Genomic DNA, 288,358 nt, shown 5'->3' with positions numbered 1-288,358 from the left:
AAATATTGCAAAATACACAATATGTATTTTAATGGGTGCTGAGCAGCAATATGAAAACACAAAGTTTCACATGCAGCATCTGAACAGAATACTTAACTATAGTCTTCCTCGAAAGTTTTCACTTTTCTTTTTTTCTCTTCTTTGCGGCGGACTCTTGAAAGCGATCTAAGAAGAAGTTTAATTGGCATAATTGTCTTCGGTCTCACGTGAGGCCATCATTATTTCAATTTGGTAATTCGACTATTTGCGTTAAACAGACAAAAAAGATATTCCTCTGAAAAAAATCACTGACATTTCTCCAATTTATACAGAGAATTTGTTTTTCAAAACTTTCGGGTTTCAAAATGCAAAATATTTCGTAACTTTTAAATAATCCTACTTAGGATCAGAACAAAACCGAAGAACAAAACCCCAGGCTTCCCCCCCTTCCGAAGAACCGTCATCCTGTCTAACTTTTTCAGGCGGTTCAAACATTTTATCCAAATATAAATCCAAAGATTTCGATATTAATACCTTCCATTTTTCATACTTCGTAAAGTGCGCAACGTGCATTTTGTAATTTGTCCCATTCAACCAAGTATAATATTAAGCGGGGGCAAACATGAATCCACAATTTTGCAAAAACCACGTGGCATAATAAATAGATCACAATAACGAAACTTGACGAAATGAATGCTTTCTTGATGGGTGGATTGGAAAGTCGATAATAATAAATAGTTGTTTGTTTTAGGCTTCATAATACATTACTGTGGAAAGAAATGAAACTCTCAACTCTAGTTACCTCTGAATCCCCGTCGCACCAAACATGCTCGCCTTTTCAGCTGTGAGGGTGTTATAATGTGACGGTCAATCCTACTATTGGTTGCTAAAAGAGTAGCCCAAGAGTCGGCGGTGGGTGGTGTTCACCAGCTGCCTTCCCTCTAGTCTTACACTGCTAAATTAGGGACGGCTAGCGCAGATAGCCCTCGAGTAGCTTTGCGCGAAATTCAAAAAAACAAATAATTTTTTTTAATTAAGCACAAAGCTACACAATGGACTATCTGTGCTCTGCCCACCATGGATATCGAAACCCGGTTTTTAGCGTTGTAAGTCCGCAGACATACCGCTGAGCCACTGGGGAGCAAAACAAATAAACAATTAATTACGTGCGTTCAGTTATTGTGTGTATTAATCTTTTATTTCCTGTAAACCTATTAATAAAGGTGTACGAAACACAAGATTTGATACTTATGTTACCATAATTATAGAACTTGTATTTATTACAGGGCAGAATGATGGCAGCGTACTGAGCTGACGATTATTCAAATGATCTGAATTCGAATATGCTTGTCCTTGCAGACGTGAAGTGGTTAAAACGAGACGTTGAATCCCATTATGCGTTGATAAAACGGTAGCTCAACTGTTGTCGGTGGGTGGTGATTAGTTACCTTCTTTATAGCTTATTTACTGCTAAATTGGAGACGACAAACCCTGATAGCTCTTGTGTAGGTTTGTATGAAATTCAAACCAGTACCGTAAGACATATTTACACATTATAATGTCCCAAACTCAACTCAATGTCTCTTATTTTTGATAATTAGAAGTGCTATAATATATTATTTGTATCATCTTCACAACAATTTTGGGACGGTTCCTGTTCAACCATGTTAATATCTGTTCGATACTGCTTCTGACAGCTGGAAGATGCTGAAGGTTAGAGCATAATTGTATTCCATGAAAGCTCTAGTGTATATCTGAACGAAGAGGATGTTACAACAAAGTTAGAAACTTTCTACTTTTACTGCTATTTACTTGAGTTAGAAAAAAGCTTGCTCATTTATGACCTGCACGTGTAGTGCATTTTGATAACCTGGCCAGAAAATGATTGCAGTCTTATCCGAAAATAGCTTTTAAAATCGATATAACATTAAGGATGTAATAATATTGTAATAGGTATCAATGATTTAGTTAGAGATTTGATCTTAATTATTGTATCAACTAATAACTGGGAGAATAATAAGTTTTAAATGGCCGTATTTCAGCATTATTATATCTTTATATAGATGCTTATGTATAGTACATATATGTGTATATATAAAGGCATTTTAAACTAAAAGTCTTCTTTCAACAGAAACACATTGAAACTTGTTATATAAAAATTAAAAACTCCAATGTAATTATGGAAGTTATTTCTAATTGTAACTAATTTATTGGCATTTTGAGCGTGTTAACTTAAGCTTGTAAACTTAAGTCTACTGTTAGAATTAATATTTTACAATAACATTATTATACCCACCTTCACATACAGTATATATATATATATACATACAGAGTAAGTTATATTGAGATCATGTTGAAACTTCACCGCGTTGTTGTTGTCCGGTAGTGTTCTGTACGACAACCGTGAGTCTCAACTGTAGCTCTGCGACGTATTTTACGTTGCTGAAGGATTTATTTTAACGCTGTCGTGTCTAAAGCATACAATTCTCACTGCAATATATCCATACTTCTAATGTGGATACATTGCCAGTACTTCTGGCAGCTTGACTGATATGCCTTCCTAAAAATAAACATAAATACCCATTGCATCCTCTTGTATGCGACGGTTTAACAACAAATGAGACTGAAAGTTTTATCTTAGTGAGCGCATGCTCATAGGCCTGGTTTACATATAGAGATCCTTCTTAATTACGTTTTCCACTGTTACCTGTGAACGACTTTATCACTGACTATTATATTCACCTGTTACAAGACGCTGTACTTTGTTTAGTGCGGCTGGTTTCTTGCCAGGGTTACTTTTAGGTTATTTTAATGCCAAAAACTGATTAATATTGTCTTGTATTTCAATTCCATTAAATCCCCGATCTGAAGACGTCTTTATGATCTGATTGTATGAATACTCTGCATAGGATTGTGGCAACGTTTTAATGCCAGCACACTACTTATGAACGCCAAAGTCAAAATCTAGTTATTTTTAATTCAGTTCCACTAAGACTTATATCAACTGTAGTTTTAATCTGTCTTGCTGATTTTCTTATTGAAAATCGTTTTAATATAACATACCAAATCTTGCATATAGATGAAAATGACGTTTGTTAGTAAAGCATCTAGCTCTAAGGCTACGCTAAGCAGTTCAACCAATCAACAATAATGTTACCACAGTTGCGCAATATCAATAGTAATTAATAAGTGGAATTATTTTAACAACATAATCTTAGTTTGCTGAGTGAAAACGAAACAAAGCAGAACTGTAGGAATGAACCACCACCCATTTAGTCTGGAAGTTGAAAAACATTTGATTTAAGTACCACAATTTTTGTTCGAGGAAGTACCGCTATATTTAAACACTCATCGTGCAGATACATTTTTAGTTCAGCTTAGATAGAAAACACTAGAGCATCAACTATAGTTATTAACACTCTAAACTATAAAGTAACCAACTGCATAGTAACAAGTTTCCAAGCTCTTGAAACTACGGTGATATATTTTGTAATATCGTATTGTCATAGATACTGAATGCTAATCACACACGTTATCTATGTACGAAGTTTATCGTATAACAGTAAAGAATCTTCGTTTCATTCAACAAAACGTTTTTCTTTCATTTTAAAATCTTGTGTATTTCGATATATTAAACTACATGACTCAGGCACACATACGATGGTCGATATGAACATTCGATATTTTACGTATAGAGTCCCCAAAAGGTAGGACTGTCATATTAATATTAACTATGATTTATATTCAAAACTTGTATCAACCCTTTCAGTGAAAGCTGCTACATAATTACAGTCTTTTATCTTTCCTGAATTACGTACGTATAAATACAGTAAGAGCTTTTAGCAACTTTACTGGAGCTCAGATATTTTAAATGGCTCTGGATGAAAGACATTATAAATGGATGGGTATCTCTTCCAGGAAGCTTGAGTGCAGGTCGAGGGAAGAGATTCAGATGTGAAAGAATTATTGAAGTAAGAGAGGCCTGATGAGGGAGATGTTTCTTAAAAGTAAGTAACATCAGAAATAATAAAAGAAGGCGGAAAGTAGTAAAGATGGTGTGATTTTTTGAAACTTACTTCCTCTTGAGAAAAAACTGAGAGAGAGAAACTGAGAAAAGTTGAGAGCTTACCACACAACTGTGATATAGGGTTAGGGGAGTGAAGCCTGCAATAATGTCATACAAAGATAATGTAGAGGTAGTGGAGAGTAGTTTGTAATGATGTATTGATTCTAGGGAGTTATAAAAGTAAGTTTACTTATGTTTGTGATAATGAAATTAACATATTGCAACTAAGGTTATTTGGTATTAAATGTGATATTAAGAAACTTAATTGTAATAGTAATACTAGAAAGAGTATGATAAAGTTTGATTTTAAATCTATGAAGGGTTTTGTCATGTTTTATACACTTGTTGAAAATAACAACATATCTTAAGAAGACTGAGAGTTACAAGTGATAGTGTACAATCAGCCAAGAGAAATATCTATGCACACTGGCTCACAAGGACTGACTGACACACATTGTTCTTTTAACTAAATAAGTAAGACAGACAATAATTTTAATGATTCTCATGATTTGAATTTATCTAGATTTGCTTGAGCTTTAGCAGCAGCGTCGAGATAATGGATTTGCTACAGACTATAACGTTGTATGAACAATGAGACGCACGCGTATAATCAACAGAAAAAAAACAGAACGTAATTAAGGTAAAGTATGTATATTTGGGAACTGAACTTTGTAGGCTAAAACAGCGTCAAGAAGTCGCATGTTAAAATTTTCACTCGCACAGCGGGAAGTTTTGGGATCCATCAAGTAATCCAAGACTCTCCACATCCTGGAGACCACACCAAAATTACCTGAAATTTAAAATGGCTTTAGAAAATTCAGACAAACGACAGACCATTTAGTTAAACTAATTGAACCAATCATAGATGATTTTAACATAAAAAATGCACAATGGTGTAAAAGATTCTGTTTTTCAGAAATGGAACTGCCGGGCAGTATTATTTGCTGGCTCTCAAACTTTGCGGAAACAGAAAATGTCAAATTAACGTAAAGGGAACCTTTTCGCAGCCATTCAGTCCAGAAGTGGCTGTCCCTCGAGAAGGGGTCGTAAGCTTTGTCCCATTCATTGTGTATGTTGACAGCATGCCCCTGAAGGATCCAAAATAGTAGCATTTATAACAATTTGCCGATGATGTTACACTCTGGAAAAGTGCACCCACACCATCAATATCACCAACAAATTTACAACACCACTACGCTATTAAAAATTTCTAAAAGTTCTAGTTTTAAAATAACATTTGTTCTTGTTTTTAGTAGCATTTTGTCTTGTTTTATAAAGATATTTCCTTGTTTTATAACATTTGTTCTTGCTTTTAGCAGCATTTTGTCTTGTTTTATAAAGATATTTCCTTGTTTTATAACATTTGTTCTTGTTTTTAGTAGCATTTTGTCTTGTTTTATAAAGATATTTCCTTGTTTTATAACATTTGTTCTTGCTTTTAGCAGCATTTTGTCTTGTTTTATAAAGATATTTCCTTGTTTTATAACATTTGTTCTTGTTTTTAGTAGCATTTTGTCTTGTTTTATAAAGATATTTCCTTGTTTTATAACATTTGTTCTTGCTTTTAGCAGCATTTTGTCTTGTTTTATAAAGATATTTCCTTGTTTTATAACATTTGTTCTTGTTTTTAGTAGCATTTTGTCTTGTTTTATAAAGACATTTCCTTGTTTCATAATAACATGTGTTTTTTTTACAGTAATATTTCTTGTTTTATAACAACATTTATCCTTGTTTTATAATAATGTTTGTTTTTTATAGTAACATTTCTTCTTGTTTTTAGTAGCATTTTGGCTTGTTTTATGAATATATTTCCTCGTTTTATAATAACATTTGTTATTGTTTTTAGTAGCATTTTGTCATGTTTTATAAACATATTTCCTTGTTTTATAACATTTGTTTTTTAGTAACATTTGTTCTTGTTTTTAGTAGCATTTTGTCTTGTTTTATAAATATATTTTCTTGTTTCATAATAACATTTGTTCTTTTTTATAGTAACATTTCTTGTTTTATAATAATATTTGTTCTTGTTTTGTAGTAACATTTGTTCTCGTTTTCTAATAGCGTTTATTCTTGTTTTATAATATTTGTTCTTGTTTTATAATAACATTAATTTTTTTTATAATAACATTTGTTCTTGTTTTTAGTAGCATTTTGTCATGTTTTATAAACATATTTCCTTGGTTTATAATAACATTTATTCTTGTTTTATAATAACGTTTATTCTTGTTTTATAACATTTGTTATTGTTTTTAGTAGCATTTTATCATGTTTTATAAACATATTTCCTCGTTTTATAATAACATTTATTATTGTTTTTAGTAGCATTTTGTCATGTTTTATAAACATATTTCCTTGTTTTTTAGTAACATTTGTTCTTGTTTTTAGTAGCATTTTGTCTTGTTTTATAATAATATTTGTTCTTGTTTTGTAGTAACATTTGTTCTTGTTTCATAGTAACATTTCTTGTTTTATAATAATATTTGTTCTTGTTTTATAATAACATTAGTTTTTATAGTAACATTTGTTCTTGTTTTTAGTAACATTTTGTCATGTTTTATGAACATATTTCCTCGTTTTATAATAACATTTGTTATTGTTTTTAGTAGCATTTTGTCATGTTTTATAAACATATTTCCTTGTTTTTAGTAACATTTGTTCTTGTCTTATAAACATATTTTCTTGTTTCATAGTAACATTTCTTGTTTTATAATAATATTTGTTCTTGTTTTGTAGTAACATTTGTTCTTGTTTTCTAATAGCGTTTATTCTTGTTTTATAATAATATTTGTTCTTATCTTATAATAACATTAGTTTTTTATAGTAACATTTGTTCTTATTTTTAGTAGCATTTTGTTATGTTTTATAAATGTATTTCCTTGGTTTATAATAACATTTGTTATTGTTTTTAGTAGTATTTTGTCTTGTTTTATAAACATATTTCCTCATTTTATAATAACATTTGTTCTTATTTTATAATAACGTTTATTCTTGTTTTATAACATTTGTTCTTTTTTTTAGTAACATTTGTTCTTGTTTTTAGTAGCATTTTGTCTTGTTTTATAAATATATTTTCTTGTTTCATAATAACATTTGTTCTTTTTTATAGTAACATTTCTTGTTTTATAATAATATTTGTTCTTGTTTTGTAGTAACATTTGTTCTTGTTTTCTAATAGCGTTTATTCTTGTTTTATAATAACATTAATTTTTTTTATAATAACATTTGTTCTTGTTTTTAGTAGCATTTTGTCATGTTTTATAAACATATTTCCTTGGTTTATAATAACATTTATTCTTGTTTTATAATAACGTTTATTCTTGTTTTATAACATTTGTTATTGTTTTTAGTAGCATTTTATCATGTTTTATAAACATATTTCCTCGTTTTATAATAACATTTATTATTGTTTTTAGTAGCATTTTGTCATGTTTTATAAACATATTTCCTTGTTTTTTAGTAACATTTGTTCTTGTTTTTAGTAGCATTTTGTCTTGTTTTATAATAATATTTGTTCTTGTTTTGTAGTAACATTTGTTCTTGTTTCATAGTAACATTTCTTGTTTTATAATAATATTTGTTCTTGTTTTATAATAACATTAGTTTTTATAGTAACATTTGTTCTTGTTTTTAGTAACATTTTGTCATGTTTCATGAACATATTTCCTCGTTTTATAATAACATTTGTTATTGTTTTAGTAGCATTTTGTCATGTTTTATAAACATATTCCTTGTTTTTAGTAACATTTGTTCTTGTCTTATAAACATATTTTCTTGTTTCATAGTAACATTTCTTGTTTTATAATAATATTTGTTCTTGTTTTGTAGTAACATTTGTTCTTGTTTTCTAATAGCGTTTATTCTTGTTTTATAATAATATTTGTTCTTGTTTTATAATAACATTAGTTTTTTTATAGTAACATTTGTTCTTATTTTTAGTAGCATTTTGTTATGTTTTATAAATGTATTTCCTTGGTTTATAATAACATTTGTTATTGTTTTTAGTAGTATTTTGTCTTGTTTTATAAACATATTTCCTCATTTTATAATAACATTTGTTCTTATTTTATAATAACGTTTATTCTTGTTTTATAACATTTGTTCTTTTTTATAGTAACATTTGTTCTTGTTTCGTAATGACATTTCAACTTTGTTTGGTTTACAAAAAAGGCGCAACTCTGATTATGTTTTTGTTTTTAATAAATTATTTCCTTCAAATACATAAACAGAAAAGCTCTCATATGTTTTTAAGGTTTAACTATTTTAAATTTACAAATGGCGAAAGTAATTTTGGTCTTTAGGACGAACATATAGACCGAACCTGAAGAACATTACTAATAAACTGTATTAAGTCTTTGACTTGTGATGTACTATATTCTCAGTACACCTTTGTTTTATGAACCTGGGTAAAATGAAAAAATGGATTTGATAAATTTCACTTTATAAGTTTAATCAAAAGTTTGCGAGATAGAAGCTGCTTTTGGTGAGAGTTAGTTTATCCATGTAAGTTTATTACGTTTATGTTAAAATGGGAGATATATTCTAGATAAAAAGAAATAACTCTTCATAACTACAACATACATAACTTGTATAGATTTAAATTTATAAAATGATACCCTTTTAAATGATTTATATACAAGATGTCTATAAATAGTTGTAGATATTTTGAAACTTAGTACCTTTTAAACAAAGAAAGCTAAAGACTTTAGCCTTTATATTTCCTCACAGTTTTGGTCTACTCAGATGTTCTTGAAGATTCCGTCAACAGACAATATCAAAACGGTAAATGTGCACTTACTGATCTGTGGTATGTGGAAATCAATCTGTCGATCTCGTGCAACGCGAAGTCCAACACATCTCTCACGCAGCTGAATTGTCGAGCAACGATACTAAGCGATGGTATTTCTATACGAATATTGAACTATCCAACTTATGTTAAGACTGTCGCCTCAGTTTAACGTGGCCTTTCAGTGCCGCTTGTGAAAGTATGACTGAAGACTTCTGCCGAATTTGACATACTGAAAACCAAAACGTTTTAAAATTTAAAAACACATCTGAACTTTCGTTCGTGCCAAATTTTAACAGTTCAAAACCTGTTCTAAAAGGATTGAGAGGCCAGAATTATGAGGAATCCCACATTTTTCCATTGGATGACCATTGAAATAAATTCCCCAGTTGTATCGTCACGCGTCCGATGAGAGAACGTTCCACCCTTGTGATAAAAGTCATAACTGTCAGACCTGGAGAGATGAAAACCCAAACGATACTCAAAAACACGTGCAAGACTCGCCAAATCAGTGTTTAGTGTGCTGTCTTATGACACCCTTGAGAATATTTGTACTTATAGTAGAAAACTGACAGTGCATTTTTCACCAAGCCAAGCTACCACTTCGTTTTTCACTTTGTGTTCGTAAGTTATTTAATAGTATCCAACTGCACTGCAAAGTGGCCGTGCTCGACTGTTACTCTAGATCTATGGTTTACTTCTCACACTCATATTCGCTTATCGACTTCAAGAGCAATAAATGATGCAGTTCCAGACTGCGTGTTTGTCAGTATGTTTCACAAAAACTGAAAAAAGAAACACTCAGAGGAGCACCAACATCGACAGACGTTGTTTGACGGAAAAGTTCAAACTGTCACGTATGTAAGATCATACAAACAAAACACGAATGTCGGTTAATTTTAGTGGATTTAATGTTGTACTTGGTGGGTTCTGAAACACACTATTATACAAACTGTCCTCCCACTAGATAATCTGGATACGGTTGTGTAAAATCAGTTGTGGCTCATAATGACCACTGTCTGCAACAACACTGCAGACACTGCCAATCCACTGCCAATGGATTCGGTATGAATAGCTAGTATGATTTTGAAAAGATATCATGAATCTCTGGCTTATGGTGAAGATGGCCTATTCCAGCTTTGATCTTGAACATACACTGCATTACAGTTAAACTTGATTGTTCTATTAATAAAAAATATGGTTTGTTTTTTCATTTAATGTTGACTTTGAGGTGGATCCTGGTGGATAATGTTGAAGTTGAAAATAGAATGTTATTTTTCTCTGAACAACATTTTATTACTTAGATGTTTTATTTTTGTAGCTTCTTAGGGAATCATTAATAAGAATTTCTAAACCAAAGTATAATAATATATCAAAACATTATATCTGCTATATTCCATTCAGTTGTGATGAGGCCTTTCGCCGAATATCAGGCTCTTTGGGACTTTTAGTGCACAAAGGTATTTGGACCTGTTTTAAAATATTTATAAAGTAGAAAATATACATGATGCACGACATATTCATGAAAGTAGTATCAGTGAAGCATAATATATATATAATATAATATTATTATAATATACAGTATTACTTCAGATTTAAGACGCAGCTTTTTTCACATCATTCGAAGAACAAAGATTTTCGAAAGAAATCCTACAATTAACAAACAGATTGGACTATATTTCAAAAATAATTTAGCTTAAAAAGACTAAAACAACACGCACAAAACGTCAAATTTGCCGATGTCAGCGCCTCTAGCAGTGTAGTTGAATATCACCATCCTCAGTTTTTGTCTTACTTTCTGACATTACTTTATTGTGTTTTTACTGCGTTTTTCACCCGTGGAAAAGTTGTTTAGTGCGTCGAACAGACTGGGAATCATGCAGCCGGTAAAAAGTATACAGTGAGTGAGGCAAATTTACGTTGTTGGCGTGGTATGAAAACCAAGCTGTTTTCTTACAATAAAAGTATAAAATCATTTTATGACCCACGAAAAGAAAGACATCTTGAAACTGATGTCACCGTTTTAACATATTTCAGAGAGTTACGAAATAAAGAACTGTCTGTAACGAAAAAAGTCTTAATGTTAAAAGCAAAATACTGTGCAGGAAATAATGGTATTTCTTTCAAGGCTGGTTGTGGTTGGTGTGAGAAATTTATGAAAAGAGAAAGTTTATCATTACGGCGAAGGGCAATAATCGGTCAAAAATTGCTGTCAGATTTTGAAACAAAACGTATTAAATATCAGCTTTACGTTATTGGTCTATACCACAGGAATCAATATTCCCTAAACCAAATCGGTAACACAGATGAAACATCAGTTTTTTTCAACATGCCGCGCAACTACACTGTAAGTGCCAAAGGAGAAACACAGATGACAATTAAAAATTACTGGTTTTGGAAAATTAAAAGTTAGTGTCATGCTATGTGTAACTGCAGATGAAAATAAATTACCACTGTATGTCATATTAAACAGAAAAACATTGCCAAATTGCCAATAGAAAAATTTTGCAAAGCTGTAATAGTTCGTGCACAAAAAAATGCATGGATGACATCAGAATTGATGGAAGAGTGATGGAGATGTGTATGTCAACCTGGTGCATTATTAAAGCAGCAAAGCATGCTTGTAATGGAAGCATTTCGTGGCCAACTCTCGGATAAAATCAAGAGCAGTTTAAGGAACAAAACCAGTTATCTGGTAATAATTACTGGCGCAATGACAGGTCACTTACAACCTCTTGATGTGTCCATTAAAAAGTCATTCAAAGATCGTATCCATTTGTAAGCATTATGATTATCGGCTGAATAAAGACAATCATGATGACAAAATATAAAGAGCATCAGCATCAACAATAATGAAGTGGAAATAAAAAAAAAACGTTGTTCATTCAATACAGAAGATGAAACGCAAGATGAGGTTCTTTGGGACAATAGTGAATCAAGCGATGAAGATGCTTCAACTTCAGAATATCACAGTGACTCACAAGAAACATCTGAGTAGCATTCTAATTAAATAGAGAAAACAGCAAGGAACATTATTGTAATGAAAATTTTCAATTTCCTATATTTTTATATATATTTTTATCACATTTCATTTTAAATACATTATTAACATTTTTATTCGTTAATAAACTATTTAAATTAGAGGGCGTCTTAAATTCGAAGAAATACGATAATATAATATAAAATATATCTGTTTTATATATATATATATAAGGTATAAAATATGACTAGAATAGAATGTCACCAACAATTTCGTTTGTTTGTCGATTGGGTGATATCAGTTCTTTTTTCTTTTTTTGCTACTTTTTCTAAAAATTTCATGATCTGAATAACATATGTTAAAATGATTAAAACCGCATACTCGGCCTCTTTCTATTCTTTAGAACCTTCACTTTTAAAGACTTCTTTTTTTTTTTTTTGCTGTGGTTGTTATAAACCATCAAGTTGATTAAATGTCTACAGATGTGATCGACGCTATTCCACGTGTCACATCGTCATGCACGAAACTCTACTGATTCTTTTGATCCGTTTAAATGTGTCGCTAGGTTTGCGTGACAATTAGGATTGTTTGAAAATATTCGCTTCTCCATATACCACAAAAGTACACGCTTTCGTGTAACTTAACCATAACACACTAACATGTGGTATCCATAACAAGTGCTAATCACAATATTGGGTAACACCAACAGGCTCTAATCATACCATGGGATAACACAAACGTATGGTAATATAACATGGAGTAGCCATAGTTTGCACAAATACATTCTACCATTTTACCGTAACATTACATTACATTTCTACTAAACACTAGCCTTTGCCGAACTTGCACTTTACTTTATCAAATGCTAGGCTAGAACTCCATAAATGATTGGCCCGGTATGGTCAGGTGACTAGGGCGTTTGAATAGCAATCTGAGGGCTGCGGGTTCGAATCCCCGTCGCGCCAAACATGCTCACCCTCCCAGCCGTGGGGGCGTTATAAAGTGACGGTCAATCCCCCTATTTGTTGATACAAGAGTAGCTCAAGAGTCGTCGGTGGGTGGTGATGACTAGTTGTCTTCCCTCTAGTCTTACACTATTAAAGTAGAGACGGCTAGCACAGATCTCCCTCGAGTAGCTTTGTGCGAAATTCAAAAACAAACAAACAGGGATGTTACAGGGAATTTTAAAGGTAGTAATACGACCCTTCCCCCAGTGGCACAGCAGTACGTCTGCGAACTTACAACCCCATTGTGTAGCTTTGTGATTACCCTCAACCCAAACAGTAGTAATAAAAATATTTAATATGTCCTGCATTATATTTTAGGCCTGGCATGGCCTCGTAATCCGAGGGTCGCGGGTTCGCGCCCGCGTCGTGCCAAACATGCTCGCCCTCCCAGCCGTGGGAGTGTTATAATGTGACGGTCAATCCCACTATTCGTTGGTAAAAGAGTAGCCCAAGAGTTGGCGGTGTGTGGTGATGACTAGCTGCCTTCCCTCTAGTCTTACACTGCTAAAGTAGGGACGGCTCGGTGCAGTGAGCTAACAACCTGCTCACTTAAAATACTTGTTGATGAATCCGCAAGCGATTGCGGCCCAATGTTCCTAGATGGAATCTAATGGTGATAACTAACTAACATTATATTTTATTAATTTACCTTTCCTGTTTCCAAGGTCAGTAGTTTGTGTTTGATAACAAAACAACTCCATCTGTTTTCGTAGCAAATGTTAGCCTGTCTAACTTATTAGATCTTCATACTTCTATACTTTAGTAAAGTTTCAGAGAAGTGTCAAAATAAACAGTAGTAAAGTCGTGTTTTAAAACTGTGAAATAGCTTATTAGTTGTTTGCCGGCTAATCAAATCAGTGGTATACTTAATACTATCTTTTATTTCATTACTGTGTTTAGATTAATAGAATTGAGAGTAAGGTGGATTGCGGTGGGCCCATGCCAAAGTTCGATATTTGTACTGTTAAAACAAATAGATTTTGGTGGACCATGACGAATATGAATTTTTTGCTTCTTTTTGTTTTTATATTCAAAATAGCTCAGTCCTTTTTCCCTGGAAATTTTTTCATTCATTAGGCGTTTTGTTTTACAGCATCTTTGGTAATTATAAATAAAAGTGTTTGTTTGTTTTAAGTCAAGCACAAAGTTACACGATGGGCTATCTGTACTCTGCCTACTACAGGTATCGAAAACCAGTTTCTAGCGCTCTAAATCCGCAGATTTTTCATTGTGCCACTGTAGAGATATTAATAAAGACTTGTAAATGAAGGTAAAGTGTGTGTAATAACATGTCAACCACATTACATCTTTTCTATATCCAATCCAGTGCCAATGAGGCTTTTCGCCGATTTTCAGAACTCTTTATGCCTCCTGAATACGACAGACGTAGGAGTTTGGTCATGACAAAACTACCAACGCTATCTGTCGCTGTCGTTTCTAACTTTGAACTGCAAACCAGAAGGAAGACAGTAGTTCTCACTGCCAAATCTCTAACTACTCTTTACAAATAAATATTACAATTGAGCTTTACACCCTAACACTCCTATGGCTAAAAGGACGAGCATATTCGACCCAAGATTGTGATCCCGTCACCCATAAATTGCGACTCGAGCACCCTAACCTCTAGGTCATGCCAGGTTCTTATAAGAATCAACTATTTTTATTTTAGATAAAAGAAACCGAAACATTTTATGTTTGTCTTGTACTGAAAGTGTAGTCTAGATATGATGAATTAAGCCTACAAATAGAACGCGTTGCTGTAGGAATCCTTTCGCATTGTCCCAGTTTCTCCAATAAAGTTTTCACCACACACACACAGACACACACACACATATATATATATATATATATATAATATTATAGATTGCACCTGTGAGTTTTTAGTGCAATGCTTCTTGAGACATGACACATATAGACCACAACTTGTTATTTATAGTTGGTAGGTTTAAACCCTCAGTAAAACAGATGTTTCTTCATGGACTGTCCACGTTTCTCTTCCTGTTTTTCTACAAATAATATAAATATCGAAGGTAATGAACGGTGCCTTACGGTTGTTATAGCCTACCTTTCTCACTGTAATTAACATTTATAATAAGTAACTTATATATACTACTCTCAGAATAAACATTGCGTGTCAAACTGTTTTCCCGAAAATTTGGCAAAATAGGAATGGTTACAAAAATATGAAATTCAAGTTAACTATCCCTAAATCATGGCGTACTTCATGATCCAGAAATGATACAAAAGATAGTATAGGAAGAGGGTTTTCTTGGATGTTTCTCCTTCCAATGGCTCAGCGGTAAATATTTTGGCTTACATCTCCATGATTTCGATACAGATATTCAGTTGTGCAGCTTTGTGCTTAAAACAACCAAATCCATTCTTAGTTGTTGTTTTTTTAGTAAAAGCTGTTTTTCAAGTGTTCGTTAGCTAAAGAAGTGGGTAAACCTGAAAATGTAGATGTTCTCGAGGCAAAGAAAATCTAATGTTTCTGTGAGAATGAATTAGGAAACGATGAAAGCGAATTAGGCTCGTGAAATCATCACGTGAGTGGCTGGTTGCTCCTACAGAGTTAAAACCCAAGGTCTATTACATTTGTATGAGAAAGAATTGGGTTTGTTAAGAAAAACAAGTCGTAACTACTAACTAAACCTGACGGTAAAACTTTGAAAAAGAGAGTAGGGTTTGTTGTGTTTTTTTTATAGCAGACGTAGTCTGTGAGAGGTAAAACAATCAAATAATAAGTATAAGGGGTATTTCGGGTTTACAGTCCTTAGGTAAACTATAAAATTCAGGGACTCTACTGTGGTAGTATTTTATTTAAGGTTACGGTAAATTTTGGGAATATACCAGGAAACGCAAGTCTTTTCAATAAGTTCCCCAGTGGCACAGCGGTGTGTCTCCGCACTCACACCACTAAAAACCGGGTTTTGATACCCGTAGTGGGCAGAACACATATAGCCCATTGTGTAGCTTTATATTTAATTCTAAAACAAACTTTTCAATCAACTCTTTATTCCATTTCAGAATCTAACAGTCATCACAGAAGTACCATAAATGAGTTATTTATAACATATAATAACCACCAAAAGAAGTACACGATAGTACCTTTGACGTACCATTCTCTTGCAATGAGATTTCTAACACTAACTAAATAGTAAAGAAGTGAGAGAATAATATTATCCCTAAACGTGTGGTAGACAAACCTAGACAACATTTTACGAACCATATAAGGAACTAAACATTATTCAGTGTAACTTAATAAGCAATGCATAAAATAAAAACGAGAGACGTGATTTATTATGTTAAATGCAAAATATTCAATAAAAGCGATAGATAGAAGAAGCTAAGGGACCACTGAAGTTCTGCTGTGTAGATTATGGTTTGCTGTGATGAGGGAAAGTGAAAAGAGTGTTATAGCAACACATTTACTCATAAACGTTGTCTACCATAATTCTACTACCATTTAACCATTTTGATAGACAATAAAAACCATTTCTTTCTTTAATGTAAGTGTAATCTTTATGTTTATTGGCTTCCTTGTTCGTTTGTCTCAGAATATCTGCGCAAAGTTACACAAAAGGCTATCTGAACACGGTTGTCCCTAATTTTTCAGAGCTGGTGGTCCAATAGTTAGCTTGTCAGACTGTGAACACTAAAGTCCAAGTTTAGCATCCCTTTGTAACAAAAAATAAAAATCAAGTTTCACGCACTTTCGAGCCGTGAGTACACTGTAAGTGTAACAGCGACTCTTCTGTAATTGGTCAGAAAAATTACCCCAAAACGTTAGCATGAATACAACATACTGTAACGTACGTGAGTGACCTTACTAAAGCAAGTCTGTCCAATGGCCACCCTTTAGGGGAAGGAAGAGATAGGGATTTTAAAGAGAACAAACCAAAGGTGATAAGTTCCGAAAAGCGGAAAGATAATCTTAATTTAAGGGATTCTAGCATAGAAGTTGAGGAAATTCAGAGATAACAGAAATGATTTTAAATCCCTGTATTGTGATAAACTCTTACACTTGTATTGAAGTAAAGAAAGTTTAGAAAAAAGGGTAAAGGAAGTTATTTGTATATTGTAGCTACTATGTTAATTTTTGTGATCTATATGCTGAATCAACGAAAATATATTTAACACCTCCTTTATTTCCGGTTCATAACTACATACTTGGTGATGCGGATGTCGTTCATGGAACTACTTTCTACTTCGTGTTTGTTTTAATACTTCTCACTATTTCTCGTGCAACTACACTGTAAAATGTTGATTGAAAAATTTGCCACAGTCCCTAATTGCATAACAGACAAGATAGTTTGCAGAATATAAACAATAAAAAAATATATTATATTCATAACTTGCTGCATAAAAAGTATACCTCTTTATTTTTATTATGAATTCATCCATTCATTGAACTATGGTATAGTGAAAACATGATATATTGTATAACAAAATTAGTTGCATTTCTGCGTTTCTTAAATTCACAGGATACCTCCTACATATTTCGACTCCTTATTATAAAAAAAGCTGTTTCATATTTGTAAAGCAACTTTTAAAAAACGCAAGAAAAATGCTTTGTCAACATTACAGAAAAGTAATTTATCGATTCTGAAATAACACTGAAATCCATTTATTTAAAATGTAGGATTTATTTTTCTTTTGTTAAATGATGAAATAAACTTTATTCAGAAATAGCCTTCAAAATATAAACATGGCTATACGTGTATCTCCTACTGGAGAAGTGGTAATATAAAAAATTGGCAACGCTAAAATCCGGGGTTCGGTTTCTTATTGTGCAGGCATGTGTGAAAAACAATGTTTTTATTACAGAACCTTATTCAATTGCAGCCTAAAGTGCCATCTAGTGTTTGTCTGATCAACACAAAACAAATTTATGAACATGTTTTAACACCACACTGCTTTCTTTTTTTTTCTGCAGATTTTTCAACCAATCTGTTCACTTTTTAAAACATATTAATTCTGTTTTGTGTATTGATGCAACTTATCTATTGCTGTTCGGCACGCTCTACGTTTGTTTGTTTTTTGAATTTCGCGCAAAGCTACACGAGGGCTATCTGCTCCAGCCGTCCCTAAATTAGCAGTGTAAGACTAGAGGGGAGGCAATTAGTCATCACCACCCACCGCCAACTCTTGGGTTACTCTTTTACCAACGAACAGTTGGATTGACCGTACATTATAACGCACCCACGACTGAAAGGGTGAGTATGTTTGGTGTGACGGGAATTCGAACCCACGACCCTTCTATTACGAGTCCAACGCCTTAAACCAGCTCGCCATGCCGGGCCTGCTCTACGTATGTTGTGTCAGTCTCAGTAGAAATCCTCTATTCAGGAAATATGTTTATACTAAAACTAAAACACTATATAAATGATATATTATCAATACCCTATATAATGGGTATTTAAACTTTAATGGAAACAAAGTACAGAACAACATTTCGACCTCCTTAGGTTATCTTCAGGTTAACAAAAGGACGGACTGTTTAAATTAATAGAAGACAATAATACAAAACTCAAAAGTTTACAGATTTTTGTATTTTTGGCTGAAATTGAATTTTTGAACCTATATGTTTTATTAATGTCAGAACTACATACATATGAAAATAGTGAGGACTGAAAGTAGTGTATCAGGTTGGTATTGTACATTCACAACACAGTGCTACAAATTTAAATTCATACGTTTTTTATAAAGTAGTTTACTTTGGGACAAATATGTTTAGTGTAACTAATAAATATTCAAGGAAATGGGAAGTTTTTGTTGAACAAGTTATAAAAAATACAAATAATAATATATGTCATGAAACTTATACCATCAAGCGATGATAATTGGTATAAATCCTTAATATCACTTGAATGGAAGAACTAGGGATATCGAGGAATGTTTAGCTTTTATTTATACATTACGCTGTTATTCAAAAGGGGCAGCATATCCTATGTCGAATAAATAACAAGCATGTAGCTACTTTCTATTTTCATTTTACTCGAACCAAAATACTTGTATAAAAGTTTACTTTATTATTCGCATTATACTTCGGGTCTGTCTGGTCTCACACCATATGGTTTCCATACAGTAATGGTATAATTTGGCATGTCTTTGAATTTAATATAAAATGAGAGAGTCTGTATTTGCGACTTGCACCTATGCTTAAGAAGATTTTTAGTCAATGATATAGAAGCTAGGGTTATCAGTGAGATTGTACAAAATTCATATTAAACCTCAAAATAAATAACAATTAATTCTTCATAGAATACAGATAATGTTTACAAGAAAAAGATATGCTTTTCTGGAAATACAGCAGCAGGAAATAAATACTCAACAGAAGCATAATTTAAAATGTAGCTTTTACAATATATAATGAATTTTACGTTGAAGAAAAATCTTGTGCATCACACAAAAGATTTATTGAACAAGCAAGAGATTTAAAATCAGCTTAACAAAGATGTAAGCGTTATACTAGAATACCCTGCTCAATTCTAATACTCGTGATTCGATACTGTTGGTGAATACAGTAAAACACACAGCCCGTTGTATAGCTTTGCGCATAACAGCAGCTACCAAACACCACAGCGAGACCTTATGTGACAAAATACATTAGGCCTACATCTTCACAGCAACTAAACCAAACGTTGCAATTCATCATTATGTAAAAAACATATTAGGCCCATATCTTAACAGCAACAAAACCAAACGCTACAATGAGTCACTTTGTAGAAAAATACATTACACCCACATTTGATTGTTGTTAAAAAATGTAAATAACTACTAAAGCTAATGATTTGGGTTTCGATACTGCTGTTGGATACAGTGCACACAGCCCGTTATGTAGCTTTGCACTTCAGCAACTAAACTAAATGTCACAATAAATCACTACGTAAAAACCTCATTAGGCCCACAACTTAACAGCAACTAAACCAAGCACTATAATGAATTACTGTGTAAAAAAAACACATTAGGCCCACGGCTTAACAGCAACTAAACCAAACACCACAATGAATCACTATATAAAAAATATATTAGGCCCACTTCTTAACAGCAACTAAATCAAACGCCATAAAGAGTCACTACGTAAAAAATATATACATTAGGCCCATGGTTTAACAGCAACTAAGCAAAACGTCACAATGAGTCACTGTAAAAAATATATTAGGCCCTCGTCTTAACAGCAGCTAAACCAAACGCCACAATGAGTCACTACGTAAAAAACACATTAGGCCTATGGTTTAACAGCAACTAAACCAAACGCCACAAAGAGTCACTACGTAAAAAAAACTCATTAGGCCTATGGTTTAACAGCAACTAAACCAAACGCTACAAAGAGTCACCATGTAAAAAAGAAAAACACATTAGGCCTATAGTTTAACAGCAACTTAACCAAATGTCATTATGTAAAAACATAAGTCTTACTTATTTCGAAATTTAAGAAAACAGAATTAATATGGTGATCGTTTCTTTTTTGGTAGTTAAGGGCAAAGCTACACAAAGCTTTACCTACTACAGGTAATGAAACCCATACCGCTGTGTTGCTGGGATGCCTTGTGATCTTACATTGTTGTTGTTTTTTCCTTCTAATTAAGCTTCACTTGCAAATAATTTTTTTCTTCTTTGAATTATGCCCCTTTGCTGGGTGAGCAGAAAGTCAGCGGATTTATAATGCTAAAATCAATTTCGATACCCGTGTCGAGCAGAACATGAATAAACCTTTGTGTGACTTTATGATTTACAAAAAACAAAACAAAAAAATATCAGAAATACTTTTTACATTTGTTTAATTTTTGTTGTATATCTTTTTCATTTGAATATTCATATGATTTTCACTATAATTTTAGACCTCACACCTACAATGGTGTCATTAGACAATGATGATGCTATATACTTTTATTCTGTTTTACAGTAAAATATATTATCGGTGTAACGCTGTACCGTCGTCTTCACTCGCCAAAAACAAATTAAAAACATATAGACAGTTATGCATTGTTTCTGTCAGTGTAAGTAATTTGTAGGTCATTTGCAGTGAAATTGTAGAAAAAACGTCGGGTGAAATAAATATAACATTGTTCTGGAGTTTGTGGTTGTTGTTATTTTTTAGCACAAAAAATGTCTACATTATCAAGGTCAACACTTCGTAATATGACTTAACATACAAATGCCATGTCCTGAAAATTTACCAATCACTTCTCCCCCTCCCCCCTCCGGCAATGGTACAGCGATACGTCTTCTGACTTACACTGCTAGAAACCGGGTCTTAATACCCGAGGTGAATAGAGCAAAAGTAATCAACCCTTTGTATATATTTGTGCATAACTATAAACAACTCCCGCCGCCAGTACAGCGGTAAGTCTACAGAATTATAACGCTAAAATCAGGGGTTCGATTCCCCTCGGTAGGCTCAGCAGATAGCTCGATGTGGCTTTGTTATAAGAAAATAACCACAACCAATCAGCTTACTAGCGTCATCTGTTGGTTTAACTGAGTTTAATTCTGTGTATACGGTGTTTAGATAATTGTTATAATTGTTTCAGTGAACAGCTCATTTATCTGTCCGATATAAATTATAATTAGTAAAAACTTATTCAAAACAACACAAATAGAAAGTTTTGTAATCGCTTATTTTAACTAATAATGGTGTAAGTACAAATGTCATAAAAAACTCTAAAATATCGGGACTTAACACGTACACAACCTAAAATATTATTTAAAATCATATTATAAATCTTTTTTATCGACCAAGATCATTCCTACAAACTACTTATTTTATCTCTAGTTGTTACATTAGACACTCTATTTTTTTGCGGAAAATTGCGAAAGTAAATACAAAATGTTTTTGATGAATAACTTACTTTGTAAACAACACTTTTACCTTCAACAGATGATGGTTTTATAAAGATAATATGAAGAATGATTTTGAGCTCGGACAAAATGGGAAGGAACATACCACGAAAGTTTGTTTGTTTTGTTTTTTGAATTTCGCACAAAGCTACTCGAGGGCTATCTGTGCTAGCCGTCCCTAATTTAGCAGTGTAAGACTAGAGGGAAGGCAGCTAGTCATCATCACCCACTGCCAAGTTTGGGCTACTCTTTTACCAACAAATAGGGGGATTAACCGTCACATTATAACGCCCCCACGGCTGGGAGGGTAAGCATGTTTGGCGAGACGGGGATGCGAACCCGCGACCGTCAGATTACGAGTCGCACACCTTAACACGCTTGGCTATGCCGGGCCCCCATACCACGAAAGAGAACAAATTAAACAAAATATTTATAGTTATTAACTATTTATTTCAACTGTTTCTGTTGGCAACTAGGAAATTAATGCTTCACAAACTTAAATTTTAAAAATGATCTAAACAGTTCATCTTCCCAAATGTATTTTCTACGCACTAATTAAGTATTGGTAGTGAAACAGGTAAATTCCCAGCCCAGCACCTAATGCACTAGCCAATATTCAACTTTAAAACCAAAAGTACAGCCTCCATGTGTTTTCCAAAACAAGCCAATTCAATTCCCAAATATGCCTGCCCTTTCACTGTAGGGACGTTATAATTTGATGGTCAATTCCACTACTCGTTGGTGAATAATAAACAAAGAGTTAGTGGCAGGTGGTACTGATAAGCCATCTTCCCTCTCGACTATCGATCTAAAATCAAAGATAATTAGAAAAAGTACCCCTCGAGTTAATTCGTGCGAAATTCAACAAACAAACTAAAAACTCTAGCAGATAATACAATGTGAAGAAAGAAAGCATTAATAAGCATCTTTATAACGCCATATTGACAAAATTAACAACAAAATGTCGAGATGATTTAAAGGAATAAATTAAAATCACGAAAATTATAAATACATAATAGAAATAAAGAACACATGGTTAATTAACTGAGCACAAGTCTCGTTGGTAGAGGGCGCGTCTCATTACAATGCCAGTATTTTAAATGCAGTGAAAATATTGAAAGAAAAGAAAAAGCTAAGTAATACTTGTGTGGATGTAAATTTCTCATTAGAATGTTGCCTAGTCCTAGTTGTTATCTTAAAATAAATACCAGATGTGTAGTACTATTCGTTATTGATACTGCGTACAATTGAAAAACGAAACACAACTTGGACTAAACAGTTTGTTTTCAAAGCAAAGCCACATTAGTCTATCTGCTCTATTTACAACGGAATATATACCCCTGTTTTAGCATTGTAATTTCATAAACTTATCCTCTACCCCACCAGAGAACATAACTACATTGTCAAATTCTCTGATATTTCGGTCTTTTTTATTTTATTCGTCCCAGAATCCGTGTAATCCAAGTACATAATCGACATATCTAACTAGTGGCTAAGCGGTAAGTCTAAAGACTAATAACGCTAAAAAAAACAAACAAAAATCGAGTTTCAACTCTCGTGATGGGCAAAGCATGGATAGCCTATTGTGCAGCCTTAGGATACGAACAAATGAACAAGCTTCCAAGTAGAATTGGTCAGCCTAGTCCGTTTCTTTCAATGACCACTTGAAATACAAATGAGTTCCTTGTTTTTATTTCGCTAACTTAAGTTGGATTAGGGTATTGGTTGAATTTCACCGTTCTCCGCATGAACTTTAACCCTCTGCTGGACCTTTCTCTTCTCATCGGCAACGTACTACTTTCTTATGTATTTTCGTATATTACTTTACCCCTTAAGTTTGAGGCCCGGCATGTCAAGATTGTTAAGGCACTCGACGCGTAATCTGAGTGTCACGGGTTCGAATACTCATCGCACCAAACATGCTCACCCTTTCAGTCGTAGGGGGTCAATTCCACTATTTGTTGGTAAAAGAGTAATCCAAGAGTTGGAGGTTGGTGATGATGACTAACTGCCTTCCCTCTAGTCTTACACTACCAAATTAGGGACGGCTGGCGCAGATAGCTCTCATGTAGCTTTACGCAAAATAAAAAAAACAAAACAAAATTAATAACACCAATGTTTTTTATATACTTAGTTTTCATTGGCGAAAATAGGGACAGATAAATAATCTTACTGCGCAGGACAAAGTCAAAAAGAGTTCTGATTAACTTTCCACATCTACATAAAAATGTCAATATGCGATATACCAGAATCCAATGCTGCATACGCCACCAACTATTCCAAATAACATTTATTAGGGATAAGAAACGCAAACTCATACCATTTTTTACAAGTTTCTGTTTCACTCTTTGAGATGAGTTCTCCCCTCCCTGTGGGGAGAGACACAGAGATAAAATGATACGACGTTCAACCCATTGTTATCAGCAATCTTTACTTGAAGAAAGAAAAATAATTATTACAAATCTGCAATCTTTCGAGATCATATAAATAAAAAAGTCATAACTACACACTGAAATCTTCCACAAAAATTTAGAAAAAGTACTCAGATATAAACAATGAAAGATAGTCTCTACTTGTTATGGAAGAGAAAAATTAAAGTTGAAACAACTATGACACTGTAGTTAATCTTTAGGAGGGAACAGGTAAATTATATGTTCTTAAAACACTTAGATGTAAAAAAGTGCGCCAAAAATGGATTAAGCGTGCGACTCAAAGGAATGAAATCAAAATTGGCGGCCAAACTGATAACTACACTTATAGCATTGTTTTGTTGAAACCGGCACAGCGGTACGTCTTCGGACTTACAACATTAGAAACAGGGTTTCGATACCAGTAGTGGGCAGAACACAGATAGTCTACTGTGTAGATTTGCGCTTAAGAATAAACAATCCTAAAGATTTCAGAATGTTGATTGTTGTTCTTCGTTTTCTTAACTGTAACTGTTCACTAAAACTTTACGGATGATACACCGATTTTGTTTAATATCACCTAACAGTAAGTGATATATTTTCAGTTTTAAAATAAATCTGGGTTAAATTCAATGTGTTGTTTACGTAATATTTTACAATTCAAGATTTAACTATATATATATATTCGTGTGCAATATGTTAATATCTAAATGTCAGGGCCCGGCATGGCCAAGCGTGTTAAGGCGTGCGACTCGTAATCTGAGGGTCGCGGGTTCGCATCCCCATCGCGCCAAACATGCTCGCCCTTTCAGCCGTGGGGGCGTATAATGTGACGGTCAATCCCCCTATTCGTTGGTAAAAGAGTAGCCCAAAACTTGGCGGTGGGTGGTGATGACTAGCTGCCTTCCCTCTAGTCTTACACTGCTAAATTAGGGACGGCTAGCACAGATAGCCCTCGAGTAGCTTTGTGCGAAATTCAAAAACAAACAAACAAACAAACAAACTAAATGTCATATATATATATACATATATATGTAACCAATTCGATCTGTGACGTTTAGCACTTTTTATTGGATGTAATTCCGTGGTTTTTATTCATGTTTCCATACTTCTGGTAACACTTACCTTCATATGGTGTTTGTTAATTAATTCACGCTGCTACATCAGGTAAATATTTGTATTCCTAAGTTTGTTTGAAGTATTAATGAAAAATTGGGTAAATATATGCATAGTACCTTGATAAAGGTTTATCTAAAAAACGTGATTTTTTATGAAAAATTTTGTAATATTTTACTATGTTGCCTCAGGCTTTTAATTCATGAACAACAAATTCTGCCGCTGGTATGAAATCCAGTGCACAACTGGTAATACTACTACCAACCTCATCGATTCCACTTGTATTCTGTTGAGTGTTGTTCACGCGCAGCGTAGATTGGTGCGCAGAATATTTGGATAACAACATGTTGAAAGTACGTAATGAAGCCGTAATCCTTGAGCTGAAGTCACAGCAAATTAGTGTAATGGCTAGTTGCTTAAAATAACTGTTGACTAATAAGAGAATATTCATGTAACAAAGCAATTATGGTGCAGGTTGCCACAGGCACAAAACATGCCTCGTTTGACAAAGTTTTCGATGTGTTCGAAGAATTAGGAAGGTGAGGTTAATGACATGTTGAATTGATAAAATGATAGACCTGCACAAAGTTTGTTTTATTTTGAAAATTAAATTATTTTAATATTAATATATAATAATTAATCAACGTATAATTAGGATATAGCAGAGTTACTTATGTCGGTTTTTACTGGAAATGTGTAACTTTGATTAGAAACGCCGAATTTAAATTATCAAACTTAAGTTTAAAATTATTTTAAAATTTCGACGATTAATATTACTAAACTGATACAACCCCACATTTTTTTTTTACCTTAGTCATATATCGTTGTACCACCCGAGACTAGGTTAAAATTGAAATTATCAGTATCAGTTACTAACCTGAGCCTTGACTTTGAATCATTTCAGCATTATCATTGTTAGTTTGACTCGAGAACTTGTTCAGTGTCTCAGATCTAGTTCTAGCTGCTCAAATAATAATATTTACACTTTAGTGTTACAACAGCTAATAAAGTAATTGTAATTACACTTACAAAGAGGTTGTATATGAGAACTGCATATATAATGTTAGTATGTTATATTATCAGTAAAGGGATATGTTTTGTGTTAGTCTACTGACTAATTATTATACAATATTATAAAAATGTTGTATCTCTTCAATTTTTGTAACAGTAACTCATTAACTGGTATTTACAATAAGAAAAAAATCATATTTACAGTCCCATCTTTCTTTACATTATTTAATAGCATAGATTGTTCTTGCTCCTCCAGGAAGTTTTCTAATTCCATATTGGCTGAGAACATTGTGTCTTAACTGTGTGGGTGTGATGCTGGTTGATGAATATGTCAGAATATTGTTTAGTTGGTTGTGTGTGTTGTGCAGGTATCTATATATGTCTGTAATAATATGTCTACCAGTTTAAATTTCAAGACTTTTCTACAATTAGTTATGAATTCTGCATTCTTTACTGGATTCCTAGTGGGTAGAATTTTGCTCAATTAGAAGAGGGGAAATGTACCATTGTTTATTAGTGCTATTTAGATGCAATGCATCTTTCCATATCATTTAAAAATTCCTACATAAGGGACTTAGTTCACAAACTGCACCTGATACATAAACATCTCAACCATAAGCAGGTAACAGAAACCTTAAGTGAAGATCAGCAGTCTGTTCAAGGAGGCTACTCATTTTTCTTTTGTATGTAATTATGGTAATATGTTTAAGAGCTACCAATTTTATCCTGATCTTTTCACAACCAGTCCTTCAGTCATTCACCACCACCAAAGAACTTCTTATTGTAACTTGTATCATTGATTTATTTTGTCATATTATTACTGAGTTGAGACAATCAAAATTATTTTCTGTATAACATAAAATATTTTATGATGACAGTAGATCTTTTGGTTCATCTCAGTTGTTCTATCCTCTAACTTAAACTAAAACTATTAATAAATAACTTGCAGAAAAGTTAAATCCAGCCCTTATCAATCATTCATATGTACGAGAAGCCTTCTTTTAAACATACTTAAATTTACTGTTCCACAACATCCAGAGGCAACCCACCATGTTAGAAAAATGAAAATGTCTAATGTGATTATGATGACAACTATCAGAATGTGCATCTGTCTTCTAATCCAATTGTTCTCATTAAGTATGGAAAAACATGATCCATTAACACTATTAATTCTTTTTACAATCTCAAATACCTCAGTCAGACCTCCTGTAACTCTCTTCAGTTTGGGACATTTCAGCTTCTCACAAGGTTAACCCTCAGTCTTGGGTACCATTCTAGTAACTCTATCCTGAACTTTTTCCAATAATTCAATGTATTTCTTAAAGAGCTCAAGACTGATAACAATATTCCAAATGTAGCCCTAACCAGTGACTTATACAATGTAGTTATAACCTCTTTTAGACTTGTATTTCTGAAGATAAAACCTAAAATCTTATTTATCTTACCACAAGTAACAGCACAGTGCTTAGATGGCTTTAGACTAATTAACTGTTAGACAAAGATTTCTTTTTTCCATGACACTGTTAAGATTATTCCAATCCAAATTATACATATAATTCAAATTATTTTAACACGTGCACTATCTTCTATTTATTATAGTTGAAACCCAGTTTTCGTTTATTTGACAAACTCAATAAATAATCTAAATCCATTTGTAAATCAGCAGCATCTTCTTTACAGCTAGCAACACCCAAGACCTTAATACCATCTGCAAATTTAATTTGTTTATTTATCTATTAATCTGTCATTGATGTAAATCAAAAGAGAGTAAAGGTCCTAAGACTGAGTCCTGAGGTATCTCACTTGTAACATTAATCCAGTTTGACTGAACTCTATTTGTAACAATCTCTGTTTTCTTCTATCCAGTTTGTTAACTTATCTCCCCTCCACATATGTAGAGATAATTTTTTCATTAGCCTTTTACGTGGCACCTTGTCAAATGCTTTCCAAAAATCCAGATAAACCAAATCTATACTCACCCTTACCTACATAAGCAGTAATGTTTTTTCAAAACATGTTAAGATTTATAAGGCAAGATTTTCCTTTAGTAAAACCATGTTAGCTATCCAGTAAATTTTCTAAACTTTGTTAAATGATCTTGTGGAACATATTTTATTGGACTTTCCAAAACTTTGTCCCATAACTGATGTAAGACTAATGGGTCTTTAATTACTGTGACAGTTTCTATCACCTCTTTTGAAAAGAGGAGTTACATTAGCTAACTTCTAGTCTTCTGGTACATATCCATTATTCAAGGACTTGCAAAAATAGCTGCAAATACTCACATATCTAATCCTTAACCTTCTTCAAAACCTAAGTCTTATAATTATTTAGACTTCCCAATTTTTTCTTAACCAGTTCAGAATTAAAACAATCATCTTGTTTGTTGTTGCTTCCATCTATGAGTTGTTTAAGATGTGGAATAGTACTTAAAATATTGTTTGTAAAAACAAAAGAAAAAGCAAACTTTAATAACTCAGTCATCTAATAACCATCAGATACTAACCTTTCTTTATCATCCATCAAGGGTCCTATTTCCACCCTAACATGTTCTTTACTTTTAATGTATTTAAAGAAATCCTTAATGTTAATTTTTTCTTTCTTTTTTTTGGATGTCCTAATTTTCTTGACCTATAACCTTCTAAACCTCATTTTATACCAGTCAGTTTACATTTTTTATGTTTTTCTTTAATTATATTTCTTTTACTCTTTCTGAACCAACCTGGTTTTTTACTTGCAGCTACCCTTTTCTTTCTGTTAAGGAATATTTTTACCTTGAATTTTTAATATCTTTAAAAATTGTCCACATCCAATCATCATCTTGAAACAATTCAGCTGCCCAATTTACAACACATAATTCTTGTCCCATCCCTTTAAAATTTATTTTGAAATTTGTAACCAAAATATTATTACTGATCTCCATATGCAGCAAAACATTGAACCTAACAGAGCAATAATCACTTGCACCTAGACATTCTTGAATTTCCACCATCTCATTCATTTCTGTATTTGAAATTAATAATAAAACTAATGCAACCAATAAGAAAGCTGCTCAAGAAATGTTGCTGATTGGATATTTACACTTCCAGTTCTGTATGTTTGCAGCTCATGAAAATCAGGTATAGGTGATGTAGAAAATTTTAAAATATTCTTGTCATATTTGCATAAGAGCAAAGATGATGTTAAATTCTTATATGAAAAAAACAAAAAAAATTACCAGCTGGTCAAATAATCCAACAGTATATTCCATGCACACTTAATCAACTTGATGGATGTTACACATTAACAGTTGTCTCAGAGATCCTCTTGAACCAGATGCTGTAGAGGAATCAGTTTGACTACTTTCTGGTGAGATCTGTATTGATACCTGCTCTGAAGAAATGTACTGGAAACAAAGGTCAAACTCCTTTCGGCCTGTTGTTAATATACTGAAAAGATGAAGCAGATGCAACTTGAATTTCTGAATACAAATAGTTCACTTTTAGCTCTTTTGCTATGGGCTCGGTATATGGACTAGTATTTTGTAATATACAGTCACATTTCAATTATTGTACATTATATATATCTATGTAGATTATTACTATTTACAGTGCATTTAAACTTATTTCTCTTATAATATAGAACAATAAGTAAAGCAAACAAGTACCTCCTCTTGCTACAACCTTTGTACTTGGTTGCTGCTGGACATAGCTTACTAAGTCTTTTAAAATTTTGCTCGTGAAGGATATATTTATATACAGTTAAATAACCAAACAAACATAAATAACTACACTGATACCATAGAATTCCATTATAATTTATTAAGCTTAATAACTAAGATGTATTTAACTTTAAAAAAATAGGAAACTTTGAGCAAACAAAAGACACAACCTATCCCTTTGAAATCTTTGATCGAAAAGAACATTGTAGCCTTTTCAAATATTAAAATGGTGGGGAAACCACTCTGGGGACATTATAAGCTATTGATTGGTTATCCACATGTTATATATTTGAATGTGTTATTTTAATATACTCTTAAATTTTAAAATTAACTCATATATAATATTAAAGTTTGAATTATCTACAGTTTGATTCTAAAATTGACATCAGTTCATAAAATAGTAAGCCAATTAAATTTTCAATGAAGGTTAACAAACAAAATATGGCCTTTGATCTCTGACTTGTCATGAAAGGGTTATTAGTTTTAGGAACATTAATCTGTGCTGCATTTGACATACCAGAAGCAGCAGAAAATAGTCCACTAATTAAAACTAAGAACAAATGAAATACATCAGCCAAAGGAATGTAAGCAAGATGTCTCCCTGCCAAACGTAGCATAATTAATTGATCTGGCCAGTTTTAAAGGTTATGATGGTTGGGAAAGTGTTCTTGCACAGTTGATAAATTAAAGGCAAAAAGAAAGAAAGAGTTCATTTGATCATTAGACAATGTGAGATATTATCCTTATTGAATGTAAGGATCTTTTTCCAATAATATTATGGAGAAGCTTCTATCATCCCAGTGTTCTAACCACTGCAGCTGACTTCCTTTCATTCATCTCTCTAGCTTTTTAGTGTATCATGAATTAAACTGATTCATTTGAAAAACCATAAACTTTAAAGCAAGAGCAATAACAACTTCTGTTTGTCCATTAAAAGATTCTAGTGGAAGCCAGAGCTTGACACTTGTATGATGAACTAAATTACAAGAATCGAGATGATGAAAAGCAAAAGAAAATTATAAAGCTGTCGTTGAACTAAGGTTATTAATGTGTTTTGGTGTAAATTTAGTTTGAAGAAGTTTTATGTTTAAATTAACTGCAGAATATAAGTAAAGGATAATATTGATCCTTGAAAAGATTATAACCTCATTAACAGTTGAATTCTTTATCTCACTGGTTTCTTACTAATTTCATCAGTTTCAGCTGGTGTTCTGTTGAAAACTCCAATCAAAAGCCTTTCTTCCTTGTTACTATTAACAGGCATCTGAAGAGATTCAATCTCTTATTACTCAACTTCAACAGGATACAACTCATATTACATATAAATACATTCCTATTTTTCTTTATACCACTATACTTGTATCTTATTTAATAGAACTCTTATTTCAAAAGAATTCTTGTTGTGAAAGGTGTTTATGTATAACCAAGTTTTGGTTATTTGAATTAGGTCAAAATCCCTCATTTTAATGAATTCTCTAAAGTCATCTGTTTCATTTCTTATACTTCTAACATTACAATGATAACAGTTTAGCCTACCATTAAAATTCCTTCTGTATTTTGTTCCTACACTATAATTTTTCTACATTTCATTTCTTCATTATTCCAAGCCACAACATTGTCTAGTTCTAATTTAAAGCTTCTACAATGTGATTGATAGTCATTGCAAACAAGTTAACCCATACAATAGTTAAACCATTCATTCTGAAAAGCTTCCATTTCATAGAGAACTAATTAACCTAAGCTCACCATTCAGTCCTAGTGACTTAGTTTTATTACCATGATTAAATATACTTAAATCTGAATGTCTTTAACAGAACTAAATATTGTGGGCTTTTTCTTTAAATGCCTTTATTAATACTTGTATTTATTAATTAGCTTCTTTGATCTACCCTTCCATATGTATATTACAAAAAATATGTAGTTGCTGGCACTGGATCATATAATATCATTCTTTCCTTCCTAATACTCCCCCCCCCACACGTTGTATAAAAGAGCTACCTATAGTTGTAACCTCCTGGTATTCTTTATCCCATCCTTATCTACCAGTTTTGATTTTTCCCTGCAATACAATGAATATAAAACAGTTTTTTTTCTTTACTTCATTAACTGACCTATAACACTTTTTTACACTTTAGAAAATCTAGTAAATTACAAAATTAACAGGAATGACATCTTTTCAGGGGTAGGAGCCATAAACACACTAATAGGTTCAATCCAAGATTGGCTTGTCTGATTTGATGTTGCATGGCTTTCATATTCACATGATTTGTAACACCCAGACTTCTTTTAATGGGATTACCTAAAAGACAGGATTTATTACAATCCCAAACCTTAAACCAATAACAATATATTCTGGGAGGTTCAAAACATCCTCCTAAAAACATTCCTTGAAGTAATGAACAGTCCAAATGTAGGCTATTATCAGTAAATATAGAGTCTAAATTAAATGTCGTGTGAAAAGAGATTATGGGAACATAACTTTTATTATTTGGTAATCACCAGATTTTGTACTTTTCTAGACCATATTAAGGTGTGTACATTCAGGGACACTCAATATATAAAGTTGTATGAGATTCTAAAACTGTGTTCAGTTTGATTTTTCAAATACTTTTCTGAATTAATCTTTGTAAACACACTAAGTTGTGACAATTTAAGGTTAAGTTACTTATTAATTATAAACTGTTGTGCTTCAAACATATTGATGAAAACACTGAAGAACGTTAAACAATTATTGACTGGTTATGAGGACAACAAATGACCTGTTGCTGGAAATCTGCCAGTCACTAATCATTTTAATTTACGTTTTCTTTGTTTTAAATTGTTTTTTTTTGTTTTTTGGAATTTCGCACAAAGCTACTCGTGGGCTATCTGTGCTAGCCGTCCCTAATTTAGCACTGTAAGACTAGAGGGAAGGCAGCTAGTCATCACCACCCACCGCCAACTCTTGGGCTACTCTTTTACCAACGAATAGTGGGATTGACCGTCACATTATAACGCCCCCACGGCTGGGAGGGCGAGCATGTTTGGCACGACTCGGGCGCGAACCCGCAACCCTCAGATTACGAAGCGCACGCCTTAACGCGCTAGGCCATGCCAGGCCCTTGTTTTAAATAAAATCTGATTAATTAGTACTGTCATATAGTACATTTACCCAGTGAGGTTTCAGTTACTTACAAATAAGAACTCCAGGGTCCTTTTGCAAGAAAAGACAATAAGAGTACTAAAGCATAATCAAGGGAGCTGTAAAAATCCTATTAAACTTCATCATAAAATTTGCCTATAATGCTGGTGATATTTTAAATGTTGTTTTCCAGTAAGGCCTAAACGAATCTGTATTTAAACTGTTGTTGCATACTTTATAACTTTATTGGTGTGATCAAATTTTGGTGGGCCTTTATATTTTAAAAAGTTAAGCAAAATTTAATTTTGTTGATTTTTTAAAGTGAGATTAAAATATTCAGTGAAATATCAAACTTTAAAATACACATGTATGCCTCGGGATGTAGAGCATGCATCATCATATGTGTGTATCTTACGGTCTGATATTAGGTTATTACAGTTTGAAGAAACTGTTTGCAGTTAGGCCTAAATGAATTGCCGTGTCTTCTCTGTCCAATACAAATTGTCTTCTGAGAAGTTTTGTTACGACATCGAGAATGCATGGCAAGGCTTTATTAACTGTACAACACTGGTGTCCAAAGGTACTGCAGGTGTTTCGGTTTAAACGTCTTAGGAGGAAAAAAATGAGACAGCCGTAGGCGCTTGGATACTGTTATTCCCCATCGCCTCTCGTGATGGTTATAAGGGCATTAACTTTTATGCTAACTAATGCTTCTTTACAGATTCTTAATGACTGGTATATAATTATATAAACGGCAGATATTGGACTTGTGTCCCTTCAGGGTGGCAGGACCTAAAAATCCATCAACTAAAGAATTGGATGTTGGGAGAAACGGGATTACGCCGTGTAAACCCACTTCACTGTACAGCACCGACAACATGGTTGCAGTATGATGACTGCTTTTCAAGATAACGTGCTCTATACCACGTGATGTGCTCTCGGCCAATCACGGCAAATAATTCATGATAGAAGGTAGAATAAAAGCTTTTACATGAATCTGTTATTGTGAAACAAACCGTGGCAGATATACGTTGACATAAATATTGTAAGCCAACTTTATTTACAAGTCTATATGCTCATTTGACTCTCCAAAACATTACTGCTTTATCATTTACATGCTCGAATGTAAGAAAGACGTCAGTGTGTGTGTGTGTGTGTGTGTGTGTATGTATATATATATATATATATATAAGCAAAAACTAATTTGTAGATTTGTTTTGAAGTCCGTTTTATATCATTTCTTGAAGCTTCCTAGCTTGAATCTGATTCTGTCATTTACTTTTGTGGTCTTGATTTTTTAAAGGGTGACTGGAATTAAATCATTTCGTAATTCAGGATTAGCCTGTTATATAAGCGCACATGTGTTACTATATCGTGTATATGTTATGTAAGTACACATGCACGTATTTGTGTTGTATCAGTTTGGCCTATTACATAAACACAAATGCACATGTGTGTGCTATATGGCATTGTTACAACAAGTTAACCTGTTACGTAAGTATATATGCACATGTGTGTGTTATATCACATTGTTATTGAGCTGTGGACCCAAAGTAGGGCGTTCACCTTTTGGTGACCACACACTTTCCTTCCTGATATTCCAGGTTAAACCTGTTTGTAAAGTTATTAGGTCATTTTACTTTGACGTTGAGGTTATATGAAGTAGGCGCACACATTTATTTATTGTCGATATGCGAAGCAGTAAAAATATAACGTTAAAATTTTTAATTGTTAAATAAAATTACAAATTAATAGTCATGGTGGAAAACAAATCAAGTGGTGTGTAGAATCATATGTGCTTTATTTGAAATATTATGGAATAAATATTCGTTATATTAGTAAAAGTGAAGCATCGCTCTCTTGTATTTGGAGTAAACGTCTCGTAATAATTTATAATACACCTATAGCTATTTTAAGAACTTGTACTTCAAGTTTGTGTGGATAAAATTTTAACCAAAGCCTTATCGAGGGCTATTAACCACTAAAAACGTGTGTTTGAGCTATGTATCATACATTGCTGTTACAGAAAATTCAAGTTAAATCACTTACATGTGTATTTATAATACATTCAGTAATATTGTAATACCTTATAAGTCTCGCTTTAATCCTAGGAATAACATTTTAATCAGTTTACGGAAACGTTAAGGTAATGGTTATTGGAGAAAAAAACGGTAGACTTTGATATTTATTTAATTAAAACACGTTTCGTGTATATAAGAGACCAACACCAAAAAGGAAATTAGATTATGGTAATACAACCTTTATGTAACTTTGGTACATCTGGTAGTATTGTCTCACGTGTTAAACACCTTGAAGCTATTTCCTAGTGCGTTCATGTTTGTTTTTTGTTTTTTTTTCTAAAATACTGAGCGTCTAAATTTACTAGTTTCAAATATGAATTCGTTCGCATATCAGAAACATTAAAGACGAAAGTCAGTTATCTCGTGCATTAAAGTTATGCAACTTTCTTTTGTCGCAAAAGAAACGAAGACCTGTGTCTGGGTTTATCTAGGTTTGTAGTTCTCCAGTAGTTTTATCTATTGCTTATCGTGTGTGTGAAAAGATTTTCTGGCAGTTTATATGTGTGTAAGTAAGATTGCTTTGTAGAATGACGAAATAATTCGTTTTTATCTGTAGGTAACAAGTACTCTATAAATATGTGTGTGTGGTTATTTATAGCTAGGTAGATGTAATACTGTGAGGAAAGTGATGTTGGTTCTTAGTTTTTTCGTTTTTAGACGCATCTGTTCACTGATCTGAATTTCGTGTACCGATCTCTCATGCAAGGTCGCTATAACGTAGTACTGATTAATCAAAATGTTAACTATTTTATTACCTCCTCCCTTTATTTGCCCCCCCCCCCATTGACTTAGCTGTATGTTTGCGGACTTGTAACGATAAAAACCGAGTTTCGATACTTTGGGGGGTACGTTAGCCAAATTGTGCACTATATGAATTGTGCTATATAACCATTTATATCCACATGTACGGATAACCCATTATGTAGCTTATTTTTTGTAACGATGATATAGTTGTGTAAAATTATTCAGGGGGCTCCAGTAAGAGAGCCGAAAACTCTCACGAAAAAAATATATTAACGTACAGAACAGTTCGTGTATAATTCTGCGTATTAGTTTTCTATGTTACAAGTCTTTAAAAAAAAGCGTTACAGTTGTGTTGCCGCTAAAGTCTTATTAGTCGGTTGCGTGACGTTTCTGTGATGTATGTACTATTTGTTGTTATCAGTGTCTTCTAGGATAGTGTATAAAACAACGCTTAGATACTGCATGTCTGTGTTTAAACTGATGAGTAAATGGTGTGTTCGTTCTTAAAGGAAATAAAGCAATGGATTCACGTGCATTAATATTTCTATTTTAAGAAGTCTAACCATTACTAAAGCTATGTGATGTCGAAAATGTTTAGTAAATATTTCTGCTTTAAAGGTCTTAAATTACCGATATGCCATAGTTGGTTTTCAAACAAAGTTGGTATAACATCTTAACAAGGGTAAATAATAATAAAAAAAAGTAGGCATGGGCGGGAAAATATTACAACACCTAAGTGTTTTTTTGACAGGGTACAACCTGAATGTGGATGTGGTCATCGTTCCGTCCATCCTACTTCATGTGTTGTTTGTAACTTGGTAGTTATTTAAACTAAGTGAATGGTGTATGTATTTAAATTTGTAAGCTTTGTTTCAGGAACTCAGCACAGATACATGTATGTAATCAAATTACGTGACCCTAACGAAATGTTTAACATCATAATGGGGGTGTTTTATGTCGGGAGTCAGAAAAAAAGCTCTAAATGTCATAATTTTCTAGTAAACATTTTTACACTCGTCTCGTAGCATTTTTTGGCCTCAAGTCTCCAGAGTTAATGGGCTCCAGGTCTATCCTCCTCGTAGTTTTCCTTAACGTTAACTCTCGACGTTTCCTGGATTTTGCTGATATCTTTGCTATAGTTTTTCTTTTATCTATCCAGGGTGGCAACCTTTTCTTTGGCTGGATTAATAGCTAAGGCCTGTTTTGCACATTCAACGTTGCTGTTTCTAACCTAATCTCTATTATTGTAATAATGCTGTCTTCTCCGGAAATACTTTTCTAGGTTATCAGTATAAAATTTTTCCCTGTTCTATCATTTTGCTTCCTAGAAAGGCATATTTTAAAAAATCGTACTGTTTCAAGTACAGTCTTAGATGTCAGTAGGTCACACATATTTTGAAAACAATCTAAAGGTAAATTATACAACTTGTTGATTCTCGGTTTAAGTCCAGAGTGCTCGAACTAAATCATACTATATTTCGATAGTGGTCGCGTTCGTCCTCACATAAGAGTTGCGTCTTATGCACTGACTGTTATGATAGAATTACTTTGTCTAGTACAGGACCTACGAGTCACATGTATAGAACAAAAATTAGATCATAGTTAGAACCAAGGTCTAAAGAATGTACATAGTACATAATTACTATTTTTCATTTATCTGCAGGCTGATCACGTAGCATATGCGCATAAGCACTCATGCACCCGTACGTGATATGAAGGTTGGTTGTTATTTGGCAACTCTCAGAGTATGCTCTTAATCATAGAATATGGTTACTAGTATATTGTTAGCTCGTTAGTAGTGTTACAAAAAGTTATTGTTATTATCACGGTTATAAATAAAACTTAAAAGCTCTATTAGGCAAAGTAGCTTAATCCAGTCGTGTGCATTTTGCATAAGGTGAAGGTGCGAGAGTTATGCGTTTTCAATAAGGGTAGTTAGATAATCAGATTGACACATTTGTAATTTAATTAATTTTTGGTTTTACTCTACCGACTTTCTAAAGTGCTTTGGTGGCTTGTTACTCTTCACTTGGTTTGGTTACTACTCAACAGTGTGTGTAAAGTGTTTATAAAGTTTTATTTAAACTCTGTTTGTAGAGTGTGTGATATTTTAGTTTATAATGTACGTCTGGCCCATTCCTGCCATAAGTGCTACCACACTTACGATAGTGTCAGTATCATTAGATAAATTGTTTTTAAGTCATTAATATATTTTAGAATAAAAATAAAGTAATTTTGTGTTGGTTATATAAAGCTGTTTAAGAACTGTTCGTGGCCAGGTGGGTTAAGGCGTTCGACTCGTATCTGAGGGTCGCGGGCTCGAATCCCCGTCGCACCAAACATGCTCGCCCTTTCAGCCGTGGGTGCGTTATAACGGTGCGGTCAATCCCACTATACGTTGGTGAAAGAGTAGCCCAAGAGTTGGAGGTGGGTGGTGATGACTAGCTGCCTTCCCTCTAGTCTTACACTGCTAAATTAGGGACGACTAGCGCAGGTAGCCCTTGTCTAGCTTTGCGCGAAATAAAAAAAACAAACGAACAAGAACACTTGTTCTAGTTGTTTTTTGTTTTTTTTTTAATTTACTGAATCTCTTTCCCTAAATTTTTGGCACGGTCGAGACTACCAAAATAACGCGTCTTTTATAGTACAAGAAACTGAATTAATCATTTAAATGGAAGTTTTTGAGCGGTGGTTTAAAGCAGGCCAAATATAGATCTTTGTTAAATGCTGTTTTACACGAAAATTCACATTAATTTCAAATTGGCAAGAATTTAAAAAAGAGACAGAGAAGAAAAGGAACGCATTGTATTTTATGTTGATGCTTGTATAAACAGTACAAATATATCTTGTAATATTTGAAATCTTGTTAATTTGAACTCTCTTGACAAACTTTAATCAATTCAGTAGTCAAATTCATGGACATTTTAAATGTATTCGTTGGGGAGTAAATTCTAACTTCATGCTTTCATCTGTCAACAATACTACAGCGATTATTAAGCTGTTGGCTGCACTTTATAACCTCTGTTAGCGACACCACTGTTATAATAATTGTGTTTTTGTGTTTTTCTTATAGCAAAGCCACATCGGGCTATCTGCTGAGCCCACCGAGGGGAATCGAACCCCTGATTTTAGCGTTGTAAATCCGGAGACATACCGCTGTACTAGCGGGGGGCATAATAATTAAGAAAAGAAATCAAAGACACTAACACCATTGCTATCTTAATTAACTTTAATTTATTTGTTAAACGGCAAAACAGTAATTCACACGAAGCAGTAAAACAGTATAGAATGAAGTATAATTGTTTCACGTATTTCCAATGTCAGTTTTTAGCAGCTATTTAGCTCCTCAGTATATATCATCATTTTTAGAAATATTACCACAATATCACAGTGCCTCGGTGTATGAATCTGAGCATATTTTGAAGCAGTGGTATTGTCTTGGATACGGCAGTGCTTTTCATGCCCCATGACATGCATAACTTTACAGAATAAGGGTCCTTTCCAATGTGTAAAAGACGAAGCTACCAGGCATTATGTTGTATTACAGGTTGATATAATCAGTGTCAAGCCTAGTGGATACCACTCATTATGTTCAGCCAGGGCGCTTTATAACAGGAGGATGTTAGGAATGGGAGATTTCCAAATGATTTCTTATGTGCATCACACTTTGAGTAACAACCTTTTTCTTTGGGGATACCAATGAAAAGAATTCATCATTTGGGCAAACGATGGCTCTCTGATACATGATCCTTAGTAAACCTGTTTTACATGGATACATGTTTTACGTTGAGATATAAGATTATATCGGACTATTCATTGGTGAAAGAGTAGCCCAAGAGTTGGCGGTGGGTGGTGATTAATAATTGCTTTCCTCTCTAGTCTTACACTGCTAAATTAGGGACGGCTAGCGCAGATAGCCAAAGAATCCTCGCTTCACATATCAAATTTCAAGGCAATCTATTAAAAAATGTACGAGATATAGAATCTCCAATTTCGAATATTTTTTTTTCCTTCACACGGAAATTACCGAAACTTGATCGAAAAACATGCATAACTGTTGAGGAGTTTTATTTTGTTTGTTTTTCAAATTTGATATACTGGTGGATCCTTGCAATCTACAAGTAGGTGTCAAATTTTATCGAAATATAATCCACGTGTGCAAAGTTATTCAACAAAAAATCGCTCAGATTTGATCAAAATTTTTGCGCAACCCTACATAAAAAGTTACGTGATACACTGGTCCGAAATTCTTACTGCAGCTTCATCAAACAGTAAAAGTGGACCATTTTCAATTTTTGTAATTCCAGTTAAAGACGCTTCATTTGTAGCAGGAAAACCGTCGATTGAAAGGACGTGCAGATATATAATTACTTGTTAGGCGAAGCATAACGAAAATTTTATTTGATAGAAAAACATACTTTTATTTATTTTTCTCAGATTTGGTACGCTGATAGACCTTTACAACCTACAAATAGGTGTGAAATCTGGTTAAAATATAAACCACATGTGCAAAGTTATTCAAAAACCGCTCATATGTGACCAAAATTCTTGAGGAAGGTCTACGCAAAAGAATCAATCACGTGAGCTGTCGGTCTGAATTTTTTACTACGGCTTCAACTCAGAGTAAAGTGTTTTTTGTTTTGTGTGTGTCATTCGAAGGTTGCTCATTTAGATCAAAAACTGTAGGGTGAAAGAACGTGCATATACACAAGTATTGGTCAGACCAAGCAAACTAGCTCATCAGTTTGTGGATCAGGTTTTCAAAAAATCATATAGATGGATGGTTATTTTTCATTACTAACTTTTAAGCACAATTTTGTTAAATTGTATGAAGTTTTTCTAATTAACAAGGGTTTAGGGTCACTTGGTATTAGCTTAAACAATTACTCTAAATACAGCCGTATCGAGTACATGCAGGGGATGATAATAAACTGGTAATCTAGTTTCCATAGCATTCTTATAAAAGCTCCAGAGAGAAAAGTACCACAAGATATTTCAAGGAATCTGGTTGGTTCTGTAAAGTTTATACCTGTTTTTAATAATAGGATTGCGATCCTATAGTTTATGTTGGTCGCTATTGAGTGTCGCTTTCATACATGGTGTGGTATGTTGGTGTGTATTGACGAAAAACGTCATGATATTTAATTGAAAGCACCTTAGGTGTGAAAAAAGGTGCGTCCAAAAAAAAAAAAAGGATCATGCAACTTAAAGGAAAGACATCAAAATTGGTGACCAAACTGGTAGCTACACTTATTAACATTGATGATAATTTTACAACAAATATTTATTTATTAGCTAGCTAGGCCGCTTACCAGTTTGGCCACCAATTTTGCTCTCCTTTGGTCTCACCTTTTTTCCACCTAAAGTCTTTTTGATTAGATTCTGTATGCACGAATTTTCTTATCACATCTTCATGAAACTGCAATAAACCATACTTTTATATATGGAAAGAAATAATATCTTTTTTTTTAATAGAGGGTGTTACTACTTCCACCCTCTCAGAGGAATCAGTCTGTGTTACTCCTGGGATGAAGTAATCTCTTCTTACCGAATAATGGTCCTAGCTCTGCTGTTATATCCTCACAAGACCGCAGTCAGTCACACTTTTGTATGAGATATGAAACAAGCTGAATAGTGGTTCTGTGTTAATCTGCTTTCACATCCTTACAAAATCTTTCCAGAAATTTTTTCTTGTAGTAACCATGCTGCGACAAGAAGAATGTTTTTATTTCATAATTTATCATTATGTTATTGCTTGGAGGCAAAAAGTTCTTAAACGTTATCAGTTGTGTGGCAGAGTTTAAAACTTAATTACACAATAACAGCTGCTAGAAAATAAACATTTCAACATTGTGTAAGTTTGCTACCAAAACAGTTTCCGTAACATGAAGCGTCCACGAATTTAATACTAGATTGGTGAACTTCATACTTTATTATTTGTTTATTGAAAAAATATCAAGTTTTATCAGTAAGTTGTTATTTCTAGTTGTGAATTAAATTTATTAGATAACCTACGTGTTTATGTATCTGTATAAATCGAGTTTTACGTAATTATTTTTACAATCTGAGTATATTTAAACCGCAGAATTACATGTGAAAGGTCAAAGTTTGAGGAATCCTATAATAAACCAAAATCATCACAGAGTTAAAAAAAAAGCATTGGATATAACCGTTGTATTATAAAACACTGACTTGTGTTTTATTCAGTACTGTTTGTTTCTAATTAAGCACAAAGCTACACAGTGAGCTATCTGTGCTTTGCCCACCATGGATATTAAAACCCGGTTTCTAACGTTTTAAGTCGTTTGCAGACGTGCCACTGGAGGCTATCAAATAGTGATCTAGAAGGCTCTAGATATCACTACAAGTGTGTCATAGGATTGTTGTAATTATGTTGCTAACGTTGCATTGCTCGTTCTGTGTGTTTGCATTTTTTCATTCGTTGTTTGAACAGGTGTAGTCGTAGCAGTTTTATCCGCCTTAGCGAAAGAAACCTGATGACGTATGTCGGTCTGAATCAAAAGTCTTTCCTATTTGATAAGTAAAGCGACAGTAAATCACGTTGCATTTCAGTGTTTACAACTCGATAACCTGATAATTACTGCTAGAAACATTTCAACGTTATGTAAGTTTGTTACCAAAATACAGTTTCGGTAACATGCAGCGTCCAGAGGCTTAATACTAGATTGGTGAACTTTATAGTTGTGTGTGTTTATAAGTACAGCGACATTAAATCAAACTAAATACATTTATTTTTATTATGCATTTTAGGCGTTACCAACTTTCATGATTTACGTAGTTTGTTTCCATATTCTAATAACTTTTTAGCGAAAGTAAAGAATATGTTATAATATGTCAACCACACTACATGTGCCATGTCCGCTACCGTTAATGTCTTTCACCCCAAAACTGAATTCATCAGGCCAACTAGGATAGGACAGACATAGTAATGGGCTAGGCGCTATAGTTATACAATCAATTTTCATGAACAACGACTGTTATGATGTGAACTAAAATAAGTGAATTGTAATTATCATAAATTAGGTACTGTTGACCAAGGGTAGCTTGGCACGTGAGTGAAGGTTCGAGAGGTAGTATTTTCTACAGGTACACAGTGAACTTGTTTTTTTATATCAGAATTAGAATATTACAAAGTTTTGTAATTTTGCAAAACATAAATATTTCAATGTTGAATCGTCATATATGTAACGAAACAGTAAATTTGTGATGGATATTATTTGTAATGATGAAAGACTAAAAAAAATTAAATACAAACGAAAACTCGCGTAACAATAGACCTAGTTTTATGAAATTGGTGTTAACAAATATATAGAATTGACACCGTTTTTTGATAAGTATTTTCATATTATGCATATCGTTTATTTAAATATAATGTTTGCACATTTAGTGGTCAGTTTGCGGTTGTCAAACGATGTGTGGAGAAAGAGACTGAAAACGAATTTGCGGCCAAGTTCATCCGTAAACGTCGCTCAGGTAGCAGCAGACGAGGTGTGGCTCCTGAAGATATTTACCGCGAGGTGTCAATCTTGAAAGCGGCGAACCATGATAACATCGTACGATTACACGATGTTTTTGATGTTGGCTCACAGGTTGTTCTTATTTTAGAGCTGTAAGTTGAATTAGTTGAATAGAGTTATTTATTTTGTTCTTTTTATCTAATAAAAAGGAATTGTTTTTGTGGCAGTTGACATACGTTGATACAGTTTCACCATTCCTTTTAACATGGTGATATTTTTATTAATCAGAGGTAGTGCTCTTTAGAGTGAAATTCACTAATAAGATTAAACGAAGTAAAGGTACATTTAAAATATTTTATACACTTACAAAAACTAGTAAAAGTGCACAAACATTTTTATTTCCTCCTAAGGTGTCTGGTTAATGATGTTGATATCATTGAATTAGCTCAGAAAAAGCTAAGAGAGATAATTTTAAGATAAATGTATTATGTGAAATGATAAAAGTTTTGTAGAAAACCGTCTCAACGTTATTGCACAACTTATATTGACTTATGAAATTTTGATGAAGATTATTTGCTTTTACAAAAGCTGTGAATTTATTCTGCATATTATAATAGTTGTATACAGATTTCTTTTTATCTAGTTTACTTCTGACTGTATTGTTTCGAACATTCTCGTAATGCTTTACATGACAAAAGTAACGTATATCGGAGTGTTTTTGATAGGTTATAACGTTTGTTACTCTTAAACAAAAATATTAAAAATTTCACCAGTCGTTGTGAACATTTTAAGAGTGTACTCTGACATTGTATAAGTGTGTTTTCTTATTGTAGATCCACATCGCGGGATATCTGCTGAGTCCACCGAAGCATTGTGTAATTAGCTATTTTGTTTACTAATTATACTTCATCCTTGACAGATGCCGAAAATATCGGTGGTAACATGTAGCGCATTGTTATTGATAGATTATGACGTTTGTTACTCTTTACAAAACCAACAGCATGATAAATATTCCACCAATCACTGATATAATTTTTTTTAGTGTACTTTGATACTGTATAAGTAGCCATCTTCTTCACTAATTATATTTCGTTCTTAACGGATATTAAAAATATCGGTGTATCGAAAAACACCACCATCGTGAATGTGCCACTTTATTTAATTTTAAAGATTTTATTTGGGTAACTTGGACCATCATCTTTACTGTTGTTATTTCAAAACCGTTTGTCCTCATCTTTAATGTTAAAAATTGATCCGTAAAATCGAAACAATTCTATACCATGGTAAATGATTTGTGCAACAAATAATGATGTGAAAGGGTACTTTAAACTCCAGCTTCTGGTGATCTCTGGGTGCACTATTAAAATGGTGTGCAGCAGCCATGAATACCCTTCGAAGTATCTCACTACAGGTAGATTTGGTAATTCTAGTTTACAACCTATCTCTGTCTTCTCAATCATCGAACATTAATCGTTTCTAGGAACGCGTGTTGTTTGTCAATATCTATTTTACTTGTGGTGGATTGATACTACAGATGGCTGCTAAATAAACTGCCGTTTGAACATTCATTGATTCCAGTATTTGATTTAATATCAACGGGAAAATGTTATATAAACGGATGACCAAATTTTAATTTGAACAGCTAAAATGCACGATAAATACCATAATCATCAGAGGAGCCGAATACATGGGGTTCTAGGGACCTACTCCTGAAAATGGTTAATGATGTCCAACCACCTGTTAAAAAAAAAGTATTATGTATATTGTTATACAGTTTTATGTTGTTTTTAATGGCAAATATAAGGTCTTGCCCCTTGTTCATCACTTCCGATGACGGCTTTCTTTTACAGTAGTATCTGGCCGGTCATGTTCCACCTACCAGCTTAGGCATTGAAAACGGTAAGACATTTATCCTACCAGCAGTTTCCTAGATCTTAATTAATTGTTTGCTTTACCATTATCGTAGGTACTGTCTTTTAATTCACCCCGGGATGGGTGGGAATAAGATTGTAACTTAGCCGTAAAACTCCGGAACACTTCTGATACATGATAGGTTTATAATTTGTCCCCAATTAATTCAGTGCGTAACCAAAGTAACATCTGACCCGGTATGAACAAATACTCGTCTCACTCTAGTGTAAAAGCTTTCCACCAACTTACAGCATATTCTCTATATTGTTTTATCTAGACTCAGTCGAGTTGGAGACATGAAATATTCTAAAACGTTGAACGTTTATAATTTGTCTGTATTTCTTTACGTTATTTAACGCGCCAGTACCCTAGGTTGAAGGATGCATTACAAAAGCACTCCAGAACAGGTGAAATTAAACACTTGGTGTGCCACTATGAGGTGAAATATTCATTTCTGACATTCGATTTTGGTTTGCACTGATAACGAGAAAAAATAGAATCTTTGAATTGGAATCTACAAAAGTCCTTAATGGCCGGCGTTACTGTTTCACTGAATAGAAAATTATATTTATGTCATTGTTTTATGGTGTCGAATTTTACGAGTTTTATTTTATTTCTTAACTTCGGTTTATATCTCAAGATGTACAATACTGGAAATAAGTATGGAAACACGTGAGCGTTTCTTTTACAGGAACCACAAATAACAAGTAATATAACTGCCAGTGGCACAGCGGTGTGTCTGCGGACTCACACCGCTAAAAACCCGATTTCGATACCTGTGGTGGGCAAAGCACAGATAGCCCATTGTGTAGCTTTGTGCTTAATTCCAAATAATCAATCAATCAATAAGTAATATGTGTAGATGAATGTATTAAGGGTACAAAATGTCGCATAAAATACACAAGTATGCGAGTGTTTTGCTCTTAGCGAAACTAAGTATGTTAGTAATGTATTACTTCGAATAGTAATGTGCCTTGTTTCCATGGTGCTCTACCGTTTACCAGTGTGCAACTGTGAGAATATTTTATTAATTTAGAATCAGAATCTTCATGTACTTGTCAGTATCAAAGTGACATCCGTTTTTTTATGTATCAACACCATTGCCCGAGATGTCACCCATAACTTGTACAGACCCTTCACTAGGCTTCAGTCTAAGCCTAATGTTTCAATGTTTTATACTGACTATGACACTGTTACACTAACCACTTCGAACAAACTGTTTGTGATTGTTGCCAAATATTTTCAACCCGGACTCGTCATAATCGTTGTAATTTACTGTTAAAAGTTCAATGTTGTTTTCAGTTCTAGTTTTGTTGCATTGCCTCTTCTTAATAGCGATTTTAGATAAGCCACACGTCCGTTGAGATCATCTTGTGTTGTAATATTCACAGCTGTATTTATAGCAAGGTCGTTAGCAAGCTTTGCTCTTTACTTTCGCTATTTTATCTTGTAAATAAACTAATCTGAATATACTTATTTTGTTGGATAGTTTAGGTTTTATAGATTAACCATTTCTGTAACTTTTTATAAACAGTGACAATTTTACGTACCCTTTGCAGAATCTCGCATACAGCTTCTACGTAAGTCTTGTATAATTATCTCTATGAAGTACCATTCAGCAGTTGAAACAGATGTTTATATGCAGGTGATGCATTTTTTCAGTCTTGGTAGCTGTGATTATTTACAATACTACTACTATGCATAATATTAGTGCCTGTATTTTTCAGGTTTTGTGCTGTTGTAGTACTTTCTTATTGGTTTGATGACAACTAACAATAGTGACAATGGTGGAGTTCATGTTCACACGACAAAGGGGTGGCATTTGTGGAATATTTGCTCTTTATATCAGTTGTTATTGTTTCCACAGGTTTTGTCTCTTCCCCCCCCCTCATTATTTAGTATTGGATGCGAACCGAACCAGATGTCCCTATACTAAGAGCAACCAAGTATTACTCACTTGAAAACCAACATTTTGTGAAATAATGTACAGTGACAGTGAAGAATATTTGTACTTCGTCTGTTGTAATTAGTTCTGACTCGTATAGCAGCACTATATGTAGTGTGATGCCGTTCGGAAGAAGTAATAACGTATTGGCAATAAAACTGCTACAACACTGCTCTTACAGAGTAGATAGATAGCCCATAGGCAAATGGTTCTGAAACGTGTGTTTAAATTATCTAGCATTAGAACTATTGGATCAACACAATAACGCGAGAGATACGTTAATATAGATGTAGATGGTGGTTTATTAAACAACGATTCACGCCTAAGTCTTTAACGGGTGATATTGAAAATCACTAGCGAAACTATGTTGGTAATATGTAAGTAATAACAATGGAATGATGTGTTTATTAAATATTGTGTATAATTTATTCTGTATTTATTTATACTTGAGAATGTTATTTTAGTTTTATGTATTTTCAAATTACTGTTCTACTTTTTTATTAATTATTTAGTTTTCTGCAACAATACTTTATAACGTAACATTATATCATGTTCCACGTTAGGTATATGTATAAATTATTGTTATTGTTTAAATATTGTTCTGGTACACTTTAGTGACTGTCTATAAACGTCACCTGATGAAATACTTAACATTGTTTAATAAAGCATTTATGTCAACATATTTTTAGTGTTACCATTTTTTCAAACGTGTAACTATTTTGTGTGCGTTTTTTTCTTCTCTCTTTTCGGTTATTTTAACCAAATACAGCACAGTGAATGACAAGTAATCAGACCCGTACGCAAGATGATTGAACCCTGGATTCTAATTTGTGAAATCAAAAGCGAACACGTAGTGTGCGAAGTACAATCAAGATGCAAAGCATGCTAATGTTATGGAGGTGTGGAAGCATCCGACTGTTTCAAGCCAAAAGAATGTAGACTATATAGAAACCTATATATAATACCGTAAGCAGATGCGCTAATAACTATAAAAGAATAATATTTTATATCGCAGAAATAGGAGGTTCGGCTGAAACCCCCTATCTTGCGTACGTGCTTGGTTAATACCTAGAATGATATCAAATGTAGGTTATTAATCTAGTGTAGCGTTTCTCAAAGTGTGGTCCGAGGACCCCTGGAGGTCCCTGAGGTCAAAACTATTTTCATAATATAATTCCTACAATGAAATGTTTTTTGTACGTTTTGAACCGAGCGAAAGAATGAAAGAGGTAAATAATGTCTTCGCAGGTGTTGACCCTTTAAGAAGGAAGTTTGTGTCTTCAAGTTCTAAGATTTGGTTCTCGTGTTTTTGTATATGTAAGTGATGTTATTTTGGATCAAACTTTCATTGAACTTGTTTAGGATTTAAATGAATTGTAATCTGTATGGTCGATAAATTTGGACTTTTCTCTATTGTAGAAATAAATACAGACAAATTATATTAAGCTTGAATAAATTGAAATTTAACATTTCAATAGAAAAGATTGGAAGGAGAGGTGTAAGTGCAAGAGGAATCAGCCAGCAAACAATTGATCAATCGTTTGAGAAGTAAGTGCACTTTGATGTCTTATTTAACAATAATATTTAAATTTTATCTAAAACTTTTATTTTATAATTTAATTATTTTATTCTAAAATAAAATAAAGTTTATTTATAAAATATTTTTTTTTATATTTAAGGATGGATCGTTGGTTTAAAAAAAAGGGAGGATAGAAGACACTTTCTCAACACACAGCTGCACAGTCTACGCCCAAAGATGCTGAAAAAGATGAAACTGACATATCAGAAACTTCTCATGAATCTACTCCAAAGAAACTGTGCAAAGCTGTAAATAAGAAACGAAAATATGACGAAAGCTATCTTTCTATCGCCTTATAATTTACCTTATTGTATCTTACGCAACAGAACATTTTAAAATAGTATTATGGTACCAGTTAAGTTGCGGCGTCATTTTGAGACCAATCATTCAGCGTTCAAATTGAAAAGGAACTGAATATTTTAAACATAGACGTGATCAACTCTTTAAAAGCTAAAAACTATTCGTTTCAGCGTTTCAAACTATAAATGAAAAAAGTCACTGAAGCATCTTACAGGGTAAGTTATCGTATTGCATTAGTTGGAGAAGTGCACACAATAGCTGAAGGACTAATAAAGCTTTGTACAGTTGACATTGCTGGATGAAAAGTCAGTAACAGAAGTCACGGCAGTGCCACTTTCAAGTGATATAGTAACTCGTCGAATCAAAGAATTAGCTGCAAACATGAAGACTGAGTTAATTTCTCGTCTGCAGAATAGTACTTATGCTTTACACAAATGGACGCATCTACAGGCGTGGCTGGACTTACTGTTTTGCTTGTATTCGTCCGGTATCCGCACCACCTAACCTATCTTTTATGTAAATTCTTCCCAACAAACACAACTGGTGCTGAAATATTCAGTGCGTTGAATAACGTTTTTAATCTCATGGTTTATCCTGGAACAACTTTGCACTGATGGTGCAAAAAGTAATGGTAGGTAAAACTGCTGACGCTTTAGCACGAACAAGGCAGTGGCATCAAACTGTTCGAGTAGTCGTTGTATTCTTCGCCGCCACGCGCTCGCGGTAAAAAAACAAACAAAACAGTTTCACTTAATGTACTTAAAGAAGCAATAAAAGTTATTAATTTTATTAAATCTCGACCCTTGATACACGCGTTTTTAATATTCTGTGTGACGAAATGGGAAGTTCGCATAAAGCATTGCTGCTGCATACCGAAATGCGATGGTTCTCTCAAGGAAAAGCGATTGTTTGAGTTGCGAGCTGAACTAACCGCTTTTTTCATGGAACACCAGTTTTACTTAAAAGAAGACTGACAGACAAACTATGGGTATTTCGTTGTGGGTATTTGGCAGACATTTTCTCGAAAATGAACGAAGTTGAACCTTCAAGGAAAACAATCAACATTTTTTGTTGCCAATGATAAAATTCGAGCCTTTAAGCGAAAATTTAGAATTTTGGACAACTTGTATGTGTCATCGTGAGATTGACAGCTTCCTAGTACTTAAGACTTGTTTGACAAGATTGGTGGTTGTATTAACGAATGTGATTTTTTGATATTGTATAATGAAATTTGTCAACATTTGGAAGATCTGCATAGCACAGTGAACCAAAATTTTTCAAATGACCAATGCATGATGCCACAAAATCCTACATGGGTAAAATAACCATTTAAAGTGCAGGATAGACCAATGATTTTTAATGTAACAGAGTATGAAAAGTTCGTTGATCTGATTTTAGATTCTACATTGCAACTAACCTTTGAGAAACTACTACTAGTCAAGTTTTAGTGTGGTATCAAAGAAGAATATCCACAGTTATCTGAAAAAAGCTGTTAAAATACTCCTCCGTTTTCCAGCTACATATCTGTGTGAAGCCGGATTTTCTTCATATGCTTCAACCAAAGCAACATATCAAAACAGATTGAATGCAAAAGCAGATATGAGAATCCAGCTGTCCTTTATTAAGCCAGACATTAAAGAGATTTGCAAAATTGTAAAACAGTGCCATTCTTCTCAGTAAAAATGTTTTTGTTTTGGTTGATTGATTGATTTAGTGTTTTATGGCACAAAGCAGCGAGGCTATCTGCGCCAGACATTCGGTAAAAATGTAAAAAATAAATAAATAAATGTAGTAACAGACATAAATGGAAATGAAGGTAAAACAAAAAAGTATAAAACCAATGTTGACACCTAGTCTACAATGTTAAGATAAAAGGTAGAGTATAAGAAGTTGTAAGGTATTTACTCTAGCAAAAAGGTAATGATCATAACCCGCCAGGAAGACTAACAGGTAAGTTCAAGAACCACCGTCAATCACCTGAAGTTGGCCTTTCCAGTCCTGGTTCTGGGTTATGTGTCATAGCAGCTATTATCAAAATGTAAAAGAAAGTAAAAGTTTTAAAAGACACTCCGCAAAATCGTATTTGTTTTGGAAAGTTTAGTTATTTTTCATAAAAAAAATGTTATATTTAACATGTAATGGGGTTATTATTGTTATTTTTAGATGAATTAATAAATATATTTAAAAAGGTTCTCAGTTTTAATTTCTAATACGGTAAATATCGATAACTATAACCCACATATACAAAAGCTCTTTGGGGTACTTAATCATTTTTAGGAGTGTAACGGGGTCCCGAGACAAAAGGTTTGAGAACTACTGATATAATATAATGTAATGTTAGGCAGGCAGAGAGGCTGGTTCGACTTGGTCGTTGGAACTTAGACTAATACTACCTGTTACACTATTTATTTTAAGTGAGGATGCAGTTGGTGAATGGAGCACAAGACACTAACTCGAGGCTTTACGGTTAAAGCAAAGAAGTTTGAGACTAAGATTTGAAGAATATTTCTTTATTAACTCTCTCGTATACTTAATAGTTACATCCAACATGTATCTTCTCAAATATATTAACTTTTTTACTTTAACGCTTTTACTAAATATTCATTTAACTCTATACAACTAAATGTAACCGATGCATAGGAATAATGACATTAGAATACTTACAAAGAGTTCGGACGAGAAACAATTGGCTGTATCATTATAGCAGTGGACATGTGGAAACATTGCAGAGAACTTGCTTGGAGTCTGGAGCTGACTTTTCGGCTGTTACATGAGGTTTTATTCGAATTTTCCTTAGTATCCTCACGATGTATCATAGTATGCACAATTACCCACAAGTAGTTCTGATACTTAATTGGTCAACTCTTATGATCGTGTGCAACAAAGAACAACACAAACAATTCTGATTATGCATTGATCACAACTAGAGACGGAGAATCGCCAGCCTCTTCTGTATAATCACATTCTTGTTATCAATATTTGGTCAAAGTGCCGGCTTGCTTCCTTTTCAGGCAATTTTAAGCTTGCAAATCGTCAACCATCCACAGCTTCAGTCCAAACTTGCGTCGTCTTCAAGCTCTCAGAGATTCTTCCTGGTTTCCTTTAATTAATGTAGTGTCAATAGCTTGCGTTACCCTTTTACTGACCTTGACAGCGTCAGTTCGTTACAGTCTAAACATACAGCAGAAGATTTTTTAACATGTTTCTCTTGTATCATTGTCGTGATATAACCTTTTTTATATATACCTCTGTATTTACACTTCATTATACGATTATCTGAGGTATTTAAAATATCTTAGAGATGCCTCACTGGGTACATACGGAAATCATAACGACTAAAATTTGTTCCACCCCGAAGGTTAATAGTAGTTTTATCAACATACAATGCTAAAATTCCCGCATGTTCAGTGTATGTGCAGATAGCTCGTTTGTGTAACTGTGTTCTGAAAAACATCTTTGGGAAAGTTGTCGCGTATTTGTATTGATTTGTGCGAAGAAATTGTGCACATGTATATTACATTTATTTTCGTTACACAACTAGCTTCTAATTATTTTTGCCATTGGCCGCTTCACTTATAATATTCTAAGATCCTCAAGCCAGGAACGGGAGTATAGACAACATGAGTGAACAGCAACTCCAAAAATTAAAATAATTTCTATTTATTTATTGAGTAAAAGCAGGTTTATACAAAACCTTTCCCGAACAGTTTTTTTTGAGAATGGGTATTGCGAGTTAAAACCCGATGTTTTAGGTATCAATAGTGGCTAAGTAGTAACACAAAATCGGCTGATCGTATGCATGTAGCAATGTTAAATATAGTATGTGGATGTTTTAATGTATTGTATGCTAAATCAAACTAATCCAGTTGTCGATATTTAAGAAATACTTTATTTTTCGATAAAATAACAGAATTTGAAGGTTTCGGGTGTTTTGGACAAATTTAAATGGTAAAAACTCAAGAAGTGTTATTTTTCTTAGCGGAGATTTCCACATCTCTAATACTGATTAATCTCCATCTGAAAAACAAAATTCCTCTGTGTATTAATTGTAGTTGAATTTTGTTCCAAGTGTAGTGTCAAGATTTAATGTTTTTTAAATACTTCTTTTTGTTGGCGGTGCGAACTGCCTCATGGGTATTAAAAGCTGAATGTTTGCTGTCGTTGGACCTTCGAGAATAAAGAAATATATCTTGGGACTGTCACCTACCCACTTAGTCATATAGGCCTCAGTAACGTTAAGAGAGTTTTTGTCAAAGAACATTACGATAACTAATGGGTGTTCTTATCACACATTAAGTACTGCAAGTTGGTCGTCAAATTAAGTAAAGTGTTCACTGGTGCGACCATAGTAACTGTATGCAGTTCATCTTTTAAGTAGCTTAAAACATGGTATTACCGTTTCGCTGATAAGAAAGACGAGTTATCGCTAGCACTCTACCTATATCAGTGATGTGTTTCTAGCTCGTTGATAGTAATTAAGGCTTTTGATTGTTTTTTTTGTTTGTTTTTTGGAATTTCGCACAAAGCTACTCGAGGGCTATCTGTGCTAGCCGTCCCTAATTTAGCAGTGTAAACTAGAGGGAAGGCAGCTAGTCATCACCACCCACCGCCAATTCTTGGGCTACTCTTTTACCAACGAATAGTGGGATTGACCGTAACATTATACGCCCCCACGGCTGGGAGGGCGAGCATGTTTAGCGCGACGCGGGCGCGAACCCGCGACCCTCGGATTACGAGTCGCACGCCTTACGCGCTTGGCCATGCCAGGCCCAAAGGCTTTTGTATCACGTTATGTTAGAAGGTTAAACAGCACTGTGATATAAAAAAACTAGTAGAACTATCTCACATTTATATTCCAGCTTATATTAAAAAAGTATACCTCGAGTAAAATTTTTCGGACGGTCTAAATTTTTATGGACCATAAACGGTATAAAAACGTAGATATTTCATGGAGATGTTTAGTAATAATAATAAAATTAGATTGCCATCAGTATAAAGCATTATGATAATTTTAATAATATTTGGTTTCAAAAATTATAAAACTGGAATGATTGTTTTCTGTCGCATAAGATGGTGATGTATTCGGTGAACTTAGTGCTCTGTTTTCCTTTTGTGTGGTGAATGGCGAACACTCATCTCGCAATCTGAAACGTGATTCTGAACGTGCGCTCTCTTTCAGTTATACGAGCGTTATAAAGTGACAGTAGGCTTCTTTCTATTCGTTGGTAAAGAGTAGCCTGAGAATTGGGTGTTGCTAGTTGGCAGTTCAAAATTAGCGACAACAGCAATTAACCATAGTTCTTTTGCCATAAGTAAACAATAAAACAAACATACCTTAGAATAGAAAGCTCGTTGAATCATACAATAGTATGTTGTAATTTATATTATTGGGCAAAGGATGGCTACTGGTTTGCCTGCCATTCTGCTGTTTATATGTTGTTAAGAGTGGCATTAAATGTCATTATTCATTTTAAAGCCTTATTAAACCCTACATTTAGCAAAGTTTCAGCTGTACCTCAAAATCCTCCATCCTAACTTGTGCTTTAAAGTAATTTACTTCTCATACTCGAGCATTACATTAGTAAGAATATAATCTACCCTTAAAACTACTACTTTCCTTTGTTCCCACACTACTCTTTTCTCCTCACTATATTTTATTTTGTTTTCAGTTTATCATGGACTTCACCACTGTCTAGTCTGAGTTTAAAACTGCCCTAATAGCAGAATAAATAGCCCTTGTAAACAAGCCAAGCACTGCCCTACTAAAATGTTAACCATCATTTAAAAACCAAAAAAAAACTTCTTGCCATTGAACTTATCACATATGACCAACCAGTTAACTTTCTTTTCTTTCATAGTAGCTTAAGCCTAACATTCAATCCTAGTGACTTGCTTATAATTCCATCCCCACGATTAACTGTGGGTTGTACTCTGACACAATTAAGTTATGGCCCTTTTCTTCATTGCCTTTATCAATCTCCTCCTTAATTAGCTCCTGATCTAATCTTCTGTATGCCATTAGCCTCCATGTTCACAACATACTTCATACTATAACATTATTTACTTTATCTCTTACTGTAGCATATACACTGTAGTAAAGATTTTACTTAGGCCATGAATACAATATTGTAAGCTTTCTGGATACTATGTAAATAAATAAAATAAAATAGAGGAGGTTAAAAATTTAATAATAATCTATAAAACCAACCATTTTGAGTGAGATGACATCACAGATAAAAAAAAAAAAAGTCAACCCAAAATGCACAAGCAGTATGCAAGGTTATACTTTCACCAGGAGTAGAAGATGACAGACAGTATTTAATGTTTTTGATTATTTTTCTAATGAAAGAAAATGTTTAAAAATAATTTTTTGAAACAATAAAATGTCAGAGTTAAAATTCATAAGTAATATTTTAAAACAATGTTTTTATAATAGGTAAATATCACATACAGTTTTTGCAAGTTTTATGGTATTTTGATGCAAGTTATTTTGTGTACTGGGAGCATTATACAATAGTATTATCACATGGTATTGCTTCTGCTTTTATGTTGTGTTTAAGCACCTAAAATTAATTTGTATATTTACTGTTTATTTGTTTATATATTTTGTTGTTCAAACTTTAAAACCCAAGTCCTTTTGACTTAGAACATAATATTGCTTTTACATTTCCATGAATGCAAGTGAGAAGTTATCACACAGTCATGTTTGAAAGAGTGACATAACTTGCTTTCTTTGATTATATTACTAGTGAACACGGAACATTATTTGAAAAGCTTGTCTTTTTAATATTGGGCACTTTTAACATTTGTATAGAACTGCAAGATGTTTCTGATAATTTGATATTTTACTAAAAATCCTTTAGCAATAATTAACCCTGTTAAAACTATGTTGAAAGAAGTAACTGTGTAAAAGGTAAAAGCTATGTTTTGTGTTTCCTCTTGGATGTTAAAATGCGTGCACAAAAGTGCATTACTGTTATGCACAAAATAAAAACTGAATGATGACTTATCAAAGTTAAGCAACTAAAAAACATAAACAACAAAGTCTGTGTGTTTGAACTGATTTATTATGTTGCACTGCTTGACTTACTAGAAGTGGATCATCAGTATATATTAATAAGTTTCACCTTTTTAAATTTTAATCCCTGGATTAACAAAACAAATTTTAATTTATGAGCCAGGGAAATTAAGATGTAACTTTACTACAAAAATTGTCACTCTCATCTGTGTTTTAATAAATGCATTTAACATGTTACATCTGATAAAGGTTGTCAGCTGGTTATAAAATGCATTATTAGGGTGTTTTTAATATGTAGCTTTTCTTCGTTTTGTTTTTAACCTAATTTGTGAATAGCTGTACAGTCATAAATATGTGGTATTGGCAGGTCTGTAACTGAAGATGTATAATTTCATCCATAGTTATAAAAATAAAGCTTAATATTATCAAATTATTTCATATGTAAAGCTAATAACCTTAATACAAGGAAAAAGTATTTAAATCATTATGTGCATATAATTTCATGATTCTAAACTTTCGAAAATGTATGAACCTGTGACACATTGTTTTGACCTTTACAGAACAATTTTATGCCTTTCTCAATTAATGACACTTATGATGCATTGGTGTGGTTTTTATGTTTAAAACATGTTGAGATAAAAATGAACTAAGCATACTTGCTTTGGTAAAAATATAATACATTAAAGAGTATAGAACTAAACAACTTCATATCTGTTATTTCAGTAGGATACTTGTCTGTGAACATTTATGGACATTTAATGTAAATTCAGTTAATTTTGTAATATATTCTTCTGAATTATAATATTTCAAAAGAGTTTTTTTAATATCTTAATATAAAAAATTATTATTAAAGGGGTCTGAAAAATTATTTATATATATATATAAAAATGCATGTCTGTCTGTGTGAAAGTTTCTTTTCAAGATTGTATCATGGAGTGATTACATTTGTTAATGTCAAATATAAGTTTACACTAAGCTTACACTGACATGTTTCCCTACTTGTGCATAAATAACATTTTGGTTTGTGTGAAGTTAATTATTCCTTTTTATCTGTATGTTAAACTGAAGTCTTCATTTAGAACTATACTATTCAGTTAAAAATGATATAAAACATTTATCATGTTTGTGTTTAAAACAATTTTGATTTGTCATGAATGCAGAGCTAAAGATCTTGCAAGAGAAACAAATATTATTTATTTTATAATTTGTAATTTACTATCTTACCAGAAAATATCCAATTTTGTTTTGTTACCTTTTTTTTCTTTTAATTATTAGAGTGAAAGGTGGAGAACTATTTGAGTTTGTATCCCAGAAAGAGTTCCTGACTGAAGAAGAAACATCAGGTTTTATCATGCAGATTCTACTTGGTTTAAAATATCTACATGATCAGTCTATTGCTCATCTTGACCTTAAGGTACCAGATTAGACCATCTGTTGTGTACTTTAGCAATATTTGCAATATTGCATTCACAGAGACAGATTACATAAACAATTTTTATATGGAGAAGAAGCTTTCTGATTGATTGGGTCTTAAAAACAGGTTTCTAATGCTTTGCTAACTTTTGCCATTTGAATCATAACTTTCAAAGTTTTAATGCATATACAATAGCACTTAAGAAAATCTTTTTCTCATTATTCAGCCTAACTAATAAGTTTTGGTATTAATGAAAAGGCCTCTTGAGCAGTGACTTTTGAGGGGAAATGGATAGTTTTAAAATGCTATTTGAACATGCTCCAGTTTTGAATTACAAATAGATAAATTTCATGTATAGCTGTATACTTTAAGTTCTCTATTTTCAAAGGTATGGATACAAGGTTCATAAATGTTATTTAATATTTTAAGATCCTTATCAATACCAGCTGCCAATCCTTCTGCAGCTCTTAACTGTGTAAGAATTAGTAACTTCAGAAGAAAATTTTAAATTGAAAAGATACATGTTAACACATTCCATAATATATCTTGAATCTACAATATTTTCCTTCTTGAGCGTGTTACTTTTGATACAAATAAATATTTTGAATTATTATAGTTTTGACTAAGGTTTAACGGTATATAACCAATATTTTGTGAGATGTGACTGCACATTTCACTTACTCCTTAATTAATGGGCACTTTTGATCTTTGTATTATTAACTATTACAGTAATTAACAACTCTTGAAGTAAGTTTTCTGAAAAACTTGCACTGATAATAAATGAACCAATGCAGTATGCTACATGAATTTTAACACTGATTTACATTATTGTCTGTGACAAGATTTAATAGTAGCAGTTATGGATCAATGGAAGTATCTTAGAAAAATATATTACATTGAGTGATTATTCTGCAATGTTTCATTAAGGTTATTAAATATGGGGGTACAACTAATTTCTTTGTGAGGTTATTCAAGTAAAATTAAGTTGTTTTTTTAAATATCAAAGTGGATTTGTTAGAAGATGTGTAGGTGGCTTATTGGAGATCTAACAAATTAGGTTATGACACTGTAATTGATAAGTGGACCTATTTAATAGAAAGGAGTGGCTTTTGTATCATGTAAGGTGTTAGCTAAAAGGAAAAATTTGTTTTAACAACTGGATATCTTATATACTCTTGACAGCAATCTGCCTTTGACATATTGAATTTTCATTATTGACAAATTTTTGACACTACATTCCTATTTAATATATAATCTACATGTGTGATTCCATTTTTTTCTAATGAGGTGGTTCATTTTTTGGAAACTTTTATCTTTAGTCAGATGTTGTAGAAGTTCCTGAATTACAGGAAGAAAAATAAATAACTTACAACTGCTAGGAATGTATACTTAATTTGTTAAAATTATGGTGAGAACCATGATTTTGAAACTTCTTGATATTTTGATGGCTGTCGGTTATCATTCTTGAGAGCCTATCTAATTTTAGAAGGAGTGAGATTTTACTTGCTCTAGGGATACTATATGTATAATGAAACCTAAAAGTTTGTATACTAATTGAAAGGAATGTAGCTGGCAGTTAGGACTGAAGGTAACACCAGTTTAGCAATAGGTCAACATTTGTAAAGTCTAAAGTCCTCATCTTTCGAAATTGTGATTAATACCTAGAAATGTACATTATTTGAAATTTATTTAATGATGTTTAGCACTTGACCTTTCCCATTTTTGCTTCTTTTCTTACATTCAACATCACAAGCTGTTAGTTATTTTCCAGTATGTTACCATTATGGTATTTTGTGTTCTCTTTAACAAAAAAAAAAAAAAAAAAACTCTTCAAGTTTGTACAATTTTCATTATATGGCAAGTGTTTTTTGTTTTGTTTTTTCTGTCACATACAGCCTGAGAATATTTTGCTTGTAGACAGTTCTGGCAAACATATCAAACTGATTGATTTTGGACTCTCAAGACACATCACTGCAGATTCAGAAATCAGAGAACTAATGGGAACACCAGAATTTGTTGGTAAACTTGAACTTTTTTAATTCATTACTCCTGTTTAAAAAAAAGACCTAACAGTATAATAAACTAAGGACTAATTCTGCCATAAAAACATATAAAACAATAAATGACTCATTCTTTTATTGCATAGCAATTTTAGAATAATAACCAGAATAAGAAAACATTTATAGTATTACAATTTATGGAAGATTTTTCGTACCCCTGTATTTCATTGAAAATTTGTAAATTCCATGCTTTTTATAACAGGTGTTAAAATATTAATCTATTAAATTAGCCATTAATGAAAGTCTCAACAAAGTAGATGATTTTCTTTCTTTATTAGTAATAATAATAAGAGGGCACTCATCTTGCAGTCTGCATGTTTAAATTCTCATAATACCAAATATGCTCACCCTTTCAGTCATGGAGATGCTAAAATGTGATAGTCAATCCCAGTACTCATTGGTAAAAGAGTAACCCAAGAGTGGTGTTGACTAGCTGCCTTCCTTCTAATTTACCAGTGGTAAATTAGTAACAGTTAGTGCAAATGGCCATTGAGTATTATTGTGTAAAATTCAAACCAAACCTAACTAATAAGAAGATTGCAAAATAATTACAGTTTTTACTTTTTGTGTATTTAAACACATTTGTGATGTTTTGGTTTTTTCTCTATTTAATTATGTAGGGAAAAATTAACATTTTAAGTAATTTTCTCTGTCTTATTTTCATAGCCCCAGAAATTGTTAATTATGAAACAATTACCTTAGCAACTGATATGTGGAGTATAGGTGTTATCACATATAATTTGTAAGTACATAAAATTGTTTTTATGGTAGAAAATAGAAACTAATTGTTTAGGTAAATTTAGCTCTGTACCCATTTGTTGCAGGAAACAAATATGAGCAGGGTAGTTATTAAGTTGGTGTGTGTAATGGTATATAGTTGATGAAATCATTGTGTTAAGCTGGTACTCTTAATAGTATACAGTAACAAGAAAGAATTATATAGTAAATTGGCACTTGTTATGGTTTGCAATAGAATAATAGTTGTTAAACTGGTACTAGTAATAAGAAGATAGTTACTATTGTGTGAAATTGTTAATTTTCATGGTAAACAACAGTATCAGTACAATACCATTTGTAATAGTATACTGTGATGATAGTATTGTACCATTATGTTAAATTGTTACTTGTAATGAAATATGATAGTAGCAAGGGATTTAGTGTTGAATCAAGCTGGTACTGGTTGTAGTATACTGTAATTGCAAAACAATTAATATTTTGTTGAAACTAATATTCATATAAATTACTAAAAAGATGGTTACTGTTGTGCTCAACTGCTCCATAAGTGGTTATCAAATTTTTTGTTACATGGTATGGTGATTTCTTTATAAGTTATCACTAATAATTATACTTAAATGTTGCTTGTTTGTGTAGCATTTAAAATAAGCTTTGACTTGGTGTAAAAATGGATTATGGAACAGAACTTATACAACAAATAAAATTTTACTAATAATTAATTAATTGCTTCAGATTAGAATCTTTTTGTTTATTCTAGATTAAGTGGTGCTTCACCATTCCTTGGAGATGACAAACAAGAAACGTTCACCAACGTTAGTGCTGTGAATTATTGTTTTGATGAAGGTCATTTTTCCCATGTCAGTGACCTTGCCAAAGATTTCATTGCCAAACTTCTAGTCAAAGATCCCAGGTTTATTTATATAAATATATGCATTGTATTTATATTGAATTTTAATAATTTTCTGCAAAGTTGTTGACTTAAAGTCAAATCCAATATTAAAATTGTAAAAGTTTTCTATATTTTATTCTTATTTCTCAGAACTGTTAAACCATTACTGTGTAGTTGGACTATATGTGTACATTTACTTACAGCACACGTAATATTACCTGGATACATGCAAGTTTACCTGGAGTTATACACATAAGATTACCCCTGTAAGGTTACTTGGAACGTATATTTAAGTGTATACGGAGTATACTTGTAAGGTTACCTGGAGTATTCACATAAGTGTTCAAGAAGCATACATAAGAATGAAATGTCAGTATTAGTTTTTAATTACACTTGGTGTTACATATAATTAGTTTTATTTATTGTCACATATAGTGACTAAGGGTTATACCAAGGTATATTTTGCTTTTTGTATTCCATATTTTTGGAAATGTTAATTATACTGAATGCTGTATCACAAATATCACCATGAAATAGCTATTGGCTATGTTTAGTATTCTTATTACTGGATAGTATTTCACTCCATCATTCATGAGCATTCTGGAATTGAACTTATTCAGATAAAAACTTCTGTTACCATGTTGGCAAACCCAATAAAAAATATACCAAAATAAATCAAGTTAATGTATAGAAAAAACACCAAATCTTGTGAACTAAAATAAAATTTTCCAAGAGACAAGTGCCAATCAATACACAATAGAAATGACAAAAAAGGAAGTGCTAGAAGCAAAGCACTTATTCAATACATAATGTACATAACCAGTTTTAAAAATTAATAATCAAAAGTTAATTTGCCACAGCCAAATCTAAGAAAGGAATTACAGTATTCAAAAGCCACTTTTATCCAGTGTGTCAGTGGTAAGTTTATGGACTTACTGTACCAAAATACAAGGTTCAGTTCACCATGGTAGCTATATAAGATAGCCCAATGTGATATTATGCTGAAAGAAAAAAAGAAAAGTTGAAAGCTTCCTCGTAAGTGTGAGGTTTTATCATGCTAACAATTGAGTTTTGATATCTCTATTGGTCAGAGCATAAATAGCCCATTGTGTATCTTTATACTTAACAAAATATGAACATGTTATTGAAAAAATTAAGAAAGCAATTACAATTTCAGGTAAAATAATTTCTCTGAGGAATTGTGATATTATCTTAAGTCATAATTAATATTTTGGACAGATTGATAACTAATGAAATTATTAGACGGGTTGTACCATGCCACATAATATAATACATATATTATGTTTGCTTATATTTTCATTTAACAGTAACTAAAACCCTGTATGCAATATTTGAAAAATATTTTTAAATTTATTTGTCACTTCCAATTTTATCAAGTATTGGTTCATGTGTACAAAATATAATTTTATTAATATTTAGTGTTAGTGAATTTATTCACGTATTCAATCCAAAGTAATTTATATGTAAGTTGTAATGCATTACTTCAAAAGTAAATATTGTGAACCATTAAGATTGAGAATTGTGGATACTATGTAGCCCACAGTCATCAGGATAAAACCATCTATCATGCAGTCTTTAACATATTAACAACTAATAACATGTTTTTTTTCTAAATATTCAAAGAATGGTTAGTGAGATACTTAGACTGGCTTTTTATGCAACCTTTTCTCTTGAACTCTTATGGAAGTTTTTTAGCTATTCAGTGAACTTTCACAAACATATAACATAAAAATAATTTTGCAATATCCAAAGAAATTCTTTACAGTTGTGGAAGTTTCACATCCTTTCTTATCTTCATGCTGAAGGGATTTACATGAACAGTTCTTTTTGGGTATACATATTTATTTTTATAACTTTATATTCTCTAATCTTTTGAATCTGGTATAAACATGGATGTACTTAGACCTAATAAAGTAGTACTACTTGTCTTTAAAATAATGTTTATTATTTTGTGATGGTCAACAGTAGATGTAAGGTAAGCAAGTATGATTACCTAAGTGTGATGTTAACAGTAACCTTTACTTTTTAGGAAGCGAACTACAGTGAATCAGTGTTTGTCACATCCATGGATACAGGTAGGTGAAGACATGTTTGTTCCTCTATATAATGAGTTTAACTTTTCAAATGTGTAGAAAAATGTGATCTGATATTCTGTTTAACCAAAACGGTAGGACTGATTTATCATATTATAATGTATTTGTGATGACTGAGGAAATTTTGAACTGATGTATTTTATTATCACTTGCATTTGTGTTTACAGTGGATTATCTGGATAGAGAGTGCTGCCAGGAAATATGTGCATCTTCTATATGTGCCCTAGAATCTTACTTCTTGTGGGCCACCCTGTATTGTTGTTAAGTAGAAGATAAACAGTTTGTGAAAGATACTTTGGTGCATTGAAATAAGAAGGGAAAATTATTAACGAGTGAATAATGTAAACAAATATGTCACAACAGTAGCCATAACATGCTGTATGAACAGTAAGTGACCATTGATCCTTAAAAGCTGTCCTTACACACCAGGCCTTGAGAAAAATAAATTGTTGATTCAAATTATAGAAGATTGGTGTGGCCTATTTTCTATGATTCTTATTGTAGTTATTCTGTAAAACATTGAAGCCTGTCTCACATATAGACTTGCTTTTTTGTAAGGAAGGTTTTGAGTTTTTCTTTTAAGCACTTGTGAAGTGCTAGCCTCCACTATTTTGACTCATTCCATAAGCCAGTTGCTCTGGTAGAAAATTAAAACTGTCTTAACTGCAACCTAAATTCTGTTTTTCAAATCTTATGAAACTTTTGCCCTCTTGTCTTGTTTTCTTCAGGATACTGCACAGAAAAATGAAACTTCTTTATCCTGTTGATTCTTTAGTTAATTTTGTGATTCAATATATATCCACTTTGCCCATGGCTGAAGAAGTGGAGATATGCTTCAATAAGGATGATAGTAATTGATTTCATTAATGTGGGGGTAGTTGTGAAAGGCCACAAAAATCTTATATTCACACTGATATAGTTGCTCAAAAACTTAAAAGCTTCAATTCTCATTCTTATTAATGATTTGTTTTTGTACATTAAGTCAGTTGTTGGTTCAGATTATTGAAGACTGGTGTGATCTGTTTTTCCATGATTTTTTTTAAATCTTGAAGCCTGTCTGTTAGTACCAATTTTACATTATATCTTGTTAGAAAAATACATTTTTTGTCAGTTTTTTTGTAATACTATAATTTGATTATTTTTTGTGAAGTATTAGGTTGAGGAATAATTCGTGAGCATTTTTAAATAATTTCATTCAAGCATTACATGCAAGACTATACAATACTTCAATGCATGAACACATTACACCCAAAACATTTATTATGATACTTTATTTCATGTAATACCTAGGTATATAGTATGCATTGTTTTAAACGAAATTGCAAGAAATTAAATGCGAAAAGCAGATGGTGTCGAAAATGCTCGATTTTGTCCACTTGACATTCCATTTAATGAGCTGAAAATGAAAGCAAAAATTAAAGACATATTAAAATCAAACACACCATCTATTAGAGCAAAAAATTATCTACCAAATGACATGAAATATTTTGCGAAAGCATTTCATTTATGAATATATTTTGTTAACTTGAAAAAACGCTCACGAATTATTCCTCAACCCAATGAAACTAACAGTTTCATGCAGTATTGGTTTTGATTCAAAAACTTAATGTATTGTGCAATTCCTCAAAAGTGAATATGGTTAAGGACAGAAGTTTGTAACAATTCATATCAAATAATTTACTGAATTTGATTGAATTATTAATAAACTTTAAAATATCTTAATTTGCTGAACATCTTGTTTTTACTTTTTCCCCTGGAATGTTTTTTGCATTTGCTAATCCTTTATTGAAAGGGATGCTACACTAATGGATGTGATGGCTGTTTTACATTATGATGCATAAAATTTATCAGAAACACAATTTGAAATGAATTTACCAATCTTTATTTCAGTTGGTGATACAGGAGTGAGATAATACAAGCACAATGATTGAAATAACTCTTAAGGCACTGTAAACATTGTAGAATATTGATACAGTTTTTACTTTTGTCATTGAAAGGCTATAGAAATTAGTACTCTGTGTAAAATTTATACTTGATGGTCATAGTTTGGCAGATATTTCTTGCAATAAAAATAATTCGTAATTGGCTTCAGTTTAGAATTTTACAAAGAAACTGTATATGTTTTTTGTAAAAGTTTTTTTCTGTTTAAAAATTTTAATTTGTTATCTAAATCCATGTCCATTAATTTCAGAAATACAGTGATTCCTATGAAGAAACCCAACAAGCAATAAGAAATATCAAACCTCTGTCACAACAGAAATGGAAAGTAAGATTGGGTTGTTTTAGAAATGGAAAGTAAGACTGTTAATATGTAGTACATGATCTATTAATTTGTGGTTAACAATTGTGAGTTGTGGGTCACAAAAAGACATGTTTTTTTTTACAAATTAATAACAATATTGTCATTGGACATAGTCTCCTATTAATTTACAAATGGACATGTGGAACATTGCTAATACATATTATTTTATAGCATTTATCTGTTTATTCATTTGTGTGAGTGGGTCTTTCAACATTTGTCTACACTAAAATAAGCAGGGATGATACAGAATAATTGCTTAACTTATTGTCAGTTATGGTGATTACATTTGTAGTAACTGAATGTTTAAAATTACTCTTAATTAGCTGAATAACAAAGACTACACTTTTGCTTTGGTATATTTGTCATAATTATATTTTTCTGATAGAAAGGCAGCTATGTTGATACTGGAAACTGTTTATTTAGAAACATGCTAAAGAGTTTGAACCATTATGATTAAGGGTGTTTGAAATTGAAGAAGCTTCTTTGAGTCTATACAAAACAGATTTACTGCTGACCCACTCATAGCTTTTTTGTTCAAAATCTTCTTTAACTTCTGTTGTCTTCAGAATACAGCTTAGAGAAATCAGAGCTCTATCCCATTGAATCCTTAGGTAATATTTTGGCTTTAATGTACCTAATTTATTCATTGTTCAAAGACAGGAGATGTATATAATTAGGCATAACTGTTTCATGGTTACTTATGAAAGACATAAAGGCTTATACATGTAGTGACATAGCTACTCAAAATATTAGAAACCTCAATTTTCTTTCTCATCAATGATTTTTCTAAATTCTGTTATTGGTGTCTTGTTTACATGTTGTTTAAAGTGTACAAGAGAGGTTTGCTAGTAACCTCTAAATGCTCTTGTATATCCAATCAATGTACTAAATTCATATTTTCAAGTTATTGTTTATAAGTTTTAACTGCATTATATTTAAGTATATTTAGTAGGAGTATAGGTGTTTGAGGTGTTTTTACCTTGACTTCTTGTTTCAGAGGTACTTCCATCTGGTCACCTTGTGTAATAATCTGTCTCACTATGCCAAGTTAAAGTATCAAAACAGTAGGAATATGCTAGACGATGAGTCTTCCTGTAGTCAGGACTTGGTAGAGTATAGTCAACAGGAGAACTATATGCTGGTGAGTTATTGTTTGAGACTAATAACTATTACTATCGTTGATTGTGAGAAGTTAAATCTTTTATATATTACATTTCAAGTCATAAACTATCCTTTGTAATTCTCTTTATTCCTATCTATTTATATTTGATAAAGTGAATTAAACAGTATATTAATATTTAAAAAAAAAATTGTCATAATTGGCAGTGTGACTAAGATGGAAGATATTGCTACAGCATGCCAATGTTCCTAGATCTTTCACTGACTCAGAGATTTGTTTGTGTATACATACTGTACTTCATGAAAGAACAAATAACTATTATATTTCCAAACTTTATTTTAATAGATTCATTTTGTGGCCATATTATGCTCTCACTTTATAGCAAAATGAAAACTTTGTGGTGGCAGCACTGTTCTCAGCAATTGAAGAAGGGAATTTAACTGGTTTAAAAGAGCTGTTTGCACAGTCTAATATTGACCCTAACCAAGGGAACAGAGTGAGTATATAATATACTATAGTTTACATTGCAAAATGATGAGAAAAGAACAAGAGCATATTGGTTTTTACTTTACAACTTAATTTAGGAAATCCTGTCAATTTAGTTAACTAGTGTTCAGTGATATAAGTTGTTTGACAAAATGTTATTTTATGGTATCCTGCATCAATGTAAATAGTGTTGTTTTTTTTTTAGAAGTTACATAAAACAGTTATTTACATTATAATCGTTATTTTATTTTGTCAGTTTCGAAATACACATTCAGCTTGTCTTTGTTTTATCATATTTCTGTTGAATTTATTTTTTATATTGCTTAACTTTAAAACATACTAAGAAAAGGATAATTAATTTCCATGTGGCTTAGTGGTAAGTTGAAAGGCTTATAGCACTAAAAATACCTTTAAATGTATGAAACCAAAAGTTGAATAATTTCTCTCAGTGAGACACTTGAAATATTGAAATGAAATTGAAATTTAATTTCAGTGCAAATTGTGTAGTAATAGGTTAAAAAATAAATCATGTTTATATCTTATCTTTAGCAAGCTGAGACACCAATACATTTAGCAGCTGGCCTTGGGAAACTACAAATAGTCAAATTTTTACATTATTGTGGTGCCAATATCAACTTGTTAGATGTGGTGAGCTACAGATTTTTTTTTTCCCCTTATTAACAAGTTTTATCAATTTTATTTAGGAAATTTCTTAAAAGAAAATTGCATCTTAAGTTATAGTTTTACTTGTAGACATGTTGCTTTATGTGATTTAGAGTTTCTATATTTGCTTTTTTTCAAACAAGAATGTTTTTCAAAAATGTAGGTATTAATAACTTTAATCTTTCTTGTGTAGAATGGAAATAGTGCCATTTACTGGGCAGTAAGACAGAACCATGCTGAAGTCATTAGTTATCTCTCCGAAAAAGGACTTGCTGTAAATACAAAAAACAAGGTTTGGAAGGATAGCCCTATTTACAAACAGTTTTTTAAACTTTTACAATATGAAAAATTATTTTTTTTAGTTCTTTTGCATGTGGAAAACACAGGATAGAGATTTCATTGATGCTGAAAGCCAATCTACAAAATAACAGAAGATAACATGGGAGTGCATGTAATATTTCAGTAGAATATATATTAAAAAAAGATCAGTGGCTATTGTCTCTGCAGTGGGCTTGTCCTCCACTGATGCGTATTGTGTATGAGTGCAGAAAATGATTAGTAGATAAAAAAAAAATCAAGACACTTGGAGGTTACTGAAGATGAGTGTAAGTGTTACAGGCCAAAATCTTTCTTTAATAAAAGTATTGTATATTTATTTTATTGTAGAATAAATACCATATGTCATGATCTAGACCTTGAAATGTTAAGAAAAACCAAAACATAATTACTGAACATTACCAAATCTTTTTACAGAAATAGAAATGTTTTGTTTTTCTTCTTGTCTGGTACAAGCTTACATTCTCTCTCTCTTTTTTTTTTTTTTACAGATAAGTTTTGTCTGTCTGTCTTTAGTGTCACCAATTTTATTGCTTTTCTTTTCTAGTTTTCTGTACACTGACTTAGGGATGACCTCATAAAGCCAGATGTATTTGACAGGGTTATTATTTTCACTTCTTGTGTAGAAATAGATTCAACAAAAGGGAGGTTTCATGTCTTTTAAGCTCTTAAAAAAATGTGTAATACTTTATTAACCATTGAATTTTTGTTACCCTCAGATGATCTTTATTTGCAAATGTTGCGTATCTAACTTCCCCTCAATGTGGATTCCTGTATGTGGTGAGGGTACCTCCAAGAGAAGGTCCTGTTCTTACAGTTGACCTCCTCTGGGATCTAAACATCCACCTGTGTTTTGCTGTGCATGGTAACCCATGAAGGAGAGAAGAGAATCCTGGTGGTTGAAGGGTCCAACTCCAACACACCACTTTGGCCTTGAATTCCTGTAAACGAGCAGTCTTGGGGTGGCCCTCCCAGGATCAATCAGTTAGTCCATTTGGGCCAGGGTCAACTGAGTACCAGGATAGGACGACCACAATGGGTGTTGTGGACATTGTGTCTGACACTGGTGTTTGGGTATAGTGCTTACAAAACCTTGGCATCGCTGCAGTGCCCTGAAGGCACTGTAGTGCATCGCCTTGTAGAGCTCCACGGTAGGTGGGGTCAGTAGGCACCAAAAAAGTTTTCTGTTTGTTATGGATACTCCTAAAACAAAAAAATAACACAACTTGAAACCATAGAGAAAAACCCAACTACTAAAAAAACTACCACGCATTGATGAATCTGTACAGCCTAACTCACCACTTGAATCTGTCCCGCGATTCCTAATTTGACATTCCTTAAGTGGCAAACATCTAGGGCAGATGTCCCCATTTTTATTCAGAAGGGTTTGCTGGCTCCCCTAAATTGGTAAAAAAGCTAGTTCAGGAGACATCTTAGTGGAAACATTTTCATCAAAATCCTTCAATACCCATTGAAGCTACTTCTCATTCCACTTTGAATACTTCTAGAGGATTCACAGTTGAAAGACATTTAAGAACCGTTCCCGAATCGGAGATCCTCGCAGGTTTCACCAGCCAAAGTGTCACAGCAGTATGCTGAATCTTCACTTGAAAAGATGGAATTCTGGAACCAACAAATTTTCTAATATATATGTAAAAATGGCTCATTTGGGTTGAGAAAACTTTTTATGTAGAGGAGCGAACAACATTTCAACCTTCTTCAGTCATTGTCAGGTTCACAAAGAAAGAGGTAACTGACCAGAAGCTGACCACATGTTTGAAAGGGGTTGTGTAACTGAGTGTCGGAATGTAGAGGGTGAAGAAGGTCGAAATCTTGTTCGATTCTTTACGTAATATGTAAAAAATTTTCTCAACCCAAACGAGACGTTTTTACATATATATTTTTCTCTTCAAGTGGGTTTTCTCAACATCACTTAAATGTTCTAATATTAACATTTACTGTACCACGTCCTCCCACCACAATAAAAGCAGAATATCTGAATTGTAAAGTGTGACCTTATATTCCTAATCCTGTACTAAATTTCATTGTCAATGGTTTGGTCATTCAAAACAATTTTGCCGTGGTTCCTTGACCTGTGCCCGTTGTGGTGGTAAAGACCATAATGCCACCGAATGCTAACTTGAAACCACATTGTATAAACTGTAATGGTACGCATCCTTCTTATTTTACCTCTTATTTTGCCCTAAGTGGGTAGAAGAAAAAGAAGTACAACGTCTCAAGACAGTTAACAATCTCACTTACACAGAGGCTCAAAAATTATTATTACTTATCCGACCATAACTTATGCTGCTGTAACTTGTTCTACCACTACAGTAGGAGTCCAAACAGGCCTTATCCTATCTTCTACACAATCTTTACCAGCAAATCTTAATGAAACACTTCCCCAAATCAACACAGTTCACGAATCAGTGTCTCCTTCCATCTCTGTTCTGACAACACCTTCCACTCATTGCCAAACTTCACCTTCTTCAAGTTAAGATGTTTCCATGGGGTCTCCCTCTCTTTATACCCCAAAAATTAAACAAACAACTCGTCCGCACCCTCAATCATTAGTACGTGTACCGATATATTCAGACCCGACCATTCGAGCTAGAGCAGGATCCATAGAAGGCGATAGATCCACGTCGAATAAAGAAAAAAAATGCGATTGTAAGCAGAAGGACTCTCTACTCTCTTTTCCTCTGAAATAATTACACATGGCCACACTAGTCCACTGGAACTGTTGAGGTTTTCAGTCAAATGTGACTGACATTAAAGATTTGATTGACTTTTATCACTCCATATGTCTTTCTTTGCAGGAAACATTTCTACAGCCTACAAATACAGTTACTATCCGTCACTATTCATTATACCAAAATGAAAGGCTATGTGTAGGACGGAGGTATGGGGGAGTTGTAATGCTGGTTGATCAGCAACTGCCCACCAGGTCCCTGTCATTGACCATAACCTTGGAGGCTGTAGCCATCCGTGTTTCCTTGGGTTGTACCATCACTATTTGCTCTCTGTACCTTACACCTGAAATGCTTTATAATTGATCAGACCTCGATACCCTCATTGAGCAATTGCCTACCCCCTTTTTAATCTTGGGAGATTTCAATGGGCATAATCCCTTCTGGGGTTGCTCTCGTATTAATATGAGAGAGTGCACCATAGAGCATATGCTCCTGAACCACAACCTGGATGTATTCAATACTGGCTCTTACACATATTTTCATGCACCTAGTTAGTCATTTACAGCTATAGATCTTTCTGTCTGTTCCCCTTCACTACTCACTCACTTTTCCTGGGAGGTTGACATTAATCCACAAAGTAGTGATCATTTTCCCATCATCTTATGAGAGATTAGCCGTGATCAGTACCACCTGACCCATGTACCTCTGTGGAAGTTGGTCCAGGCCAACTGGCCTTCTTTCACTACTCTCTTGAAAATTGATCTTGTCATCTTATGTAAATCATCCATAGATGATTGTATAGAAGCAGTAACCAACAGTGTTATACAAGCTGCTACTCGATGCATCCCTAAAACCTCGACATGTTCCCTACGGCATCCTTGCCCTTGGTGGAATTCTGCCTGTTCTATAACACAAAAAACTCAGAAGCATGCTTGGGATAAATTTCGAAGATACCCCACACTCTCAAATTGCATTGCATTTCAGCAAGCCTGTGCACACGTTACTCGATGCATCCCTAAAACCTCAACATGTTCTCTACGGCATCCTTGCCCTTGGTGCAATTCTGCCTGTTCTATCACACGGAAAACTCAGAAGCATGCTTGGGATAAATTTCGAAGATACCCCACACTCTCAAATTGCATTGCATTTCAGCAAGCCTGTGCACACGTTACTCGATGCATCCCTAAAACCTCAACATGTTCTCTACGGCATCCTCGCCCTTGGTGCAATTCTGCCTGTTCTATCACATGGAAAACTCAGAAGCATGCTTGGGATAAATTTCGAAGATACCCCACACTCTCAAATTGCATTATATTTCAGCAAGCCCATGCACACGCTCGGCAAGTTCGACGTCAAAGCTAGAAGGAATCTTGGATTATATATACTTCCAGCATTTCTTCAACCACCAGCACAAAAGTTATGTGGGATAAGATCTGGAGGGTGAGTAGAAGATATACTTCTGCTCCCCTCTCTATCTTAATATCTGATGGCCATGAAGTTGCAGATGCACAGAGCTCTTGGGAACTTCTTCTCTCGTGTATCTAGTTTTTGAACTTATCCCCTTCATTTTTAGCCATTAAAATACAGGTGGAGCATCTGTCTCTCTCCTTTTCAACTGACCATTCCTATGATTACAATTGCCCTCTTACACTAATGGAACTCAAAACTCATCAGTATGGCAATACATCAGTATGACCTGATAATATACATTATGAGATGTTATGCCACCTTTCCCAGAATTCTCTTATTATTCTCCTAGCTGTCTTTAATCGGATATGGCAGGAAAATATATATCCAGATGCTTGGCGACAAGCTATCATACTCCTTATTCTGAAACCTGGGAAGGATTCAACAATTCCTTTGAATTACCATCCCATTGCTTTGACAAGTTGTCTCAGTAAGATCTTAGAGAGGATAATCAATGGCTGCCTTGTTTGGTTTCTTGAAGTTTCTTGAAACTTCAATTCTTACCACAGCATCCTACCTGGAGTTGTGTTTTCCAACCACAATGGACCACACTTTTTAATAACAGAAAATCTGCTATTGTTCCTTTTAGTCTCCATATCCAGGCACAATTAGAAGATTTGGATTTATCCTTGAATAACATTGCAGTTTCTTCAAATCAGCCTATTCCATCATGGCAAATTACTGTTCCCAATTGTAACCTATCTTTGAGTCATCTGAGGAAAGCAGATACACCCAATTGGAAATATCACTCTTTCTTTGCTGAACATCTTTCAAAGGGATCCATCCATTTCTATATATACAGATGGTTCCAAATGGGTGACTCAGTGGGCTCAGCCATGGTTTGTGACAGTTTGATTGTGGCACGCAGACTCCCCCTACAGTTTGTTTTCACTGCCGAATTGTATGCCATCTCTCTTGCCCTAAATCATATTGAAGCAATGCAATATACAAATTGTACAATATGTACGGACTCACTCGGCTGTCTATTGGCCATGGAATCATTTCATGATAGTCACCACCCTCTTTTCATCGATATCGAAAACAAACTGGTCCATCTTTCTCTCTCATCTGTCTCTATCCAATTCTTTTGAATACCAGGTCATATTGGTATTTGAGGGAATGAGCTGGCTAACAGAGCAGCAAAGTTTGTATGTTCTGGATCTATCATCCCATTACCCATTCCATACATGGACTATGGTCCAGTTATCAAATCCAGACTGTACACCAGATGGCAGGCAACCTGGAATGAGCAACACAATAACAAGCTCCTTCAAATCAAACCTTCTCTAGGTCTTTGGCTCTCTTTCTTCTGTAAGGATCAAAGAGAGGAAGTTGTTTTGGCAAGGCTACACATTGGTCACAGTTTTTTTAACCTACCACTTCCTTTTATCTGGAACTGCTGCACCAATATTTGGTTTATGTGGTACTCAGATCACAATCATCCACATTTTATTATGATGTTGCCGTTACAATGTAGAATGACGACACCATTTTAAAGATATTTGTAAGGTGAGTTTGCCCTTGACTTTGGCCCATGTTATAGGTGATACTGCCCATCTCACTCATGTTTTTGATATTTTTAAGAGCCATTGGTCTTTTACACTTAATTTAAGGTTTTTTATCAGACTATTTAGTGTTTTAGCATAATCTCTTTTACACATTTTAATGTTTTAACACTATTTCTTTTACACATTTCAATTTTTATTTTGACTTGAACCCAGGACTGGAAACTTCAGGTGACTGACTGCAATTTTGATCTTGTTGCTTCAGTCTTTTTGGCAAGTCTTAATTTTACACATTTTAGTTTTTTATTTTTATTTTGAACTAAACCCAGGACTGGAAAGGACAACTTCAGGTGACTGTTAGCAAGGGTGTACTTCTTGCTTCAGTCTTCCTGGCAGTTCCTAATTTTACATATTTTATTTTTTACCTTAATTGCCTTATACCTATACTGTACCACATCTTGTCTGGCATAGATAGCCTTGTAGCTTTGTGGCAACAAACATTGAATACCTACCTACCTACCTCTATTTAAACTTCATTACCCAAGACTAACTAGGGCCTGCCATGCAAGAACAAAGATTAACTACTTTAAATTCTTTGCCATCAAAACTTAAATAATGAAAAGACAGTGACACGTTAAGATATGTATCTGTATAAAATAAAACAGTTTAAAAACAATAAATCATCACTAAATCTATTGTAATCACTTAAATAATAACCAATCATACAACAACGATCAGGACATTTATTGGTATCATCTACACAATCAACCACAGAACTATGAAACATCAGGATGTTTAATCTGATCATATAAACAGTCAACTATGCAAAACAGTGCAAAATCAGAATGATTAATTTGATCACCTATACAATCAATCACTAAACAGTGAAAGATCAGTATAGTTGAACCTGACGATGACCGAAGAAGGTCAAAATGTTGTTTGCTCTTCTATGTAAAATGTTTTCTCAACCCAAACGAGCCATTTTTGCATATATATTTCTTTACAAGTGGGTTTTCTTGACATCACTGAATTGATGCAACTGTGAACATCTGAATAGCTACTTCATTTACATTGCTTGTGTCCGTTTACCATCTTAAGATCTCCTTGTAAACAATTAAGTGTTAGTCAAGATTGCTTTTCAGTTAATTCTTTTAAAACTGCCCTTAAAGCTAAAATTGACAATGTTGTTCAAAGAGTCTTAGCAGACCACACTATCTTTGCATAAATACCAAAATATAGAATTTGGTCAAAAATATGTTTAAGATAAGTAAATGCATTTTAAAATAATAAACACTTTTTTTACAATAAATTTTTATTTAAGATCTACAGTCTCAATATACTCAACATGTTTTGATGCTTTTCAGTCCATCTTCAGGATCTCTATTTATGATGTTACATGAGTGTTTCACTTTAAGTACACAAATCACATTTCAACACAACATTGTTCATATTTTAACATTTATAATTTCAACTTTTTCAGTGAATTTACATTTTGTCAACACACTTTAACACAATAAGTTTCTAGTCTTAAACAACAATAATTCTATTAAATGTGTAATTTCAAACATCTGTTTTGCTGCATAGTTAAATGAGGCTACTTCATTTATTACACTACGAAACAGATTTATTTTTCACTGTCACATTCTTTTTTCTTTTTTTGTAAAATGATTATTTAACTTTTGTGATAGATTGTGTGTTATAACTGCATGGATATTAACAGAAGAAGAAGAAGAACTTAATTTTAAATTTTTTTTAAGGAAGAAGAAACACCTCTTCACTATGCTACAGCCAGAGGTTATGTAGAAAGTGTACGTTGTTTGTTGGATGCCAGAGCTGATGTTAACTTGGTGGATAAGGTATGCTATGCATTTTCACTTTTCTTTTTAAGATGTGTTATACTGTCTCACTGAACAGCTCTAAGTTTATTTTTTAAAAGTACAAACTTTTACCTCATAACTTTGTTGTTTTTAACCAATTTCAGATCTAATAACAGTTTTGGACTTTGGAGATGAAACCCTTTATACTTATGTATTTTACCATGTTCAAGGTATCATAGATTAATCATGTCTAAGAAAATTTTAATTTAAGATTGGGCTTGTAGAGATGAGTAATAAAAATTGAATTGAGGATATACACACACCCCCCATGCTTGTTAATGCTGGCACACAAAATGTAACTGAAGAAAAGTATTGTAGATTAATTTATTCTAATCCTGGAAAAAAGAATTTTAAGTTCTGCAGGTATTGAGGATATCCTCTTGTTTTGTGTAATTTTATGGAATCTGTTGAAACAGTTGTCAGGGCCAAATACATGATTTGGGAATTGTTGTTTTTTTATGATCACCTTACTGTTTGTAACTAAAATATTTATTTCTTAATTTATCAAAGAACATAGAAATGTGTCATTTGTGTTCTCAGTATCAAAGAGCTCTTAATATTCATTCAAAAAAGCTTTGCATAACTAAATATTCCTATAGCTAGTACATTTATATATAAAAAAAAATTGGCTGTTAAATATTTAAGTAATTAAATATATATATTTTACCTTATTATATCCAAAAACAAACCATAAAAAAAATAAAAAATAATGCTGCACCAATTGAAAATATCCCATGGTATAGGCTACAATATGGGATATAGAAGGTACCCTAAGTTTTGGAGGAGAATGAAGAAGTATGACCCACGCTGCAGTGGGGATACACCATCTATGAGTCTTAACTTCCATTTGCCAGTCTTGCATATAGAAATAAATTAATATTAAAACAGTGAAGTAGAAATTTGAAATAGGAGAGTAAGATGTGAGTGCTTAAGCCCACAATGTCCCACACCTATATCACTCTTGATGGTTAGAGTAGACTTAATGGGTGGTGTTTGAGAATTATACTAGTTGGTTAAATAACTGGTTGGGAACCTTCATACTACGATAATTTGTTTACTGGACTACCAATTAGTGCATTTCTACCATAATGGAGACTGGAATGCTAACTTTCAAGAGGTAATTCGTGATGACAAGAAAACCCACTTGTAGAGAAAAATATATATGTAAAAATGGCTGGAATGAGTAGAGAAAAACTATGCAGAGGAGCGAATAATGTTTCAATATTCTTTGGTCATCATCAGGTTTACAAAGAAAGAAAGAGGTAACTGACCAATAGCTGACCACATGTGTGAAGGTGGTTGTGTAATTGAGTGTAAGAATGTAGAGCGTGTGCTTAGATGTTTGATTATATTTATTAATATAGGTATAAAGGTGTTCCTTTGTATTGGTTTATTTTGGGCTTGTTGTTGTATAAGTAAGGTTTCTTTAATTTTTTGTTTATTTAGTATTTGGGTGTTTTCTATGGTTATGTTGTGTTTATTTGATTTGCAGTGTTTGAAAACATGTGAAGGTGACTTTTTGTGTTCTTTGAATCTGTTTTCCATTTTTCTACTTGTTTCTCCAATATAGAAGTCGTGGCAGTTATCACATTGTATTTTATAAATAATGTTGGTGTGGTGTTTGTCAGTGTAGTTTTTACATAGTATAGACCTTAGTTTTGTGCCTGGTTTTTGAATACATTTGATATTAACTGGAATGTCATATTTTTTACTAATTTTGCCAAATGTTGGTTATTTTTCTGCTGATGTCGGGAATATATAGTATGCAGCAGTACATGGTTTCCTGATTTTTTTAAATCATAGGATATGTTTACTTTTGTTAGTTGATTTCGGTTTTTGTCCAGGTGTGTGCATATAATGTTTTCTACGGTTTGTAGAAGAAACTTATTGATGTTGATGAAGTATTGTTTTATTTTGTCTAATTCAGTTAATTTTATCTGGTTAGTTTTATGGCTGTGTTTATTTGGTTTCTTAGTATGTTGAGTTTTTGTTTTGTTTCATGTTTTGAGTCCCAAGGAATGTATAGTCCAGTATGAGTGATTTTTCGGTGGATTTCTGTTTCAAATTGTGTATCGGTTCTTATAATTTTGAGGTTAAGAAATGATATTTGATTGCTTTCTTCCTGTTCACATGTGAAGTTAATGACAGGGACAAAAAGATTTGCCACAACACAAAACTAGAAAACTAAGATGCAAAGAAATAAAATAGTTAACCAGTCTTCTTTTTCCTTTCTGTCAATTGTCAAAGAGAATTAACCCTAATTTTTTTATACTAATGATAGTAATGCACTTAATTTTTGTTTGGTTAAATAATGCACCAAACAATGTAGACTAATAAATAACATGTAAAAGTAGACATGTTCCATCACCTTTCAAAATTTTTCTGTCTTTCTAACTCTGCAACAGGTGTTTATTACAAATTCATCCAAGCTATTCATTAAGTTTCTTACAGGGACAATGCTGCTACTCTGAATGAAATTGACATTTAACCATTCAGAACATGATGTCATACCATGTGTTGTTTGATAGATGAAAATATTTACTTTCTATTGGTTATAAGTAATATGTAAATAAACATATTAAAGAGAATTATTAATGAATTCTGAAAGAGAGGATGTAAAAGATGGCTATGGCAGGAAGTGCCTGAAATTTCTATTTTAAAGTTCTGTAACCAAACATAACTGAAGACTACAAAAAATATGATATGCCTGAGCAATGATGATTTTATAGAGGATATTGTACATTTAATTTCATACTTTTTGAGGGATGGTGGATAAAATAGGGATGATGACATGCTAAGAGAAAATGTCTTGCACGTGTCACACTAACTGAACTTCAGGATTTTTTTAAATATTGCATTGTAGAATTAAGAACTTGTATACTATTAAAATATGGTTTATTGGCTAAGATTTTAAGCTATTTTAATTGGTATAAGATAAACCAAAAGTTGCTTAATAAAATTTTGAATATCTGACACTAAAAACCTTGGTCATATGTGCAGTAAAGCATACCCATGGTGTGATAGGTTAATGTCATAACTGTTTTTTTTTCTGAGCACAAAGCTCTTTGTGCTCTGCCCCTGAAGTACCTAAACATGAATTTTAGGATTATAAGCCCTCAAACTTTTTGCTGAGTCATTAGAGGTTATAAAAAGCTTTTTTAATATTTATGCATTGTCCATATCCTGTCCTATGATGTGTGCCAATATTTTCTGTTATCTGTATCCTATCTTATCATGTGTGTATGTATTTTTGATGCATACTGTTGTTAAATATACATACTTTTCTATTCTGTTATTTTCAATATTCTAATGATGAATCATTTATTGTAACTATAAGACAACATCTTCAAAAGCGTATATAATATTGTTATATTTTTGCTACACACAAATAAATTTGGATGATAATGATTATTTTGGTTTTATCGATGGCTTAAGTTGACAGGTGTTTTTCCTCATTAAGTGAATTTTCAAGTGTTTTTATTTTTAATTCCATTCATGTTGTTATCAATATAAAATCCTTTAGAATGATTGAAAATGCTGAGTAAAAAAAGTGGAGTTATGTCTGTCAAATTATTGAGTGTTATAAAGTAATATAAATACTATAGATTAGACTGTATATGTATTAAGTTTTTTTTTCCCAAAGCTATTTAATGTTTTTATTTTGTTGTTTAAAGTCTTCACACTAAGCTGATATATAAAAACAGTTTTAGGTTTTTATGTCAGTGTATTTTAACAGAAAAATCTAAATATTAAGCTATGTTTTCATTTTGTTTTTTTTAATGTTAGAAGAATTAATTGTTTTAATGATTAGATTTTTATGTAATATAATAGATAAAAATGTGCTTTTATTCTATGATATAAATTTGCTTACAAAAATAAATAACCTATGTGTAGAATGGCTGTACACCTCTTCAACTGGCTGTTAAAAGTCATCATGTGGACGTGGCAATGCTGTTGATTCAAGCAGGCTGTCAGATTGATATATTGGATTGTGTAATCAATCATTTTTTATTTTGTTTTTTATGTGCTAAAAGACAGTAATCCAAAAAGTAAAATTCAGCTATTAAAGAAAATCATTTGTTGATAAATTTGTATATCATCATCTTGAAGTCAAGAATATATTTAAGTGAACATATATACTGTGATATTTGTTGAAATTAAAGTAGTGAAATTAATAACTAAATAAATGCCTTCTTACTAAATTTATTGAGCATTGTAGTATGTATTGATTTGTTTATCTGATGCTGTTGTACTATTACTCATTGATTAAGAACTATTTCTAAATGAAACAAGACTATGCTATTTTAAGTTAATAGATCTTTAAAATATAATTAGTAAAGGTTAACTTGGGACTTTCAGCCATATTCTGTCTTTTGTCTGAGTTTTTAAAGACTTTTTTCACACTAATACCAACATTTTACTTTCTTTTTTTAAGATTTTTAAGACTAGAAGTAAAATGTATAATTGTTTCTAAAGTTGGTTTTTGTTTAAAAGTCTTGAATCTTGTTATTTTCAAAATATTCAAAATTATTTCAAATGGGAACATTTGTAATAGTAATAATACTAAAAGCAGACTGTATAGTGGATTTCTCCATTTTAATCATAAATAAGTATTAATTTTTATTTATTGAAAGTTTCATGTGGAATTCTGTTTCCAATACCTATATTGTATTTGTAAACTTGTTTTGAACTTGATGTTCTCTATATATAAAAATGTGTAAAGCTGAGACTTAACAATAGTGGGTTTATAACTCAAATTTTTCTGGTATCTATAACTGAAAATGAGTAAAGATGAAACCTAATTTTGTTCTGAATTTTTTTTTAAATCTCATTTTTTGTATACATGCATTTTCGGTTATATTATCTGTTATTTCAAACTTTAAAACTTGTTTGTGATAATAGTGTTTTTTAATAAGATTAGTGTATTATTCAGTATGGTGAAGCACCCATCCATGTGGTAGCAAGAGAAGGACTGCTTCCATTAGCTCAAACTCTGTGTGCATTTGGTTGTCAAACATGCATACCCAATAAGGTAAGATGTCTCACAGTTAATGTCATTTTATATTCTTCATGGTCTTAAAAGAAAAATTACATATTATACACAGACAGAATAATGAAAAATATGCAAATACATTCTGGCCTTCCTGTTTGGTGAAAGGGTATATCATCTGATAGATAAAGAATTGACAAATGTCTGTACATTTTGCAACTATTACCTACTTATATTTTTACCTTTAATAAAGATGCATTTACATCTTGGTGGTAGGTTTCATAGAGTTTTTCCTGTATTGTTGTAGGAGATGTCATTAATTTTATTTATTTATATCCCACATTAGCACATTTGTCTCTAATAGTTTTAACCCATGTGCCTAAACCACATTCATTATTGCTAATGTGCCACAACTTTAGCAACAGTTCCAAACGATCACATAATGTAACAAAATTGACAAGCAGAATAGCTAGCACTGGACCAGATGACTGGTAATCCTTAATCACTTTTTTTTTCTTGACGTCCTTGACAAGTATGAAAAGAATGTCAAATTTTGTCATTTCAAATGCATGAGTTGCAAATTATTTGTTTCAGTGAGAATTATCTTCATAACGTACTCCATCATAAACAGTTTGAAAATCGCAACTGGAATGGCTTCTGACAGCAAACCTTGAACCACTTAAGGTTATCATGTAAAAGAAATATTAGTTTGCTGTGTTTTTATTATCTTCTTTTTTTTATTTTTTTTTTCTTACTATTTAGGCTGGACAATATCCATTACACCTAGCTGCCAGAAATGGGCATACTGATGTTGTTAGATGTCTGTGTCTAACTGGATGTAACATAGATCAAAAAAATGAGGTAAAAAGAAGCAGTCCATTTTTTTGTAAGAACTATACATTTTAATTGGTAAAACATTTCTGTAAACTTTTAATCAAGTATGTTTTCCTCATGTGTGACAAAATTCCAAAAATCTTGATTATGTGTAATAAAATTACATCCTCAAAATTAAGATGTAATACGTTCATTAAATTTAACTAATCAAAACATTCTAGTTAATCATTAGTAAATTATAATTAATAGCATAGTGTCATAATAGTTTATTTATTGTATGTATTTTCAGTAACTTGGTGATATCAGTGTTTCCATGTGAGATCATCAGTCAATAAATTGTAGTTGATAGAAATTTTTATCTTTCATCACTTTTATGTAATTGCATACATTAGTCTTTTAGTGAAATGTACTTTGTGTTATGTGTCCATGACAGCCTATTATAAAAAGCTTAGGTTGTACCATTGCACCATTTTTCATGTAAACATGTAAGTCTAGATTTTGTTAGTATCAGTGTGTACCTATTGAGCCTTCAAAAGAGTAAAACCTTCATCACTTGTACATCATTTTCAGTCTATAATTCAGTTAAGCTTAAGTAAAGGCATTTCATTTTGTTGGAATTGCAAGCAGTTAAAACCTTATCAGACTAGCTGAATAAATCCATGTTATATTTATAATGGTACCATGTAGAAAAACTGGATCATATTAGTGCAGTTTGTCAGCTTACTGTTCAGTACACCTTTGATAATATTAGTGCACATATTTAACTCTACTGTATAGTAAACAAATTTCACTTTGCTATTCAGTAAAATTAGTCCATACATGTACCCTAGTTACTAGTGTAGCATTATTAAATATTTGGCTTTAAGTACTTCACAGTGTTAATGAGGCTACACTTGTTTAGCTTGAGTAAGACTCCTTTCATTATGGGCATTCAACTCGTAATCTGAGGGTCGCGGTTCAAATCCCAGTAGCACCAAACATGCTCGCCCTTCAGCCGTGGGGGTATTATAAGTGACGGTCAATCCCACTATTCGTTGGTAAAAGAGTTGGCAATGGGTAGTGATGACTAGCTGCCTTCCCTCTAGTCTTACACTGCTAGATTAGGGACGGCTAGCGCAGATAGCCATCAAGTAGCTTTGCGCAAAATTCAAAACAAACAAACAAATAAACCTTTCATTATAAGTCATGGATGAGTGGTACTGATGAAACTAAGTAAACAGCTTATTTACGGTCTGTATGCCAACAATAATAAGATCCTCCCTAAAATCCAGGGTTTCAGTCTCGAAAAATGTTTGTGAAAAAAAAAGCTTCAGATAACCAACACTAGTAACAGAGAATCTTTTTTTCTTATTTTTGTATCCAGCTTTTTTTCTTGTGCACCATTTTTATCTTAACATCCTTCTCATTTTCAATTAAACCAGAAAATATTTCAAGAAGGTTTCTTTGAGATTATTTTGTGTTTTTTAGAAAGAAAAAACTATACACTTAAAATATACTTTTTTTATAATTTTTTTATATGATAAAAAATTAAGATTTTCATTGTATCACATACTGTATTATTGTGTTTTGTTTTTAGGAAGGCCTTCCAGCTGAACTAATAGCCTTGGCTCAAGGTTATAGTGATATTGCAGAATTGCTAAACATAGTAAAAAATGTGAGTTTGTAGTTAGTAGTTCAAAATATTTCATTTGCAAATTAAGTTTATTTATTTGTACATGTTAAAGAGGGAATGGAACTCTCTTTTCTATGATTTTGAGTGACCCATTAGGAATACTTTTAAGTATTTTTCACTGTGTAGTCACTTGCCTATTGCAGTTTAGCACAAAATATATGGTATCAAATTTCTACAAAATTGTAGTTCATAAAGGAAAGTAAGCTGTTGTTTATCCCTATTTTATTATTGCTCATGATGCTGAACAGTCAAATATTAATGAAGAATATATTAAGTTTGAATATCCTTTAGTAGAACACACACATATCTTAGTCAGCTTTTTATCATATTGTAATTAAATAATACATAGCTTTTGTTAAGGTTAATTATTAAATGAAATATTTCTATATTTCTTACCTTATGAATCCTTTTACAGAAACAGATAAAAGAAGAATTTGCTTCTCAACTTATTCCCACAACTCAGCCTATTTCTCAAATAAAATTCAAGCTGTTTGGTCACAGTGGTGTTGGTAAAACAACACTAGTGAAATCACTAAAATGTGGTTATTTCAGCAGTTTTTTCAGAAGATCTCGCACATTGTCATCAACTTCATTAGGACCTAGGAAAGATTTTAAAAACAGTAAGCAATATATGTTAAATATAATCCTCTTAACAGGTCAGAATATTATGGGAATTCAAAACCAATAATTGTAGTAAGAAATCTAAAAACAAAGATTTTACTTGCATATATTTTTTACCCAGTTTTTGAGCCATGAAATCAAGTAAAGTTTTGCAACATTCTTGTTTTGGTTTATTTCAGTTATTCACCAGCCAATAGTAGTTGTGAAAACAAGTACTGCTTCTTTGGCTCAGTCACACTATTGTTAAACAATACTGTTGATGTATTATTGTTTTGACTCTTAAACAATGGAAAAATGAAGAAGTTAAGTTCTGACATTTCTTTCTCAAATTACAGAGGTCGTGATTTTCAACAGTTAATGTTATATGTTTAACTACTGAAGTTATACAAAAAAACTAAAACAACTTGAACATTTCTTCTTCTCTTTTCTCTCTTTATGCCCTTATAAACAAAAATAGCAGTAAATTCAGAGACTTACTGACCTTTCCACAGAACTGATAACTGTTGCCTTGTACCACCAAAACATTATCTTCACATGCAACAAGCTTTTAATAAACTCATAACCACATGTATTAATGTGTACTGCACCAGTGTATGATCCAAAACTATATAACCATTAACTAGGAAGTGTGTCATATGTTCTCTATGTGCAGTAGACTACATGAATGCTCTAACCTTAACAAATGCTTATTCCTTCTTCAATAGTGCTTGGTTTCAGATATGTTTTCTTTTGTTAATAATTATAGGTATTTTGTACTTATTTTAAACTACCATAGTGTAATATTTCTTAATTCTGTTTTTCTGATTTTGAAAAGAAAATACTGTATAATATTTAAAACATTTCAGTTACAACTTTAGATTTGAATTGTCTCTTGGTTTGATTCCTTCTCTCAATCCAATTACAGAATTTTGAGATTCATATTACAGAGTCTGATACTTAATCTCTAAATTTCTTTATATGCCAATTATTAAGACATGCATGTACTGGACCTTCTACTTTTAAAAAACAAATAGTTCTGTGAATTGGTTTGATTTGAATTCAAGTACCCACCTTCTGGCACCTCTTACTTTCTTGTCACTCAAAAATATGAATAATCTGTTATTGTTTTCCAGTGAGTCTGGAGGCATGTTATTCTAGCCATTATTTGTCAGATAGTAGGTTCTATTCTGCTCCAAGGTTCCCAGTCTTAGATGAATCTACCTCATCTTTTACTGATTTTAACCTACTTTTCTCACCATGTGCATTTCCTTCTGGTTCTTTTCTTGATAAGGAACAGAAGACCCAATTATAATCTTTTGTTGGTTGTTTTTCATGAGTATTAGACATTTTATCCAGGTGTTTTTACTGAATCATATGCTACCTTGCTGCATGAGTCCTCTGAAGTCTTTTGACTATTTCCTTTTCTTCTCATGCTGTAAGCCTCAGTTTCTTTATTTTCCCTGACCTTGAGAATCTGATTCTATAGAGTTTTGTTAGGACTTTCCTTCGTTTCTTGAGCTTCAATGTTATTGTCTGTTCCTGGTTTGAGAATCTTCTCCTCCTAATTTTTTTATCTCTTTTAATCTGCTCATCTTCATATTGTTCAGCTTCTTTATCTGTCCACTCTTCAAAGAGACTTTAATGCAACCTTAATGGCTTCCTTGGGGAAAATTGCACCTACTTGTTTTCTATCCTGGTCTTGATTTTCTAATATCTTAAGTGTTCCAGTTAACCCTTGCACTTTAGATATCCTTTACTACACTTGATTTAAAGTTTAAGGATCTTGTATTCAAAGTTTATTAAACCACTTTTTGTTTGTTATATTAATTAGTGTAACATACAATTTTAGCTAATAAACCATATTTTAGTAGTATATCCGTTCTTAATTCTACAAGACAATATTTAAACAATACTCTAGTGTAATACACATTCTCTGGGCATCCTCTTTATTTTATCCACCAACCTTCAAAATGTAAGAAATTAAACTTAAATTACTCATGAAATCATCATTGGTCTGACAAATAATAATTTTTATAGCCTTCAATTTTGTTTGGTTACAGAGCTACTGAATAGAAAAGCAGACCCCCTCCTGTCACCTCCTTTTTTTTGGAATTGGTTAATAGTTCTCTAATGTTTAATTATATATGCTTATAACCAGTAGAAAGTCAAGGTTTTCATCTACCAAATGACATATTGTATGACATTGTGTTCTGAACAGTGAAGCATGAATTTTACTCAAAGTGCCACCTTTGTTCCCAGTTAGAAAGGCAGAAAATTTTAAGAGGTAGGGGAAATTGTCTACATATTGCATGTTATTAGTCGGTTCTTTCATGCATTATTTTATTAAATGAAAATTTAGTTTGTTACTACCATTAGTATTAAAAAGTAGGCTTAAATGTCCTCGATAATCAACAGCTAGAAAAAAGGAGATTGATATATAGTTACTTTTTGTGTTTCACGTTCATTTGTTATTTATTTTATAAAAGTAACTAAAATTTAATTCACATATTTAGGTTACTTAAGATCAGGTAAAATAAATAATAAAAATGTTTGATAAACCATGCATGTGAGCAGCTCATAATAGTTTGTGGGTAATGTACTTTAATAGTGTAACATGAGCTGCACGTGCACCAGGTTATTTACAACTTGTAAAGGTGTGGATAGTGGATAAACAGGATTCAAAGGGCAATAAAAAATAATAAAATTATATTACAAGTAAATGTAAACTGATACTAGATTTTTCATGAGAAAAGTATATTTAATGTTAATGTGAAAATTAATTTGCTTGCACGTGGAATATTGGAAGCAAATAGGACAAAAAAAATCTTTTTGTTTTATTACTGAATACTTCACTGAAAATGTTTTTGTATGTGAAAGACTTGTTAACTGAAAGACTGCCAGATTTTGTGGAAATATACACACTATATTGAAAGTTAAAAGTATTGAATCTATAAAGACTTTAAATGAGTACAAGAGGTCATGTGATTGGTCAGGTTGATCGAGACTGTGTTGAGAGAGTTGATTTGATGCCTTACTTTCTAGAGTTTTATCTTGGGTACATACATGTACCACCTTTCTTTTGTGATGATATTTTGGGAGCATTCTTTATGCATTGGTAACTCAAGCTAAGACAGTTTTTCTACTTATTTTTGCTTTCTGCTTTGCTCAGTCCAGGGGTTCGCAATGGGTTTCCTTCCTTCAAGAAATGTGTGGGTTTGCCCCTTTCTTGCTTGTCATCCTTGTGATATTTGTTATGCCACAGAGATGACTTGGTTCTGGTGCCGCTGCATGTTTTTGTTGTTGTTGGAGCTTCACTTCTCCCACTTTACTCACACCTGTGGACTTTTGTACCAATCACTGGTATATTCTCATAGTTTTTCTCTGACCTTCCACACTGAAACTTCTCTTTCCACTATCCTCAGATCCTTTACCTCTGTGGTACCTGGAAGATTCTTTATCAATCTTATTACTAGGTTATGAATGATGTAAGCTTGCTTCTCAATCTCACCACAAGCTGTGGTTTTACTTTCTTTTGTTGTTTTCATGAAAACAGGATTTAGTAACCTATCATTGTTATGTTGTCCTTGAACCAATTTTTTTTTATCCATTTGTTTAAGACAGACAGCTTCTCTTGGTATGTGAATAGCCAAGGTTGATTGTTTTGATGCATTTCTTTGCATTCAGATTTGTCCTACTATCTGTTACTTTCTGCATTTCATCTAGAACAGTCAGATTTTTAGTTTTCAAGCCCTTCTTTTTGGGGTGGGCAGAACTCCATACATTTTCACTCTATACTTGGAGATATTTACAAGTGTAATATTGTTTTTGTTTTGCACAATCTAAAACCCACTATTCACTTTTTTGCTTTATACAGAATGCAAATGGCCCATTGTGTATATTTTTGCAAAACAAAACATGGTTTGATAATCTACCTTGCATTACTGTAAATCATTGTATTTTAAAAGGTATTATTTTTAACTCTTATGGGGTGAGTTCAGCCATTTCCTTTACATCTTAAAGACTTGGTGCTCCAGGTTAACAAATCTATCATGTTTTCATTTCTTATACCATGTACCCCACACACAAAAATGGCTCAACAATAGGTATAAAGGGTTAAAATGCTAAAAAACCAGGTTTCAATGCCTATGGTGGGTACAGCACAGATAACCCACTGTATAGCTGTCAGCTTAATTACAAACAAACCCTTCCTGCACTAGAGGTTCTAGCTTCTCTTCTTTAGGAGGCAATTGCCAATCTTTTGTTCTTACTCCAAATTTCTGGCCTCTTTCAAGTATTTCCCATCAGTCAGGTGATATCTATCAGATCTGTGGAAAGACAAGTATCTCTATGAAATGTTAACTTTTAGATCTTTACTGAAGTAGAACTACTAATTGTACCCCATCAGTCAGATGTAATTTACGTTTTGTGGAAGGGCAAGTATCTATGTGAAATACATTTTTGTGTGACTAAAGTGTTAACTTTAACATGTCTATTAAATTAGAACTACTAATTGTAAACCTACAACTCATGGATTAAGATAGATGTGAATTTTGACACTTTCTGTGGTATATTGCAGCAAGATGAAACACAGATCCTTTGTAAATAAATAAAATAATAGTAAACTTCTTATTTAAATTATACTTTGGTAAAACAAAAACTGCTGGATTAGACATTTTAAAACCATTTCAGATTAGTATTTATATTTTTTCTTGGTAAACTTTTATACTGACCTGTGGCAAGTAATTTTTTATTAATATAGGATACCGAGTGTAATGTGTACGTAAATGTTTTTTGTTGGTTTTTTACTTTATTTATTATAAGTATGCTAATTTTTTAATAGTTTTGGGTAAAATGCTTATTTAATCCCACTAGGTTTTAATTCCATTAGCTCTAACTCAGAGTTCAGTTCATCGAAAATTACTCCCGAGACCAACATGGAGTCGTATACTAAAGGTGTTGAACCACAGCAGTTACATGTTCCAGGTGCGTTTTCTTGAAACACTAACCAACACTTAGTCTTATTACGTACATTAAGTTTACAGTATTTGAAAAATTAGCTTTTAAAATGCTCTGGTTTAATTTTCATCACATATTCATTATAGCTAATTCATCATTTTCTCAATGTGAAATTTGCTTATAACAGAAGTTATCTCACCTCTGTATATTTCTTGTTTTAAATAGTGCAGTGTTGTGCTGTAAATCAGTATTATATCATAGATATGGATTTCAAATCACTTAGCATAAATTTTGAAGTTAAAAACTGAAGACTTTTATCTAGTAATTTTTAAATTCATCACTTGCTTTTTGTAATTTAACTTCAAAAAATTTTACTTTTAACAAGATAGTCTTTTAAACACTAAAATAATAAAGTTGTAACTGACCTATTTCTATCAATTAAGAAGTCCTATTCAAAAGTATTTCAAGACTTTCATGCATTACGTATACAACCTAGCCACAATCAGAATAATTTTATGAAATTCTCATAGGAAAGAGAATGATGTTTTTTTTTCTAAATTAATAGAACATTGTAGTAAAGGTATTGAACAACAGTTAGGGTAAACAGAACAACTTACTTTCATCAGTTTCTCATGTTCAAGCCTAACTATGGAACATAGTACATGACAAGCAGATACACCTTACCATACAAAATGTTTTTTCTCATTGTAAATGTTACTTAAATATTGTTATTTTATTTAAGGTAAAACTCTTTTTCATTAGTACTTGTACTAGTAATGAATAATTGAAAATGTATTACCAGTTGATCTCATAATCTGTTTGCCAGTCCATATAATTATTCCTTATTGTTATAGTGACTGTAGATTAATTTATCCTTACTGTATAATTAGTATCTGGTGGCACTAAATAATTACAAAGTCAGAGGATAACAAATACAGCTGTATGTGTAAGAAATATTTGCATGTGTTCATCTTTACTGGTGGTAAATCCCTGGTAATAATTAATTAAATATTTGTGAAACATAGAGCCATGTTTGTTTTCATCAGTTCTCTTATACTTATTGAATGCAGTGACTGAAAAAAATTTGAAATGTTATTTTTTAAATAAAAAAGCCTGGGAAACTACAGTGGCTACTGATATTGGACTACAGAAGAATATTCATATTAATGGCAGTACTTATGTCTTTTTAAAGTTTGTTTTATTTTGATAGTCATAAGCTCAATGATTGTTAAGTACGTGCTACTGACAGAATTGTTTATTTAACGTTCTTGACAGTGTAGGGCAGTGGTTTTCAAACTTTTTGTGCTAGCATCCTCAACTTTGAATTATTTTTCACAGGGCCTCCCTCTTTCATACTCAGTAATATTTACAAGTAATAATAATAACTAATACAGTAGTTTCTTTGCCTCTCTTTAATCAGTATTTCTTAAGTACTACCAAGGAAATTTAAAGTGCTAAAGTTAATTTTTGTTTGCTCTGCTTCTTTCATTGTTATTTTTTGGTTATCCTAGCAAAAGATCTTGCCCCCCCTCCCCCCGCCACGCCCCACCTTCCCATTGGCAGTAGGTTTTACAACCAGTGATCTAGAGTTGCATTAGTATACAACTGTTATGACTTGTGGTGAGAAAAAAAAACGAAAAATAATATTTATTAAACACCCGAGCTATTTTAGAATTGATATATTCTGCTTAAAAACACTCAATCGTTAAGAGTTGCCAATCCTTTTCACACATGCTGTTGTCACTAACAAGTCAATACTGCTGTTTAATTTTGGAGTAAAAGAGTTTTATAATTATAACAATGGTATAAAAAATTTAACCTTTAATCTTGTTAAATTAAACTTAATTTATGTTTACAGTACCTTAAGATCTGTGAGTATTCTTTACAAATATATTGTAAAGGACAGAAGAAAATGATACATAGAAAAGAGGAGGCTGTAAATGAAATGTTTTTTCATTGTAATAAGTTTCTAGGTAGGAATGTTTCATTGTACTGATTTTTATTTAATTCTCAGACTGTCTTGTCAGCTTAACAATTGCTGATAGTTCAAATTTTGTTCCTCTAATCAGGTGTTGGTGACTTAAGTATATGGGATTTCTCAGGTTATAAACCTTACTATATTGTCTACAATCACTTTATTGGAAACACCAATTGTCTTCATGCTGTAGTGTTCAGAATTATTGATCCACCAGAAGTACGTTACGAACACGTTCTTTTCTGGCTTCAGTTTTTCCAAGCTTGCATCCCACCTCAAGAACCTCTTGGTAAGAACCAGGACATTTTTTTGTGTATGAAATATTTTCTCAGGCATACTTATACATATGAAATTATGGGTATTTAATATGGGTATTAAAACTTTTATTAAAATAGTTTTTGTAGGCCTAAAAATTTCAATAATGCCAGTGATTTTCCACTTCAATATGGACCTCTCCTTCTTGATATCAGATTGAACCATCTTTCACTAAGACAATAGCTTGTAGTCATCATCACATGGATACCCCATTTGTTAAGTGGTGTGTATCAAAACAAGTTACCTACATAGATCAAAACTAAAAAATATACTCCCCAGTGACAAGCAGAGATAATCAAAGTCCAAAGTATACAACTTATAACAATTAATGCATTATTTCATCATTAATGTACCCCTGCTTTTAACAGCTTTTATGCTGTAAATCAAGTTGCAATGGACAATTTAAGAGGAATGTGGAAGACACTAAAACTTCTGAAATAAGGTTGTTTAAATAATGCATCTTAGGCCTTTTGGTTTTTCAATATTTTGCCACATTTTGGCATTAAACCATGTCTTATATACAATGAGTAAGATTTTGACAAAGATGAAATGATCTAAAACACAACATTCTAATTTGAAATATAAAACTGGAAATGCTAACAATGAATTTCATGAAATGTTATAAATTCCATTGGGATATTTGTCAAATCGAAAATAGTGTTTCTGTATGTTCCTTGGGGGCCAAAAGGCCAAAGATGAGGGAGCAAAATATAGTATATAACTAGTATGCATATTTTATGTTACCGTTAAAAAAAATTTTAAAAGCAAATGCTATACACTCATATAAGAAGAATTTCAAGGTGTTGTTAAGGTTAGCATTCTCATCTAAAGAAATCACATTTTATTCTTGTTTTATAAAATCATGTGCAGTTGTCTGATATTTACAGACATTTACATAGGCAGTATGTGTAATATTATATTCAGAAACAAATAGGCAGACAAGTATAAAGAGTTGTATTAGTTTAGATGAAGATTCTTTATATTGACAAGTTTAATGAACTTTCCCACAGACTTCCATTATGCAAACATTATTTTCTTGTTACCCGTGTTGAAGTATAATATCAGATTTTTTACATAAAAGTAATGTATATTTAATATTTGAACATGATTTGGTAATTACTACTAACAATTACATTTTCTTAAAATAATTAATATAGCATTATCGGAAATGTATTCCACTGTAATTGCTTCTTCCAAATATTGTTAAATTTTAATTATATAAATGTAAACTGTTTCCAAAGGTTTTTAGCTGTTACATTATTTTATAGGTTACTGTGGTAGAAGCAGAAAATTAGCCAAAGTAGTTCTAATAGCCACACATGCTGATGTAGCCAAAGCTTCCCATCATTCTCTGACAAAAAAAAGTTTGAACTTGGAGCTGTCTGTAATGTTGCAAGACCTCAGGAGCAAGTTTATAAATATTTTTGAGTTACATGAGAATATCTTCATTGTAGATGCACACCTGGCAGGATCACCTAGCATGAAACTTCTTAAACAGTATTTAAATACTGAGAAAATTAAAATTGTTCAGGTAAGATAATGTTAAATACACTTCAAATATTTAATCTAAAACCACTGATATATAATCTAGAAACTTCATATAAAGCAAGATATCTTCTCACTCTCTGTCTTTTGTTTATTAACTTGTAAATTCCCATCCTTTAGTATTATCAATGACAAATTTCATAAGTCAGGCACTCTGTTAGAAAAATAAAACCATGTTGACACTCTCACAACATGATCTTCTACAAAGTTACATTCAAAATTTAATTAAAACACTTTATCATTAATATTCATAAATAAATTTGGCATGAAAATGTAGTTTATAAAACAGATCTTAATATTTTTATGTTCTTAATTTTATAAGAAAATTTCTTTTTAGATACTTAATACTTCTTAGTGTGAGAATTGTGGTATTTGTTCTCTAGGTTTTTTTTCTTTTATAATTAATTTATCACCCTTCTGAGAAGTAAATAATTTAACATAAATCAATCTGTATAATGTGAATGTTACCAGGGCAAAGAATAGTCTTCAATCTTATTTGTTTATAGAACCATAAACTAGAAATTCAGGCACATTTTTTCACACTCACGTGCCGTATTTTTTCTTTCACAAATTGCCAATAATTTTGTCTGATTTATACATTTATAGCCAATAGAAAAGCAAAGTTTCAGTCAACTGAATGATGTGTAGTATTGTTGTTTTCTGTATAGAGTACTGTCAGTTTTGATTTCAGTTTTAAATATTGAGCAGCAAAAGAAACTAGTTCGAGTCTCTCTTGTCTTAGCTAAAAAATTAATTAAATTATAAGAGTAATAGGACTGTTTACTTCATGTATGTTATTTATCATTATTATTGTATAAGTAAATCAAAAGTTACTTAGTATACTGTTACTATTATTATTTAAAATGAAAAAAAGGCTTAACTTTGAACCAACAGCAATAAAACAAGACCAGAAGTAAGTACTTGTATTCCTTGCTTTTATTGTATATTCTTTATTTATTGTTATAACACTAACTAAGAAAAAAAATTAGAGTTGTATTAAGTTGAATATTATTATACTCATGAATAGCTCATGTATTACATCATTCAACATGGTAATGTGAGCTACATTTGCCAAATGATTTAGAATCTGTGTAATAGAATTATTAGTTAGAAATAGTTCAGAGGGTATAAACCAATAAAATTAAGCCTAAACAGGTTTAGACTGTTAGGAGTCTCAAGTTGTGTTTTTGGTAGATATGTTATTGGTCTAAAACTACTGGGTGGTTTGTTTCATTCTAAAAATTCAGGATAAAGTTTTCATGCATCTTTTATTGGTTAGTATAATTGGTAGTACTGTTGTAATAGCCATGTTGATTCTATCTGACTAAACTGAGGTTTCAATGATAATGTTTGTGATGTCTAAAAATAGACACACAAGACAGAAGTTATTCAGGAACACCATATTTACCTTGTTCTTCATCTTTGTAATTATTAGTGTATTTTTGCTTTTTTTTCAAAGTTTTTTTTTATCAGACTTGTATTTATTTGCCTTTATGATAAACATTTAAAGAATAGTTAAGATTGGCTATTCATATTTGCCCATGTTATAGAAAAAAGTTCTTGTTTTCAGATAAAAAAAAAAAAAGCTTTGTTATATTAATTTATTTATCAGGATCTTCCCAAGCACAGTGCTTTTCTGGAATCTGTGATTTCTGAGTTACCAGAATGGAGAAAATCTTCTCTCACCTTTCCAGTATTGTCCTGGCAACAGTTTGTTGACAAGGTTCATCTCAAGATAAACCCACTTTCAGGAGAGGAACACCTTAGAGAATTGATTACGCAACTTCAGATAACAGGAGAGGTGAGTTATCACATGAGTGGTATACCTTAGTCTTGCTTTTTCCCCATTACTGTATGTGTGTGACGGTCAGGAAAATAAGAGTAGAATTCCATTGTGAAAATATGGACAAGTTTTTTACTTATGTTTTTGCTTTTTAAAAGTCAGCATGTATATAGATATTGCATTATTTTAACCTTAATATAATTAGTTGTTGCATCTGTTACTAACTGCATAAGTTGTGAGAGGTAAAATTCAATTAAAAAATTCCCATTTCACATTCGTTGGAAAGTAGGTAGAAGTACAATGTTTTGTGGGAAATAAACAACTTAATACTATTAACACTTTAATAATAACTCAGTTTAAATACCTTACTGAAGGAATTGTACAGAAGTTTTAAACTTCTTGAATGTAGATTTCACTTTCAGTATGTGATAATCTTTAAAACCTGAAGAGATTTTGAGACTTTTCTGGATAAAAAACAAAAAAACTGAATCTAGTGGGGACCATTCTTGTAAAGTAATAAAAATTGCTATTGCAATTTTCTTTTTCTCGTCCTCTTGTGACCAAAGATTTGGCCCTTGGTGCTCATTTTCCAAAAATTGCTTATAGTTTCAACGTGAAAATTCCATTTTTCTTTGTAACTTGTTTAAGTGTGTTTTCAGAATTTGGAAAACATAGTTTCTGACAGACTTACCAGCACACATTATTTCAGTTTTAAGTTCATTTGTCCATTACAACTAAAAGACTAAATGATGATTGAACATAACCAAGGGTTGCACTAAGGCTGAATTTTCCTTGAAATGTGCCTTAACCTCTCCCTGTAGACTCTGCACCCAATGAATAGTGCTTTATGCTAAGGCTGGTTCATTTCTTAAATACTATAATATGGGTGCCCTCAAGATATAGAATACAACCATCTAAATTAATTTTATCTTGTCCATTTTTGACCCCTCAATGGCAAGAAGCTTGTGCCTTACTTGAATATAACTAAAAATAACTCTTAATATATTTAAATTTTTGAAAAACAAAAAACCTGTGGGAAACCTAAATGTATAAAGAAGTCACCTATAAATTTCTTATAGAGAATTGACAAATTGTGCAATTAACAAAGAAATAATACTAATATTCAACTTATTTGTAATGTTGCATATATACTTGGTCGTTGTGAAAATATCGTGTTCTGTTGTGCTTCTTAAGACCTGTTTAGTGCACCTTATTTTTCTAATACAAACTTGAGTATGTGTTACTGATTAATGTACTTGCATCAGACCTTGTTATCAGACTTAAGTATTATGTAATCTATTGACATTGTATCCATATCCAGTCTCAAGTAAGTTAATTACTATCATGGTTTGCTATTGTAAAAAGGCATTTACTCCATAACAACTGTTAACGTATTATTAGTTATTGCTCTGTCGAATCCTCTCCAGTGGCAGAGCAGTATATGTGCAGACTTACACCACTAGAAACTGAGTTTTGATACCCATGGTGAGCAAGAGCATAGGTTGCCTATCATGTATCTTTTTGCTTAATTTTAAACAAACAATCTAAATCCAGAAGTATATTGTTCCTGTGTATTAATTTTACAGGTACTTTACCTGAAGTCAGAGAATCATAATTTTGTTGTGCTAAATCCAAGATGGTTATGTGTGGATGTTCTAGGACAGTTACTGTCTCACACCCACCTACAACATGCCCCTGGATCAGGATGCTTTACTGTAGATGATATCCAGCTACTGTTTCCTGACAGTGACCCATTAGATCTGCTACAGGTAATATATTGCAGAGGAAACTGTACTTCATTGGAGACTTGTTAGAATAGATGCAGTTCATAGAAGTATTCATTTGAGATATGTAATTGGCTGATATAAATAATCTTTCAGCTGTTCAAATTTTAAAGAACCCAGCTTATTGAATGATTTTTTTTTACCTAATTGTATTTTGTGAACACTTCTGTATACACACATAAATATATGCATATTTCTGAAAATAAAATGGTAATACTAATTTTACTTAGTTACCATGGTGGACATAATGTAAAGAAAACTACAGTTACTGCTTTTTTTCCTATTGTTTTCTGTAAAGTAAAAGTTTGTATTTGGTATATTATGCAATGTTATTATTTTGTAACTTCTTAGAATTTTAAGTTTAATTTTGACTATGATAATTTATGAACTATAATGGAATCTTGTGGAGTAACAACATTTATCAGAAATGATTTTTTAAATCATTTTCCTACTTTTACTCATTATTACATGGATATCACACTGACAAGTAGCTAAGAAAGAATGGCTGTAAACCATTAATTGTAGTTTCAAATAAAGTTATAAATTAGGGATGGCTGCACCTTAACCTTTAATATAGATCTCGGACTTCACTGTTTAACCCAACTTTACTTAAGGTGCCATTCCTATTGAAAATACCAATATCACATATTTTAAACCTACCAGTTATTCTGCTAACTGCTAAGTATGCCTAAACATTGTTTCTGTTCCACATTAATTCAAAACAACTTTCCAAGATTTTAATTGAATTTAAATGTAATAAAATTATGAAATATATTAGGCATGTTATTAAAGCCTTGTTTACTTTTGTATTGTTTATTTGCTAAAATTTAGATAAATTTAGTATTAAAAGCAATATTTTCCTCTAAATGCAACGAGAAGAAAATCTGTTTTCCTCTTTGCCAAATTCAACAGAACATTACTCATGCTAATGACCAGAACTACATTAGATTTTATACAATGTGTTTGTGCCAACAAATTACAGTAATTCTATATTCATAGGCTTGTTATTGAAATCACAAGGCCAAAATATTGTTAATTTACATGTTTAAGTTGCATTAATTGTTGAGCATTGATAATGCCACCAACTCTGGCAGAAATTAAGTTTGCATATAAATCATACTCCATTACAAGAAAAGATAAGATTGCTAATGATGGTCTTTTTTCCTTTTTTTTCATCCTAATCTTGCTTGACAGTCACGGTGTTGTTGATTGCTTCAGTTTTATGGTTGGAAATTTCAGTCTTTTTATTATTATTATTATCTCAAACTTGTAGCTACAATTTTGAAAGTCTCTCCAGTTTCTTGTTCTTCAGTAAATAGTTAACGATTGGTTACATTTATAAATTGATTGTTTTTTTTATTAATTTTTGTTACCTCTCCAATACTACTCTATTTTTTTTTTTTTAAATAATGTTTGGAGGTTGGAATTAGTAAAAATATCTTTAACATACTTGAGCAAAAAATCTTAAGTCAAATGGGTGATAGTCAGAAAATAGTAGCCCAAGTATTGACTGGTGGTGCTATGCCTTCCTTCTAGTTTATCACTTAAACGTTAAATATGACTAGGACAGCAGTCATTCAGTAGCTTTGCACGAATGCTCAAAAAGAATCAAACAGTTTGGTCTTACTTAATTTTTTCCAAGATTTACTAAATTTTTACAAACATTTGGTATTTTGATATTATTTGTTTTATTAATATGCCAGTGTTATGACTTGTTTTAATAATTTACTATAAATGTTACAAAGATTCTGGAAGCACTTCAATTCTGTGCCCCGTGTCACTGTGATGGAGTCATTAAATACGAGTTTCCAGTTTATAATATTATGAAAACTCATGAAGTTTCTTGGGAAAAAGATCTGCGTTATCAAAATGGAGTCCATGCAGGTGTACAGATTAGAGCACAGTCCACATTATGTCCATTACTTTCTTGGATCTTCCCACGAATCCAGGTAATAATCACCAGATTACACAGCTGACTTTCTGTGCAGCTGGGATTAAATGCAGTAACTTATTTGTAATTTAAAATGTCATTAATCATTAGCAGTACATCTTATTTTAATTATTTTTTATTTGCATTATTAAGCCTTACGTGTTCAGTAAAATTTTGACAAGTTTCATTGAAGAAAATTTGAAACTCCACATGCATGGGTATTTTGGTAATCACATATTTTAATCAAGTTACATGAATATTTTTCGGTATATGTAACCTGTTTTGATAAACGTGGACTCTTACTTTATTTTGTACAAGAAACTCTAAGCTGAACATGTTTAGTTTGTCACACTGTCAATATTCTAGTTCCATATTTTAGTCTCACTCAATTCTTATCTTCTTTGTATGAAATTAAACATTTTCAGCCCCACCCCACTTAAAACTAATTACAGTAATTAAATATTAATATAACAAATTTTAAAAATGAATTGATGGTCACGAGATTTTCACTGTATTGTAAATAAATGTTCTTTAGGTGATAGACGTGCATGATTAGATGTCAGAAGTACTGTTCAGTCTTAATTGTACAAAAATTATTTGTTTCCAGATGTGTGTGTAAAATATTATGGGGAAGTTTAAACCAGTTATTTGTAAACAAATAAATGAAAAAAAAATTTTTAGCTTGCAATTGATTATTTCACTTGCTACTGTTGGGATAGAAAATAGTAATCTTATGAAACAAAGAAAGAAACATTATCTTGTGTAACTAATGTTGTCTTTCTTTTTGTTACTTATTCTACAATGCCAATTAAAAATTTGAACAAATGTCTTTGCTTATGATAACTTTATATATTTATAGGTTCAACTCAGAAAGTCAGTTTATCAACACCCAGATCTCAAAAGTAACCTGCATCAATGGCAAACTGGCAGCAGGTATTATAATGAGTGTTTAGAAGGGTTAATCATCCTCACTGACAACAAAGTCATAGAAATCAAAATCCGAGGTCTCTCTGGCCACAAGATGGACAGGTCAGTACCTTATGATTGTAACTTCTTGGTCATTCAGGTTATTGATTCTTATATTCACTGATGAAAAACTGTAAAAAGTAATGTGAGAATTATGCTAAATAACAATTGTCAAAAAATAAATAAATAGCAGTTTATCAAATCTACAAGTATGTTTGCGATATCTTTTTACCTATCTAAGTTGTGGAACTTTAGATAGGTTAAAGAAAGATGACTGTACCCATACATCATATTTCAATTAAATATTCTCTCATATGTTTAGTAAAGGCAAGATTTGACCTAATTTTGCAACTCTTAAAAACACTGAAGAAGTTCTAAAATAATCATTTTGTTGAGGTGTGATTTAGTTTTATGAATTGAACACATGATTTCTATGTCCCTAAACTTTGTGATTATTTTAAGTTACCTCAGGTGTCTGGAGTAAAGCATGATTTATTCTGCTCGACTGTTTGGTTGTTCGTATACTTACTTCTTTTCACTTAGTATTTCGAGCCATTGGGTGGTTGGCTAGATAACTAAGGGTTATATCTAGGACAGCTAAACTGATGTACAACTTTTAATTATTTTAATAGCAGTATTTTTCCTTTATAATGGAAAATATCTTGTATACTCTGATCTCCACACATTGATATTAGTAAACTTCAGGAATTAATCTATTTACTTGGCTCGTATGTTTGCTATCCCAGGCAACGTTATAGTTACTGGCCATTTGTAAACAACACATCACATGGTCTGTTGACTGAGACCTTAATAACAAATAATGGAATGTTTGAATGTGAAGAGTATCATAAAAATATTTCCAGGTTTGCATTTTAATTTTGAAAATTTTATTCTAGGTGTACAAACAAGGCTTCTTTAAAACCTTGATTCATTGGACATACAAGTTAACTTGAACATTCACACATTTGTGTAAGGAAGCAGATAACACTAAAAAAAATGTATTTTAAGTAAGAAATGGAGTTTTCGAAAATATGGTTAGTGGTTTCATCTACAAGTGTTTCAATAAAGGTCAAGAAAGTAAACAGGTGAAATGTGATGTACTCATCCTTAATAAGCTATCAATCATATTATACCAGGACTAATGTATGAATTCTAATATTTTCCCCACTATAAAAAAATAAATTGCTAACATTATTTATCTCTGGGTTTGTAGGGTCAACCACCAGATGGCTTTAAATTATTGTGACACAGTACACCCTAGCTCATTTCAAATGTTTACAAGACTGTAGAAACAAAATGACACTTTATATTAAAGGAAGTATTCTATTTCATTAAGCTGAGCTTCAACAAATGTTTGACACAAAAGATTTTGGTAGAAATAAAATGACAGCTATCAATCATATTATACCAGGAAGTATTCATTATTTATCTCTGGGTTTTTCAACCACCAGATTAAATTATTGTGACACAGGTGTACACCTAGCTTACAAGACTGTAGAAACAAAATGACAAATTAAGTTTGTGACACAAACTTCTACTGCATTTTTGGATCTTCATTGTAAATAAACATTTGTTTACTTTGCTCCTAGTGAATGTAGCAGAGACCTCTATCTGATAATCGTCTTGTATGTGAGGACGATTAAGTATTCTTCTTCAGTTCTAGAACTTGTTTAACCCTTTCGGTGCTGAATAACAACTTTTAATGTTTGGCATGGTGCTGAATATATATGTTTGATACTTCAACTAATTACGGTATCAGTACTAAAAGCATGATATCTTGGCAATAACTTAACAAAAGTCCCTGAAATATTCAGTGATTGTACCCAATACTATATATGTTAAATTTAATACATAAGAATAACAGGAATAAAGGAATGTCGCCTGCCGTGCTGAGCCTTCAAGTTGACTGTGGTCACCAAGTGTGCCGAAAGGGTTAAGAAGCTAAATTTGAAGATGGAGCTTTAATTAGACATTTATATCTTATTTTACAGCTTCTATTTGTTGGATGACTTGCTGAGTGTTGTGGACCATATTTTGAACAATACATACCCTGGTCTTATGGTGGGAAAATACTTTCTCAGTGTGTCTCAGCTACAAAAGCATGTTGAAAACCCATTAAGTTTTCCTTCAGATTTATTGGTAAGATGTTTGATTAAAGAAGGACCAGATGCTGTTGTCAAACAAGAAGATATACAGGAAAAAGTGATTGATTTATTTTGTGGTTTTTCGTTCAAGCTTCAAGAGTGTTTTAACCCTAAATCTCCAAGGGTTACCCTTGCACCTGATATTCTTGTTTCTCAGCTGTCTCTGTTGACCTGTCAAAAATTATGTGCTCTTCTTGATCCTGCAGAGTCACTAGGCCGTGACTGGTGTATGCTGGGAGTTTGGCTTGGTATGACAGAGGAACTTCCACATATTGACCAAGGTGAAAACTCTTGCATTAGCCCTACAGCACAAATATTAGAACAGTGGTCTAAGTATCCTTATAGTACTGTACGAAATCTTCTGAACAAGCTAGAAAAATTAGGTCGTGAAGATGCTGTGCAAATATTACTGAAAAACACTCCTGTCTTCAAAGTGTTTCCCACAGAATATGGAGTTATTACTGAAGATGTCAGGATTAATGGAGCAGAATCACACACTTCCAGCTCCAACTTGTCAAGATAAGTAGAAAAGTGAATTTGACAATAGTTACATTTTTGTCTCATTCAAATGACTTAAAACTTTTGCACTAGAAGCTATTAATGGTAAAGCTGTGTTGCACTAGCATAAAATCAGCATGTCAAACCTGTCACATTTTATACAGTCTTTTATGATAAACTATTTAGTAGTCAGTGTGAAGTGTAGGTTTTATTAAACACTAGCTTTGCCCAGTTTCTCAAAATATGACAGCTTGGAGTTTTGAAAGAAAACAAAAAATGTGGGCCCCCTACCTTTCCTTCATTGAACTTCATTTGCCAAAATTCCTTCATTATAAAAGAAAAATAATCATACATTGAGAAAGTTAAAACAGCCTTCAAGTATGCTCTCAGAATATTGTTAAGAATAATTCAACTGAAATCAAAAATGATTCGTGAGCATTACACAAAAAAAATGCACACAAAATGGCAACTGACTTTTATTTTTATATATGTATATATAGATTTTAGTTAATGAAAAACTAGTAGTATCATGCCAAAATTCATTACTTTTATATAATTTTTTAAAAACATGAAACTTTTATTTAAAGTTTTTTTTACTATTGGTATTGTGTGTATCACAAATCCATAAATATCTTGCACATACCAGAGTGTATTTTACTAATTATATCAGTATAATCTAAAAATTACACTTTAAATGCCAAAAGAAGATAAAGCACCCAGGAACAGTAACCCAAGATTATGATCAATTTTATCACACAATTTAAACCTAAAACTTATTTTCAGGTACCATCAATAGTTAGGACTAATGGTAATACATATGGGATAAAGAAAGAAAAAACGATGTCCAAAATAAAAGTAATATAGCAAAAAACAACTTCACAAAAACCTAATAAAAGATGAATTATGGTCACTAATAACAACCTGAATGTTTCAAAACCTCACCAAGAACTTCAAAATATCTACATCAGGCTAAGTATATGTATAAACTGAAAGGGAAAATAATCTGAAAAAGCAGAATTCAAGCATCCTGTGTGACCATTCAAAGTTCAGGTTATAGTTTAGGTGCTAGGCAACACAGATGAATGGAGCATTACCAGAGAACGACTGACTTTTGTATACTTTAAATTAAGCTAATTTAATTATTACATGCACAAAAACTGTTGGATTTTTATGTTGAACTTTCCAAAATGCAAAGGTTCATTCAACAACATGAAAGTTTTACTTCAGATTCTTGAAAACCTAACAGTATGTTACCCTTAAAATTTAAACAGATATTAAAAACATAACTCTTTTAATATGTGGAACTAACCCTTGAGTGTCAAAAGTCACTTTGTCCCAGAATTTGTAAATCATTATTCAAAATGAAAATGATTTTTGGGTCATAATGATAAAAACTTTATTCTCATAATTCTGTGCACTGTGCTTGCATCTCCACAAGGAATATGGAATCAGCTTTATTAGTGAAATAGGCCAGGTGTGTCCTAATCATTAGCTTTCCCAGACTGTTGATTTGATGGTTAATATTTTGCAAAACTTTGGGGTTATGTGTAAGATAAGACTGTTGACCAAATTCCCATCATTTGGTCAGACAAGGGTTAGCTGCCTTACCTCTAGACTCTCAGTATAGATGGCTATGAAATGGTTATTTTTGCATTAAAATTCTAAATACAACAGCAACATTAGTTTAACATAGCAAATGTCTGAAATGTCAGCAGTCCTACATCTGAAAACACAGCATGCTCTTGTGTCAGAATGTACTACCACCTCTTATTACATGCATTTCCTTTTGATGTGGACTGTCACTGTCACTTCTCTTCTTTTGCACACTTGGCCATAATATTTCATAATGCGTACTTTAGTTAGTCAAGAATTATCATCATTCAAAACTTAGTTTGTAATTTAGGTTATTTGAAAAGCAGACAACAGGACTTTTTATCAAATAGTCAAAGCAGAAAACTGTTGATTGTCAAAAAAAAGTTGATGGTTTTAAGCAGTCTATGTATACAGGGTGAGCCAAAAGTAGGTGGACAGTAAAAAAACCTTTATTTAGAGATCACTTATACGTACAACTATATGTAATAAGACAATTATATTAATGAAAATAAAATGTTATTTATTAGCATAAATGCTCAAATTGTTGAGATTTCCAATACTCTTTTAACACCCATATTCTTTTATCTGTATTTAAAGTATTTGACATTATGGGTTCTATTAACAATCTAAAAAAAAGAAAACAGATTAAATTAAAACAAATGTAATTATACAATTGTAATTATATAACACAAATAATATAGTTGCAACATATTTATAATATACAATTGCATTAATATAACCAATACATAAACCTATTCCAAATGCTGTCCACCTACTTTTGGCTCACCCTGTATGTATACATGCATATATTTTGTATTGGAATAGCTTGTGGAGATTCGAGTTAAATATTTCCGTTTGTTGAAAACTGGATATACATTTCTGCTTTATAGCTAGGAGTAATTATAGAGTAACGTTGATAATGCTCAGGGTTTCTTTGAAAGCTTCAAGGCCTAATGTTTTATGTTTGTTTCTTTATAATATTCTTGATTGGTTTTTCTCTTACACAAATGTGGTGACATATTGGGAATAAGTGTAGAATAAAAACACATTATTGTTTGAATGTACCTTCTTTTTGTGATTGTGAAACTGTTTGAAATAAAATCTAATAATAACATCAGCATTAGGTTGGCTACAGATATATAATGGTTCATGCTAGAAAATTTAATAAAAAGTAATTATAATTTGACTTAATTTATTCAAGATTTGTATGGGTACATATGGAAACAACATTTAACTCAGAAAGTATCACATCTCTGTTAAGGTGATAAGTCTCCAAGATTAAGTTTATTTCAGTTATAATTTACAATATTTGTTTTATAAATATACATATGTATATATAGTTGAAGAATGTGTTTGTATTTTATTTATTTTAAGATAAAGAAATATTGTTTACAACTATATTTGTACTTACATAACAAGAAAATGTATTATTATTATTAAATGTAATTATCCAACAATTTTGATTTATTAGAGTTTATAATGTTTTAATTAAACAATGAGATGATTAGAAATCATGCTTTTTGAAGCATTTTATATCTCGAAGCCATCAGTGTTTTTTTTTAATGTCTAAATGATTAAGTTCTAAATTTAGCTTTGATATGATTTGGAACTGGAGAATAAATTGTGTTGACAGAAGTTAAAATAATTTATTTACACTTGCATTGGACTATGTTGTAAAACATAATGTTCATACTTTCTTTATATAATTGACCAAATGTGTGTTTTAAACTATTTATTGGTCACAAAGTGCCATTAACTAATTTTAATTGAAAGTAAACATGAAATAAAATATCTGTTTCGTAAAAGTAATATTCAGTACTACAAGTCTGAACGTCAAAGTATCGTCTTACCAGTCCAGTAATTATATAATACATTATTTGTAAAGGTCTATGGAATGATGAAATTGCTGTATCATCTTCCAGGTAATCCCCAACCAACAATAGTTACCTGGTAACTTACTTTTTAACTTATAATACAGAAATAATGTAACTTAGGTGGTATTAATGTGATCCATATAGAGAAGTGTAACCTGATCAATATTGTATATGCTCTGTTTGTTTTTTTATCCATACGTCTTTCAACAGTGAACAGAATTGAAGAAATTTTACTTTATTTCTCTGAAATGTTTTGTTTTATTGCCTATAATATTATTAATATTTATTTATAGTAACATGTTTACAAGGTACATTGTTTAAAGTTGGCATGTGCTAAAATATTTTTTCCGGAGTTGAATAAACGTCAGTTGAATCTGTTAATTAGCCAATGTTCAGAACTTTGGTTATGTTCTCAGTAAGATATATTGGGTTATATTTAGTCTAATTTATGAACGTGTTTGAACTTTCTGCTCGCTAATGTTCTTTTCAACTTTTAAAGAATTTCAAAGTTCAGGTAAATAGACAACGGTTCAGCGGAACTAATCTTCAAGTGCCATCCGATATTTTATCTCAGAAATTTAGCTTAAGTGAAAAGACTATACTATTGTGTCGTTTCGTTATAAAAGCAACAATGTGGCTTTTTTTTTTTTTATCACCGTGCATTTTCGTAAGTGCCTTTTAGTGCTTTAAAGTGTAAATTTTCTGATACTTAAGTGAAATTGAAATGTGCTTAAGTGTTGCAAAAAGTATGCCTACTTTGTAACGGTGCCATTCTGTTCGTGGTCTTAATAATACTGTTATCCCTGTGTTATTTAAGCATCACTGGTGTTGACGTGTTTTAGTGTGTAACCGTTGTACTTCAGTTTTTTTGTGTTAGTATGAAATCTGAAAAAAACAAATGCTGCAATGTCATGTATTTCTGTTCATGGCAAACGGGTTATTGTGAGGACACGGGCTCTTATTGAAACAAATAAGAAAATATTCTAATAAAATTTATCACGACCTTCGATTATAAGGCTTGTCATTTGAGTTGTATAACATTAATTTTAAAAGTTACGAGTGTTAAATATTTTTATGACTTTTATACCACGTCTCTAAGGTCCATCATGTGTCAAGACATTGCCAGCCAACACTAAATAAATAGTAGTAAGCTTTATATAATAACCACCATAGTTAAATGGGTTTTGAAAAGTAAAAACTGGTGAAACAGCTGCTGCTCAATCCATGGATTGCTTCGAATATCATAAAATACACCAAAAACCTGACTTAGACATTTGTCAAAAATGTATATCGGAAAATAACACAGTCATAAACATTTGGAAGTTTCCCATCCATACTAATGAAAGTTGAGACCCATGAACAAATCTGTATTTCGAAAGATGAGGTTTTATTCCTTCTTTCTCCACCCACTTCCCATTTTTACCACAAGATTAACTAAATATCCATACGTGGTTCTGTGCCAAACAAAATGCAATATTGAACTAGTAAACTTTTAACCACAGATTTAAAGTAAAATTCTTCAGGGAATGTTACTTTGATCTACCAACCTTTAATTAATAGTAAACGAATGTTTAATATTTTATGGGAATTTACTTTCGACACGATTATCACTATGTTTGGCTAAAAATACTTGCATTACCATTAAAAGATAGTTATTGTGTTAGATGTTGAAAATTACTGTGTTATGAATTAGTAGTGGATTAAACTGTTTGTTTGGTTTCTTAGGAACTTTCCTGATGATCTAGAGACGCAAAAATAGAATTACGATTTCAATACCGTTACTAATTTTGGTTTAAATATAGGTGTATAAAACGAGTTGCACAGTAACACAACTCGGGTTTTACACCTTCAACAAAAGTACATTTTGATAATGACTGTCAAGGATTTGACACCGTTATCGAGTACACCTTTTCAGTCTCGAGACGTTGTATTGTGCCAGTCAATCCCACTATACGTTAGTTACAGTAGCTCAGTAGGTGATGTTGACTAACTGCTCTCTCATTTTCTAGTCTATCGCTCAAACTAAATTAAGGCAAGCGCAGCTAATTCGTCACTAACTTTGCGTAAAATTTAATAAACAAACGGGAATAAATATCAAATGTATAACGAGGCAATATATGATTACGTAACTCCCAGATTTTTCTAATTGTCCAACATATATCTTTAAATTATGATGTACACAGCCTGGAGTTTGGGTGAAAATAACAGCAAAAAATATTTTAGTATTTATTTGTCAAGAATACCATTTTGCTCTCGAGACTTATTTGTTAGGGTTAAATGAATGGTCAGAAGTTTGCACTAGCTGAAAAAAGTTTTAACTACATATTGTCTTCTTCTAAACCACGATCCTTCAATCATATGTCGGTTTGTGAACTTGAGGGTCACAGGCTTGCTTTCCGTTGCTCTGTACCTTGAAGTTATGAGCTTGATATAAGAGTGACAATTAAATCCCACTATTTCATTCGTCTGAGCAGTGGTAGGGGCTGCTGTTGGCAATCTGCCTTCACACTGCTGTATCGGTTCTAAATGAGGGCTGGTTTGCACAAATACACATGCATAGTGTTTTTTTAGAATTCACATCTTTTATAGCAAGGAAGAATATTCATACGAGCGGCATAGCGCAGAATGGCTTCGCGTTGTTTTCAGGTACAAACTTTTAGTTCATCTATTGATTAATTTCGCACTTAAGTACAGCGCAACCCTACATTTCTACCGCACCTTCTCGCTTTAGTGACCACGGAGATGACTAGCTGTCCTTCCCAACCTTAGGGGTGAGAGATAGCGTTCCAGGGGATGCGAGATAACATTTGTTTTAGCCACCTTCACCTTTATTCTTAAATAAATAATTACTGTGAGGGATGCGGGGCATAAAAAATGTTGGGAACCAGTGTTCTATCTTACACTGCTAAATTAGCTAGCGCAGAAAGCCCTCGTGTAACTTTGCGCGAAATTAAAAAAAAAAAAACAACCTAAACCAAACTTTTTTTTTATCACTACAAATTAACAGATGAAACATATCTTTAAATCTCCCAACAGTTTTCAACTACAAAAAGACCGACTGGGACAACTTTCACACTTTATTAGACGCTCTTCTACCTAATACTGTTACCATGGTAGCATGTAAAGTACCACTTAGGTATTTATCTAGAACAGGTTACGAAAGCCGTTACTTACGCAACACCAATTATAACCACAACAGCCCAAAGAGACAACACTGGAAATTAAATCTAGAAATACATGATTTAATCTCGAAAGATTTTGTTTCTTTTCGAATTTCGCGCAAATCTACACGAGAGCTATGTGTTTTAGCAGTGTGAGACTAGAGAAAAGACAGCTACTTATCAGCACTCACCGTCAACTCTTGGGCTACTTTTTTTACCAACAAATAGTGGGATTGACCGTAAATTATAACGCTTCCACGACTGAAAGGGCGAACATGTTTGGTGTGACGGAGATTGGAACCCGCGACTCTCAGATTGCGAGTCGAACGCCCTATGCCGAAAGAACACCCATAAGAAAAAGCTTCATGACATCACGAGCCACGTTACTATAGCCACAAATAAATGAAGTACATGCACTGATTAAAATCAAAATGCCTCTCTTGTCAAGATTTTTTATTTAAATATTTTTCCACATTGTAAAAGCTGTAACATGTACTAATATTCAGATCAGTTTAAAATATTTTGTTTACCAAAGTACATTTGAGTTGCGTACAAAGCAGCTAAATTTAAGATCCGCGAGAAACCCACGCGCGGGGCTGCCGTGAGCATTTTTTAAAGATATATCAAAAATAAACAGGGAAAGTGTGCACCGGTTAACGGAAATGGATTTACCCCAGGGAATTATTCGCTGGCTATCTAACTTTCTGGACAATAGAACGTGTAAAGCAGATGTGAATAGGACCCATTGAGAGTCCCTTTCACCTGAGACAGGAGTCCCTCAGGGAGGAGTAGCTAGCCCTATCTTATTTATCATGTATGTGAGTAATATGCCACTGTCGGACCTAAATTTAAGTTTTGCATCACAATTTGCTGACGATGCAGCGGTCTGGAAAATTGACCCCACTCCTTCAATAGCAGCAACAAACCTCCAACCAGTCCTGAATAATATAGAAAAATACTGCCAGAAATATAGAACAAAAATAAATATTCCGAAAACCCAAGTAATACTATTCACCAGATTAAATAAACTGAAAAAAGATCCACCCAAGTTATACATGAACGGATCGCTTTTACAGACTGCTACTTCTGCTAAATTTTTAGGATTAACTTATGATACCAAATTAACGTGGATACAGCATACAAACAATATACTAATTAGAATCTGGAAAATAGCAAATTATGCAAGAAGTCTTTCAGGTAAAAATCAAGATACATCACCTGATAATATAATAAAAATCTACAAAACATACATTAAACCTGTAATAGAATACGCATCTCCTGCCCGGATAAACATAACACAAAAACAGTTACACAAACTACAAAAAATACAAAATTCAGTTTTAACTTCACCCTATAAAGTACCACCTAGTACTTCATCCACATTCATGCACAAGTATGCAAACTTAGAGACAGTATCTGTAAGAGTCTTACATAATACACTAAATTATTTTGATAAAAATTGGCATAAAAATGATTTATTATGTGATCTCGACAGATACTACGTACATGATGAACATAGTCCTAAGTACCTCTCTCCAATGAATATATATTTAAGAAATATAAATCAAGCTGGCCACCATGCACTAGACATTTAAAACTAGTATTTCATTTTTTGTTTTTCTCTCTTTATTTTATTTTTTATTATTATTAGTTTATTTTTCCGATAAATATACATGGAAAAAGAAAAAAAAAAGATTATATATACAAGTGGAAATATATATACACACACACACAAATAAAATAAAAATGGAATGAAAGTAAAAAAAATTATAAATTTAATAAAAGAGGAAAAAAATAGGAATAAAGGGAAAAAAGGTAGGTATCAAGACAATACATGGACATGTACTGTGGGATACTCTGGACCAAAACCACTACAACAACAACAAATTCTTACTAGTAGCCGACATGGACATGTACTGTGGGATACTCTGGACTAAAACCACTACAACAACAACAAATTCTTACTAGTAACTAGGGGTGGAGGAAGAGGGCTTGTGCACCTGACCCTCCTGGGTATTTAACAATTAAACATATCCACAAAGAAGCGAAGAGAAATTGTGCAACAGGTGCGAAATGGTTTGAAAAGGAAAGACAAGCTTTCAGAATTTAAAATTCTTTGTGGTCACAGATAAATAGGTGAAAACGATTGGCTAACTCCTGAATTACCAAAACATCAAAGGAAAGGTTTGGATTTCTTTGATTATAGGAAATATTAGTTATTTTAGTTCCAATGACGTTATTAATGTAATTGGATAATTAGTGAGAATAAACGTGTGTGGGTTACTACTAATACGTCTTCAATTACAATGTCCAAATTTTGTAAAGAAACACTTTCTTCAGAACACATTTGCTGGTATTTGAATATTTTCCACTAGTAAACGTCTACTTTGGAGAATAACATTTCAACGTTCTACTGTACCTACAGCTGGAGGATCACAGTGTAAATACATTTCAGTGTTTCAATGTACATACAGCTGGAGGATCACAATGGAAACGCATCTCAATGTTTTACTGTACATACAGTAGAAGGATCACAATGTAAACATATTTCAATGTATTATTGTGCATACAGTTGGAAGATCACAATGTATTGTACATACATCTGGAGTATCTCAATGTAAACATTTCAATGTATTATTGTGTATACAGTTGGAAGATCACAATGTATTGTGCATACATCTGGAGTATCTCAATGTAAACACATTTCAATGTATTATTGTACATACAGCTGAAGGATCGCAGTGTAAATACATTTCAGTGTTTCAATGTACATACAGCTGGAGGATCACAATGGAAACGCATCTCAATGTTTTACTGTACATACAGTAGAAGGATCACAATGTAAACATATTTCAATGTATTATTGTGCATACAGTTGGAAGATCACAATGTATTGTACATACATCTGGAGTATCTCAATGTAAACATTTCAATGTATTATTGTGTATACAGTTGGAAGATCACAATGTATTGTGCATACATCTGGAGTATCTCAATGTAAACACATTTCAATGTATTATTGTACATACAGCTGAAGGATCGCAGTGTAAATACATTTCAGTGTTTCGCTGTACATACAGTTGGAGGATCACAATGTAAACGCAGTTCAATGTTTTAATGTGCATACATATAGTTGGAGGATCACAATGTAAACACATTTCATTGTTTTACTGTACATAGATATAACTGGAGGATCAGAATGTAAACACATTTCATTTATTTTTGTATTTATGTTCTTCACATTGACCTGGTCTTCTAACAAATGTATTCATACTTACGCCGCGCAGAAATGGAAAACTGATTTCGAAACAGATGGTGTTTTTTACAAGTGGCAGTGTGATTCCTTTTATGACTTTTTTTCTCGCGCACAAAAATAATTCTGAAGTTTTTATTTTATGGGTTTCTGACTGTCCATGATTTTTAAAATATCCACTAGCGAAAGTAGTAGTATATCAAAATCATAAAATGCAATAATAGCTTGTATTATTAAATTAACATATTATTTATGGTATGACGATACAATAACTTAAGAGAAAGAAATCTAAAATTATAAAGTTTCTCAGCGAGAGAAAATTAAATAAAGCTTTTTAATAAAAGTTTTGCCACTATAGGATACGAAAGATTAAATCAGATACACATATTTGCACAAGAAGTCTGTTTTTTGTAATTTTGAAATTAGAAAAAAAAATCATATACTCTTAGTATATGATTTAACGCATGTAGTATTTTATACAATTACGAAGTATTAAACGTCCAGAAGTTTCAGGAGAATAGAAAAGAGAAAGATTATAACTGCCGAAATGAATGATAATGTAAATACTCCAATAAGAAATATATATATCGTAGTTAATGGTCAGTTCTGAAGTAAGACAATTTAACATAGTTAAATTATTGAAAATAAAAGATAATATAAAAAACAGACGAGAGAATTTGTATATCTCATTATGTTACAAATTTTGGACGTTATATCATGGAATGTAATGGTAGTGTAGAACGTTTTGGACAATATATATATAGATGTGTTTAACCAGAATGTGTCCATTGTTGAGCACAAAACTACACAATGGGCTAACTGTGTTATCCCCCCTTCCACACACACACACAAATATTGAAACTCAATTTTCAGAACTTGTATTACCCCAGACTTATCGCTGAGCCACAACAAGAGGGGGTTAAACCAGAAGCACATCTTACCTTCTCCATCTTGGAGATCAGCCACGACTAGGATTATAGCAGCTGCATATCATGACATGTCTTATCCCGAATTATTAGATGTTTGTATTAAATGTGAGATCTCCTTCTAGTAAAGACAATCTGAGCAAAACTGACACAAACTTTTCCTTTACAATAGTACAACAACCGAGAGAGTTATATACTGTAAAATGATAATTACAAATATTACTTTTTAAACACTACTGTTTTATTTAATTATTTCTAAGAATTAAGTCAAAGTTAGCACCAAGTGTAAATTCAAAAATTACAACAAAAATAATTGCACTCATCTTGATTTTCTCTGAATATGATATTCGTTTATTTATGTTAAAACATAATTCCAAATGCTCCTTAAAATTAAGAGGAGTGCATCCATTTTGCTACCAGTATGTGGTACAAGTTGATGAAACAGGGTAAAAAAAATGAATATTTACATTATTCGTAGATTCAAGTTTAAATCAAGTCGGTTTACTGAAAGAATTTTGATAAGTAAAATATACCACAATGAAAATTACGTGTATTACTTTGAAAGGCCCAGCAATGCCAGGTGGATAAAGCACTCGACTCGTAATCTGAGGGTTACGGGTTCGAATCTCCGTCACACCAAACATACTCGCCCTTTCAGCCGTGGGGACGTTATAATGTAACGGTCTATCCCACTATTCGTTGGTAAAAGAGTAGCCCAAGAGTTGGCGGTGGGTAGTGATGACTAACTATCTTCCCTCTAGTTTTACTCTGCTAAATTAGGGACGGCTAGCGCAAATAGCCCTCGAGTAACTTTGCGCGAAATTAAAAACAAACTTACTTTGAATTATATTTCACAAATTAGTTTCTTTAAATTTCTGATTCAAATTCATGAACGTTTCTTGAATCGCCATTTTTATTTCCCAGTGGCAATTTTCTTATACTAATTTTAGAAGTTAATGCTAATTTTTTATACTTCTGTGTTTAATACGAATAAATACGTCAATTACTATTAATATTCACGGTGCGATAGTTGTAAAAATTCATGCGCTCTGTTTAACAAAAGCTAGAACCAGGTCACGTATTCGTTATATCCAGTTGTAAACAAACACCGAACAAAGGTTTCTAGGCAACACTAACCTTTTGCTTTTCCTATCTACAGCATTGTTCTCTCTTATCTTCAAACCAACATCGATAAACCTTGACTTTGAGGTTAACTTGATATTACAACCATAAGCTCTTATGTTTAGAAGATCAGCTAAAGCAAAGGAAGCGAAGTTGATTACTTTTATGAGTTCGAAGAGACACAATCCTTAGAAAAATGTATACGGATTCTACACAAAGAGAATTTGTTTGTTTGTTTGTTTTTGAATTTCGCACAAAGCTACTCGAGGGCTATCTGTGCTAGCCGTCCCTAATTTAGCAGTGTAAGACTAGAGGAAAGGCAGCTAGTCATCATCACCCACCGCCAACTCTTGGGCTACTCTTTTACCAACGAATAGTGGGATTAACCGTCACATTCTAACGCCCCCACGGCTGGGAGGGCGAGCATGTTTGGCGCGACGCGGGCGCAAACCCGCGTCCCTCGGATTACGAGTCGCACGCCTTAACGCGTTTGGTCATGCCGGGCCCCACAAAGAGAAAACGCTGTTTAAACTATTCTTCAGAAAAAATAATATAATTTAACCTCTATAATTATTTGTTTTTGAATTTCGCGCAAAGCTACATGAGGACTATCTGCGCTAACCGTCCTTTATTTTGCAGTGTAAGACTAGAGGGAAGGCTGCTATCATCACCGCCAACTCTTGGGCTACTCTTTTGCCAACGAATAGTGGGATTGACCGTAACATTATAACGCACCTACGGCTGAATGGATGAGCATGTTTGGTGCGACGGGGACTCGAACCCGCGACCCTCAGAGTACGAGTCGAACGCCTTAACCCACCTGGCTATGCCGGACTAACTTTTCTTACTAAATAATGTTTGTTTGCGAAAGTAAATGTAAACTGTATATATATATATAACTTAACCACAGTTTATAATTTTGCTTTCACATAACATACAGACTTCTTTAAAAACAGCAAAATTAAATGTTGAAAAATATTTTTGTAGCAACTTTCGCAACTTTATACCCGTTCATCATATCTGCACAGTATCAGATTTTGCAACCTTATGATTGGCTTAATGGACTTCATTCGCTTTTTGATGACGCAGGTTTTGTAGTCACATGAAAGGAGAATTAACCCAATCGTTTTTCAGTAACACTGTGATGTTTGTATGTATCGCGTCAACAGTGTTGATACTTGAATTCTTTTACTTTGACCGATGTCTTACGCAATTATGAATTGAATGACGTAAAAAAAATGTCGAGGACTTCCGGACGAACCTTAACGAAGTTTGACTTGGCAAAAAAAAAGTTATTGAATGGAACCTTGCTGTTTTTTTTTTAACAAATCATAAGGTGAAAAATAATAAAAATGTAAAATAAAAAAGAGAGGTTAAAATCATTCTTGAATATAAAAGTACACTTTTCCTTTGGTCTTCAAGAATCAAAGCCGAATGTTATATTCTTGACTTTGTTCTTCAGGATTTGGCCTGGTATGGCCAGTTGGTTAGAGTGTTCTACTCGTGTTCTGAGAGTTGCAGGTTCGAATCCTCGTCACAACAAATGAGCTTGCTCTTCCAGCCGTGGTGGCGTATAATGTGACGGTCAATATTTGTTGATAAAAGAGTAGCCCAACAGGTGGCGGTGGATAGTGATGACTAGATGCCTATCCTCTGGTCTTACACTACTAAATTAGGAGCGGCAAGCGCAGATAGCCCTCGTGTAGCTTTGCGCGAAATTCAGGAAAACAAATAAATTGACTGCCCTCTTCAGGGGGGAGTGGACTAAAATTATTCAATGTCTTTAAAAAAGTTTGATGCCCGAGGAAACCGAAGTACCAGGAGAAAATCTGCTTTCGAGGGTCAGGTACCGAATATTCTATCTAGCACGAGATATGAGAAAAGTGTCATTATCACACATTTTAATATTTTGTACAACTAGTTGGTGCTTAGTGATTTTATAATAATTATAATTATGGTATTTAACATTTCTTAAACCATAGATGCTGCGACAAGTGACGTAATATATTCTATACCGCGATATTGTCTACGTACTGCGATTCTAAACTGTAAGCTAAGTGGAGAGTACAGTATGTTACAAAAATACAGGCAACTAATTATCGCAAGCTTTTGTTACTGTGACGCCATCTACATCAGTGTTTTCCAAAGTGGGAGCTGACAAAAATGTGCCGAAAACAAAGATAGTGAATTAATTTTAATTCTAAATAAAGAATAATCCTATAAAAATTATGTTGAATTAATTAAATGATACAGTTACGTTGAAATAAGATGTTATAGTTTTCACCTCGGCACTGTTCTTCAATCATTATGCCAAAGGTATAAGTTGGAGGGCTTCAAATTTATGTATTTAACATCAAGTAAACTTCACATTAAAAAGGTTTTGAAACCACTAATCTATATAACGCTCGTTATCTACAAGAAGTTTTATTGTATTAATATTTGTTGCAACACTCAGACCTTAATAAACTTTTCTCTTAATTTAAATGTCCAATAAGTTTTATGATAAGAGAAATCTGACAATTACAGTTATAGTCTCCAAAATAGCCCTTCAGTAGCTCAGCGGTAAATCTGAAGGATTACAATACTAAAACTCCTGGTCTCGATACCCGTGATGGATACAGCATACGTAGCACATTGTATAGCGTTACGCTTAACAAAAACAAAGAAACACTCCAAATTCAATTGGGAAAGTAGAAATAAGATTACTAGAAACATTATCAGTTTTTTTGTTTTTTTTTCCAGCAAGTAGAAAGGTTTATAGAATATGTTATCTGGCCTGTTAAACAAGTAGATTTCTATCATCTTATCAACAGCTTTAGTTTTTTACAATAGAAACTAAATTCCTTGCTTCACTACGTACCTCGTCATTTGTTATTAAACACAAAGTTACACAATAGGCTTGGCCCAGCATGGCCAGAAGATTATGGCGCTCTATTCGCAATCTGAGGGTTGCAGGTTCGAATCCCTTTCACACTAAACATGTTCGCCCTTTCAGCCGTGGGGGCATTATAATGGGACATTCAATCCCATTATTCTTTGATAAAAGAGTAGACCAAGAGTTGACAGTGGGTGATGATGACTAGCTGCCTTTCCTCTAGTCTTACACTGTTAAATTTGTAACTGCCAGCGCAGGTAGACCTCGTGTGGATTTGCACGAAGTTTAAAGAAAACAAGCAAACACAATGGTCTATCAGTGTTCTGTCCACCACTGGTATCGAAACTAGGTTTTTAGTGTTTTATGTCCCCAGACGTACCGGTAGGCCACTGTGGGGGTGGGGGCATCACAATGTCAAGAACGAAAGAAGTTTTATTGTTTTTTAATAATCAACATTCGTTCTAACTTTAAATCTTCGTAGTGTTATTTGGACAGAACAAATTATTAAATGTTTTCTTCATGAAATTCTAATTTTATTTTGAGCAAAATCATTAGAAAATAAGGAATAAACATTATAAACTTTGGGAAAAAAATTATACAATAAAATTACATAAAAAAGGAATATCCAATCGAACAATCCATAGTACGTAAGTCGGAATGTACAACATTTTCAGATTCGAAATTCGACAAACAACTAATTGTCAACACTCAAAAATCAGACGACAGATTTATTTTTAGACATATTTTCTGAAAAAAAAGATCTGTCACTCTCTTGAAAATCTAGCGACGTAACGGGTTAAGGGCTATGATAATTAAACTTATATGTTTACATGTTTAACTTTTACTCTCCTAATATACAAAACGTTTATGCATATTTTTTTTCAAATGACGTTTGTCGTATTAACTCTCCATCTTCATCTTAGGAGATCTTAACCCCAAACATACTGCCGCACAATCGATAAATGTAACTGGTACGAACTAAGACAATAACATAACTTGGATAATTAAAAAGAACGCACATTTCAACACGTATTACTACAGCCTAACAATATCGTCTGATGTTGAACAACCAAATGTTCAAGTCACATGCCTAACAATACCATCTAATGTTGAACAACCAAAAGTTCACATCACGTGCCTAACAATACCATCTAATGTTGAACAACCAAAAGTTCACATCACGTGCCTAACAATACCATCTAATGTTGAACAACCAAAAGTTCAAGTCACATGCCTAAAGATACCATTTGATGTTGAACAACCAAAAGTTCAAGTCACATGTCAAACAATAGCATCTAATACTAAACAACCAAAAGTTCAAATGACACTTGCTGATCTAACACCACTCTATACTTAAAGCAGAATGAAACATTACATTTTTCAAACACAAAAACTTTACAAATTACGATATTTCTCTTGATCTATTAAATTTCTTTCTTAGATAATGCAACACGAGAACAACATTTGAGGGTTTACAATGAATCATCTAATTAAGTGTTAATTATTAATAGTTGTGCATTATTCTTTACTGAAGTCATTTACTGTCTAAATGAGTAACTAGTGCTAATTCTTAGAAAATGAAAGCTCTAGGCTTAAGCATTACTGAGTATTAACGTTTTGTTTTTCTGTTGTTATTTCTTGCGCAAAACTTTATAAAATTGTCTTGTATATCGTGATACTTTTAGTATCAATTTAATGTTTAATTTTTTTCATTTTTGTTATGGGGACACGATGCCTTTTTCTTGAAGCAAAACCCAAAGCGTAATTTTGTAGCAAAGTACCTTTACTTCGGGTTATTATAACGATTGCCTCACGACACTTTACATAGTTTGAATATCGCTGTATATCTAGGAATGGTACAAAAGTTTCTAAAGATCGATCATAACTACTTTTCATTTCCGTTTTGATTTTGTAATTATCATTGAGAATAAGAAGTTATCGAAAACGTGGGTATGCGTATAATTTTATTGATAAGGGTAAGAACTGATTAATATGGAGAGTAATTCGAACTAAATGGCTTGTCAATTACAGATTAGTTAGAATACTAGACTCCTGAATGGCGCAACTGCATTTTTATGCAACAGGTCAAAAGATTGCGCTGTTTTCTCGCAATACCAGTACCTTTAATACAGTCAAAAACTATTTAAAACCCTTTGTAATCGACGAAGCAACTTGTGTTAAAGTCAAGAATTTGAGCGTCGTTCTACCATAGTAAGTTAGATTTTCATTGTAATATATTTTTTCTAAAGAGTATTAGTATTAATGTTTAAAATTTTCTAAACATCTTAAATTCGTGTTTTAAATTAATGAATTTTTCTGTAAGTGAGTTTCTCCATTTCTGTTGTTTCTTATTTACACAATTAAATAAAAATATATGAAAGTCTGATGTAATAAATCGATTATGAATTATTAGTATACTCCCCATCATTAATTACTAATTATATAAATCCTCGCTCTTTGAATGTGTAACGTTTTATTTCAAGACACCAAATTCGTTGGCTTCTTATAACTCTGCCATACTTATTTACTGATTAAATATGCTCGTATATTAATATAAGACAGAAGTATAAAAGGAATGATTCGTATGTTGCTTTGGACGATTGATATATGTATATTATGGTTCATAAATATTTTCTACAAGAAATTCATTGATTTATAATTTTCTTTTCAGCATTCATATTTGACCATGAAAACAGTCACATGTTTTATTACATTAGCCTTTGTTCTGACAGCATCAGGAACCCCCTTGTCCAGAAGTTTGGAAGGTATGTACAACATCTTTTTACATCCTTGATGTCACTGTTGGTAGATTCAGAAGGTCACATACGATGTTTTACATCTTTTTCATCAATCTTGGCTCTAATCAGCATCTGTCTCCAGATTGTGTATGAAAAACGTTTAAAATACAATCGATTCAGATGGTTCAACATTTATGAAATGTTTAAAATCACAGATGGCTAATGTGTTAGCCTTGAAAATTAGTTTATTACAGATTACATCAAACACAACGAGTACAGTTTACCTACGAAACAGAAAGTAGTGATACCTTACAACTCTATATTTAATTATTCATTCGCTTTATAGCTATAATATGTTTTTTCTCATGCAAGACAGTTTAGCCCAGACGTACCGTTCTTTATGACGAGAAATTCACATCAGCGAAATCATAGCCAACACTTGGAAAAACCTATAACAAAACACAACATTCCAGTAAACACCAAATTTATTCAAAAACCAGGTGTAAAACTAAAGTCCGTAATATGTAGAAACTACGCTGACAAACACAACACTAATATAATTTATGATACAATGCAACAACTGCCACAACTTCTATATTGAAGAAACAAGCAGCAAAATGAAAACTAGATTAAAAGAACAGAAAAAAAAAACCATCTTCACACGTTATTGGACGCTGCAAATCAAGTAAACACAACATAACCACAGAAAACACCCAGATATTAAGTAGGGAAACAAAAGCAAAATCAAAGAAGCCCTACTTATACAACAACTGAAACCAAAATTAAACCAATATAAAGGAACACTTTTATACCTATACTAATTAATAACCAAACATCTAACTGCAACGTTCCCTATAACCCGTACCCGTTTATACCCTCGTCCCTAAAACATGTGTCTGGCAACGGTCAGTTGCAAACTCTCTCTTTGTTAACCTGAAGATGACCTAGGAAGGTCGAAACGTTGTTTTCTGCTTTATTAATAAAAGTGTTAATACCCATACCAGCCGTTCTGAGAGACAGACGTACCATTGTTGTATTATACTACGTGTAATACAGATTTATATAATATAATGCACCTTTTGAAATTAACTTGCTCATTTTGTGGTATGAACCTTAAGAATATTTCTAATTTTTCTCTCAAAGTTAATGTAATAGGTGTAATATGCATTATATCACATCCAACGTGAGAAATGTTGAATATTTGATCACAAGACTATTGAAATCTTACATACTTTCCTAAAGAAGTGAAAACTGGAGTCATTTCACATACCTCTTTGTATTCATCTTTTAAATAATAAGAACCAAAGACTGCTGTGTTGGAGGTTTTATATATACTTAGCTATTAGAATAACTATTGGTCAAGAAAGAATGTGGGTTTGAATCTAGATTTCTCTGTTTTTACAGGAAAGAAAACCCTACAAAAATATTTAATACCAATCAAAGTTTCGTATTTATTGAAGTTGTTTCAAAGTGTGTTTTTATATTATATTTCAATTGGCTATTCGTAAATGCCTTTCTATGCATTAAAGTTATTTTTTTATCCATAAGAGTTAATATCGTTATTATTTATTTTTGTTCTTCAGGTGTGAACAATAACCCTTACAAGGTAGTATGTTACCTGGGAAGTTGGGCCAATTACCGTTGGGGAGATGGAAAATATAAAATTGAAAATATCGACCCCTTCCTCTGTACGCACATCATCTATGGATTCGCTAAGTTGGACCACAACAATCAAATCGCCCCTTATGATAGTTATTTAGATTTGGCAGAAAACTGGGGATTAGGTAAGTGGATTTGTAATGTGATGTGTAATAGTTTCTACCAATTTATAATAAGTTAGCTATACTCAGACGTACACACACACACACACATCTAGATGTAAAACTGAATAAAGATTATTCCAACGAATCACAAAATAAACAATATATTATCTCATGAAATTATTAGGTTTCAAATGGATTGACAGTTAATTTTGATGTTGGCCCCTACATTTAATGTTTCAATTTAGGAACTACTAAAATATAATATATTTTTAGCAAAAGCATAAGTTAACAAGTAAAGGCAAATAGTTTCAAATTAATGAATCACTTATTCGAGAAAGGTTACTAGTTTTGTTTTCTATACATTCTTGAATCCACCATAAGATTAACATTTTGTAAAATGTTCTAAAATATTGTTTTTAGTGACCATTTTTGATTCTGAATTGAAAATCAATAAACAAATTTTATGTTGATCTTTATTTTTAAATTTGTACAACATTCATTTACTAAAATTATACTCGGTTCCTCTCGGTGGACACAGCAAATAGCCCGGTGTGATTTTTGCTGCAAGAAAAAAACACAAAAACACACACACAAACACAAATTAGAATTAGAATCATAGTCCGGGTGTTTCTACATTTTACTTAACAAACTGCTGCTTTCTAATATTAAAGCCTTTAAGAGATTTATGATCATTAGAAACATTTATTTTAAGCTATGTTTCATATCCGAAATAACCGTAGATAACAAAAATTTCCAAACACCTAAATTCAACCTAGAACTGATAGTTTATTAAACCATCTTTTTTAATATGTTATTTAAAAAAGAAAAAAAAGGTGACAAACTTAAAAATAAAAATTTTATTAGGAGTTACGACTGTTTATTTGCCTTTTTTAACTTGTAGGTGCATATAGAAGATTTAATAGCTTAAAAAAAATTAATCCCCAATTGAAAACCATCTTGGCAATCGGGGGCTGGAATGAAAATCCAATAAAATATTCCAATATGGCACGGAATCCTGCTCAAAGAAGGAAATTTGTAGTTAGCTGTGTAAAGTTTCTACTGAAACACGGCTTCGACGGATTAGATATGGACTGGGAGTATCCTGCAAACCGTGGTGGCATTCCAGAAGATAAAGAGAACTTTGTTATTCTACTCAAGGTAAAACTTCTTTCGCGTGACAAACGTATAATGCACGTTTGTGTTTAGTTCATAATTCTGTTTCTAAAACACTATTCACTGAACAACTGCTTACATATATATTGTAAAATGATCATTTTTTGGAAATGATAATTCAGACCATACAACGAACTATCACAGAGTTGTCTTTGTGTAGATAGTAGTAATTAATTCATACATGATTTTTATTAATCAGGCCATACAACAAACTGTTACCATGTAAATTTTGAGCAGTTGCCGTTATTACTTTATTTACGATTTTATGATGATTAACTCATTTCACTAACTTGTAGATTCCAATATGTTTTATTTTAACAAAGAAACACTCTTTTTTAAAGCACATAGTTTAGTGACTACAACTAAAATCATGATTGTTAATTAGAACAAGCTTACCGATGAATTAACAAAAGCTGCGGCAAGTGAAACGTTGAAGACGTTTTTTAAACTTGAAAATGTTGCTTGCATTTTATGGTCTTTTAAACTATTTTCTGTTACGAAATGAAAAAAATATAAACTCAAGAAACATTTCATGTGTATAAAGGGAAAAAATACGTATGTGAATATGATTTTTTAAAAAATCAAGAAATCTATCAACATGCCTTTATACAGTTTTTTTGTTGTGGTGTATCGGCATAGTCTATTTGTTTCAAGCACATGGCAATACAACGAGCTGTCTGTGCTGTGTCTACTGCAAAAATACAACTTCCAATTTTATCATTATAAGCCCTCAATCTTACCGCTGAATTTCTGACAAGAGAGTAGGTTTAATCATTTATAGTTAAAATAAATTGTATGTGTAGAATATTGAACAGAATTGACGTGAAAAAACGAAAATAACCATATTTTTTAACACGCAATTTGCTATTATTTGTTTCCTTTATAATTATCCACCCCAGTGTCACAGTAGCGTAGCTGCGGATGTATAATGCTTAAAACCGGATTTCGATCCCTGTGGCGGCCAGATAATAGACAGCCCGTTGTGTAGCTTTGGGCTTAATTACAAACAAACAAAATACTTGACAAGATAATTGGTACTTTCAGGGTTAGAATATCATAAGATACTGTATGAGGAGTATCACAAATGGATAATAGTAAATTAACTATTTCAATCAATTAGCAAGTTATTTTCATTTGGTAAAGTGTAATGGATTAGCTTTGTTACTTTCCATTTTATTGAGCTAAGACACCTTCTAAGGAATGATAAAGACATCATTACAAAGAGTTACAAAAATCGTACTTTTCCAAAATTAACATTTTTCACATGTTCAATGCCATTACCTACAACAAGATAGACTTTTAAACTAGGCTATTATAATGCTTTTCGTACATTAAACGGTATACAGTGTTATCTGGTCAATATTAATCGATATGATTTACCTTAATGTGGACACTCATGACATGGAGTTGTTAATATTTAAGTAGCTTATCTCCTTCATCGTCTTATCTAGGAACTGAAGTCAGAACTGTCAGTCAAAGGTCTATTATTATCAGCAGCTGTGTCAGTTGGTCAAAAGACAGTAGAAACGGCTTATGATATTCCTAAAGTTGCCAAGTAAGTGGAGTGAAGCTAATAATTTTAATGTCACTTGGTTGTTATAGAGCAGATGTTTATATTTTGATACATCTTTAGGAAATCTTAACTTCATTAGCAGAGGGGCATTTTTCCTTACAGATAAAATTTCACGAAATCAGGCAGGTAAATCTGGTTTCCAGTGAACCCGTTAGGGTCTGTTAAGTAGATCTTTAAACGGAAAAAATCGCCAAATGTCCAGCAATTCAATTAGGAATTTTATCACCCTTTGCCGGACACTTGCCGAATTTTTCTGTGTAAATGTATACTCAACAGCCCCCACACATACACGTACAAACATATAGACTTCGGTTCGCTTTTGACTTTTAACGTTCTCAAAGTCGTGTTAAAATTTTGAATAACACTGTGTAACAAAATTGTCACTTTTTCTTGTTTCTGGGCAGAAAGTGTTATTTCCCAATTGCTTATGTCTAAAGTAAATGGAAAAGACTTATTTTTCCCTTCAAACTTTGCTTTTGTGACCTGGAAGCGTATAACGAAAACATGATTGGAGACAATATTTGGGGGCTGATACGTGAAAGTGATTTACATTACAGTCGCAAATTTCGAAAAACTACTCACTTCTAAATATTTTTGTACAACTTTAGTTTAAATACATGTAAATCTTGATTCATGTGTTGTTTTATTCAGACCTTATGTAAATGAAAATGTGAAAATGTGTCCGTTTTTACATAGAAAATAGGTTAATTTCTAAATTTCATTATCCAGGTCACAAAAGCAAAGTGTGAAGGGAATAATGGCCATTTTCTGTAGTTTTACAACATAAGCAATTAAGAAACAACACATACTATCCAGGAATAAAATTTGTGTTACATAATGTAATTTGTTATGCACGCTTTTACTATATTTGAATGTTTTTATAAAGCTACCAAATTATTTTATCTTACTTAAAAAAATCATCAATGCTAGAAAACTAATTGTTTTAAGGAAAGATTACGTAATCTATTCTAGAACTTTCCTCTAACCCTAACTGGCAAGTTTGTTTTTTTTCTCACTCCACCGCTGATTAGCTATCTGAGATTAATCGTATCTTAATCCAAGATTGACAACCTAAGTGGTAAATCATAGCTTTATCTTAATCCTTTTCTCGTTATTTTAAATGTAACTTAAGCTTTGTCTGTTGTAAAGTTATTAATATACAACAGGTTATACAACCGAGCGTTATAATAAATTTATTTATTAATTTTATTAAGTATCAATATTTTACATATACAGTGTCAAACTCTTTTAAGTGATACCGAGAAAAAAAATTAATTATTAATTGCAATTCCAACCTGTCATCATGATTTCAAATAAACACCACTTATCATACTTTATGGAAAACTAAATTTTAAGGCGTTCGACTCGTAATCCGAGGGTCACGGGTTCGAATCCCGGTCGCACCAAACATGCTCGCCCTTTCATCCGTGGGGACGTTATAATGTCACGGTCAATCCCACTATTCGTTGGTAAAAGAGTAGCCCAAGAGTTGGCGGTGGGTGGTGATGACTAGCTGCCTTCCCTCTAGTCTTACACTGATAAATTAGGAACGGCTAGCGCAGATAGCCCTCAAGTAGCTTTGCGCGAAATTCAAAACAAACAAACAAACTAAATTTTAATAACTTAAAAAGGTCGGTCGTGATTACCTTGCTAATACTATGAATCCGACAGTTCATGGTTCATGTCACATTGTTGAAAAAATATTGGTGCCATGTGTGTGTTATAAGAGTGACAGCCAAATGCTTCTACTAGATCTGACAAGAGTAATCTGAGAACTGTGGGTGGATGCTAGTAACAAACTGTCTCTTGTCTCTAGTCCATCATCGGAAAATTAAGAACGAATTGTGTAACTTTACTCGAAATTCTGAAACAAACAGATCCAATAGCTAGGGATTACTACAAATATTCTCGGCAGTCTTTCATTGAAATGTTATGAATCTATAGAAAAAAAATTTTAAAAATTGTAAAGTAAACAAAGCTACTATGATATTCTTAAATAACTCTTCAAATGTGTACAGATCTTGTATGCCAAACTGGAATCTTGCAGAAAAGTTTGATTATTTATTATAGATATAGGCAAGGCTTGACTTCGTTTTATCAATTTGTTAGTTTTTTTTAGTTATTCTGGTAATTTACATAAATTAATTTGCTATTTTACAAATCATTCACACACAAAATGTACGTAAACTTTCTTTATGTTTTGAAGTTCGCGCAAAGTTACTCGAGGGCTATCTGCACTAAGACTAGAGGGAAGACAGCTAGTCATCACCACCCACCGCTAACTCTTGGGCTACTCTTTTACCAACGAAGGGGGGATTGACCATCACATTATAACGACCCCACGGCTGAAAGGGTGAGCATATTTGGTGCGACAGGGGTGCGAACCCCGCGACCCTCAGATTACGAGTCGAACGCCTTAACCCACCTGGCCATGCCGGGCCGTTGTACATAAATGTCTTTTCTTAATATATATCCAGGAAAGACGCTCTCTGTTTTAAAACATAATTCAAGTCGATGCGAAGTTTGAGAAATTAAAGCAAATTAATAAAGAATAATAAATATAGCATATTAGTTATCTGTTATATTATTCAAAGTATTTCCAATGTAAGCAAAAGTCTACTTGCATTTTTAAGTACGAATCGTGTAGTATACGCTTTTACATTTTTCACAATGTGATTGACGCATAAAAATTAATTACCTATCTTGTAAACGGGCTAACTTGTTTGTTTGCTTTGTTGTTGAATATAAAGCTACACAATGGACTGTTTATGCTGTGCCCACCACGGATATCGAAATACACCGTTTTTAGCGTTATAAGCCTTCAGAAGTACCACTGAGACACTGCTTCTAACCTGGAATTTTAACTTAAAATTGTAGTTCACTGAGTATTGGGCAATGCATTACTTTTTTTTTCTGTTTAACCTTTGAGCTGTAAAGCTTTTTTTTATTTCATAGGTATCTTGACATAATTAATATTATGGCGTACGATTTTCATGGAGACTGGGAAAATAAAACAGGCCACGTAGCTCCACTTTATGAGAGACCTGATGAATCTCCAGAAGATAAGACTTTAAATGTGGTAAGTACAAGTTGGTACTTTTTTGTGCATCTTTCAATACGATTTTGGTCTGTCTGTTCTATTTCCTTTATGCAATCTAAAATGTCTAGAAAAGATTTTCGTTTTCACAAACACCGAATAACGGGAAATTTTCATAAGTAAACCAAATGTGTTGAATGGTTATACTAAAACTTAGTTTTTTTATAATTAATATTTCAACCACTGGATAGTCGTCTTAAACTTCATTTAAAACAACCATAACTACTCTTACAGATAGACTTGTTTTTCCTTTAAAATCTAAGTTAATTTTTTTTTGTTATTTCCTAAGGATTATGGGGTTAAGTTGTGGATCAACGGAGGAGCCGATCCTAAAAAGATAACAATGGGACTTCCTGTATACGGTCGATGTTTCACCTTGAAAAACCCCAACAAAAATGGGCTAAGTGTTCCTGTAACAGGACCTGGTGAAGAAGGTCCCTACACTAGAAAACCTGGGATAATGGGATATAATGAGGTGAGAAACTTATACATTGGGAACACTGTACAGCTGGATTAAGTAAGATAGAAAAATTGGTGAAAATACTCACTCTCTTCCGAATTGGCCCCAAAACTATGAAAAAATATAATAATTAAACAAAAATTAAATGTTTCAATGTGACAACAGCAAATTTAATCGTTTCGTATAAACCTGTTCTTTAGTAATTTTTTTATTAACATGCTTTTACAACTTATCAGTTCATAATCATTTGCTCTGCCATTTACTAAAACAATCGTTGTCATTACTTTATATATTTATTATAAATGTTCCATTTCATTACAAATATTACAAATAGTATTTTGTATATTATTTACTTATCCAGGGGCGAGCTTAAACATAAATGCCTCTTCAACTAAAAACAAATGGGAAATGTTTGTATTTCTGAATTTTCAGAACGTACATTACATTTTATTTCAGATTTGCGAAAAACAAATGATCGAAAGTAACCAATGGACCATCGTTCGAGATCCTCATCATAAAGTTCCATACATGTATAAAGACAGACAATGGTGCGGTTACGATGATGGTGAAAGCTTCCAGATAAAGGTATTAAAAATAAGTTTGGTGTATAAATGGGACATTGTATGGCCTGGTGATTAAAGCGCTCGACTCGTAAATCTGCAAATTGTTGCCGAACATGCCCACTGCAGCTTAGTTGCTTTGCGACATAAAACGCCAAACAACCACCGTTTCAGTTGTGGGAGCATTGTGATATTAGGATGAATCCCACTAAACATTGATAAAGAATAACCCAAGAGTTGTGTGTGTGTGTGTTTTATAGCAAATCCACATCGGGCTATTTGCTGTGCCCACCAAGCGAACTCTAACCCCTGATTTTATCATTGTAAATCTGAAGGCTTACCGCTATCCCAGCGGGAGAAATCTCACAAGCTAACGATGAATTTTTCCAGCAATCAGTCTCCTTTCTAGTCGGTCCGGCATGGCCAGGTGGTTAAGGTACTCAACTCGTAATATGAGGGTCGCAGGTTCGAAACCCCATCACACCAAACAAGCTTGATCTTTCAGCTGTAGGGGCATTATAATGTTACGGGCAATCCCATTATTCGTTGGTAAAAGAGTAGCCCAAGAGTTGGCGGTTGGGTGGTGATGACTATCTGTTTTCTCTCTAGTATTACACGGTTAAATTAGGGACGGCTATCGCAGATAACCCTCGTGTAGTTTTGCACGAAATTCAAAATAAACCAAACCCTTCTAGTCGCCAGTTCAAATTTAGGGACGGCAGCAAATAGCCTTAATTGCTTTGTCATAAACAAAGAAACCAATTAAACTCATAATCACAATAATTATTATGGGTTATTCTGGAGTATATAAATGAAATTATTTTGCAAGAAAGTGTTTATCAGTTATATGAAAAAAAACATGATATCACACAAAGTTCCAACAGTCTGAGTGAGATACTAAATTCTTGATAATGCATCAAGAGAAAAAATAAAAAAGCAGTTATTTTGTTTTATTAGGAAAACAGATTTTAGATATAAAAAGAATAACAGTTTTTTAACAATAATGTGAATTAGTTTATTTCTCGCAAATGTAATTATTATATTGCTGAAAAATTCCATCATATCTAAAGACTATTTCAGAAAGTAAATGTCGATCAGATACTTATATACTTGTTAATCTAATCGCAAAAGACACACCACAACGTTTGTTTCCCAGTTGAAAAGCGGTATGTCTACGGGCTTACAATGCTAAAATCCGGAGTTCGATTATCCGCGGTGGACACTAGAGCTAGCTCAATGTAGCTTTGCTCCAAACCAAACAGTCAAAACAAGACATTTTCTTAAATAACCCTAAGAAAAATTTGACGTCAGTTATAAATTCAGTCTTAAGTGAGTTAATTACATTTTAAGGTGTATAAAATAGGTGTTCAAAACTAAAAATTACTTGAATCTAATTTTTAAAATACCAAACTTTTTATAATTTTCAGGCAGCCTATATCAAAGCCATGGGTTTGGGAGGAGGAATGATATGGTCCTTGGATACGGATGACTTTCAAGGGAAATGCCATGGGATTCAATACCCTCTGTTGAAGGTTCTGAGTGAATACCTAAATGTTTCTGGTGACCATGTGACCACCGATTTACCATCAACAAACGGTAAATCTAATTCTGAAGTTACAAAACAAACTGACGTCCCAACTACTAATCCACTTACCAATCCAATAGAGGATAAGACGTTTTCAACAAAATATCCTGCTTCTACGACAACTGTTGACGATGATGAAACTGCTCTCAAGTGTACCAAAGAAGGATGGTTTCGCTTTCCTAATGACTGTACTCGCTTTTATCGTTGTGAACGCGTTGGCATTATGTACCGCATACATTTTTTTAAGTGTCCAAGAGGAACCGTGTTCAGTGAAATATTTAAGGTTTGTTCCTATCCAGACTTTGTGCATGAATGTAGAACCAATTTCTAAGCAAGCGGTATTTCGCTAACTCGAAGTATCGTCCAGTCTTCCTTTCACATTTCTCCTTGCAGTTCCCAATCCAAGTCTGTAAGACGTCTTTTCACATTTCTTCGTACAGTTTTCAGGCCAAGTCTGGAAGATTTTGCATTTCTTTATACAGTTCTCAATCTAAAATGTCATTTGTGTTTTTACTTACGGTTCTACGTACTCTATTAATTGTAAAGATTATTCTGAAATACATTTCGCTTGTATTTCATCATCTGGTATCCATTCTAAAACAAAATCTTCATCGAGTAGTCCCTTGATTAGTAATTCCCAGAATATTTTCTTAAGCACCAAGATAAATAACCTTACTATTGCCTTCAACTTACTTGAGAACCTTAAAAACTTTGATACACCAAATCAGTTATTTCTATTATGTGATATGGAGGACTTTAAAATCTATTAGCATTATTTGGACCGTCATAAGTTTAAAGTTATTTGAGTAAGTCCATTAAAAGTGTTTTAAAGCGAACGTCAATGTTATGAACTCTGAATCTCCTCTTTAGTTTCTTTTTCAAGTAATAATTTCAACAATAATTATTTAACTTATCATGCATGTATTTTCTATTTCATAATTTATTTAATATTATTTTTGGTTATGTGTTAAACGTTATGTCGTACAGATATGATTGGCAAACATATTCACAGCTCGTTTTGAACTAGCATTCAACACCATTCGATCAATTATAGCATATGTTGAATTAATTATAGTATATATTTTACATAAATTAAAAAATGTAACACATTAAGTTGTATTGCTTCAGTTAGTTATACCAGTGATAGGATAAGCTTAAGGTCAGAAATGAGGGATACGAGCAATGTCTCACCAGGTTTCGGTAAAAAAGGACAATGTCTTACCCAAATATTTTGTTTTGTATTGTCTACCTTTTTATTTATCTTTATCACTTTTTAAGACATCTTGAAAGTTTGTTTGTTTGCAATTTTAGGTTTCTTTGTTTCAAAGTGAGAACTTAATTATGTCAGGAAAATTACTTCAAAAGAGTGTTTGTTTCAAGTGAGAATCTAATTCTTTAGGTAATTTGGTAATTATGGCTTGTATTTTTCAAGACGAGAAATTACACATTGTTGCAAAAAATTCGCCATTTGTTGCATAAAACTGTCGTCTTATTAGGAAGAAATGGTTCTATTTTAATAAAACAGTTTCCAAACGCATTTTTCAGTCAAATATAAGACACTAAAAAACTTCAAAAAGATGATTGGAAAATACAAAAGACATAATTATACGAAAAAATACAGTTTCGTCTGAACACAAAACAAAAATATGACGATTCAATTCATGCAAAGAAAACTCAGAGCAATTGCCCACAATTGAAACATCGTTCGAAAAGTTCTTGAATAGTTATAAAAATTAGAGAAATTTTGGTGGTCAACTTCATTTGATTACTACATTCAAGTCTTATAGTTGTAATTTTTCACAAAGTATTCATTCTATGTTTTATCAAAGTAATGCCATATTTTTGCAAAACTCATAAATAAGAATGCAACATCAAAAGTTAGTTGTTTTAAAGCGAAAGTTTGAGATCCTAGAGGTGTGACTTTGTTCAGTGAGACATTGTCTTGGATCCTAGAAATGAGCACGATAGTTTTATAACAGCAATAGCGAATTTCAAATTTCAAAAACTAGTAACCAATTTTATAAACGCCTTTATTTTCTTTAATATATCGTTCGTCTTTGCTTCAACCAGGTAGAAATAATTCAAAGTTTTCACATTTTTTTATTTCAAATAAATAATTTGTAATCATTCAAAAAATTACAAATTTAACTTAGTTTGTATTATTGATATATATTTTGCTAATGAGTGAAAAGTTACAAATGCACTATTTATGAAACTTTATACTAAAAGTTTTTTGTTTTTATTTTTCTTAAGTTAGTTTTTGTCGTAAAAGTAGGAATTGGCTTTTTGACATCACTAGATTAGATAGAATAACCATGAGAACAATTCCAAGGTGTCCTGTTGACTTTTAATGGTTTGTCTTGACGATATTTCTTGAAATAAAAATTTTAGGCCTTACTTTCGAAACTGTAAACTCTATTAACAAATAGTGTGGTAAAAATATGTCTTTGGAAGGAAAAATGCAGTTTTCATAAATACTGTGTAAATTAGTTTTGAATTAATTTTTGTAAAATATCAATTACATTTCTAGCATGTGTTATTTTACTTGTTTTAAACAATAATAAACAGTTTGTGTTTGGTTTATTAATACAATAAAAATACGTGCCAATTTACTTATTGATTCTAAACATGTTTTCTGTACTTGAATTGAAATACTATAAATGTGCCGCTCTTTCAAAATTATTTGAAAACATTTTACTCAATGTTGTTTTAGCTTTATACTGAACTAAAACGTTTTCTGCTTAGAAGACTGGTGTGTATATTACTTTAGACCAAGTAAAAAAAGTGTAATATTGTTGCTACTGGATGTCTTTTAAAAAATACAATAAACGCTATATAATACACTTCATAAAAAATAGCTTAGTAGCACCGAATCTCCAAAGAAAAAACGTATATCTATAATCGAATGATAAATAAATGAAGGATAAAGTCCATTTCCACTAGTTTGTTTTTTTATCCATTGGTATGTGTGTGGGCGTCCAAAAATGAGATAGTCTATACCTATTGAATAAAACAGTATAATTCAAAAGACCAATAAGACATTCCTTCAGGGCAAAAAAGATAGGCGCAGTATGAAGCCCTATACCTTGGTTTTTTGCAGTACAATTGGCCTAATATAGTTTATCGTTTCACTGAATAAGCTTAAACAATTTGAACAAAAGAAACAAATTACAGAAAACGACATCTTTTATTTCTTATTAAATTCACCGTATCATTAGAGAACAAGTTAAGGCTTTTTTTCTGAGAGAGAGATGAGAGAGAGAACAAAACAATATATGGCAAAATGAGAAGCGTCACTCTATGCTAAAACTTTAATTAAAATGAAGACGTCTGCTGTATAAATGAAATAAAGTGATCGAAAACGCCCTTCAACGGATAAAAAGTAAACCACCCACTCGAAGAAGCGACACAAAACTATCTCTCAACACACATTTGATAAATAATCAAAACTTAGCCATGATAAGCTAAATATGACACGATATAATAAAACAAACACATAAAAATTTACCTTATAAACAAGTAATACAAGACACAGTATTATCAGCAAAGATACTTATGGAAAAAAGTGGGACAGGGATACATCGCTGTACATATAACATAAACAAGTAACACAAAACAGTGTTAGTAGCAAATGAACTTATGGAATAAAGTAGAACAGGGATACACCATCTGTGTGATTCCAATATTATTCTCAACCGTAGAATTAAAGAACAACAACAAACTAAAACTAACAAGAAATAAAATTGGAGTTTTACTTCATATGAAAATGTCATTGATTCCCTCTGAATAAACGAATCATTTTTCCACATATACATATTTATGTATGGTAAGCATTTATAAAATAATATTAATCAGGATATACAAACTGGTCATATACTTGCATATATATTCATTCTTATGTACGACAAAAGATCATGTTAATCAAAATAAATAAGCTGATTATATATTCACATATACATACCTGTATTTGCCATATGTTTGTAAAATCGTATTAGTCAAAACACTGGCCCGGCATGGCCAAGCGCGTTAAGGCGTTTGACACGTAATCCGAGGGTCGCGGGTTCGCATTCCGGTCGCACCAAACATGCTCGCCCTTTCATCCGTGGGGGCGTTATAATGTGATGGTCAATCCCACTATTCGTTGGTAAAATAGTAGCCCAAGAGTTGGCGATGGGTGGTGATGATTATCTGCTTTCCCACTAGTCTTACACTGTTAAATTAGGGACGGCTAGCGCAGGTAGTCCTCGAATAACTTTGCGCGAAATTCAAAACAAACAAATAGTCAAAACACATAAGCTAATCATATATTCATGTATACATAGTTATGTACCGCACAAACGTGTGAACTTGTAGTAGTCAAAACACATAAACTGTCATCTTTGATTTGTTTTAATGACCATTTTATTTAAAATTTTAGATCAATTTCAGCATTTTAATTTATTGAGCCCCTTAAATTTTTCTATTCCCCTTTCCTCCAGAGTGGAAAATATGGCTACGCTACCAACCAAGCACTTAACTTGCATGGATAGTAGCTCACAGTCACCGTACGTCATTAAACACACAAGTCTTAGAAGTATATATATATATTTTTAAACTAATACAGAAGTCCATATGAGTTACTAATCAGTGATGTCGAGAAAACCCACTTGTAGAGAAATATGTATGCAAAAACGGCTCGTTTGGGTTGAGAAAATATTTTATGTAAAATATTTTCTCAACCCAAACGAGCCGTTTTTGCATACATATTTCTTATATGAGTTACTGCAGTAGAAACAACTTTGCATTAGAATGTATGTGTGTCTATATTCGGCTACACACTGGTAGTTTTGAGAAAACGACAGTATGTAAACTATATATGTATGCTTCACTAAGGTGCTAAAGTCTGACCTTTACCTCTCACCAGGTGCGCTAGTGATAAACTCTTTATATATACATATATATATATAATGAACAATATAATTCCAAATCGTTTTATATCTGTTCACAAACTTGGCAGATCAAAGAAACATAATTTTAATTTTCATTATGGAAGGTATCTTAGATCTTAAAATCCATCCAACTGTAGAGTTCGAGGGCTATGTGGTCCAGTTCTTCAATACTGGTGGACTTCATAACTACAAAGAAAGTGGATAATGTCTTCTGAGTGATCTCACGATCCGATGAAAAGGCTGGTGTGGTAACCAAAGTTGTTCTACACCTGAATCGCTCCTCGACTCTCTCGAAGCTGTGTACATACAGTTACGACAGAAAGTGTTCATACTCCTGCGTCCCGAGTAGTTTTTCGCTCATAACTTAAAAAGTATCACGATTATGTTAATAGACGTATAAATATATTATAAATATTATTATAACACGCATCTACATAAATTATTTTTATGTAAATTAAACGATAAATAAACTGTTTATAAACAAATAACCAAAAATAGGAGGAGCAGAAAGTGTTCGTACATTTCAAAACGTGTTAAAAAACTGATATTCCCGTAAAAATTTTGCGAATAAACTACATTATACCATTCCAAAACTAGACACTTGGTTCATAATTATTGGAATTTAGCCAGCAAAAAATTTACTTCCGGCAATTTAGCGCCGTCTCCGTCTTTATTTGCTTGGTCATCATGGCGAACAGGAAACAACTGTTCAGTAATTTAAAAAACTGAATTATTGTAAAATACAAGTCTCGTGTGTCTCTTTCCAGTATTGCTACACAACGTCATGTGCCGAAATCTACTGTTCAAAGCATAATTGCCAAGTTTAATCTTACAGGATCAACTGCTAACCTCCCTCGTTCCGGACGCCCCACCAAAATTCCTGAGAGAACCAAGAGGAAGGTTCTCAGAGAAGTTAGTAGGAACCCTCGTTTAACACGCAATGATATACAGAAACTTATAAGGAAAACTAGGGTTGAAGTAAGCACCTCTACAGTTACGAACATGTTACGCTCTTCTGGGTTCAAAGCATGCCGTCCTCGTAGAACTCCATTTTTAAAGCCTGTTCATTTAGAAGCACGATTGAGGTATGCAGGAAAGCAAATAGATAAACCCTTTATCTATTGGAAGAGTATTCTTTGGTCAGGCGAGACTAAAATCGAGCTTTTCGGCCACAATGATTTTCACTATATCTTCCAAAGAACACCGTTCCTACAGTTAAACACGGAGGGGGATCGATCATGCTATGGGGTTCCTGCAGCTCTTCTGATGTAGGCAACCTTCACCGCGTCAACGGAATCATGAAAAAAGAAGAGTACGTTGATATATTAGGCACTTATATCAAGAATGATGCTCGGAACTTGCGGTTTGGGCGTCGTTGGATCTTCCAGCACGACAATGTCCCTAAGCATACATCGAAATATGTGCATCCTGGTTGCAGAGGAACCATATAAGCGTTCTGGAGTGGCCATCGCAGTCACCCGATCTCAACCCAATTGAAAACGTTTGGCATAAGTTGAAGACCAGGGTTCATCAGCGTCATCCGGAAAACTTGCAAGAGTTGGAGGCCTTCTGTAAAGAAGAATGAAAGAAAATACCAGTCGAGTACTGACAAACGATCATGGATGGCTATGAGGAGAGATTGCGCCAAGTAATTCACCTGAAAGGCTATACAACTGACCATTTAAGTAGACGCACGAACACTTTCTGCCCCTCCTATGTTTGGTTATTTGTTTATAAACAGTTTATTTGTCGTTCAATTTACATAAAAAAATTTTGTAGATGTGTGTTAGTATAATATTGATAATATACTATACTTTCATTATTTTAATCATGATACATTTTAAGTTATGAGGAAAAAACTACTCACGACGCAGGGATACAAACATTTTCTGTCGTAACTGTAGTTGACGTTTCACTTGCACTATCCACTACTTTTCTAGATGTCTAATCCACTCGCTAGTAACTTTTTAAAGTGTTTCTCTTAATTTCTCTCAGTAATCTATGTGCCTGATCCTTTTACACTGGATTTTTTTCACCCATTGATCAGTAGAAGGTGTAAAGTGACGTTTTACAGTTTTCTATGGCTGATCTTCCTTTACTGGATATTTCATAGCATCACCTCTTGTACAGGTGACTTATGTTGTTTATCTAGATAAAAATCATTCTAGATTTTGTTGCGTGCCTTTGCGTGGAATATTTAGATTACTTTTGCAATTGATCTTTGTGTGTGTTTATGGATCTTGACTCGCTCACCATGGTTGGTGTTTAACATGTTGCATATCTCCTTCCGAATGGTCCTAGCATCCCAAGTTGATTCGTAGTCTTTTGTTTTTAAATACTGACAATGGATAGCCATGTCTTACGAGTTCTAAATCTTTGATATTAACGTTATTATGAACTGGGTATATTAATTTTTTTGCATATCCTTTCCCAAAGCACACTACACGAAAACAAGTCAGATGGTAATTATGATACATCCTGTTCCAATAAACTCCAGGTATTATTATTTGTAATTGGACAAGGTCCTGGAGATATTGTAGTTTTATTTGATATTATATTGTATATTATATTAACTTCTTAGGTGGAATGTTTTACAGCTGTTATATGGAGCAGAGTGATTGGTCAACAGATAGAAAATTTTATCCTGAGCGTAGTTTTGGCATTTTATATAAGATCCATCTCTTTCAATGAATGATCAGGATTTACTGTAGCGTTCTTGTCTGAATGTTTTCTTCCAGTTGTTCTGTTGAACATGTGTACGTAATTTCTTTCAATAACCAACAAAGCAGTTTTCGGTTTATTTTCGTTTTTTTAATTCAAATTTAATATTAATCTTATTTTTGCGTACAACAAAGTAATAGCTATTTCCACTGGAAGACCAGACTTTATCTAGTATTTATTTCTCCACCTCCAACAATCAATGCATTTCCCCTACCAAAGAGTAAAGTGACCTCCCCCAATGGTTCAGAAGAAGCCTGTAGGTTTATAGCGAAAAAAACTGAGTTTCCAAACCCGTGGAGGGAAGAGCACAGCAACAGATAGCCTATTGTATAGCTTTGTGTTTAAATACCAGGCAAATAAATCATAGCACTAAATCCACGATCATCTAGTTGCTGCCTAGATTAGATAGCTATTGTGCTTGATTCATCCTTGGAACGTATATAAATCAATGCTATTTATCAACTGATATTTTTATTTTTCAGTGTGAAATTAGATGTTGAAATTACTCTTTCGTTTATTAAGAGATATTCACACTAAATTTTTTGGTTATTACTGCACTTTCCTTCAAGTTTTAGTCCTGTTTTTTTATTATTGTTGTTTGGCTTATTGCCAACAGTTCAATACGTGCTCTTACAATACCCCCGCTAGTACAGCGGTATGTTTCCCGATTTACAACGCTAAAATGAAGGGTTCAATCCCCTCGGTGGGCTCAGCAGATAGTCCGATGTGGCTTTGCCATAAAAAAACATATATGCTTCTACAAGCTTTTATGAAGACCATATGCTGAGGCAGTGCGCTATCCCCAAACCATTTCTTTTGCGTGGGTGGGGAGTCAGTTCCAGTTCTAAAAGTGCTGTTTTCAAATTATTTAGATTATTTTATTAGATTATACCTCGAGTAAATAAAACAATCTTTATTATTTGTGTATAACTTACGTTAGAAAAACAGAAAGTTTAAGACTGTATCTGATTTCAGTATGTTTTCGTCTGTTAAATTTGAAATAAAAGATTTTTGTAAAACATACCTCCCCCAATCTTTTATGTGTGATGCTTCTGGATCACAAGATAAGTTTAACCAGATCCTAGAAGTTCAGTGCTCCCTTTCTCACATAATAAATTATCAAAGAGCAGTATCTAATAAAATAAGTTTAAATGATGTTCAAAGTTTTATCTGCAATTCTAGTTGGAAAGAAGAATGTAAACATCAGTGGTGAGATTTGGAGATTAAACATACACAGATACGCAATTAGATAAACACACAAATGAGTGACAATCATCTGTTAAAATAGATTGATTTTTCTGCTTTCTTTTATTTGTAGTTCATGTAACCTCTAGCTTGTCTGAAGTGTAAAACATTGTGTAATAAAATTGATAAGTTATGAAGAGTTGATCACTTCGACTAACATCTTAGACAAATAATTCATTTCAAAGTTGAGCCAAAAAACGGAAACTGCCACTTTTAATTATTCCACACAACCTCTGTCGACAAAAAGAAAAAGATACACAGTTATTCCATAATGAGCTATGAATACAATGTTCCTTTGATACATAGCTCGAACCACAAAACAGAAGTAACATTACGCGGTGATTTTCGTTTATTGAGAAATAATTTACTTCGTGCATTAACCAAACATTCCGCGTGTCCTACAGGAAAGTGAAACTGACTACCAATCATATTTTCAACTTGGGGTAGACGTAAACGTTGTAAATATGAATTTTTTTCTATGTAGGCAATATAAACAAATATATATTTTTCATCAGAATCTATCTTTCTCTCCTTGTCTGTTGGCCAGCTTTAATCCATGATTTTTGTCTATTGACAAAAGTAATGTTACAACTATCTTACGTTTTAAAATGATGTTATGGAAGGGCCTAAAATATTAAAATATCTGTTAACCGTCATGACAAAATAGGCTTCATTAGATAAAACTCTATTTTGTCCACAACTGATTGAACAATGCAGTTTGTTTTATACTCAGGTGGCATACACTAAAAACAAAAAGTCTAAAAGCCAACCTGTAGCCACCTGTCGGTAATACCAACAGCTTGTTATCAGAGAGAATGACGTAAACTTGTATAGTGTATATGGAGTATGGAGTATGCACATTTGCAGTATATTCGTAAACTAACTTACAAATATCAAACCCGACTGCAGGAGATTGCCCGTTCTCTTGCCTCTAATGGCAAAACTTTAAAGGCGGATCCATCATATGTGGATTTTCACTTTGCCTTCCTCCTGTAAAATTTCTTCAAATACTCATGCTTAACCTAAACGTCTGAACAAATACGAAAATACTTATAGTTCTTATGAAAACTATTAGGCTTGTAATAACAGCTTAAATAAAGTATATTTCCTATAAATTAAAAGGCAGTACAAAATAGTTTCTCTGGATTAATGCCAAGCGAATGATCTTAACTACTCGTATACTAAGTTGACAGTTAAGATTATAAAATCAGAAGTAAACAGATATTGCCGTTTATCAGTTTAATTACTCAAAAGTAATCAAATAGTTAAAGCAAACAGTGTGTGATCAAACTCATAATGATAACCCAGGTTTCCTCTCCGATTTAAAAACAACAACAAATACAAAAAAACTTAAATTATGTTCTATAAATAGTTTTGTGTGTTTACAAGTTATAGTTTCACTTCTTATCTTATTAGAACGGAAACATTTATTTTAATGATACTGAACTGCTTGTTTGTTTAAGAGTAAAGACACATTGAATTGTATTCTGTTTACCGCAAGGAAACTAAATCCATTTGTAGCATTCTAAGTCCAAGAACTACCGTTGTTCTGTCGGGGGGCCAATAGTAACTTGTAATTTTTTAATGCCTCCCGCTAGTACAGCGGTAAGTCTACAGATTTACAACTCTAAAATCAGATGTTTCGATTCCCCTCAGCGGGCTCAGGAGATATCTCGATGTGACTTTGCTATAAGAAAAACACACACAACTTTTTCATAACTAGAATATAAAATATTCTTTATATAAAAAATAACAACACGAAGTCACAAGTTCCAACAAAAATCAGAAGTGCTTTGTAACAATGGATTGCCGTTACAACACTTACTCTCTCGTGTCCACAGCCCACCGCTAGTACAGCGGTAAGTCTACAGAGTTATAATGCTAACATCAGGGGATACGATTCCCCCTCTGTGGGATCAGCGGATAGCCTGATGTGGTTTTGCAATAAGTCTAAGAAAAACACAAACATCATCTTAATAGTTAATTTTATTCAATGCAATATAAAAATATGATTTTATTTTAACGGTAAAAATTTCAGAATCCGTTTTACAATATTTTACCTTCACTGGTTGTAAAATGAAATTACTTTTATTCCAAACGAACATGATTCCGCAGCTTTGATAATATAATCATACTTTGAGAAATATTCAAGAAAGTTATGTTGCTATAGTACGAGGTATTGGCAATGATATCTATTGTATTATATCTGACATTTTTACACTTTCAGTTCCACAACACTTATACATGTATGTTTTAACACATTCACTTTTACAAACATGTATGTAATACCTTTATTGCATCAATACCTTTTTAAATACAGGATGTTTAGAATAATACAAAATGAATCTAATCGCAGACACCGAAATCTGTAAGCCCCCTGTCTTAGGTCTAATATTAGTTAAGCCTTTACTAAGTACAACCTATATTCAATAAAAATATAAACTTAACAATGCAATTTGTCTACGTTTTTTTATTTGTTTAGTTAGGTTTAAACCATACTTAATACTATCAAGAAATAAACTCGTTATGTTATCCTACAATTCAATTTTAGATCTTTTCAAAATGTTTGATAAGATTTTAATATATTGTGGAAAATGTCTATTAAAATGTATTAACATTCGTTCGAAGAAGGGCCCGGCATGGCCAGGTGGGTTAAGGCGTTCGATTCCTACTCCGAGGGTCGCGGGTTCGAATTACGGTCGCACCAAACATGCTCGCTCTTTCAACTGTGGGGGCATTATAATGTGACGGGCAATCACACTATTCGTTGGTAAAAGAGTAGCCCAAGAGTTAGCGGTGGGTGGTGATGCCTAGCTGCCTTCCCTCTAGTCTTATTCTCCAAAATTAAGGACGGCTAGCGCAGATAGCCCTCGTGTAGCTTTACGCGAAATTCAAAAACAAATCATTCGAAGAAAAAGTTCGCTCGCATGCGCTGTTAGATTGTAAGGTGAGCGTACTATTTCAAGATATACAAAAGTTGAGTATTATTATAATAGATCATTTTGTACTAATAATTACTAATCCTGGTATTCATACCTTATTGATAAAAATTTAGAAAAAGCTAGCATTTTTTATGGATTTTTGCTTGTGGTGACATTTAATAGATGGTGCAGGAGTTTGGGTTACATACATAGATACTGGCATACACGCTATTATAGTAAGGTTAAGACCTTAAGTTCTCTGAACAAATATAAATGTACATGTTAACGCCTTCAATTCTACAAACGCGTATGTATATATGTATACATTATAAATATAGATGTACGTATGTTGTTATCTTCTGGTACAGCGGTAAGTCTACGCATTTACAACACTAAAATTAGGGGTTCCATTCCTCTCGTCAGACTCAGCAGCTGTGGCTTTATAATAAGAAAAACATAACTTAAGTATGTTGAGCAAAGATTTCGAAGTTGCTATGATGTTGTAATTCACTTACTATGATGTTGTAACTCTCTTAGTATTACATGCTTTATATAGATCGTACAGAAAACAAAAGTTCTAGCGAAACAATATTTTTAAAAATTTGGATAATTTAAAAAGTAAAACACAGGTAAGGGTTTCCTTGCTTATTAACTTTACCCGAGAAATTCCCTATTCTACAATTTAAAGCAGAAATGTTAAGATTCGTTTAACTAAGTTCAAAAATATTAATCACCACGACTTTATCATTAAGTGTGTTTTCTATATGATTTATTAATTGTGTTCGCAGCATTTTACAATTTTGATAACGTAGACAATCTTTTGACTATGATGTGGCAATTTAGACTAAAATATTCAAAACATAATTATATCAATATTTAAAAAAATATAATATATCTTGATATTCTTGTTACCCGGATTTAGCACATCTGAAGAAAGTGGATTCAATTCACCGTTGTGCAACTGTAAACTAAGGGAAAAACAACTAACATTAGCTTTATACATCTGATAAAATTGTTCAACATATGCTTAAATTACTTAAACGTTATAATCTGGGAAAGTTGGAAGCAACTGGGAATAATGAAATCATTACGTTTGTAATAACGTATTAAACCGTATTTGGACCTTGCATGGCCAGGTGGTTAGGGCGCTCGACTCGTAATCTGAAAATAGCGAGTTCAAATCCCCGTCACACCAAACATGCTTGGCCTTTCAGCTGGGAAGGTTGCGTTATATGTGACGGTCAATCCAAATGGGTGGTGACGACTAGCTGCCTTCCCTCTAGTCTTACACTGCTAAATTTGGGACAGCTGGTGCTGATAGCCCTCGTGTAGCTTTGCGCAAGTTAAAAAAAAAACAAAACAATTAAACCATTATTCAAGAACAAAGAGATTAATAAAAGTATTAATTTTGTGAAACTGTTAGAATAAACTTGAAAACTAAGGATCAGTTACTACCAAGAAAACATTTACCCATGGTTCTTAAGTCTCACGAGTAAAAATTAAAATCGGTGAAGCAATAAACGTGTCATTTACTTTATTATTATTATTATTTTTACTGATTTTTTTTAAATATGGCTCAATGTAAAATTATATAATATATATGCTCATATGATTTTTTTTCATTAAACCCTTTAATATTAAACTTGAGACTGCGTTCTTCTGAGAAACATAGTTCAACTTTCTCCATCCCTAGTAATTTCTTGAAATGAATTAACTTACAGATAGCGCCCTCTCAGTGGCACAGCGGTATTTCCGCGGACTTACAACGCTAGAAATCTGGTTTCGATGCCCCTGGTGAGCAGAACACAAATAGCTCACTATGTAGCTTTGTGATTAATTTCAAATAAACAAACTTACAGGTAGATTTAGACAGTCAAAGTAGTGAAACGATACGTTTCTAGTCTGTTTGTGTGTGTGTCGGGGGTTATGTCATGTAACACCCTAAAACAATATTGCTTGAAACTAGTAGCATGTAATCTTATAAAAGTAATACATAGGTTTGTCTGTGAAATACCAATACGTGTTTTATCATAAACCATTTTTATTTGTTTTGTTTTTTTCATCCGAAATCAGTAAATAGGGGATTGGTAAAAGTAAACTAGTAAAACATAAATAAAAGCCACTGATAAAAGAAAAACATATTTTTTGACTTAAAGGACGAAATACAACTCTCAAAAAGACAAGTTAATCCATGAGAAAACGAAATAAATTCCAAAACTGTCAGAATGTTACAATAAAAAGATAAATGTGCCATTATGTTTGCCAGATATCAAACATTGAAACTGTTTCAGCCCACACTCAGAAAGAACTATAAAGAGAGGATAACCTGGTGCTTTTTATCATTTCTAATAGTTTTGTCTCTGTCTTTAGAAAAGGTTTGCTGATACCAAGGTAGGACTACTGTTTGTTTTTATTTATTTCTGTTAAAAACGATACATTAATCAACAAATTTAAACAGTAAGTATTTTGACATAAGTGCAATTAAAATGTCTTTATGAGATGTAATTTTTCAGTGATTTATGATAAGCCAAAATGTATATGAAATATCATCATGGAAAACACTTAGCTATCGATTTTGTTGTTCCTAGAAAATGTATATATAAAAAGAAACGTGGTAATCAGTATACGATAGGCCTAGCATCGGCAGGTGGTTAGAGGCGCTAGACTCATAATCTGAGAGTCGCGGGTACGAATTCCCCTCACACTAATTATGCTTGCCCTTTCAGCCGTGGAGTGTTATAACGTTACGAGCAATCCAAACTATTCATTAGTAAAAGAGTAGCTACTTTGTTGGCGGTGGGTGATGATAACTAGCTGCCTTCCCACTACTAAATTAGGGACGGTTAACACAGATAGCCGTCGGGTAGCTTTGCGTGGAATTCGAAAATCAAACAAACAATCAATATAAGAACGTCATGATGAGGAAACTTTAGCTACGATGGTAAATAAAATTCCCCAGCTTATCTAAACTTTAATAAAACAATCTTATTTAGCAAAAACATAAGTCGTTCCAGTTAAAATCTGCCACAAAAATTATGATGAAAATTCAAATCTTGTATTTTAAAGTCATGACAATCAGTTAAGTTCTAAAGTACGAGTTTAAGAGGCATAGATATTTAAAGCAAATGAAGGCTTATTTATCGTAACCATAATTTTTGTTTAGTATAAAATTACTACGTTAAATGCATATAAGAACAGAATACATTTCAAATTTCTTTAGCATCTTTATACTTGGTTATTGATTTTTAGACTTCGACTTGAATATATATATATATATATATATATACTCATTTGACACAAACTGCAAAATCTCTCTAGACGCTACAAATGTAGCTTTAATTGTTGCATGGGCCGTTGCTCCAGGTGAGACAATCAAACATTGTAAAAATAATATTTTGTTAGAAAATAAATTTTTCCAAAACAGTGTTATTGTTTTCACCTCTCAGTGGCTCAACGGTAGGTCTGAGGGAATTTGTTTATGAATTTTGCGTTAGCCGTCCCTAAATTAGCAGTGTAAGATCAGAGGGAAGACAACTAGTCATCACCACCCACCGTCAACTCTTGGGCTACTCTTTTACCAACGAATATTGGGATTGACCGCACATTATAACGCCCCCACAACTTAAAGAGCGAGCATGTTTGGTGTGACGGGGACTCGAACCCGCGACCCTCAGATTAGGAGTCGAGTGCCTTAACCACCTGGCTCACACCTCTAAAAACTGGTTTCGATATTCGTAGTGTAGCAAGTGATTGCGCCTAACAACAAACAAACAATTGTGTTTTATTATTATCATTTCAGGCAACATGGAAATTAAGCTAGCCTTTTTCTTAGTTCTGCTACTGACTATTACTGCAGCATGGTGCAATCCATTAGCTAAGACTCTCAGAGGTGAGTTATAGTTTCATTCTGGTTTTGTGTTCTCTTCTTTTCTCGATGATTTTAGAACTCGTTATTTTTTAAATCATACAATACATAAAACCATGTATAGCCAAGACTCTTATTGTTAATTGTAATACATTATTTAACCTTTCAGAGTAAAGTTAAATGGCTAAGTTTTGTTTTTAGTTCTGCGTACTTGTGTTCTGCCATTATTTGTATACAAAAAAGTTGTGTTAATTAATAACTGAAAACCGTGTACAACTTGGTCGAGGACTTAAAATTTCATAAGCGGATATTTTTGATGCAATCTTCACGTTTTATTTACGGAGAAAAATATAAAACAGGCTTAAGAAAATTAAGTTAATTTGGTTACAAATATTTTAATCGTAAGAGTAAATTAAGAAATATAACCATGCTTTTATCAACCATTTATATACTAGTAGCTAATTTTTATTATTATATTATTTGTTACATTTTTTTAAACTTCTAGGGCTTGCTTTTGTTTAAGAGTAATGGTTTAATAATGTTTTCGATAGATCTTCTATTTTTCAAAATTTTTTCTGATCATTTCGTAGATTAGTCACAAAGAATATGACATTTTGGTATAAAAGATATATATTTCTAGTACATTCTGCATTAATCTTCACAGACCGTAACAGCAAGCCATACAAAGTTGTGTGTTACCTGGGTAGTTGGGCCAACTACCGCTGGGGAGATGGAAAATACAAAATTGAAGATATCGACCCTTTTATCTGCACTCATCTTATCTACGGATTTGCTAAACTGGATCTCAATAATAAGATCGCTGCATATGATCCTTATCTAGACTTGGTTGAGAACTGGGGTTTGGGTAAGTTTATGTATTTCGTATCTTCTGTTTACTTGAGGTCAGGCGTAGCTTACTCGTTAGCTTGCCGGAATTTTAGAGAGTGTAGTTTTATCCTAAACATTATTCAGAATCACTTGAAGTTTATTGCTGTTATTAATACCAGATGTACTTCCGCAGGGTCCTCGATAGCCTTTTGTTTAAAGGGTAAATAGAATCAAAATTAGAAGTAATAAATGTTTTTATTTCTTGGTCTTGAAGTTCATATTTCATGTTGTGTTGTAGCCTACAGAGTGCATAATTCTTCTCGTGATTTTATAACATGTGCATATTTTACTAACGTCACGACAATACAAATTTCAACGCTAAGCGTCTCTTATATGACGTCATTTAATGTGTCTAATAACTGACCGATAGACATCACACTACTGTACAGTGATGAGAGTAGTTAAAACAAGTGGCCCTTTCAGGTGAACTTTGACCCTTTTTCTGGGAAATTATTTTATCTTCATGGAAAGTAGTAGGAGCCACCATTATTTCTTTTTCTTGTAACTCTCATTAATATCACTAAAAGTGGCGAAAAGATTTAAGAACATTTTGCTGTTAATCTATTAATGAACTTCATATCGTGATTTTTTTCGAAAGGAGATCAAAGACCGCCTGGAATGGTCCTCTGTTTTAACCAGTCGCACCACAATACAGTAGTGTATTCTCTGTCTGTCAGTTAGCAGACGTTAAATTGACTCACGTGAGGCATTTATGTTTTTTATAAAACAAATGTTAACATATTTCCAAATAGACAGTTTACTTCTAATAAAGTTAAGAATAAACAAACATTATTATCTAGTGTCTCTGACAGTTAATTTAAGGTAAAGATGTTATTTTTATAAATATTTATGACACTTTTTATCAGAGTTCATTGTACTGCTGAAAAGCCCAACTCTGAAGTGTTGCCTTTATAGTGACAACGTAAAAAAAAAAAAGATAAAAGAGAGGTAATTTGCTTCTCATTTTGTGGACTCTGATGGGTTAGTAACTAGCGTGCTTGCGCTGTGAACCCGATGGTTTCTGTTTTGCGTCCCGTTAAAGCAGAGTGTGTGTGTGCCGAGTGTGTGTGTGCTAAAAGAATGAAGCTCATTTCTACTATTTAATCAGACGGAAGAGACCAAAGAATTGTTGGTGGGTGCTGTTGACTATATGTCTTCCCTTTAGTCTATCAATTCCAATTTACGATCAGCTATGCATAGATAACTCTTGTGTAGACGCAGGTGCGCAAATAAGCTCTGTTTGTTGTTTGAAGAACTACTCGCAGGATTACTGTCGTTTCGAGAAACCATAGAAAACGAAATCGAATTTGTTTTATAACTGGTGAATTAGTCTCTAAGAAAAGCATAAAAATTTCCTTCAGTATAAAAATAACTCTGGAATTTTCCCTGACATCTGCTTTAATAACAATAATCTTCAAATGTACGTATTTTGGTCTCACTTGTGATAATACAATAACTTACAATTTAACAAGCATCATTTATACTAAATGTTGATAAAGCTTTTGTGTTTGTAGTTAAGCACAAAGCTACACAATGGGGCTATCTGTGGTCTGCCCACCACGAGTATCGAAAAATGGTTTCTAGCTGTGGAAGTCCGCAGACATGCCGCTGTGCCACTGGGTGTTGTTGATAAAGAAGGAATTATCTAATAAATATTTGCTTTATCATAAACAAAACAAATCACACCAAAGATTTGCCAAAATATTGTATCCACTTTGCAATAAAACAACTTCTTATAAGCTCTTTAGCTGTAGTTTTTCATGAGCATAGTAATCAGTCTGACGGCCATAAAGTTCCATGGTGGGCACAGTACCGATAGCTTTGTTCTTAACTACAAACAAACAAATATTTTATCATAATGAGTATACTTGCCGTGTTTCCTGTGGTTCACCAGACAGCCTCTTGTGTATCTTTGTGCTGAAAAAACAAACATGTCGTATTTTAAATTTCTCTATCAAACGATTTATTTGTAGCATATGTTAACTTTGGCTTTACCTGTTTTTTCCCTTTTTTGTATAAATACTCAGTGGTTTATATATATTTATATATACTGTTATTGACAGTGGTAGATTCATATAAAAATAACAAATTATTTGCGAAACTTCCTGGAAAACAACAACCAAATTTCCAGACTTTGTTTCGATTAACATATTTTTTTCTCAATGTTCAAATAAAACCTCCCATTCAACTCTGATAAATTCCAAACTCCATTAACACTCTCCCAATTATGGGATACCACATGTGCATTTTAAAAATCTAAACGTAATTCCTTATTCTGGGTGATTTCCTGGATGACTATGCCACATTTGTTGTAACCTCATGAAACTAGTCTTCAGGTATCCACAACGCCTCTGACCCCTATATGAAGGCTCAAATTTGAAAATCTTTAAACTTTGAATGTGTGTTATTATTTTGAACTGTTCCCCTTGTAATAAAACCAATTGTCAAGTAAATAAATTTGGCCTAAGCCCGACAATCCCAATAAAATCACCGACTTCACATTTCTAGAGGCCTTTCACAATTCTACTGAAACGTTTTTCGTCTTTATTCTATGGGGCCAATGGTTCAAAAATTAAGTAAACGAAGTGAAACTGAACTACTGTATAACTATTTATACAGTAGTTTAATGTTCCTTTAATATGGAACATTGAAATATCTCGAAATTTGATAAACACTTTTGTTTCCTTTGTTCGTGTGAAAGGAGACCAAACCATGACCGAAGAATAAATTGTGAGGGAACTCAAAAATACTCTCCACAATCACCGTTATCAAAGATAGCACTTTAGTGTAACCAGTTCTATTGAAATGTTAAATTACAATAAGTAACATGAACAGGCGAAGAACACTAAAACTTTACGTCGTGTTTGTTACCTTCAGGTGCATTTAAAAGATTCAACGACTTAAGAAAAATAAATCCTGAGCTAACCACCATCTTGGCCATTGGCGGTTGGAATGAAGGATCAGTAAAATATTCCAATATGGCAAGAGATCCAGCCAAAAGAAAAATATTTATCGATAGCTGTGTGGAATTTCTTCTTAATCACAACTTCGATGGATTAGACATGGATTGGGAATATCCTGCTAATCGGGGTGGAAGGCCAGAGGACAAACAGGATTTTGTCACACTGTTGAAGGTAGTGTCTGTGTTTGATATGTCTCTAATTTCTTCTCGAAGTATTATTTTGTGACCTATAAAAGGCATTTACATGATGGAGCTGAATGTTACAAATGGTTAGCATGCCGTACAGTGAGCCAACATGCTATTAATCACGTTCAATTAGCGCAAAACAAAATCGCTCTCCGCACTTTGTGGCTATGGGTCCTTTATGAGTGACAGTCAAATACAAGTTCTTTTTCCAATCTATCAGTTCAAAATTGTGTGAAAATGACACAGACAGCCTCTTTGAATAGGTCTGTGCGAACGTTCGAAAACACAAACAATTTACGTGATACTGAGAAACCCGTATATTTAGTCTTATGTAAGCTTTGAATCAGCGTCAAAAACAAGATACTAATAAGCTCTAGTACATGATTATGTTCTTAAAATAAAACATGTCTCTATTTTCAAAATTTACAGTGAAATAATAAAATATTACACTAAAAAACTACATTAGTAGACAAGCAGAATATTAAAGTAATTGAATAATTTACCAGTAAGAAATGGCTGCCACTATACAGCAAATAGTACACTGTGGTTCATGTTTGCACTGGTACAAATTTTATGACGTAATTTTCGTGTTCAGTATTTTGTGGTAATTGTTGCTTTCTTTCCTAATGTTCTGAAAATATAACTTTGATAAATGCAGAAAACTGTGAAATGGAATTATCAATAGCTACATCATTTTACCGGCAGTAGAATGTTGTACAACCTTTACTTCCTTTTATGTACCTTACGTGAATAAGAAACCAGCATGGCCAGGTGGTTAAAGCACTCGACTCGTAATCCGATGGTCACGGGTTCGAATTCCCATCGCACTATACATGCTCGCTCTTTCAGCAGTGGGGGCGTTATAATGTTACAGTCAATCCCACTATTCGTTAGTAATAGAGAACCCTAAGAGTTGGCGGCGGGTGGTGATGACTAACTGCTCTTCCTCTAGTCTTACACTAATAAATTAGGGACGACTAACGCAGATAGCCCTCATGTAGCTTTGCGCGAAATTCAAAACAAACAAACGTAAAAGAGAGACGTGCTTTTTATTATTGAAATTGAAGTTTATATTGAAAAATGATAAACATCTATTTTTTTATTTAATATCGTCATTTTTTCGCCCAAACGTGATATAGAATCTTAATCTGTTGTTTGATTCACTACTCCTGCTGCAATGGTCCGGCATGGCCAGGTGGTTAGGGCACTCGACTCGTAATCAGAGGGTCGCAGGTTCAAATTCCGTCCCACCAAACACGCTCACCCATTCAGCCGTGGGGGCGTTATAATGTTACAGTCAATCCTACTATTCGTTGCTAAAGGAGTAGTCCAATAGTTGGCGGTGGGTAATGATGACTAGCTACCTTTCCTTTAGTCGTACACTGCTAAATTAGGGAGGCTAGTGCGCGAAATTCAAAAACAACTCCTGCTACAACATACTAGTTGGAAGAGGTCGTCGGAACCTGACCCTCCTGGATATATAAACACTAATAACCAAATAACTATGAGAGAGAGAGAGAACATATTAATTTCGCCGAGTTGAAAATGTACATCTAAATAAAACAAATTGCTTTTGTATTCGTAGTTGCGTTGGCAGAGACGGTTAATATTACCGCCAGGTAAAGATAGCCTGATATTGACAATTAGAGCGATATTAAGAAACACAGTTAACAATATGTATAGATATAGTTTCCATAGGCATAAAGATTCGTTTCATATTTGCGTGTGTTTTATTTTTAAAATATTGTATTTGATCACAGACATTCAGTCTTCTTCGCTAAAATTATTCGATATGTAGCAAGCATGTGTTTTGTTAAATTGGTAAATTATGTAACAATAACTTATTCAATATTATATTTGACACACATTAAATATATATATATTATAATTGTCACTCATTAAATATATATATATATTATAATTGTCACACATTAAATATATATGTATTATAATTGTCACACATTAAATATATATGTATTATAATTGTCACACATTAAATATATATATATTATAATTGTCACACATTAAATATATATGTATTATAATTGTCACACATTAAATATATATATATTATAATTGTCACACATTAAATATATATATATATATATCGAATTTAAACCTCTTACTCTATCAGTTGACTTTATTGTAGTTTAATGTATCTGAAATACAAACGAAAGGAATGAGCTAAATCAAGAATGAAACAATAAGAGTTAACTTTTAGGTTGTCATGGTAATCTACCATGACGTCTCTCCACCTTTTCTCACACGTATCTTTATTTAGTTACTGTAAGTCTACTACCAACGAGGAAAGGTCCACATTTTGAAAGCACCATGACTAACCAAGGAATAATCTGAAAAATAATTAATTAATTAAAGTTCATCTAATTTTAATGTAATATTCTCTTAGTTTAATTTCATCTTTATTTTTTTGTGTGGATGGGGAACAATGCAGTTTCTATTTATATTTACCGAGAAATTTTCTGAATATAAGTTTCTCTCATAGGAGATGAAGCAAGCTTTCTCTCCACATGGTCTTCTACTGACTGCCGCCGTCTCTGCTGGAGTTAAAACTATTGAAACAGCCTACGACATCCCTAAAGTTTCACAGTAAGTTAATATAATTCTCTTTACGATAAGCATTAACACTTATTTGCTTCCACCTTTTGTACAAACTTCGAAAAGCACAAATATTTTACCCAAGATTAATGTTTCTCACAACCAACTATGTTCATTAAGATTTGATGATCTGCTAAATATGAAAGTGGTTTAAATAATAAAAAAATTGCATAATTGTATATAAAACGTGTCGTTTGTGGTACAGTAAGTTTTATTGTGCCTAATAAAAGGTATCGAGTATCTTAATGTCTCTTAATGCCTGCGAAACGAGTAACTTTAAAAGTACTTTTGTTACATTTTAGGGTCATGTGTGTCTAAAATTGAATATCTTCTGGGTTGTTGTTTTTTTTTCGTTTACACTGCGCAATATAACAACATGTTCTTATTTTGTCTGCTTTAGTTGGAAAAGTTTCGAGCATTTACACGAAAAATTAAAAATAGCCAAGAAACCATATTTATTGTAGGAAACATATATCTTCATTTCCTTATTTTTCAAATTAAAAGTATGAGATGAAACTGCAAAGAAAGATGACTATAGTAAACCATCAGGTCGCTTGCATTAATTTATTATGAACCTTTCCGACAGGCCTTGTTCCTTAGGCTAAAACATAAACTCTGTTTAAAGCAGTACACGAAAGTAAACCACTTCTGTATGTATTAATTGTTACAGTGATAAACTGGCAACAGGAGATGGAAGGATTTATAACCATCGCAAAAGACGATCACCTTCTCAATCGTGGGGGAGTTACAATGTGATGGTCAGTCCCTTTATTCGTTGGTAAAGAGTAGCTCAAGATTGAGTGAGTAGTGTTTACTAGCTGGCTATCACTTAAAAAATTGGGGCAACTAGTACAGATAGATGTGGAAAAGCTTTGCGAGAAATTAAACAAGCAAACAGTTCCCAAGGGTGAACAATTATTATTCCAAAAACAGATTTTAACAAGTGTTGGCAACGAAACCATTTAGTATCTGCTTATACCACTTGGTGTAAAACTTCAAAAATGTTAACTTCGTGAATGCATTAAATCTCGGCATTTCTAGTAATTATTGAACTATAATTTATCATGTTCCCTCAGTAACTTAAAACTGATCTGTCTGGAAAAAAAAAAAAGTGAAACGCTTGTCAGTATATAACTACTCAAAATCTCGAGGATATTTCGAACATAAATAAACATGTGCAAACATATTAGAACAAGAGAATATTTTGTCATTCTTTCCGTTATATATATATATATATGGGACTAATTCTTCCATGCCATTACAAAATGTAAGTTAAAACGCTATGGTAATGCTTTACTGATCCCTGTTGACAACTGAATAAGCCAGGGTAAGAATACTTATATATACATTCTTTAGAATTCCCATATACTTGTATCAAGGGCATGTCGTAAGAGTTCTGCTTAAATAAACATACTGATCAAATTTAGGGTCTGAAATAACTCATGACATCCCATACAGTGTCTTAACAATACTGATAAAAAGCTATCAAGGAACAAGCATATGGTATCGATATATGATAAAATAAATCACTTTAATAGCACTACACAAATAAACAGGATAAAAACAGTGTCTAACACTACTTTGTTCTCATGCCTCGGCCCAAACTGCGTAGAGAATTGTCAGTGGAGCAAAGTATTCGCATAAAAACTTACTTGATGTTGGTCGGACATGAAATACTTCCCAAACACTGTCAAGTACAGACTAGATCATGAGACTGAGACAGGTAACTTTGAAAAGAGGAAAAAAACAGACAAAAATACCAAACTGAATGATACTGATGTTAAGTATGCAACCTTCGAAACAGAAGGAAGACTGCCACTGATCTCAAGCATGAGATTAACGATCATGTACCACATGATAGAAAAGTGTCCAGATCTACAGTATCAAGAAGACTTAACAAGAACGAAATATTTGGTCGTGTAGCAGTTTAAAAATCCTTGTTTTGGTCTTCAAATATTGTCAAGAGTCTGACATTTGCTAAAACCTACGAAACTGGACTGTTGATGTTTGGATAAGTGTGTTATGGATGCATGAGTCCAAGTTTGAAATATTTGGTTCAAAACGCAGGTTGTACATTCCACGGAAGAAACAATGAAGATACTTATATCAATGCAGAGCAGCTACAATGAAGTACTGGGGAGGCAGTGTGAGGATCTCGGGGTGTTTTCATGCTGCAGCGACAGAAGACGTTTACACTGTATGTCTAATGGTTTACGTATTATTGGTAAAGAAGATAATGACCCCAAAAACACATCCTATCTATGCAGAAATTACTTACCTAAGAAAGAAGCTGGTAGAGTCATTCAAATGATTCAATGACCTCATAAAGCTCCAATTTTTATCCCAGTTGAGCGGATCTGGGATTTGAAAGATCAAAATTTGACAAATTAAAGTTACTTCCAAAACACTTTATGGGAGTGTATTGAAGACATTTGGAGTAAAATCTCAAAAAATACTTTGTTTAAATACGTTGCAAAAATGCCTGAAAGACTGTCTGCAGTTATTGAGACAAAAGGGGACACACAAAATATTAACTGTTTGCTGAACTCAATCACTTCCATTGACTTTGTTTTGTACTAAACATTAAGATTAATAAAACTCTGATGTTCTTGTGTAATTTATTTACCTTCCACTGTCCTCTGAAAGTAGCCTGAAGCATATTTTTTATTCCGTCCTTACATTGTTGCACAGTACAGTATAATAAATAAATTTGTAACAATTCATAAACTGACGATTGAACTGTTTTTTCCCCTATTTAGTCTTCTTGATTTATACTAGCTATTGATTTCTATGTCAATCCTAGATATCTGGACATCGTTAACATCATGACATATGATTTCCATGGAGGTTGGGACAATAAAACAGGCCACAATTCTCCTTTATATCCAAGGCCAAATGAATCCCCAGAAGACCAGACATTCAACGTGGTAGAGTATCAAACTTACACATTATTGTAGTCACAATGTAATAGAACTTTGTCTATCGAAGCCACGATATAACTGAACTTTATTATTGCAGCTACGTTATGGCAAAACTCCATCATTGTAACCACGTGTTAAGACTTTATCGTTGTAGACACGAATAAAGGAAACATTATTACATTAAAAAATAATAATAATTTTACATTTTAAACCGGATGGTCTTGCCAGTGTTTTTTCGTCTATTTTATATCAGTGTTGTAAATTTAATTTTGATAATATTATCGTCCAGAAACATTTTTTTATAATTTGATAATTGCGCTTAAATGTTTATTATAAAACTATAACAGCACTTCCATTAATGACATATTTTATTTTGACTTAAACCCACATATCACTTGAAATGAAACCTAAAGTAATGAGGTTGTTGAATTGATGGTGTAAAAAATAGGATGGTTTGTGACGTATATTTACAAAACAAATTTCTGTTTTTAATTGATAAAATTTAAATGATATACGCCATCTTCAAATCTCCATACTAGTTAGTACTAAAGTCTATCCTAGGAGTAAATTCGTAATATATCGATAAAGCCACATTTCCAGCATTACTAGTTAAGCAATTACCAACCTTTTAAGCCCCTGCTATCACCTTTTTATGTTTACTTTCAATCAAGATACAAACAATTTAACCTGCGCTTCGGTAGGGAAGGTCGAAACATCACGATTGTCAGCAGTAGGATAAGTAGACAGGAACACTTTGAATGCAGCTACAAGCATAATATTGTACTACTTTTGCTGCACATTATCTATTAAAATAGTTCTAAATGGTTTCTGAATATTTCCGCGTGCCATTTGGAGATTTCCATGTTTCTTGTGCTTCGCCGTTAAGCTCGTGATGCGCTGACTGATTTCAGTGACCTTATCACTTCAAATAACTTTACGCAGCTCATTGCTAAAATATTGCAGGAAATTCCTTGTTTTCAGCCAAAACAAATTCAAAAGATTTCAGTTCAAACTGAGAAAAAGCGGATTGGGTAGGGTTTTTTTCCTGCAAAAAAAAAATGTCCCCTATTGGCTCGTGAGGAGTCTGTTAAAATTATCATTTTAGTTTTGCTTTGTTTTTCTCTAGAACGTAATATTTTACAAATTTTCCTTAGAAACTTTCTAAAACAGTATATGTTTTATATCTGACATAAATAATTTCATAAAATATTATTTTTTCATTAACAACGATAATTATAAAACGTTAGGATTTCGCTATAAATTTTTGGATTAAAAATGGAGCTGATCCAAAAAAGATAACGATGGGACTTCCTTTGTATGGACGTTGTTTTACTTTGAGTGACACCAGTAGAAATGGGTTAGATGCTCCAGTAAATGGACCGGGCCAACAGGGACCTTTCACGAGAGAACCGGGAATGATGGGATACAATGAAGTGAGTATATATGTATCAGCTATAGTATAAAACAAATCATTCAATTTTTGTTCTAAGAGGCAAAAATAAAAATAAAAATTTACCTCCAGACTATGAACTTGCCTTTATAACTGCTTACAACCGGGATGAGCTATCTTTGGTTTTATATTTTTATCTGTTACAACTGTGAGTGTATGGAACTGATAAAAGAAAAAAAAATAACGTTAAATACACATAGGACTCTATCAGTAATTTTCATATTTGTTTTAATTTTAAGTAAGAACTTATTAGAAAATCTATGATTAACGAAGTCAGGGACCCACCACCAAATTTGGATGTAAATAGTTTACAAAAATCTATTTAGAAGGGAGATTGGTCTACATGGACCTCCTATTTAAAAGGGTGTGTGTTTGTGTGTGTCTTCTTATAGCAAAGCCTCATCGGGCTATCTGCTGAGTCTACCGAGGGGAACCGAACCCCTGATTTTAGCATTGTAAATCCGTAGATTTACTAGCTGGGAGCATTTAAAAGGGAAAAGAGGTTCATGTGAGCCTCCTTTAGTAAGTGTTTTAGTTATTTTTATTAGTAACTCGTTACATCCTTCTAAAACCTCTAATTATAGTACTAATACATTTATTTTTAGCTTTGTTCCAATCTGAAAGCTGGACATGGCGAATGGACCATCGTTCGAGATCCTCATCATAAAGTTCCATACATGTATAAAGACAGACAATGGTGTGGTTACGATGATGCTGAAAGCTTTCGGTTAAAGGTATTAAAAATAAATTTAGTGTATAAATGGGACCTTGTATAGCCTTGTGGTCTGCGGATTGTGGAATTAAAACCTGACGTCGACATGCTAATTAACTTTATTACGATGTGATAATTGTGCCTTTTTTGTAATTAATCCTAACTTGAAAATATAGATGTAAATAAAGTTTCTCACCAAAGGAAAAAAGTAACATCCCATGATAGTTAAAATCACTCTGTAACATCCCATAATAATTAAAACTACTCGATAACAACCCATAATAATAAAAAATGTATAATATCCCATAAGATTGTTTGTTTGAAATTAAGCACAAAGCTACACAAAGGGCTATCTGTGCTCTGCCCACCACAGGTATCGAAACCCGGATTTTAGCAGCGAGTCCGCAGACATTCCGCTGTGCCACTAGGGAAGCATCCCATAATAATTAAGTAAAAACTATTAAAGCATACATCAATGACAAAATTATTTTATTACTACCTACAACGTTTTCGTAATTATGTTTATTTTCTGTGTCGTTTTAATTCTAAAATTCAATTTCTCTCACTTTAATGCCTGTTTATTGTTTTAAGAAACTGTTTATATAAACGCTTCAATGACGTTCCTTCTAACAAATTTTTGTAAGGTGCTCCACGCAATGCATATGCAATTTAGAATATCTGTATCCTCTAGCCCTTCAACAATTTTTACTGAGACTATTTTTCCACGTAACACTGTTTACACTGCTTGATGAAAGACTTCTTCTGCCCAAGACGTTGCAAGTAATAATAATAATAAAGTTTTGTTATATATTTGTTTTAACTTTTTTTATTCGTTATTTTTACTCGTCTTGCAGTCTTAACTACTGTGTGCTTTTCTAATAGTTTCGTACTTTTATTGCTGAGCAACGTAATATAAAATCCATTTTTGAAACACCGAATTTTAAAAAAAACAGACATTGGCTTTTATATATTTTATGCAATATGCTCTATTAAATTGTTTCGAATTGTTGACACAATCTTATGTAAGCGTTTAATATTTACTTTTAATTGTCATATCTAATCATAACACTTTCAAACTGTTAACATTGTTTCTTAAGAGGTATTTTTATACTTGCTCTTGTGGTTAAGACACTCATCTCGCGACCTGCGGGAACTGAGTTCGATTCTCATCACAAAGCATGCTTACTCTTTCAGCCATGAGTTTGTTATAATATACAGTCAATCCCAGTAATCGTTGGTAAAGAGTAGACACCATCATTCTACCCTATAAAGGTCTTTCACAACAGCTTACTCACCCCAGTTAGAAAAAAGGGCAAATAGCACTAAATTCAAATGTAAAAATATTTGTTATGACTTAAGTACACATCAGACTACAACTAGAATGAATACAACATAAAATAACAAAACCCCAGGATTGAGAAGCACTGTAGTCTACACCACCACTCAAAAATGAGGTAAAGCTAGCGCAGGTAGCTCTGTAGTAACCTTACGCTAAATTTCAACAGAGAATCGTATTCAAATGATAAACTTCTAATTTAAGTTTTGTTCCTACATCTCTCTGTGAGCTCTGAAACGGGTTTATCAAGTTCGGACATAGTGTCACATCATAAGATTTTACAGGCCATTTAAATGTAAATTGTAATGAGCTAACAGTTTTAAATCACAAAATATTTAGAGATTCACCTATTAAATTTACTAGAACTTAAGCATTGAAATATACATATACTTTATCTGTTATATATTACAGACAGAATACATTAAAAAGATGGGCTTAGGAGGAGGAATGGTTTGGTCATTGGAAACTGATGATTTTAAAGGAAAATGTCACGGACAACGATATCCACTTTTGACCATTCTGCAAGAGGGTCTGAACGGACACATTGAGCGAGTAACCACTACAAGTCGCCCAGAAGCCAGTTCTACGGCCAGCTCTAGTGGACCAAGCCCCGGAGGGTCAACTCAGTCACCACAACCGGAATCCACGATTGATGACGGTAACACCCTAGTGTGTGAAAAGGAAGGAATGTTTCGCTATCCTAAAGACTGTAGAAGGTTTTATCAGTGTGTAAGAAGCGGGTCCTCCTTCAAAATATACAAATTCGAGTGTCCTTTCAAAACCGTCTTTGACACGAAGATCAATGCTTGTTCCCATCCACACCTTGTTACTGATTGTTAGAAAGGATAATCATTTCAAGTAGATACAAACTTATTAGCTCTTACTGTAATTAAAGTCGAGATCAATAAAATCAAATCTAGAGCTCTGTATATTTTTTTTTTATGAGACAAATGGAATATAGCGAAAATGAAGAAATGTGAAATTGTATTATTTTGATTAGTAGTTGGATTTGGAGACGTTGAAATAAAAGCTGACATTTAAAATTGTACATATTTCGACTGGGATCGGACTTGTTACATATATTAAACAACATAACACCTTGTTTGTTGTTAAGTACAAAGTTTCATAGCGGGCTATCTGTGTTGTACCCACCACTGAGAGGCGCAACGTAATACCACTTTCTATAATCATACAGCTCGTTTTCCATCTGTTAACATATAAGAACCTCAAAAGAACAAACTAAAAGAAGGATAAATTAAATATAAACAACCTAAGAGTGGGTTAATTAACAATAGCTTGTTATTTAGTACGGTATAATATATAAAGACTGTGTATTCTGCACAAAAGGATGAGAAAAACAAAAACTAAAAATTAAATTCTGAGTTAATTATGCATAAAACTTGCTTTCTCAGAATGTTTGTACTGAATATCTGAAGCATGCGAAACTAACTGTAAAGCGCGGCCTCAGTTCTTTTTAAATAATTTGAGTCTAAAATAAAAATAATGTACATTTAATGACCACATTATGAGATACACTTGCTCTTTAACGAAAATAACCAAACATCGAATCATGTGGCTGCAACTCAATATATAAAGCAAGAGAAGCAGTTATTGTTCGACTAAACATTAGAATGGGGAAGATGCGTCATCTAAGCGGTTTTTACCGTGGAATGATTGTTGGTGCCAGACATGGTTGTTACAGCATCTCAAAAAAAGAAAACTGCTGACCTCATGAGTTTTTCACGCACTACAGTCTCTGGAGTTTACATAGAACAGTGAAAAAAACGAAAACATCCAGAGAGCGGCAGTTCTATGAGCGAAACACCTTATCAATAAGAGAGGTCAAAGGAGAATGGCCAAGCTCGTTCAAGTTAACAAGATTTTGTTTTGTTTGTTTGGAAATTTCGCACAAAGCTACTCGAGGGCTATCTGTGCTAGCCGTCCCTAATTTAGCAGTGTAAGACTAGAGGGAAAGCAGCTAGTCATCACCACCCACCGCCAACTCTTGGGCTACTCTTTACCAACGAATAGTGGGATTGACCGTCACATTATACACCCCCACGGCTGGGAGGGTGAGCATGTTTAGCGCGACGCGGGCGCGAACCCGCGACCCTCGGATTACGAGTCGCACGCCTTACGCGCTAGGCCATGCCGGGCCAAGTTAACAAGAAGGCCACGAAACTTAAATAACAATTCTTTACAACAGCGGTATGATATAAAGGCGTCTCTGAAAAGTCTCGATTTCAGCTGTGACATGCAAATGTCAGGGTTAAAATTTGGCTTAAACAGCAGGAATCCATGGATCCTTCCTGCCTTATGTCAATGATACAGAGTGTTGATGGTAGTGTATTGGTGTGGGGAATGTTTTCTTGACACACATTAGACCCCTTAATACCATTTAAGCATCATTTGGATGCCACAGCGTACATGAGCATTGTTGCTCACCGTGTGCGTCCTTTTATGACCACAATCTACCCATTTTGTAGTGGTTACTTCCGGCAGGATAGTACGCCATGTCACAAAGCACGCATCATCTCGAGTTTGCTCCACGAACATGACAGTGACTTCAGTGTACTCCAATGACATTCATAGTTCCCAGAACTCAGTCAACTAAAGCACCTTCGGGATGAGGTGGAACGTATGGTTTGCAGCATTAATGTGTGGTCGACAAATCTACAGGAACTGCATGATGCTATTGAGTCACCAAGGACCCAAATTCCTAAGGAATGTTTCCACCTTGTTTAATTCATGCCGCGAAGAATTCAGACTGTTTTGGAGGCAAAAGGAGGTTCTATCCAGTGCTAGATAGGTGTACCTAATAAAGTGATCACTGAGTGTAGACCAACTTATTTTAACGTATAAAGAAAGTTTTATTGAAACTAGACCGACCCGTGGATCCAAGGTTCTTTGCTCGCTAAAGCAAAACAAAAAACATTCTAATCAAATTCCAATATTCAATAGGAATATTCCAAAAGCTAGCGGTGGCTAGGACAGACAACCCTTGTATAGTTTTGCGTGAAAATCAAGAAACAATAACCATTGCAAATATTTTACCTATTACAAAATTAACAAAATAACATAAGAAGTTTCACAAATTTACTGGATATTTAATAAAACGATTTTATATGGCAGTATATTAATAAACTAAGACAAGAAGCTTTAAAAAGTTTTGTAGCTTTACAGCATATTAATGAAACTATTTTATCTTTCAGTAAAATTAGTACACTAGCATAACAAGTTTCAAAGCTTTACATGGATATAAATTATTACATCTGCACCTACAAAAGCGTATTCATCTACTCTTGTTTGTTGTTTTTGAATTTCGCACAAAGCTACTCCATGGCTATCTGTGCTAGCCGTCCCTAATTTAGCAGTGTAAGACTAGAGGGAAGGCAGCTAGTCATCACCACCCACCGCCAACTCTTGGGCTACTCTTTTACCAACGAATAGTGGGATTGATCGTCATATTATAACGCTCCCACGGCTGAAAGGGCGAGCATGTTTGGCGCGACCGGAATGCGAACCCGCGACCCTCATATTACAAATCGCACGCCTTAACACGCTTGGCCATGCCGGGCCTCACCTACTCTAACAAAATTAAAACTTTTCGATCAAACAGTGTTATTAAACGTTTAGTGGCATACTTTTCAACAAGGTATTATGCAGAGAGAATTGCTTAAGAGCTTCCCAGTGGGAAGACAGTAAGTTCTCAGCCTCATAATGCTACAATCCAGGGTTTGATGCTGTGCAGTGGACAGAGTAGCAATATTTTACTGAGTAGTTTTACACAGAGATAACAATATACCACTAAAGTTGTTTGTCTGTAGAACGTCACAGAAAAGCAAAAAACGTATTTTAGGGTTAATTAACTTGAACAGTAGCTCGAGTACTAGTTATTCATAAAGCGATGATACATCCTATTATTTATTCTCACCATACAGTCTTTAAGTACCCAAAAAACATCTTACTTAACTATTCTGATATACACTGCTGGCCAAAATCTTAAGGCCATTGAACATAAAGAAAAAATATGCATTTTGCGTTGTTAGACTCAACCACTTATTTGAGTAGAGCTTCGAAAGATGAAAATTAGATAAGGGAAAATAAAAATAATTTCTTTTTTAGCATTTAATAGGAAAATGTGAACGCTATGAAATTAGTCTAAATACTAGTTAGTCAAAAGTTTAAGACCATACTGAAACGAAGCGTTAATCGGTGAACACGTAACGAAATTTAGTCTTTGTGTTCAAGCATTAGCGTTGTCAACATCACCCACTGACATCTCCTGTGTTGCATTGGGTAAAAACATGGCAAAGGCTAAAAAGTTGACAGAGTTTGAACGTGGCAGAATTGTCGAACTGCAAAAGCAAGATCTTTCTCAACGTACCATCGCTGGTGAGATTGGGCGTAGTGAAACTGCTGTTGCAAATTTCTTAAAAGACCCTGAGGAATACGGAAGGAGAAATTCAAGTGGTCGACCCAAGAAAATTTCGCCGGCGTTGAGTAGGAGGATTCGATGGGTTGTCCGGCAAGACACCAGCCGACCATCAAATCAGATTAAGGCCCTTACGGACGCAGAATGCAGCTCAAGAACAATAAGACGGCATCTACGAGAGAAAAGCGTTAAAAACCGCAAACGTCTTCAAAGACCACTCCTCCTTTCACACCACGAAACAGCTCGATCAAACTTTGCTGAGAAGCACCAAACATGGAACGCAGAAAAGTACAAGAAGGTTTTGTTCTCTGATGAGAAAATATTTAACCTGGACGGTCCAGATGGCTTCCAACATTACTGGCACGATAAGGATATCCCACTGGAGACATTTTCTACATGACACAGTGGTGGATGTTCCATCATGATCTGGAGTGCTTTCTCCTTTCATGGAACAATGGAGCTTCAGGTTATACAGAAGCGTCAAACAGCGGCTGGCTACATTGGCACGTTGGAGAGAGCATCCTTATTGACTAAAGGCCCTTGCTTGTGTAGAAATGACTGGATCTTTCAGTAGGACAACATTGCAATCCACAATGCCTGCAGAACAAAGGACTTTTTCATGGCAAATAACGTGATTCTTTTGAACCATCCAGCGTGTTCGCCCGAACTGAACCCTATTGAAAATGTTTGAGGGTGGATGGCAAGGGAAATCTATAGAAATGGACGTCAATTCCAAACAGTGCATGACCATCGTGAAGCCATCTCACCACTTGGAATAACATTCCAGCCAGTCTTCTGCAAACGCTTATATCGACCATGCCAAAGCGAATTTTTGAAGTTATTCGCAATGACGGCCGTGCAACTCACTACTGAGACCTCTTGTTGGGCATTTCCTATCCTGTTTAGGACTTCTTTATGGTATGGGTCTTAAAATTTTGACCAACTAGTATTTAGGCTAATTTCATAGTGTTCACATTTTCCCTATTAAATGCTAAAAAGTTTTTTATTTTTATTTTCCCTTTTCTCATTTTCATCTTTCGAAGCTCTACTCAAATAAGTGGTTGAGTCTAACAACATAAAATGCATATTTTTTTTTTATATTCGTTGGCCTTAAGATTTTGGCCAGCAGTGTATATGTACATCTCAGGCTAAGTGATATGTTTAACTAATTTATTAAAACTGCTAAAATTATTGTTTTTAGTTTCCCATCTCTCTACTGATACAATTTATTTTAATTCAAGCAAATTATAATTAATTTAAAAGGTCAAACACGATCATTTTTGTCTAATATGAAGAAAATGAAATTCATTCAGGAACAATTACAAAAATTTAAGTGTTAATCACGTTTTCTTATCTTCTCGTTCCCGGTAAGTTCACAAAATTACAACGTTAGAATGAGGGATTTGTTTTCCTGCAGTGGACACAGCAAATAGTCCAATATGACTTTGCTTTAAGAACAAACAAAGGACCAGACCTTATATTTTCAATTGTAATATTACGTTTATAATCACACAGTGAAAAACACAGCCCAAACTGTAGGTTTGGAACAATATCAAAGCCTTCTTTTCAGAACGTAATATTTAGGTGAAAATGTATATTCGTGAATATTCTACACGCCTTTAGTTGAACTCCGTAACAGATATATATATATATATTGTAACTGTTAATGTTCTCTCAGTACTCATAGCTATCTTTTCACGTTTTATTTATTTTTCTTTTCTTTTTCCCTTATTTAACAATTTCTTACCGATTCAATATATATAAATACATAAGAACGTAAACATGAAATTCTAAAATGAATTAGATTCAATCCACAGGAAAGATGAGATAATATACGATATCCATGTATAGATAGAGATATAGATCACTGAATTTAGCACAAATACGGTTACCTGGCTGAGTTACAGACTTATGAGACATAATTTTACTGAATTACATACAATATATATAAATATTGTTCAATTGTTTTGATTGTCGTTCACTGATATACATGCATGTGTTCCTTTACTATCTAACTGATTTTTAAAAGACATAGTAAGTGTATTGGTAACGACAATATGTTCCAAAAGTAACCAAAATAGTTTTTCTTTTTTCGAAGAACTGAAGTCTTCATCTCACTTCATGGGAAAATATATGTGGATCCAATCACAAACCGAAAAATATCACGTTATAATTTGCTCATAATTTATATTTTTAACGTGAATATGATATCGTTTTATGTGTTGTGCTAAAGCTATAAAAACGTGTAATTAAAAATTTTATAGAGAAATCATGATGACCGAGGTTTAACAACAATATATAAAAGTTGAAACTTTTATGAGCATCAGTGATGTCGAGAAACCCACTTGTTGAGAAATTTATATGCAAACACATGACTTACAAAAACAAAAAATGAACCTAGACCATCAACCGGCATGCTGCATTAAACCAGAGATTTACGGACTTATACAACGAAACATAAACCAAATCAATACTAAGAACGACAGAGACAAAAAGATCTGCCACAACAAAAAACTAGAAAAACTAAGATGCAAACAACAGAAAAGACACCAAAACGACAAACCGTTGACCAACCTCATAATTAACAGATCCGACCGTCAATTAAACACAGACGAGATACATCTACTTAACAAAGGACTCAACTTTGCAATAGCACCTAGGCATATTCCAACCATAGAAATCAAAACATGTTTAGAAGACCAAGCCAGAAGACTTGTGATACTTTCTACAGAGAAGAAAAACAAGGAAACAACCAAAAACAACAAACAGAAAGAAGACAACTTAGATAATTTTATTGACATCCAACAGCCAAACTTCCCAGGTAAAATTACAAATTTATATTTTCCAGAAACACCTAAAACAACATCTTAAACGATTTTTCAAAGAATTTTCTCACAAAACCATCAACATAATTTCACAAAACAGAAAACTAAAACAACCTTACAAAAGAGACATTAATTCCATTAAAACCTAAAACAAGACAAAACATAAAAATTCTAAAAGCAGATAAAGGTAACGCTATAGTCATAATGAACACGAATGAATACATCCAAAAAATGAATAACATCCTATCAGACACGAACAAATTTAAACCAATACACACAAATCCAACAAAGACACACGAGACGCACCTGAACAAATTACTACTACAAATGAAAAAAGCCAACACAATTTCACAAACACTTTATTCCTACCTACGTAAAACCGACTCACGCTCACCGCAAATATACGGCATCCCCAAACCTCATAAACCAAATTGTCCATTACGACCAATAATGTCCACATATGAATCGTTTAATTACAATCTTGGTAAATACATAGCATGGGCATTCTCCAAATATGTAACATCAGCCAGCTCATTCATCAAAGACTCTTTTAATTTCAAGTCTAACCTAAATCAACTTAATCAGAAAGCCTTAATAGCTAGTTTCGATGTTATATCCCTCTTTACAGAAGTTCCTACCACTGAAGCCTGCAAGATAGCCTTAGAACTCTATATCCGAGACCCTAACCCAACTATAGAAATTCCCAGTAACCAGTTAGCAACCCTCATAGAATTCACCACGATAAAGACAAACTTCATGTTCAACAACCAAAACTATATACAAACAAATGGCCTAAGCATGGGCAACCCAGTATCACCAGTCCTAGCCAATATTTTTATGACACAAGTTGAAACACAAGCAATTAACACAGCATTACATCCACCACTATACTGGTACAGATATGTAGATGACACGGTTGCGGGATTCAAATCTACAGAACACATACTTAATTTTTTCAGTCACATTAACTCTATACATCCCAACATTAACTTCACATGTGAACAGGAAGAAAGCAATCAAATATCATTTCTTAACCTCAAAATTACAAGAACCGACACACAATTCAAAACAGAAATCCACCGAAAAATAACCCATACTGGACTATACATTCCTTGGGACCCAGCACATGAAACAAAACAAAAATTCAACATACTAAGAAACCAAATAAACACAGCCATAAAACTATGCTCACCAGATAAAATTAACGATGAATTAGACAAAATAAAACAATACTTCATCAACATCAATAAGTTTCCTCCACAAACCGTAGAAAACATTATACGCACACCCCTAGACAGAAAGCAAAATCAACCAACTAAAGTAAATATATCTAACGAATCAAAAAATCACGAAACCATATACTGCTGTATACCATATATTCCTGACATCAGCAAACAAATAACCAACATTTGGCAAAAATTAGTAACAAAATATGACATTCCAGTAAATTCCAAATTTATTCAAAAACCAGGCACAAAACTGAGGTCTATACTATGTAAAAACTACACTGACAAACAACACACCAACATTATTTATAAAATACAAACTGTCTCGACTTCTATATTGGAGAAACAAGTAGAAAAATGGAAACCAGATTCAAAGAACATAAAAAGTCACCTTCACACGTTTTCGAACACTGCAAGTCAAATAAACACAACATAACCATAGAAAACACTCAAATACTAAATAAAGAAACAAACATAAACAAACGCAAAATTAAAGAAGCCTTACTTATACAACAACTTAAACCCAAAATAAACCAATATAAAGGAACGCCTTTATACCTATATTAATATAATAAAATAAATAATATAAAATTATATATTCAAACATCTAATACCTTCACAGACCAGCGAAGAAAAACTCACCGAAGAACAGCCAGTAGTTCCACCACCAAGACCACGTTTCTCAGTTGCACCAATGGGCTTCAAGTGTGGAAACAAGTTCATGATGAAGTTACCACCCGATCTACAAGACTGCAGCTAACAGTTTCCACGTACACCATCAACGTAGTTCATCAGTTTTTTTTGTTTTGTTTTTTTTAATTTTGTGTTTTTTTTTGTGTTTTTTTTTTCTTTCCCAGCTACTTCCGGGCACGGTCTGGGTAGATTATTCGGCGCCCAGGCCGTGAAAGTGGGTTTTCTCGGGGCACTCCCGTTTCCCCCCACAGCAAAATCTCTGGCATCGGACCTGTAGGTCCCAGCCTCATTCTGAAAAGGGCCGTTTTCCCAGTCAAGGGTATCTATTCAATTACAGTAAATTTTAAAAACCAATTCGCCAGCCGCCAGTGTACTCCATCCTCGAGCCAAGGTTTGGCTCACTTCACTTTCGCTGCTTTCGTCCAGTTCTCCCGTCCTTCCTCTCACTCACAAATACACCACTACACTTTTTTTTTTTTTTTTGAAATGTTAAAAATAAAGATCCACGAATATCTTAAAACATTTCTCATGTAAGGGGACGAAGAGGAACTACAAAGTTCCTGAACACCCCAGTTGGGGAGAGAACTCTTCTGATTTCTCTCTCTCTAAACTGAACCCTTGCCACGTTAGTTTAGTTTAGTTCTAATACCGCCCTCTACATTCCGACACTCAGTTACACAACCCCTTTCAAACATGTGGTCAGCTTCCGGTCAGTTACCTCTTTCTTTGTGAACCTGACGATGACCGAAGAAGGTCGAAACGTTGTTCGCTCTTCTATGTGAAATATTTTCTCAACCCAAACGAGCCGTTTTTGCATATATATTTTGTGAGCATGGTTGTGATAACGCTTTCATTTTACTCGATGTTTAAAGATTGTTTGCGTGCAAGCTTTTTGTTATTTTCTATCGTTACATCCATTATTATTTCATCTTTTTGTATGATGGTAATATAATTAACTGTCAGTTCGTTTAAAAATTATTCGATTATTCTCTTATAGCAAACTTGTAATTATTATTTAAAAACCATATATATGTGTCAGAATGTGTTTTTTCTTTAAAGTATGTATAAAGTGATAATTTTTATTTTATTTAATGCGAGTTAAGATTGTTTTGTGATGTTTAAAATGTATTATTATAACGTCTTCTATGGTTGGGACTGTTTAATTTAAAAAATGTTAAGTTCAGATTAAATAACGACAGCAAATTAACTCATTTCTCCAATAACGTTTGATACAGGCTGTGTTCAGTGGTAGGCCTAATTTCACCAACAACATTTCAACAGAAATTCCCAAACTAACATACGATTAAATGACTTACAATTGTTTTTCTCCAATTGATCTATTGGCTAACTTATATACACGATCACTAATGAGCAGATGCACTAACTCTCAACCTCTAATTTACTAAATGATTCTGAATTTAATAAATCTAACTCATTCAGTCTGGCATTTTTATATTGTATTTTTTCTTCTCTACACACTGCAAGAAGCTTTGAGATTTTTACAGGCAGAGGCTTAAAATTTTCATGAAGCTTTTAGAATTATTACTTCACGTAATAAGAAATTCTCTCTCGTGAGCAAAATATTAAAATAATGTAACACTGCCCTTTCTTGGACCCGAAAGCCCTTAAAGAATCCTAATACACAAATAAAACAGCCTTTTATTTTGTTTTATGTAAACTACATCATTGGTTCCTTTCAGTACAAATATGGCCTTTCCAAACATCTGCTTAACTTTTGAATTTATTCTTTTTTGCAGTGGAGTTTGTACAGCCATGTCACGCCACCTTGATGAAAGTCAGTTTTATAAGAATTAACATTAAAACATCTTTTCATTTTATCGCTAACTTATTTAAGTCTTTCCCAGATTAATTAATCTATAACATTATTAGTGTTCCTTGGTCTGGCATCCTTTGGGAAAAGATATTATTCTCCAGAGGCTTTTATTAGCAACTGGCAATATATTATTTCAAGTTACACTTGAAGCACTTATTGTCTGGTTATTGATTCCCACAATTTTACGTAACTTGTTGTCTAAGTAGCACTTTCAGTTCTTCTATATTATCGTCAAGATATTTCAATACTGATTATCCCATATGTTCTAAATAGTGCATTTCGTTGTTTATATGCGATTTTAATAGATTCGTGTTCCATTGCCGACTAAAGAGTTTTCTTAAAGATATATTTTAACATTTCGGTCTGATATAGCATCCCTTAATTAGTTTTGTGCTAACACAGCCATCATTTTATATGAAGCATTCAGTTAAGATGATTATACAATTTTTCCAAATCTTTTTGGTTGATCTCTTCTTTCACCAGTATTCTGTTTTGAATTTTGCTCTAAATACTTCCTTGGTATGTCATTCTGGATAAGGCAGTTAACAATGCTCAGTAGTTGTTTCAGTTCTTACTTGGAAGATTATTTAATATATGATTAAGAACTATCCTTTTAAACTGACAACAAAACGAGTAGTTTGTGTTTTTCATTATTCGCTTTGTTAATGTTGGAAATGATCTGAAACTGATCTTGGTATGTCACCCATGCATCTTTCCATCATATTCCATTGGTTAGGGACGGCTATCACAGATAGCCCTCGAGTAGCTTTGTGCGAAATTCCAAAACACAAACCATTGGTTTATTGGACGCTGCTGTTGAACAGGCTAGCTATTTTCTTGAACTTTACTTGACAGAGACATGGTTGGATAAGTCTAGAAAGGCTCTACAGTCACAGATGGCACAGATATCTGGTTACAGGTCAAATAGGCTCTCCTATTCCATATTTTATATCAAGTGGTGTTTTGCATTGGAATTACTGGGCAAATGCAGAGAAGGTATAACTATTTAACTTTTGCATTTACCAATTTATTAGAGAAATAGTTTACTCTGTAACCAACATGACTTAATATCTTATTATAATCTTTTCATGCTTCTTCAACTCAGTCATTATTAAAGATTTGTGAGCTTCTTCAATGTTTCACTTCATTAATATAATTCTTAACTTCTTAACTATTGTTATAAACTCCCTGTACGTCTTTGATGTTCTTGTAAACTCTCTGTACCTCTCCAATAGCTCTATCTATCTCATCTTAAATCAGATTTAAATGTGTTCTAGATTCTCCTTTTGATATTACACTTCTTTATTTTAACTTCTTTATTAAAATACTGTCTCTTATACCTTGAACTTTTTTAATTTTTAGCTTCTTTCTTCTTCATTTTATTTTAGTGTTCTGTCTCTTTCTGCTTGTTCTTTTCCTACTATTTCATCATCACCAGCAAATTTTCTTTTTGTGCTTGTTTTGTCATCCTGAATTTTCATCAGTTTTATTTTTACTAAAATAATCCCACTTTTTACACCAATACTTTAACGTGCTCTCCGTGATAACGAGAAAACCCACTTGTAGAGAAAATTATATATTTAAAAACGGCTGGTATGGATAGAGAAAGCACCAATAAAGGAGCGAACAACGTTTCGACCTTCCTAGGTCATCTTCAGGTTAACAAAGACAGAATTTACAACTAAACTCTGCTGAGAACATGTCTTAGGGATGAAAATATAAACAGGTAAGGAATTATAGGAGCCATTGCAGCTGGATGTTAGGTTATTAATTAGTATAGGTATAAAGGTGTTCCATTATATTGGTTTAATTTGGGTTTTTAGTTGTTGTATAAGAAGAGCTTCATTGATTTTGTGTTTATTTCCCTACTTAATATCTGGTTTCCATTTTCTGCTTGTTTCTCCTTTATAGAAGCAGTTGTTGCATTGTACTTTATAAATGGCGTTGGTATTGTGTTTGTCAGTATAGTTTTTACATAGTACAAACTTTAGTTTTTTACCTGGTTTTTGAATAAATTTGGTGTTTACTGAAATATTGTATTTTGTTATAAGTTTTATCCATGCGTTGGTTATTTTTCCGCTGATGTCAGGAATATATGGCATGCACCAGTGTATAATTTTTTTGTTTGTTGAATCTTGAGATTTATTATTGTTTCTATCCTTTTCCTAACGACTTGTCGAAGTGCAAATTTATTTCATTAATTGTATATTGAACCGTGGATTAGTCTCGGATTAGTTGTCTACTAAGGAATAGTGCCAAACTCACAATTTGCGATCTGCTGACTTGCATTGCCAAAGTTCTAGATTATTGTGACGCCTTGGAAATGATTAACAAATATTGATGTATAATGGCTGGTCAATCGTCAAATGTCAACATTGCGAGCTAGTTTGACATATGATGTGTAGAGAGGGTGTAGCGTCTTTGACGTACTAGATGCTGACGCCGTGTTGGTTGAGTTTCTTCTAGTAGGTTGCAAGGTAGAATGAAGATCAAGATAAAAATGTTATACATTATTTGTGTAAACATCGGTTACAAAATTAACTGAATGCCTGATTATAGTGTAGTTTTCGACTGTTGGAGTTGAGTGTTCTTTCAGTGGCATGAACCGTATTATAAATGAGTTGAAAAACCGGATAGAAAAAAAGACACGTTTTGAAGTTGCATGAAGATTAGCACCGAGGGGCCTAATGTGCTTTGAGACACCTTGTAGTCAAGGTTTGTCAACTTATATGTAGGAAAAACAAAACGTATTCGTTCTTTTTTTCTAAGAGCAGCTACAATGACTCTTCTGAAAGTATTTTCAGTATTTTGTTTTGCAAACTCTTAAAAACTGCATTTAAATATCATAATCAGGTATTTTAATAAAGTAAAGTTTTTTCGATGTTGTTGAATTTGATGTTAATGGAAGTCACAATTTAAAGAACTTAAAGATCTTAAAAGTTTATACACAGATGGAGGACCTGCTGTATAGAGAAATATTCTATGGGTAATTTGCCCCAGTGCCCCATTTGGAACGTTTACGTTAAATTTACTAGGTAAAAACTGAAACTACTGCAAAAAAAAAAAGTAGTATTAACGTGCATGTAATTTACTTTCATTTCAAATTAATTTGTCTATGTTCAACTAAATGTCATTATTAACATGCAAGAAACAAAACTCGATTATTTGTTTGACCGAGAACTAATATAACACAGACTTTGCTTCTTTGATTATTTACGAGCAAAATCACTGTAGGCCATCTGCTGTGTCCACTACGGGTAATCTAATCCCGTATTATAGGATTGTAAGTTCGTAGGCTTACTGCTATCCCATCGGAGGACAAAAAAATTACGTAGTGTTCAATCAGTTCATCTACTAACAGTACAAAGTTTAAATGCTGTAGTAGAGAACTTTATAATTTAATATCCACTTTTATCTGCTTCGACAGAATCACATCTACAACAAATTATTATTTTTTATTTTGTTGCTTATTATACTTTCTTTCTGACAAGTCTCCGATTTATTACGTTACTATGTTAACATATTACTATTTTACATATAACTAGAAAGTTTAATTAAGTATTTAATTAAATGTTAATATGTATTAGATTTATGTTATTTGCCAACAAGATTGATACACACAATTTTATTTTAACACAACTATATTTTAATATACAAACATAAAAACAATACAATTTAAAATAGCGGTTGTTACTAATAGTTATTATAAATGATAGTTTATATGTAACAGTTTTACAAAATTACAGACAACACGGGTCTTATATACGGTCTAGAACTAAATACTTTATTGATGATACATGTCCACGACAAGCAAATTAATTCCGAGGTGATATTGCTGCACCTCGCTTAGTTAGCTAGCTTGCTTCTTGACTGGCCTCACACCGATTACAATTTGACTCCTTCTAGCGAAAATATTTGACCTACTCATAGAAATCCTAACGTCTGAAATAATTCACTGAAGTTGAACGAATTGTAATGTTTAAAATCTATAACGTTCCTGGTCAAATTCTGTAGTTTTCCTATTAATACATGTTAATCACAATTATAGCTTCCTAGGCCTATAATGTACTGACTGTAGTTGTCCAAATATAATCTACTTCCATTTCTGGGTTGGCTGTTTTTTATAAAAATAACGCGATACTGTAAAACAGGGGTAGGCAACTTATTTTTCATAGTGGCCACAACTGTGGCTAATGTAAACAACAATGGCTACACCATTAAAAAGATTTGTTTTTGTTTGTTTTGGAATTTCGCACAAAGCTACTCGAGGGCTATCTGTGCTAGCCGTCCCTAATTTAGCAGTGTAAGACTAGAGGGAAGGCAGCTAGTCATCACCACCCACCGCCAACTCTTGGGCTACTGTTTTACCAAGTAAAAGTGAGATTGACCGTAACATTATAACTCCCCCACGGCTGGGAGGGCGAGCATGTTTGGCGCGTCTCGGGCGCGAACCCGCGACTCTCAGATTACGAAGCGCACGCCTTAACGCGCTAGGCCATGCCAGGCCCATTGAAAAAGAAAAAAAGAAAAATGTTAGTTGAATGAAAATAATTGCATTCCAACTAACCTGCCCCCCAGTGGCTCAGTGGTATGTCTGTGAACTTACAACGCTAAAGACCGGGTTTTGATACCCGTGGTGGGCAGAGCACAGATAGCCCATTGTGTAGCTTTGTACTTAATTCAAAACAACAACAACCGACTAACCTTCAATATGAAAAGTGATGGGGGTTTTCATCAACATGTTTCGTGAAATTTGGCTTAATATCTATGCTCAATGAGCTTTTTGCTCTGCCTCTAAATTTATGTCAGTGAGCCAAGATCTGTATCTAGGCTCCAGAAAATATAGGGTAGAAAATGTTGATTCACACATCCACGTTGATCCAAACATAGAAAATAATTTTGAAATTGCTATCTTTAAATTTGGAAGACTCTCATTTATCAGAATAGTGAGTCACATCTATCTGATAGAACATTTTTATTTACATTTAATGTGTTCTATACTTTAAAGTGTAAGCATCTCGTCTTCAAATCCACACTTATCCAAAGACAAAAAAGATGTAATTTCCTTACTGAAATTTCCTAAGTCAAATTGAAATGGATCATGCAAAAATTCAAATATCAATTTCAAAGTTTTAAATTCGGAGAAACATGATTCAAATTTTTGAGATAAATTTTTGATCCAGTTATATAGAGATCATCTTTTGCATCAGAGAAATCATAGTCCTTATTATTTTCTAGAAAACTATTCAACTTTGCAAAATGTATCAAATCATTCTTTTGTAATTATTCCGCAAGAAGATTTAGCTTCAATTGAAATTCATGAATAGACTGTGATTGCTCTCTTATTATTTTACCTCTTCCCTGAAGTTTCGTATTCAAATTATTCAAGTGAGTCATCATGTTGCACAGAAAGCGCAAATCACGCTGCCATGAAAAAGTTTCAATTTCAGGGAAATTTTCAATCTTACTTTTTTTTAAACAAGATACTCTTTTATTTGAGGAAATAAGGAAGTAAATCGTTTTAAGGCTTTTCCTCTATTTTACCATTTTTCATTTGCAAAATCAGTAAGATCATCAAAAGTACAGTCACCGATTTTCTTCAGACTCAACAAACTGTCAATGGATGAGAGAGCTTTCACTTCTAATATAATTCACAATTTTTACAATAATGTCCACTAAGTCTTTCAGTTCATCACTTTTAGACATCTGAGCACATAAATTTCCCTGATGCAAAATGCAGTGGAAAGATGGCAGCATGAACTTCACATTATTTTCAATTAAATGCTGCTTTAAAAGAGAAACAAATCCTAATTTCGCCCCAGTCATGGCGGAAGCACCATCTGTTGTGACAGAAACCAGTTTTTTTAAAATCCAATTTTTTTTGACATTTCAAGAAATTTTCCAAAGATGTTTTTTTCCACATGTTCAATCTCATAATCCACAAAGCCTTGAAGATGGGAAGTTACATATCGAACCCAAAATATCAACTGTGCAGTGTCACTAACATCTGTTGACTAATCTAGTGTTAAAGAAAAATACAAAGTATTTTAGTTGTTCAAGCAACTGATTTTCTATGTCTTTCGCCAACTTTAGCATTCTGCGGACGGTTGTTCTTCGACTTAATTGCAAATTATTTACCTTTTGAAGAATATAATCTTTTACTTTTGACTCATAATTGTCCAACAGAGTTGAAACGACCACAATCAATATTTTTTTTACTAGTTCAGCATCAGAAAATTATTTCTTTTTTTGAGCTAGAAGCCAAGCTACCTTATAGCTATCTAATGTAACTAGTTCTATGCATGATAAAAATATGTTTAGGCCTCCCTTTTGTTGTGCTTTTAAGACTGCTAATTTCATTCACACGATTTTTGCTATCAACTGGAAATTTTACATCAATTTCGTTGTGAAAATTGTTAAAGTGTTGCTTAAGGTTGTATACTTTGTTATTCATAATAACACACAAAAGACACACTATCTTATTATTTGCTTCAATCACTGCAAATTTCATCTCCCAACTTTCATTAAATTATCGTTTCACGTTTTTCCACCCACGCGCCCTTCTCTTTTCAGCAGGGCCTGGCATGGCCAAGCGCGTAAGGCGTGTGAATGGTAATCCGAGGGTCGCGGGTTCGCGCCCGCGTCGCGCTAAACATGCTCGCCCTCCCAGCCGTGGGGGCGTATAATGTGACAATCAATCCCACTTTTCGTTGGTAAAAGAGTAGCCCAAGAGTTGGCGGTGGGTGGTGATGACTAGCTGCCTTCCCTCTAGTCTTACACTGTAAAATTAGGGACGGCTAGCACAGATAGCCTTCGAGTAGCTTTGTGCGAAATTTTAAAACAAACAAAACTCTTTTCAGCAGTGATGCCAGAATCAATTAAATTGTCTTTATTTTCTGAGTGTTCACCATAATCTGAATTCTTTCGTTTTCGAATTATCCACTTACCCATATGATGGGATTAAAAACAAAATATATTTAAACAGTTGAAAATTGCACCATAAAAATATGTTTGCAAGCGCTCGCAAAACAACGTATACTCGATAACAAACATCTAAACCAGACCGACGTTACAAAATGGGCAGAGTCTGTGGCAGTGATGAAGCGCGTGACATTAGCGATGACGTAAGGCAGTGCATTTGCTGATTGCCAAATTTGCGATAAGAAAATATATGATGGAAAAAGTTATACAGTTATAGCGTTGTAGGTAAGAGTTTGTATATATATTTTATTTTTTAATCCTCCAATTAGTGAAAACTAAACTTGTATTGTGATATATTTACCCTGTCATTGCCAAGATATCGGTTGTATAAATATAATTTCTACTCTTGCATTAAATATAATAATATACGTTGAATTATTTATTTTTCAATAACAATAATGAGAGCCTACAATTAGACAAAATTTTATTTTTATTCCCGCTTTCGTTGTGTCACATGGTAAAAGTTCCCTAACCACTTTTGAAATAAATACCCGCCAGCTGTCAGGGTATTCTGACCATGGTCCAAGGTCTGGCTCACTTAACTTATGCCGCCCTCATCCGGTTCTTCCTTCTTTCGTGATACTCTCACATACTTCACTTCACTTCTACACCTTAATAAAGTTAAGATAAATTAAAGAAAAAAAACATGTAAGTTTCAACAATTTTTCACGTAAGTGGACGAAGAGGAACCACAACGTTCCTGACCACCCCAGATGGAGAGAGAATTCTTCAGATTTCTCTAAACTAAACCCTTTCCACGTCCGTTTGCGTTTGAACTAAATAAATTGGAGCTGTAAGAACTGAGCTAGTATGGCATGATTCTTGAGCGCAGGAAAGACACAGCAAGCGGCAGGATATAATATATATGTTACATATTTGTTTTATTCTGGAATGTTTTAAGTTTGTAAAATGTAAATCATATTACGTTGGAGTATATTATATATAAAAGTACAACCTTATGACATACTGTTTGGGCCGCAATAAATTGCAATAGTGTTATAAGATCATTCATCTGTGATCTTCCCAGTGGCACAGCAGCATATATCTAGGCTTATAACGCTATAAACTACGTTTCAATACCCATGGTGGGCAGTGCACGGATAGCCCATTGTGTAGCTTTGCACGTAACTTCAAACAGTCATCTGCAAATATTGTTTTAATTTGAAATTTGATACAAATTATTATAATTGGCATTAAGTTACGAACACGTTTTGGAAGTGGTGAAATGTGTGAGTAAAAAAACATGAATGGCTGAATTTTTAAATAATATATTAACTTATTAACGTATATTCGTTTCTAAGTATATTTTCTTCTTTATTCGTTTTTCTTAGTGTATATAATTTTTTTTCCATTTAGGCAGAACATCAGCGATAAAAATGTCATGAATATTAAGTTTTTAGAAAATATTTGTAATTCATTGCAGTTGTGTGTGTGAGAGTGAACTACGCTAAACAGATTTATAACAGCAAAACTTGTTGTAGCTTTTTCACAAAATATTATGAGCTGAGTTACACCTAAATATCATCTGCTATGAACCAGTGATGTTTTATAGCAGGTTCTTTTTACTACTAATTTTCAATAATTTACCTTTAAGTCACCAATTCTTTATTTACTTTGTAAGAGATTGATAAAAACACATTAAGCACTTTGGTCTGTCAGACTAGTCATTACAACAAACAAATGGTAACTTAAATGTTGTATTAATGTTTAATGTATAACTTACTGTATGTATGTGTGTAATTTAAGTTTTATTGTATTTTATAGATATTTATATACTTAGTGTGGTTATGGTTATTGAATTTAGCTACAAGTGGTTTGTTTAGCAAGTTGATTTTCTTGAATGTGTTACAGTTTTTGAAACTTGACATCTGCTCATTAGCATTTTGTTTCTTGACCAGATTTGCTGTAAAGTACTACTGTGCTTTGTACCAGGAAATACATAAATTGATTAAGGAGTTTACTATGGAATTTGATCCTAAAGGTACGTTCAATGTTTTAATTTACATCTTGTAATTGTTCAACCACAAAAGTAAATGCTTTCTGTCTTAGTTCAATATGAGTTCAAATTTGATTTTTCCACTTGTGTAAGTGCAATAATAGATGTTCAGAGAATGACTTGATGTGTGACATGCAAAAATCAAAAATATATAGAGATGTTTTTTCTTCTAATTTATTTATAAGGTAGCTACTTCATATCACAGCATTCTAGTAACTACAGCAGTTACAGCACAGGACATGAGCTTTGAAAAACAAAGTTAATAAATCACTGGTAGTGGAAGCATAGATTGATTTATTTTCTTAAAAGGATAGGTCTAATTTATTTTAGTAACACCCACAGTGCTCAACTTACTATTTCAACCTCAGTTATCCAAGGAAAGTACTGTGTGTGTATTAGCAGCTCAAAGATTGAGGCAGTGATATATGTGGGCCATGCAACTTTGAGACCTGATAATGTGGTATCTAAAATACTGATTAGGTAGGCCTAACAATCTAACACTAGCAGATCTAGAACTTACCTTGGGAGAGGGTAAAAAATGTTTTCACCATTGCTCTCTGAAGCATATTTTAACAGTTCATTAAACTTTTCTCGTTTTATAAACCAAATACGATAACAAGAACCAAATAACAAAAATTACATAGTAATGTCATTATAATGCATCAAATATGAAACTATTTTTCTTCCACTTTATTTTATAAACTATTATGAGCAACATAAGAAAAGCAGTACAAATATAACTGATATCAGAAGTGAACTAAGTTCAGGAATAAACAGATCATGAGTGGTTGTAGGCAGAGCCTAGAAGTTAGTGGAATGTGATACTTGGTTAACCATCATGTCAATTAATTACATGCATTCAACTAACTGATTACACTCACATGATATGTGAATAGTAGGAATAAATGAAAATAGTAATAATTTAATGCACTAATTTCAATTAGTTCTTTATTTTTATGGATTATGACAGTAATCTATTAATCAGTTAATAATGAGAAATCGCAGAGGCAATGTTTCAAGTCTTTAGATAATTTGAATAATTAAAAACATTAATAATTGAAATCACTAATTTTTATTAATTGATTGTTTTTCTGGCATTAATTAATTTAATGGTGGTTTTATAAGATATAGTATACCAGCCTCTAACCATTTCTTGATTAATCTCTTGCATCTTCTACCAGGTTGACTAGCAGCATTTTTCTGGTATATTTATCAAATACTTTATCATAGTGTATGTGGATGTTCTTGTTAATACATAAAAACATGAGTGCAACTATGTGCTTCTGACCAGTTGGATTCTTTCTCAATGTTTGAGCAGCTTGAGTGTTTACAGTTATTAACATGATACACAGGGAATGTAGTGAGAGTGTATGAAAGAGTGTTGTCTAAAACTGTCAACTTATAGGTTAAAGTTTCCATCTGATGTGGCTGTTCCATATACCATTCACCATCTGCATTCATACTTAAAACTGTCAAGACATGGTATTTCTCCATTTTTTTCTATAAAATAATAGGGTATCATTTCCATTTTGTGGAAACATTTTGTCAAGATGCCTCGGAAAAAGATACAAGCCCTTCACAGCTTGCTTGGTAAACAGATTGAATCTGCTCTGAGACTCGCCAAGCCATTCATCCAAAAAGTGAAAGAAGATTGTTTTTCATCATTATCTCCTGAATTGTCTCTTTCAACATTTATTTTTCAGTTTCCCTTTCACATGTTGAGGGGCTTGGCATTAATCTTGGTGTAGAACATATAATGGTAACTTTTTATTTGCTTGTGTTTCAAAAAATGGCTTGAATTCTGTGAAGGATTTCTTTTTACTGTAATTTGACAGGCAGTGTTTTAAGAAATACAGCTTCTTTCATATTTAAGTATCATTCTTTACAGAAGGTTTTAGTTGTCACATTTTTCTGCACAGGAGTTATAAATCAAATACAGGTGTATATGACAAATATTAAAAACCTGCTTTTACAGGGAAGTTAAATTGTATGAAATCTACTTTATATTACAGAATTGTTTGCATACTGTTGTATTTCTCTTGTGTTTTTCATTCTTTAGCTGGGGATCAGTTTCATCCTTCTGGTTGTTTTTTGTCCTTTGGCTGGGATAAGTTTCATCCATCTGGTTATTTTTTATTCTTTGGCTAGGGATCAGTATCATTCTTCTGGTTATTTTTCTATTTTCAGTGTGTATTTTATAGTATCAACAGACTGTGATATTTTTATATAACTAATAATATCATTGGTGTTTATTTTCACAAGTTCCATCAACTTGTCCAGTTATTTGCATAATAATTGTTTATTAGAATTCTTTTTATGAACAGTAAGAGATAATATTCCACCTAATGCAAAAAAAGAACAAATTGTTCTCAAATGTCTCGGGTCAAGTGAATTATCATGAATCTGTATTATGTAGCTGTTCTCAATGAAACAGGTCTGGTCTTATAACTTCTCCTATATCATGCAATATTTTATTATCACAGTTGTTGGAAACAATGTGCCACTAAAAAAACATTCAATCAAATGTGAAAGTTTTCTATACTTTAGAATTTAAGGTTAACATTATTACAGCATCCATACAAAAGTAGTTTCACCATCTCAATCCACCTATTTAAAATGCATATATAAGAGACCAGTGAAAGTACACAATAATACTATTTTCCAGGAAACAGTATATCACACAAGGAGGGAAAGAGTCATAATGTATACAGTACTCACAGTAATAGCACTTATGTAAAAAAATATGTAAAATATGGTATAAAAAGTTAATTTTTAACACAAGGGAACATCTGTTAGTTTACCTTTATTCTGGGAAAACTGCCATTTTAACACCAAAGTTTATTGAACAAATAGCGTATATCAAAAATTATAATTAAAACTTGGTAAAATAAAGTATTTAAATTGAAAACCACAGTGGATGGCTGGAAGTGTAATGTCATAATTGTTTTGCAGTTTAACTAGCTATTTGAAATTGTACATGGCTAAAAGGTGCTACCATCAAGAACTTGTCATTACATAGATTTATATTTTAAATTTTTTGAAGAACTGTTTCAACAACTGCTGTTTCATCAAAGCCACATTTCCTTCCCTTATCAATAATCTTCACAGTTTTCTAAATGTAAAGACAACATTCACTTTTCTGAACTATTACTTTAATTTCATGTCTTAGGGGGGAAAATGAACTTGTATGTATGTGGTGATTAGTTATGTGATAACTATAGAATCAATTAAAATGATTAGTGAAAATGAATCTTATTGTTTTGGTAGCAGTCAAGTTACTTTAAATGGTAATTTTCATCTTTTTTTTTACTTGTATGTGTGTGACATAAGTATAAAAATTGTGTTTATGATGAAATGTTTAAAATAAGTTAAACACTAACTCTTTCCTTTTTTTTAATTTTTTCTCCTCTGAATACACTTATTGTGCATATGCAGTGCCATGGAAAGCATGTTTTTTCTTGAGCTGTAGCACTACATAGCATAAAGATTTTTTTTAAATATCTATATGAGCATATTTTAATCATATTTGTATTCATACAAATAAAGTTACACATGAAAACGTTTTATAGTATTGAAAAAAGTTTTGTATAATTTGATGTTGTATATAGTATTAGTGTATTTTTGGAATAATGCAATATATTTTGTGTGTGTATGATATATACAAGAGTATATCAGACTATTATATTAGCTCCTTGTATTCTCTGATGCTCAGTTGTATGCACTATTACAGCTGTGCAGATTTATGTTTATTTTTATTTATCTAATGTTGGTTCTCTCTACACACAGTTGAACTTATTAGGTGAAGACCAAGCATAGTTAATATTATGAACAGTAATGCTTTTATTACCCCATTGTACCTACAATGTGTGTAGAAAACATGAAATATTTTACAAGATTCTAGAAAATTTGTAATAAATATACAATGTGTGTTCCTTAGGAAAATATAAAACCCAATACATTAATATAATTCTCTTTGTTTGAATGTCTCACCTAACTTATAAAATTAGTGTTTTCTTTCATCCTTGTATAGTTTTCATACTTTGAGCTCTGGAGCAGAGCAAAACCTCTTATCAACATCCCTCAGTGTGGATTCCTGTATGTAGTGAGGGGAACTCTCAGAGACTGTTCTGTTCTTTCAGTTTACCTCCTTTGAGATATAAACATCCTCCCACATATTTGTTGCACATGGCAACCTGTGAAGGGAAAGAGAGGATCCTGTTGGTTGAAGGTGTCCAACCCTAACACACCACTTTGGCCTTGAATTCCTGTAGACAGGCAACCTTGGGATGCCCCCCCCAGGTCATTCAGCTGGTTCACTTGGACTAGGCTCAACCAAGTACCAGTGTTGGATTTTCTCAGTGTGTGTTGTGGACATTGTGTCTGATGCTGGTGTTTGGATATAGCTCTCCTGAAACCCTGGGGTTGCTGCAACGTCCTTGTTTGGCATTGTAGTGCTTCCTCTTGTAGGGCTCCATGGTGGGTGGGGACAATGACACTGATATATTTTTTCTTTTTATGGATCCCCCAAATAAAAATAAAATGGTGAAGAAACAGACCATAGGTAAATGACCACATCTTGAAAATTCTGACTAGCAATCTTCAACCTCTTCAACACCTATACCTCACTTTCTGATACTACATTCTCTTTGAGATAAATCTTTAGGGCAAATGTCTCCCTTTTTTTTATTCAGAAGGGACTAGAGAGGCTTATGGCTCAAAAAGTTTCATTCTGGTGACATATTGATGGAAACATCCACTCCTAAACACAGTGAACTCCTCTTGCATTTGATAGTCATTGGGAATATACCCATTGAGGTTACACCCCATGCTACTTTATATTAATGACAAGGAGTTATTGTTAAGAGGGATTTGAAGAACATCCCCAAGTCAGAGACCCTCACTGATTTCTCCACCCAAGGAGTTTCTGCAGTAAGGCGTATCTCCACTCACAAAGATGGAATTACGATGCTGACCAGTGTCCTAATTTTTTCATTTACATCACCACATCCACATGCCACCATGAAAACAGGTTATCTAAATTGCAAGGTATGACCATATATTCCAAACCCTCTCATATGTTTCCAATGTCAGCAGTTTGGTCACTCAAAGACATCATGTCACAGTTCCTTGACGTGTGCTCATTGCAGTGGCAAGGACCACAGTGTCTATGAGTGTGATATAGACCCTCGTTGTGTTAATTTTACTGGCTATCATCCATCTTACTTTCATTCATGCCCTAGATGGGTGGAAGAAAAAGAGTTACAGCATTTGAAAATGGTTTGCAAGATTTCTTACCCAGAAGCTTGAAAGTTACTGTCCACTACTCCATCTTGGATGTATGCTGCTGCACTTCATTTTACTGCTACAGTTGGAATGCAGACAGATCTATCCATGCCTGCAAAATAATTGTTCACAAACCATGTGAAAAGTCATTTGCCCTCCATGGTTAAAACAATTGATGAATCAACACCCATTTCTGCCCCTATCATTCTTTCCAACAGATCCCCAGATCCACTTCCTTTGGTTCCAGGTTTAGACGTTTCCTCAGGTCCATCTTTCTCTCCAGCCCTGAGATGCAGAACAATCATTCATTGATTGCAGGATCCATGGAGGTCAGTTGACCTCCTTTGAATAAAGAAAATAAAGAAAAAAGATGTGGTCAAAAACAGAAGGGCTGTCCACTCAGAGTGTCTATACATAAGTAAAAATGGCTACTTTCATTCAGTGGAACTGACGAGGTTTACATTTTAATCTGGATAATATCAAAGCACTGATTGATTCTCAACATCTCGTGTGTCTCTCCTTACAGGAAACATTTCTGAAACCTGCTGATACAGTTACCTTTTAGCAGTTTTCTTTGTACAGAAATGACAGGTTGAGTGATGGACAAGTGCATGGAGGGGTAGCACTACTAGTTGATCAGCATGTGCCCACCCTGTCTTTGACACTTGACACACACTTGGAGGCTGTAGTCATCCATATTTCTTTGGGTCATGCCATCTCCATTTGTTCTCTCTTCTTGTCTGCTGGAGAGACCTTGATGCACTTGTTGAACATTTGCCTTCTCCCTTTTCAATCCTGGGGAAGTTTAATGGGGAGGTGCAGATATTGATGGCAGGAATCGCTCTATAAAGTGTATACTCACAGATCACAACCTTTCTCTCTGCAATACTGGTTCTTATACTTATTTTCATGCACCTAGTCAGTCTTTTATTGCTATTGATCTCTCAGTCTGCTCCTCTTCACTATTCTCCTACTTTTCTGGGAGGGCTGACAACAACTCATTGGGCAGTAATCATTTTTCTATAATTCTGAGAGAGACTGGCCAGGGTAGATGCCACCCAACCTGCTTGCTCAAGTAGATGCTGGACCAAACCAACTTGCTCTCTTCCACTACTCTCATGGAACTTGATCCTACTGTCATTTGTAAGCCATCAATAGATGACTGCATGGCAGCAGTGACTGTCTTTATTATCCAGACAGCTGCTCAATGTATTCCTAGAACCTCAACACGCTTTCTGCAATATCCTTATCTGAGGTGGAATCCTGTTTGCCACATAGCACAGAAGTATTAAAGACAGGCCTGGGATACCTTTTGTAGGTGTTGCACACTTTTGAACCTTGTTGCTTTTCAGCGGGCCTGTTCACATGTTCTGCAGGTAAGACTTCAAAGCCAGAAGGAATCTTTGATTAAATTCTCAACCAGCATCTCTTCTACCACCAGTTCCAAAGTCATATTGAACAAGATTCAGAAGGTCAGTGGGCAGTAAAATTCTGTCCTACTTTCGATCTTGTTCTCTGATGGCCAGGAAGTTGCTTATGCCCAGAGCATTGCTGACACTTTCAGTGAAAACTTTTGCCAGGTATCTAGCACTTCAGCTTCATCCTCCACCTTCTTATCCATCAAGACTCAGACAGAGCAATCACTTCTTTCCTTCTGGGCTGATTGTCTCTATGACTATAATCACTCCTTTACACTAGTGGAACTCAAGCTGGCAATACATCAGTCGGACCTGATGATATACACTACAAAGCCCTGCACTATCTCTCTCTTGCTTCTCCTGCTATTCTTCTGGTTGTTTTTAACTGAAAATGGCAGGAGAATGTTTTTCCTGATGCGTGGCACCAGGCTATTGTCCTACCTTTCTCTAAGCCTGGGAAGGATCCCAAGATTCCTTTGAACTACCATTCCATTGCTTTGATGAGCTGTATCTGCTAGACCTTAGAGAAAATGGTTAATGCTCTTCTTGTTTGGTTCCTCAAATCAAACAACCTCTTCTCGCCCACCCAGTGTGGGTTCCAATGGTAGCACATCACCATGGATCACCTGATTCAACTTGAAACATCGATCGGAGAAGCCTTTCTCAAGTGTCAACATCTTGTGTCAGTATTCTTTTACCTTGAGAAGGCTTATGTTATTACATGGAGGTATGGCATTTTGCAAGACCTTCACTTATATGGGTTGCATGGCCATTTGCCCATTTTTATTATAATTTTTTTTAATGGACAGGTGATTCCATGTTCATGTGGGTTCAACATTTTCCTGTTTTTTCTTATAGGAACTTGGAGCCCTTCAAGGCTGTGTCTTCAGTGTCACACTTTTTAGTATAAAGATTAATGCCATCACTGGATAACTCCCTCTTACTGTTGCAAATAGCCTCTATGTCAACAACTTCCACATCTCATGTCTTTCATTAAACATGAGGTTTATTGAGCAACAGTTAGAGACTGCTTTAAATCATTTACTAAAGTGGACCACAGCAAGTGGTTTTAACTTTTCTCTTTCTAAAACTGCTTGCATGCACTTTTGCTGCCAATGGGGTATTCACCTTGATCCTGAACTCCATGTCAGTGAAATTGTGCTTCCCATGGTTCCTAGGGCTTATCTTTGACCATAAGTTCACCTTTATACCACACATCAAGCAGGTATGAGTCAAGTGCACAAGGGCACTGAACATCCTCTGTGTCCTGTCTTCCACCTGTTGGGGAGTGGATCAATGTTCTATGTTAAAGATATATTGTGCTCTCATTCAATCAAAACTAGACTACAGGTCTCTAGTCTATGGCTGTGCCAGGACCTCAGCTTTGAAGATGTTGGACCCCTTCATCTTCAGAGGCTTCAGTTCTGCATGGGGGCTTTCTGAACATCCCCAGTCCAGAGTTTGTACACAATCTCATGAACTTTCTATACATCTACACCATTTGCAACTGTCTTTACTGTATGCTTCAAATCTTTGATCCTTACCATAGCATCCCACCTGAGGTTGTGTTTTTCCTTCCTCAGTGAGCCATGCTTTTACAGAACAGTCAATTTGCTGTTGTTGCTTTTACCCTTTGTATCCAGCCACAGTATGCTGAATTGGGTCTGTCCTTGAATGAAATTGCTGTATCCACTGGTCAGCCCATCCCACCATGGCATATTAACATCCCCAAGTGTGACCTTACTTTGAGTTATCTGAGAAAACCAGATACTTCCAATTGGAAGTACCTTCTTTTATTTTCTGAACATTTTTCAAACCATCCTTCCATCCCCATTTATACGGATGGTCAAAATTAGATGGCTCTGTGTGCTTTGTCATGGGTTGTTGTGGTTTGTTGGTAATGCACAGAATTTTCTCTACGATTTCTGTGTTCACTGCCAAACTCTACACCATTTTTCTTTCCCTGAATGACATAAAAGCTAAGTAGTACTCAAATTGAAATACTTATACTGAATCACTTCACATTAGTTTCATTCTGTTCTTGCCGATATTCAAAACCAACTGGCCCATTTCTCTTTAACATCTATTTATATCCAGTTTTTCTGGATACCAAGCCATCTTGTTATTCATGGGAACAAGCTCACTGACACCTGCAGCTTAGTCTGTCTGCTCTGACACTATCACTTCTGTGCCTGTTCCATATGTGGACTATGGTTCTGTATTAAAGGTTCAGCTCTGCGCCAGTTGACAGCTGACTTGGAGTGAGTGACATGAAAACAAGCTTTTCCAGATAAAACCCTCTATTGGACTTTAGCCATCTTGTTTCTGTAAGGATCAAAAAGAAGAAGTTGTCCTAACTAGACTGTGCATTGGTCACAGATTTTTAACTCATTGCTTTCTTTTTTCTGGGACTGATACACCAATATTTGGTCTGTGTGACACTCAGGTCACAATAGTCCACATTTTACTATCATGCCATTGTTAAGACTCAATGAAGCCAGTATTTTAGACATGTTTTGTTTACAGGTTTACCCCTGATTCTGGACAGTGTCACCATGGCCATGGTGACACTGTCCACCTTATAAATGTTTTCAGTTTTTTAAGGAGCATTGGCCTTTTAAATGCTATTTGAGGTTTTATTTCAAAAATTGGACTTTGTTTTGTTTTAACATGATTACTTTTAACAAATTCTAATAATTTTACTTTTAATGTTTTTACTGATTGTTTGACACACTCTACAAGTGATTTTTGGTGATTAAGACTTTTTTAAAATTTTAATTAAAGAGTTTTTGTTTCAGAACACCAACATAGGAGGTACAATCCTTTGAAGAATGAATGGATTCTTGTATCTCCTCATCGAATGAGGAGACCTTGGAAAGGTCAAGTAGAAAAACCATCAGAAAAAAATGTGCTAGCCAAAGATCTAAGTAATCCTTTGTGTCCTGGAGCTGTTAGAGAAAATGGAGAGGTCTTGTGTCTTTAATTGTATAATGCTAGTTTTAATTAACATTTCTTAATGGTTGTATAATTGTACTATAATATTTTGCATACGTTATGATCCATCATGTAACTTGCATTATTGATTTTCTTTTCTGATGGGATATGTTATTATATATAATCACTAGGTTTCAAGAATTTTTTGTGAGGTGTTCAAAGTCATCGAGTTTTTGAAGAACTTTGTATCATCAGGCTGTTAATAGTGCATTACAATGCAGTTGATAAACATATATCAAAAATTAATGTAAACATCCAACTACTCACAATAAAAGAAAGTTTTCAAAATGAAATGCATGTTTTATGAACAAATACATTTACAAGTACTGTGAAAAAAGTGAAATAGTTACATGTTAAATAGTGGTTATTATCATTAACTATAGAATAACTTTAACTTGTCATTATGGATTAAGTCCCTCCTTTAATAAGTCAGAAATATATTTTTTTAATAAATAGTTCATACATTATCTAAGACATTTGCAAACATGAGCATTGCAACCAAACAGAGAAGGACTTAATTGTTACATTTAGTTTCAGTAAAATCTTAAAGTGCTGCCCCATGTCTCATGTGACAGGTTGTCACTTGAGTAGAAGTTTTAGTATTTAATGTAAAAAAAAATTAAAATGTGACATTTTCTTGTTTAGCAACAAATTTGCTGTCAGCTTTCTCCTGATTTGAAATGTGGTTTTTAGTTTTCTAATGAAATACTCTTTTTAGCCTATCAGTTAGGTTTTGTTTGATTGAAAAGTTTTCTATAAATTTTTTCAGGTTTGAAAATTCTTTCCATAATTATTTTAAGCAGTGCTTTTGTTAGATTTTTTCCTATTGGTCGACTTTAATTTTAGACTTATTTGTTGGGATTTGTATTAAGTTTATTAGTGAGGTAGAAGGATTTCTTGAGGTGATTTAATTTGCTACACCAAATGATCAGGAGACAAAATCAATGGTTAATGATTTGGGGAAATGAATCAATAAGTGATATTAGACATATTTGGAATATTTTTAAAAATACATCAGTGTTAGTTGAAGATAGGTGTGCTCTTAGAAAGAGAGGAATAACAGGAAAGATTGAATGCAATAGCACTTAAAATCATGAGGAAGAAAATCAAGGATAAGTGTTAAATTTAAGTTGACACACAGGATAGAAAAGCTACAAAAATTTAGAAAATCTGGATATTTTTGCTGAAATAAAATTATAAAAGCAAAACTAAGCTATTTGTATGTCAAAGAACTGGTTAAAAATGTTAAAATAAAATATCCTGATGTTAAAATTGGAATTAGGACAGCAGTGACAAGGTTTTTGTTGGAAACTGCAAGATTGCTGAGGATTTAAGTGTTTTCTTATTTGGTTCTGTTTTTTTTAAGATAACGTTATCACTGTTTCTGACTTTAGGATGACAATGTTTATTATACGAGGATAAATTAAGATATCAGAAATTGTTTTCTCTTGGAGAAAGAAGATATGGGTGGTATCTGATTGAGGTGGTTAAGATTGTTGAGAGAATTTATAGTGTTAATGGATAATGTTTTTTTTAATATATGATAGTGAGGATGGTAAAACTAGGGGATGCAAGTATAAGTTTTTGCAAGAAATATATATTCAACTTGCTGATAGAGTTGTTGGTCCCTGAAATATGTTGCCTTTGGATGTAGTGGATATAGTTGATTTAAGAGTTTAAGGGAACACTTGATAAATATTTGAGTGACAAAGGGTGCATCTGAGTTTTTTTAATGGTTTAAGTTAATTTAGAATATATGACAGTATAAATTAATGAAAAGGTCCATTATTCTTCTATAGTGTTATGATTTATTAATCTAATAATGATAAATAAAAAGATTTGAGATTAAAGATGAAAACAATATTTTATCCTGGGTTTTACAGAATGTTACACTTCAGATTCACAGGTCTTTGTTATTTTTGGTAGGTTGACAGACAGTAGGCAGTTGCCTTGAGAACCAGAGAGCTGCTAATGTTATTTCTGTTTTCAAGAGTTGTCTTGAAAATTGTAATAATGTCAGTGAATCTTACTTTTATCCACACACACACACACAGTCAAACTATTGAACAAGTCTCGTCAGTGGACTTTTATAAAGGCTTAGCTATGAACCACATATTTGGAACTTCTGACAAAAGATTAAACAAAATCTCTCTAATCTCTCTAATAATTTCTTGTTTCAGGTTTTACTCATCAGATACATTTACAGATTTTTTTAGTGAAGGTTTCTCCGAGCTCACTGATTGGTTTTATAATACCTCTCCTCTTTAAGTCTCAACACTTCTGTTAGAAATAATTATTGCAGTGCATAAGTTTCTTCATAACATTTAGGATAGTATTTGTAATCATAATTTTGTGTTCACTGTAGGAAAGTGCTGAAGATGTAATGAATATTTTCTGAAATATTCATTGAATATGTTGTTATTTGTCACTACTGTGGTTATATTGTTCTTCATTAGTTGTACTTCCTTCTCTAGTGAGAATATTTTTTAGTTTTTTAAAATGAGATTAACAAAATCATTTAGTGAAGCATTTCATTGTAGAATAAACCAAGGTGGATTCACTAAATGGAAATCTTACCTTAATAAACTGTTGATTTTATCTAAGGATGCTACTTGTTATGTGAATGATGAAAAGGGTGTGTATTTGGTGTATTTAAATTTTCAAAATGTTTTTTGAAGGTTAGATGAGATAATCATGTTAATGGGAGTTTGTGCATTGAAACATTTAGTCAACAAAGATTTCCCTCAAAAATTATACATTACTTTTTTTTAAAAAAAAAAAGGGGAGAACAAGGAAATTTGAAATTCAAATAGGTGATAAGCCTTGGCAAATAGTTTGTTGTTTATCAGAATTTGTAATGCATACTAGAGGGATTTTAGACATTTTAACAATAAAGTTAGAAAAAACAAACTTTACTCTTCATGTGGTAATAAAAAATTTATTTCTTCTGATGTTTTGCCACTGTAGTTTCATCAGGACTAGTAGTTCTTGTAGTACTTGTTCTGATAAAGCCATAATGGCAAAACCTTTAAACTAAAAATAAGAATGATCAACTTTTCACAGAACATTACAGTTGTTAATACACCATGGCTCCTTGGTGAAAAGAATATTTATTAAGCTTTATCATATTATGTTTTGAACCCTCCATTTTGTTTAAAGCAAAGTGGAAACTTGTTGTGTTTGGTATTAATTTAGCATATAAATAATTTAAATGATTCACATGTGCAATACAACTTTATAATACAATACATCTTTATTGGTATTACAATGGCTGATCTCTACCTCTAAAGCATTTTGAACATTACAAACTCAGTTTACAAAGGTTAGTATCCATATATATTAAATTATGCAGTCTAATAAAACAGCTAAAGATTTCTGTTAGAAGCCATTGTTTTTATTGATGCATGTATACAAACAATATATTACTTATTTTAACATTTGGTTAAACCAAAGCTCTGTTTTACTTGGTATTAAGTGAGATGTATTTTTACCCACCACATAAATTAATAGCTACTAAATAACCTGTTTGTGCCATGAAGATTTTGGTGATTTTACAGATCTCCATCTATGTATATACATAATTTTGTTTCAATAATAGTCTGGATATTTTACAAGCATGTTAATTTGTTCACTGTAAAGACTTGCCTGAAATTCACATTTCCATAAGATTTGGAGTTTGTGTTCCAAAGATTTTGTACATTCTACTATACTGAGTTGTTGATTGGATTGTAAGATGGCTGAGTAAGAGAAACCAAAAAGTTGTTATTAATGGAGTCCAGTCAAATGAATCTTTTTGTGCCTTAGCTCTCAAGGGTCAATACATAGGTCTTTATTTTCTTTATGTTAATGATTTCATAGGGGATGTATAACTAGTAAATTCTGAAATGTCTCAACCTTAGTTTGCCATCTAGGCAATGGGTAAGTCTTATAAACAGCACACCAGTCTTTTATAGTCTTACATTTTTGCATCAATGCAGCAACATGTGCTGATCATGTGACCACCCTCTATCAGTCCCATTGCGCCCTCTATACGAGCACAGGTAGCTTTCTCCACCTATTACAGCACAGTTCTCACATCCTTGATTGACACTACATTGTTAAGACATGTTTTTCAATTGTTCTTCAAATGAATTTTGCCATGTTTTTGTGTGATTTCTTTCTGCTTTTCACTCTTAGTTGGAATTACTTTTTCATTTACTAGTACCTTTACTTGTGTTTTTCATCACAAGTCCTTGTGGACTTATGACTTTGAATTTTCAAGTGGTGGAAGAGGTTCTCACCAAAGTGGATGAAACTCGTTTCTTTAGTCCCCCAGTGCAGCAAGTTGTCAATGTTGACTGAGGAGATTCAGGCATTAATCCATAAGAGTTGAATACTGAATGCTTTTGCTTGTTCTCCCTTCCCTCAGGACGGTGCTTCTGAGAAAGTGTTTGTGAAAAGGATGATAAATTTTCATGTAGTTTTCCTGCCCTTATTTTTTTGGCCATTCATATAACACTGACAGTTATGAAAATTTGCTGACCATGCCTTTCTTGCATCTTATTGATCAAAATTTACATGTCTCACCTTTAGCCCTTAATCCTTCTACTTTTTCCTTGCTGGAAGAAGAGCCTTGTTCCAATTGTTTCCTCCCTCTCCCAACATTCTTGTTTATGCTCAATGTTTTGCTGCTCAAATACAGTTGGAAATTGGTATACTTTGTCACCTTTGGCTTTTGAACGAATTCTCTTTTGCTTACCAATATGCCTTGAATCCATGTTTGGACTCTCGGAATTTAGATCCTTTCCTTCCCTTTTGGTGCCTTAGTTTTTTTTTTATCAAATTCCAGTTTACTACAATTTGCATTACATTGACCAATCTTTTGTGTGTTTTTTTTTCTTTACAGTTGTTGTCTCAGGCCTTCCACTAGTTTTCTGATCAGTTCTTGACTGATATCCAGACCCTATGGGCTACTATGACCTGTTGTCAGTTTCAGCACTTGGATTTTGTGTTGTTGAGGTTTACTTGGTAGGGATACATTATTTGTGGACATGTGTGTCCCCTTTTTTGTCGTTATGGAAACTTATTCAGACCTCATTTCTATGCAAAACAGTCTTTGGGGATGTTCCTGGATATGGAACAAGCAATTCCTCTGACTCCACCTTCTCTTCCTACTTGAGATTTTCACACTATTTTGAGTATGTGGGCCTCCCTAGTAGCTCTCATTCTTTTGAGTTAAGCATACATACATTCCCTTAAGTGGATACTTATTGACTAATGGAACTACTCCTGTGATCCTTGGATCATCCTATTTCATTTTCCCCAGGGATCAAGACCAATCTTGTTTGTTGGCTTGACAGAGTTCTTACTACAGTGGAGGTTTCTCTTCCTCCATCTCATCCCAACTCACATTTGTTCACAGATGCTTCTTTAGTGGGTTAGGGATTTCCCTCAACTGTAAGGAGAATTTGGGTCAGTGGTTCATTGAGGAAACTACTTATCATATCATCCACTTGGAGGTGTTGACATTTTGTTGGTCTGTCACTTATTTACTCTCACTTTTACAAGAACAGGACCCTGTGTTTTCTCACACTCTACATCTTATACTGAGCTCACAGTCATATCATCAAAATCTTGGCAGGTCAATTACCAGGTGTTATGAATTTGGTTGCAGACTGCCTATCCTGTCCCAACCAAGTTCTTCCTACAGAGTGATCCCTTCATCTGGGATAATTCAGTGGGAATGTTCTCACCTTGGTGTGCCTCATATCAATGTGCTTGCAACCTGTTGGAATGCCAAACTTCTCCTGTTCTACACTCCTTAATCCTTGGATTAGTTGAGTGCAGTCAGGATTGCATGTTTGTTTCCAGTGTCATGCTGCTCTGTCCCACACTTTTCACTTCTACTGTTTTCATAGATCCTTCTCCTCCCCTGTTATTTCTATTCTTTTCCATTCCTTTTCTATTCATCCATTCTGTCCATTTTGGCATTTGGATTGGGATCTCAATGTTGTTCTTAATGCTCTTGCTAATTCTCATTTGAAACCTGTCACTACATGTTCTTTGTACTACCTTTCCCGTAAGACCTATTTCCTTCTCCTTCTCATTAGTTATTGTCATTGTTCTAATATTTATGCTAATAATGTTTCCCACACCCCTTACCATGTCTTGTGTTCTCCTTTATCCCAGTCATTCCTTTCTTCCTAAGACATCTGCTGCTCATGAAGGTTGTTTTGCCTTTTTTCCTCTTTCCTCCCTTTTGTTTCCCATTTTACTTCCATTCCAACTCCAGTCATCTTCTTAGTCCTGTACATTCTATTTATTGTTATTTCTCAAACTGAATCTTTTTTGAGTTCCCATTCTTGCCTTTTTATACATTGAAATCTCTCTGTTTCCTGAGATCTTTCTCCTGTTACCCTTACTGGCTGGGTTCAACATCTCATATGTCTAACTTATCCTTACCTGTTGATGGAAGATTCTGTTGAATGTATTATTTCACCAAATACACAATGTTACTTTGTCTTTAGCTGCTCATATTCACTATCTTTTGGAGAAGGTTGTACAAGTGGGAATGTGGACAACTCCCAATATATCTGTTGCACATTATTTGCACAATATTGCTATATGCTCCTTGGTCGGGTATTTTATTTCACCTATGGTGATTCACTACATATGTTTTTGCCTTTTAAATGGGGCAAGGTGACATTTTGGTATCACTTATTCTCCCTTTTTTGTTTCTACCTTTTCATTTCTGGTGATGGGTATTGGCTAATAGGGTATACTGAATCATTTTATACTAACATGTACTGTACTTGATTTCGGTGATCACTGTGGAGAAAAGGTGTTTCTGTAAGACCACAGGATATTTTTCCAGTGGTACATAGATATCTCTTGAGGATTATCACTGATGGACATCATGAATAATACAAATAGAGATTTTTGCCCAGTTGATCCATGATTCTCACAACCTGTGTTTTTCTGCTTTTCAAAATAGGGAACCGTAGACAGCCACTGCACTATCATTGATAGGTTGTTCCTCTGGACCCTAGAATGCATCTTCCCCCTTCTTTCTTCTAGTAAAACATGGGGTCCTCGCCACTTCCAGTTGCTAGAGTGGTGGAACATGGAGCTTTTCTCATGGGTGGGTTTTGTACAATAAAAAAATCTTATTGCCAAGTGTACTTACCCAATGAAAAGAGGGCTGTCTGCATTATGCTTCATATTATACATACAATATGGCATGAAGTCTCATATGCAAATACCTTTCTTTGGATATTTTTGCTCAAATGAACTGCAATTGACATAATCCAATTTATACCAAGGGGTTTTCCTCAAATGTTTTTGCCTCATATGGCTATCTTTTGCTTAATCCAAGGTGTTTTCTCTGGATTTTTTGCCATAATGTACTGCACTTGTTGATTTTACAATCTGATACAAGGCATGTTGTTTTTGTCCTTGGACCACACTTGGCATAATATGCCATATCCTAAGGTGCTTTACCTGAATGTTTTTGCCTGAGTGGACCACACCTAGTCAATTCAATTCATATATGGGCCTCTAGCCCTCACCACATATTCCCTTCATTTCCACACTGTGTCATATCTTTTTCACTGGGTGAAGAACACCTGTGTCCAGAAGTAGTGAATATACTTCATAGGTGTGTCTTGTATTTTAATTAATGTCATGGCTGCTTTTTATATGTATATATAGTGGTTACTCTTCACTTGATTATTTGTTTTTACACCTTTACCAACATATTCACCTGTCCAATCTGGGATTCTAGCAATGGGAGAGAAGAGGTAGTGCCATTTTAGAGGTTGATATTTTCTAACACTGAAAATGTATTTCTAATAGGTACTTACCTTCCCTCACCTATTTCCCACCCTTCCACCCCACTGATATTTCTGTGTTTTAGTGTTTTTATATGCTGATTCTCAAAACTAAGGATTATGCTATAATGGTAGAGGGAGCCACCTGCAATAGTATAGAGAGCTCAGTGGGATTGGTGGAGGGTGGTCATATGATCAGCACATGTTGCTGTAATGATGCACAAAATATAGGGGTATAAAAAAGCTGCTACACTGTTTATAAGATTTACTAATGCCTAGAGGGCAAATGAAGATATAGATAGCTATGGGTGAGGAGAGGTTAGTAACTGTCAAAATACATTTTTAGTGTTAGAAAATGTTAACACTTGCTGATAGCATGAAACTTAGCATATTTGTAGTTGTACTTAGGATGATGAGGTACTACAGTCTAACATAATGATCTGAATCAATTAGTAAGTTGGGTAGATCCTTGGTAAACTACCTGTAGTTATAGTAAGTGCAAAGTAATCCATTTGTGACAGAAAAAAACAGCAGTAGACAAGTCACTAAAGCCACCAACACAGTGCTCTGTTATTAGCAGTAAAGCTAATAGAGTTTTTATAAACATTTATTAGATGTAAAATGAGCTAATGGTTACTTTACACAGATCACTGGTTTGGTTTCACTTGGAGTATTATCTACATTTTAAATCAATGAAAGGATACTGGTTATTGGAAGTAGTTCAAAGAAATGTTACTATGATGAAGCATTGTCTTATGTAGAGAATTTAAAATCTCTTAACTTACACACAAAAAAAAGTAATATGTGATTTTTTTAAATTTATAAGATTATTTAGGGAATTGTTAAGATAATGGCTTTGGATGTCTCTATGCTGTATCCTGAAAAAGTAGGATGAGATGACACAAGTTTAAGATGTGGAAAAGCCAAGCTCAGCTTTAGTTAAGACAGGATTTATTTTTTCAGAGTGATTAGCTTATGAAGTGATTTGCCATCAACAGTACTGGAGGCCAACTCTTTAGGAAATTTAAGAGGGGAGTCAATAAATTTGAGAAAAATAAAGGGTAGGTTTGCAACTTTTATTTTTACATTTACATTTCTTGGGAGTGGGTTTTCAAGGACACCTTTAACAGACCAAATGGTTCATCTTAATGAAGAGAAACCCACTTGAAGTAAAAATGTATCTCAGAACAGATAGTATGGTGGATTTTAATACTTTTACTAATAAAGCAGGTTAATCTGAAGATGACCTAGGAATGTCAAAACTTTATTCTCTATTATAATAAATAAACAAATAATTATACTGCTTTTGGGTCAAAATTTTTCTCTTAGTTTTTCTATTGCACCTATCTTATACAGTTTGTATTATTCTAAGTAACCCTTGAACACATTTTAAGCAGTACACGTATTATTATTATTTCTGCATTTCCATTCCTATTTAGTGGATGTTTTTCATTGACTTGTTACTATCTAAGAGCTCAATAAGAACTTGAACACATTCTAGTTTACAAAAATTTTGAAAGACATTTTGAAGAAAAAAATATTTCTTGATTAACATATGACAAATATATTTTGTTGTTAAACTGAATCATTGGTTACTGTTTTGGTACTCTCTTTTTTTCTAAACTGTTTGTAGCAGACCACAAATTTGAAAAATGCCCTTGTGATAAGTTATATAGTGGAGCCAGAGCATGCTGGAATGTCTACTATAATTATTTTTTGGTGTGATTCAAATAAGTGCATGTACATGTGTTATATAGTAGTAAACTTGCATGTTTAAAATGCTATATCTCGAATTAATAAAATCTTTGAAATGATGAGTTAGAATAAAATTATACACAAATAATATATATCTTTTATGATGTGGAGATGTTACATAAAGTACATATAGTTTGTGAATTTTGTTCTTGCAACTTATAGAAACTAGTTAATTATATAGATGTAACTGGTAAGTGGCTGGTTGTTATAAATAAATCAAATACCTTGAATACAATCTATATGTGTAATGTTTAATTCAAGGGCTAGAAATTAATTAGGATTTAGTTGGTGCTCTGCCACAAAATATTTTACTGCTACAATGCTACATATAAGATTAGGTCCAGTTTTTGTCAGTTAGAAGGAACTGTGAATCTTAGACATGAGGGTCCCCTGCTGGTACAGTGGTAAGTCTACAGATTTACAATGCTAAAATCAGGGGTTTGATTCCCCTCAGTGAAGTCAGCAGACATCCCGAGGTAGCTTTGCTATAAGAAAACACACACTTGGACGTGGGAATGCTTTCTGCACATAGTTGAACACCTACTTCTTGATCTGTTATTTTACTCTCCTAGTCATTTTTACTTGGTGATGTTTGTTTTATTGATAATCTTTATCAATAACTTTATTAAAATTGAATTGAACTGCTCTCTTGAAGAGTTAACTGTCATACATGTAATAATAATTCTATGTCCTTGATAGTCTCAGTTACTTAATATTTTATGGTTGACTAATAACATGGTAAAAATCATTTTAGTGTAGCTTTTGTCACATTTTTATGTATATCTGTGTTTAATCACACAGTAAATAAATAATTGTATTCTTTACTTATTTACAGTAAGCTTGTTCCACTTTCAGTAAAATACATGTCTGTCCAAGTTATTCCATTGACACTAAACTACACAGTGATACCTGTTTTTATTAATTCATATGATTACTGTAATCCAAATATTTAAATCACTGCTGTCGGTCACTTCACCTACTTAGAGTAAACTTTACTGTTCAGTCAGTGTATTTTTTGAAATGCTTTTGATATAACAATAAACTAATTGTATGAAATACATTTTAAACTAACAAGATCCTCCAATATTTGTGTTAAGCTTTGTAAACTTAAAACTCAAACATGTACAACTTTATATGTACATGTAATATTTTAAAAAATTCAATTGTGTAATATCGTGCTATTCTTATTTATAGTTTAGAAAACATGTACATTATATTTTCTTTTTTGAACTTTTTTAATTATTTCCATTCCAGTATATTTTTAAACAAAAACTAACACTTGTATAAGTTTTTACCAAACTAGTAGTGAATCTAAAACATGTTATTCTATAGTTAAAGAAAAAAAAATGGTATAAATACTGTTGTTAATATAAATAACCAAATTTGAATGACAATACTTATATTTTATATTTTCCTAAATAATTATTTAAGATCGACCTGACCATATACTTTTCACATTTTTTTTTCTTCCTGTTTAGGTTAACCCTGATTACAAACATACATTTACTTTTAAAAATGACTTCCCAGCACTTTTAGAAAATGTTCCTGATCCAGGTAAAGACAAAATCGCTAATGTAACTTTTTAATCTTTCATGATAAAATTTCTGTTTTAATGTTTACTACCTAAATAATGCTCATAAAATATTCATTCAATAATGATTTGGAACTTAAAAATTGTATCACATATGTTTTCATGACAAAATAGTTTCTGTGTGAATTGACATTTCCTGTACTTTGATTGGAAATAATAAAAATCTACTTTTGGAAATGTTTTTTCTTTAATTAGAAGGATTTGTGTTCATGATGGTAAGATGTAGCTAAAAATATACACAATTTTTGTAGAGTAATATGAATTTTCATAACTTCCTCTCTTGAATATTGATACCAAAACCTTTGAATGTAGACTACCTTACTAACATTTTGATATTTTTAGGTCCCAGCCAACATCCATTATTCAGGGCTGAAGCTGCTTGTGGATTATGTGAAGTCATGTGCTTTCATCCCAGGTCTGATGTCACGTTACCACTGATGACTTTATGTGAAATAAATGAAGTTATAAGTAAATGGATTGAAAGAACTTTAGAGTTAGGGAAGAAATATAGATGGGTTCAGGTAGAGTGAACTTCAAAAATGGAATTTACTACATATTTTGATTAATTGGTTCTGAACTGTAATACTACATAAAGTTACTTACACTGTTTGTAGATATATATAAACAATGAGTCAATTTACATCGTGTGTTTAAGCTCAAAGGGGAGAAGCATACACTTTGAAAAACAAATCATACATTCTTTAAAACACAAAATATTTTTGAGTTAAAAATATTTATCGTTTGAGTAGTAAAAGCATATCTAAATTAAGAACAAGTTATGTGCCTTGATCGCAGGTGTAAAATCACCTGGTGGCATAGCTTCAAAGTTATCAACTAAGAAGCAAATATTAAACTGAATTTGTCTGTAACTTTACATTCAACCAAATGCTACTTAAAAGTATGTAAAAGGCTATGATGAAAATAGAAAGTGAAATTGAGTTTTAAAAACATTTTATACATTTGGAAAAACATATATACAATAATTATTTGATAAAACAACAGCAAGTTTTCGACAAAATTACAAAGATACTGTATATTGAATTTGGTTGAAATGTTTTTCAATTTATACTTGCATATATCATAAAATATCTTGTACAGTCACTTAGGCTAAATTTTAATACCTTTTTAAAGCTAATGGATTAAGTTATTCAATAGATCTAAATACTTTCATATTAGATAGCTTTATAAGATTTATCACTTAAAACTAACTGAAACTGCAAATAAATTGCACCATAACAAGTCTCATCCATGATATCTATCATCAGCATAGTTGTTACAATATTTATGATTGGCTTATGAGTGTGCTTTGAATTATATATATTTAAAATAGAAATTGCTTATCTTTTCAAATATGCAATTATTTTAATTTCTCCTAAACAACTGCAGGGAGTTTGATCTCCCTACTAGCTAAAAGTTGATTTTCAGGCTTATGTCACATGAGGTTGTAAACAAAAAATTATTTTAAACTAAATGTGTTTATTAATTTCGTTTTAACAGGTTTTATGCCTATTTGTTAATTTATTTTTGACAATATGTATTTATAGCTTTAAAAATACATACAAGTTAAATTTGGTTTACAATTTTGAATAGTGATTGAAATCCTTTTATGCAAGATATTTTTATATGAATATAGTTCCTGTTATTAGTGATACTAATATATTAAAATAATTCACTGAGAGATTTGTTATTAATGTAAATTTTCCAAAAACCTTAGTTTTGTAAAAGTTTATCCTCTAGTACATACAGTTTGAGTTGTTTTTTTTAATTACTATCCTAATTATAAAATCCAATATAAATTATATGAAGGTTAAATTCAACTTGTCACAAATTTCCAATTTGATAAAATGTTTCTAGGAGTTCAAAAATCATGTAATGTTAAACAAGTATCCATGGCAGTCTTGAATCACAGCAAATCACTTGGCCCTCACAGGACAAATTCAATATTGTAGAAACTGACTGCATTTCAGGCATAATTTGATATGCCTTGAAATGTTCTTTTAAAGTGTCATGCATTTTGTTGGAATTCCTGAGATGCTGGAAAATGGAGAGCATTCAAACATTTTTAGTTGTTTAATCACTTTAATATGCTAGTGCCTATAGTTTAAACAATCTAATTAATTATTTTTTATGGTGGCAACTAAAGATTGAAAAAAAAGGGATGACCCACATTTGATAGACCTGAAAAAGATAGCAAGTTTTGAGGTCTAGAGTATGTGCTTTGTTTAATCACTATTTTCAATCCAGTGTATTGAACATACATAAATTTGAAGCTTAAAATAATTAAATGTGTATGGCTGACATTATAAGTATATTCATTACCAGTATAAATTATGTAATATAAAGGTGTAATTTGTTTTCAACTACATCTACAGTAACATCTAATGCTTATAAAAATTGTAGGAGAATTTTTTTTTTGCTTTGTAGATTTTTGAAAACAAAGGAAAAATAATGGGTTGCTCTAATCCCCATCCACACTGTCAAGTAAGCTTAGATTTTTTAAAGATTAATATGTGTTGTTTTGTTAAAAAAAATAATCGTTTTGTATTGGAATTGTCTTCTCAGAAATTATTAAGAATAAATTAGCCTCATTTTTTATTTATTTTGTTGTGGATTAAAGCTATTGATTACATATATATTTTTAAATGGATCTTTTAGAATTGTGTACATAAATTAATTTTAATGAGTAATTAGACAATCATTTTAAAAAGTCATATACATGTAGTTGATTTCCAAATTGCAATAAACCAGTTTAACTTTTTACTTCGTAGAATTGTCATCAGTTAGGTCTTAGATTGGTAGATATTTGTCAAGTTATTATAATTATATGATCATAATGAACTTCATAATATACTCTGAATTGTATGTATTGGAGAGCAAAAAATATGTTATTTATATTAAAGCCCTTTAAAGAATATTAAGCAAAATGCTACAATGTTAAAATAAAAATGATTTAATTAGGTACTGAATAAAACAATTAGACACTTGAATGTTTGAATGCAATGCTTGAATTATCCATTATGTGTTCAATAATTTTATATTTTCAGCATGTATTTTATAAAGCAATGGCTACTTTGTAGAAAGGCAATGGCTTATGGTTTATTGAATGAAAGTATTCAAACATGTATGAATGTGTTTCATTCCTGGCTAACTGTTAAATCATCAGATGTTGCAAAGCCCTGCATGCTTTGATGTTAAAAATATAAAATTTATTTTAAAGGGTTTTACTTCATTTTCTTTATGTAGTTAAGAGTAACTTTCCAGAACTTTTAATATAATGAAGACTATAAATTTACCACACTAAACTCCAATTAAAAATTAATGTAGAATTGTACAATTAAAGCATCTTCAAACTGTTTTCTCCTCAGTGGTATAAAATAATGAAATCTGTATTTTAAAATTATACTTTATCTATTAAGACTGTAAATGTTGATGGCTTATCTTTGTTTTTGTTTAAGTAGGACTTTCATAAGAAAACATATACTCTCTCCATACAAAGCCACAATCTTATTATGACACTTCATTATCTAAGAATCCATGATTATTACTTATTTGAAGTCAGAACTTCTTGTGAACTTGAATTCTTGGAAGCCTTTTAACCATATAAGATTTTATGTTTTTTGTATTTTATCTTTAATCACAGAATACAAAATCAGAAAATGCATATGGTTTATATTGGTTTGACATATAATAATTTCACAAATTCACATTAATGATTTTATTGGAAAAAAATTTCATTGTTTCTTATTAATATACTTGTACATAGATATTATAAAATAGAAGCATTTAGGAAATGTTCTTTTTATTATTACTTCTGATTTTTTAACTGTGGAAAGACTTTTTTCCTGCTTCCAAGATTTGGGCAAGTTCTTTTCTACCAAATGAGGCTCATGTAGAAGATCAGTCGCAAAAAGATTACTACAGAAAACATGGAGTTCCGATGTTAGTTGAGTACGTGAATCAGGAACTTCAAATGCAGGTTATTCAGTGTTTTTATTTAACTTATATTTATATACATGATTCTAATAAGAAACATTTTATGGAGAAATATCAATAAAGTTTTTGTAAAGTAAGCTTAAGAAAGAAGAAAAAATACTTTTTTTAGGAAACAAAAGTAATATTATCCAGGTTTGGAAGCAGAATTCATTTTATTTTGATAGTTGCAGTTGGTTACTTGTTCCATATAAATTTAAAGTTCTGTCATATTGAAACATTATGTTTGACAAAAAGACAAAAGAACTTTAATACATGTACAGTGTGGTACACAGACATATGCTTACTAAAAAATTGTGTTTTCCTGTATTTAATCACAAGCCAATAAATTAACCTTAGAGAAAAAAACTGTGGAAAAGTTTGGTTTTCTAATTTAAAAATGTATTCTAAAAAAAAATTAGTTTATAGGTGAAATTGAACTCATTGAGTGATAAGGTAATCATATATTAAAAACAAAAAGTGATATACATAAAGTTGCTTTCTTATTAGCAGTAAAGCAGTTTAACCTTTTATTTATAGCATTATTATGAGCTGATTTTAGGTTGTTGGATATTTGTAAAGTTATTATCATTGAAATTTTGTATTTTAATAAGATCTTTGTGAATTTTTTACTGTTCAAAATTTTCATGTTGTCCTGCTGCTGAAGATGTCAAAGAGAAAACCACTGGATATCTGGACTGACTTACATGTGATTGCATTGTTTTTGCCATTGATTTTACTATGGTATTACCTCCCTCTAAGGCAGTTTCTATTTCAAAGACATAATCTTTGCATAGCTAATGTCTAATGCTTGGCTTCCATTGATGGGTAATGAGTTCTAATGGACAATTTTCAAACTTTTCTACACTGAAAGTGCAATATTATACAGCCTGGCAATGGATTGTACTAACCTGATGTCTGATGCTTTATTTTTGTGTCCTGATATTTTTTGGAGGAAGGGATGCAATTGTTCCATTTCTTCCCCACGCTTAATATCTCTGCTTCTGATGTGAAAAGATCCAAGTTATATACTACATCTGTTAATCATTTTAAAGCAAAATAGTTTATTTTCAAGTGTTACACTTTTTTGCATTATTAAACATTTAACTACACAAATATAATTTATCAAAGAAATGTTTGGAAACTTCTAATTTACGTACATACATATTATATATAAATATATTTAATATTGGTACATTTAGTTTTGGAAGTAAAATCATACTTAAGACTTAAGTGTGACCACAATTTTTCATTATTACATATAAATATATGCAATCTGTTTGTTAATTATTTTTTTTAAACAAACGTTATATATTTATAGATATTTGTGTGTTTATGTATCTGTTATATATTAAGTAATAATTTGGGAAAGATTCTTTTAGGACTAAACTGATGCCCCTTGAGATTCAAATAACTTAAAGTTCTGTGAAAAAATTATACAAAAATCCAAAAATGTAAAGTCACTTATGCTTATTTTAACAAGTTGTTCAGACAAGACCTATGAGGCAGTATTACAGAATAAGTGTGATAAAGCAACCATGCTTATTTTACAGGAACGTAATGTTGTACATAATGACCACTGGATAGCAGTAGTTCCTTACTGGGCAGTGTGGCCTTACGAAACAATGCTTTTACCACGGCGCCATGTTAAAAGGCTTTATGACCTAAATGATGCAGAAAGGTCCAGTGAGTACTTTAAATAATGAGTGTTATGTGTGGTTTTTAAGCCATACTTTACTGTTAGGTTGATGTAAAACATTTTCCTATTGTAGTATCTTTAAAAATATATATATATTTACAAACACAAGAGTGAACTGTATACTATATATTGGTTATTTGATATAACATAGTAAATGTGTTTAGACATTCTCATAATTCAATGCATATGTCAAGGTGTGAAGTTCTAAAAATGAACAATTCCTAAAATAACACAGTTGAAGTAAAGTAAGTGTCAAGAAAACAAGAAAATGAAATCAGAAACAAGTATTAAGTATGAGCATCTCTGGGGTTAGAGGTTAGGCACGAGAAACTAGTCTGATAAAACTGTTATATATATCTTCCTTTGTGGAGCTAAATTATGTACGTCTAGACTCTCAGAATTTAGCATCAGTTGTTTTTAAATTGTTTTTATTGTATACTTTGAGTACTTACGATAATTGTTTTACTTTATTTACAAGGTTTGGCAGATATTATGAAAAGACTGCTTACAAAATATGATAACATGTTTGAAGTTTCATTTCCTTATACTATGGGTTGGCATGGTGAGTAAAATTTTGTTAAAGTGAAGTTAATATCAGAAATATCTCTATGTATACATACAGTGAAAATTTTATAGTGTGGTTGAAGATGTATTAACGATTATAATTTAATATATACAAATACATAACTTAGTTTTCTGAGAAGAACCATAATAGCCACAAGGTGAGGTTCATCTACATGGTAGTTTCATGTCTTTGAAAGCATAGTACTATATTACTGTTAAAAGACCAGACGTTACACGTTTTTATCCAATTCACGGTCTTTATTATGAATTTTTATAAGTAACTGTATACTAGTTTGAGATCAGTTTCATTTAAAATTGATTAAGTTTATCTTTTAATTGGCTACTATATTATGTTTAGTGTAAAGAAGTTATTTTTTCACAGTAATTTTTCATGTCAAAAAATGATGCATTAAAACAATCACGTGCTAAGAAATACTATTCGTATCTTCACATAACCTATTATCTTGTGCCAACCCTTGAACATTTTGTTTCATTACACATTAACATTTTTTATGCTAAGCTGTCATGTAAACAGCAACAAGTTGTAGTCCTTCACCAGTAGAATTTCAATACATCCTTCATTAACAATACTCCCCTTGATGAAACATAAGAGACACACCAGAATTGTGAAATTTATTCTTCTATGGGGTGATGAAATCTGTCATCTTTCATCACGACTGTCATTTTGTCTTTTCTTGCCTTTAGTCATTAATGTCTTCTCAATGAGACTGCAGGCAGATACGTGAATGTCCGCCAACATTTTTGTGTCGTTACTTACACTACATTGTAGTTCAATCTACTCCTGGTTTTCATATCCCTCCAATAACCATCCTTTATTTTCATAGAGGCTCTAAGATTTGTTGAGCTGTTTGTTTTGCAACACCTACAACCACCATAATATATTTCTTCTTTCTCTTTCCTGAATTCTGCATTGGGCAGGAGATAACAGACAGAGTTTTGTCCATCTATCCCCTCCTCAATGCCCAGTGTTGAGATGGGTTTTTCAGTAAGATTGTTTTGACAATATATGTCTTATTTCCCAAGCTGTGCTATGTGATCCAGCCTGCACATCTGTGTAGTGCCTGCTGTTTCTATTCATGGTAACCCATTGCACAGTCCATTAGTGCAGATAAGATTATTTCTATCTGGGCTATGCACCTCTTTGGTGTTCTTCCCTGTGTGATATTCTCCCTTCCTTTTCATCTAATGGAGTCAAATAACCCTTGCTTATCCAGTACCAAACTGCTGTGGATGTTGATGTAAAGAGTTCCTCTTTGATTTATTGTAATCCCATTGATATGAGAATGAGTAGATGCATAAAAATTAGGTTTGGGTTGTTTACCTAGAAGTGTAGAACAGGTCATCCACTGCACAAAACTAGACCATTCTTGATGATCACACCAGCTAAGTTGGTCCTGCATTCATCTCAGGATGATTGCTCCCTGCACCTACATATTCTAGTAAGTGTTTCTCGCATGCTGTACAGCCTAATTTATTGCCTTAGCCACACTACATGTTCGTTTTTTGACTTCTGCCCGAAATATATTGGCAATTTAAGCAGTCTTTCCACTCAGCACCACCAAGATACTATTTATAGTACCTTTTGCTCTACCAGCTTTTTTGGGTGAAGAGTATTTCCTATATAAGATGGATGAAGAGTCACAATAAGTATTGCTTCATTGGTTCTCACCCCCCCCCCCTCACCCTTTCAGTAGGTGGCATGTTCCTTGAGTTTTTTGTTACTAAATATTGAGAAAGGAGCTTATTTCTTTATCTACACTGACCTCTCCACCATCTTATGAATGTGAGATTCTAGCTGTTCTTTTGGTGGGTGGCAAGTGCTGTTTCTGTAGTTAATATTTTCCTCACCTGAAAATGTATTGTACAGAAATACTCAGCTCTCTACAGAACCATCCATCCTTCCTCCCCACCAACTGTTTGTGTCTTCTGCTCTTCAAGAATGAGCCTTTGGTATACTTTATGTACTCACAGGGATTACTACACACAGAGAATGTGCCACCCTTCTGATCATTATTGCATCATAGAGTAGTGTATACATTTTATTGCATGTGAGGGTTTCATTCAAGGCTTAACACAAAAATCATGTCTAAGTCTGGCAGTCATTGAATGATCTCGGATATGTGTTTACAATGAGAACAAAGTATCTTATTCTTTCTGTTCTCTCCACTTTAAATTGTTTTGTCCTCTTTTGATTGTATAAGGTCTTCAGATAAGTTCTCTTTTCCTATCACTAGCTTCAATAGGTATTTCATCATGATGGTATCAACAACTTTTGAATTTTATGAAAATCTTTTTATAAAAACTTGTAAAAACACCTTGTCTAGTTGAACTAAAAGTAGGGTAAATATGATATTGGACATTTTCCCAATTTATATTAAAAAGCATAGTACTAAACTGTATATAGTACTGTAAATGAATTAATTTGCAAACGGCAATGGGCTTCCACCAAAATCTTACCACAGAGAGAAGAGGGAGATCTTTTATTCAAGTGAATATTTTCTTTCCATCAAGAGATGAATTGATGAGCACAAGAGTTGTATTGTTTGAAAGTCCTGATGCTATTGTTAGAAAGCAATTTTAGTGCTTTTTATCATTTGTTGGATATTGTGATGGCAAAGGCAGCCACAAATTTTCATATCATCCTTCAATTTTAGGGTAAAGTGTTTATAAAACAAAATGAAAACTACAAAATATAAGTTATTTATAGTAAGGCATTTCTTGATGACAAATACTACTTGCTTGTTAGAACTAAAACATTTTACTGAATTAGGAGCTCCAACTGGTGATATGGAACACACTGAAAACACCCACTGGCAGTTACATGCTCATTACCTTCCTCCATTACTGAGATCAGCAACAGTGAAGAAGTTCATGGTGGGTTATGAGATGCTAGCTCAAGCTCAGCGAGATTTAACATCAGAACAGGCGAGTGATGTGAGAATGTCTAACTTTATACCATTTTTGGTTTTGAAATGCTAGTTCTAGCTAACAGCATTTTAACATCAGAATAGGTGAATAACATGAGAATATTAGTTTTGTAATGTTTTGATAATGCAATGCTTAATCAAGCTCAACAAGACTTGACATTAGAACGGGTGACCAGCGTGAGAATGTTCACATTATAGTTTTCTTTGTTATAAAATGTACCTTCAAGCTCAACAGTGTATGAATAAAACGAACGTAAGTGATAACCATGTAAATAAGCTTCTTTACCCACTTTGTATATCATAGTATTTAGTAGTAAGATATTTCATGTATATAATTGAACCAGTCTGACTTCATGAAGTTCTACTCCACCAACTTGAAACATAATCGAATATCTTCTGAGGTAAATGTAATGCACAGAAATCTGTAATCAAGAGTTAATCAGTAACACTTAATATTTTCTCTTTTTTCTTCTATTTTTATAAAAAGGGCTCAAAGTCTTTTTTTTTCTATTTTCTTCTACTTTATTTTCACATTTTTTTTCATTTATGTGACTTTTTTTTGGATTAGCTTCAGTCTTGTTCAGTTGTTTTTTGTTTTGATAAGAATTTCAGACAAAAAATTAGTTTAGAAACTATATCTAACTTACTTTTATAAATACTGTTTTTAAACAGACTGAAAAGATAGAGATTGTAACCGAATCATTTGAAATAAAACTTTACAAACAAAGAATTGAAAAGATGTATTACACTTTGCAATCAATGTCCCAAACTCCACATAAGACAAAATAGTATTTATGACACAAGCATTAGAATTTGGGAATTGTAGCATACAATACAAGCTGTTTATTCTTGGAATCAAGTATGATAAAATCAAAATAATTTCTAGTGATAAAATGTTTTCAGTTGACATTTTTTCATTTTCTTTGTAGGCAGCAGCAAAATTACGTGAGCTTCCAGAAGTTCATTTCACAGAACACAACAATGGTAAAGTTTTTTGAACATGCTTTCATCAACCTAATTTTATGTTCAACATACCTATTTGATACACGTAATTAGTACCAAAATGTATTAGATAAAGTCTGTAAAAGTTTTTCAGATTATCTAATCTATTGCATTTTTTCTGTCATAAAGAAAGCACAGTTCTTAAATATTCAATCTTTGTTTTTTTGCCATTTTTTGTTGCATAATTACAGTTTTTATTTCTTCTTTCATTTTTCAATACTCTTACGAAATGGTTTGTACAAATCAAACATATACCAAAAAAAGAATTCAGTTTTCAAAACTTATTTGTAGTAACAAATATTAAAATTGCAAGAGAATCGAAGAATTTGATCAGTTCACATAATAGTATATACCGTAAGGCTGGTATATCAAATATAAATCAAGATGGAAGTAACGTGCATAAATTTGGGAAGAAAAAAAATCATTCCTTAATAATGTAATAATTTGCAAAATTTCATAAAATAATAATAAAAGGGATAATTAACCTTGTACTACTCAAAATCATGAAATGTATTAATGATGTTCCTTTCTATGGAGACACTTCCTCATGTAACTTGAATATTGGTTGACATGCCGCTTACAAACATCATAAATCAGTCCCTCAGTATTTATCCTACAGACGTAAAGAGAAATATTTTTGTAAAAGTTTTATATGTATCATTTTGTGGTATCACATATGAACTTTTGCTGTATGTGATTAAGTACATAACTTTAAATCAAGTTTTAAGTTTGGCAAATCTGTTGTTAAAAAACATCACACTTGCACAAAATTTAATTAATGCTTTACTAACAAGTAAAGACTATGTAGGGGATTAGAATATTATTCAAAGCATTTTAGTTTTCATTGTGTTAAAGAAGAAAATAGTTTCAACACAAAAAAAAACAAAACATCAGTACAATGACATTTTTTGTCCATGTAAAAACTTAACTAATTGTACTTTCTATACCCCAAAGTGAAGAATCTAGTCTGTTAATTTTTATACTAAAAGATTTAAGTGTCTAAAACAAAAATATTGTAATGCTCAAGTACACATGACTGTCCATGTTGAAAATAGAACTCTTGGTTGTATTTTTGTGTATGAACAAATTTCATTTATTGAAAGAGATTAAATTAATACATCAAACTACATTGTCTTTAACACTCCTACGAAAAGACGTTTCTAGTCCTGATTTCTTCAAGCCCGTTCCCCTGGCTGTGGTTTCGCTAGATAGTAGATAGGGACAGTGGGAATCTCGTTAATCCATTCATTAATGGATTTAAATGGCAATTTCATTTAAATACAAAATTATTAGCCTAATATTAATAACCTTTCAAGTTGCTCTGGGGCCTATTAGGCCCCACTTTTCGTAGGAGTGTTAAGTACATCAGAATAATTTCTTTGGAATGCATATAAAACAGTTTTTCAAACATTACTGTAATACTATGGAAATTATTTTGAGTTTCTGTCAGTGACTGTATTTTGTATTTCTGTAATATTAAGTTACTTAAAGTTGGAATTTGATAACTTTTTGTTGGTTAAAAGTTTGTTTTCTGTAACGTTACTCAAAACACTCATTGTAGGTTTGAAATATGAGTTATAAACCTAGATGTCGTTAAAAACATTAGCCTTTACAAAACCATTTAAATTTATACACAACTTTGACTCTTTAGGAGAATATTGCAGAGTATTTCATCAAATTTAACATTTCAGATTTGTTTGCTTTATTTAATACTACTAATTATCAGGTTATCTTCTCACATGAATATTTTAATAATATGATATTGAATATGTAGAACAGGCAAGTTTCTTGATTTTGGGCACGTGCCCAATAAAACATTTTAGTTCTTAGAGGTACATTTATGTAATTCATGTTTCAGTTTTGAAAAGGTTTTTTAACATGAGTTGTTATATGTTATTTCTAAAACCCAGTTATAACCACAATTACACACATTATGATTTTGTTAAATCATTGAAAGGTTAACAAGCTATAAGGCAGTCTTTTGCTTTTATTCAAATCACTCAAGTGTACTAGCTAGTCTCAAAGTACAAAAACCATCAATAAGTAACTAATAGTGAAATAACTAAATTTTGCAGGTTTCTTTACCAGAAATGATAAAGGAAAACCAGATTGTTTATGTGGAGGTGTTTAATAATTTATCTCAATACTTCCTGTTTTCACAGTTCTTTATAACTACAATATGTTTCCATGATTAATTAATGTATTGCAAAGTTAACCTCCTAACTTGCTTAAAAAATTACAATAAACTAATTTCATAAAGAAACATATTTTGAATATTTCTTTTCATTTAATACTGTCTCATTACAACTGTACTTGCAAAACCCTTAACTTTCCAGTGGTTCTACTGAAAGAATAAACAACACAAGTTCCTCTGATGGTTGTTAATCATGAAGGACAATATAAAACTTTTTTTTTCAAATATTATTTTTCAAAATTCACGTAAGAGAAAAATATGAAGTTTTACCAGTAACAAGATCAAACTGTAATAGGAAACATGTGAAATATACAAGATTATCTAACAAAGGCACCAAAGTTTGTAACAGTTTATAACTGGTTCTTTTTAATTCTGATGAAATATTCAGAGATGAAAATAAGCAAAGGTGAAAAATGTCCAAATGTTTTTATTCCAAAACTTCCAGAAACATGCTTTCCTTAAATATTTAGAAAATTATAAGCTCTCTGGTGCACTCGTCTTTTCATAGTTAACAGGTGTGATTCTGTAAAATTTAATAAGTTACCTACATACTTTAGTAGTTGCAAGTGTCCAAGGAAGTGCACTCTCATTAAGTATATTTCATATGTTTATTGCGTATTGTGTATGAAACTTTTTTCTAGTAAACCAACCCTTTTAATAAATTCTCATGTTGACTCAACCACTTTGATTTTCTTCTAACAAACAATTTCAAATTCATTCTCTGATAAGTCACCCCAGTTTTTTAAACCCAACTTTCAACTTTTCAAAACATGTTGAATATAATGATGAGTTGCTTGAAATATCTTTTTATAATTTTAATTCAATAACTTTTGTCATTCTATTCACTTAACTATAAATATGCCATTTTGTAAGATAAGAATGTACTAATTAGATTCTGATTAGTCAAATATTGAAACATTTATACACAAAGTATTAGAAAAATGAATTTGATGTGCTAGTATTTCTCCCCAGCTTAATGTAAATTTTAACAACCACAGGCAATATTAAACAGAAATCCACTGATGGATAGGAAGTTCTCATTCCTAAATATTAGATAAAACACAGAACTCTGCTGAACAATTACATGAATATGGACAAGTGAGTAAACTTTTATAACAAATGACAGTTTTCTTGTCACTTTTTAGTACAAAGTTACATAATGGACTATTAAACACTGTATTTTACTATTGTAATTCCTCAAATTTACTCCTGACCTACCAGGGTAAATAACAAACAGTAAAGAAACTATTTACATTAGTACACATGTACCATACAGAAAAAGTTTACAATATTCAGTTTCCAAGCTAATTTCCAGGCACACTACAAGATTTCAACAAAAAGTAAGGTAAAACTATCATAATGGATATAATATTATTGTTGCTACTTAAAACATGAGAGAGAGAGAAAGTTATGCCTAACTTAAATTGCCAAACAGATACTGAATTTTGAAAGTTTTATCAGTTTTATTCTTGAGTAGATATAGCAGTCAGACTGTTATGACTTATTTACAGTAGCTAACTACAGAATATAAAAAAGGAAACCTAAAATAAATCTACTTAGAAAAAAAAAAATAATTGGATATAGGTTATTTGTATGTTTTCTGGTTTAATTTTCAGGAGAGTTTTCAATCTTCAAAAACCACGAGACATCCATGTTTGAGTTTTTAACATTTTAGGAAAATAATGCATGCTGTATTGTCTAGAAAAGAAATTCTAGCAATAAACATGCCAACACGACTTTTGTAATTTGTACATTAAATACAGTTCACGCGAGTGAGTATAAACTTACTCATATAAGAAAACAAAATAAAAGGATAATATTTCTTCCTTTTAACATGAAAGTATATGTACTAATTATTCTTCAACAAACACATACCCTTTTTTGACTTATATCTGAAAGTATATGTACTAATTATTCTTCAACAAACACATACCCTTTTTTGACTTATATCTAAAAATAATAACATTTTCTGTGCACAGCATTATACATTAGTTAAATGCTTTGTACAACTATGTTGTTAGTTTTCCTGATACTGCTATGGAAGGAGCTTGACTCCACATACAGGATGTAAAAGTTTTGAAACTCGTTAGTTGTACAATATTGCATTGTCCTTATAATAAAAAAAACTTTTTTTTTTCTCATTATTTAAACAGTAAACTTCAGTGGCTGTTTTAACTATCCTTGTTATACAGTGGAATGACAAATTTTGACCCAAATGGTGAAGCATAACATATGCCAACATCATTAAATACTTCTCCTGGTAAACCTACATCACACAGATAAAGGCTTGCATTGCTGCTGGGAAAGGCAAGTGGAAGTATGGTAACAAGAATCCACTTAGGTGCAAAGTCCAAACTTGTTTTAGCCTCAGGAGATGGGTCCAGCAGCAGCAGTGGTGCTTTACAATGGCTGGCCCACTGATAAGAAGAATTGTACCAATGTTGGTCTGTTTTAACTTCAGAAGTCTCAAAGTGTTCATCAATAGCTACAAGAATAATGTCAACTGTCTGTGGAAGCAGGTCTGAAGAAAATCAAAGAATAAAGTATGTTATACAGTATGTCCTTGAAACTAAGACACCTTTAACAAATCAAAATAACAACATATAAAATGTTTTTTTTTTAAAGCAACTGCTCAAAATTCTTTACACCTTAGAAGGTGTAAGGATCAATTACAACAAAAGATTGTAAACTCACACATGTAAATAACATCATGGTGGATGAAGTTTTATTTAATTTTGATCACTACATAAAAATACAGAGAACATATATATAAGAATATGATTTTAATTCTTTAAGCATTTTAGTTCTGATTTTATTGGATTGTATTTTGCTTTTCAGGTGTGATAAATTTAACAGTACGTATTAATTATTAAAGAGTTATTCTTTTGGTTTAAAATTATTATTAGTTTACATTGGATATTTTTTTTTATTTTCTTTTGAATTAATAACTTATACCAAACATTTATATCAATAACCAATTACTAGTAATTAATATCATCAATAGGGAAAGATTCTACTCATAAAGTTCAGTTATTCTTCTGTGAACAACTAGTGTTAAATTTTCCACAAAATTCAAATAATTTCATTCTCTTTTAATCCAGAAAGTAATACAATATGTGTATGGTAGAACAGTTAAAAACATAACTTCAATACATGCAAGTAAGCAGTGAAAATTTTGGTTTCTCAATTTCTGCTGGAAGGGTCTTTTGTGCCAAATATTATATAAGCCATGCTAAGCAGTACCAACAGGAATATGGACCTACAGCTTTGAAGATACTCTAGTAATGTAGAACATAGTTACTTGCCAACAATGAAGAAGTGTCTTAAAGGCTCTCTATTGTTTAATACAGAATTCTTGAGAACACCTATGTTTTATTGACAGCTTTCATTACATGGCCATGAACATGCAAATACCAAAAAGAGACAAGTATTTTAATGAATATTAAATATACAGAGTTCCACGTTAATAAGTGCAAATATTGTGCTGCAACAGATGTCACTTGCAAATTAACAGTAAAACTGTATAAATTTAGTTTCCAAATAAGACTACAACAGTGGCTTCCAAACTGTGTGTCACTGCAAGTTACTAAGGAGTTGCGAGAGTTTTGCTAAATGAAAAATATATTGCATGTGGCAACAGAAAATCAAGGTATGTGGGTTAGGGTGTCATCAGTGAAAAAAGTTTGGTAACCATTGTACAACACACACAATAGTGGAAAGCCAACCAAAAATGATGGCATAACTACCCCCACCTGATAGTGTACTCTTAAACTCATATTTTCATAGCTAAGTGAAATAAATAAATTTTGGAAAATCAATCTTAGCCAACAGAGAAGTGCAGTCAACTGTTGGTAAATTTCTTTGTGAGCCAACCAAAATTAAGATAAATTATGAAATGAATTAATTGAATATTCACAGAATAATTATTGATACAAATTGATAGATTAATAACTTATAATATGCAGAAAGGTCACTGCATTTTGGTAACAGTGTCCTAACAATAGCTTTAGTGTCATGTTGCTTTGAAATAAAGGTATAACCTAATATTGATGTTAGTCTATGTACTGAAAGTATAAAATAAAACATATAAACAACAAATCTGGAAAAATATTTTGAATTCTTAATTTAGTTGCCATTGGTTAAAAAAGTTTGTTTTTATTAAAACAAAAAATAGCTTAATTCAGAAATGTTTCAAGGTTTAAAGTTGAATCCATATATTTACTTTTATCATAGATTTTATGTACTTGGCTTTAAGCTAAATCATCCACACATCTTTACTTTAAGCTTATTCTACTGACATTCACTAAACTTAAAAGGTTTCATGGCAAGCACCCCTCATAGCCCCTTCTGTACCCCATCAATAAAATCACAGTGGGCCAACAGCAATCAAACTATTCTATCTGGATAAATGCATTTAGCTTTTATGACTCCTATTTTTTTAGAAATGAAGAGGGATGAGGTACACTGTCTTTTATATAGGTTAGATACACACACCTGCTACACTGGAAGTTGTCTTCCCTCCTGTCAACTTAAACAACTTAAGTTCTTTCGTAAACCAAGCATCTTCTGTCTCGTGTACTGCAGGATGGAGAACTGTTACTTGGACACCATGATTTGCAAGATGGCGGCCACAGTTTACAGCTTGTGCTCCTTGTTGGTGTGAGGTACATATCACAACTGCTGTGGGCCTCTGATGGGAATTCTGAGGGTTCAACCTGTGTGTAAAAAATAATATTAAGAAATGAAATAAGTGAAACCATTTTCTTTAATATAACATCACAAGTCTGCTACACATAGTTATCACCACTATAACTGATAAGTAAGGACTTATCACTAATACACACAATCACTGATTAATATACTGTATGAGAAACGTGTTAAAAAACTCAAATAACTATATAGTAACACTTTGTGATACTTCTGTGTAGGGAGAAAAAAAAAACTGATACAATATTTTACACTTCAATTAGTATGGCGAGTTAAATTTAAAAACATTCCCAGCACAAAATTTTTCAGGAAGGTATATAAGTTTTCTCATATTAAAAGGTGGTAATCCCTTCACAACATTCTCTTATGATTTATGAATATTAGTCGCCACAGTGTTACTGAACTTATGTATATGTTCTACAAAACAGTATCTTGTCACCACTATGAGTGGTTTACAAGTACACCACACACTTGACAGACAAAATGTAAAACAAGACTGGATAGTACTGGGTTAATGTAATATATAATTACAAAATTATCCATCAGCATTACTTATGATGATTATAAAACCTTGAGTAACCACAATACCAGCAGAGTGTTATCCCAAAACCTGTTTAAACAAGAGAAATACATGATTTTTCAGATAGTTTAACCAGATAATTCATGATAAAAAAACTAAAATGAAACGAGTGACGATTATAAAGAAGACCCTGCAGGTCCAAAGTTATACAAAAGTAACAACAGAAGAGTGGGCAACATTGAGGACACCTTTAGTCTTCAGCTCAGAATGGCATGTACTACAGGTGGGAGAAGAGTATATATTGTTTGGAAGGATTAAGAATAGGGTGTTGTGATTGGTTGGTTGTTCTCGGTCATGGTTAATGGAGTGCATAAGTGCTGACCAATGGTAGCCATGAATTGTCTATCTTTTTTTATTCTTGTCCCAAAATATGTTTTACTCTCTATAATGTAGATCTGTTTACAGGAGCATGGTATTTCATAAACAGTTTTTGTATTTATCTTGAATCATTTCGTTTTGTCAAGGATAGATCAGAGTTAGGTTTCGATCGATGTTGACATATGAAACAGTGCCAGGATGGTTTCTAAGCCATTGGTAATGAAATTGGAATGGAAGTCATTCTGTTTAAAACACACAACTGTAAGATGTTTTTGAGCAAAAATGAAATAACATAAAAACTGAAAAACAATTATATCATTGCAGAATATGCAATATTAATGAAACAATTATGGACTCACATCAATTCTGGAAAACCAAGGAATCTTTCTACATCAACACAACGAAACCCCTATTAAACAGAGACTCAGGTATAGAAAGGACGATTTTATACCCATGACTGGTCTTCACGTTTTGCCAACCAGTCATAAATGTTCCCTTTTCAATCTTCCCAGACATTATCTAAGACTTCCACAGATTGTGTTAAAGTGACCTGAAAAAGAAAATTAGCCTATTCTACTCATGCTACCATTGTAAATTCTCTAAGGTCTTCTATAAAAACTGTTGCCCAAATCAAACAGTTGTCACCCAATTCATCTTTATTTTGTTTCAATGGAAAGACAACCACCACTAGGATTCAAGAGAGACAACCATAACTTGATCATCTTTTCTCTAACAGATAATTGCACCTGATTAAGGTTCTCAAACCTTCTATATCTACTCTGAAAGTTCCATTATAATTTTTTACTATTTACACCTAATTATATTTTTACTATGCCCTTTTTAATCACTTTTCAGCTATTTCGAGCTGTACCTGTAATAAATATTAAGTCAATTATAAAAGGTCATTAATTTTTTTTCTTGTATTAAATAGCAAGTTGTTTAAATGTCAAACTTCACTGATGTAGTATGTTCTTGTTTAAATTTTACTTTCATTTTCCAATACTTCTCTACATAAAAACAGTGAGTGATTATGTTAAAACTTTTCATTACTCCTATGGTCTATCTTTACTTTTTCATCACTCTACTTCTGTAATATGAAACACTTTAGGCTAGTTTGTCTATCAAATAGCTTTATCAATACTTCAATTTGGTACTTGTGGAAAACGTACTATGGACTAGTCGATTTATACCTCGGCAATAACAAAAAATTGGAAGTATACATGTACTCAGAATGATTTATTTATATTAATTACTATTACTGGTTTTTTTACCTGTGGTTGCCTCCAGCCAATTGGAGGACCATCTCACTAGCAGCTCGACCAGCCATCTCTAATCTTCTTTCAGTTGAGAAACCAAAGCGATCAGATGCCTCTATTAACTGAGACTGCAGCTCTTTAGTTATACTTGGTACCACCAAGCCAGTATCTAAATAGTTTTCCAAATATACAAGAATGAAGTATAGTATTAAAGCAGAAACACTTTATTTAAAAGACAATCTCTGAAAATTGACAATCAGGTACATCATTCAAATAATAGAAATAATTTCTGTAACGTACAACAGTATGTTCATAATAAGTTATGTTACTCAAATGACAGGAACAATATATTGACATTAAGGTAAACTATTTAACTAATAGAAAAAACCACCGTAAGATACAACAACATGTTTACAATAAGGTTAAACATTCAATTTGACAAAAATAACCACTATAAAGTAGAAAATATGTTGCTAATAAGATAAACTGTTCAAATAATAAAAACAACCACATTAAGGCAGGAGAATATGTCAATAATGAATAAATTGTTATATATGACAATCACTGTAAAGAAAAACCTGTTGATAAAACCTTCTGGATTACAATTTCATACAAATACTTTTACTGTGCCATTGACATATTTTACAAAACATAATATCACAACTATAGCTGTATACATTGTTTCAGAAATTACTTCTAACATTCATCTAACCTTATAATGACTTATCCCAAATAGTTCTGTCATTCCATTAATTATGTAAAAACAAATCCTTATTTCATTTATATCTCACAAACAATACATAAACAAACATAACTGAATCATAACATATAGTGGGAATAATTATCCAACATTTCTCAGGCCTAAAATGAGACAAATTACATGTGCAATCCAAGCTCTCAACATTGTATAAAGGTGTTATGACCAAATGCTTAAATTTGAAAGCATACTGCCTGTTATCCATCTCTTGCCCTAGTGGCTGTATCTTTCAGAAGTACATTTTGCAACAACGTTCATTATCAACAGTATTAAGGACACCCTACCTAGCATCTGAAATTCACTGGAGAAAACAGACAACAAGAGCAGTGACACATTTCAGATAAACATTCTCTTTATTTTCTTTCACAATTAAATCTACCAGTGCACAGAATATAACTGCCAAACATAACACTTTGGTCTTGAGTAAAGCTGGCACTAATCAAAAGTAAGTTCTCACCACAACCAGGCTTAACAATAAAACTGATGCAACTTGAGTAAATAAAAACCCATTTGCATGTAATTCTAAACTTACTGATAGTAGTAGGTATTAATGCGTTTTTAAAGATGTAATTAGTACAGTTAAAATTAAGATGAAATGTGATTCATACCAGAAATCAGTGAAAAAAATATACAACTTTGAAGTTAACAAAAAAAACCTTAAAGCATGTGTAGAGTGAAAGTTCTTATTTTTAATCACAATGTTAGTAGTGAAACTGTATCAACTGATTACAATATAACTATCTATATATAGTTCCATATGCATCTAGTAATTCCAATATAGATTTTATTCCTATGAAAACCTCATCATCAGTAACTGAACTAGAAGTTATTTTTGACCAATCAACAGCACAGGTCATTTACTTTTTAAGTAAAAAACTAATTTGTCTTCACTGGTTTACAAATTACCATAAAAGTTTTACTTTTGATCTAATGATTATTCATTTTTGACAATAATCCCATATTCTTAAATGTCTTTACTTTTCTCTTAATGTTTCTAACACCATTCACTACACATTGACTTAAAATACCATCTTAGGTCACATAATACACAAGTGATTCACCAACAGCTCTTACTGACATCCTTTTCAATTCTGGAGAAGTTTGTATAATTATTTAAATAGTTCCTGAAAACAATTACCAAAATTCTATGATTAAATAGTTCATAGTTTTAAGTGTTAGTCACCTCAGTTTACCATGACAGTAGGAATTCCATCACTCTTATTATATGAAAAATGGTCTAGGAAATAGGAAGGCCTTTGTTGTAGTAGTGTCATATGTAAAATAATATGGTTTAGGATAGAACTAACACTATATAAAGTATTGTAGTATGGGATACAGAAGACCTTTGTCGGAGTAGCATTATATGTAAAGTAATATGGTCTCAGATACATAAAGGCCTATTGTTGTAACAGAACCATATGTAAAATGGTCATAAAACATGAAGTCCTATTGTTAGAGTAGCACAAATTGTAAAATGATCTAATATACATGGAAGCTTATTGTTGGAATAGCATTATACATAAAATAATATGGCCTAAGGTATGTAGACACATACTGTTGGAATAGCACCATAGCACAGTCTAAGATACAGGAAGACCTACTGTTGAAGTGTCATTGTATGTAAAATATGGTCTAGGATACAGGAAGACCTATATTTGAAGTAGCACTATACATAAAATAATATAGTCTAAAATACGTGGAGACCTGTTATTGAAGTTGGATAATCATTTCTGCTATGATAGTTTGCTAAGCCTCAATTTATAATATAAATTTTGATGAATTAGCAATTTTGAAGTTGCAAAGTTTTCAATACATAAAGTTATACTGGTGATTATTCATTAATAAATGTTGGCACTGATAAATGTGGGTATTTCATATTCATTTCCAATTATTTGTTTTCATCAAACCATACCATACACTTAAGAAAAATTTTAAGGAATAAGAAATTGACCAGACTTGCCAAACTCTTAAAAGATTAATTTATTTTAAAGTGTTTCAGACAAAATTGGCTACTTTTTTTTAGCATTATGCATTATCATTTACAAATATATTGTAGATTTCTGCCCTTCTAAAGATAAGGTTAAACTAAATGATAAAAAGTATGGGATTATATGACTTTACTGCTTCACTTGGTTACTCAAAAAGTGGTAAAAAGTTAACAAAAACATTTAGTTGAAAAAAATGCAAATACACAAATATAGCTGGGCAATTAGTGGCAGTTGTTAATTGATCAACAAAGGGCATCATTAACTGATTGCATTTGATAAATCAATTAGTACAGTTGCTTTCCCTTTGGACATCAATTCAAAAAGAAAAAAAAAAACGAGAAAAAGTTGGTGGCTGGTGCTGTTAGAAAGTTTCCTTCCTTCTAGTCAGCAGTTCAAAGTTAGTGACAGATTTGCCATAACAAAGGGCAAGCAAATTTGGTGGCAATGGGAATTAAAGCAAAACCCCCCAAATCACCAAAGCTGAAGAAATTAGAAGTAAAAAAAATACAAATTTACAAGAATAAATTGGGTAGAGAAGAGACAGCCCATTTGTTAACCTGAAGATGACCTAGGAAGGTTGAAACATTGTTCTCTGCTTATCAATAAATGTTAATACCCATACCAGCCATTCTGAGATGCATTTTAATTTCAAGTGGGTTTCTCATCATCAAGACATAGCCCATTTAGTAGCTTTGTGGTTTAATAACTGAACGAAGAAAATAGCAATAATTTAACTAATGGAATAATCAAAAACAATAATTAAAAATCCCAATTTTTGATTAGTTGATGCTTACTGTGATAATTAATTTAATCCTAACTTAAACTTATTGGTTATATTCATGAAAGTTACTATAATCAAAATTCTGGATAATCAATTGTTGTAATAATAACAAACAGTAATAACTGGGAACATCTTATTTTGATTAAATGATTTCACTGTAATTTTGATCTATCAATTAAATCCTTATTTTGATTAATTGATTATGCACTGATTAATCAATTAAACTGTATTTATCTATACACAATACAATACGATATTAATCTGTTTTGATACACAAGTTGTTTTAGAAGCACAACTGTTTTAATAGTCCATTAAGTACAGTTGATAGGTGCTTAATGATAAATTAAAGACTTGAAATAATGAAATGTTAGAAACTTTATCCTACCTGTAACATATTCTTTTTCAACAACACACGGTACAGATATCTCTCTATACGTAATTGGTTCACTTAAAAGAATATTTTCATCACATCTGTACTTCGCTGTCTGACGTATGTTAGTGTCCACTAGACGAACAACATCAGGTTTTGAATGTGCTTCAATCTCTTCAAAAATAGCTTGCTTATCAAATAAAGCTAAATTTTTCTCAAAGTCAAACTCATGCTCCAAAATATAGCTGTCTACAGGAGCACTAAAGCACGCTTCATCCCGTTCACTAAGACGTTTTTTACCTTCTAACTTTTTTGGTGTCGTTATTTTTTTACGTCCATCACCTGCAATATAAATATGGTAGTTTTAGCAAGACCTTCTATGTAATTGCAGCATCTAAAAATACTTACAACAAGCAGCTCATTAGTTTAATATTAAATACAAAACAACAATTGTATAATGAGGCTTTCACTGAACCACTATCAAAAATCAAAATACAATTAAGTAATTATTAATCCAACTGAAAAAAAATGATAATGCATTAAAGAAGCAAGAACAGAAATGTACATTGGGAATTTTCAGTTTAAATAATGGAATTTGCTTCACACACTAAACTAAGTCAGAGATAAAATTGGCTACTTTTTATGCCAATCATTATCTGCCATTTAATACCCAAAACAGACATACTGGATTCATAAGTTGTATTATCAAGAGTATTAAAACTTAACACTGAAAGTGGTTGCAAATAATGATACTCTGATATGTTTATAAATGTCAGCACCTAATCAAATAAAAAGGTACATAAGAGTTCACTCCTTTCAAGAAAATTGATTATTTGATATAACAAGTGGCAAAACTGTATACAATTTTCATTTCATCACCCACAATCTTGATGAGAGTTTAGAGATACAGGATAGAAAATTCACAGCATAAATGGAATCACATGCTGTTAGGTTTCACAGATAGACCTCAACCTATAAGCCATTCATCACAAGCTTAGAAGCAAAACATGATGTATGGAATATGAAAACTGTAGGAAAAACACTAAAAAAAAGTCATTAAGTAAAGTAATGAACCCAAATAATCATTTTATTTACAGTGGGATGAATCTGATGAAAATCTAACAAAAGTACTAGAGTGAAGTCTTATAATTATTTTGGACTTACGGTTTTGGTAAAGATTAATGTTGAATTGCCAGAGTTTTACACAGGTCTTTCTTGGTACAATAATGTATTATGCTGTACTAAAGGACATATCCAGCAGTACTCTGATACAATGTTCAAAATACAACTTAGCTATTCTCAACTTCTATCTAACTCAACCACTTTGGGAAGTTTTGGAACACCAGCATAAAAAATCAGATAAGAGAAACCTCAAAATTAAACTATATCAAGGAATAGTTTGGAAGTGGAATGGAGTCTATTCTACCAAATGCATATCACTGGTTGGTGGTGAGAGAAAGTAAAGACAAGAACTAATGCCAAAAATGAAATACTTCCCATTTCAAGGCATACAGACTCAGTATTTGTAGTAAAACACTGGAAATAAAAAGTAAATTTTTCATTACCTCTCCTTTTGTTATGTTCTTCCACTTTGGCTGGAGATGAAAATGATTCTTCAGTTCCTGTGCTGTTAGAAGTTTTGCAATGATCCACCTGATTATGAGAGGATTTTTCCAAATCCTCAGCAGTGCGAAGAATTTTTAAATCACAGATATCCTGTGAACTGAAAAAGCAGAAATAAAAACTATCTATAAAACTTTAATGTAACTTACAATTCGTGAATGTGCAGTTAACCTTTAATATGCTGACTCTATGAACAAAATTAACTAAGAACTAATTAAAATTTACAGCATAATACTAACAAAAATGCTTATTTTTCTAATTAAACCAAAACATTTTTTAAAGACAAATTCTCTATTTTCAGAGTTTGAAGTTAAATTTTATTACATCATATAAAGGCTTTATTAGTCTTTGGAAAATTATGCACTTCACATATGCTCAGTGCTCATATATATTTATGCACTTGACACACATACATAAATGTAGAACATGAATTTTTTTGTTTTCTGTTATTGCTTTCAATGTATAATGTTTCTAAAGAAGAATGGATAAGCTAAATAATTTATAATTTTTAATAATTAGTATGACATCAAATTTGACAACTAGCCACATGTTACTTAATATGCTTACTGCTATAGAAGTTTCCATTTTATTATAAGAACAAACAATCTTGGTGTTATTGTTCGAAGTGTAACTTCTATCCAGAGTAGGTTCAAGTTCTAAAGATTTCTTACTTTCTCTTAGAAGAGAACTTACCACAACAAAATAAATATTTAAATTTTGTCACAGCTATGTAACATTTGAACTAGTCAGCACCTTAAGCTACAAAATTAACTCAATCAATTACCTATACTCATTGATTGTATTAATTAGGGTCATGTTAAATAGTCAATTTACCAAAAATTATGCATAACACCATAAACATAATCAATTAAATGAAACTAGTGCTTTCCATTATTACTGAATTCAATCACTATGCAAGTAATTGAATGAATACCATTATTATTTGAGATTAATTAAAGATTGTTCAAGTTAATCAATTTGTGTCATGACTCATGAAAATATCCAAATGACCAAATTTAGCATTTTCATTCTTACCAGATATCTAAGTCTTGTGAGAATAATTGGTTATTTGAATGTAATCTATTAATGAGCCTGCCAATTAATTGATTACTAAATTCCACTAATTGCCAAGCTATACTAGCCACTTGTTAATAGTCAAATGAATTAAAGTCTAGATTTAGTGTTAGTCATGTCTTTACTATTAACTGGACAGAAGAAAAAATATTATCAATAAATGTTAAATTTACATGATATATTTGTGTATAATCCATTTTAAAATTAAACACTATAACTAAATTTTGTAACCACAACAATAGCTTATAAATTCTTTTTAAGTTACATTTTATAAAATTTACTTTTGGTAGAGAAGTCTAAATACATAAAACGTACCAAAGGTAGCACAAGTGATATGTTCACACAGAACAGTGACCCACAAATGGTACAAAGCCAACCCACAAGAGGAGCAAAACTACACCAAAGGAGACAAGTAAGGATAGATTTTATTTTTTTTAAAAGGTTGCAAAACTTGTATATCACAACAATCAATAGTTTGATACAGTCCTGTAAACATATGCTGTTTTTACATGAGATTCTAACATCCACAAGTTTTTCATTTAGTTACACATTGCATTAATTTGGTAAATCAATTACAGGCTCAAAATGTTTCATATGTATAGAGAAAATAAAGAACTGTACGAGAAGCAATCATGCATCAAATATTACTATAATTCTGTTCATTCAAGTCTCTCACTATCTCAAAAAGATAAAGAAATATCTCATTTCCCCAAAAGGGGACTAAAGGTTGCCTGTAGGGGTAACCTGTTTTAACCACATGCAACAATAGAATGTAGTGTGTTGCTTGTCAATCAGTCAGTAGACACTAAAGTGATGTCACATAATGGATACTTAATGTTGTAATTTGTATATTCATGACTTCAGTAAAATGTGTGCATGCCATAGGTAACAAGCAGAACTCTATCTCAAAATGGCTGGTATGGGTATTAACATTTTTATTGATAAGCAGCGAACAGTGTTTTTGACCTTCCTGAAGATAACCTACAAAGGTTGAAACATTGTTCAATGCTTATCAACAAAAGTGTTCATACTCATAGCAACTGTTCTGAGATGTATTTTTTATTTCAACTGAGTTTCTCATCATCAAGAGCAACAAACAGAATTATCCACTCTGTAGGTTACAACACTGCATGACATATGAGCTTCAAATGCAAGAACTCAAAGTAGTTGTTATTCTTAATTCTGGTTTCAGTTATCCTTCAAAAACAAAACACTTTCAGAGACTCTGTGAAGTACATCTATTTGATGTAATACTAATATTCTTAACAATTCTAAATGTTTCATTTTGGTTTGTTTGATTCAAATTTTGCACAAAGCTAAATGAGGACTATCTGTGCTAGCCATCCCTAATTTGGCAGTGTAAGACTAGGAGGAAGGCAGCTAGTCATCACCATCCACCAGCAACTCTTATGCTTCTCTTTTATCAACAAATAGTGGGATTTAACATAGTATTAAAATGCCCCTATGGCTGAAAGGGCAAGCCTGTTTTATATGACAGCAATTTGAACCAGAGCCCATAAGGTTATGAGTTAAGCTCCCTAACAACTTGGCCATACTGAGCCAACTTCATTTTCAATAGCAGCAAACATCTTTCACTCGTAAGTTCCACAATATGAAATCAGATTACTGTTCCTAGCTTTTTTCAATTTTTGTAACATGTATATAGATTAAAATTTGGTAAAATTTGAACACAAGTATAAGTCATTGAAGAATACATTATACTCAAACTGAGAGTAACAGTAAGAAGATTGCTTATCCTTGAGTGGTCCACAAACATATTTTGTTAAATCATGGAGACAGCACCATTCACCAAGGAGCATCATTAGCTGCAATACAAGTACAAACAGCAACATGAGGAACACAATACACATATTCTAAGCCTACCTGACAATTAAATGGGGGTACTGAGAATGAACCCCATTTCTACAAAAATCCACAAGTGTAATAGTTTGATCCTCAGTGTCAACTTCAGATATCCGACCCTGAAAGATTCCTAAAGTATCACCACAGTCAACAATTACTTCACAACCAATCCAGCGATCTCCCATGTTGTACTATATTCTGAAAGAACATAAAATTATACTATTATTAAAAAAGTTTCAAATTTTGCATCTATAATTCAAAATTTATTATTTTACAATTCCAAACTAGATTTCAAAAAAATATTCTGAAGTTGTTTTTCTCCTTTTATTGTAATTTTCCAAACATAATAAACTTTCACAACCAGTCCAGACCATCTTTGGTAACACGCATTGTGAACAATAACGTATACTTACAAAAACATTGCACTTCGATAGTATGCCTTATTAACTCTTTCCCTGTTTCTAAGACAAAGGAAAATTGTCTTCTGTTTTCATTCATTTTTAGTATCTTTAAACATAATTTTTGAAATGAAATGATTAAAAAGTTAAGCCTTGGGGTTTTTAAGAATTGTTTATGTGCACATTTAAAACTGTTTTAAATATAAAACAAGTTATTGCTACATTACATCTGATATTCAAAACTACAGATAATTTTTGGTGAGATCTACATATTTCAAGTCCAAATCACTGTCCTCAAACAGCTGACTCAACTTCAATACCCACTAGTCATCACCGTAAATGCCATCACCACTGATATCTTCATTATCATTATCTACCAAGGTAGCTTTATTGTAATGGACTCTGATTTCATGATGTGCTTTTAAATCAGTGTTATAAAATTAAAACCTAAGTATGCACATAGATGAAGCATTTTAGAAATTTTACACTGTACTCCACTATAGCAAAGCTGTTGCAGAGGACCATGAGTAAGGAACACCAGCTGTAAATGGGATTTTAATGTTAATTTCGGGCTATAATTACAAAAATAGTAAGCACTATAGTGAATATGCAATTAGACATTATACAGACACTAACATTCTTATCAAAGGGTTACTTGTACCACAATATTACAAAAGTATAGGTATGTATTATTTATAGTGATAAAATAAATCTGACTTTGTATTTAGATTGCATATTATACTTGGAAAATTATGGTAGGTTATTTTCATTTTAGTCAACAAAAGCTACAAACCAAGTTAAATACAATAAACTACAAATACATGAGAAAGGTAATTTTAGTTATTAATACACTGTTTTTAAACTTAAAAGTCCAAAAATAACAACACATCTATAACTGCTTTGTGACTTGTATGCAAATTTAGATTCACTTTCAAATAATGAAACATGAGCAGCATAACCAGCTTCAAAAAACACCCAGGTTACTGAATGTGATCAGAGATATACCTGTGACTTTGTAAACTGGTTCAAAATTAGGGTTCATTCAAATGTATCTAGTGCTTTAAAAGTCCATGATAATGATACATAAGTAGATATTTTCAATCCATTGCATTTTGAAATGGTCTTCAAAAATATTTCACAGGCTAAGCTAATCAATACTTTATCAAAATTTCAAAAACACAAACCTCTGAAAAACATTTACAAACAGACTTTTAAATTTAATATATTCTAATGACTTCTACTGGAAAAATTCTAAAATGTAAGAAAGTTATAAACAGGTTTACAGCTTTTCCAGAAACATGTCTAAACTGAATCTAAAAGGCAACAGAAAATATCATGAAAAAAAAACAAGTCAGAAAAAAAAGACAAAGAAATTAGAAAAGCAGGTAAAAAAGTCAAAACCTTTTATAATTAAACTGTTATTCTCACCAATAGCTTCCAATTATTGTTCAACAATTGCAAGTAAACAATATAGGTTATCCAATAATAACAATAGAAGAGAATACTTATTTTGGAATTTGTCATTTCATACCTAAAATACGGAACTTTTTATTTTTACCTGTTTGTATAATTTTCTTTGTCTTTTACTAGACTGCTTTTTTTTTACCCTTGTTTTTATTACTGCCATTGGCCTAAGCTATAGTACTTATAAAATTTACATTGGTACAACAATGTCCAATGGTAAAAACTAATATACCATAGAAGCATTCAATTCATTACAAATCACTTTAAAAATTAGACTTTTTGTTATGTTATCTAAAAGTTATACAGTGTAAATCTGATATGATAATATATATAGAGCTACATAATGAGTAGAATTTGAAATCAACTAATTATTCTCATAAAATTGGCTAGTTGGAATACTTAAAACCAGTAATAATCAGAAACATTAATTTCTATCAATAGATCATTTTCCTACATAAATTGACTTATTCATAATTCTGATTAGTTAATTACTTTATGTGACATTAACCAATGACATCATTTGTGGTAATAACACTGTAGAACACTTAGTCTTACAAAAGGCAAAACTTTTAAATAAACAATTATGGTTCAGTACAAAGCATTTAAACATCAATACACAATTTATGTCAAGTTATTTATATTCTCACATCCCTATTAAGTTGTTTTACTAGAAAGACACTGCCAGTACTAAAACTCTCATGTTATTAATCTTAGAAAAGGTAAAAGATGAAACACAAAATCAGAAGTAATCAAACAAAATACTGACCATATCTAAATGGAACAGAAAGATCAAATGTAACTGTAATATGAAAATCTATACATTTATGGTCCAATATTGTGATTTGAAGTTAAGTTTAAAGTGTTTGGTGCTTTGTGTTATCCCTTGTTCATCTTTTCCTTATGTCTCACAACCTACTACAGTTGCAAAAATAAATTATCTGTATTTGAACTTGAGATTATTTAAGGGCACTAACAGATGCAGGGTTGCCAGCTGTCCCAGTTAAAGGCAGTCGTTTTTGGAGTGTTGTCCAAATATCAATACACAAATGTCCAAGTTTTCAATTTTGTCAGTAATCATTAACTTTTCTTCTACTTATATTCAGAACTTTGAGCCTTTGACAAACATGAAACAACAGATGCAAACTGTTTTATCAGAGTAAGGAAATTATTACATAGTATGGAATTACTCAATATATCCTATGCTAGTTCCTCTAAAGTTGGCTTTATCATAAGATAGGTTGCAACAGATGAAATGATGTAACAAATGCACACAGAACAAGTGATTTTGATTCCACCAAAACAGAGAGAAACCACTGAATGCAAATGGTAAGTTCAATTATCATGATGCATTCAAGTTAACACAAAGGTGAATATGAATGTCAGTTACTCATAATTTTACAGGAAACCAAAAAACAGTATCTTCAGAAGCAATAATGCAAGAAAAAAACATTTTCATTTGATGAAGCTTATTTTTTGAATAAAAGGAATATTTATATCTTTCCAAAAACAATGGGTCTATGTTTTAATATCTGAAAATATGTGTGTGTCCTAGTGTTATGACTTGAAAATTTGGTTGCCTAAAACAGATACTTTTAAATTGAGAGAGAGACAAAAAAAATCTTCATTAAAATAAATGCTAGCTCTACTGAAATTCAAGTAATTTTACAAGTTTGACCCCCCATTTTGTCTTTAATTATATTCTTTAAAACCAAAATTAATATCAAGAGATTCTCAGAAGCAGAAAAAAAAAAAAAACTTCCATTAAACCTCCATTAGTTTACAATTTCACTACACATTTTTCATCAGGGTCATAATCTTAATTTAAATGCCAGCACATTAAAAAAAAAAAAGATTTATAGGATTCTTGGTATGCTGAATAAAGTAACCCTCTATATTTTTCAAATTCTTCAGTCCCAAGAGAAAGCAAACTACCTGATAAATTTATTTAAGTATCTTTTGAAGTACATGTTTTAATTTTAAATTTTCTTCGTTTTTATAAAGTTAATTTTTTTGGTTTTGTACTTTGGTCATTTATCATGGATACAACTTCTGTCACCATGTTTTGTGTGTTTTGTTCAAGATACTTATATTGTAACTACACACAGAATTTGTTACTAACCTGCATGTATTCATCTGCTTTTGACATTTGTTTTTTTAATTTTTTCTAATGTCACCTTCTTAAAGTATCAAAATTATCCCATTAGGTATATGTAACAATCTGCTTTGAGAATGTTTTTTCATCCTAACCATATGTAACACTATGATACACCACAGTATCAGATCAATGGAAAAGGAAATTATAAGCATAAAAAGCTTATTAAAAGTCCAGCCAAAATCATACATTCTGTATACTTAAAGTAACCAATGGTTCAGTACTAACTGATACATTCTTTTCAAATCTAGTTCTCCAAGTGAAATCACACCTAAACTACATTAAAACAAATTACAAATATCTAATAAAAATATTTAAATATACAGACCCCTAACACATTAATTTTTTCTTTTGTGTCTTATCTGTGACAAAATATAAACAGACTTTTAAATTTTAAAAGATAAATATATTCCATAATTCCATGGTCAAAACCAAATATTTTTACTTTAGTTGAAAACATCCATATGTCATGAATTTCAGACTGCTGCAAAATCTGCACAATTAGAAAAATTAAATAAAAACGCTTGTTAAAACTCTATAAATAAGTTACAAAAATAATTAAATTGAAGAACAAGTATTTAATATTTAACGTATATTAATTATATATTTTTAAAAACCTGAAACTAATAGCAATATTTGACACACACCAGCTCATCACTAAATCAGGCAAAACGTTCTCCTGGGTTCTCTTTTCTGGTTCTACTAAGTTCCAGAACAACTTTGTCGATAGAAATTGTTTTCTTCCAAACTTAACAATTAGTAAAACTAGTTGTATTGGAATTACAATACAATTACCAATTTAAAATCAAGCTATATTTTTTAAATCACGATAAAAACAAGGTTCATTGTGTGATGAAAAACTGTCATCTCAACCATTTACCGACTAGAGGGCGTCAAAATTATTGATGTTCAAAAACACAAAATTCACAAATATAGTATATTAATATGTAAACACCCGAAGTCATTCACAAATATTCTAAATACAAATATTTTCATCTACATAAGCATCAAATCAAATAATCAAAATTATTGGGTTTACGGCTTAACATAGGATTAACAAAAAAAAAGATACATTATTGATGAAAAAATTCATTTTAATCTTAAGAAATAAGAATTATATATTTAAGTGGGCCATGGATACAAAGTTCTTTATTCGTGTCTCATTATTAACAAAAGAATCGCATTCTTTACTTTTGAGAATATTGCTATATACGAGTTGTAGTTAAATCCCGCTTTTCGATTAAAGTACCCCTAAACTGACGGTAGATTGTTTGAATGCTTAACTTCAGTGACATATACGTGATGTTATAAACGACGTGGAAGTAACTGATGCTAGAAGTAATGTGCTAAAAGCAAGCCCGTTGCCACCAACACATCTGAGATCGCTAGTTGAGGATTGTACAAAAACTAGACACAGTGCAGCAAAATACAGTTCATTGAATTTTGTTTATTTTATGAGAATACCAATGGAGCACTATACATATGGTCAATGTTGAAACATAGTGGATGTTGAAAGACGAGTCATTCAACTTTTGGATAGTGCTTGGTCATATTTAGTGGTGATTATCAGTTTATCTGTTGATTTCAGATGGATGAATGTGGTAATTCACTTTGACTCATTTCACGTAAATCGCTACAAACAGATGAATATCTGGATATATTTTAAGGTTTTAACTGAAAAAGTTATTTAAATTAGGCATCTGGACACTGGCAAGTTTAACTTGATGATGAGAGCAGAGCTAAAAATTCTTTTAAAACAAGCGATATCTCGTATGAGTTCTTCACCATGTCGTTGATCTGTATAATGTGTCTAACCTTTCGAGATGTTAATTGAGCTTACACTAAAGCGGTTGAGGTTAGAAAGATGCATATCGTATGTCGATGCAATTTTTGTGTTTCTTCGCATGTTTGAATCTGTAACTGAAAATCTGAGAATCATATTCCAGTAGATAAAGAAAGCAGAATTAAAAATGAAATCAGAAAATATTTTATCATGTGCACAGAAGGGAACTTTTTTGGTCGCGTTGGACGTAAAGATGGAGTCTCTACAGTCCCTACTAAGATAGCAGCTTTGAGAAATTAAACTCAACATGTGGGCAAGCAATAATTCGTCGGTTTTGTTAAGGCCAAGGCTACATAATGTGCAACGGGTGTGAGGCACCCGAACCACCAATTGAAAAGGGTCCCAAATCTTAATAAAATGGAACCATGAACTAATTAAAATCGTATTTACGATCAACAGTGAGCCAAGACCGTCTCAATTCCTTGTCTGCTCTGTAAATTGAGAGGGTTTGTTTGTTTTGTTTTTAAATTTCGCGCAAAGCTACACGATGGCTATCTGCGCTAGCCATCCCTAATTTAGCAGTGTAAGACTAGAAGGAAGATAGCTAGTCATCACCACCCATCGCCAACTCTTGGGCTACTCTTTTACCAACGAATAGTGGAATTGAGCGTCACATTATAACTCCCCACAGCTTAAAGGGCGAGCATGTTTGATGTGACAGGGATTTAAACCCGCGTCCCTCGGATTACGAGTCAAGTGCCTTAACCACCTGGCCATGCCTTGTTAAATTGAGAGGGAGGAATCAAGACGCTTCAATTTCGAAAACATATAATAGTGAGCTAGCGATAGAGCAACAAAATGTAATTTCATTTGAACTATAATTTTGTAAGTACGATTTTTTTTCATTGTTACTGTTGCGTTTGTTTTATTTTGACGTTTGAAAACTGGGTAGGTTATTACTGAAATTATATTTGAGATGCATCATACATGGTTATGTATTTTTGTCTTTAATCTTCCCCTTTCTCTTTATATATGTATAATTTTATGTACATCGTAGCAGGAGACCCACCATTAATCCTTTTTCTTTGGGTTTTGTGGTCACATTACTGATTATTTATGACAAATTTTTCTAATACTTGATGACGAGAAACCCACTTGAAATAAAAAAGCATCTCAGAACGGCTAGTATGAGTATTGCTTATCAATAAAAGTGTTAATACTCATACCAGCCCTTGGGATACAATTTTTTTAATAGTAGCAACACTACCTGCTCTCACCAAAGTTGAGATATACTTTGGAAGAATAGAGGAATATGAACAAGAATTTAATTTCCTAAAGCTACTTAAGTCCTTACTCCAATACTGGCATACTTACGACAAGACAGCGAATCCTATCTGACACTGACACCAGTGATAATAAAGCAGAATTTTCAGGAGACATGTAGTGTGTAATAATATACTATTTCATGTACCTATGACTCTTGAATCCGGACATTGTGTGACGAAAAAAATCACAGCTATATTCTTTGTAAAACGGTACTTGTATTGTAAAAAGTTCACTATTCAGGTAGTTTATGCTTTATTTAAATGACTAACGAACTTTAAAAATGATCGTGCATGGTATAATAATATTGTAAGAACACAACTTTCTCATAATGTTTCACAACAAGGAAACATAAATAGAATATCTTGCTGTATTTGCTGTACAGTGATACCTTGTCCATTTATTGAATGTCCTTGTCCTGGAAATCATGGAGAAGTTTAAAACCATTTCTGCCATATTAATATAAAGCCACAAAGTATAAAATTTCACCAGTAGACGAATGCCAGATTAAAACTTTTTGAACTCCAGAAAAAGCAGCTGAAGTACCCAAATATAGTACTATTCCCCTTGCTGTGCAGCAAGTTACCACTTGGCCAGCAGAAATATTAGAATGTTTTGTTATAATAAATTTCCCAAGAAAGCCAGTTAATAAAATTATAATCTACTAAAGCCATAGGAGATTTAATCAATGTCAGATGACCAAATGTGGTCATGAAAAGTTTCAATGTCAATAAGCAACCACAGTAACAAATAAGGTTACGGAATAATTCAAACATCAAGCACAACTGCATAATTATATATAAATTTCGAGCCTGTAGTATAAGATAATAAAAATCAGTAGTTGCTTTATTCAGTGTGGTATAGGTGCTGTTAAATCCATGTCCAGAAGGAGTTTAGAGTTGAAGAAATAGTGACATTACAAAATGAAAGTCGAGCTATAAAGAGCAAATATGAAAACATACAAACGGACTGAAATTTTAGGCACGTCAGAGGCACAAGGAAAGATGCCCCAAATTCAAAGATAAATGAAAAATATAGATTCGTTAGTGTGTCAAAAGAGTAAAATCAAAAGTTAGAATCATATGTTGTTGTTATGGTTTTGCTTCATAGAACAATATCCTGCCTGGCAAACATAAAAGCTGGCACATAAAGAGTATTGTCAGATGAAACGAACGGAATACCAGTTCATGATCATAGCATAGCTCAGACTTGTTCCAGCAAAAGAAAATCTTCACCAATGATTTCCATGATAATAAAATTTGTAATCTATCACCACTAACATTTTTCTTAATTTATATTGATTTCTCTATTTTAGACTAATAATATTTATTTCGAATATTTTGTTTAGGGGTTTAGTCAGACATAATGGGAAAGGTTATGTTGATTCTGGAACAATTGTTGAAAATGTGTCCAAACATTACACGTGAATCTTAAATATACAACTATTAAAGATATTGGACTAATTATATGCGTTGTTTTTATGATACAATAAACATTTGCTTCTGTGTAACTTAGTATCTGAGTGAATTCTTTGTTCCTTATGTTAAACTTCCTTGAGTTTAAGACTGCACATAAAAGATCTTGGTATAAAATAAACATATTTGTAACGAGTACACAGTTGCACACATCAGTTTACCGCCATCTGTTACATTGTCATTGCCCCGTCAAGCCATGTTGTAGAATATTCCACCAGTAAATGCATGCCAAGACTGAAAGTTTGTGTACTCCAAAAAGAGAAACTGAAGTACACAGATCTAGGATGGACGCTCCTTGCTGTGTATTGTGTGTGTGTTTTCTTATAGCAAAGCCACATTGGGCTATCTGCTGAGCCCACCTGAGGAGAATCGAACCCTTGATTTTAGCGTTGTAAATCTGAAGACATACCGTAGCGGGATGCCTTTACTGTGTAGGAAGGTAAAGCTTGGCAAGCACAAATAAAATAATGAAGCATGTATATAAACAACCAGTGACATTTGTATTGTCAGCTATGGGTGCAGGAAGATATGCTATACCATCACTAGGAACCAGTAAGCCATAGTTTTCTGATAGTGCTGTAGCTATTGGTCTCCCAAGCTTTAAGGTAAGAAATAATGCAAATCCTAGTAGGGTACTAAAGTTATCTGCATTTGCACTAATATTTGGTGGTGTTCCTTCTGGCTGCATTATAATCGAGATGTTCAGTTATTAGTGTGTCACTCAAAAAAGACCATGTAAATTTCAACAGAAAATAGCTCTAGATATGTCTGGTCTATTTTCTAGAGACTGGGAAAGGTCATTTGTACATTAGTACAATATTTATCTATAGGTTGTTAAATAAGCACGATCCATATCCAATGTATTGGAAAATCAATGGATAGCATGGTTTGGATCGCCAGACACAAATCTACATGGATCAGCGAAGCTAATTATGTGAAGTGTTCGATGTAGTAAAGCTATAAACTTTATCTTATCACCTACAGTTTGGTAGTTTAATCATTTGAGAATAAAAATTACCAAATGTATGCTTATCAAGTTTATTAATTCTCGTTGAGTTGATTTCGATAAACGCTTGCTATATATTTTGATGGCACATAAACAGCAGAACAAAGGTCCTTAAACGGTTCATCAGATATACTCATGTTTGGGTGGGAAATCGTTCTCCCTCTTGAGTCCACCCTCTCATGCATACACCTCACAAGAACTGCAGAAATAATTGGACTTGGTAACGTCTGTGTTAGATGATGTCCACATGTTTGCCCATTAATAACTAATAAATGCTTGCCCAAATGTCAGACGATGTGTTAGGAAATATGGTAACAGAACAGATGTTCCAGTATGTTAATCGGGTCTAATGGTAGTTCCTACAACACAGAAGCAGCTGGGATCTGGATGGATTGATCTTTACCACATACTCTGACAAATTTTAATCCCTTGATCCTTACACTAAAGAGAAGGCAAATTACAGCAGCCAGTGTACATCACAAGAAAACTTCATCAAATTCATTTTATTATGCAGATTATAAAAGTTGCTACTTCCTTTTGTTTGTAGCTCGTGTTGTTGGGGTCACCATAATGATTGATAAATTTCAATCCTAGCCAGATTAGTACTCCGTATTACTATCTAACTAGTCATTAACACAAGATTAAATATATGTCATATCTTCCTTTTCAGCCCCAGTGGCACAGCGGATTTACAACGCTAAAATCCGGGTTTCGACACCCCTAGTGGGCAGAGCACAAATAGTTCATTGTGTAGCTTTGTACTTGATTATGAACAAACAAACACATCTTCATTTTCATCTCCCAGAGCTGCTACTTGCTTTTGATTTTAATAATACTCAGTCTCTGATTCTTTGTCCAAACAATCTATTGGAATTTGAAAGCAATGTAGATTCAACGTATTAAAGTGTTCAGTATAATTTTTATACCACATGTTTGACAGACTTCATTATTTCTAGTTTAAGATAGGATCAATCTAGTTATAACTGGGGATACACGCTGATAGCACATATCAAAGCCTTATCCATTCTCTAAACTTGAATTTTAATTTCATTACTACTGTTTTGTGATAGTCCTATTTTAGTGTACAGCTGCTCCACTCAACTATTTATGTACAAAATTATGTGTATCGACCATTACAAAATGCTACCACACCACGTATTCTTGTGCAATCTGTTGTAAATACACACTGAATGGAATGCTGTACGTGATCAGGTAGCATAGTGATTACCCTTCTTATCCAAACATTAGTAGGTTGGGCAAAATGCCAGTTAATTGTTGTTCAGTTTTATGGTGTGTCAGCAATACGTATGACAGGCAATTGAATCACTCAAGTTTGACAAGCTTATGAGGCATTCAAAGTTGATAATGAAGAATCCACGTTTTAGAAATAAATCTGAAGATTGCTTGAATGAGCAGTGAAAAATATTTGTTATAAATATGCAACATTTGAACAAGCTTTTGTCATCGTTAACTTGATCATTCATTCAGCCAAGCTACCAAACTGAGGATGAAATGTATATTCGATCTAACTTTGCAAAGAACCACCCATTGAAGTTTGGTTTTCATTAATATATGTGTACCTCTCTCTTTAGATCCTCAAAATCCTAATAACAGAGGTTAATTCAATATGGATCATTAAAAGACTCAGATTACTTGCATTACCTGGAAAGGTTAATTTAATTCACTTTTGTTACTATTAAGCTCAAAGCTACGCAGTGTATCAAAATTCGACTTTTAGCTTTTTATGAGCTCTCAGACTTCACTAAGCGATCGGGGAGAAAGGAGAGTCTTTCAGAAGGATTCTATAACTTTTGCTTAATGTCATTTGTTCTGTCACCTTTGAGAAGTTGATGGATCTTGTTCTTAAAAAGTTGCATTGAAGGAGGATGATTCATCTATTTGTATAACCTTTTAGGTTTTCCTAATTATAAAAAACTGAGAATGACATCTTAATTCATCAAAGATGCGGGTTTGAACCTAAAACAAAGGAAGTTTGAGTTAACAAATATAGAAATGAAATATCTCAAGCATATAGTAAGCAGGGATAGAATATTTTGATTATGAACTAGTCCTAGCAGGAGACCAAATGAGAACTTTACAGTTTTCTATTTTCCTGTCTTGCTAACTTTGATTTATAACCAATTTCTCAAAGACAGTTAACAAAACCTAAGATAAATAGATACATACGAGTAGCTGAGCATCTCACTGTCTAAGGTGTTCTTTGGTTGAGGTATAATATATTGGAATATTTTTGTCAAGACTTTACACTTACTGAGACACTTACATAAAATAAAATGAAATTGAATTAGTATTGTTGCAATCGTAGGTTGTTATAGAGTATGGAAGTATACAAGCAAGTCTTACACTTACACATCATGAACGTTGGTACTGCTTTCTGTTGTGGTATTTGTCAAGCATTACTATGAATACTCATATAATGAAATGTTTATCAGTTGTGTCAACCCTGCATCTCTGAAATGACTGATGAACTTCAAACCTTGAAATATATTGTCATACATTGTCTTGTAACATTACAACGGCACATATTTAATCATAGTTTGAGTTGTGTAAGTAGGATAGAAATCCAGAAATATTATCTCACCAAGCAATGAGTGTTTCCATTTATTGACTATCTGGTTCCAGGATATTACCAAGAAGCGGTAATAATGAGAAACCACAGAAATTGTGACAATTTTACTTCCAGATAGGAATAAATATAAATAGCAAATAACAATGAGAAGAAGAACTTAATAACTTCGTTATGGCACTACTTGCCATGCAACAAGACAAATTATGACCATCACATAAAGGCAAACAGAGCACCAATTTATGTGAGTGACATCAGTTAACTGCGCAATCAGCCATGAGCACAGGACAGGATGCTTTACCATTTATATGCACTTTAGAAATGCTGCAACTAACCTAATATGCAACTTTTATTTACCAAAGCTTTAAGACAAGGAAGACGTAAGGATTTACTTTACAAAATGCAATATCGGGGAATGTCACACAATATTAAAAAAATACAGCAGCAGTTTTTTATTGGTTCCTTTCGTTTAAAAACATTGAATATAGTGCAGACACCGAGATTCTGTACTATAAATTCTGCTCAGAGGAAAAGTGTCAACATGAAAAAAACCCGACAGGGTTGTATTTGTTTGAACTTTATCCTGAACAACATTTTATGCCTATGATAGGCTAAATTATCAAATCCAAGATCCCTATAGTCCATGCATGCCCATTTATAATTTTGAAGGAATGCAACCAGTCAGTAGTACTTTTCACATGAAACATCTACTTTTAATTGAATAATAGGACTAAGTATTGTAAGTTCCTCTTTAGAAAGAATAATTCTAATTATAGCTAGTTCTCTGCCCAAAACTGAGGAAAAAAATGTTGTTGGCCGATCAGGGTTAATCGAAAACAAGATCTAACACAGCAAAGGAATGATCACCTTCCAGTCATTCATCCATCCATGACAAACGATGTAATGAAAAACATTGAAATGTATATTTCCATTGCCTAAAGACGACCAGACCCTTAATGTTCTTTCATTCTAGATTTTTATGACCAGTGAAGACGACAAGGCCTTCTGAGAAGTTTATACTTGTATTATTTTATCATTCGACATACAATATTGGTACTAGCCATTCTCGCTAATGATTTAATAAAAAATTTATAATTATATGCATTAACTTCAAAGAGTTTGGCACAGGGCTGAAAAAATTATTATTCATGTAATGAAATTTGAAAAATAACTTTAAATGCTCTCTTGTAGTTCCACCAGTCAGGTGTTGAAATGTGAGTGAGTGTTGAGCTATTCTCTTATCAAATTGCAGACCTGAGAAGTGTCACATATTGAGCTTGAGACTCACACATTTACACGCTGTGACATATAAATCTCACGCATTTGACATGAAGTATATCGAAAATATTTTCGTTAAGTTAAAGCTCTAGTCGATTTCATTCAATCTCCACTGTTCTACTACATTCTCTTAGTTCCTTAAACCTAAAGTCATGTTCACTGGTCAGTTATCAATAATTAACCAATCATAGTCTACCTTTTATACGTTGCTATTTCAGTGTGTATGATTCAGAGAGTGAAGAAGAAAATTTAATCTGTGATGACGAGAAAACCCACTTGTAGAGAAATATATATGTGTAAAAACGGCTATTATGAATAGAGAAAACTCTATGTAGAGAAGCGAACAACGTTTCGACCTTCTTCGGTGAACCTGATGATGATCGAAGAAAATCGAAACGTTGTTTGCTCCTCTACATAGAGTTTTCTCTATCCACACCAGCCGTTTTTACATATATAAGCAGAAATTTTGTCGCCAGCTACTAAAAAATGAAAATAATGAGGAGATGCAAAGTACAAGACCAAAATGAGTTGCTCATAATTATACAGAATTTTTAAAGAATTCTATAAGAAAACACTCTTTGAAAATATTGTATAAAGTCTTGAAATTGCTCAGAATGCACAATTTTGCTCTATTTTTAAAACTTGTTCGTTTGTTCCGGGTTCCCTTACTCACACACAGATGAATACATTGCGCCTATCTGGCAACGTAGAATTTTGCTCTTTCCAGTATCAATTATTTAAGAGCTGTGCAATTGCGTCACTATCCTTGCGTCACTGGTATTAATTGCATATTACATTTTTTTAATATATACGAGTTCCATCTTTTTCTTGATTATGTTGTTTTTGTAAATTGTGAGTAATGGTTATTCTACTATTTTGAATTTTATTCTTTTAATATTTTCAACTTAACATAAATAAAAGATTTCCATTTTTTATCAAACTTTAGATTTTTTAAAGTGCGATATGACAATTTATTAATTTATAGACAATAACGAAGAAATTTTGTAAATTGGAAATATACCATTTTTGCGCATTTAAAAATGGTAAGACTGCCCTCTGGTAGTAACCACTTCTTATTTTTTTAATTGTGATTTGGACAATTTGTTTTATAATTTATACTCAAATTAGACTGGTAATTTATGGTTATATTTTAGCTGCACTTTAGTTTCTTAAATATTGGTTGTTACAAAAATATGGGTAACTTAATTTTTTCTTTTGGAAACTGAAAGAAGTAATATTAGGAGTTAGTAAAAGTTAAAACTAAAAGTTTGAGTAAAATACTATTTTCGAAGATTGACAATTGAGAAATGACGTGTGTTTCGACTTTGAATTTGACACTAAACTTAATTTAACCAAACATTTTCCGAGGTTTTCAATTTTTTTTTTAAATTATCTAGTGAAATGTTTGTTAAAATAAAAATTAATACCTTCTCTTAAATGATTAATTTGAGTCATAAGCTTAGGCCTACTTATGAAGGTGATAACATACTGGTAATAAAGTGATATTATTTATTTTAAACTCGAACTTAAACAGTTAAACTAAGATGGCTAACTAATTTTCTGGACTTCAGCTAAGACTAACATATTTAAATTAAAAACAAATGACAGGCTCGTTTTAACCCCATGTTATATTAAATTAATTGGCTTTTCTGTTATATTTAGTCTGTTTCCGAAATCTCGTCAAAATTTATACTTAAAAAGTGTCTTAGTAGTGTGATTGAATTATTTAAGTTAAATTTGCATTTTAAATTGTTAGTGTTACTTTAATACAGTTGAAATTAGAAGAAGAGCCCTTTTGTTTCGTTAAGATACTATCTCAGTATAATGCTCAGATAATTTAAGAATGACGAAAGATAATCTGACAGTTGTCTAATTTTTCATTTGAACAGAACTAACTTGTATTTTTTTTGTTTAAACAGTAGTAAATTTCTAATTAGTAACTGACTGTTAACGTGTATTGAAGTGTTAACTGTACCAGAGCTTATGCTTTCCCAATTTTTCTGTATGGTGGAAAATTATGTACACAAGATCATTATGGTTATTCCTATTCAAATTATGGAAATTCACATGCATTGCCATATATCTGTTATAAGTAAAACTTATCTGCCATTTATTTGCCCAACTTAATAAATTAACTAAATCTATTGTAAATCAGCAATATCCCTTGTTTGACTGAACTCCATTTGTAACAACTTTTTGTTTTTTCCATCCAACCACTCTTCTATCCGATTTGCTAACTTATCCCCCACACGTATAATTTTTTTTTCCAAGTCCTTTTATTTGGCGCCTTGTTAAATGCTTTCTAAAAATCAATATACATTATATCTACATTCAAAAGATTTCCAAGTCAACATTTTCTCTTACTGAAACTATATTCACTATTCAATAAAAGTTTAAACTCTGTTAAATAGCTTTGCAAAGCATTTTTTAACAGAACTTACAAACCTTTTCCCACAACTGATGTAAGACTAATGAATCTATAATTATTGGCACAGTTTTTACATCTACCTTGAAAAGAGGTGTTACATTAGTTAACTGTCAGTCTTGTACCTTCCTGTCAGTACCTGTCTTGTACCTGTCAGTCTTGTATAATAATAATGTTTGGAGATTGGCAAAAATAGTAGTAAGTGGCTTATATATCCCATCTTCAATTTCTTTCAAAACCCTTGAGGAAATATTATGTAGCCCAGGAGCTTTATTGTTTTTTTTTTAAATACCATATTTTTCTTAACCAGTTGAGAGTTAATGCAGTCATCTTGTTTGATCATGTTTCCATTTGTCAACTGATCAAGATTTGGATTTCTTAAATTTTCATATGTAAACAAAAAACATTTAATAACCCAGCCATTTCATAATCATCATATACCAGCCTTCCTTTATCATTGTTCAAACATCCCTATTTTAATATTTTATTTACCCTTCATGCATTTAAATAAATTCTTACTGCTAATTTTAACGTTGTTAGCCAACCTTTTCTCATACATTCTTTTTGATGTCCTGGTTTCCTGTTTTTCCAACTTCTAAATTTCCTTTCATAATAATCAGTTTAAATTTCTTAAATTTATTATGTTTTTCTTTAGTTTTATTTCTTACACTCTTTGTGACCAAACATGCAGCTACCCTTTCTTTGTATAAGGTTTATATTTACCGTGAATATTTAAACATTTATCATTAAGAGTTTCCACATCAGTTCAGTGTCTCCAAATACATATTTAAGGTTTTTTATTTTAAAAAATTTATATGGTGGATTGATTGTTTTAATGAACTTAATAGATTTAATTGTACTTTTGACTTTTTTTATGTGATACTAATCAATAGAAATTGATGCTTATGGTTAAATTGCCTGACTAATTATGAAACAAGGTGTTTTGGGGTGAACCCTTGTAGACCTGTATGGTTTGAAGGGCTATTGACTGTTGACACTTGTGTGTAATGTGTTAGAATGTTGATAAAGTTCATTCCTTGTTTAATCATATTAATAGGCACATGTCAGTGGCTTTGAAAGCCATGTGGGATTTGTGTCATTTATACAGAGTTCAGGATGAGGAAATAAGTTTAAACCATAAAAGCTTATATCTAGTCTGGTTATTAGGAATAACTTTTATCAGATTAGAAGTGCAAACTTACAGTATTGTTTGTCAAAGTAATGCCTTGGGAGTTTGAATTCCTTTGTTGTTTGCTAAATCATTATATATATGTCTGCAGGCTATGGTAAGGTTTTTTTATTGGATGACATAAGTCAGCCTAATGGCCCACTGTCAGTTATTTTTTTATGTTCATAGTTGAGTATCACTAGAATGGATTATGATAGTAAGAAATATGCCTTAATTGAGACTTAAACTAGGGCTCTTTGCTTCACGGTAATGTTCTGATAGTAAATTTCTGTGAGCTGTGCTACCTGAATTCAGTACCTAAGCAGATGGTGCTCATTCTGTCTGTTACAACACGCTGTGTCAAGCCAATTGATAACTCATTTATATGTACACAGATGATTTAATTCACCATTTACTTTACATGGATATCACCACGTTATCTATTAATATACACAATTGAGATATTATAGAATCTTTCCTAACAGACTTAATAGGCATACCTTAAGCATCTGGCAATGCTTGTAGACTTAGGGTTTATTGAGTATCAAAATTCAAGCCCCAGATAACCCCCATCTCAACTGTTACAGTTTCTTTTGTATTGTTAGTTTTCTTACAGAATTGATATACTAGTCTCATTGTCAATGTAAAAGGATTTGTTATACTGCAGTGTAGATACATATCAGGGGTTCCATGTTTATGATGTTGTGAATGAAAATTAAAATAATTTATTAATTAGTTAAATTTTATGAAATGATGTAGCCACTGTAGTAAAATTATCGTAAACTTGTGACTAGAACAAAATTTTAACCCAGTAATTAATATAGCTATTTTAATACACTTCTTTCTAGGTGTATACAAAATCATAAAACAATAACTTTTTAGAATGAATTAATTTATCACTTGGATATCCTTTCTAGTAATGAATTTTTGGATGTAATCTCAATAATATTAAAGTTTTATCAACTTAAGTGATTTAGTTTAGTCCTAAGATCATATGCTAAGCTAACAACAGAAAATAACTTCAATAAATTTATGTTGTATACCACCCATTTTAATCACTACTGTTAATAAAGCATACAAAACACCAACATCTTTGATAAACATTAACTTAATTTTAAACTATAATCCTAACAGTTAATTATTTTTGTACCTCATGGAATAACCATTCCCTTTAATTAAATGTAACTGAAACATACTGTGTTCCAGAATATTTGTCAAATCTCCTACCATTTTTTTTTAATAATGTGGGATTAAGTCACCATGTTGATTTATAATGTACTTTACATGTGAGAAGAATAAATATTGTCAAAGAAAATATGTAAATAATAACTTAGTGTAATGTGTTCTTTAAAAAATGCTAAACATTTCAACAATAAATGTTGTGAAACATGAGGTATGAGTTTTAAAATAAGTTGAAGATATTAAATTTGGCATAGATCTATAACATTACAGTAATGATGAACATGTATGTTTAAATTTCTTAAATACGGTATTCATTGGACATCTTATTTTTGAGGTTATGTAGGACTCTATTGTAATAAAATCACACATCTTTGTATTTTGTCATGCCATTCCTATCCATTTAAGGAAGGTATAGTGCTGTAAGTACATAATTATCAATGTAAACTTGTAATAATTAGGTAGAGTACTATAAGACTTGCAGAATTTACAATTTTAATCACATTTATGTATGTATGTGCCTCTTCTATAATTTACAGTGGGGAAATAGCAGGTGCATTAAACAAGAAGTTAGCTTCCAAACTATAAAATAAAATGTTTATTATAAATAGTTATATACATACACACTAAGGAAATATGTAATCTGCATCAATTAATAGAATGTATAGTGCTGAGATTCAAGTAATTTTATAAGTTTGACCTCCATTTTGTCTTTAATTATATTCTTTAAAACCAAAATTAATATCAAGAGATTCTCAGAAGCAGAAAAAAAAAACTGAAACTGTCATTAAACCTCCATTAGTTTACAATTTCACTACACATTTTTCATCAGGGTCATAATCTTAATTTAATTGCCAGTAACATTAAAGAAAAAAGACAGGATTCTTGGTATGCTGAATAAAGTAACCCTCTATATTTTTCAAATTCTTCAGTCCCAAGAGAAAGCAAACTACCTGATAAATTTATTTAAGTATCTTTTGAAGTACATGTTTTAATTTTAAATTTTCTTCGTTTTTATAAAGTTAAATTTTTTGGTTTTGTACTTTGGTCATTTATCATGGATACAACTTCTGTCACCATGTTTTGTGTGTTTTGTTCAAGATACTTATATTGTAATTACACACAGAATTTGTTACTAACCTGCATGTATTCATCTGCTTTTGACATTTGTTTATTTTTTTCTGATGTCACCTTCTTAAAGTATCAAAATTATCCCATTAGCCATATGTAACAATCTGCTTTGAGAATGTTTTTTTTATCCTAACCATACGTAACACAATGATACACCACAGTATCAAATCAAGGGGAAAAAATTATGAACATAAAAAGCTTATTAAAAGTCCAACCAAAATCATACATTCTGTATACTTAAAGTAACCAATGGTTCAGTACTAACTGATACATTCTTTTCAAATCTAGTTCTCCAAGTGAAAACACACCTAAACTACATTAAAGACAAATTACAGATATCAAATACAAATATTTAAATATACAGACCCCTAATGCATTACTTTTTTCTTTTGTGTCTTATCTGTGGCAAAACATAAACAGACTTTTAAATTTTAAAAGATGAATATATTCCAGTAGGTGACTAGAAGATGTTATACTGTGCTGCACGTCAGTGGCTAGAGGATGTTATGCTGTGCTGTACATTGGCAACTAGAGGATGTTATACTGTGCTGTATGTTGGCAACTTGAGGATGTTATGCTGTGCTGTACATTGGCAACTAGAGGATGTTATACTGTGCCATACATTGGCAACTAGAGGTTGTTATGATGTGGCATTTGGGTGCTAGAAGATGTACTGTGCTGTATGTTGGCAACTTGAGGATGTTATGCTGTGCTGTACATTGGCAACTAGAGGATGTTATGATGTGCTGTACATTGGCGACTAGAGGATGTTATACTGTGCTGTACATTGGTGGCTAGAAGATGTTATACTGTATTGCACGTCAGTAGCTAGAAGATGTTATGCTGTGCTGTACGTTTGCAACTAGAGGTTGTTATGATGTGGCATTTGGGTGCTAGAAGATGTACTGTGCTGTATTTTGGTGGCTAGAAAATGTACTGTGCTGTATGTTGGCAACTTGAGGATGTTATGCTGTGCTGTACATTGGCAACTAGAGGAGGTTGTACTGTGCTTTATGTTGCTGGTTAGAGGACATTATACTGTGCTGTTCGTTGGTGGCTAGAGGATGTTATACTGTGCTGCGTGTTGGTGGGTAAATGTTTCCAACTGGTTGTAGGGTGTTTAAGGACTTATTTAACCATTAAATTGAGGATTACCTGTTTAGGATTTGAGTTCCAAAATATATGTATTTAATAAAGAAGTGACCTCGAAGCATGAATACCCAACAGTCATTTGTTCAAGCCTCAATCAGGATAGAATGTATAATATTGTGATTTATCTGAATAGTTTTTTATGCAGTTCAGTTTGTAAAAACATAATCATGTCCAATTAAAATTTTGGTGTTAATGGCAGTGTTTACATGTAACCTTAAATTTTAATCAGCAGCCTGTGTACTTGATAGCAAATTAGTTTGCTTATTTAAAGTTGGGTTGTTAATATTTCATTGTATTTTCTAATACTTAAACAGTGTTTACTTTTTCAATTCTTATTTTCCATCAGTGTGGATTCCTGTACATGGTGACGGGACCTCCCAGAGAAGGTTCTGTTTTTTTAGTTTACCTCTTCTGGGATCTAAACATTCACCTATGTTTGCTGTGTGTGGCAACTTGTGAAGGGGAGGAGAGGATCCTGGTGGTTGACGGGTCCAATTCTAACACACCACCTTGGCCTTGAATTCCTGTAGACAGGCAGCCTTGGGGTGGTGCCCCTAGGGTCAGTCAGCTGATCCACTTGGGCTAGGATCAACCAAGTACCAGTATTGGATGTTCTCAGTGGGTGTTGTGGACGTTGTATCTGATGTTGGTGTTTGGGTATAGTACTCATGAAACCCTGGTGTTGCTACAGTGTCCTTGTTTGGTAACATGGTGGGTGGGGTCAGTGGGCACTGAAATGTAGTTTCTTTATTATAGATATCTTTCTTTCTGACAAAATAAATAAAAATGAAGTTGGAAAAAAAAATTATTGAAAAAATAAATGACTATGCATGGACAACTTTGTTGTACAGTCAATATTACAGCCAAATTCCGCTTTTTGATTTCTGTTTATCCATTTGTTAACCGAGAAATATTTAGGGCAGATATCTCCATTTTTCTTATTCAAAAGGGATTAGAGGGACTTACTGGCTCTCCAAACTCAGTAAAGACGTTGCACTCTGGAGACATTTTGGTGGAATCATCTTCACCACAACATACCAAACTCCTTTTGAATTCAAAGGCCACTGGGGATATACCCATTGAGATTTCTCCCCATGCAACTTTGAATTTGTCATGAGGAGTTATAGTTTAGAGGGATTTAAAGAACATTCATAAGTCGGAGGTCCTTGCTGGTTTCTCCAGCCAAGGTGTCACTTCATTTGGAATTATGGACCCTACCAATGTTCTGATATTAATGTTTACATTACCACATCCTCCTGCCACAGTCAAAACAGGTTATCTGAACTACAAGGTACAGCCTTACATTCCTAACTCTCTTAGATGTTTCTAGTGTCAGGGGTTTGGTCATTCAAAACATCATGTCATGGTTCTTTGATATGTGCCTCATTGTGATGGTAAAGACCACAACACTTACGAGTGCAACCTGGAACCACACTGTGTTAACTGTAGTGGCCCACACCCCTCTTACTCTGTTTCTTGCCCAAAATAGGTAGAAGAGAAAGAGGTGCAATACTTGAAGACTTAACAATATCACCCACCTAGTAGCTAAGGAATTATTGTCCCCAACTCCATCTTGGACATATACTGCTGCACTCCATTCCACAGCCACAGTGTAAGTGCAGACAGATCTTCCTGTATCTTCAAAAGAGTTGCTTGCGAAACATCTGAATCTTGTGCCCTCCATAATTAAAAAAGTTGATGCATATATGTCTACTTCCATGTCCGTACCACTCCCTTTAGGTTCAAGTGTTTCCTTGGGTCCATCCTCTTCTACAGCCCCAAGAATTAAATTGACTATTCGTTCGTGTCCTGGAAACCTTGTCCACAGAAAGATACCTGCCTATTTGACCCAGGGCAGGTTCCATGGAAGTTGATAGATTTTCATTCAGTAAATAAAAAAATGTGTTCTCAAACAGAAGGGCTCCCTGCCACATTCTCTTTCATATAAGTAAAGGTGGCCACTCTAATCCAGTGGAACTGTTGAGGTGTTTGATCAAATATAGATGGGATTAAGGATATGATTGATTCTTGCCATCCTGTGTGTGTCTCTTTACAAGAAACATTTCTGAAACTTACTGATACAGTCACCCTTCAGCAATTTTCTTTTTAGAGAAACAACAGATTATGTGATGGATGAGTGCATGGTGGAGTGGCATTGCTGGTTGGTCATCATGTGCCCATCCTGTCTTTGTCCCTTGATACACCTTTGGAGGCTGTAGCCATTTGTGTCTCCTTGGGTCATACCATCACTATTTGCTCTCTCTACCTGACTCTTGAAGAGATCTTTAATTAGTCAGACATTGATGCCCTCATTGAGCAGTTGCCATCCCCCTTTTTACTACTGGGAGATTTTAATTGACATAATACCCTCTGGGGTGGTGTTAGTATTGATGGGAAGGGTCATACTATAGAGCACATGCTCTTGGACCACAACCTATCACTCTTTAATGCTGGTTTTTATACTTATTTTCATGTACCTATTCATTCTTTTACTGCTGTAGTTCTTTCTATCTTATCACCTTCAAATATTACTTACTTTTTTTGAAGGGTCAACAGTAATCCACAAGGCAATGATCATTTTCCTATCATTTTGAGAGAGATTCGTTGTGATCAATGTCATCTGACCCATGTGCCAAGATGGAAGTTGGACCAGTCCAACTTGCCTTCTTTCCTACTCTCTCAGAACTTGGTCCTGCTATCGTGTGTAAGGCATTGATAGGTGATTCTGTGGCAGCAGTAACTGACTGTATTGTCCAGGCAGCTGCTCAATATATTGCTAAAACCTTGACATTTTTCTCACAGTATCTTTGTCCTTGATGGAATTCTGTCTGCTACATGACAAGAAAAGCTTGAAAATGGGCTTGGGATACCTTTCAAAGGCATCTCACATTTTTAAACTGCATTTCATTTCAGTGGGCCCGTGCACATGCTCAGTGGGTCAGACGTCAAAGCCAGAAGGAATCTTGGATTAAATATACCTCTAGCATCTCTTCTATCACCAGTTCCAAAGTCATATGGAACAAAATTCAAAAGGTTAGTGGCCAGTATACTTCCCCTTTTGATTTATTCTCTTGTGGTCAAGAAGCTGCTGATGCCCAGAGCATTTCCAATATTCTCAGCAAAAGCTTTTCTCATGCATCTAGCACTTCTTCTTCATTCCCCATCTTCTTATCCATCAAAACGTGAGCAGAATGATTGCCTCTTTCCTTTTGGGCTGATCGTATCTAGGACTATAATTGCCCCCTTACACTGGTGGAACTTAAATTTGCTCTTCACTCGTCTGGCAGTACATCAGTCAGATCCGATGATATTCATTATGAGATGTTGCACCATCTCTCTTTTGCCTCTCTTGCTATTTACTGTTTGTTCTAAACTGGATCTGGCAGGAGAATGTTTTTCTCAATGCTTGGCACCCTGCTATTATACTCCCTTTTCCTAAACCTGGAAAGGATCCCAAGATTCCTTTGAACTATTATCCAGTTGCTTTGATGAGCTGGTTTTGTAAGATCTTAGAGAGGATGATTAAGGCTCCTCTTGTTTGGTTCCTTGAATCAAACAACCTCCTCTCACCCACTCAGTGTGGGTTATGAAAACAGTGCTCCACCATATACTACCTAATTCAACTTGAAACATCAATCAGGGAGATTTTCTCAAGTGACAATATTTTGTTTCTGTATTTTTTTACCTTGAGAAAGCTTATGATAGAATATGAATGTAAGGGATCTTGCAAGACATTTTTTAATGAACTGGCATTTTCTGTGGGTTTGACACTTTCCCGTCCTTTCCCACAGGGACTTGGAGTCCCTCAGGTCTGTGTCTTGTGTTTCACACTTTTAATTATAAAGAAAATGCTATCAGTGGACAACTACCCCCTACAGTTGCAAACAATCTTTTTTTCGACTAATTTCACATCTCATGTCAGTCATCAAGCATGAGGTATATTGAGTGCTAGCTATAGACTATCATCAATCATTTACTGAAGTGGACCATAGCAAATAGTTTTAACCTACCTCTCCAAAACTGTTTACATGCATTTTTGCTATTAACAGAGTATTCACTCTGATTTTGAACTCCTTATTGGTGAAGTGCTTCCTATGGTCTCTGAGGCAAATTTCTGGGACTTTTCTTTGACTTTAAGCTGACTATGCATTCTGTAACATTTTCAAGAGGCTGATTTATGTTTCTCATTATTATTTGAAATTCAAGAGAAAACAAGTCCAAATACCTTAAACCTTTTCTGATAAATGGCTTAAACCAAAAATAATACTAGTACAGTAATGCACTTACTTCAGTACATTGATTTCCTTCCTATAATAAGAAGACCAGAATTATTTCAGATGAGCCTCAGAATTGGTTTTCTTTTTTTGTAAGATTATCTTACAAACACCTATCACAATAATTTAGGGCTTTATCAGCAGTAATGATTTTCTTATCCACATGTTTTTTAACAACACCAATGTAGTAAAACATTTTAACTTTTTCAGTAGAATGTGCATAACTCTACACTTTTTAATATTAAAAATCATTTCTTATATGTTAATACATTTACTGTGAAGCCTAACCTAATGCCCAGATTATTTATTACAAAAGGAAACACTTCATGCACTTTTTCAATGCAGTGGTATTGTTTATTTGTTTTAGTTTCCTACCTTTCTGTTTGTATAGTTATTATTCTAAATGTTGATCTGTATCATTCCTCCTACCATTGTTTTTTTTGGCATACTTTCCCATTTATCCATCCAAATTATTCTTTTACAACTGTATTTACTGATCAAATATTAATTATGCTGTACTCTCCAGTTGTATTTGCTGTGTAGTGAAGTGTTTTGTAATTTTATGATTCTTTTATGTGTTTTCATTCCTTTTGCAAGTTTGTGTTATTTACCATGAACTTTTTACAGTGGTTTATTATAATATTTATATAAGTATGCATTGGAGTTAAACGTACATATTAATCAACCAACTGTAGCTGTTGTATATTCTCCATTTTGTTCTTATTATTGGAATGTTTTTGCTAATTCTTTTATGTTATGCAGATATTGTACAGAACTCCCCAACCAATATGATAATAATGTATTTTACATGCCTGGCTTATAAATGTTGTTTGTAGGTTACCTATGAAAGGGCCAGTGCCTCCTAGTGTGTATTTTTTTTAACTGAATAATGTTACTGGGAAAAAAAAAATTGATCTTATTATTCAAAAGAAATATTTCCATTGCAAGTTGCTTGGGTAGGCATACAGAATGGGTCAATTTTTTTTTTTACTTAATAAAAATTTATTTTTGGTTTTACTGCTTTCATTCATGTATTATAAATCCAGAATACAATTTATACTTTAAATTTCTCTTTTTGATTTAAGCATCTTTGTCAAAATGTTGTTTATATTCATAACTTATTTTGACAACTGCATATGAAAAAATTGAATTGTGAAAAGATTGATTACTGTAGGTTTACATGTGTATTAAAAGTACCTAAATACATCTAATAAATTTTTATGGTAATACAATGGAATTTATATATCTATAGGTTTGATCATTTGAGGATATTACATCATGCCTAAAAAGACAGGTACCAATACCAAGGCTGTGGAAGCTAGAGCAAGAAAGGAAGAAGCAAAGAGGGCAGAAAAGGAGAAAAAAGAAAAGGCAGCAGAAGATGCACTTTGGGAAGATAATGATAAATATGTTGTCAGAAAACAAAAACGAAAGGTTAGGATGTTATAAATGACTACATTTTAGTCTGAAGTTTATCTTAAATTTTATATAAGGACCTCTGAACTATTTCATATTAAAAACTAATGTTAAAGAGTTTCAAGAAATTTAAATTTACATGTATAAATAATTCATTCAATAAATTTATGTTAATGTTATAATGTTAGATATTTGATGGAATCTCACTATGACACAATAGTTGGGTTACAAAAAATGAGAATCACATTACAGATGTAGCTTTCCCTTATCTACCTACCTATTATCCTGTCCACCTTTATTACTTCTGACTTTTTATTGATGTCCACTGCATACTAGGCTTTAAAACCTTTACTTATTGCTCTGAAAAATCCAATTTTTTAGTTAGGTAATTTAATAGGTGAAAAATAACTTGTACGACATTTATTCCTAAACCAGCAAAACATCACTGAAGGCAATCAGATGCAACACATAAAATAACATTTAATTGTACACAAGTTTGAAAAAGTTGAAAAATAGTCTGATATAAAATAAAAGTGTTCATTTGTATTGGTATTTGTAGACCCATACCTTTATATTTACTAAGAACCAATAGCAACCCTCTTCTGAAAAAACTGTAATGCCTGTTATGTCAGCTTAGAGCCTTGTGACATTAGTCAGTTTAAGAGTGTGTTAGTTTTATGAAATGATTAAAACATTTGTTAAAAATAATAGACTATGTATTTTTAACTTGTGATTTTTGTCTTTAATTAGTTTTGGTAGAAAAAAATGGGAATGTAAAAGTTCTCTGAAAGCAACAAAGTGTAGTAATTGCATAAACTAGTGGACAAAAATGGGAGGTAAGCTGCTGTAATCACATTGTAACCAAGTTAACAGTATGGCAGGGTTCCACTGCATCTGATCAATAATCTTGCTTATAAATCAAGAAAGTGGTTATTCACCTGAAAACCAAACTTTGGAACATCCTTTCTCAGTGTTTGCCATACTGTGCGCCATGAGATATTTCAAATTTTTGAGGGAAGCACAGCAATATCGACATCTGTCAGACACCACGGGAACTACTTGCTCGAGGTAGTTCACATTAGATTGCGCTACATTTCTTTTGATGACATTTTCGAATGTGTGAGATATGTTCTTGTTTACTTGTACTTTTGGCTACGTTACTTCTTAAACTTTCTTGTTTCTTAGATTTTGTATATAAATACCTGTAGACTCCATCAGTAACTGAAATAACTGAAGGCTGTTGTGATCAAGTGTTCATGAGGTCTAATGAAGTTCAGTGAATTATTTTGTTGATTTTAGTCCTTGTGCATAAAAATGGAAAGATTTTTTAACATTATTAAGAAGTGGGTGAGTGAAGAAAAGGATGGTGATCCATAGACCAGTGGCAAAGCTGTAAAGAAATGGAAATATCGGAAATATGGTGATAGTTATCCAGATTTTGGTTTTTACTTTGGTAGATATCAATAAAGAAGAGTGTCCAGAGTGTGTATTATGTCTAAAAGTTTTAGTTCCAGAGTGCTTGTTTCCAAGTAAACTAAAACACCACTTAGAGACCAATCATCCTAACATGGCTAGTGAATCTCATGATTATTTTACCAGAAAGTTAAAAGAATTGAAAGAACAAAAAGGTACATTTTTGAAATGAGTATCAATACCAAGCAGTGCTTTGCTAGTATTCTGCAAGGTAGCATATAGAGTTGCAAAAGGTAAAAAGCCTCACACCTGATTTTACTGGCTGCAATGGATATAGTAAACATTATGGTTGGTGAATTTGTAGGAATATTGCTTTCAAAGGTACCTTTATCCCACAGTACTATCAGTCGTAGAATCCAACACATGGCTGAAGACCTCAATGATCAGCTAATTGAAAAAAATGAAAGGGAAGGAATTCAGGTTACTGCTAGTTGAGATGGTGGATAGTAACAAGGATGCTCATTTGATTTGCTACACATGGTCCATGGATGGTGCAAAACCTTCTCTTTTGTAAAAGTGTCACTGTAGGTACAAAGGCTCAAGATCTATTTGAGATTCTTGACACTTTTATGTGTGAAAACAACTTAGACTGGTCTGAGTGCATTGGCATCTGTACCGATGGTGGTCTCTCTATGTCCAGCTGTTATGGAGGATTGCAGCACTCATACGAAGCTAAGCTTTTGATGCATCGTGGAGACTGCATAATTCATAGGGAAGCCCTTGTGTCAAAGCATCTGAGTCCTCCACTGAACCTAGTCCTGGAAAGTGTGATGAAAGTGGTGAACTTCACAAAAACTTGGCAACAGAAAGTGACTTTTTAAAAAAAAACAAACCATGTGAGGATATGGGATCTGAACACACATCTTTGTTGTACTACTGTAGCTCACAGTGGCTCTCCTATGGGAAAGTACTGTCCCATGTGTTTGAATTACAACAGAAAGTCTACTCTTATCTCGAAGAAGAAGAAGACAAATGTACTAAAAACCTTTTGGATACTGATTTTTTTTGTCAAAATTAGCATACATGTGCAATCCAAAAACTGAATGTATTGAATCTCTCTCTCTCTCTGCAGGGAAACAACATGCACATTCGGAAACTTGCAGAGAAGGTTTCAGCCTTCAAAAAATACTTACTAGTATGGAGAAGAAAAATGAATGAAGATAGTGGCAAAGACTGTTTCCCCGTGTTGCAGCATTTTGTTACATCCAAAGAAGTTGATTGGACCCACGAACTGAAATCTGTTTTTGAGGAGCACCTAACACAGCTCAGTGACTGGTTTGAAAATTACTTTCGAGAACATATGCAGAAGTTTGCATGGATCCAAGACCCATTCAGGGCTAAGGCCCCATTTGAATTTACCTCTGAAGAAGAAGAAAATTTTATTGAACTGTCTTATGACAAGACTAAAAACAAAATTTGGCAGCATGGAACTAAGTGAGTTTTGGATATTAGTAAAAGATGAATATCCACTGTTAAGTGCTAAATCTCAACGAATCCTAATTCTATTTGTGACTCTATATCTCTGCAAAGCTGAGTTTTTGGAGGTTGCTGTGATAAAAAGCATATGTTTGGTTCATGCTAATTTTAGCACCTTATTGTCATGTTGTTTGTTTGTTCTGAATTTTGCTCAAAGTTACGCGAGGGCTATCTGCGTTAACCTTCCTAATTTAGCAGTGTAAGACTAGAGGGAAGGCAGCTAGTCATCACCACCCATCGCCAACTCTTGGGCTACTCTTTTACCAACGAATAGTGGAGATTGATCGTCACATTATAACGCCCCCACGGCTGAAAGAGCAAGCATGTTTCGGGAGACGGGAATTCAAACCCGCGACCCTCAAATTACGAGTCGAGTGCTTGTTTGTCTTAAACACAAAATAGGGATATATTCACGTGTTCTTCTATCGGGATCGTAACCAAGATATCAGTGTTATAAGCCCTCCAACACATACCACTAAATAGTGTTTTAAACTGTTTTGGCCTACTTTGAAAATCAATATGTAACAGGAAATGAGGGTGGTGGTGTCCAATCTGATTCAAAGGTTTGAGAAGCTGTGCAGTAACCAACAGACATACACATCCTATTAGTAATTGTGGTTATTTAAAAATGAAATAATGATATTTTTACTTTCAATTTACATGTATTATTCTTTCAAACAGCTACTAAGTTGTTTGGACCTAACAACTTAATAAACAGAACTGTTAGTTTTCTCCTTTTTCCTAGGGTTCTCGTGAACTGAAAAAGTTTGGGATATGCTTCCCTGTACTAATTACTGATTAACCTTATAATATTACCAAGCAATTTGATAGTGATACTGATGATATGTAATTATTATCATGGATAAACGTTGACTGAGAAATGACATGTATCCTTTAGTATAGTATTTACTTGCCAGAATTTTATCCTTTGTCATGCTGTTATTAGGCAGTTAATGTGCATATTATTTCAGGAAGAAAAAGAAAGAAAAAAACAAGAACAGTTTGAAAGAAAAACTGCAAACAAAGTAGCTCTTCAAGAAGAAATGGAAAATCTCAAGTCAGAAAACAAATACCAACCCTCAAAAGTTACTCAAGCTGATATTTCTAAGATTTTGGAGCAAGAAGCAGGTAACAGTCAGACTTTTGTGGCAGAATATACAATTAACCATCATGAATGGTGAGCATCTTGTAGGTGTTGGGTACACACCCTTCAGAATAATGTTTTTAACTCTCTTTCAACAATTTTTCTCAAACATATTTCACAATTAATAATGTGTTATTTTGTAATAATTATGTAGTGAATTTACCAAGAAAACATTTTTTTAAAAGTTCATCTTATGATGTTGCAGAGCTTTAAGGAGTCTATCCTGTAAACAATGCACTTGCTAATTAATTTTCTACTTTTCTGCCCATTGCTGAGCATATATTCTTATTAACTAAGAAACTGTCATCTTGTAGAATACAGTATACTAACTGTTGTTTCTCTCATGACTTCTGTATTTGATGTTTCATTATTATTGGTCTCTGTTTGCACCGCACCCTGTGAGGTTATAAAATGATGGTAACGCCTTCTAATGAATCGAGCGTTTGAAAATAAGTGTAGTAGTATTGTATGTTGGAAATTATAAACTATTTAGGCAGTGTAAAATGAATAAAATGGCATGACAAATAATTTGTGGTTTAATGAAAAATTGATGAGATGTAGCTCCATAAGAATAGAAGAATGAAGTTTAGTGATGGACAGAGGTCATTTTCTTTTCTTTTTTTCTGAGTGATGTTTTCACTCTTTATTTCACTCAAGGAAAAGAGGATAAAGCTGGATACCCTTATATCTAGATGTTTTTCTCAGATACTGGGTGGAAAGTAGGTCCATCCTACACAGGAGCCTTCTCTTAATCATGATTCAGAGATAACATTTCAATATCCTGTTGTGTGAGTATAGTCCTGTTTAAGCATTATCTTATTCTCCATGATCATGGAAGATCACCCTTCACTACTTGTAATTTCTTGAGCAGATCATCATATCCTTGGTTGAACTTTGTTACACATTCTCCTTGTAATTCCAAGAGTAAAATGTTTTATCTTACCTTCCAGGTTGAGAAATTGGGATTTTAGTTTAAAATACCAGTCCAAATGATCTCTGTTTCTTCAGGTTGAGTATGGTGTAAGTTGGCTCTGTAATTCCAAGTGTGGTTAGTTGCATTTTGTGCTACTTCAGGTTAGAGTTGAGGGTTTGTACATACAGACATTGCTTGCTTTCTCTTATTAATTGTGGTGCCTTGACATCAAGTAACTTTCCAGTTGGGTACCCTTCATGTCGTATTCCTGTAATACAGTTATATCAGATTGCTGTCCCAGTGAGCTAGCCACTATGTCTTGGATCTAGATTTGCATCCATAGCCTTATAATTCAAATTAGAGATGAAACCTTCTCCTCTTTACATGAGACAAGGTGGTATGATACATACCAGAATTTTAACTTTTGTCTTGTACATCAGTATACAAGGTAGCACCCATTCATGTGTGTTTTGTATATAACTGCTGTTCAAGGTCCAGTCATATCTTCACGTGTGAGAAGAGGTAAGTGTTTTTCAAAAGTTTATATTTTTCTATACCAAAAATGTGTTTGTGATAATACTTACCTCTTGTCACACTATCCTGCCATTCCTCCCCACAGTAGCTGATGTTTGAGTCTAACCTTGCTAGTCTAGGAAAGGTGAATGAGAACAAAGGAAAGCTTATATGCAGAATGCATATAGAAGGCACACTGACATAGCTGGAGAGTCACAAGATTAACAACTCCAGGAGTGATATAGTGGGGTATAAAGACTGGAGTAAGTAAGATATAATTCTTACCAAAGGCTTAGGTGGGCAAAGAAGAGAACCTTTCCTCGGGATAAAGCTAAAATGGGAGGGGAGGTAACTATTATTAGAAATGCATTTTCAGTAAAGGCAAATGTAAATATCTATTAAACAAATTACATTTATTATATAAAAATTTATTTCAACAAAGAACATTGTTAGCAAAAATATTATTACCAAACATAACCTGATACAGTTTGAAAAGTCAGGTTTTTGGCCACCAGTAGATCTCTGTCAGTGTATGTGGTATTTTTACGACTTCTAGCCAAAAGCAGTGAATACTTCATTTAGAAAATAAAATTTCAAAAGAAGTGCTTCAATGAAAATTACATGGAAAATAACTGGGTGTATAAATGGAACTTTATGACCAACGGTGAAAAATATTATTCTAACAGGGCTGTAATGAAAAGTAGATTTTGATCTATGAAAGTTCAGAACATATAAATGAAGAAAGATTTGAACTTTCAGTGGTATTAATTTTCGTGATTTACTGATAAGGTCACTATAATTACTGTTTCATTTTTTCATTTAAAACTTAATATACAGGTGGTCCATATATATAAAGTAAAACATACACGTGTAGTTTAAACACACATTACATAGAACCGTAATCATTTTTATATTTTACATAGAAATAAAAAATGTATTTTGTTTACATATACATATTTGATACCCATATGGTTACTTACAGTAAGCATGCATTACAACAGCAGGCTATTGTAGCCAGTCTTTTAAAGATAAAATTGTTGATCAGTTTAACATACTTAATAAACAGAACAGTAAATAAACACAGTTTGATCATAAAATAAATATGGGATGCTATTGTTAGTCTTTTACATTATTGATGGATTAAATGCATGGTCAGGATAATGGGTATAACTACTCTGTTGCTTTATTTTCAACATTAAAACATCAGTAGGTATTTCATGTTCCATATTAATTCTACCTTAACACTTCTCTTCACCTCATGTACACTAGGAATTCAGTATAATTTATTAAAGTAATTCAACAGCTAAACTTGTACTCCATGTGCTCTACCATAGTTAACTCCAGGAAGAGCTGCTGCATATAACAATTAGTTGGTGTGTATGTGTGTGTTTTATATTGAACATTGAATATGCAGGTTGAGGAAACATTTGTGATTGGTGTCAGTTTACAAACAAAACTTCTTGTTGCTTTCTTTCATTTTTAATTTTGAATAGAAAGTTGAACTGCTTGTTGCATCTGGAATCTGCATTTTTCTACTAATTTTCAGGATGTGAGGAATCAAAATCCTTTGTTCCCATTTAAAATCTCACACAAAACACTTTAGTTGGCTACACATGTTGCACAGTATGGTTTCTCAGCTCTATAAAGCCATTTTCTTTGCTTTGTAAGGTATATATATATCCTGTGAGATGACAGTATTACCACCGGGACAGCATCACTGACACGGTGCATGAGAGAATATAGACTACTTAATGGTTTTATCTCCATTTCAGACCAATTAAGATCTGGTGTTAATAAGAATTTCTTGTTATCTGGTTGTGATTATGCCTTCATGAAAACTTTTACTGTTTTGTGTAAGAGGAACTCAGTTCAGCCAACCCCATTAACTCTTGTTATCACCATGAACTAACACTACTGAGAGATGAGTTATTTTGGTAGTAAATTATTTTCAAATACTTATTGTTGTAGTGTAGATTATGGGATGTAATTTCAGTACGTGTATACCTAGCATATAGTTAGTTTTAAATTTAATTTAATATTGTATACGTAGGTTGCTATCAAGCATACCAAAGCTTAAGATTGTAATCCCACCAGCAGCAGAGCTGTTCTAAAATAAATCTCTGGAACATTAATGGTCTTTACAAATAAAATAATAAGAATGTATAGTTTAGGTGAAACTATTCAGAAATAGTTGTATCCTTGAAAGTTAAAATAGGAGGAATTAAAAATTGTGTAATTTGATAACTTGTTGGCATTAATATATTAATAAAAGGGAAAAAATACATTTTAAATATTTTTTCACATGTTGTGACTAGATGTTTTACAGTTGTTTGGTATGTTTAATTTTTTTTCTTTTAGAAAAACACAATGCAAAGAAAAATATAACACACATTGAATTGCCATTAGAAGAAAATATAAACAGACTTTCTACCGAAGGAGAAGAAGCAAGATCGGTAGAAGAAGCTATTGCTGTCTTAAGGTGAGACTTGATTATTATAATTATTTTACAGTTATGTGAATGTTTTTTTTCATTGTCTATCAGCTGTGATGTGTTTTTGTTTTTTATTTTTTACTTTTGTAATTTATGTTTTGAACTGCAACTTTTAGGCTTATATACATGGAATATTGATTTGTTGTAAAGTCCATATCTATCTTTTGATAAGGATTAGCTATTTCTGTAAAAGAAGGAAGATGTTAAAATATTTTAATTGTACTTCATTAATTCATGTATGTTTATAAAATTTCTTGTTTTTCTACAAATACCTCCTTGAGGTATATAGTCTTGGAGCTAGGAGGACAAAACTCTACCTAGTAGACTTGTATTGTCATTCTTTATATGGCATAGCCTGCCAACCAGTGGGAAGTAAGAGTAGGTTTTCAGGGTTGCTGAACCAAAATACGTCAGCAGGTTTTTCATTCGTGGCCCCAATTGGGATTCTGGGAGCAACATGTATAAACCTGTTGTTTTATTTCCATTCACAAGTTAGCAGGACCAAAAATGGAACACTTGTTTGGGTATCACTTGAAGGTGTCCTAACAAAGTTTGTTTTTAGATTGTTATGTAATTATAAATATTGGAGGAGCTTCATTGGTATATTTAGACCTCTATGAACCATGAAAGGACCCTTTAAATCCTGTGGTAAAATGTTATTTTATGATAGTTACATTTTAATTTGATTATTTATTGAAAAACGTGGAAAAGGTAAGAAATTTTGTTAGTTAAATTTTGTACCCCAAATGTGGGAAATTGTGTATCACCTCTCAGCTCTTCATCTTAGAATGTGTGCACAGCTCTGCTAACTTGTATATTTTAATATAATGTTATTCAGCCACTCTATGCTCTTTTTTATTTAGTGATAATTACATAATTCATTATGTTTGATAGCTCAGATCAAATACTATTTTATAATTACAAATACAGCATTCTGTCTATTCTTAATGTGCAATATCCTTGTTTTGATATTTTATACAATGTTATAGTGTAAAGTATATTATAACTATAATGTAAAGTTATGAGTTAAAAATGAAAGTATTGTGTGTTCATGTGTACAGGTGTGAAAAACCTGAAATTATGTGTCTGCCATGAAATATAAGATAATACTGCATACTGTTTATTCAAGAACCTGTTACTTGAAAATAGTGTTACATGTATTGGTCACTAACATATATTTATTTTCTGCACATATTTAACATTCTTTCACTGGGTTCAGGGTTCAAAGGCAATGACATCGTGTTTGTTGACTTGCATTTCAAAATTTTATTGAACTACTATGTTATAAATTTATGTCAATAAGTTTGGAATCAGATTGTAGATTATAATTCAACCTTTAGTATAATGTATGAGTTAATTTCTTAATTTAAAAGTAAATATTAAATATGTTACAAAGCTTAATAAATTATAATAGAATTCTATGCTATCAGTGTAGTTATTTATGATTTTTTTTATTATTCAACTGTATATATATAAAATCTTTAAAAAAATTGTTTGTTATCCTCCACGTGTGAAATTTTAAAAGACCTAGCAATCTATGTCCAGCAACAACTGAATACGAAGGTCATAGTGAGAAGATGTAATTGTTTACTTTACTTGATGGTTTGACCCGGCATGGCCAATCCTGTTAAGGCGTGCGACTTGTAATCTGAGGGTCGCGGGTTCGCATCCCCATCGCGCCAAACATGCTCGCCCTTTCAGCCGTGGGGGCATTATAATGTAATGGTCAATCCCACTATTTTTTTTTTTAAAGAGTATGCCAAGAGTTGGCAGTGGATGGTGATGACTAGCTGCCTTCCCTCTAGTCTTACACTGCTAAATTAGGGACAGCTAGCACAGATAGCCCTCGAGTAGCTTTGTGCGAAATTCAAAAACAAACAAGCAAACATACTTGATGATTTATTGTTCTATATTTTCAGAAAAATAAGTTTAATTTTTAAATAGTAATAACCTATATACATATATATATGTATATGTATATATATTATTCATAATAATTGAAATGTTTACTCTATTACAAAATACTAAAACACAGTGAAGACAAGAAATATTAAAGGTCAGCTTTATATTACTGGATACATGACCTAAGAGCACTGGCATCATGTCAATGCAATCTATGTAATGTTACAATCTATATTTGGTAGTCGTGACTGAAAGGTCAGTGTAATAATAAATATATGCTCATATCTAGTATTAGGAGACTTAATATACTTAGACTAGACATTTGTATTTTTGTGTTTATAATATGTAGTCATTCTATAATGGAAAGAAAACATAATTTATCTGTTTTGTTCCTAATTGTTTATGATGGTTATGTGGTTGGTTGAGTAATGGACCCTACTAGTTAAAGCATAGAAAATAACACAAAATATGAAGTTTTACTGAAAACAAACTTTTGAAATATTTAAGAAGTTTTAAATATTATGCAAATAATATTTGAGGACAAAGAACAGATTTTTTAATCACAACATGAAGTCACTTTGAACTCAGACTAGTGAGAAACAGACTGTTTTTGTAAAAAAAATCTTTAGTAAAATATTTCATTAAAAAACATGAATTTTTTATTCTATACAAAATACCTGTAATATTTACTAAAAGTCTGCCAAATTTTGTGAAGATGTGCATGCATGATCAAAAGTTATAGTGCAAATACTCAGTATGCAAACATGTAGATAAACTTGTATATTATGCCAAGCCAGTTGCAAAAGGGTTAATCAGACTTCATAGGCAAAATAATAAGCCAACATGATTCTTTCATTTAGCTGCTAAACAATCAAAAAGTAACTGTTTTAAGATCATGGAGGTAAATACCTTTTTAACAGACTAATTGTAATGGAAAGATAAACAGTGGTTGGTAATACTATATAGAAACATCATGAAATAACACAATTGTATTTAAGAAATAATATCTTTACTATGAAAGCTAAGTAAAGCTGTTTGTTTTCAAACCAGACCCAAAACTCGAATGTTTTCGTATAGCTGATTCTTCTTCAGAAGAAGAATAAAGGGTGTTTGTTCCAGCCTGTAATCACTCACATAATGTGAAAGATATGCACTGATGTTGGTTATAAGCCTAATAGTAGTTTAACATTTTTTATAGTGTACATTGTTTAAAATCACACAGGTATTATTTTATTTTAAAAAATTTAAAAATTAATCTCCAAACTTGGGTAAAACTGTGCATCCTCCTCACTCTTTCCATCTGAAAACCTGTATACAAGAAATCCAGTATCATTACTGTTTTTGAAAGATGATGTTTTGGTTATCAAATAGAAAATTACTATAGGAAACGCTTGAATCATATGATGGCTATAAATGGTGAGGAAGCTTTAAAAATTCTGTATTTAAATGAAGAATTGGTGAGACCTTGTACTTTTTGAACAGGATTGTTGTATTTCTTCTAAGCTCCCCTCTAAATAGCTGTTTTCAGTTTTTACAATGTTAATTTGACACCCCATTAATAGTTCAGTGTTTCAAATGTGATGCACATGAATGTGTCAACTAGTATATTTTAGAGTATAATAACTGACTTTGTATGCATGTTAAAAACAGCTCAAACTGCAAAAATATTAAATTTTCATGAAATTTCACATTTTGTGGATTCAAGAAAACAATAGTATGAATAATCTAACCATTAGAATATTATATTAAGTTTTGGAATGTTTCAGATATCCACTTTACATATGTTTAATAGAACAATATTCATATAACCATACTTTATTTGTAAATTTCAAATTGTGGGTAGTTTCAAAGGCTTAAACTTATAACCTATTATTTTCATTAACATGGCAAGTTTTGGAATTTTTATTATGTATACTATATAACATGTAAGAAAATTATATCAATTATATTTATGGATATATTTTTTTAAAATGATTTTGAGAGAGACTAAAATGCAGACTTAGCTTTGCAAAGAAAAATAGGCTTATGCGTTTTTCATTTACTTGGCTCATTTATACATTTTTAAAATTTTGTTTAGGTCATATAGGTTTAAAGATGTTGATATAGCATGTTTATTTGTTTCTTAGAAAGATTTTCTATTAAGAAAATGAAATTTGAAAAGCTTTCCATGTTCTTTCAACACATAATATTTGGTAAACAGTGTATTTGCAATTTGTTGTTCCAAGACAAGCATAAATGAAACAAGCTTTACATAATTTACCCTTCATTGGCCATTTGAAATACTGATAAATACATTAATTGATGCAACGGAAAATTTTACACATACTTAGGGCTTGAATTGGGTTGTAGTTCACTTAGCATTCAGTAAACTGTATTCTCTGATAATTGAGCTGATTCAAAACCGAGATGAAAAATATAAAGTATATGAATAAATTTGTTATGACCATTTTTTGCCTGTATAAAATTTCAGTACACTGTAATCTAATTACAATTGCTTTCATTTGACTTTACAGTAGAACTCCTGGATATTTATTGTGTGAATGTAATTCACTCGTTAGACAGGAGAAATACTAGTATTAAAAATGGTTTAGTATTGGTCCGAATTTTGTATTTGTAAACCTAATTCTTCTGATTTGTAAAATACTACCTTTATAAACAAGACATATTCCTTAAGAACCATGGCATTTGAAATTATTTCACGCAAGATTGTAATAAATTTGTCTAAAAGTCCCCCCCTTTTTTTTTTTGTTAACTATATTTTTTGTGCACCAGTAATTCACAGTGTGGGGTGTGCCTCTACTTGATTCAGTTTTATTACTTATCAGGATCTCTACCAGCCTTCTCTCAAATTGAAATATTTTTTGGTAGGATTAGAGCAAATTGATCTTTCATACGCTAGGCATGGTTAAATACATGACCTCCTGAGTCCAGAACTGTAATTAGACCTCAAATTGGTCAAGAAATGACAAAGCTATGAGCTAAAAGTTTATACTTGAAAAAAATAAGAGCCATTTTATGAGTTGCTATACCACAGCTAAAAAAACTGTTTAAATTATTTCATATGTAAATGTATTAATATTTTATGGTTCATATGCTTTTTTTAACTTTTAATTTAACTTTAACATTTGAGTTGTTTTTATTCTGTCCATTTTTTTTTCTTCTGAACTTTGTTAATGGTAGGTCAACTAATAATTAGTCTTGTTAACTCTGTACATTTTATGCACAAAGATTTTGTTAACCAAACAATATTGAATTTATTCTTATGGTGCACACATGAAAAGAGTTGTATTATCAAAATAATAGCTTGTATATCAATAACACGTCTCACAGTCATTATTAAACTACCAGTTATATGCCTAATGAAGAACAAGGAACATTTTAAAACTAACTCCTTTTTACTGGACTTTAATAGTAAATGCTAGTAGCACATGGCCAAGTTGATGAATAATAAATTTTTTAAATTATAGTATATTAGAAAGGAGAATCTTGGATCTGACTGAGACATATTTGCATTTACACAGAATTATTATAACAAATTAAAAGACCATCTTGAACAAAAAGGATGTACTGAGAATGATAGTTTCTTACCAACCAACAAAACAAATTTTTGTTATAAAGAGTGTAATTATTTGATAAAGCACAAATGGCTTTAACAGAAGCACTGAAGAAAATGCACTGTAAAGGACTAAATAACAGAATTTACTTTGTAGACATTAAGGTATAATGTCCCTAGTAACTTGGTAGTAAATTTGAAAGCTTGTAAAAATATGTCAGGTGTGATTTCTGTGGTTGGTGAAGCAAATGTGGCACACCATACAGCTTTCTGTATTTATAAACATTAACGTATAAAGGCTCTAGTAAGTCAGTGGTAAATTTGAGAGCTTATAAAAACAATGTTTTGGGTTTGATTTTTATTGGTGAAGCACATGTTGCACACCATACAGCTTTCTGTTCAACTTAAAATTTGTATTGTAATGATGACTCTGAGAGGTTTGGGATATAAACAGAATATCAGTTTTTTATATATAAAATTTTAAAAAGAATATCCTGTTATTCATATGAAAGAAACTTAAAATTCTTCATTTCTGTTATAATGATAATAAAAGACTCGGTTTTGCAGGTCTTGTTGTTTTTAGGTTACCATAATTTTTTTTCCATCACTGTTAAAATTTGAATTGTTACACAGTTGTTTTAACATTGGATCACTAAGCTTGTTATGTAACAATGAGTTGAGGATGTCCTCATGTCAAAACACAGCTTTTGTATCATGCTGACATGATAAGTAATTAGTTGTTAATATATATATATAAATTGTATGACTCCTGATTTGACAGCTACTTCATTGTAATGAAATGTTAAGTTGTAGAAATAGTTAAAGATCCCACTACTTGAAATGCTAAGTATATTACTTCACTTTCATCACTTTTTATAGCTTTGTGTTTACTTAAAGTTATTTTAATAAATGCAGTGTGAAAGAAGCCGAGATAGACAGACATCCTGAACGTAGAATGAAAGCAGCATGGGAAGCTTTTGAAGAGGCTAATCTTCCAAAAGTCAAAGCAGAGAACCCAAACTTGAGATTATCCCAGCTAAAGCAACTTCTCAAGAAACAATGGATGAAATCTCCTGAAAACCCATTAAACCAGAGGCATCAGACATACAACATGAAAAAATAAAACAATGAAGTGTGGTTTTGCAGGTCTTGTTGTTTTTTGTTTTTTTTAGGTTACCATAATTTTTTTTTGTATTATAATATTTTGCATACTGCACATCTTTGATTTCAAGGAAAACTGTTCTAACAGTTTCAGTTGCCTAGAAAGAAAAAGAAAACGAATTCCAGTCATAGATAATAGATGTGTTACAATGAAATTTTTCTGAGTTTTTTTTTTTTTAATTAAGTCAGTGTATGTATTCTTTACCCAGAGAACAATAAATAAAATAATTTTGAGTTGGCTGAATTATGTATTATTTGTGTTTGAATGAAAATTAATATTTACATTTATTGTTTGCTGGAATGTTACTGATACATGGCCATTAAATTAGTATATATATATATGGGGCTAGTCCACTGGACCAACCCCATGTTGAAGAAATGTCAACTATGATTCTGAATTTATTGCATGTAACTTCACAAAATAAACAAAGGTTTTTAGTCAAAGATACAAGTCAGTTGTACATATAGAACCAGATGTATTACAAATGTATTTGTACTCGAGATTTATCTGTGAAGTACAGTTGTCGGTCTGATTCAAACTCTGACAAGCTGGAGTGCAAGTTGATATTCTTTTGAAAAATGTTCTTTGATCCATTGTATAGTTTGTATATTGCACCTAAATAACATCTAGAACCTCTGAAATATATATATACATACAGTTTTTTTTGGTGTGCCTGTATACTGTATCTGTATACTTTCTCCTCTTCCACAAACTGTTGATATAGCAACAGTGCAAGGTAAAATGATTAGTTGATAACTCTTGACATCAAATACATGATAGTATATTGAATGGCCTTCTTTAAAAGGTTATAGTATATGTTCTGTGACCCACACCCAATTTACATATAGTTAATATACTGTAAGGAACTCTGGTCCTATTCAGTTGGGAGTTAGAACCGTATTTCATTCTAACAGCAGACATGGCATGTAATATTGAAAAGAAGAACTGACTTCTCTTCATTGCCTAAAATGTTATATTTTATTTTCATTTGACAGATTCTAGGTCTTAAAACCTTTTTGCTAACATGAGCTTCCTGTGCCTTCTTAAAAATACAAGTCACGTACTTTCACAACAGTTTTTCAGAATGTTGTAGAACATTATTAACTTAAAAGTCACTTGTACAAAGGTGTATATGTCAGTAGGGTGTATTTTGATCCTATCATTTAAACTTTAAATCAATCCTAAAAACAGATTTCTTATTTTTAATGTTTATACTCCACAATAATTCTCCAAGTAGCAAAATTAATTTTATATCTCAAGTATGTTACAAAATTCAATGTTTTATGGAAACTTGTTTATTCTTTAAGGTAATACTTTATATATATTTTTCATAATCAACATTAAACTATCTTAACTATAAGTAATTAAACTGAAAGCTCAACTTAGATTTGTATTTTTTGGAACAAACAGATAGTGGATATCTGAGTCAAAAGTGATTTAATAGTTTGAAAGAATTTAAAATTTAAATGGTTTATTTTCCACTATTCTGCATTCAACAGAAATATATTTTCAGTTGTATTATTTCCTTTTTTAATCAAACTTAATGTGTGATATTAAATATTGGTTTCAGTGTGTTTATATACTAATGTATTCAGTAGTTAGCATTAAGTTCTGAAAATGAAAGATGTAATTGGATAATGTTTCTCCTCTCAGTAAGCTTAAGAGCTTTTAAGGCTAAAACTCAGAGTTTGATCCTTACAGTAAACAAGGCATAGTTTTTTATTTAGAAAATAACTTAAAACTTTGTATTTGTTAATGTCATTATGGGTATAATTTTAACTCTTATGTGAAAATATACATATTAGGTTTTTCTCTCTCCAGAGTTTCTTTTCACCAGGATATGTTAGATTATTTATCAGCATGCAAGAAACGTTTACTATGACTTCAGTATAATGAAGAATGCATTATGTTGTTATCAATTGCTTAAAAAAATGGGCAAAATTATATTGGTTTGGTTTATTTGGAGTTTCATACAAAACTACATGAGGTCTATCTGCACTACTTGTCCCTAATTTCACAGTGATAGACTAGAGGGAAGGCAGCTAGTCAGTACCAACTCTCAGGCTATTTTTTTTCTTACCAGTCAATTGTGAAATTGACTGCCACATTAGAAGGATCCCATGGGTGAAAGGGCAAGCATTTTTGATGACTGGGATTTCGATCTGTGACTTTAGGTTGCAAGTAGAGTGCCTTGATTACTAGTTCATGCTAGACCAAGTTATATTGTGTGTAACAATACACAATTATAGTAACTTATGATCCTTGAAAGTATTGTAATATTGACTGGTCAGTGGACAATAATTCTTTCACTTAGCGTAGGTTAGAAAGATTGGACTAGAGTTTACTGATTTACAATAAAGTTTAACAACCTGGATATAAACAGTGTTAATGTGTTTAATTTGATTGTATGTTTCAAATTGTTTTTACTCATGTAGGTGCATTTTATTGTTATATGTAATACACATCAATGTTTTACTTAACTTGCAAGCGACTAATCGGGTGTTTTCTGCACATCTTGTAAGAGCATGTTTAATTTATGTTTGAAGTGATGATTAAAATATTTAATAATTGAAAATTTTGTTCATGTATATATATATATATATATATATATATAGATTAGAGGATTTCGAAGTTAATCTGGCATCATATAATAGCTCAGAGTATGTGTATATTTATCGTTTCATTTTCTCCTGTTATCAAACTTGAGTGAATGTATTCTTTGGTGTAATATTCTATCATTTTATTAAAAACTATCTATATATATACACACACACATCAAAAATCTGATCTTGTTAAAACATAGACTTGAAGGTATTGAGGAGACTGTTAAAACTTACCGTTCAAATGTGTAATTAAATCTGTATAACTCCTTTAATTAATATTTTGTTAGTCTCTAACACAATTAAGTGCCCTCATAATGATTGTGTAAAAATGTTTTTGTGATTTTTTGAAGTATTGGTAAAAATGTTACAAAATTACTCCAAATGTTTTGACCATGACACACAATATGAAAATTGTTCTACACCTAAGAGATACGACTACATGCTTTTCAGGATAAAAATTTGATTAAGTAACTGTTATTCATGGAGTGTTCCTGGATTGTATTTACTGAGATTTAAAAAGGAAAAAAAACTTTAGAAAATATCTCGTGAAAGATTTTATTATCTATGAGTAGCTGGATGTTGTTTTTATTTTATTTTGCCCATTTATTATTACCATATGTTCTATTCAGATTTCGATTTTAACTTTGGAGTTTTAGTTTTACAAAGTAATGGTAATACCAAATTTATCGTTTGTTTGTTGTGAATATCTGACAATGGTCTATGAAAATAGAACGTGATGAAATGCATTAAACTAAAATTATGTGTAAGTTTATGATTGCTGTGAACATTACTAAGGCCAATAGAGATAAATGGCTAGAGACAAAGCAGGAGTTAATATGTTGTGTTCTTCAAAAGGGTTAACTTGAAAGACAACTTTTCTCAGGCTCTGATTGTATTGCATTAAATGCATTTTGTAAAAATAGTTTGCAGAACATGATATTTAGACAGAAAAAAATATTACAGCCTATTCTCTAGCATAAACCAACCTAATCTCCATCATTTACAGGCATTATACTAAAGTATTGTCTCACTTTTCCAGTGAACTAACAGTAAGTTCACAAACTTACTAAGATTCGAGGTTAGATTTCTTGTGGTGAACAGTACAGATGCCCATTGTGTAGTTTTGTGCATGATACCAAAACAAATTAACAAAATATATATGTAAAAATGGCTGATATGAATGGAGAAAGCACTACGTAGAGGAGCGAACAAAGAAAGTATGAACCTGGCGATGACCGAAGAAGGTCGAGACGTTTTCGCTCCTCTACGCACACCATTCTTTATCCATACCAGCCGTTTTTACAGACATTTTTCTCTACAAGTGGGTTTTCTCATCATCACGGAAAACAATCTAGCTGTGGTATCTTTAAAATATTTAAATTTCATTAAAAAATATGTAGTGGAAATGATTGGTATTTGATAATAATTTTGTAATTGAAGTAAATTAACGTTTAATACAATAAAAACAAAATTACTGGTTTTTTTTTTGTTTGGTTAGAAAATAAGACTGATGAAGTGATGCTGTGAAAGTACGATTGATATTACCACTACAAGTATCTTCCGTTTAGTATTGAAATATATGTATGCGTATAAAACCTTGAACACTTTCATAATTTTTTTTTCTTTTCAGAATTAAAGGAATACCATCAATATTCATACATGTTTATTTAGTTTTAAATACCGTTTGGAAATACGTTGTTAATTGAAAGTTATTAGTATCATCAGTTTCATGGAGTACATAGTAAACAATCATACGTACACATTGATTAAAACCTTTCAGGGAAAGATAAATATCATTCATATATCTTATTAACTTGCTCATATTCCATCAAGGATTGGAAAGTTACTAAAACTTAATTCAGACACTTCTTGTAAATGCAAACTTTGAAAACCCAGGTGTAATTTAAGCCTAGTTTAGTAAGCCTTTCCAATAGGATTGTCATTAGATTATCCATAGTCTTCTGTAAAGAAGGCCACTTTGCACATTTTGGCAGTGAAACCACACTCATAAATAGTACGTAAAAAATCTGGTTAGACAAATGTACAGTTCACGAGTAGTTTAGAAATGTTTTCAAAGTTCTTGCAGCTGAAAAGTATGAAATTCACGATGCTGCCCTTCTCGAAGTGTTTCGTAATAATCAGCACGATATATTTTAAACTTAAATCCTGTACAATCTTCTCAGAAGAACTTGCAGGATTTCAGAAAAATTGAAAGACCGGGAAAACAGTCACAAGTTATAAACTTACTTGAGACAAGAATGTAAAAATAAAATACATCATTTACTTTATCAAAATTTTGCTTTACAAGTTGAATATTTTTGTAATACATACAAAATTTAGTATTAACATAAATCTTATTTTCAAAGAAACGTATCTCAAAAGCATTGCTTTTAATTTGTTTAAGTAACGAATGAAACAAAACATATTTTTAAAGATTTTTTATACACTTGTTTATTCTTTAAGCGGTGAAAATAAAATATAGGAATATGTTTAAACATGCAATAGGCTTTGAAAGTTTTGTTGAATTTCCTGCAAAACTGAGAAAGGGGTATTTGAACCAACCATCCATAATATAGAACTGACAGACTTGAGGGAAGGAATCTAGTCAACCCCACTCACAACCAACTCTTGAGCTAATTTGTTGCCAATGGATTGAAATGATGCTTATTTTCATGCCCAGGTGGGTTAAGACGTATGATTCGTAGTCTGAGGATCGCGGGTTCGAATCCCCGTCGCACCAAACATGCTCGCCCTTTCAGTTGTGGGTATAAATGAACAAATATGTTAATATAGTTACAGTGACAAAGAAACAATGGAGAGTGTATAAATGAAGAAAGATATCAGTACAGTTATAGTGTCAAAGAAACCACAGAAGACTCATAACTATGAAGATTCTAGTTTACTCTTCAGATCAGCGTACTTAACAATGAAAAGAATAAACTTGACAAGTTTAAATATGCTCCATGACCACACTCATTAATAATGCATTTTGTACTATATAATGTTAAAATTCTACATCAAGTTGTCTTGCTATTTTTAAGGTTAGCTTACCTCTTCTTATGCAGAGTACAAGCTATGTTGAAAATAAATATATTATTATTTATATCACAGTGATGATCAGTAATTTCAAGAATGATTTTACAAACTGTTGATCACTTACTTCTTATGTCAATCAAACAGTATCAATATTTACAATAGATGATACACTATGATGATAACATGCAGTTATATTTCCTTAACTTAAGGGGTGACCAGTAGAGTTCATCTATTATAATTACATAAAGATGATGGTCAGCAAACTTTAACTTATTAACAATGCTCATCATATGCAGAGATCCCAACCATTACGATTTGAGCGTAATCGTTATGATTTTGGTGTATACATTTCGACTATACGCTCATACAGACAAATATCACGACTTGTTGCAACTCCCAAATTATTATATATTATATAGGCCTATACAATAAAGTGATAAATTGTTCCCCCAGGGCTTGAAAGGGGTGAAAAGAAAATTTCTAGTGAGATGCAACTAAATTTTGATAATAAATAAAAGACGTAGTCCAAATGGCTACTTGCGATAATCATGTTTGTGTTTGAAATAATAACAAAATATTTGTATCTCCTACGTCTGCCAATAGTTTGAGTGCGGTGCATCTTCATACTGTGTACCTGAAAGTATCCAAAGATACGTCATCAGTGCTTGTCAGCCAATCAGCGTAGATGGGTATTTGGCGCTTTCTAAAAAGCATAGCAACACCAATGCGATCATTTACAAGTTGGAAAAAAAGAGACCTCGTTCACCAGATTGTCTTGTTTCTGACAAATCTAAAAGGACTAAAACTGTGAATCAAAAATTTAAGAAAGAATATGGTGCAAAATATCCGGTCATTGCATCAAAAGTCAGTGACAGTCATGCGTTTTGCACAATTTGTCACATCGATTTTTCTGTGTCGCATGGTGGGATAAACGATTGTTCCAGACATACAAAATTGGCATCTCACCAACAAAAGGCTGAGGCGAAGACAAATACGATACAAATAACGACATTTATAAGCAAGAATTTAGAATATAAAACCATAAATGCAGAAGTGATGTTCACACAATTCGTCATTGCTCATAATTTACCCCAAGCCGATCATACAGGGCATCTATTTAGAAAAATGTTCCCAGACTCTGATAGAGCGAAAAAATATGGCTGTGCTAAAACTTGAACTACAGCCATTGTACAAATGTTGGGTTGTGAAGATAACAAAATGATTTCAAGCACACTTACTAACAGTGTTTACAGTTTAGCCACACATGGATCCACAGATATAGATGACTCAAAACTGTATTCAGTGGTTGTACGATATCTTGACCTTTGCTTGGAAAAATTCTTTGTTCTCTTTTGACAATGGTGGAATGAAAAGAAACTTCAACGGGAGAGAATATTTTTAAGCTTTTGGACCACGAACTGACAAAGAGGGAAATTCCATGGGAAAACTGTTTTATTTTTTCTTCAGACAATGCCTCAGTTATGTCTGGTACAGGTAAAGGTGTGAGGGGACACATCTCAAGACGACAGCCTGGCATTTACTTCATAGGCTGTGCCTGTAACCTCATGAATATTGCTGCCCAGAAAGCTTCCAGAGAACTGACCTGCCCAGTTTCTGATATATTGATATATATCTACTATTTTCTGGACAAAAGTGCTAGCAGAACGCAACATTTCAAAGAGTTTCAAGGATTGTATGACAAAGAAACAAGAAAAATTCTACAACTTGTTAACACAAGTTGGCTATCACTTGGGGTGTGCCTCAACACATTATTGGACATGTGGAAGTCATTGAAAAAGTATTTTCACTGTGAAAAGGAAAATCTAGATTCCAAATGATCTAAACTTGCAGCTAAGTCAAGCAGCAATACTTTGACAGTCAAGACACCCTTCCAGCCACACAGGGACACACTCAAGATATCCTCTCAGCAAAGAGGGACACAGTCAAGACACCCTCCCAGCCACACAGGAACACAGTCAAGTCATCCTCTCAGCCACACAGGGACACAAGACAACAGTCTCAAAAAACAGACAAAGAAACATTTGATATAACTCAATATATGTTTAAGCAGTCTGACCTTGAACTAAAGAAGAGATAATCAATGAAAAAAGAGAAGAAAACGAAAGCTAGCAAGGAAGTAACCAAGAAAAGTTATGCGCAGAGCAAGTTAGATAAGTTGACAGTTTTCTTGGACAACAAAATGAACTTGTTATTTTGTCGTTTTCTTCAGTCTGTAATTCCTCAATTTTAGCAACCCAATTTGATATTGCAAAGAGAATAACCTTGCATACACATTATGCATAGAACTGTGATTACACAAGTTAAAAATATACTTGTCAGATACATCAAGCCAGGATATCTTGAAGGCAACATCACTGAACTTGACTACAACAATGAATCCTCACACAAATCTGATGAGGAAGTTTCTATTGGAAATGCTGCCAAAGAAAACATTGTTAAATATGAAAAGGACCTGGACCTGATCAGCTTCTACACCAGTGTCAAGAAATACTATATTGCAGCTACAAATTACATGATGAAACATTTCCCTCTAAATGATGAACTTCTGATTCACGCAGAGGTTGCTGATCCAAAACTGAAAGTCAGCAAAGATTTCTCTTCTCTACGCTTCTTCACAGACAGGAATCCTGTCCTTGTCAATACACATGAGTACGACACTATTGACAAGTTGGAAGGGCAATATTTGAACTATCAAATTCATACTTTCTCAGAAACTGTCCTTCAGTTGAATATTGACAAGTGTTGTGTTCAGCTGTCTGCAGTTAAGGATGGAAATGGCAACCAGAAGTATGGCATTCTGTATAGGGTTATGCTTGGAATTCTTACAATCTTCAATTCTAATGCTGACAGTGAAAAGATATTTAGTTTAGTGACTAAAAACAAAAGCAAGTTGAGGTCAAACTTGAGCACCTCAGTTTTGAACATTATTATAACACACAAGATGTGTATGCAGTCAAATGGACAATGTTGTTATAAATCCCAACCATCCAGAGACATTCTCACGAAAGCAAAGGCTGCAACAGCTGCAAAACTATTACAATAAGTGACATAAACATGATATAAACTGGTCCTTACACAAAGGCTTTTTCTGCTTACTGTTTGTGCATGTTCAATGTTGTTTTACCAGTATGTTTGTTACTCTGAACTAAATAAAAGACAAAATTTCAAAAGAATTTTTTAAAATTTATTTATTAAATATACAAAACACAGTCATAAATGAGCTATCTATAGCAGTAATAAATAATAATAGTTATAATAATAAACAGCTCAGAGACATTGGTCAGGCCTAGTAGCCGCAAATGATAAAGGGTTCTGTCTACAAGCATTACGCTCAGTCATTTGAAATAGTTGGCATCTCTGCATATGGTGACAGTCATACAGTTTTACAATATCACTTACACCAATGTGATGATCAGCTTTAAACTCTGCTTTTTTCCTGTCTTGTTCCACTTGAGCTTTTTCCTTCTTCTCTGCTATCTACAAAGCAAAATAATATTGTTGTTTTTTGTTGATACTATGCTTACAAAATATATTTTAATTAAATATTGAACATACACGATTAATAAACGAACATGCTGCTAAAAGGGTATGTTTTCAAAATTTTCATCTTATCTATAGATAACACGAAATTTAATTATTTTACAAAAAAAAAATAACCACTGGGGTGTCCCAAATGGAACCCGACTTTGGAAGCGGTGTAGATTGCAATTTATATTCACACAATTATGTTAAAAAGCCAAAATTTACCCCTCTATGATGATTATAAGTGAGTGAAGTATTTCATAAAATATTACAAATAATTTTATTGATTTTCTTGTACTATCTATACCATATAAAATATTATTATAGATACTATTTTTATTTTTTATTGTAAGCAATCTAACTTCTATTTTTTAACTTTATTATATGATAAATATTCAACCTAAAAATATAAAAAATGGGCTATCCAAACCTAGATATTCATAAAGAAAAGAACCGATAAAATTATTTTGGAGACTTCTATCGATCAGCTCATGGAACATGTCATCCCAATTACCACTAAGGCTTTCTTTAGAACTCATAGTTACTATCTTGGAATTCATTGGAGATGGCATTAATAATGTTAGTCTTTCTCGATCAAATGTTTGAAGAATGAAATGGAAAATTATAGAATTTGAAGCTACAGGCATCAGAGAAGACATGTTAAGTCAAATATTGACCTTCACTTGGCTACAAATATAGTGAGGGAATTGGAGGAGGATAGAAAACTTATAGTTGGTGTTTGTAGTTAGTGTTACCACTTCATTCTCAGATCTAGTTGATTTACTTCTAGGAATAATACTTTCTTAAAAAGGTCATGAGTAAACAGTTATGATATCACAGATCAGGTCATGACAGTTTGTTGTAACACCGCTTTATCTGAAACAGGTCGGAGGCCCGACATGGCCAGGTGAGTTAAGGCGTACGACTCGTAATCTGAGGGTCACGGGTTCGAATCCCCGTTGCACCAAACATGCTCGCCCTTTCAGCCGCGGGGGTGTTATAATGTTACGGCCAATCCCGCTATTCGTTGATAAAGAGTAGCCCAATAATTGGCGGTGGGTGGTGATGACTAGCTGCCTTCCCTCTAGTCTTACACCGCTAAATTAGGGACGGCTAGCGCAGATAGCCCTCGAGTAGCTTTGCGCAAAATTAAAAAACACAAAAACAAAACAAGCAAACAAACTGAAACTGGTCAAGACAATAGAGCGATTGCCACTCTTGATTAGAATTTTGGAAAACCTTTATTATGAGTTACACATTTTCCACGTGATGAAAGCTTTGACAGAGCAAAAGAGTAAAGGTCTAAGGAGGAAAATGTAACAACTTTTGAAACAAATTTAACCCGAAATGTGCCATGATGGAAATAAGATGAAAAATCTTATTAAGTTTCTTTGGCACTTCATTCAAACTGGTTCTCAGATGTTTGAACTAGGACAAAATGTCTAAGATTTTGTAACCATGCACTCAGAGTAGACACATTTTAGAGAAGAGATTACAAGCATCTATGTCAACCTTGTATACATTGTACCAACTGTGCACTAATTCATAAATCTATAGCAACAACATAAATTTCGTATGAAATTATATATAATGATATATATATATATCAACTTCAGGAATAAATTTTATTGAATAAACAAAGAATTGAACCACACACTACATCACACTTGTTTATACTTTGAAGTTTCAACTAAATACCAAATCCATATATATATCAGTATCCCGAGATAACAAATCAACTAACAAGTTATGTGTCCATATATTTATATATGTTAAACCTCAGTCAAGTAAAGTAAGAGTTTCTTAATGATTGTTTCACTATACAAAACAACAATGATTTGTATCGTTTTAATACTTATTTGTTTGATTTTGTTCACAGTGGACTCTTTTTATCTAATGGAAAAACTTTTTATCTTGTACGCAGTCAGCTTAATGTTTGTTTTAAAGTAATCCTACATGATTTAAATATTGTCTATTATTCATTACGAACTAAATAAAATGTTTCATAATTTATCAGGTCATCCCATAAGTAATGTCCGAAATTTCAATACGGAAAGTGCATCATCATTTCTGTCTTTGTAGAAGGCTTTAATGATAAAATTAGTCATAGGAGGTGTATAAAAATGTTCAGACAAATAAAAGAAACTATCCCAACTCCACTTTTTCAGATCATTTATCATATAAATCCTTATCAAGAAGGATGTGTATGAAAAGCACATTAGGCATATGATGCTTTCAGAGTTTAAAAAAGGCAATAGTGCAGTAGGAACCACAAAAAAACATTCAAGGTGTTTATGGTGCGGATTCTCTCAATGAAAGTAAACGTCGAACGTAGTTTCGGAAGTTTATATCAGGTGACTACAGCTTAAGTTTAATGATGACTTGCTGCTGGCTGTACTTGATGAAAACTGTGTTGTAGCATTTAAAGAACTAACACAGAAGCTAAATTCAACCAATTCAACTGTTCACTGTCATCTGCAACAACTTGAAAAGGTATAAAAACTTGAAAAATGGGTCTCCCATGATTTGACAGAAGCCAACCTTAGAGCAAGAATGGACATTTGCACTTCTATGCACTCTTGTGAACGTAACTCACCTTTTTTGGACAAGTTAGTGACTGGAGATGAAAAATTGATGTATTATAAAAATGTTAAGAGCCGCACACAATGACTCAGTTCAGGTAAACTGGCTAAAGCACAGCCCAAAATAAACCTCCACCCTAGGAAAGTCTTGTTAATGTTGCATAACTTCAAGTCATAATGGGTTGTGAATAAATTCCTGAACTAGAGTCACATACTCTAATGAGTCCTTCTACACAGTTTAGCATATCTTCTTCTATCATTTCCACATAAGTACGTTGATCACTGCAATATATTGGTTGTTATTTTCTACAGTTAGAGCTAATGAATGGCTTGATGCTAATGATTAGGGTATGATTTTATATAATTTAAACATTCTATCGTTTGCTTTCAAAATTATCTCTAAAAACATTTTTTTGCGTATTCTTTACTGCGGCTGTTTTTACATCAACCTATCTATAATACATGTAAATCTCTTTACTATGTGTAGGAATTACACACTGTAAGTTCGGAGGTAACTCACTTTCAATTTCGTCTAATATTTTTTCTAATTTACTTGGAGGTATAAAGTATAAACTCAACTTTCTGTCTGCAGCTACATACAATGTTTGTACCGACTTAGCTGACTCAGTCTCACTATTTCCAACTGTAAATGATAATTGTTGTAAATCATTATGAATTCTAAAACTGAAAACTAACATTTCAATTCCTGCCTTATGAAGATCAGTCTGTCTTATTCTAGTATTAAACTGTTAATAATATTTACTTATGTTATAGTGTCTTATTCTAGTACCAAACTGTTAGCAATATTTACTTATGTTCTAGACACACTTTTAATTTCCTGTTCACGCAATTCAAGTGTCTGGTTTAATGAATTCATTATAGTCACCTGTTCACCTATTAAATGAACCATTTATCTGGATACTTTTCTTTGATATTATACTTTCTTGTTTAATTCATGTAAATCATCTGTGGTTGCGGTTCCGAACAAAACTTTCAGGACATTTCCACCTGCTTCTATTAAACCATGTTTTTGTTGAGTCAGACCTGAAATCTAAACGTTATCTTTAATATCCTTTAAACCTAATAAAAAATTTTCTATCTTAACAAGGTATTGTATAACTAAGATTTTATACTTCTGAATTAATCCTTTCTGTAAAATCCTTACTAAACGTAAAATACAAAAGTTAAAACAACTTACAGGCTCATCTTTATTTTGTTTTATAAAACAATTTTTTGCTACGTGGCCAACCTTACCCCACTTAAAACACTGCAAGTCCTCGCATTTATTTTGTCCGCTTCGCCAGTTTACTTTTTAATTTTTATTCTTACTTGTCATACTTATTACAGACTGCTTGTGCCTGTATATCTGTTGCTCTCTTGTTTCCTCGATTAAATCTAATAAGGTTGCTCGTGGGGTATTGGATTCATTAACATCACTCCGAGCTCCATCGTTAAGCGACCTTCGCTCATACTCAGACTTCAGTGTATCTTGGATCATCATCTATTCTAATATAAGTTCTACGTAATCTATTACCTTGCTCTTATAGCTTATGCCCAAACACTCGAAAAGACTCGCCTTTTCTTGATTCATATTTCGTAATTGTGTCATGATTGTGCTTGGCGTTTCTCGTTTACCATATTCCTCTGTTAGCATACGTGTAAAAAATGAAAAACTACAGTTTCACGCAATGCCTCAATGAAACTTTTTGCTTCTCCTGCTGTTCTTAATCTCAAATTGTCTGATTTCTGTGCGTCGGTCCAACCAGATATTCTAACAGCTTCATTTAATGCATCTATAAAACTTTCAACATCCTCGTCGAGCTCACAGTGGAAAAAAGGTATCGTACCCGTTAAGTGTGTAGTGCATCACAAACTAGTTGAGTGGGTGGATCTGGCACAGCTTCCACATTATCATCAGCCCTTCTGGAAGTAGTAGTGTGTAGTGCCTCACGAAACTACTTGAGTGGGTGGATCTGGCACAGCTTTCATATTATCATCAGCCCTTCTGGTAGTAGTAGTGTGTAGTGCCTCACGAACCTACTTGAGTGGGTGGATCTGGCACAGCTTCCATATTACCATCAGCCCTTCTGGTAGTAGTAGTGTGTAGTGCCTTACGAACCTACTTGAGTGGGTGGATCTGGCACAGCTTCCACATTATCATCAGCCCTTCTGGTAGTAGTAGTGTGTAGTGCCTCACGAACCTACTTGAGTGGGTTAATCTGGCACAGCTTCCACATTATCATCAGCCCTTCTGGTAGTAGTAGTGTGTAGTGCCTCACGAACCTACTTGAGTGGGTGGAGCTGGCACAGCTTCCACATTATCATCATCCCTTCTGGTAGTAGTGCTTCACGACCTACTTGAGTGGGTGGATTGATGTTGAATATAAGTACAGTTGGGATTTCAAAGGTATTAAAGCTATACCGCTAATGTATTTTCAAAGTAACTGATGGGGGAATAATCTTCCAAAACTGATATTTCTCAAATACAGTTAACGAACTAACCGATAGATTGGACTAGATATTCATTTTTAGTATTTTAAACGATTTATCTACTGAGCAATTAAGAAAGATAAATTAGTAGCGGAAATACTAACTATTTTAAAATCCTGTATGGATATAGGTTGACGTACCATAGCGAGTAGATGACAACTAAAATACGATTTATAGATACATAACATTAAAGAGGAAGCTGTCCAATGACTTTGCACTTAGTTATCGAATATCCAGTACGTTAGCTCAGTGAGTAAACCACTTGACCATTGTACAGGGTATCCAGGGTTCGATACCAATCTTACTAGTAAGTGATGTAGGAGTGAAGTTTGTAGAGCACTTATATAATGTACGACAGATAATATGACATAAAATAAAATTACCACACCAAGAAGCTTTATTTCAATTAGAGTACGAGACTTTATTTTAGTAACACACATACTAAAACATATAAAATCTTAAATTCATTTGAAACATGAAACTTCAATAGAATTCTGTACTCCTTCAGACAGAACAGTGTAAAAATAATACATATAGTGTCTTCTTTACAGAGAATAATAGAATAATCAAGTATGTGTTGATAAACCAGGAAGCTACGGAGGGAAAGAAACGACGGAAATACATTACTTCTAATTGTACTACAATTGGTCAGCTACAGAAATGATATACGTAAAGCAATGTTTCTAATATTGTATTTTTATATTGCACTGATTTCTGATTTGAGTGTCAATGAAGATATGGTGAATAATGGGATATTTTAATTTTTTATTATTGGACTAAAGAGAGAAATAGAAACCACTATAAACAAAGAGAGCCAGCAAAATCATAATAAACAAATTTTATCACGAACCACAGTGGTGTTTTATAAAATGGATCACAACAAAACCGTATAGAATGTGACGACGAAAACAACTTAAATAGTAAATATTCAATTCAGTTCAAACAACACTTTATATTTTTGTATTTGTATTTTCTTATAGCAAAGCCACATAGGGCTATCTGCTCAGACCACCGAGTGGAATCGAACCTTTGATTTTAGCGTTGTAAATCCGGAGACATGCCGCTGTGCTAGCGAAGGGCAACAACACTTTAAAACCTTTGTTGTTGATTGCTAAAGCTCTACCTGTATAAAAAATACATAAAAATAAAAGCAGTTCAAAATGGACCATTTAAAAATTTTAAATATAAGGTGAAAGAAGAATTATCAGCCCATAACAGATAAATATATTTATATGATCGTAACATGTAGATACTAAATGCTTTCTACATTATACACTCGGTCACCTCTGGTGGTACAGCGGTGCATCTACGAATTTATAACGCTAGAAACCGAGTTCCGATACCCGTGGTATCCATGTAATTTTGTACTTAATTCCAAACAAACAGTTGCTGTTTTTAAGTAGACAGCCCTTATATTATATATGAAGAGAAGGAATAAATAAATCAACACGCATAATATCAAATTTTATTACACACATCGTAGAATAATTACTTTAAAAGACACGAAGAAGTATTTATAGTGACGTTTTAATTTTACATGTTTTATTTGAAAGACTGCTATTGTACTTGTAAAATGTTATACACGCGTAGTTGAGGTTGTGTCTAAGTCTTGCATACGTTTTCTCTTTACTATACATACATACAGTAACTGTCATTACACAGCAGCTGTAAATGCTTACTATATTTTCAAACAAATCTCTATCTGCAGTTTACCATTTTATATTTCAAACAAATGAGATCAGATAGTCAATAGTACAGTAAATCATCACGAACCGTATCAACTAGGTATTAGTTATGTTTATTATCATTACAGTGTATAAAGTTTGCTACCTTACCCAGTAATCCTTTGCTAATAATCCAGTATACAGAAAAAGATAAGTAAAAACTGAGAATCTAAAAATCTGCAAATGGGCGCCATAAAAGAATTAGGAAAGAAAGTTCATTTTGAAAACACCAAATATAATTAAAGGTAAAAGCATGGGACCAAAATAAGGGTTTCTAGTTTCAGTAAATGTTAACAGTATCTGCAATCCAGTTTTCTTGCTTTGTTTACAATCTCTATTTGCATATTTTTAAATTCTCATTTTTATATTTACTTCGTCTTAACAAGTACAGCTAAAAATATAGTTTATTTGCCACAAAAGATAATCGCTTTTACTGGAGAGTTCTGTTTGAAGTTCTTGTGAATGTTTAAGAGAAGGTCACCAGTAAGATTGGCTATATTGAGATACTCTTCAGACTCAGTTTGTTACTATTGTGTTCTAGACAGTAAATATCACGTTGCTCAGTTACTTTGATAATGTAAAACTTGTCCAGAGTGACTATCACTACCCGTATGTTTATTTATTTGTGGATGTTCAGCCGTCCCTAATTTTGAAGTTAATACACTACAAATAAGGCAGCTTGTTAATATCATCCTCCGTGAACTCTTGGACTACTCTATACCATGGAATATAAAGATAAAAAAGTCACAATATAATGTTTAGGGAAAACAAGGGACTTTTGCAAAGCACTAAAGGAATTTAAATTAAACTCAACTTAAAAAGTCGCTTTTGTCAGATAAATATTAATTTTAAAGATAAACATATGTATATATACACTTTGTGGAAATGTAACCAAGGAAACCGGAACTAGATCGTTCTTGTTCATTTCAGTCAGAATTAATTATATTAATTCCCAAAAATAATGTTGACGTAATAGTGAAAAATCAAGGTTAGATGAACAAAGTGAATTATAAAGAAAACCAGCAACTCTGAGTGAGGATATAACCATCGTAAGTACTTGAGGAAGACATAAAAAAGGAAGAGGTTTTTTACTAGACTGATTCAAGTTAATCGCTGTTGAAGAGTTTGTATATTAACCTTGTGACTGGTATAGCAGAGCAAGTTATTTGACTGACATTAGAAAATGAACAACCATCAGACAATTATCCTTTCACAAAGTCACTGAAAAAAACCCAACGGAAATGAAGTTTACTCCATGGGAAGAAGTCAAGAAATCAGAGAAATGTCCTGCAAGAATGTTCTTTTTTAAACGTGAATATGCCCAGCATGGCTAGGTGGCTGGGGCGGTCGACTCGTAATCTGAGGGTTGTGGGTTCGAGTCTCCGTCGAACCAAACATGGTTGTCCTTTCAGCCGTGGGAACGTTATAAATGTGATGGTCAATCCCACTATTTGTTTGCAAAAGAGTAGCCCAAAAGTTGGCGGTGGGTGGTGATGACTAGCTGCATTCCCTCTGGTTTTACACTGCTAAATTATGGACACCTAACGCAGATAGCCCTCGTGTAGCTTAACGCGAAATTCAAAACAACCCAGACCATGTCAATTTAACAGTAACACGCACTAAGCCTGCAACTGTATTTTCCATATTTAAATATGAAGAAACGAAAGAACAACTTCAATAATGTTTTAACATTTAAAGCGTTAAACTAAAACAACAACTTACTGGCAGGATTTTATTTAAGAAAAGATTTTATTTCACTTTCTCTTACTGGCTTCACACACTACTGGGAACTATAGAAAAACTTCAAGCTCTTTGCATGAGAGCATATGTGTGTGTTTTCTTATAGCAAAGCCACATCGAGCTATCTGCTGAGCTCACCGAGAGGAATCGAGCCCCTGATTCCATGAGGAAAATTTACATAATTTCAATGTACAGTATTGTTGTAGATTATTAATTTATATAGATTTGAGTTATAGAAACACATGTGAAACACTGAGCAACATATTCTAATTTATTGTGGTTTCAAAGAAAAATCTTATGTTTGGTTAAGTAAAGCGTAATAAAAACTGAATCGTGTTCTGTTAGGAACTTGTTATCATTCATGTGGAAGTGTTATTACAGCTAAAACATTCTTCTTTAACAGACGATATTCCAATTTATGGTTGTTTAGAACCAAATTCTAATTGGTTAACGTTGACAATGTTTTAATATCTTAATAAAACATATTTATCATTCTTTCAAATTGTATACGAAAAATATCTCTATAAAACCATCTAACAAATATTATGTAAAACCTAATCATATGCCAAAGAGGACAAAGAAACTTCCTTTGTTAAGAACAAACAAACAAACAAAAAGGAAAAAGGTCACAAGGTTTTGTGGAGGAAACTGGAAGGAATTTTTCATTTTACAATATTTCATTTAAAAGTGAGGACAGAAGTTTAGTTAAAATAATTTATTTGCTATTCATTGAATTCGAGTGTTATTTGAGTAAAACAAATGGCTTTTTAGGGTCTTGCAAAAGGGATTTGCACGTAACATTTGAAATTAAAATATATTAATAAGTTTTACCTCTCGCAAAAGTGTAAAAATGAGATTTAATGGTTTGAAATAACGACAACTCTCTTAAATATGGACTTCATATTAAAATAAAATGCATTAGTAGGAATTTAATTCGTTGTTTTAGGCCAATCTTACTTTTCTATTGAACTTTCCCAAAAGCGATGTTTTTTCAATTGTAAAATAAAAGTTTATTTAATACTTGTAGAAGAAAGTTCGTTAATTCTAAACTAGTTTTACGGACACATATAAAATAATATTACACTGTCTTAACAAAAGGTATAGTACATAAGTGGAGAAAGATAAGGTTGATTATGTTATTCCTATAAGTGAACACTATACTCTTTGTTCCTCGGTGGTTTAACTAAAAGTTTACGGACCTACATTGTCAAATTACACTGCTAAAGTAGGGGCGGCTAGCGCAGATAGCCCTCATGTACCTTTACGCGAAATTCAAAACAAACAATTACAGTGAGATATGTCGAAATAGACTGTACTGCTAGGATCTCACTGACTGGTTAATACATCAGAAACCTTTAGACGTATTAATTATATTGCTAGTGTTTGACGAGAGGCCTCTTTTATCGCCTGAGATGACATATGTAATGTGACTAACATATAACATATTCTCCTTTGCTTTCAATTATGCGTTCTTATAATTACCATAACATGAAAAGTATCTAAATGTTAATATACTAACTGGAAATAACCAATCTCAGGATATAATAAATTCTATGAACTTATTTCCCAGTTTTGTTAAACTGAAATAAGTTTTCCAAAATTTAAAATTCATTATTTTAACTTGCTATTTTTATTTTTCGTATAAAATTTTGTTCTATTGTTACTATGTCCACTACTGTATAAAAATTGATGTCTAGAGATAAATGTTGTCAAACAGTGTGTTAACAAGTGTTTGTGTGTACGTGTTTATTATATATTTGTATATCAGTTCCAAAAAAACACTATTTTAGGTTCACAAAAGTTAACATTTTACAAAACTATTATAAATGTCTGCCATTCTTAAAACAAAATGTATAAGCTATTAAACTTTCTATATAAAACCTTATATTTTTATAAATATTTTAATTCCACTGCACGTTTATTTTGTCGTATTTTCAGTTTTAAGGTAACAGGGTAACTGTTCCCATAAAGATGATACAAGTTGAAATATCCTGCAGTAACACAAAATTATTTACTAAACCAATCGCGGTTCTCAACTGCCTGTGATTTGTATGATTGGTCAATAACAATAAGGTTATACAAACAATGTATTTTATTGGCTGATTCACTGTGATAGTTACCTGCCTCTAATATTATTGTATATGTATTTTGTACCATTCAACAAAATGGAAACCAAACAATACATGAAGTAAATTATATATGTAAAAACGGTTGGTTTGGTTTGAGAAAATTTTTATTATAGAAGCGAATAAATTTTCGACCAACTTCGGTCATCGTCAGGTTCACAAAGAAAGAAAGAGCTAACTGACCGCAAACGCAAACTAACGTGGCAGGGGTTTAGTTTAGAGAGAGAGAAATCGGAAGAGTTCTCTCTCCAACTGGGGTGTTCAGGAACGTTGTAGTTCCTCTTCGTCCCCTTACATGAGAAAATTTTTAAAATATCCGTGGAATTTGTACTTTATTTTTAATATTTCAAAAATGGAGTGGAGTATTTGTGAGTGAGAAGAAGGGCGGGAGAACTGGACGAGGGCAGCGAAAGTGAAGTGAGCCAGACCTTGGCTCGAGGACGGAGTACACTGGCAGCTGGCGAATTGATTTTGAAAATTTACTATGAGTTATTTGATACCTTGTGACTGGGTAAACGGCCCTTTTCAGAATGAGGCTGGGACCCACAGATCCGATGCCAGAGATTTTGCTGTGGGGGGAAACGGGAGTACCCCGAGAAAACCCACTTTCACGGACTGGGCGCCGAATAATCTACCCAGACCGTGCCCGGAAGTAGCTGGGAAGAGAGAGAAAAAAATTAAAAAGATATAAAAGAAACTGATGAACTATGTTGGTGGTATACGTGGAAACTGTTAGCTGCAGTCTTGTAGATCAGGTGGTAACTTCGTCATGAACTTGTTTACACACTTGAAGCCCATTGGTGCAATTGAAAAACATGGTCTCGGTGGTGGAACTACTGGCTGTTCTTCGGTGAGTTGTTCTTCGCTGGTCTGTGATGCTTTGTTTCTTCTCGAGGTTTTGGTTTGAGTTTTCTGC

General features: G+C 32.7%; 5 protein-coding genes across 19 annotated transcripts; 4 read left to right on the top strand and 1 right to left on the bottom strand.

Moving 5' to 3' along the window:
* Nucleotides 1-25,418: 25,418 nt before the first annotated feature.
* On the top strand, nucleotides 25,419-106,206 carry LOC143236757 (death-associated protein kinase 1-like). Of its 6 annotated transcripts, none has more exons than XM_076475255.1 (26): nucleotides 25,419-25,536; nucleotides 43,249-43,470; nucleotides 57,347-57,485; nucleotides 59,381-59,504; nucleotides 60,212-60,287; nucleotides 61,038-61,190; nucleotides 63,220-63,265; nucleotides 65,475-65,549; nucleotides 66,583-66,726; nucleotides 67,088-67,201; nucleotides 67,741-67,839; nucleotides 68,048-68,146; nucleotides 75,613-75,711; nucleotides 79,627-79,725; nucleotides 80,666-80,764; nucleotides 81,485-81,583; nucleotides 83,133-83,210; nucleotides 83,644-83,848; nucleotides 88,701-88,811; nucleotides 90,854-91,048; nucleotides 92,343-92,605; nucleotides 94,232-94,420; nucleotides 95,989-96,171; nucleotides 97,932-98,135; nucleotides 98,976-99,145; nucleotides 101,074-106,206. In XM_076475255.1, exons 3-26 carry the CDS (start codon nucleotides 57,423-57,425, stop codon nucleotides 101,747-101,749), a joined length of 3,663 nt encoding a protein of 1,220 aa, XP_076331370.1. In that variant the 5' UTR covers nucleotides 25,419-25,536; nucleotides 43,249-43,470; nucleotides 57,347-57,422; the 3' UTR covers nucleotides 101,750-106,206. The 6 variants fall into 6 exon arrangements, with proteins under 6 accessions (XP_076331370.1, XP_076331369.1, XP_076331368.1 ...); XM_076475253.1 differs by having other exon boundaries at nucleotides 25,460-25,722; XM_076475254.1 differs by lacking the exon at nucleotides 95,989-96,171 and having other exon boundaries at nucleotides 25,459-25,722.
* Nucleotides 106,207-118,682: 12,476 nt separating this feature from the next.
* On the top strand, nucleotides 118,683-159,276 carry LOC143236103 (putative chitinase 10). Its single transcript, XM_076474372.1, has 17 exons — nucleotides 118,683-118,739; nucleotides 119,200-119,293; nucleotides 120,850-121,050; nucleotides 121,931-122,187; nucleotides 123,654-123,757; nucleotides 126,731-126,854; nucleotides 127,162-127,347; nucleotides 127,789-127,917; nucleotides 129,320-129,806; nucleotides 145,092-145,181; nucleotides 145,822-146,022; nucleotides 148,923-149,179; nucleotides 151,697-151,800; nucleotides 154,613-154,736; nucleotides 155,978-156,163; nucleotides 156,786-156,914; nucleotides 158,640-159,276. Exons 2-17 carry the CDS (start codon nucleotides 119,215-119,217, stop codon nucleotides 159,066-159,068), a joined length of 3,087 nt encoding a protein of 1,028 aa, XP_076330487.1. The 5' UTR covers nucleotides 118,683-118,739; nucleotides 119,200-119,214; the 3' UTR covers nucleotides 159,069-159,276.
* A 16,547-nt stretch (nucleotides 159,277-175,823) lies between these two features.
* On the top strand, nucleotides 175,824-215,538 carry Galt (Galactose-1-phosphate uridylyltransferase). Of its 8 annotated transcripts, XR_013021860.1 has the most exons (13): nucleotides 177,642-177,777; nucleotides 178,121-178,203; nucleotides 187,718-187,887; nucleotides 198,955-199,030; nucleotides 199,410-199,588; nucleotides 201,492-201,548; nucleotides 202,921-203,043; nucleotides 204,590-204,722; nucleotides 205,214-205,297; nucleotides 208,091-208,245; nucleotides 209,177-209,231; nucleotides 213,597-213,986; nucleotides 214,545-215,538. XR_013021860.1 is itself a non-coding variant. In XM_076483343.1 (12 exons), the coding sequence occupies exons 2-12, from the start codon at nucleotides 178,185-178,187 to the stop codon at nucleotides 211,378-211,380; spliced, it is 1,107 nt and encodes a 368-aa protein (XP_076339458.1). In that variant the 5' UTR covers nucleotides 175,824-176,447; nucleotides 178,121-178,184; the 3' UTR covers nucleotides 211,381-211,512. The 8 variants fall into 8 exon arrangements, 7 of the variants coding, with proteins under 7 accessions (XP_076339458.1, XP_076339462.1, XP_076339461.1 ...); XM_076483343.1 differs by lacking the exons at nucleotides 177,642-177,777; nucleotides 213,597-213,986; nucleotides 214,545-215,538 and adding exons at nucleotides 175,824-176,447; nucleotides 211,325-211,512; XM_076483347.1 differs by lacking the exons at nucleotides 177,642-177,777; nucleotides 213,597-213,986; nucleotides 214,545-215,538 and adding exons at nucleotides 175,895-176,443; nucleotides 211,325-211,512.
* Nucleotides 210,319-231,673, bottom strand: Edc3 (Enhancer of mRNA-decapping protein 3). Its single transcript, XM_076483340.1, has 7 exons — nucleotides 231,422-231,673; nucleotides 226,782-226,958; nucleotides 223,766-223,923; nucleotides 222,216-222,542; nucleotides 218,320-218,473; nucleotides 215,938-216,158; nucleotides 210,319-213,964 (listed from the first exon to the last, which is right to left on the bottom strand). Exons 2-7 carry the CDS (start codon nucleotides 226,943-226,945, stop codon nucleotides 213,615-213,617), a joined length of 1,374 nt encoding a protein of 457 aa, XP_076339455.1. The 5' UTR covers nucleotides 226,946-226,958; nucleotides 231,422-231,673; the 3' UTR covers nucleotides 210,319-213,614.
* Nucleotides 231,674-241,277: 9,604 nt separating this feature from the next.
* Nucleotides 241,278-267,848, top strand: LOC143237020 (coiled-coil domain-containing protein 124-like). Of its 3 annotated transcripts, none has more exons than XM_076475814.1 (5): nucleotides 241,278-241,358; nucleotides 252,808-252,989; nucleotides 256,892-257,048; nucleotides 260,849-260,969; nucleotides 267,352-267,848. In XM_076475814.1, exons 2-5 carry the CDS (start codon nucleotides 252,834-252,836, stop codon nucleotides 267,557-267,559), a joined length of 642 nt encoding a protein of 213 aa, XP_076331929.1. In that variant the 5' UTR covers nucleotides 241,278-241,358; nucleotides 252,808-252,833; the 3' UTR covers nucleotides 267,560-267,848. The 3 variants fall into 3 exon arrangements, with proteins under 3 accessions (XP_076331929.1, XP_076331928.1, XP_076331930.1); XM_076475813.1 differs by having other exon boundaries at nucleotides 241,284-241,423; XM_076475815.1 differs by lacking the exon at nucleotides 241,278-241,358 and adding an exon at nucleotides 241,682-241,703.
* Nucleotides 267,849-288,358: the final 20,510 nt, after the last annotated feature.

The sequence above is a fragment of the Tachypleus tridentatus genome, chromosome 13, assembly GCF_004210375.1.
Source record: "Tachypleus tridentatus isolate NWPU-2018 chromosome 13, ASM421037v1, whole genome shotgun sequence".
NCBI lineage: Eukaryota > Metazoa > Arthropoda > Merostomata > Xiphosura > Limulidae > Tachypleus > Tachypleus tridentatus.
Note: the sequence above shows the minus strand (reverse complement) of the source record. Positions and strands in the feature narration are given on the sequence as shown.

Bases quoted from the DNA above. Each gene is read 5' to 3' on its own strand.
- Galt (XM_076483341.1), top strand. The intron at 199,589-201,491 runs GTAGAGTGAACT...TTTGCTTTGTAG, and splicing joins AGAAATATAGATGGGTTCAG to ATTTTTGAAAACAAAGGAAA. The intron at 208,246-209,176 runs GCGAGTGATGTG...TTTTCTTTGTAG, and splicing joins GAGATTTAACATCAGAACAG to GCAGCAGCAAAATTACGTGA.
- LOC143236757 (XM_076475253.1), top strand. From the start codon at position 25,649: ATGGTGCAGGTTGCCACAGGCACAAAACATGCCTCGTTTGACAAAGTT. The intron at 66,727-67,087 runs GTGAGTTATTGT...CTCACTTTATAG, and splicing joins AACAGGAGAACTATATGCTG to CAAAATGAAAACTTTGTGGT. The intron at 96,172-97,931 runs GTAATATATTGC...AATGTTACAAAG, and splicing joins ACCCATTAGATCTGCTACAG to ATTCTGGAAGCACTTCAATT.
- LOC143237020 (XM_076475814.1), top strand. From the start codon at position 252,834: ATGCCTAAAAAGACAGGTACCAATACCAAGGCTGTGGAAGCTAGAGCA. The intron at 252,990-256,891 runs GTTAGGATGTTA...ATATTATTTCAG, and splicing joins TCAGAAAACAAAAACGAAAG to GAAGAAAAAGAAAGAAAAAA. The intron at 260,970-267,351 runs GTGAGACTTGAT...TAATAAATGCAG, and splicing joins GAAGCTATTGCTGTCTTAAG to TGTGAAAGAAGCCGAGATAG.
- LOC143236103 (XM_076474372.1), top strand. From the start codon at position 119,215: ATGAAAACAGTCACATGTTTTATTACATTAGCCTTTGTTCTGACAGCA. The intron at 127,348-127,788 runs GTGAGAAACTTA...ATTTTATTTCAG, and splicing joins GGATAATGGGATATAATGAG to ATTTGCGAAAAACAAATGAT. The intron at 151,801-154,612 runs GTAAGTTAATAT...TGTCAATCCTAG, and splicing joins GACATCCCTAAAGTTTCACA to ATATCTGGACATCGTTAACA.
- Edc3 (XM_076483340.1), bottom strand. From the start codon at position 226,945: ATGGGAGATCGCTGGATTGGTTGTGAAGTAATTGTTGACTGTGGTGAT. The intron at 216,159-218,319 runs GTAAAAAAACCA...TTTTACACACAG, and splicing joins TTGGCTGGAGGCAACCACAG to GTTGAACCCTCAGAATTCCC. The intron at 213,965-215,937 runs GTGTGTGTATCT...GATTTTCTTCAG, and splicing joins GACAACTTCCAGTGTAGCAG to ACCTGCTTCCACAGACAGTT.